The sequence below is a fragment of the Saccopteryx leptura genome, chromosome 7, assembly GCF_036850995.1.
Source record: "Saccopteryx leptura isolate mSacLep1 chromosome 7, mSacLep1_pri_phased_curated, whole genome shotgun sequence".
Classification (NCBI taxonomy): Eukaryota; Metazoa; Chordata; class Mammalia; order Chiroptera; family Emballonuridae; genus Saccopteryx; species Saccopteryx leptura.
The window spans coordinates 85363034-85651391 of NC_089509.1; the positions used below are offsets into that span (position 1 = coordinate 85363034).

General features: G+C 40.2%; 1 protein-coding gene and 2 non-coding genes across 5 annotated transcripts; 1 reads left to right on the plus strand and 2 right to left on the minus strand.

Moving 5' to 3' along the window:
• Nucleotides 1–7466: 7466 nt before the first annotated feature.
• On the minus strand, nucleotides 7467–202352 carry SATB2 (SATB homeobox 2). Of its 3 annotated transcripts, XM_066345910.1 has the most exons (11): nucleotides 200879–201019; nucleotides 199397–199624; nucleotides 175880–176056; nucleotides 122351–122477; nucleotides 121078–121201; nucleotides 108960–109062; nucleotides 87264–87736; nucleotides 67829–68041; nucleotides 62227–62382; nucleotides 47100–47297; nucleotides 7467–10634 (listed from the first exon to the last, which is right to left on the minus strand). In XM_066345910.1, the coding sequence occupies exons 2-11, from the start codon at nucleotides 199563–199565 to the stop codon at nucleotides 10173–10175; spliced, it is 2202 nt and encodes a 733-aa protein (XP_066202007.1). In that variant the 5' UTR covers nucleotides 199566–199624; nucleotides 200879–201019; the 3' UTR covers nucleotides 7467–10172. The 3 variants fall into 3 exon arrangements, with proteins under 3 accessions (XP_066202007.1, XP_066202006.1, XP_066202005.1); XM_066345909.1 differs by lacking the exons at nucleotides 199397–199624; nucleotides 200879–201019 and adding an exon at nucleotides 202324–202352; XM_066345908.1 differs by lacking the exon at nucleotides 199397–199624 and having other exon boundaries at nucleotides 200879–200986.
• On the plus strand, nucleotides 52677–52752 carry TRNAV-GAC (transfer RNA valine (anticodon GAC)). Its single transcript has one exon. It is a non-coding gene; the product is annotated as a tRNA-Val (tRNA).
• Nucleotides 202353–245314: 42962 nt separating the features above from the next.
• Nucleotides 245315–245417, minus strand: LOC136379214 (U6 spliceosomal RNA). The gene has a single exon (XR_010746708.1). It is a non-coding gene; the product is annotated as a U6 spliceosomal RNA (small nuclear RNA).
• Between the last annotated feature and the right edge of the window lie 42941 nt (nucleotides 245418–288358).

The window sequence follows — 288358 nt, forward strand, 5'->3', positions numbered from 1 at the left end:
AACAAAACAAAGCAGACCCACAGATACAGGAAAGAAGCTGGTATTTGCCAAAGGGGAGGGGAGTAGAGGGATAAGAATACAAAGTAATCGGACTCTTTGCACCAGGCACCATCCTTGGTAATGGATGATAGATACAATGAAGGAAAACTCATTTGCGGGAAGGCACTGCGCTTTAGACATGTTCACCATGACTCTTACACCCAGAAATAACTACAAGGTAGGCATTATTTTTCTCTTTTTATGAATGTGGAGACTGAGATCCAGGTTAAACAATTGTCCAAAGTCACAAAAAGCTAAGTAGGGGAGTAGTTAGGATTCATATCATATCTTTCTGACTTCAAACCAAACACCACGTTGCTTGAATAAGACACAGTATCTTTCTGCGAGGAGCTCAGTCTAGTAATCTCATTGCTGTTGGCTTTTGGGCCCTGAGCACCTCTGATTGTCTCCTATGCTTGGGGAATTTTCCACCTATGAATCTATATTTCCCAAGATAGAAGACAGAAATTCACTTGTTCAAACTTACTGACAAATGATGCGGGCTCCTTCAATCAGTTACATCTTCATGAGACTTTTATTTGGAAGGAAGTGGAATGAGGAGAAATGAGCCACGTGGATTCTGTTCTCTGAAGGGCAGTAGCAGAGTCATTCAGTCTTTAGAGACAGCAAAGGTAGAGGTTGCACAGCTAACATCCCTGCTCAGGATCAAGGGATCACGTTCTGATGCCTGTGCCCCATGGGGTAACAGTGTGGTCTACACTAGAGTAGACTATGCATAAAAGAAATATTAGGTAAAGTTCATTTCGATAAAATAATTTAAATCCTTAATCCTGGCTGGCTGAAACTGGGAAAAATTGAAATTGATCGTAAACTCTAAACTTGACTTTCTGACTCCCCCAGAAGTTCTCTGTGTACTCTGATGTCTTTCAGTAAATTCCTTTTTCTACTTAATGGCTAGAATTCTGTTGTTGTTGACTAAAGACCATAACTTTGTTTTCCTCACAGTGACTTTACTACAATAGACATTCATAAATTTGGATTGTTAGCGGATGAATTTGAAAATGATTAAATGAAATAAATAATTAGAAAATAAGCATGCAAGCCCCTTTGCCACCTTGCCGACCTTCTGTTTTCTGAATACACCTCAATTTACCAATCTTTTTTTCCCAAAACGTGTCACTCAGAACTGTCCATAACTCTCTAATGTAGCGTGGTTAGTTTGAAGATGATATGACCACTTCCCCTGATCCAAGATGCAAATCTTGATTTATGCAGTCTGGGATGACAGAAGCTCTCTCGATAGTTATGTCACATGATTAATAAAAGGAACCTAAGGACTTAAGGGATTTAGTGGTTAGAATCCAATGTGAGCCCAAATGTGTGGGGTGGTTATTAGAAGAGCAAACGCGGTCTCAGATGGAATCAATTCAGAGACAGCAGAGCTGACCAAAGGTGGGTGGGCTGAACCTGGAAGTCACGGGCTCCTAGTCGTGGAGGGACGAAGCCTGTGTGGCCTCCAGCCGGGGAGACCTCCAACCTGAAAATGACTTCTGCTTTGAGTGAGAGGATGGGCTAGGTAACAGAATTCACGCTTCATCACTCCTGTCTTTCAAGACAGCACCAAACGACAGACTGAACTACCCAAATGTAGGCTTATCAGTGTCAGCCTTGGAGGTTCTGAGGCCTCCAGTACCTTGGTTATGCATAAAAGAAATATTAGGTAAAGTTCATTTCTATAAAAATAATTTAAATCCTTCATCCTGGCTGGCTGAAACTGGGAAAATTGAAAATATCCAACTAGATGAAAACTGCTATGAACTGTACCCAATTTAAGTGCTTATTGGTTAAAAAATAGGCTTTGGACACTCTTGGTGTTTTCATTGGGGTAAAGAAACTGACAAATAAAGAAAAACATTAAAAATATGAAAATTATAGATTATGTTATAAACTAAGAAAAAAATTAAAGTTGGGCAGAATATGCCTGACCAGTGGGGGCGCAGTGCGTAGAGTGTCGACCTGGAATGCTGATGTCGCCAGTTAGAAACCCTGGGCTTGACCAGTCAAGGTACATATAGGAAACAAGAGCTGATGCTTCCTGCTCCTACCCTCTCCCCTTTCTCTCTCTTTTCTCCTTCTAAAATCTATCACTTAAAAAACAGGAGAGAATAAAAGGGATCCAGAAGGCAGGGTGGGGTCTGCTTGCAATTTTCAGTAAGATAGTCTGAGCAGCTCTCGCTGTGGAGGTGATGCCTGAGCACCCAGAGGGGATTGAGGAGCAGTCCACGTGGCTCTCTGGGGAAGAACTTTCCTTTTTTTTTTTTTTTTTTTTTTTTAACAGAGACAGAGAGAGAGTCAGAGAGAGGGATAGATAGGGACAGACAGACAGGAACGGAGAGAGATGAGAAGCATCAATCATTAGTTTTTCATTGGGACACCTTAGTTGTTCATTGATTGCTTTCTCATATGTGCCTTGACTGTGGGCCTTCAGCAGACTGAGTAACCCCTTGCTTGAGCCAGTGACCTTGGGTCCAAGCTGGTGAGCTTTTGCTCAAACCAGATGAGCCCACGCTCAAGCTGGTGACCTCGGGGTCTCGAACCTGGGTCCTCCGCATCCCAGTCCGACGCTCTATCCACTGTGCCACCACCTGGTCAGGCTGGGGAAGAACTTTCTTGACCCAGGAAAGGGGTAGAAGAGCAGGGATCCTCAGGCAAGGGTGGACCTGTTTATGATACATGATCTGTATATTGCATTGTGTGTCCACCACCCAAAGTCAAATCATCTTCTGTCACCATATATTTGACCCCTTTACCCTTTACTATCCCCTTCCTCTCCCCTCTGGCCACCATCATACTGCTGTCTGGGTCTATGAGATTCTGTTTGTTTGTTTTTCTTATTTGTTCATTTGTTGCTTTCAGTTTTATATCCCACATATGAGTGTAATAATATGGTGCTTAATTTTTTCTATTTGATTTATTCCGCTTAACACAATATTCTCAGAGTCTATCCATGTTGTTGAAAATGACAGCGTTTTGTCTTTTTTTATATAATCTTATTAATCTATGTCACCCCAATAAATTTAATTTAAAAAGTGACCTAAAAATGGTCAACTCTGCTACTTTAAAAAAAAGTAAACAAAGCATGCAATAGAAGCAATATTTGTGGATTTCACTAAATAAAGATACTCATTACAGAAAAAAAAATGGGCCTGTTTCCTCTGGGACAACAAGGAGGCCGATGTGGCTGGAGCCCAGGCAGCAGGGGTGTGAAAGGAGAGGCGCGGAGAGAGGGCAATCGGGGGAGAGACGACGCAGCTCTGACCAAGCTGGTAGTGTATCGACAGCGAGAGGCTGTAAGCTTGTGACTGTGTTTCCAAGGCAGTGTCAAAGGACTAGATAAAGAGTCAAAAGGATATGATAAAGAAGAAAAGAAAAGAGATAAATCCAAGCTTTCAGGTCCAGGCAGCTGGAAGGTTGGAGTTGCCATAGCTGGGTTGAACAAACTTGGGGAAGAAAATAAAGAGGTCACTTTGAGACATGCTGAGTGTGCCATGCAAGTGAAGGTGTGGATAGGCACCAGAACTTAACAGTTGGGAGATCTGGAAAAGGTCTAGGATGCTGATAGGAATTGGACTGTTGTCAGCCTGTAAGTATATATATATATACATTTAGTATCATGATAGTGGACGAGGAGGGGTATAGTTCCAGGAGAAGAATGACCAGCGAAGGAGGCCAGCAGCAGCCTGAGCATCAAGGTGTTCGAGACAATAAAAAACGAGCCGGAGTGGAGGATGGGAAAAACAGGAGAGTGTGGTGCCATTCGTGTCTGAACAACTGATTCTGAAGACTTCGGAAGGCTACTAAAACATTTCATTCATTTTCTTCCTAGTTAAGAATGAAAACCATATTATGGCTCTTGACAAAGAGAGAAAAGAAGGAGGGAGGAAAGGAAAGAGGTTGCAATAAAAGAGAATGCCAGAAAGAGAAGGGAGTAGAGACCAAAGCAGGACCTGCAGCAGAGCAGCCCTTTAGGCACAAAAGCTTCAAATGGTCTGAAACAACTTTGTAAAACAGCAGACATCATCCTACTTTAAAACTCATCTGAACTAAATGAGGTCATTTATAGCATTGTATTATCTGGCTTTTGTTCTACTCTTGGAAGGAAGAACGACAGGAAGGATTGTTCTGGATGCTTCTACCTAGTTATTTTATTCAATCAACAATTCTGAGATATATGAATTATTAGCCCTTTTGTGGGTGAAGAAGCTAGGAATCTGAAAAATAAACTGCAAACATGATAAGAAATAGATACTAGGATAGCTCACTGGCTCCTTACAATCAGTTTGAGAGAGATTAGGACTATAAAGAATTTTCTCCTTCCCTTTTCCTAAAAGTCGAGGATGGTTGCTAGGACTGTGCAGTTCAAGGTTGCTGCTGAGCCTCCCGGACTCTCTTAGTCTGTGCTGTTTTGTATTAAAACGGGGCTATGCTTGTTAGTGGATAGAGAATAGATTATAGTTCTCTCTTTAATCAATCATTGCTCTTCACTATTTATTACAGTGCTAATGGAATATTTTTTGTAATTATTTCTCCATATGTGAAGGTAACACTTTAAACCTTTTAAAATGTCACCAGAGAAGCTACTTTTAGATTCTTCTGGGAGAGTTTTACTAGCAGAACATGTGTTTTTTTAGAATACATTTTTTTCTATCAGAACAAAACTCCATCAGACGTGTCAGACTCAGATTAGATTATAAAAAAAGAAAGTGCGTTAAGAAACTCCAAAGGTCATCTCATATAACGTATGTTGACCAATAAATTGATGTTCAGTTCAGTTCGTACAGCCTTTCTAGAACCTTCCAGCTCATAAAAAGAGAGGTGGGGAAAGCAAGTTTTGGAGTCATGGAGCCTGGCGTTAGATCCTGGTCCTACTATTTTCTAACAATATTTAATTAGCAGAGTTCCAAATAGTCTGTCCCTGATTGCACCTTTCATTCTTCATTTCTGTCCCTGACTCAGTATGCTGGTAGTGGACATGCTCATCCAGAGGAGACAGTCACCCCGACCCCCACAGCGCCTACACCCCTTCACCGGCCCACCCCTGTCCTCTGCAAGGACACATGCAAGGAAAGACTTCCCACCTTCCCACGGAGCGTCCACAGCAATATGCCCTAAATCCTGTTACAGTCCGGGATGGTAGACTACACCGGGTACTGTGTGAGCGAGCACAGAAGTATTTATAACCACACTGGCAGAGCCGATCAGGAAGGGCGTCCTGGCAGAAGTGGTGCTTGGACTAACTCTTAAACTTAGCCAGGAAAAGAACTCAGGGTAGGCAGGAGGAAGAGATACAAGGTACTAGGAGTTGCAGCAGAGTAAGTGTGCCTTTCCACTTATTCTCTTCTTATCTATTATTTTCAACACCCTTCTTGATTCCTACCCTGGCAGAGGCTGTTAGTTGCCCATCAAATAACCACCTCCCTGGAATTCATGGAAAAGCTAGAAACAATTACCAGTCCCCCTTGCATTTAGGGAAGGGGATGGAAGAAGTCTCCATAAAAGAAAGGAAGTATGCCATTCTTTACTCCTCCTTCCGTCCTGGTGCCTGGATGGTGGGTATGACGGCAGGAGCTCCAGCAATCATCTTGGATGGAGGAAGAGGGAACACAGGAATATAGGGGAATGTGGAGGTGGAAGCTGCAAGGGAGTATGAGTCCCTGACAATTTCACAAAGCCAGCTTACCTCAGGTGATTTCTTTTATGTAAGAAACCGGTAAACTCTTACCTTGCCTGGGTCATTATCAGTTAGTATCTTTTTTTTATTATATGCAGCCATTTCTAAGTGATCAACTTTTCAAGACCATTCTAGCTCACAAATTATAATTTCCTTCTTTAAATTCATAGCACATGTCTGTTTTCACTACTCACTAGACAAGGAAGTCTCTGGCTGGAGACAACCGTTGTGTGGCTAGTTCACCTTTCCTGCATTTACAGTGTACCTTCCCAGCAAGTGGTAAGCTTTGTCAGGGAAGAGCATCAAGCCATATATTTTTCCTTGTCACCTCAGTTCCTAGCAAATTATCGGGCATAGAATACATGTTTACTAAATGTTTACTGTCTGATTATGCCATGATTTCCCCTTAGAAAAAAAATATATGGGGCCTTTTAAATCTGTTTCAAACTCTTCAGAAAGGGAAATAAGTGTGAAGGAAAATATATCCTCTATAAAAAAAGAAAAAAGGGATAAAAACTCAACCCATGGAGTGATGGCTCTGAGATGCCATAATGTGACAATGTATGGTCAAGAAGCCTCTTACTTTGCTTTCTTAGAAACAGAAGTGGTAGCACAGAGACCGCTTTCCAGGCAGAAGCCCACCCGTCTGTGAGCAGAGCCTCCCACTTCTGAGTTTGTCACCACTGATGACGTCTGACCCTTAAAAACACAAACTCATGCATGTGGAAGCTATTTGTGTTAAAAGTCAGATCATCTCACACACGCTTCGCTCCATGTCTTTATCCCAAACACAGACTCATTTACATTTGCACAAGTCATATGCTTCACCCTGATTTTTTGTTTTTTTTCAAAGCCTTCCATTTTTCTTTAATAGCCTTCCGTGCTCTGCATTCTGGGGCTGTCTTCCTTTCTGCAAACACTGTTTCCACAAACTGTCCTTAAGATGTGCACATGGTCCATGGAAAAAAAGGCAAGTGAAATTGAGGAAGAAAGGGGAAAATCACATCTGTCTATCTACCAAATTAAAAAAAAAAGGAACTAGAAAAGCAGCACAGGAAAGACAATTTACAATATAAAAAGAAAACAAAATCACTTTTTAATTGACTTTCTCCTTGCCAGTTCTGACGCTAAGCACTTGCTTCTTCCTTATTAACTTGAGTCTTTTGAGCAATTTTTTCCATTGTAAGCACTTTCTAAAAAATCATTTTCACACATTTCTCAGATACATTAATCCCTCCGGCATTCCTCTATGCACACATTATGTTACCCCAGCTCTAAATATAAAAGACTTTTATTATGTCCATTAACCATGGACATATGTGCTCCAAAAGTTTCCTGACACGCAGTCATTTGTGGTTTTTTAATTATAAACAGAAAATACTAACTACAAAAATAAAGAAGCAAGCCATAAATATAGCTTTATACATTTGAGGTTTGCTTGTATATGATAAAACATTTGGATAAATGACTCTCCTGGTTGCCAGCTCCAGGATGTGAGCACGCATGCGTTTACAGACACACAGAGATGAACACACATTCACGTGTACAATTAAATCCATGCGTCGCACAGGACTCCAACATCTGTAACTTAGAGCACCGCTGTCTTTATTTGTAAAATAAGGGAACGGATTTTTCTTCCACTCACCAGGTCTCACTCTATATGAACGGAACTGGAAAAGAAGGCAAAGCCCAATAAAATACTTGACAAACAACGTCATATTTATTGAATGCGTTTTATTTTAACAACCAAAAAGTTCTAACAGCCTAACAATGCACATAAGTTAAAAATTAATTATCACTTAGTGATAACAAAGATAGTTGATTTACATGGAAAAAAGAACATTTACAATATGTTAATCCTTATTCACATTGTTGATACCGCAATAAAACACAATTTGTTTTTCATTTCACAAAAAAAAAAAAAAAAAAAAAGGCGGGAAATTGTGCTTTGTCAAGAGGCACTACAAGAGAAAGTTTCTTTTTCCAAATAGATATTATATGACAGATATTGAATAAATAGACATATATGCATTGTAATTCGCAAAGATCTGGCAAGACCACAGGCTAAAATGCCCACAGATTCACTTAGAACCACTGCAAACTTGGCAGTGAAATTAAAAAATAAAAGGCAAGACTTAGCATTGAAAAATACCTAATAAATTTTTGGTTGAAGTGTAAAAGATACCAAATGCAGATGCCATCGATAGATGAGCCACCTTGTAAGAGCTTGGCAAAATCAATTTCCATGACGTGTACAGAGTGACCTTCAGCAACAGTGTAAGAAGACAATTTGGAAAGAGTAACTCGGAGACCAGGAAGCCGCAACCACGAACTTTCTGATTAAAGCTGCAGCATACTACAGAAGGAGGAGGGCTGGGCCCGGGGCTGAACTGCAAACAACCATCCTTTTGCAAAGGTATATGATGCTCGTGTCAAGATACTTTTTTAAACATCATTATTTGAAAAAGTACAGGAAAATGTCCCTTTAAAAACTCCAGAGGTTACTGAGCAGCTAGAATTAGCTTGTATTGCAACATGTCTTCTCCCTGTATATTGTAAGTTCTGAGTTAATATCTACACATAGAGGTTTTTTTTTTAACTCCTACCTTTTATACCTTTCAAATATATAAATAGTATTAACAGTTATATTACAATGTTTGTGTAGTAAACAGAAAATAACTTTCAAAGTGATATTGCATGAGGTCTTTGACAAGGTTGCATGAGAGCGCATCTCAAAAAAAAAAAAAAAAAAAAAAAAAAAAATCCAACCATGTGGGACTATTTGACGGCCACACTGAAGCATGGATTAGGTTCACCAGGCCAGTCCTGAAGGTGAGGTCTCCTTTTGCAATTACTACAAGTACAAGTGAAAAGTAATGCTACTGGTATTTCTGATAGAAAGCTAAAGGACGTCGGGAGAACTATAGTAGAACGCAGCTTTAACGCTCATCCCACTAAACAGCCAGTCAGCATTAGTTCTGCTCTCTATAAGGTCATTGCTATGTAGGTAACTGGGAAAACATTTCCGTTGGTGACGAGTAGGCGATTCCACTGCAACTGCTTCACTTACTCTATTGCCTGGAGCTGCATAATGATTCAAAAATGGGTTCTTGTTAGGGCTGCCACACGGGAGGGAAAGGATGGGGCTTGTGAGAGCAGGGACTGAAAACGTTTGGTCAGGTGGATGGAATGCGTATAAAGAAGAGGAAGCCCAAAGTGAAACAGAATGAAAAACGTCTTCTGGGAGACGGAAGGAGGGAGATTTATTTGAGAGGGAGCCCCTTTAACTGGGCAGCAACTTCTTCTCTAACTTAACTTTACATAGAACTATTTTCTATTAAAAAACAACAACAACAACAACAAAAGAAAACAGCAACAAATAACTTTTAAATGAGCAGGCTTATTAATTTTAAGATTTGAAGCCACGAGCAGGTAAATAAATTTCACAACAAAATGTGGCTCATTCTATGAATTCCATATGTCCAACATCAAAATATCATTTTATCAAGACTGCACTAATGTACAAGTTTTCTCTGTACTGAATTTCAGTCTTACTCATTTGGAATTCCACAGAAATACATCTGTTCACTAAAGTAATGACAAGTAGAATAACGGAACGTACCGAGTCATTTTAAGTGTGCATTGTGTCTTTAAGAGTAATTTAACTTGTATCATTTAAGGTGCCCTGATTTTTTTTTTCATTTTACTTTCTTCTTTTTTTTTTTTAATTTTTGGCAGTGTTGATTTATTTTGTTAAATACATACCTCAAAAATTACCCATCAAGCTGCCAGATAGGAAGCTACAGAATTAAAAAAAAAAAAAATCAGGGACAAACACAGAAAATAAATAGGAATTCAAAAATAGTCACCCCACCCTGAGAGCAGGCCAAAGTTTATCAAAAAGCCAAAGCGACTCACTGTGAAGTGGTTTTTTTTTTTAATACATAAACAAGTCTCTTCTTTAAGAACTCATTTCACAGTCTATTCTTTCAGATTGTAAAGTTCTGTCCCATGCAATTTTAATATATATATGTAAATATATAGATATATACATATACATATACACACACACTTGTAGCTTCCTTCATTTATTTCGTAGGTCTTTCCATCCTGGAACTTGCCTGATGTCTCTTCCATAAGTGCAAGAATAATGAAGGCAGAGTCTCCTGTGATTATAATTACTATGGTCCAGTCAATTGTAAAAGTGTAACACGTTAGTGTCTTTGCCAAGGCGACATCTGATTCGGAAATACTGAACTTATTTAGTCTACACGAATATCCTGTGCAACAAAGAAATGTCTAAAAAGGTATGAAAAACAGACCAAAAAAAAAAAAAAGACAAAAATAAAATAAAGCAAAACAAAACAAAACATTTTTCTTAAAGAAACTAAACCAGAAAATCCTTGGACCGATGTATTGCTCTGCGTGGCAGGAGTTCACATTATCTCTGGTCGATTTCAGCAGGCGCCGCCTTGCTCTTCTCCGCGCTTTCCTCCTCGGCCTCCACTTTGTACATCTCCTCCGAGCCCTCCTCGCTGTCGTTCTCCTCCGACTCGGTCAGCAGCTCCTCGTCCTTGTACTCGGCCACGTCCACCGCGGAGCCCAGGTGCTCCTTGAGTTTCCCGTGGTGTTTCACGTGGTACCGTTGGTTCTGGAAGAACTTGATGATGGTGTGTTTGGGGAGATCCAGCTGCGCAGAAAGGGTGTGAATGGCTTCCTGGTCCGGGTACAGGCCCACATCGTGAATAAAACTTTGGAGGATCCCCAGGGCTTCCAGGGAGATCTTCGTGCGAGACCGGGGCTTTTTGGCACAACTGTCTTCAGCTGGAGGAGGTGGGGGAGGAGCTTCTTCCCTGGGAGGGGAACTCTCCTTGGTAGGCTGAGACTGCTGTCTATGAAGGACCTGATAATTTAAAAAAAAAAAAAAAAAAAATTAACATGTGACTCACGACTTGACCTTTCCAAAGCTATCATCCTCTGAAATATGTATTGTCTATCCAGCATTGGAGTCAGGCTATGCTCATTTGTAAATTCAGATCTTCAGAAAACTTGAGAGCGTTACTGGAGATTTAGAATCATATCTACCAAAGCAAGAGGTTAATAATAATAATGTTTGCTAATAGTTATGTTCTGAACACAGAAACAAGTTTGTCATATTGGCCAAGGTCCTTTGAATTCAAGCAACCTGGGTCCAACATCTTCCTGGCTGTTCAGTGGCATGATATGCCTGTCACCTCTCTGAGAGGCGATGACAAAGAAACTAGACCCAGAGGGAAAGTGCGGGCTCTACCATCACCACTCATAGTCCAGATGCTTCCACTTAGCTGGTGTCCTTGTGCAAGACACTAAACATCTTTAAGACTCAATTTCATTATCCATAAAATAAGGATACAGCACTAACTCCCTGGGGATGTTGTAAGAATTAAATGACATAATGTATGTAAAGAACAGTGCTTACCTTAAATCAGAGGTTAACAAACTTTCTCACTAAAGGGCCAGATAGTAAACACTTTAGGCTTTTCAGGCCATAGAGTCCCTGTTAAATGACTCAACTCTGTCTTTATGGCATAAAAAAGTCATAAGTAATGCATACACAAATAAACATAGCTATGTTCCGATAAAACTTTATTCATAAAAACGGGTGGCAAACTGAACTTGGCCCAGGGGCCACAGTGTGTCCACTTCAGGTTTAGGGCAAACATCCAATAAATGAGGCACTGTTATCATCAGCCTCATAATTACTCTTAGAGTAATAGTTGATATTTGAGCCAGAAAATCAATCCTTCTTAAAATTAAAAACTTTTCTTTATTTTCTTTTAGCTCTGATTTTGATCCTTGAATATATTTTTTAAATAAAAGCTACCAAATTAAAGGTAAAACTTTTTTATTAAATTAGAAATTTTAAATGACTGTTTTATACTCATATAGATGGACATTCTCAATATCACTATAAACTATTAATCTTTTCTGTGTTTTCATCCTTAATATGTTGTAATTTATCCAAATTTCTCTTTTATTCCTACCTACCCCCCCACTTATTGTTTAAAAAAAAACAACTTCTAGTTAGGCAAGCTTATTCTTGATCTTTATAACATCTCTCTGCACAAAATAATTTCTCATTTTAATATTTACTTATGAACTTCTTCAATCTGACAAAAGAAGGAAGGCGACAGAGGAGAGCGCCAGAAGGCCGTGCCTGTGCCCTCAGCCCGTGCGGGAAGGGCTTCGTGAGACGCAGGGCTGCCGGGACGCAGAGGGAGCAGGTCCCCAGGGGAAGCTCAGCTGCTGCTCTCACCTCACGGCAGCAGCAGCAACACTCTGTAACTAAGAGGCAAACATGACAGCCCCACTAACAAGCTTTCCGTCTGCTCCTGAGGCAAAGACCACATTTCTTCTACTCAGATTATGTCTAATTGCTTGAATCATCCCAATCCCAAGACCTTTAAGGACAGTGAGTTTCCTTTTTAAAAATACACACATTTCTCCTCGCACCATTCTCTCCTATTTTGTACTATCTTTTTTCATGATGGAGTGACAAATGACGTATTTTCCAGAGTTCAAGGGGAAATCGGTCCAATCAGTGCAGGAGAAAACATGTCCAGTTACACTGAAGAATCACGGATCTCACTATTCCTATCACCGTCACAATCACCACCGCACTACCCAGATCACCCGTTTTTATTTAGGTATAAGACATCAACATCAATGCAAGCACTTAAGAAAAAAATGTTCTGCCATCTATCCTAGTCTTGGGGACCACCTAATGAAAAAATAACTTCTCAGCAATGTAAAAATACTAGTCTTGTATGGAGATTTTAATAAATATTAGAGCAGATGAAAATGTTACCCCAGATAATGATAAATAAAAGAGAATGAAACTTTTCAAATAATGGTAGATAATCAAGTGACAATCAAAATAATAATAGAAAGGATAATAAAATGCAAATAAGAATATCTTGTAATAAGCTGACAACCGGTAACAAGAGGAAATCTGAAACAGAGGACCATAAAACAGTGCATCAAAGGTCCATGTGATGTTGACCAATTAAAACGAACGTTCTTGGCATTTTCTTTATCACTTTCAACTAAAAGTAACTCGTGTGGTCTGCCGTGGTGAGCTGGCATCAGCACAAAAGTGAGAGCTCCATTATTTCCACCTCCTAATTACGGCCAGCAGGAAAAGCCGTCGCATGGAGGGCTACACTGCTCCCGGCAGCTTTGAGACCAGACTCTGGGCAGCCTGAGCATTGTGATAAATGAACCTCTGTGCCAACAGGTGAGGGTTGAGGTTTCTGGTGAAAAAGAGAGACTCAAGTCATGTATGGAATATACATACTCAAAGATCATGTACTCAAGCATGAGCACTTCCGCCCCTGATCAGAGAAATTGCATTAATTAGAAAACAAAAGAGAATTAAAATGCCCCATTTTCTAAATTATGCTTGCCTTCTGTAGTAAAAGTCAGCTTAAGGGTTCCATTTAATTAAATAATTGGATTGGTTCTTTAGGGGTTTTCCATGGTGCACTGGTTAGATTTAAAGAGATTTTCCAAAACTCTACTTGGAAGTTACTATAATCTTTCTTCATGACAGGGTCTGTGCTTCTCCTTAAGGCCAACCAGTGGGCTTGTGTCACCTCCCCTGCTTCATTAGAACCTGGCAATAGTAACACATGCACACAAGAGCCACACTTGAACCAGAGAAACAAGAGTAACAGTAGCTCCACTCACTGCACGCGTACTCTGTGCCAGGACGTCCTAAGAATGGCACACAGGATTCATGTCTATAATCCTCCCAGCTCCGCATGAAGGTGTTCTTTGGATCAAGAACACCCTGAAAACATGGAGCCCCTTAAGAAACCTATTTAAAATGGAAATTAAAAACACAGGGAGCTGTCGGTCTGAGAAAGTAGGTGTCCAAGGAGCAATGGAATCCCATCACAGAAGAAAAAGAAGTTTCTCAGGAAAGTAACAGCAGCAGAAATCGCCTACACAGTGAAGTATCTTGCTTCCGGTCAGACAAAATCCTATAGAAGTTGGGCAGCACGGCATTATTTACATGAACAAGGTGAAGTCATATTTCCAGCATCTTTGAACAGATAAGGAAATGAGTCGTTAAAATAGAGAATATCAAAATGAGCAGCTCTGAGGTGATACTGTCTTACAAGTCACCAAAAGGGCCTGCCTGAGGTTTTCTGGTTACCCTTTCTTAGCCTATATCCTTACCCTTTCCACCGCAACATGCATAAGACCTGAGATGAAAAGATTCCCTGAGTTATCTTTCCCAATTATCTTCTTCCCTTGCAGTGTTCTAATTACTCCAGGTAGAGAGTTGTTTATTATTTCTGGATAATTTTTAGTAAAAAGAACTGCATAAACTTCCTCACTAGCCAGTTGCAGTAGCTTATTATGACAAATCAAGGAATTCTTCTTAATGTCGCATAGTGCTTTCTTATAATGGTTTAAGGACTCTGAACACAGTGGAGCAGAGCCTAATGCTTACAAGATGCTCTTTCTAAGACGGGGACATCAATCCAAGCCCTGTCTTAAAATCATCCCATTCAAACGGCAGGAACTTTTCCTCACTTTCTCACATCTTGACTAAATAACGTCAATTCTTTAAGCCTCTTCATCAGATAGTTTTCCGAACTTCCATTTCATTGAATTTTAGTTTTTCTATCTTATTTTCTCAGAGACGTGCAAAATTCCTTGTTCATCAGAGTCAGTCGAGTTTGGTCTGTGGCCTAAGCCAGTGCCCCAGTAACTCAAGTTCAAGGCTATGTCACCGGTTCCTGATGGATGGAGCTCTCAGCCCTCCTGCTCCTCGGCTCACTTGATCGTTCAGTCATAAATGTCTGGCTGATTGATTTTTTTTTTTAAATTACAAAGTTTTTCAATTATTTCAACAAGATAGAGAATACCTTGCCAACTGAACAGAGATATGCTCTTTCCTAACAAGTTCTTCACACACCCAGATTATTGATTTCTGGGATTTTTAAATTAAGTTTCATGAAGCATCTTCCCAGATATTTAGGTAAAACTGCCCAAGTGCAGACGTTCCAGCCTTATCCTATATTCCCTTATTCAAAATGGGCCCAGTGGTTGACCTTGTACTCTTCCTGCGGTCCACCATCTTTCCCGTGGTGTTCCCATAGGACAGACCACATCATTCTGTGAAGATAGCCATCTGTCCCTTACTCTTGACATTTGTAAACTGAAGCCTGATAATTCATTCTAGATCTATTTTGGTTTGGATTTTTCTTCATCACAATTGACTTAAATTAATCTACTGAAAAATTCATTTCTGATCATTTCTACAAAGAGAGTTTTCAATGGCTTATTTAAAAAACTCTTTCCCATATTGTTGACTATTTTTTTGTGTGTGTGATGCTACACTTTTGAACAAATTTTATTACTTAAGAAAGTATTTTTGAAACTGGTCCTATCTTTGCCGATTTGACCTTGTACGTGACTTAATTGCAAAAATGTGTTTCTATTCACAACATCTCTTAATATTTTACTCTTCATGCCAAGTCATGTTCCCACTGCAAGCAAGACAGGCAGTAAATATAGGTCTACCACAACATTGTTTCAGACATTATTGCTCCATGCCATTTTCCCTCAAACACTTTATTTTTATATACCATTTTCTAGAATTTTAAAATTCTACAGGGTTTTAAAATCATTTCTATATTCTGTTTAAAAAAGGAACACTTGTAAACAGTGTTATTGTTGACTTTTCAATGCAACAACTAGGGTTAATAGCACTGAAATTTCTAAGTAGCTTTAATAATAACAACAACCATGATCATGTTAATAGTAGGTGGTAGCATTCTCAGTAAAGCTTATGATGAGCCCAAAACCTATCCTAAATGCTATAAATATATTTTAATTTACTTTATTTTCACAATAACCCTGGAGGTATTTTCCTCTCATTTTATGATGACAAAATTGGAGTTCAGAGAGTTTAGATAATTTGGGGGAGGGGGGAGGTGTGCATGGCTTCTAAGTGGCAGAACTGGGATTCTAAAACATATCTGTCTACTTTTAAATTCTATGCCCTTAAACATCATGTTCTCCTGCATTCTATGAGCAAGATTACATAGAAAAATTAAACAGTCTCTAGAGCACAGGTGACAGATCGTAAATAAAATACCAAGTAGTAATAAATACTATAAGCAAAAATAAAGCAATGGATCAGGAGGAGACTTGGGGGAAAAAGAAGTTATTTTAGATACAGTGACTCAAGGAAGTCTCCCTCAGGAGGAAGCACTAAGCCTATAGGAAGAGGCCAGCCCATGAAGAAGGGCATTCGGACAAAGGAGACAGCAAACAAAAGGACCAGGAGGTAGGAATATAGTCCGTATTTTTGAAAAACCGCATGTTAGAGCTTTGCCACCCAGTACAGCAGCTACTAGCCACATATGTCTATTTACATCTAGATTTAAATTAACTGAAACCAAAAAAGAAAAAAACTCAGTTCCTCTGTTATATGTTTAAGGTGCTTGATAAGCACATTGCGCAATACCATATTGGACCAAGAGGACAGAGTACATTTCCACTATCACAGAGAGCAGCACTGGACAGCCCCACGATAGACAGCAATGACAGCGGTGAGGTCGCCAGGGCCTTGGCGTGCTATGGTGAGGGGATGGAACAGCCTCACAATGAAATGCAACCATAATCTGACCTAGCTAAAAATATAATAGGACTTGAAACTGACACCGCTACTAGAGAGAAGAGAACTATTCATATAAATATATCCACATATTTAATAAAACTCAGCTTATACTATACTACTGGGCTATCCATGGAGTTTCATAAATAGTAATACTATCATAAAGACAACCAGAGGATGCACTAGCATTTTCTCTCCTCAAGAGAATGGTTTAGTTTACCTCCAGCTGATGGCCACCCTCTTCATCAGACATGCTTAGCATGACTTAAATGAATTATGTTTAAAACAATCAACCTTGGGTTAAAAGAATGAAAAAACGTATCCATTTATCAAATATTTATGGAATGCCTATAATAACTGAACCCACTAATTTACAAAGCTTTAAGATAAGGAGTCCTAGGTCCAGCAATTAAATGCTGATGAATAAGTTATGGGTAGGACATAAACAAATAGAAAGTTAAATCTAAGTTCCTTCTTACTTATTTGCTGAAATATCTTGGGGCTAAAATATGATGTGCCTGTACACAAATGAACATGGAGATGTGACAAAGAAAGAACAGTTATAAATATATTCAGAAGAGACATCAACTGTAAGATCAAACCCCAAACTTTCTTGGCCAGTGACAAACACGATTATAAATATGGACATGTTGTTTCTCTGCCTTCAAAACTGAACATTTTGAAAACACAAGGACAAAATGGTACCATGACAAAACAGACTAAGAAAGATAAAGCAGCTCTTCTTAAACCTCTCAGTATTCAAATACATTTTGAAGGTCTCAATGGAAACCAGCTGGGAGCCATGTGTAAAATATAACAGTTTTTGCCTGCAGGAAAGGAAGTAAGATCTTGAATGATTAAGTTGAGGAAAGTATATAATTCACTGTATCATTATGGGGTGAAATGGATTACTTATAATAAACTGAGACTTTGTGGTCCTTTTATAGAGAGAGAAAATAAGAAATTATTAAGGAGGTGACTGTAGAGGGTGTCTGACCCAGTGTGGGAAGAGGGTAAAACAAAAGTTGCCTGGGTAGCTGCTTTCACCCCTGTAGAACGAGCCTCATCCAGAGATGAGTCTCACCCCAGAGCTCCACGTCCTCAGTGGTGATGCAAATCAACAGGAGATGTGAACACAAGCAAGATGACTTTTTCGTCTGCATTTATTTTGAATAAATTTCAGAATTACTTGGACTTGTTCAATCCTCATCAATGACAAGAAAATATAAAATAGTTGACCCCAAAGAGGAAAGCATTCTTCTACCAAAAGTTCCAAAAGGAAGATATTTAACAGACAATAGAAACAAATCATTGAAAGGCCCTGTGCATAACTCAATTAGACTTTGTTAAATAAGTGAATTAATACAGTCTTCTATTTTAAAATTATACTATATATGTAAAATAACATCTAACTGAGATATTTGCCCTAAGTTTCAACATCCTAGTTCTACACCCTAATATTCTCCCCCTTTTTTTTTCAAGGTCATTATTTAAGACTATTAATTTTGGCTCAAAAATTCAATAGGGAGAACTTAGCATTAATGGTTAATAATGAATGTAGATACTATATATCTATCTCAACTACTGGGCTTTGAGCTACACATTGGCACACCACATGCCCAGCACCAGGAAGTGTTCAGTTCATCTTCGTTCTGCTGTACTAAATTAATTCCATATTCTCTCTACTTTCAGACCAGTTATTCTTGTTCTGTACAACTTACTTTTCTGTTACTATTCCTTTTTATAGAAACTTGCACTGACTGAGTATATGAGAGCAAATAATTTTTTTAAACCATTTTTTGTGTTAAAAAAAAATTCCAGGGCATTGCACTACTCATAAGATGACACTGTATAGAAGTTATGAGCAAGAGTTTTGGAGCTACAAAGTCCTGGTTTTGAATCCAATCCTTACCCCCAAAAGCACAGCTGTGAGTCTAATTAGGAGAGCTCCTTTCTCAGAGCCAGTGTTTGTCATTCTGTAGCATCTTCCGTGTAGTGGTATGAGGATTGAGCAAGATAATGCATGCTAAGTTCTTAGCAGAGTTCTTGTCATAAGTAAGGTTTTCCTTAGTAGTAACTATCAATAAAAATGATAGGAGGATTTTTAAGAATCAGTAGTATATTGCCTCATGCATTTCTCTATCAGTTATGAATCATCAACAAATTCAGAGATCTGTCTGTCCTTTTCACAGCAAAGATCTACAGATCTACAAATAGGGATGTCCACTAATAAGTCCTCTTATTTTTTTGCTCATATACTACATATATCTTTGATCTTTAACATGGCACCTAGCACATGGGAGTGGCCTCTTAAGCATCTGTCACATGAAATTATATCTCACAGTCATGGTCCTACTGGAAGCAATACCTTCTCTATGCACAGCCTAGGATCCTCCTAGGAAGACAAAATTTATCAGTGGTTCTCAAAATATGGTCCATAGAACCCAGGGGAGAGCCTGGTACTCCATTAAGAGGTCCAGGGCATCAAAACTATTTTTACTGCCTTTGTGATCACGCTGAAACTTACACTGAAGGCGCACAGCAGTGATGGGCACCCTGTGGCCTGTTAGCATAAGCCAAGACCACAGCAGTGAACCACACTCTAGTTCCAGTCAGTCTTCACTGCCACACACACAGGAAAATGCCACATTTGTTTAAGAAGGTCCTTGATCAAGTAGTAATATATTATTAATGATATTAAATTTCAGTCTTTGAGTGTATCTTTTTAATATTCAGTGTGAGGAAGTGGGATGCACATATAAAGCACTTTTGTTGGTGTAAGAAGATGTAAGATGGCGGTCAGGGAAAGAGCACATGTTTGAGTTAGGCGCTGAGCTGGCTGCCTTTGCCATAAAGAGCAGCTTCAGTTGAAGGAGCAACAGATAAACCATGGTTATTCAGACTTAGGTACAAGGCATGCATTTTCTTAAAAATGAAGTAAGGCTGTCACCTCAAGGAAAATATCTGCTAGTATTTGTTGCCAACAAGAAAACTGGACATTTCAAGCAAAAATTTAATTTTGGAAAATTTGTAGCTGCCATGATAAACTTTACAGCTCCCCAAATCTTAAAACTTTCCTGATGGTATTGGTGGTGATTTAACAATGTTTCAATATATCATCTAATGAAATGTGTAAACATTTAGGAGATCTACATAACTCAGTATATCAATATTTTCCAAATTACCAATGCATGATATTATATCATGAATAAATGAAAGACCCATTCAAAGTGCAAAGCAAATGAATAAGTTAGAAAGTAAAAAAGTATACAAAGTTCATCAATATGATTTTAGATTTTGCAACTATCCTTTAAGAAATCACTTGTGCAGTTTTGCTATAGTATCAAAGAAGAATATTACCTGGAGAAGTTATTAATATATTCCTTCCTTTTCTACTTGCATGTCTGTGTGACATGCAATTGATTTTAACCCCACAGATTAAAACATCCTTATCCAAGCCAAGTCACCTAGGAAGGTCTGAGTATAAGAGAAATGTAATGCATAATGCCTGGCCTCTTGACTTTATCACTCAAATACATTTTCACAAGCCAAACATTCTCCAAGAAACACAACTCAGCACTATTTCTAACTTCAAGTCTTACTTGAGTTGGCTCTTACAGTTGTAATTGTACATCCTAACATTATAAGACTTATTAAAAACCATGGTTTAGTTTTGTTGCTATTTTTTTTTATTATTAGTATATAGTATCCTAAGGTCAAAACTCAGGAAATCTGTTATTAAAAAAAAGTCCCCACGAAGTGGTGACAAATTGCAGACTACAGGTGTTAGATTACATTTTGACTCCAGGCAGGTTTAATATAAGTTGGTCTCCTTTTACAATTGCTCTTAGCACATACAGCTATAGAAAAGGGACTTTTAAAAGAAATTTAAAAAGGAAAGAGAGAATAAGAAAAAAACAAAAAAGCAGTGCTCAATAAAAGAAGACCATGTCAAGAGAAATCAATACAAATAAGCAAAATGGTAGGAAGTCTGACATGAAAATATGTGTTCAATTTTATCCAGCCTTAGTCTGAGTTTCCTTTAAATTGTAACCAAGATGGTATTAGGACATCGTGTAAGTTTTTAATGCAGTTTAATAATTGGTTCTCAAAATAAACACTTTGGACAAAGATAAAAGCATAAAAACACTGTGACACAATAATCTGTTAGAATAAACTTGGGTGTTAGAGGAAACATAGTTCTTAAAACAGCCTTTCAGCTTATATCATTTCCTCTTTGGTAACAAACTGAGAATTACTGATGCCAACAACTTTGGTATGGTTTGGGTAAAAAAAAAATAGGGTTGCAGTCATTAATCTATGTATTGGGAGTGGCCCAATTATGGAGGTAGTAGCGAGGGAAGCCGCTTCTGCAATATAAGGAGATGAGCTGACAGACAGTGAATTAAGCAGAGTCAAGACGAACAACTGTTTCTCAATCAAATAGACACCCTGTAACCTAAAAACACCATTATCTCTTTTGATAAAATGTAAGAGAGGTAAAGCATTGAATCTAATGGCAATTACACCTTTCCCTGCATCAGCATCATTGATAGCAGGACCAAAACCATTCTACAAACAGGACACAAAGAATCCATGAATCCATGAGACGATTCAGGAGGGGCAGACTCTTCAGGATGGTCCAGGCCACAACTATATACCCTTCTGCCTAAAAGAAACCATCTCCCATTCCACTCACTCCAATTCCATTTACCTAACAGCTATGAGCATTCATACCCTTCCTGTTTACATACACCTCCACCACCCTTTACAATGTCTTCTCAAAATAGAACACTTGCCCTGCCTGGTTTGCTCAGTGGATAGAGTGTCGGTTTGGTGTGCGGAAGTGCCAGAATCGATCCCCAGTCAGGGCAAACAGGAGAATCAATCATCAGCTTCTCTCCCCCCTTTCTCCCTCTTTCCCTTCCGCAGCCAGTGGCTCGATTTGTTTGCGCATTGCCCCTGGGTGCTGTGGAAGGCTCATTGGAGCATCAGCCTCAGGTGGCTAAAAATAGCTCCATTGATATGAGCATTGGCCCCAGATGGGGGTTGCCAGGTGGTCCCAGTCCTGGCACATGTGAAAGTCTGTCTCACTATCTTCTCTCCTCTCACTTAAAAACAAAAAGCAGAAAGCTTAGCCAGAAAATCCACAGAGAAGGCTTATCTTTTCAAGAGCAGAATTAAGGTACAAGTAACAATAAGGTATATTTAAAGACTGTATTCATGTAAAATGAGTAAGAAATATCATGGGCATGAGGAAGGCTGATAGTTACCTCTGGAATTCTGATTTTTAAACAAATGCATGACTTGTTTCATTGGTATAATCAAGAAAAGAGTGGCTTTTGCACCAGCATGAATGCAAGAAGAAAGTCTAGTTCAAGTTAAAGATAACCAGGGTGACTAAATGAAGAGGGTTAAAGGTTAGGATACCAGCCAATTGAATTCATAATGTATTAAAAGCACCAACCTGAAATTTCATAATACCACATCAATATCAAAAGGCCCAGAGAGAATGATGTGGAAAGGGTTCATGATAAGAATGTTCCATTAGAATTCTTAAACATTTAATCCAGTTGGCTAAATAATTATCAAGCACAGTAAAAAAGTGACCCAAATGAAAACAACAATGAATGCCAGTGACACATGACCTAGTGAGTTCTAAAATTTGATTTTTAAAAAAACAGATTCAAGGCAAGGTTAAAAGAAAAGAATACAGGGATTTCTTCAGATGAATAAATTATATCCAATAAGTTTAATCAGAGCAGAATTTTGATTCCTGTTAAGTGAAAACATGTTAAGTTAAATGAAAGTAGGGAATAGATACATTTTTATAAGAACAGACATCATGTAGCCAGCCAAGAACTGTGTCAATGAAGATTTAAATAATGATTCCTAATATAAAGCACTAGAGACAGAATTCAAACCACTTCCAAATTTTTTAGTATTTATAAATCCAGTGACAAAAATAATAACTTGAAAATACCAATTTGGTGAAGAATGACCTAGAAAGAATAATACGGGGCAAGGGAGACTGTGTATACTTTAAGTCACAGAACCTCAATAAATTATATAAACTTCATTGAAATAAAAATAAGGCATTACTGCTCCTTATTTACACACAGATTATATAATTTGACTCAGTGGTCAAATTTCTATAATTAATTAAATAATATTACTAGGCACTTTATTTTCTGTTGGATTTAGTTGTTTCTTAAAAATAACAACCAACTAATCTCAAAATGTAGATGGATACTGTTGCATTTATTCTTCAAAGGGGAAAAGGAAGACATAAAATTGCTCTGGTTGCAAAATTACAAACCCCAGAGTCTAACATGTAACAAACACGCCTTTACTGCTGTTTAGCTGGTAAATAATGATTAATAAAAATCAAAAATATGTTCCATTTAAATTTAAGTTTTGAACACAAATTCACCTTAGTGTGAATAAATAGCTTCTAATTAAAAATGTAAAAATAACACTAAACATGACAGAGATACTATTTAATGCTTCAAGATAGAGTTAAGAGTGAAGACAAAGAAGTTAGAAAAATTAGAATACCATTATTAACGTGAAATGTTAAACCCACTTTTAAAAGGCAAAGACCCAATTTCATCAAAACTTGCTAGCACAAAGAAGAAAGAGACTTTCTCACAGAACTCAGCCGGGAGTCAGTTTAAGATTAAAAATCCCCTTAATTGTGACAGCGCCAGTGATACGGGCATTATGTTGTTTTCCAGTTTCTTAAAGCAGAGGATATAAATTATTTAAGAAGAAAGGGTGTCTGGATTAAATTCTATACTTGGGGCAGGAAAAGAAGGAAGAAGGTAACCCATGTGTTTGAGTCTTCACCTGGGGTTATTTAGAGGCTCATGATAGGCCACACTTGCTGTTTAATTTTTAACAGTTGGGGCACTTCGAAGTCAGAACAATCTGACAGTTATGGTCGGTGAAAATATTAGCTGTTCACCAATACTACGTCAGTGTATTTTTTGCTTTCTGGAGGTAACCACTTAATAACAGGACTTGAGAAACCTGCACTGCGTGAATCAAACACATAAAAGTACAAATATCCCTTTTATAGAAAGCAAATCTTAAGCAGGGCATTATAATCAACCACTCTGGCAAAAGACAAAATATCTAGCAGGACCACACCACTGACACATTATGGTGTATTATAACCTAAAGTCCAAACTGGGTAAACAAAGTCAAATGATCAAAGGGTTTTCTCCTCAGACTGGGAGGTAGAGGCCACTGATCTCTGAGGAGGGCAGCAAAGGTTCCTGTCGCTTCGCCATGAAAAGGTGTCAAATGCGAGCTTATCAAGCTCAGCCTTTAGTTTCCAATTTCATTTAATTTCACTAGAAACTGGCTTCCTCAGTATTATTGTCTCTCCAGGAAAAAGAATATGGAAAAGTTAAGTAATATGAGGTAAAACTTCCCAAAGGATAATTCTAACGTATTCTTTTAAATTCTTAGCCATCTTTAATTTATTGTGAGGATACTAAGTTTACATCCTCTACATTAATATCTTACTACATGAAACCAGATATGGGGAAACCTTTGCTTCTAAACTCCATGGCAAGCACCCCAAGTGAGAGAGAAAGCAGACAGGGCCAGGCACTTTTATTTAGACTGTGGGTTCCTCAAGACAATGAATGTCGTCCCAAGGTCCCAAGAATGGTCACAGGGAAGAGAAATTCTCAGTTCCTAATTCCCTGGTGCAAAGTAACAGGATTGGCAATTCCTTTTCCCACACAAAAGATTCTTCGATAAAGAAGATGTGGCACCTATACACTATGGAATACTACTCAGCCATAAGAAATGATGACATTGGATCATTTACAACAAAATGGTTGGATCTTGATAACATTATACGGAGTGAAATATGTAAATCAGAAAAAACTAAGAACTGCATGATTCCATACATTGGTAGGACATAAAAACAAGACTAAGAGACATGGACAAGAATGTCATGGTTACCGGAGAGGGGGGTGGGGAGGAGAGGGAGCGAGAGGGGAACGGGAGGGGGAGGGGCACAAAGAGAACTAGATAGAAGGTGACAGAGGACAATCTGACTTTGGGTGATGGGTATGCTACATAATTGAATGACAAGATAATCTGGACATGTTTTCTTTGAACATACATACCCTGATTTATTGATGTCACCCCATTAAAATTAATAAAAATTTATAAAAAAAAAAAGATTCTTCGAGTCTCCGAGCTACAAATGAACCACTACGCTCCCATGAGGCCTGCATGTTGCATCCTTATCTATGCAGATTCACAGAGCAGGTCCAGCCTGTCTCCACACCATGTCGCCTGGGCTTTTCTAAGCACAGTGTTTGCTTACCCTGTGTAGGTTGTCCTTGGACACTAGAACTCTCAAGTCATTATACTTTCTTACTCTTTTTTTTATTAATTTATTGAGGTGACATTCATTAATAGTATTATATAGGTTTCAAGGGGACATTTCTATGACACATGATCTGTATATTGCAGTGTGCCCACCACCCAAAGTCACATCATCTTCCGTTGCCATATATCATTAAACTTCCAACTGTGAATGTGCTTACAGGTGGATTTAATTTAATAGCTGAAAATTCAGTACAAACCAAATAGACTTACAAATGACACTAGCAGGGAATTAATCATTAACATTCTGATTGGTGTCCCAAGACCCCCTCCTCCAGGTTGCCCTAGTCAGGACTGGAGTTCTCGCTGACTCCTTCTCCTCATCCGAACGTCCACATCTAGTCAATCCCTGTGCTGCTGATTATTCCTTTTAAACAGTTCTTGGGTTAACTTTTCCCTCTCCATATAGACTCCCACTGCTGTTATTCAGACCTTTATAATTTCCTGCCTGAATTACTATGACTTCCTCCCAAGAGGTCTCTTGCCATGGCCAGCCCAGCATCTTTCCAAAGGCCTTCAGTGGCCTTAAGATGGGCCAAGGCCTCTTGGGCTTCCAGGAAGGCTGCATGACCTGACTGCAGCTGTGCCACTGCCCTGTCCTTGCTCCTCGAGCCCTACCTTTCAGGCTGTGCTCTGACTGCAAAACCGGAGCCACTCCCGCCTGCTGTTTCACCCTCTGCCTCTGTGCCTGTGCCTCTGCTGTCCCCTTCATCTGGAAAACTCTCTAATGAGGAATTCTGGAAGCGACCCTCAGCAGCAAGACTTCCTGGAAGCCTCCTAGGCCATCCTGCCCGCTAGGGTCTCTGTGCCCCTCTTGTGTGCTTTTCTTCCTTACTTAGATGCTGTATTATAGTCGCCCATCCCTATACTTGTCTCACCACAAATCTGTGTGCTCCCTAGGGGTGGCACTGGGTCACATTCATCTCTACACACTCAGCACTAAGAACAGGGTCAAGTGCTGTGCTTTGAATGAATATTGTAAACTTAAAATTTACACTCAAGCCCTGGCCGGTTGGCTCAGCGGTAGAGCGTCGGCCTAGCGTGCGGAGGACCCGGGTTCGATTCCCGGCCAGGGCACATAGGAGAAGCGCCCATTTGCTTCTCCACCCCTCCACCGCGCTTTCCTCTCTGTCTCTCTCTTCCCCTCCTGCAGCCAAGGCTCCACTGGAGCAAAGATGGCCCGGGCGCTGGGGATGGCTCTGTGGCCTCTGCCCTAGGCGCTAGAGTGGCTCTGGTCGCAACATGGCGACGCCCAGGATGGGCAGAGCGTCGCCCCCTGGTGGGCGTGCCGGGTGGATCCCGGTCGGGCGCATGCGGGAGTCTGTCTGACTGTCTCTCCCTGTTTCCAGCTTCAGAAAAATGAAAAAAAAAAAAAAAAAAAAAAGAAAAGAAAAATTTACACTCAAGTGTCCAGAATAGTTCTGTACTGATAATAGCCATATTATGCAAATCAAAAATCTCCTGAAAATTTAGAACATGACTAATTGCGCTAAGGAGATAAAAACAGTGATAAGTTCAAATAGGCACTCATTAAAAAATACACTTACTACCAAAAAGAGCTGAATCACAATAGTTTGCAATAACTTATTAGGTTCACACACATACTTTGAATAGCCTAGTAATAGCCTATAGTGATTCATGCAGTTTTTTTTTAATTCCCCCCCAAATTATCTAATTGAAAATCACAGACATTTAGACACACACATTTAAGGTATTACTGTTCTCAGGGGTAAAAACTGACATATATTATCAGTTTGCTTCACTCTCCCCTCCCCAATCTGCAGAAATATACTGCTCACAAAAATTAGCGGATATTTCAAAATTAATATGAAGCAATAAAATATTCCCTAATTTTTGTGAGCAGTGTATTTCTGCCATCGAGAGAACTCAAAAGGCTTACAGCAGACAATTCCTATGAGGAGAAAAGCTGTTGGAAGCAAAACATCAAAACAACAAGTAACAGTGAGCAAATCCACATAAGACAATGGAAGGGAACCTTTAAAACAGAGGGACTGTATCAGGACTAAACGCACTGGCTTAAAAATGCATCCGATGTAAAAGCCTGAGAAGTAATGCTCCTCAGCTGAACCGTGGAAGAACGAGACCGTTGCCTATGTCCCTAACGCTACGGAAAGCACTGCAGGTTCTTTCCAAGACACATATTAAATGCCGAGATGATTATTCTTGGAGTCGAATGAATGATATTAACCCATGTGCGAAGAAAGAAAAAGAAAGGCAACTAAGTTACTTCAAAGCATGTATCTTTGCCCCCACTTTGAATCAACCTCTGTAGTTCCAACACCATCCAATCCAGAGTAAGTAAAGCAAAGGGTTTCAAGTGAGGGCCAGAACCTGCTTTTGCCGCTTCCTGCCTGCCTGCCTTTGTAGCATAGTTAGATTTCATCAAAATTTGTTTTTAGAAATATTCAACTAAAACTAAATAAATCATAGAAGTATAGAAAATCTAGATGCTAAATATAAGCCATCTTATTTATGCTTACAGAGACCAAATAGCATTTTGGTATTAAAGAACATTTTTTGTTCTATGATACAGTGCTTTTAAGGCATTGTAAAATTACCCTTACTGAGGGTATAGTTTTTAGCTTTGTCAGGGTCTCTGTTGGAATGATAATTCCAGACTGAGCAAAGAATTCTATCAAAACTCAATTATCATATTAAAACACTTGATCATGTGTTCCCTCAAGATCTCAACTTTCTATTTCTGAGACGGGAACAGATTTAATGAGATATTTTCAAAGTGGAACTGGTAGCGGGAATATTTGTGAAAAGCGCTGCCAAAAAGACAGTTCATTTGGTAGACATGGAAAAGGCAAAATTTACCACGTATACTGCAGCGATGGGTATTAAATAATCAGCTCCAAAGAAACTCTACAAATCTGTATGGTCCTTGTGGTCTACTCTAAAGATGGCATTGCCTAAGGAAACCTCTAAGGTCAACCAGCAATTAACTGAAAGGTTTTGATTAAAAATGCTATCGACTGTTTTCATATCAGACATCTTCCTGGTTATTACACTTCATGGGCTAAGTAGGTGCCAAGACATTAAACTGCCAATAATCTATTAATACTGGACTGTTAGGGTTACTCTTCCTGAATCTGCAGGCAGTTATTCAAGCCAAGTACCTGCTTAACTAATGCCAATTCCCCAATATGGAAACCATATCTTTATTACCTCCTCGATTAAATGCCTAGGAGTGTTGACAAAATAGAAGAAAACATATGCAGATAATAAATGTATCTTCAGATGAGCTAAACTAACGTTTGTTTGTTTTTTAAGAAATTGCTGAAGGGATGGGGAACATGTCCTGGAATCTGACTCTCCTTCTAAGCCATATTTAACAGTTTCTAAATTGAATGTAATAAACACTTTACAAAGAGAAATGAGAAGTTATTTAAAGTGAGGCTCATAGGTCCCTGCCACTCAGCATCTGGAAAGCAGTTATACGCTGGGGGTGGGGTGGAGGGGGGGGGGCTTCTAATGAATTTAATAGAGAAAAGCACTTTAATTAAATGCTGTCAAAGTGGATTGTATTAATAACTGTACACAGAGGAATTTAAGGCGAGCCAAGTTTATTTAGCAAATAGAAACTGGGCTTTCAAAGCCTGCCAGTATTTATGTTTCCGCAGTTGCAGTACATCTAGAAGATGCTGATGGTGTCGAATGAAACTGTTGAGTTATTAGATAGGATTTTATTTACTGTGCATTATTAATGTTTGAAAGGCCTCGGGGGGGGGATTGATTTCATTTTCAAAATGAAATCCCGTATCTGATCAGAAAGGGTTAAGAAAAGAGAAAATTGACCCCCAATCTTTCTGAGCCCTAGAACTCGGAAGCAGCTGAGTAGCTAGTGGAGATAAACCTTTTGTAGGTTCAGTCAGAACTCACTTCACTGCAGAGTAGTGGTGAAGTGATTGATGGCAGCATTTCCTCTTTGACTTTTTCTCCCACTTTTTTTCCCCAGTGATTTGCCACTAAACATAATTCATTCTATTACACATATCAATAAGCTAAAAAAAAAAATGCACCAAAGCTCCTAAAAATCTCCATGAAAATTTGGTTGCCATAACTTTCTTAATGAAAAACATGAGTAGTTCAAACTTCTACAAAGGAAAAGGTATCAAATGTTCAACTTGGGGCAAACAGGGAGAAAAAGAGGTCTTCCTCAGTATCTTCTACAGAGGGTGACAACAGAACAAACCTATTATTAATGATAATATTTTAAAAGCAAACAAAGAAAATATGAGCCTTAATGCATGAAAGCTGTAAAAGATTGAAAAGCTGCTCTGGCTTGAAAATACTATGTGTGTGTCAAAATGATTTTCTCTACCCTTTGTAAAAATGTAATTATCCATGATATGCTATTATCCATGATATACTACAAGGGTGAAGGATTCCAAGTGAGTGCATTGGAAGCTGAGGATCTGCCTTTGGTCTTATGTCCCCGACACCACCATGTCTGTGAGATCACAAACCACTGCCATGATTTACTGCATCCTTCATGCAGCTTTATATATATATATATACACACACACACACACACACTTCTTCGGTCTGTCTTTAGATTTTAATTTGAAACATGAGGAAGGGGGAAAAGGGAAATGCAAGGATGGAGGAAAAATTCAAAACACAAAACCCAGCACCTATTTCCTTTCAAGAACAGAGTAATAATCACAAGTGAAGACTTTCAACTTTCTAAATAAAAAATCTAATTTTTAACCTTCCCCCCATTCAAGGTATTTATTAATATCATACGTTTGATGTGTGTCCTTGTAGTTCTGGGACTTATAAGCAACTCTGCTTTCCTCTATCTGTCCCAAGATGTTTCAGACTAGTCTTTGAAATGCTGCAAGTGCGGATGAATATGACATAAAATAGGAGCTGATTCTATGCACACTATATATGTGGGTATGGGCAACACAGAACACAGATGACATGACATGTTAACATAGAGTTCTCTACTATCTGCTTCATATATGTAAATATATTGAGATCATGGAATCACAGCATGCCATCTCTAACATATCTGTCCGAGGAGCTCAAAATAAAGTGATTGGTTTCTTGCAAACAGCATGATAAGACAACTTCTCCTCTGGTACATCAGTAGCTCTAGTATGAAGACATATAAAAAAATTGTCAATTGGCCTGACCAGGCGGTGGCGCAGTGGATGGAGAGTTGGACTGGGATGCAGAGGACCCAGGTTCGAGACCCCGAGGTCACCAGCTTGAACGCGGGCTCATCTGGTTTGAGCAAAAGCCCACCAGCTTGAACCCAAGGTCGCTGGCTCCAGCAAGAGGTTACTCAGTCTGCTGAAGGCCCGCAGTCAAGGCACATATGAGAAAGCAATCAATGAACAACTAAAGTATTGCAACATGCAATGAAAAACTAATGATTGATGCTTCTCGTCTCTCTCCATTCCTGTCTGTCTGTCTCTATCTATCCCTCTCTCTGACTCACTCTCTATCTCTGTAAAAAATAAATAAATAATTAATTAATTTTAAAAAATTGTCAATTGCTAGAACATACCAATACATCGGATGCAGATTATGTTTTACAAACCAAGGAATCTGTGAATTTGCTTCTCTTCTTTTATTATTAAGGAATTGATGATATTAACTTACTGTACATACTGTTAACTATTTTAGTTCTATCTCTTTGGAGGGGCTTTTGTTTCACATGAAACATAAACTCAAATAAGGATTTCTTTCAAATGTATACCCCTAAATTATATCTACATTAACAGTATTAGACATTTGTCCACCATAATGCATTTTCAAACTCTTCTGTTACCACACTTTTGAGTATATTGTTGACATGAATGGTCATAATATTTAAATGAGGAAAACGATACTTAAACATGACTGGCATGTAGACAGTATGTTAGAATGCATGTCAACAGTAAATGCTTGCATTCTATTCATTTCAATCACAAGACAAATAGGAAGGCCTGTCCATATCTACATATATTTCTCTTTAAGAGTTTATATCATAGATTTTACCTTCCCTAAGTTTAGAATAATTTTTAAAAAATAATTGACTCTTCATTTTGAAGTGCATTATCTGGGTCCAGTTTATCCTAGAGTCCTCCAATCTGTTGGGTGTTTGGCACTAGGAAATCACAGACTATAAACTCATTACGCTACATGCTTCTGATTCTTCAAAATGAATCCAACCAGATACTCAAGTTAGCCTTGTATATTACATACGGAAAGACAGACTTCCTTGAACATGAAGAAATAAACTTAAAGTAAAGGAGGCATGAAGGGGAAAGAGTAGAAATAACTTCTGTCTAAATAAGCTATTTCTGATACCTTGGTGATCAAGTGAGCTCATGCAATGGTTTTCAGCATATTTTGTTTGTGAAAAATAAATACATGGATGTCTACAAAGCTTCAAAAAACTTTAATTGGAGTTTATTTAATGTTGTGCTTATAGATTTTTTTAACAACTGACTCTCTAGGGCAAAAAAGCCCCCACTGGATCACTTGCCAATGTTTGTAGTGTCAATAATCCCTACACGGCCAGTTGTATTGTAGTAACAGTGTGACACTGCCTGCCTATGTAGACTTATTCCAGCACAAACTGCATCTGCTATAGAAAGTGATACGCCATCGCTTCTCTACTTCCAACACTTGCCCACTGGAAATCCTTTGCATGGCCTGATTTACCTGTCATTTTCCCAGCGCCAAAGTGATGAGGACGACCCTGACGTGATATATAATTCCATAAAAGAGTCCAGATCAAAAGGTGAAGGGTTATATGATTTGCAGTGAATTAGATCTAGAAACAACTTGTGAAGAAATTGAACTTGTGACCTTAGAACTGTCAAATCTATCTAGTTTGCTTGATCTCCCATTTCTAGGGTTAAACCGAGTAATAATAAAATAAATGAATTTCAGGACTTTGGCAGTTTTCCTTTAATTGAAAGTATGCTTTTCTATCATTACAAGGGGAAGTTCCAGGCTTCAACTTAATAAAAATCAGCAGTAGTTTTCAGCTACATTAGATTTCCACACTAAACAGAAACAGCTGAGAAGCCACAGTAGGTAGGTTTAGCTACGATAGTTTAAAACTCAGTGGCTGGCTTTCTTTGGCAATTGTCATAATTATCAATCATAAGACAATCCACTGGATCTCTCTGAGCCCATATAAGGTGTTCATAATCTGTTAATTTTTGCTAATTTGTTTTTCCAAAATGCATTTACCTCCCAAGGGCAATGTGTTTTTGTTTTATTTTTTTGTTGTTGTTTTTTACATTTTCATTAAAGCACTCAAAGGGATCCAAAAAAACCAGATGAACCAACTCACCAAGATTGTTTCAGATAAAAAGAGTCTCTGAGATCACTGACCCCATGTTATATTGTTTCCAAAACTGTGGCAGAAAACTCTAGGGATAGGGACAAAACCCCTTCTCTAAAGTCACATGCCTGGCCCTAGGACCAGAGTGTGTCACTTGCACGGCCCTTTCCTTTACCATCTCATCTTTCCCCCCATTGATTAAAAGTTCATTGAAATTAAAGTTAAAAAGTAATTTTTATTCTTTACAAGATGCTCTAGTGTCTGAAATAGTGCACAGAAAGTCTTAGAGTCATAACAAACACAGAAAATTTTTAAATATTGAGAACTTTTTCACTTTAATATACTACACTCAGATTTAAGAAAATCCCAGTCATCTATATTAAATGTGCTTTTAAAATCATAATCAGAAGGATCTGTATTCAAAAGAATGATTTATGTTTGTTTCTACCATTATGCAAGACATCATAATTTTTCAAAATTAAAATCAAATGGTTGTATTTATCATCAGGCTCTTAACCCTGTGGTTCCCAATCATGGAGCCATGATTTATACATCTGTCATGAACTGCACGTCAAATAATTTGTTACCATCAATAGCAAAATTTACAAATGTCTTACCTTTTTCTTTCGTTTTTAGTAGATTAGAGCAGCTTCCATACTGCTTCTACAGTGACACTATTCATACATACTCCCACTCCTGCTTACTTGCATTTGTGAGAGGAAAAGAGGTAAATTCCAGGAGGCGATGCCAGGGATTGAGTCGCTTACATGAAAACACCTGGTATTATTTTCAGTATGAAGGACTCATTAGCAGGGGTCCCCAAACTATGGCCCGCAGGACGCATGCGGCCCCCTGAGGCCATTTATCCGGCCCCCACCGCACTTCCAGAAGAGGCACCTCTTTCATTGGTGGTCAGTGAGAGGAGCATAGTTTCCATTGAAATACTGGTCAGTTTGTTGATTTAAATTTACTTGTTCTTTATTTTAAATATTGTGTTTGTTCCCGTTTTGTTTTTTTACTTTAAAATAAGATATGTGCAGTGTGCATAGGGATTTGTCCATAGTTTTTTTTATAGTCTGGCCCTCCAATGGTCTGAGGGACAGTGAACTGGCCCCCTGTGTAAAAAGTTTGGGGACCCCTGCATTAAAGAGTATCCCAGGACCTTGAATTCTGCATCTTTGCTCAACCCATACTACTGAGCCTACTCTGCAAAAATTTGTTTTCATTTCCCTTGTAGCCTCTAAAGCAACACAAGACCAGAGAAAATTTCTGTTCCCGTGTTTGAGTCCATCAGAGACCAGTTCAGGACTGTGGATATGGTGGATGCTTATTTAACACTGGACCAAAGGGATGCAAACATCGTCACAAGGTGCATGGCATCTTGACAACTTTGTGGATTCTAACGTGTTGTGAGAAGGACAGCAGAAGTCCTAGAGATCGTCCAGAAGCTGACTGGTCTTTTTGCTTTTTCAAGCTAAAAACAGTTTTTAAAGTACTAACCCACATTTGTCATATCCAATGCATTTTATTATGCCTAACAGGCATATTATTCAGAGCTAAAAAGAAAAGTTTTCACTTTTAAATAACTTATAATGACTTTTAAAAGAGCTTTGAAATGTAGAAAAATCAGATGAAACTAGACAGCTCTGAAGTTTTCAAATCTGACTTGTTACAATTATACAATATGCACCCAACAGAGGTAAGGCACCCTCTGATACCTGGCTACTTATAGAATTATATGTTGACATCATCCTTGGCTCAACTCTGAACTCTTTTGAGTAGAATTGTTTTATCCTTAATGTTAATACTAATAATGCACAGATACCGCTAAACGAAAGGCCATTTTTCAAGTGCCTTCTACGCAGTCACTGTCCCATGGAAGCCTCAGCTCTGTAGATCTGAGATTACTGTTCCTAGTTCCAGGAAATCTAACCGGCCTCTGTAAAGTAGAGCGCTACAATTCCAGCAGTAGCCGGGGATTCAGACCCACTCTTTCCTCTGTCTCCATGTTCCTGCTCACACCTCTGGCTGAGCTATTGTTTCTGTCTACTTGGATAAGCTCTGACAATTTAGGGGATTCAGACCCCCTCTTTCCTCTGTCTCCATGTTCCTGCTCAGACCTCTGGCTGAGCTATTGTTTCTGTCTACTTGGATAAGCTCTGACAATTTACAACACTTATGTTTAAAAAATGAATGAAGGGGGCATTAAAAGAAATCTAATTTTCATTTGGGTGTTTTACTTTCTATTAATTTTTTTTTTTTGACAGAGACAGAGAGTCAGTCAGAGAGACAGACAGATAGGGACAGACAGACAGGAGGGGAGAGAGATGAGAAGCATCCATTCTTCATTGTGGCACCTTAGTTGTTCAGATTGCTTTTTCATATGTGCTTTGACTGGGGGGCTCCAGCTGTGCGAGTGACCGCTTGCTCAAGCCAATGACCTTTGGGCTTAAGCTAGTGACCATGGGGTCATGCCTAAAATCCCACGCTCATGCCAGCAACCTCATGCTCAAGCTGGTGAGCCGTGCTCAAGCCAGCAACCTCAGGGTTTTGAACCTGGGTCCTCTGCATCCCAGTGCGACGCTCTATCCACTGCACCATGGCCGAGTCAGGCTAAAATATTTTTGAGTCAGGCAGTCCAGAATCTTATGAGCAGGGCTGTACTCAGGTTACTTGCAGATCAGTTTTGTCAGTCCCATCAGGTTCCCGCAGGCAGCCCCAGATATCTCCGAAAGGCACTAGGACAGAGCTTCCAGAGCTACCTCATGCCCTATTTTAGGTGCAATCTTCTCTCAGATTTATGGACTTGTTTGAGTGATTAGGCTGTGAAATTAGCACCCCTGCTCTGACCAGTCACATGGTGAGAACTTCATCTATGTGGGGAAACTTTTCTCTGCAGATGTGCGTGTCTGTTTCTTCTGCAAAGACAATGAATACCTATCGAATCAACAATTACCTATGAAAGAGAAGCAATGTAACAGGAAATATAAAGAGTGTGAAGTGGGCTCCTGTGGTCCTAGAACAGCGTGTGTTTTTCTGCCATAACAGCTCATTTGACAGAGGCATTAGTTCACACACGATCCTCCAAGGGCCACACACAGCTTTACCAACATATGCCCTGTGAGGCAGGTGGTTCAGTTCAAGGGTTTGGTCAAGTAGTAACAATAAATTAGCCCATAACTCCAGTGCCAAGTAATTAGGTAGCTACTTGGAGAAGTCACCCTCGGTATAAAGAATGAACATGACCAGGGTTTGGTTTTGTTTTTATGACCAGGATTTAAAAAGCAGTGTCTGTCTGTGTGGTTGGAGAAAAATTAGGGGTGGAAAATACATACTTACTTGTTTTCCATCCAAACCATCTTTTAAAGGGCTACTCAGTCACTAATCTACATATGTGCTTCTTTGTAGAACTATGGAAATCCTTTGGGACTCTGTGGTGTAGACTTAAAAAGTCTGTTTGCTTCAAAGAACTATGATTTATTTATTTTAGATATTATCATCTCTGAGAGGCTCAATATTTTTTAAAGATATTACCCAGTACATTCTGGAAACAGCTAAAAAAAAAAAAAAAAAAACTAAAGCAAAGAGGTATCATGCAGTCAGATTCAGAGAAAGAAATAGAACCTATGGATTCCAGTAATTCATAGTTTGAGTTCTAAATTAATGCAAGGTAGCAAGAGAAAAAAATAAAAGTTTGTTTTAAAATATAATTCTAAGTGAGTCAAGGAAAAAACTCTGCAATATATGTGTGAAATTCTATCCATTTTATTCAGTGTTATACACAGAGTACCTATAATATGTGGCACACTGAAGGAGCTCAACAAATACTCATTAAATAAGTAAGAATGTGAGAATAAAAATGGCCAGTCTTCTCAGTCATGTCTGTAACTTAAAGCCTGAAACAGTTTTTCTATTAATATTAATCATCTTGTACTCAAAGCCAGATTTTGCTAGACATCTATAGAAGTATTTAGAGTAATGTATTTTCTTTCTCACAGATGAAATGTGACAGGGCCCACCACTGCCTTGATTTTAGTTTATTGTTGTTCTGTGAGTGGGAGAGAAGAGAGGAGAGGATGCACTCTAATGCACTTCCTTAGTTTCTCTAGTTACCAAGCCCCTCTCCTTCCCATTTGTTCCATATTGCTCATATTTAATCAGTTTGTCTCCTCGCAAAGTTTATTAGCTATTACTCTGGGTTTTTTTTTTCAGGTTTAAAAACTGATTATTATCAGGTTTAAAATTCAGATTATTGAAAAGAAAGAATAACAGGGCAGGAGGGAGAAACAAGAGAAGGAAGATAGAAAGGATAAAAAGAAGGGAAAGAGAAGGAGGGAGAAATAGAGGGAAGGAGGAAAGAAGAATGGAAGGAAGGAAAGGAGGAAGGGAGGGAAGGAGGGAGGGAGGGAAGGAGGAAGGGAGGGAGGGAGGGAGAGAGGGAGGGAAGGAGGGAGGGAGGGAGGAAGGAAGAAAAGAAGGAAGGAAGAAAAGAAGGAAGGAAGGAAGGAAGGAAGGAAGGAAGGAAGGAAGGAAGGAAGGAAGGAAGGAAGGAAAAAGGAAGAGGAGTGGGAAAAAAGAAAGAAAGAAGGACAAATAACCTTTACGTTTACAAGTGTTATGTATGTATCTTTATCTTATTTTCTTATCAGAACTTCAAGAAGAGACCAAGGTGCTTAAGGTTATATATTATACCTAGTCAATTTGATATCATCAGAAGGAAAAGAACACAAAAATGTGTATAAAGAATACCTTGCTGTCCCAGAACTTTTATCAAGTAAACATAAAGAAGATAATTTATACTAGTGACTTGAGTGATTTCTGAGCACTGGGCAGTGAAGAAACCTGTATCATTGAGGAGTATTTGAACGACGTCAACAACACTGATTCTTCCCTTTACCTGTACAGCAACACTGGGTAAAACACCTTCCATTCAGTTTTAGGATCTAAAAAACAATGATTGTATCAGTAATCCACAATGTGAGTTAAGGGACCATGCGCTTCTCAGAAATGCAACATATCAACATCAGTCTATTGTTTAAAGAAACAGCAATTATGGAAGGCAAGCTACTCAAGAAACCAAGGTTCTCCAGGCTCCCGCTGGGCAGGAAGGGACTGGGGGAAGCAGAATCTCCCTGTTCGACATCTCATCTCCACCTAACACCTCACCCCAGGTGCTTGATTCGGAAGGTGGTGTGTGATGAAGGTTAGTTACTCACAGGGAAGGTCCACTTGGCAAAAACGCGATAACAACTCCACAAAGAGTGAGAAGCAGAAAGCTAGCTCTTATTGCTAAAATATCATAATAAGCCTAGTGAAATGTTGACCCCACTTTAAAGATATAAATAAGCAGACCCAGAACAGAGTACTATAACATTCTAAGTTTACTTTCGATCAGTATCTACAGCACAGTACCTGGACACATGGAGGTACATGATCAATGTTTGTTTGTTTTTAAATGTGATACAATAAAAAGGCATAAAACTTTAGCTACACATAGAACTTAAAATCACCCTAGGCATCGGCTTCCTTCTGCTTACATGCCCATGGCACTTTACGTAAAAAAATCACATAAATCTCCCTTATAAGAAGAATTTTATATTAACTTCTTAATTATACCCACAACTATCTACCCGGATAAGTGCAGGGTCCTAGGAGCCATGTTCAATCACAGGGCCCTAACTTCGTGGCCCAAGGGCAGCCCATTCACAAGTTACCTACAGGTGTTCTACAGCCACTTTGCTTTCTGCTTCTCAATCTCCATGAGATTAGTCTAATGTTCTGCCCAACAGAACTCTAACTTTAAAAGACAGCACTTTCCAAATGAAGCATTCACTTTCCTAGTTGGAAATTAAATGTCAAGAAAGCATCCCTTCCTGGGGTTGAGGTAGACCAGTCAATTTCCTTCTTAGAAGAATTTAAAGTAGTAAATATAAACTGGGCCAGAGAGGCTGGACTTGATCAAAGTACGGAGATCAGCCAGGTAGAGGAAAGGTCATGGGTAGCCTAAGGTTCTGAGGAGGCAGAACTGTAATTCAGAGAAACTAAGAGTATAAGGAGAAACTACAAGGCAGACAAAGATGTAGAGTAGACGGGATATTAGATGATGGTGAGAAGCAAAGCTGGATAGCAGAAAGAAACTGACATGGGTTGGAGGTATGTTAGGTCTAAGATAGCAAAGGAAAGGGTAAATCCATGAACTATATCTACTTAACTGAACCCTAACCATATTACACTCTACACCTGAATTTTCATGAAGTTCTATCCTCCTCAACTTCTTTACTATATCTCCAATAATTAAGCTGAAATTCCTTTCTAAAAATTTTTCCCCATTCATTTGGGAGACAGAGAGAGAGAGGAATAGAGACAGACAGACAGACATCAACTCATTTTTCCACTTAATTGTTCCATATTTAGTTGTGCACGCCTTGATTGCTTCTCACATGCTCTGACCAGGGATAGACCCTGAGACCTTGGTACACCATATTGATGCTTTATCCATTGAACCACCAGATCAGGCCAAGCTGAAATTTCTTAAACTAAACATTCTTTGCCAGAATGTCTGGTAAAAGAAAACCTTTAAGAAACTTTAAATTTAAAAAGTAGGAAAGCAATTTGCCTCTATCTCTAGAAAAAAAAAAGTCTTAGCTCATATCTAATCTATTGGCTACCAATGAAGTTTTTCAATTTTCTGACATTATTACTGAGAGAAATATGTTCACTACACTTTGGAAGAAGGTCAACCCAAGAGAGAAGTATCCATTTCCTACGGGGGGGGGGGGGGGTAGGTATGGCTGCAAATGGAACTCCAAAGCTTCTTTATATTACCAAATGACAAATTAATACATTTTGACATGTTCAAAAGCTAACCAGTAACATAGAAGTGAAGAATTAATGCATGCAGGATAACATAATAGTAATATGAAAGAAAACTAGCGTGAATCCTCTTTAATGGTCCTCACCTGATGACCCCCAAAAGTCTTCCCAAGTGAAGACCTACTTATACCTAACAGCAGCAACATTTCATTAAAAGTGACGAGTGTTCATTTGCATCTCTCCTCAGTATTAGAGCAGGGTTTCAAAACCTTGAAGTCCCATTTAGACAGAAGGCTTTGCACTGGAGCTTGGAATAAATCCAAGGTGGGAAAAATTCTAGTAATCTGGTTAGAGAATTTGCAAACATCTTTAACTGATTAATTAGCTTATGTATTTCTTTTCTTAGAAGTCCTTTTGGAAGCAAACTTGTAAATCAAAATACAGCTACAACTGAAGTAGAAAAAGGCATGATTGAACTCTCACAGCTTAAAAAGAGATTTAGCATTAAACGTTAGCAATGAGAGCCGTTGTCTAAAGCTACCTCAAGAACGCCTGGTGGTCCTGGCCAGTTGCTCAGTAGGTAGAGCATCAGCCCAGTATATGATGTCCTGGGTTCGACTCCTGGTCAGGACACACAGGAGAAGCAAGCAACCATCTGCTTCAGCCCACACCCCATTCCCCCTTCTCTCCCTCTTCCCTTCCCATAGCTCAACTAATTCAAGCATAGCCATAGGTGCTGAGGATAGTTCAGCTGATCCAAGTGCATCAGCCTCAGGTGCTAAAAATAGCTTGGTACTCAAGCATAGGCCCCAGACAGAGATTGCCAGGAGGATCCCAGTCAGGGTGTATGCAGGAGTCTGCCTTACTATCTCCCTTCCTCTCACCTTAAAAAAAAAAAAAATGCTTGGTGAAAAATAAAAATTTCAGGCACATTAGTTCTCTGATCCAGGGTATAGGTTTCACTGCATTAAGTACCCTGTAAAAAAGAAAGCTCACGTTGGACTGGGACACAGAGGACCCAGATTCAAATCCCTGAGGTCACCGGCTAGAGCGCGGGATCATAGACATGACCCCATGGTCTCTGGCTTGAGCCCAAAGGTCGCTGGCTTGAAGCCCAAGGTCGCTGGCTTGAGCAAGGGATCACTCGCTCTGCTGTAGCCCCCCTCCCCGGTCAAGGCACATATGAGAAAGCAATCGATTATCAACTAAGGTGCCACAACAAAGAATTGATGCTTCTCATCTCTCTCCCTTCCTGTCTGTCTGTTCCTATCTGTCCCTCTCTCGGTCTCTGTTGCAAAAAAAAAAAAAGAAAAGTTCATAAAACTAGATCTATTTAATACAATGGTTAAAAATTGAATTATGCACATAAGTAGGTTTGCATTATGCGGACAGAAAACAGCAAGTACTCAGGGCATGCTGGCCACTGCATACCAGCGCTCTGCCAGGCGCGGGGAGAAGAGTCAGACAGCGAAGGGAAACTGGATTTAAGGTCTCTCTTTGAACAGGTTACCTAACTCCTCTAAGCTTCAGTTTTTCACATGTAAATGTAGATAAAAACTACCCTCCCCCTTGGTTTTTCACAAGGTTTGAGGAAAATAACAAGACCTGTAAAAGGCTCACATTCTGGAAGCCTAGTTCCCAAAAAAGTCTAGCTGCTGTTGTATTGAAGAACCATTATCATCACTGTCATTATTACTATTACTGGGATATATATATGGGAAAAACTTAGGATCAGCCTCAGTGATAATATGATTTTTTATCTAACACTGCTAGCCCTGAATGGTGTGTCTATATAGGGTGTCTCAGCCCCACTGCTACTGACACTGCTGGACAGAGAAGTCTCTGCTGGGCGGAGGTGGCTATCCTGTGCATTGAGGGATTTATGGCAGCATTCCTGGCCTCTATCCAGTAGATACCAGTAGCACCTTTGAGTTGTAATCACCCAAAATGTATCCAGGCACTGACAAATACCCCGTGGGGATCAAAGTCACCCCTGGCTGAGAACCACTGGTTGATACCAATGACAAGGAATCAGTGGGACAGAAAATGCTGTGAATCCCAAGTGGGCAGCAACCCAGCCGAGCAGAGGTACGCTGCCTGTGTCGCTGTCACCCGCCCGGCCCGACATTCTCCCTCAGTGTACGGCACGGGATTTTAAAACAAGGACTTGTCAGGAAGCCCCATAGCAGAAGCTCAGAATTCCCAGACTCACAAACTAAGCCATGGAAACACTGTGTGGAAACATAATAAAGCAATAAAGCACAAGCTACACAGACAAACAATTTGGCAAACGCACCCCACTCGGTGACCTAGCCCTCACACAAGCACCGTCCTCTCTTCTCTGGAGCAGTTAGAGAGGAGTGTGGTCAGAGGGAAGACTGGGCGTCAAACACGCCTCTGCGTTCCTTCAGCTGCGCGTCTGGCTTCAGGCAAGGCTCAGCGTCTCTCCCCAGTTTTTCCGATTGTAAAATGGAGTTGGTCATGATGAACACACCGACCAGACTGGTCTCTGATTCTGACTTGAGGCTACTCATTCACTACAGGGCTGCAGGTCCTAAGAACCACTAGGGAGAACACATCACTACAATCACAAGCGAATCATTCTTCGACCAGCTTTTGGCGTGAAAAACAGAGTTTGCTTCATCTTTTCCACGGACTGCTTTAGTTTGCCTTATCACTATGTTGGTCGTTGTGCTATATTTACATGGACTAGAAACATTATTCATATGAGTATTTTGTAACTTCCTTTTCTATTTTCCCCCAAAGGGAGCCTATTCAGGGATTCTTCCCCCCTAATTGTCTCTCCTGCTTCGTGAAATTTTAATACCAGAGATATACTAAATAACTTCCTTTGGAAGGCCAAAAAACATTGTAAATTGAGGATTTTTTATGCTCCACAGAAACCAATATGGCCGCCACTGAGGGTCCATAAAGGGACCTCCATACTAAGTGTGTTCAGAGCCTGGAAAGTCACCTTCTGCACAGTAGGGACTGACGTGAGGGTTTCTGAAGAGTTAGAATACCAAATATAAACTGGAGAAACCAGACAATTCCATGTGACACCAACTCTATGTCCGCTGCAGAGAGAGGCACTCCCGGGAGGAGAGGAACTGCCTCACTCGTCCAGGACTCCTGTCTCTGGGATGGACAGCACCTCTGAGTGGCCCCCAGCCCAACCTGGCCTCCACACAGCCCGGCCTCACCTCTGGAGGGATATTCCATCAACGTGCATTTCTTGGTAAACGTGCAAAGGATCTGGTAGGTGTTAGGGTTATAAAGATAAATAGCACGTAATGGCTACCACGGAAGAAACCAGAACCACGGGGCCAAGGCACAGGAGGCTCTGCTGTAGAGCTGGAGTCACAGGCGCAAGGCAGCTTACGGGGGAGGGGCGACATGACAGGGTGACAGGAGCGAGGCCTAAGTGGCCGAAGTGAAGGGGTGTATTTATATGTGCATGGACACAGTGTGGGCAATGAGGGTCATGCAGCAGGAAGGTGAGGGCGTAGCCCAGTGAGATCTTCTGACTTTTTGGATTGGTATGTAAAACCTGGATTTTATGTGAAATCTCCTGATTTTTAAATGTGGGTTTAAATTTTTTTTTTTTCCTGAAATGAGAAGGGGGGGGGGGGGGACAGATTCCTGCATGTGCCCGACCAGGATCCACCCAGGATGCCCACCAGGGGGCGATGCTCGGCCCCTCTGGGACGTTGCTCCCTTGTGGCCAGAGCCATTCTAATGCCTGAGGTGGAGGCCATGGAGCCATCCTCAGTGCCTGGGACAACTTTGCTCCAGTGGAGCCCTGGCTTTGGAAGGGGAACAGAGAAATAGACAGAAAGGAGAGGGAGAAGGGTGGAGAAACAGATGGGCGCTTCTCCTGTGTGCCCTAGCCAGGAATCGAACCCAGGACTTCCACACTGCTGAGCCAACCAGCCAGGGCTGGGTTTAAAATTTTAAAACCCTTTGTGGGCACCCCGGCCAGATAGCTCAGTTAGTTAAAGCCATCCCAATTGGCCAAAGTTGTGGGTTCCATCCCCAGTCAGACCACATTACAAGAATCAACCAATGAGCGCATGGATAGGTGGAACAACAAATCAATTTTTCTCTCTGCCTCTATCTCTCTGTCTCTGTCTCTCTCTCTAAAATCAATCAATAAATAAAATTAAAAGAATAAATACAAGCCTTCATAGACTTTTAAAAACAAACAGCTGCAGGCAATATAAGCCTATCAATTTGTAAGCTATTTGCAAACAGCAAGAAAACTTGTCTCTCTTCTGTGAGGAGAGAGGCTCTGACTCTAAGGGGCTTCTCAACATCACAGAAAGTACCGACTTGGGAGGAGATAATGTCAAGTTCCTTTTTATCTAGCACGTCTGTGGGGTCCTAATTCAACAAACCAATATGGTGGGTAATTATGCACAAAGGTCATTGCTCCATATCCCTTACTATTTCAGAAATATTGGGGAACAGTGTATGTACCCTTAATGCTTAAAGAAATTTACATGGCAGCCTTCTATGATCACAGTGAGGCAGACTTCTGTGCGCATTTTAACATGCTACATATATAAGAAGCTCCTAATAATCACAGATTTCACACATACTTAACAATTTAATAATAGTTCATTTTCTGTCAAATCAACATTACGGTATATATGAATTTTAAAATTCCTAACATATGTAAGCAATTATATCTCCTTAAAATGCCAGTTGGTATAAGGATACAAGTGAATTCCTATCTTGAATCCAATGGCTTAACTTTTGAACAATTACAGATCGTTTTTAATACATTGAGATCTTTTTTAAAATGATCCTTCCCAAGTCACAGAGGCTGTGCCAACTATGTTCTCCAGTCTCAAGAGCCTCAGTTATTTTTCTTTGTTTTTTATATCATGGCTGTAATAAATAATTAACCTAAAACTTTGTATTCTTGCTGACAAACAAAATGCAACATTTAAAGTAGTGTCACTCAGAGACAGGCATAATATAAAAGAAAGAGTGATATATTTGAAGAGTTTTATAGTTCTTATGGCATCAAGGTCAATGGTTAAGGCAAAAATCAATGTAGAGAAAACTATACTATTTGTCAACTCTTTAGCTAGGATCTGAGTGATAGGAATAACATCTTAAAAAATAAAAGATTTCTCTTGGTAATATCAGAAGTTAATGTTAATAGCCAAAAAGTGCTTAAAACTGAAAAATAAAAATTACAGCTGGATTCTTAGCCATTAAATATTGTTAGCACACTCTTGTTTTGACAAACTAACATAAAAGGTAATACAACTCATAAATCAACTGGCTGTCGGCTTCAAAGATTTACTTTACTCAAACTGGTCAGTTAAGAGGCAAAAGAGCATGCTGAATATACCTTAGCTCCCTAAACATGAAGACCTCATAGAAATGAGAATTTCTGGATAAAAAATGGAAGCAGAAATGTATGAGCCATCATCCAAATGAATGGAAGTTCTCAATTATAATGGAGAATAGGTTTTAGTATTATTATCTCAAACTTCTCTAAATTTCTGACTTTAAAACTAAAAATGGGATTTATGGCCCTGGCCGGTTTGCTCAGTGGTAGAGCGTCGGCCTGGTGTGCAGAAGTCCCGGGTTCGATTTCTGGCCAGGGCACACAGGAGAAGCGCCCATCTGCTTCTCCACCCCTCCCCCTCTCCTTCCTCTCTCTCTCTTCCCCTCCCGCAGCCGAGGCTCCACTGGAGCAAGGATGGCCCAGGCGCTGGGGATGGCTCCTCGGCCTCTGCCCCAGGCGCTAGAGTGGCTCTGGTCGCAACAGAGCGACGCCCCGGAGGGGCAGAGCATCGCCCCCGGTGGGCAGAGCGTCGCCCCCTGGTGGGCGTGCTGGGTGAATCCTGGTCGGGCGCATGCGGGAGTCTGTCTGACTGTCTCTCCCCGTTTCCAGCTTCAGAAAAATACAGAAAAAATAAAATAAAATAAAAATAAATAAATAAATAAAAATGGGATTTACCATGGGATGCTATTAATGTCTAGAATAAAGCAGTTTTCATTCCTGTTCTACTTTTCCTGGATTGAGCTAAAATGAATCCTGAAAGACCAAGCCACATAGTCAATGGTTCCCTGTAGCTAGCCCATGGCTTCTTGTTGGTTCAACATAGAAGTTTTTACCAGTTTACATCAGAGAGAAAAACAAGAGTGATGGAGAAGTTTTTTTATATGACTGAATTTATACAGTTTGTAAGATCTTTTGTCTGAGGCTATCCTTTTCATTAATTTATTTATTAAAAATATTTTATTTTTGCCTGACCAGGCAGTGGTCAGGCATGGTGGATAGAGCATTGGACTGGGACGCAGAAGACCCAGGTTTGAAACCTTGAGGTTGCCGGCTTAAGCCTGGGCTCATCTGGTTTGAGCAAGACTTACCAACTTGAACCCAAGGTCATTGACTTGAGTAATGGGTCACCCGGTCTGCTGTAACCCCTCAGTCAAGGCACATATGAGAAAGCAAATCAATGAACAACTAAGGAGCTGCAACAAAGAATTGATGCTTCTCATCTCTCCCTTCCTGTCCGTCTGTCCTTATCTGTCCCTCTCTCCGTCTCTCTCTGTCTCTGTCACACACACACACACAAAAATTATAAACTATATGGATATTAAATGGGAGTTTCCTTTAAATTTTTCATATACATTTATTTTCCTAAATAAAAAGTTACTGAACCTATATTGGACCCCTCTTTAATTTTAATTTCGACTAAATCTCAAAGTATGAAAACCACTGCTCTGTGTGACTCAGTGTGTTGATCTAACAGGGAGGTGCTCTGGTTTTTGAAGGATGCCCCAGCCAGGAAAGGACAAGAGAGGAAAGGGGGATGGTGGGCCCTGAAGGGTAAGCCCTGAGGCTCCCCTCTGAGGAGTGACTTGCCCCAAGCACCAGTCAGAGCTAGAGGAAGGGGCTCTGCCACTTATTAGCCCACCCTTATCACCCACCCACTCTGAGTTACTACGGGTAGCATAAGAGACTGCCTCCAGGTACTTCTAACTCTACAAATTCATGAGACTAATCATTTGGGTGGTTCACACTGTGACTTTGAAAACTGACCAATGAGAGCACGAAAGCAATCACTAATATGTCAGTATTTGGATGAAAAGTGATGTACGGGACCAGTATACTTATGATTTCTCCCCCAGCACGTAAGGGTAGCCCAAGGGGAGAGACAGGAAACCTCAGGGAACAGCATCTCACCCCATTCTCCACCACCTCTCCCGTGGCGTCTGGATCAAGAAACCACATCCACCATTCTTTCATTCTCATCTTCTCGGCCATTCTTCATACACATATGCACCCCTCCATGTATTCCTGCCTCAACTTTCCTCTTCCTGCCATATGAAAGCTGATTCAGACAGAGACTTTGAAGGTCCTCTTTGGTGGCAGCTGGAATTGGTGGTACTAGACAGAACAAATCTCATCACCTACCAAAACAGTCTGTGGGCAAAACTCTAAGGGGTGTAACCTTGGAAACCCCCATGAACATGTCTTCCTGAAACTAACTGATTTTAGACTACAGCAAGAGTTAGTAGCTAAACTCAATTGATTTTCGAAAGAAATATTTCTCTCAATGATGGCAAAAATGAAGCAAACAAAATATGCAACCCAAATGAAGGCAGATTTCTAAAACAGAGAAAACCAAGTATAGCAAAACTCATCTTAAAATTCTAAGACTGTATCAATAATTTCTCTCAAAGCTTCAGTTGAGTTCAATGGTATTCTCTAGCTCATGTGCAAATTTCTTTTCCTCAGCCTAATCAAACACTCCTTGAGGAATTTTGGATCAATTCAGTGGCTACTTCAGCATTTTTTCTTTACAAAATGAACTGATGAGAACTATGAATTATGCTTTCTGATTGGGAGTTTTAATTCTGCACCAATGCTCTTGCTCCACAACCCAATACGTAGGTGCCCTTAAGGAAAGGCGCTGCCTTTGGATTTGACTTCTCAGTTCCTCTCTGTGTGAGCATGTGTGTGCACGTGTGCATACACACTTTCCACGGAGAGAACGGGGTCCCTTTCCTCCAGGACAAGGCCTAAGACACTTCCTGTGGGAGCTGGTGTGGGTACCCCTTTGACCCTTCCCAGTTTCTAGCACGACAGCCCTGCGCAGACGGACGGAGGGGGCGCTGACCTGCACTGGCTCCGGGGGCAGCTGGACCACGTGCTGCATGCGTTCGCTGTGGTGATGCCTCGACTCCTCCTCGTAGATCACATCCCTCTCGTGCTGGGGAAGGTTCAGGAAACGGCGGATGGTGCAGAGGTTCTCCCAGAGCGTGCGGTTTTCGGGGCTGGGGTTCTCCTTCCAGCGGAGCAGTTCGCACAGCCAGCCCTAGGGAGAGAGAAGGTCACTGAGTTCACCGCAGAGTGCAGAGCAGCGGAGGTCGGCTTGAGGGCGGTCCGGAGCCATCCCACGTTAGCGTAAGTTTCTGTCAAAACTGTTCCCAGCAACCTGAGAGATACTGAAACAGCCTAGTTCCTCTAGAACCAACTAAGAACCATGCAGGTGGTTTACACTAACACCCAAGAATCTTCATCTTGTTAATTTTCTTATCACCCTTCCTATCGCGTATATTCTCCATTAATTTACAATTCTTTTGTAAATGACATGTAAACCAGATTATAGTCATCCAATTTTGAGAAACAAGTAATTTGTGTGGGTCTACTACAATTTTTTTTCAAGTACCCAATTAGATAATATTTCATCCTAAGAGTGAAGATGAACAAATATTTATTACAAGATGGCAAATTCTAAAAAAAAAAAAAAAATGTCTAACTGTGAATAGCACTGAATTCTGAGAAAATAGTCTTACAATTATCAATAACTCCACCAAAGAGAAACCACCACCTTAGCTAGAATGAAAAAAAAAATGTATATTTGCTCCAGTTCTGAATGCCTGGGGCCCTAGGCCCTGTTAACCATCATCTCCCCACCACAACCACACCTGCAGGAAGGAGGCAGTTGGTTGGGTCACACCTGCAAAAATATGCCTCCCAACTCTGGTATCCGGATGTTCTCTCACTTGCAACTGCACGAGAGAGAAAATGTAATGCAAATAATGATAGATTATATGAAAATAATACAGAGGATGCTGTCAACATTGCTCTCTGACTTATGTCAAAATATTTTACCCAGTCGCTTTCTAACCCATCATTTCCGAGCTCCATCGCTACTTTTCAAACCAAGCACTGTCCCACATCACTCCTCTTGCAAAAGAGTTAAGAGTTTTTCTAAAAAGGTGCATATATAACTACAAACGACTTTGTGGAAAATAAATCCCAAACCTCAACAAATTTCTATATCATAACTTGTAAGCCAGCGAACGTTCCTGACAGGCATTCTAAAAGCCCCAAATAATATCATAAGCCGTTGTTGTTTGTCTGACACTCTGCTGTGTCTTCTGCCTTTACCCCAAAAAAAAAAGGCAAGATTTGATTATCTCCGCTGCATCGGCCAAGGCAGCAACACCAGCTGTTCTCATTGTGCAGCCTCTTCCTCGCGGCCTCCATGTTAATAACCTGATCATTCCATTTTCTCCTTCAACTGCTGGCTGCGGCACCGCGAAGAGACAAAAACCCAGGCCCATCTGCAGCAGCTGTAGGCACTGAACTGTGAAGCCACTGGGGATTTATAAACTAATCTGTAACACAACACTGCCTTGTTTTTACAAGTGAGAGGCCACATTTGCGCAGACCTGATCTTTTCTTGCAATAAACTGGGAGCTGGGGAGAGTTAGAAGGTTAGGAAGAATGAAAACAAGATATCTAATCATTTGCTTGCTTGGAAATGTTTTTCCAAGTATTTTCATGGATTTTTTCCAACTCAGGTGAGAAACAGGTAATGGTTGATTTCCAAGGTGCAACATACATGTATATGAAAATTGAAGACAATTTTTTTTATCCCTATCATAAAATAAATTATATATTTTTTAAATCTCCTAGTCCCAAAGTGTTTCCTCTAGGGCTCCTTTGTACAAAGGAAAGGATTCTTGAAATGGAAAATAAGCCATCTGTGGGAAAAAAATAAGTTCCTACTTCTCTGTCTTTTCACAGGTCTGAATAAGTCTCCAATTGGACTCTCAAATCTTTCAAACAGGTACGTTTAACATCTCCCAGGGGAGGTGATAGCATGGAGACCAATCATTTAACAGAAAATAAAAACAGAAACCTACATCTGTTCAAAGATAAAGTTCTGAGACACTCAGACCTTCAAGAGGACAGCACCTGTGGTTCTGCATGAGGAGTGCATTGCATTGTGGGAAGCCACAGCTTGAAAGGAGATGGGTGACAGCTGAGTGGTATCTCCACTTACAATATTCGGATTGTCCCACACAACACTCATTGCCGCGTTTGATTTATATGTGCTGTTATAATCGGCACTCATTACAATCACTTAGAACAAACTACAGGCCTTGTTATGGACTGTGCTGCCTGCCATCAGTCTTTAAGAAGTGTAGTGCTCAATTTGCCCACTGACATGCAAGGTCCTGACCTTGAAGCTATTAGGGAGCGGATTAGACACAAGTGTGATCATGTGTGCAGACATAAGCAAACCAAATTAATTTCTGGCACAGGGAGGTAGCCAGCAAGACCCTGCTCTTAGGGCACCAGAGAACTTCCTCAAATCCCTGATGGAGCCGAGCTAATAGCATGTTTAAGGGAACCCGGTTTTGAAGATGAAGCACATTCATGGTATTTAGAGGGTTATTAATCTAGTTTCCCCACCAAGTGTTTGCTTGGCTGATCAGATTAAGGGATGGAGCCTTCAACAGCGCACCCCCACCACAGCAGGCCCCAAGAAATCTGTGATACTTCACAGCCTTGGACATATTGCACCATGTGTACCCAGCTGCTTCAATAATTAGCTTATGAATGTATCAGCTGGTTCTGTGATTTTTATAAATAATAACTAACCTACAGAGCAGAAAGATTGTCAAGAGCCTTACACCAGCACAAAACGGCAAGGTGCTCTAACTCCAACTCGCTCTTACACTAAATGCCGATGTGCCCTACTAGTAGAGGTCCTGTAATGCCATGTGTAAAAATTTATTTTGCATTTGAAATGGCGATGCATTTTTGTCAGTTTCCTTCACAGCAGACATGATTTTCTTTCCCCTCACTGACTCACTGCTCACTCTCCCTCTTTCAGGCTTACCTTCCAGAAATCTTTCTTTCACCTTCCTTCCCATCTCACCCCCTCTTACCATTCCTGCAATCCTTCTACCACCCATTTGGGATGCTTATCTCTGTTTTCTCAATAGGATCTTTTATTAGCTTGTTTGGTGGCTAATCAATGTGTGAGAAAGTACCATGCTCTTGCATGAACACACATGTAGGTAACTGTGAGTGAACCCGTCACAGAAGAGATAAAGAGTCCCCACATGGGATTTTTTTTCCCATTTATATAATTTTTGCATGCCATCCAAGAAAGTTTTGCAGTATCAGGCAAAAAAAAAAAAGTGTAAATGTCAAATAAAACAGTGACAGATGACAGTATTCTCTATTGAATAGCACTGTTTCTGTCGTGCATGTTCAATGGGAACTCATGAATTATTAATAAACAAATCTCCTTTTTCTGTTAAAAATCTCAAGTAGGTTTTTTGTTGTTGCTCCCTCTGTGTTGTGTGGAGCATTCCAGGAGAATTATTTTCATTTCAGAACTGCTGACACAGAAGTTCACCTGATTTCCAGCCTTGGCCAGCTCAGTGAGCAGGTGCCACGAACCACAGGGTGGACACCTATTGGTGATTTCTCTCTTAACTGGTTTTGACCAAAATTTGGCTATATATTCATATAGTCAGTTTAGATTTTGTAGCACAGGAAAACGGAAGCTAAGTGGAAAACAAGTATTGGAGTATGGCTAACAGGCACAGAGACCATTCAGCTTGGATCCCTGAGACCTAGCTGCTAAGTCTCTGCTTTGGCATTAAATAACTGGCTGACCTTTGTGGCAAGTGGTTGCTCTCTTGGAGCTTCTTTAAACTTAACCATAAAAGATGGTCTCCACATTCTCCAATCTATTACCTTGTCATTTGTCAGACATAGCAGATAATGATGAACTAATAGCTTTAAAGTACAAAGAAAAAATCACCTTGACCAAGTGATCAAGGTTAACATTACCAGTAATGACACACCAACACCATGAGCCCTGTGATATGATGCACTGCAAAGGACACAACGTAAAATTTGAGGTAGTCTTGCCAAAGATGCATAAAGTCATCTGAATCATGACAAACCCCAATTGAGAGATGTTGGACAAAACAAATCAGTACTATGCAAAAAAGTCAAGATCATTAAGAAATATAAAAACTGAGGAATAAACAGTCTACAGAAAACTAAGGAGCAATAATAACAAAATACAATGTGGTTTCTGGATGGAGTCCTGGCACAGAAAGTGGATATTAATGGGAAAACTACTGAAATTAGAATGATTTTTTTAGTTTAGTTAATAGTATTAAAACCATGTTAATTTCCTGATTTTGATTGTTGCACTACCATAAATTTTTTGATGTAAGGCGTTAACATTAGGGAAAGTTAGATAAAGGATATGTGGAAACTACTATTTTGCAATGTTCTGTAAGACTAAAATTTGTTCAAAATAAAAAAAAACATTGGGAATATCTGGAACTTACATAGGAAAATATACAGGGAGTCTAACATAATGATGCCAAGAAATTTACAATTAAAACTCTTACCTTCAAAATCTAAACCCAGAGAAAGAATAAAAGTTTAAAGGCTGCATCCTTATAATCAATGGTTAAAGAGCTCCCAGGCATTCAGTGCATAAGCAAATACATAATATCTATTAACATCTCATTTAGCCAGCTAATAAGCCTCTTAAACAAATATATTTCCCTCCGTAGAGAAAACAAGTCTAACCACCCTTTTTTACCTATGCAGGTGAGGCGACATGCACACCCATCAAAATATAGTTTATTTACACAGCCATGTGTTCCTGAAAAGTTGTATGTCAATCTAAATTTACAAAGCAAATTGTGTTGTAAATGTATTAGGAATGCTTACTACTTGAAGAAATGTATCATCATTTCCTTTTGGGAAATGAATAATAACTCCACAGTTTATCTTTTAGTAAAGTAGTATCTTTTAGTAGTCATTAATGATTTACTTAATGAGACAACTCTGGTGCACAATTTAAAAACATTAAAAGAGAAAACAATAAGGACCACAATTTGCTCTTGTTTTTCCTTTATGGTCTCATCTCTCATCAGTCGTCCTCCTGACCTTGTCCTTCAGCCACTGTGACTTACTTTTAGTCCCCAAACATGTGCGGTGTACTCCTATCTGCACACATAAACTGTGGGGCATACACCTGTGTGTGATTTCTTTCAGGCTGGCTGTGAGTTTTAATCAAAGATTGGATAAATATTTATATAGTCAATTTAGCATTTTTTGTGTGTGATAAAACAGGCTGAGTAAATTACAAGTGTTTGAGCACAGTTAGTATGTTACTTCCTTGGCTGAAGTGTCTCACACTCAACCTTCTGTCCCCAAAGAGAAGCTGTACTTCAAGGCTCAACCAACATGGTCTTACCTGATCTCCTGTAAAAATTGGTCCTTCGATCCTGTATGACCCCATTTGCTAGTACTCTTTCACAATTTTATGATTATTATTGTTATGGGTAGGCATGTCTGTGTTCCCATCAGAAGAGCCAGCCTCCTGATGAGGGGTGGGAAAGGGAAAGAAATGGTGGCCCTGGCCGGTTGGCTCAGCGGTAGAGCGTCGGCCTGACGTGCGGGGGACCCGGGTTCGATTCCCGGCCAGGGCACATAGGAGAAGCGCCCATTTGCTTCTCCACCCCCCCTCCTTCCTCTCTGTCTCTCTCTTCCCCTCCCGCAGCCAAGGCTCCATTGGAGCAAAGATGGCCCGGGCGCTGGGGATGGCTCCTTGGCCTCTGCCCCAGGCGCTAGAGTGGCTCTGGTCGCGGCAGAGCAACGCCCCCTGGTGGGCAGAGCGTCGCCCCTGGTGGGCGTGCCGGGTGGATCCCGGTCGGGTGCATGCGGAGTCTGTCTGACTGTCTCTCCCCGTTTCCAGCTTCAGAAAAATACAAAAAAAAAAAAAAAAAAAAAAAAAAGAAAAGAAAAGGAAAGAAATGGTTTCTTCCTCATTTGAGCACTTTCAGGAAAGAGTGTGGTTCTTTGCACATAAAAATTGCTCAATAAATATTCATTAGAGCATTTTATTATTAAAGTGAACAGAAATTATTAGAATGCACAAAACTAGTGAAGAAGAATGTTTTTACAGTGTTGGTCAAATAAGTCTGTAAATATGATGTATAGGTTTGCTCACTTATAGTTTGCATTGGGTGTGCGAGACAGGCTGTAAGCTTGCAAGGTCCTTATAGCCTAATGCTTAGTTTTAAGACTAAGCCTTTCCCACCTTTTAAATACTAAGATCTTCTCAAAACTAAGCTTTCCCCCACACCCTTGACTGTTGCATGATGTGGGGTGGTGCACTCTTATGAGGAATCCCATTTATGCCTCAGATAAGTGACTTTGTATCAGAGACTTCCTTGTTTGTATATTGGCTTAAAGGCTTTAATTTTCTACACTATAAAATGAAGCAGACCGGGGGCCCTCACTTGCACAGATCCTGCCATCAGCATTGCAGAGGAGAGGCAACCAAGATGGCAGAGTGCTGAAGGAGAAGCCAGTTTGTGCAGAGTTTGTGCAGAGAGAAGGAGATGGGGAACAGAGGTGAATAAGGCTGGTGGGGCCTTTGATTCTAGGAAACTCAGATAAGTCAGTGGCTTTGGGAACCCTGAATGGAAAAGGAAGTGTTTTCCCACTGTGTGTATTTCTTGCCCGCCGGGTGCGAGCTAGGATTAAAGGTAATGGTCCAACAGTTCTTGGCTCCATTGTTTCATTACCGTCTGTCCAAATCAAATGCGAACCTGCATGGGCCAGGCGGCTGTGATGGCGGCTGTGGCTACTGGCTTTACATACAGCCTAAGATAAAAAAAGTTATGGTTGGAGAGGAGCACTGTCTTTCAGAAGCAACTCCGACAATGTTCTGAGGTTTATCTTCCCTTCTGCAATGCATGCATATAAGAAAGAAAGCAGGGTTATCCAGTTTACCCCAGTACATTAATGCAAACAGTGACAGAGGTCTTTCAGAACATTAATTCAGTTTGTCATCTTGTATTGAGCACCCATCTATTGTGTGCTATGCCTTGTGCTGGTATGTGGCATGTATCATTCAATTGCATTATTACTTTTTACTTAAACAGCTAACTGAAACCACCAGCAAGGAAGTAATCATGACAATGAAGCTGGGGTGTGGGGGAGTGTCATCATAGAGAATATTACATATGAAATGGACCTTGAAAGATAAAGATGGATTTCAGCAGGTGGGAAGAGGAAGTGACTGGAAACACATTCCAAGTGAAGATAACATTATCAGCAAATAAAGAGACTCATAAAATTATCTCATCTGGAGAATCAAAAGCAACTTTGTGAAGCTAAACCACTATCTAGAAATAGAGATGGGGTCAGATTATAATGAATACCATGCAAAAAATTTCACCTTAATCCTATGGGCCCTGGGACTTATAGAAGGCTTTTAAATTATATGACAAAATTAACTTTTCTTTGTTTTTCTCCTTCCTCCTTTCCATTCTTCTTTTCTTTCTTCCTTCCTTCCTCCCTCTGTCCCTCCCTTTTTAACAAAAAGTCCTTAGAGAAAACACTGTGATAAAGTCAAAAACACCAAGGACTCACATGACCGGGGGGGTAGTAAAGCACACACTGCATCAGCTTCCTCCTCCAGAAGTTTTCATTCAAAAATTCATGACAGATATCCTAAGTGCTATATCATATCACTTCTTAAACATCTATTCTCATCTTTTTAACCATTTTTTCTGTGTGTGTTGTTGTTGTTCAAATGAAGCATTTTATTTACTTTATCCTTAACTGGCTTAAAACAAACAAAAAAAATAAATATTTAACACGATAGAGGTATTAGCTAGGCTATTTTATTAATAATATTGCAAAATATAAATGTATCAAATCAACATGTTGTACACCTAAACATATATAATACTATATGTTGATTATATAATAGTAAAACAAAAGGCAATTTAATCATGTGTTTTGGCTCATATATGTGCATTTAAAAGTCTTCCTGGATTAAAATAAATGAAAAAGGCAAAACCTATTTCACTAGTAAAAAAAAAAAAAGTTTAAAAATTTCAAGCAGTCAATAAATGAGTGACAACATAGTCTCCAAACTAAATACCAAAGGTTGAAAAGGTTGAGAATTTTCAAATGACCAGTGAGGTCTTTTCATAGAGGCTAGTGTTTGAGTCTAAAGTCCATCAGATAGAAGCTTGAATCTTCGCTCCAAAACTTAAGGTTAAGTGATGGGGAAGAGGAAGCAAGTGGGAAGAGTGAGGTTCCTGTCCGTGGTACTGAAATGTCACTGTGTACCAAGGTACTAGTTTTCTTACCTCAGGACACTAGTAATGATTTCACCTTCCCCATGTCTTTTCCTTAAAATAATAATACTAACAAAGTTCTATGTTGGTGACAAATTTCCTAGTTTTTATAATATTTGAGGACAAATACAAGCAAGGATTTGCTCATCAAGAAGCACAGGTTCACAGCCTGCTTTGATCTCCAACAAGAAAGATAGAGTACATGACTATTCCTGTACTAGCCTTGAAGGTAGGGCCTTGTTACAGTCATTACTGTTCCCCCTGATGTGTCTAACACAGAGCTGATGTGTGAATTCTATCTGCAAATAGTAAACAGCCCCCCGGAGCCTCTGCCCCTCTAGGAACGTCAATGAATGAGTAAGTCGGCAAATGAACAGTTTTCAGGAGAATGACTCAAGGCTTTCTGCAACAGAAATGTAAAAGGCCATTTACTCACCCACATTTTCAATACAGAAAATGTCAGCATATGTAACCAAAAGGAAATGTTTTCTGAGCGTCTCAAAAGGAAATTCATATTATTAATCACAGACAGTTCGCTTTCTAAATGGAAGCACATAAAGTCCCTAAACAAACTTTTGTAACTGTGAAAGGATTTCTCTTCAGCTGGTTGAGACTCTCCTGAAGTGTGAAATGAGCCAGATAATATTCAGCTCTTGTTTCTTAGTCACTGAATTCTCTTTCATGAATCCAATAAATGTCTATTAAAATAAATAAACCCCCTAATGATTCAAGATAACCTAATCAAGAAAACTGAAATGAATAAAAGGCTAACTACAAGGGAGACTTGTCAAGGGCTTCAACGAATCCCTGACAAGGAGGTCATCTAAACCTGAAAAAAGATTTGTGCTCAGCATTTGGTTACAGTTCAAGGTTAATTATTTTACACCTTGAATGTGTTAAGTAAAAATGATCTGCTTCTTTTATTTTTTTTTTCAAAATTGTACATTAAGTTCCAAACTGTATTTTCACGGGGACCAATTTTCAGCTGTTGCTGGGCATGTCTCTTACATTTCTATGGATGTGTTTGTAAAGATAGAATCTGTAATTGACAGTAATGAAAATTTTATTTCAGATCAACCCCCTAACCTGTGTTATAGAGGGTTCAAATTAAAAAATTTCATAAAATCTTGTTGCTCTCCTTACCATCGATACATAGGATACATGCAGTTACTGAACAGTATGGAAATTTGGCATAACTTTATATAAATATGTACACACATATATACATGCTTGCATAGGAACATGCATCTGAAAAGCTGTCCATATTTGTCAAGAAAATGAGTGAATCTGGAATCCTGTACTTCTCTATTTAAATATTAGAAAGATAGTAATGAAATGTACTAGACTAGAATATGAAAGAGGAAACAACAAAAACATTTCTAGTCCCTTACTGCAGGTCCCAATTCTAGCATACCTATGACACAATACTTTATGTTATGCAGATGCCTCAAAAACTCGTAAGTGCTGAGCGACAAAAACCAAACACATCTGAAAACTAGAAATGATTATTTTTTGAAAGATCAAGGCTGGGTCTAGGGTGAGGCAAGCAAGCGACTAATGCACAAAATTTAAGGAGTGTGGTTTTGAAAGCGCATGCCTCCTTCTATTTTACATCCTGGGACCTGGTTTGCCTCACCCTAGTCTTGGTCCGGTGAAAGGAAAATGATAAGCAGACTCTAAGAGCAACGTGGTAGGAATTATTGATAGGCACTAACATTCTCCAACGTAGAACCCTGCTTTAAGTCAATGTCCTCTTCCACAGAGGCTGGGAGTGTTCGGAGGTGGGTTTAATATGTCAGTCTGATCTGCCTCAAAGTTGCATGCAAGTTTCTGAAGGAGCCATGTCATAAACAGGCAAAATAATGCAACTCAAGGTTTCTGCAGTCCATAAAGATGTGCTTAAAGCCTCACTGTGCTAAAGTACATAACCTTTAGCGATGGGTCAATGCATCTGACATTTTATGACCTGCATATGAAGTTGGTGATTAATCTCTGTTGATATCTACGGAAGGGCTCCTCTAAAAGCTAGTTTTAGAGTGTGAAACTTTAACACAACTAATTGTGTGAACAGTAAAAAGGAACCCAGTTCCTCAATACAAGGTTGACATAAAAACTGAGATCTTGAGGGAATTTTCTGCTGATAAAATCTCACTAGAGTCTAATCCTTTAAGATTATGTTGAGAGAAAAAAGGAGGAGAGTGAAGGCCTCAACCAGACAGTTAAGCATCATAGTGTGGACTGCCTGCTTAGCTTGGTATTTGGGAATGTGAAGAAATCTAGCCATTATGTGGTGTAATATTTTTTTAAATGGTAATTATGGTGTAAATGTATAATTTTTTTGTTTGAATTTGGTGGACGGCCCTGAAATTGTAGACTACATGCCCCTGTTGACAAGTGTAGAAAGTCCTCCTTAACAGGGTCTCAAATTTACTGTTTCAAAGAAACCTGCCCAGCAACCAGGGGCAGCTGCTCAGGCAAGGCTGCAGGTCTCCTTTTAGTCTGCCTTCCGGGCTGAGTCTAAGACGCAAGAGCAAAATCACAGGCTAAGACTGAGACCACCAACTCACTGTCCATGGGGCATCAAATGGCTAGCACTTCTGATACCAGGGACATATACCAGGGAGATGGGGCAAAGGTCTTCTTCTAATAGCCTGAGCTGACCCAGCCCCAACAGAGCCATCCTCATAAAGGAAACTTAATAATATTAAGATAAAATATGCAAAGTGGCAAGCTTTTGATCCTTGTACAATATTTTCTGAAGGGTAAAAAACTTAATAATGAGACTAAAGATAACATTTTATACTCTGTAAATTTATTTTCCTATTTTTGTGTGTAAAAGAGACAGAGAGAGGGACAGATAGGGACAGACAGGAAGGGAGAGAGATGAGAGGCATCTAGTCTTTGTTGTGGCACCTTAGTTATTCACTGATTGCTTTCTCATATGTGCCTTGACCAGAGGGCTCCAGCTGAGCAGTGACCCTTTGCTCAAGCCAGCAACCCTAGGCTTCAAGCCAGCAACCTCTTGGCTCAAATCAGCGACCATGGGGTCATGTCTACGATCCCATACTCAAGCCAGCAACCCTGCACTCAAGGTGATGAGCCCATACTCAAGCCGGATGAGCCCGCGCTCAAGCTGGTGACCGCAGGGTTTCAAACCTGGGTCCTCTGCATCCCAGTCTGACGCTCTATCCAGTGTGCCACTGCCTGGTTAGGCTATAAATTTATTTTCCTACATAAAATGTTGGCCTTAGGAAAAGAATTTTAGTTTTAACTTGTCTTATAGTTGTGTTGTATAGTATGACTTCAACTAGGATATAAACACCCATGTGCACCATATACACCTATACATTAGAAGAAAGGACTCTAAAATGTTAATAGTAACTGTCTCTGGATTGTGGAATTATGGGTGAATCATGTTTTCTCATTCATATATTTCTTCATTTTCTGAATGTTCTGAAGTGAGGATGTTATTACTTAATCATATAATGGAGCTTTTTTTTTTTTAATATGTACAACTAAATTTTAAAAAAATAAATGCAAAATCAAAGATTAATATGGAAACCCACTGAAGGAAGAGAGAGGGGTGGGGCAACCGTATAGAATGCAAGAGGGACAGGGAGGTTACAAGAAGGTATCAAGGAGCTCCACTGACCACTCAGACTGCACTCTTGGGCCTTCAGTCCCTGGTGGCCCTTTGCATTTAAGGATCATAGTGAGGTTACACAGAAAATGTTCTATATGCCTTTACATCATGGCTCTTACTAAGGAACCTCACTCATTTCATGGAGGAAAATCACTGATCGTAGTGCACCCTATCCCATGGAGACCAACAATCTGAATATTCTGCAGAAAGAAAATGGAGATAACCCTCAGAATTCACTCACACTCGCCCCTAAAATTAATCCTAAATTGCATACCTTCCCCTTTCCCTCTTATTTATTTCTTCTGCTTCTCCTTCTCTGACTCTTCTCCCATGAAGAAAGGGGCAAGAGTCAGATAAGAGACAGTCAATGGATCTGGATGACAGGCTGGACAAAGCAGCTGGAGCTGATCTGGAGGAAGAGGTAATCTACGACCCTACAAAAGCATCCTGACATACCCACACACTAAGGAATCACACACACTTTCCAGTAATGTATTTCCACCAACAGGATCATAGGCAACACTGGAAAAGTTTGCCCCTCTTTCACTGCCTTTTGTGAACCCCTTCTCCCATTGTGTACCTCGACACTTACAGCCCTCAAGGACCATTTTGTCCCTCTAAAAAAATTTCTAAATTTTTCTCTAAAATTTTCCTTCCGTTTTCCTACTTCTCTTGCAAACCTTGCCTCACACACAGTGTTAAAAATTACTCTTAATGGTTGATGACAGCAGTTGATACCAAGGAGTGAATAAGATTTAGTGGAGGGTTTATTTCCATTTTAAAAGACATTTAAAATGGAAGGGGAGGGGTCATGATGTATATTTGAACTTGGCCTTTGAGGTTCTAAGCCTACTGCATTTCACAAGAGTTTCAAATTAAAGGTTCTTCTGATTTTACATCCAAGAGAGAATAGAGAGATCTCACTATTCACCTGCCTTCTCAGTCACTCCAAGAACTTAATACTTCTCCATAGAAACATAATAAAGGGAGGAAAGGGAATGTGAATGAGGAGGGGAAACTCTTTCTTCTCTCAATCCTGCAACCAAGGAAGACAGTGTGACCACTTCCCACAGCAGCCGGGAGAGGCTCAGTGCTTTGGCCAAAGTCCCGATATTCATCGGGGATATACACCTTATGGATTTGCCCCAAACACATGCAAAAGACCAAATCATGCAATTCATTTTACTAATCATGATTTTTATGAAGCAAAGCTAGCACTTACAAATTGGAGTAAATGTCTTAAGTTAAATTACCATTTTAAAAAATCTCAGCCCCCGACTTTCCAACTGAGTCAGCTTTTCCCAATAAGGTTCCTCATTCATAAGTGAGAATGAGACCATTGTCCCAAAGAAAAAATGAAAAAACTTCAAAGCACCTTATCCCCACTTAGGCTGAATCTCATCCTTTAGCACGTTACTCCCCAGAACTGCACTTTCCTCCAGATTCTACAAAACCAGGGCTCCTGAGTTCTTCAGGAGGCATCAAAAATTGGGAGAGCTAAGTTTGGGCCAACTGGCAAACACAGCTTTCAATCAGCCACCTGAATTATTTTTGGAGGCTGAAGGCATCACTATTTCCAGAAGCCGTGGTGCCAAGTCAATAGGAAGATTACAGACATTTTGAATCAAGTTCTCAGACTGTGGTCTTCAGTTTTTCTTGAAAGCTTCTTATTAAGAAAAGGACTGAGTGAAACTTTGATATTTACATCAAGTCACAACTAAGGGGCAGGTTTGCAAAATCAATTGTGTAGCTTTTATACTCACTGCACATTTACCACATATGTCCTTTATTACACAGTGGAAAACCATTAAATGCACAGTAGTTTTGCCAAGTGGCATTATGCATTTAACAGCTTTATTCGTTTAACAGCTCCAACTCTCATTATATTTTGCCATGTGGTACATGGGATTTTATGCATTTAACAGTTTAGGAAGGCTCCGTGGTATTTTCTTTTCATGTTATTTCATACTATGGTTGGACGTCAAATCTTAGCAAACTGGATTTCAAGAATTTCATTGATGAGAGATAATGAGAATAGTATGGAAAGATTACTACATTAAAATCGAAAAGGGAAACAAATATTTCCATCCTCTTCCAAGTTCCTAGATATTCCACCCCTACCCCTTTATCAACATCTGAAAAAACCTGCTTGCTTAAGAGAAACACAACACTCAGTCACTTCCTTTCTTTATGGTATACAACAGAGGACCTGTTAGGGAGAGAAATGGTGGACCATTTTACCACTTCACGTACTTAGGGATGAAAACATTTGTCATGAAAGACCGCAAAGGAAATCAAGCTCAGACTCAAAAGACCCTCAAAATTATGCTTCAACAAACTTTTGTTTCCTTCACCACGCACGGGGTAACTGTTCATCTCAGGGATAGACAGACACTTCAATTAATCCGTTCTAGGATAGGGTTCTAGTTGTCCCTTTAAAGGAATTGAAATGGAGAGTCGATCCCATCAACTGTTGCTGTTTTCAGAAATTTTAAAAAAAGAAAAGAAAAAAACCCCCGAGCATCTGTCTACCTTTTCCCTGGAGCACCCATCCCCCACCATCCCCGCGCTCTGGAAAACTGCAGTGGATAAGCATCTCTGTGTTTCTGTTGAAGATTTTAGTGCTCACTCTGGGCTCCCCTGCGTGTGTTTTCTCCTGGAAAAACAACTGTATTCTACACATAAAAGAAACACCTGACATCACAAGGTGTCTCTGGGGCTGGGGGAAAGCAATTATTATTACAAAGTCGGTCATTCCCCTGGTGGGAACAAGAGAGGCAATGAGTCCTGGCTAAATGTGGTCTCGGAAAGACGCTGTTCTACACATACCAAGTTCTGCTCAAATAACACCGCCCCAAATTTTATTTTTCAAGAGAGAGGAAAAAGAATACATAGTAGTGTTTAGAATTAGAAACCGTTCAATGCTGATTCTTTTTTTAAATTTTTTTTTAATTCTTTTAAAGACAAAAATCTGGGTTTTGACTTCATCTCTATTTTGAACTCCAGTGAGAATAAAAGCAAACTGTAAAGAAAAACTCCGAACATGACAGGTTCCCCAGGGATTATTATTGTTATTATTATTATAAGAACAGATGTATTTTTATTGGTGGGAGGAGAACAGTCTACTTCCAGCTCTCGCTTTTGCTCTTTTAAAAACCACTCACCTGACTTTTATTTGCAGCCACCTTGGCAAACAGGGCTTGAGACACCTTGGCCCTTTTCATCTCCTGTTGGATCTCGTCATAAATGGCAGCTGTGATGTTGACATTGGCGCCGTCCACCTTAATGGGGAGGTCTGTTGTCGGTGTCGAGGTTTTGGCCTACCAAGAGACCATGAAAATAATAATTTAAAAAGTGCTGCATTCAGCCCAGCCATCTGTGCAGAAATTATCAAAGGATTTCAGTCAGCTGATGCCAAACTGCATTAGCTACAGAGGGACACTTCCTGTCCATTATTCTAATCAGGTTAATTGTGATTGGAAATAATTGCAATGCATTCCTATAGGACAGGCGCAGTCCTGTAAACCCTGTTCCTGCCCTCACAGAATCCTACAGCTCACAGGTAGGAGGGCTGCTCTGTACCTGAAAGCCATCACCCAACTACCAAGTGAGCATGCAGAACACACACACACGCAGCTACCCTTGTCTTTCTAAAACCAGCACACCTTGGAAGAGCCAATTCTTCCAGAAAAAATGAGTAAATGTGCATAGGTCTCTAAATAATAAATTATTACTCAATTTAATGCACTCCCTTGAGTCTCTCTCATTCTTTATTAAAGCTTCACGTATGTCATTTGAGTATGTCAAGTTTCCCATCATTATCATCATTATGCTACCCAGACAGTCACCTAATTTCACCTAGGAAATCAGTGGAAATAAAACAAAATTTCATTTCATAAAACTAGGCTTCAGAATGCCTTTGATGAGGCATTTTCATTTTCTTAAACTCATATTGTAGTTTTATGTATTCTGCCGTGCTCGTTTTAATTGAATGATTTCCCATCAGCTTCAGAGACAAATGAAGGACAACAGAGAAAACGTCTGTATTTCTGTGGATTAGAATAACCCTAAAACGTTTGGAGCTACTTGATCCAAAAGAGCTCCAGAGCACTTGCTCTGGTGAGTAAAGAGGGGGGCTGGTGGCTCTCTGAGAACTCCCGACAGCAGGAATCTGCCCCCGTCCTTGGGTTCACGAGCATGGCCAGCTGATTTGGTCGAAAGTAGATTTTTCTCCCTCTTATCCCACTCAACCTTAATCCCAAACCCGGAGAGTAGTCCTCAAATCACCACTGCCCCTCTGTGGGTGCCCCGAGCTGTCCCTGTGGACTGAGCACACGCGGTGCTGCCCTGAGCTGTCCCTGTGGACTGAGCACACGCGGTGCCCTGAGCTGTCCCTGTGGACTGAGTGGACTGAGCACACGCGGTGCCCCGAGCTGTCCCTGTGGACCGAGCGCACGCGGTGCCCCGAGCTGTCCCTGTGGACCGAGCGCACGCGGTGCCCCGAGCTGTCCCTGTGGACCGAGCGCACGCGGTGCCCCGAGCTGTCCCTGTGGACTGAGCACACGCGGTGCCCTGAGCTGTCCCTGTGGACTGAGTGGACTGAGCACACGCGGTGCCCCGAGCTGTCCCTGTGGACTGAGCACACGCGGTGCCCCGAGCTGTCCCTGTGGACTGAGCGCACGCGGTGCCCCGAGCTGTCCCTGTGGACTGAGCACACGCGGTGCCCCGAGCTGTCCCTGTGGACTGAGCACACGCGGTGCCCCGAGCTGTCCCTGTGGACTGAGCACACGCGGTGCCCTGAGCTGTCCCTGTGGACTGAGCGCACGCGGGTTCGCAGGAAAGAAGGGGCATGTGGCGTGGGCACTGGGGTCACTCGCAACGCCGTCCTAAAGCCAACATCGGGTCCCGAGTTTCCACGAAGGCCAAACTCCTAGGAGCACTCTGGGACTTCCACTCTCCTTTGGCCTCCCTGTCTCCTGCTACTTTTTAATTACTACAGAAAAGAAGAAGAAAGTACGCCACACATTTGTGTGCCTGGCACTCCAGAAAGAGCTTTACTTTTTGTTATCTCATTTAATTCTTTTAAGAACACAATGAGTTAGACATTATTATTATTATTTTCATTTTACAGAGGAAGACAATTGATAATAAAAGAGAAGATTTAACTTGCTGGAAGACAGGCAACAGCAAGTGAGACAACCATGGTCTGAACTCAAGTCTTTCAGGCTCCAAAGCGTGGGCTCAGAACCCCTGTGCTCATCGGCCTCCACCATCTCCAGCTGACCCCGATGCTCTTCTCACAGGTACTTGCTCGCCCTCATGTTTGGAGTCTTCCGGTAACAATCCAATTGTCTGTCCTTTTTTTTTCTCTTTCTTTCAAGAAACTCTTTTTTTCTTTTCAAAATTTCTGGTTAATCCACAGTAGTTTTCCTGTTGCATGTACCTTTTAGCATATTATTTCTGCCTTTCTCAACTCAGGTTCCTTATTAGCCTCAGTGACTGCCTCACCTTACTTGACTGATCCAAACTTCTCTGGAACCTGGGGGCTAAAAATGAAAGCCCTCAAGGTGCTAAAATATGATTAGGATCCCAGGCTTTGACATTAGAATAACCAGAGTTCAAATCCTAGTTTTGCCCTGGCCGGTTGGCTCAGCAGTAGAGCGTCGGCCTGGCGTGCGGGGGACCCGGGTTCGATTCCCAGCCAGGGCATATAGGAGAAGCACCCATTTGCTTCTCCACTCCCCCCCCCCCTCCTTCCTCTCTGTCTCTCTCTTCCCCTCCCGCAGCCAAGGTTCCATTGGAGCAAAGATGGCCCGGGCGCTGGGGATGGCTCCTTGGCTTCTGCCCCAGGCGCTAGAGTGGCTCTGGTCGCAGCAAAGCGATGCCCCGGAGGGGCAGAGCATCGCCCCCTGGTGGGCAGAGTGTCACCCCTGGTGGGCGTGCCGGGTGGATCCCGGTCGGGCGCATGCGGGAGTCTGTCTGACTGTCTCTCCCCGTTTCCAGCTTCAGAAAAATACAAAAAAAAAAAAAAAAAATCCTAGTTTTACCCCTGATCCATGTGGCCGTATACAAGGCATTTAATCAGTTTAAACTTCAGCTTCCTCATCTCTAAGATGGGGATCCCAGAGCAAGTGGAGAAGACCCAACTCACACGGATGCTCCTGAGACCTGATCCAGAGTAAGTGCCTGATAACTTATCGTTCTTACCCTTGTATTGTTGTTTCATTATTATTAAGTACATCAAGGAATACCGGCTAATTGAAGGGTTATGAGAAGAGACCCTGGAGTTTTCATTTGAAATTTCTTCAATTTGTTTTAAACCAATAATAAAGTGCTGATGGGCTCTGAGAAATAATCCCCATGCACCTGTGTGAGGCCTCCTCTGTGCCCTGGATGGCTGACCCCAACTGAAAGGCTAGCTCAGTGGGCCTGTCCTCTAACATGTGTTCTCACATGGAAGCTTTACTCAGCTCTGCATATTTACCATTGAGATAGGTCTGTAAGGAATTTTGAGTAAGTAGGTAATCGTGAAGTGTTTTAAACAACCTTAATAATTTCCCCTTTTTAAATGCTTAATCAACAGAAGAAAAAAAAAAACCAGAATGTCTCAGAGAATGTATAGAATACCAGTGCCATGGCTGTATTCTCAAAAATATTTTGAGAAAAACATTTTATACTTATTTTCATAAATCACAAAACTGTGAAATTAAATAGTTAATTTTCCTGTTATAAAGGGCACCTGTATCTAGAAATTTTTTGAATAGAATTTTGTGCTATTGAAAAAAAGCAAAATACCCTGTGTGGCCTTAGAAGTTGATCTAGCTCTGAAGGCTATCAGGTCTTTGAAAAGATGCCTAAGATATCTTGCTAGAAAAATATTATGAAGGAGCAGAAAACCAACCATACAGAACTGTGTGATTTTCTAAGACGCAGAAGTGACTTTCTCAGCATTGTCTGGTTAAATAGCCATGAAGTATGGCTGGGCTCTCCTATAATGACTTAATGAACTTCAAAAGTGGCAAAAATATTGGCAAATTTAATAGATGTAAATATTAGTGCACATTAACAGCTCACCCAACTCAACAGCCTAATATGTATGCCCCAGAATTGAAAAAAATATATCCTATATAAAAGCTTGGTTACACTTGTCCAAAGTAAGCAGTCAAGAGACTTATTTTTGTTTTAACAGCAATTAAAACTCATAATTCACTAAATATTAAAGTGTAAGTATCCCAAATTGGCAGTGCATGATAGAAAATGATCTTCAATTAAAAATCTATTGCAGAGTGCAAAATTATAAAAAGTTAAGATGTTTAAAAAAAAAAAGTATGTATCTGAAAAAGCTCAAATATTTCTACTAGAATAAAATTTTGCTTCCATGCTTAATCAGTTCCTTGGAACTTACCAGAAAATAAACACATAAGAAAAACAAAACTATAGTATCTAAGCAAAAAACTCCTTTGGTTTCAAAGTACCCATTTTTCTGATTTGTACAAATGTGAGTCTGTTACATGTTTTAAGAACTACACTCAGAGGAAACTCTCCTCTATCCTAGCAATAGTAAAATGAAATTGGCTGTATCATAAATCTAGTGGTAGCTAACATTGAAGGGAAACAGACAGTAGCAGGTTAGAAGTAAGTGGGCTCGGATCTGAACTGAAAATCACTCTCAACTGACTTGCGCCTTTGACCCTTCAGGTAGGATCTCTGACAGCATTACTAGATGTATACATTTGCAGAAGGAGCTGACACAACGTGTTTAAATTGTAGAGAAAGGACGGATGGAACACTAAGTCATGTAGTCCTGGGGGAGCTCGCCATAGGAAGCAAAATAATGAAGGTTTACCTTTCCACTGCCGCTTTCCAAGGGGTCACTGACTGAACCATTCTGTCGGGCCGTTGCGCAGGCGCGCTTCCTTCACACACAGGTTCCTCCCCCGCTGTCTCTTTCAGATTGCGTAAAGCAGAGCTTGGACTACTTCTCTGTCTCCTGCCCACAACTACCTCACCCCCATCCAAATAAAGATACAATTTAAGGAAGCGCAGTATGCTTGCTATGCAAGCTCACCTGCAACACAAATCCCTTAATTCAGGGGTCCCCAAACTTTTTACACAGGGGGCCAGTTCACTGTCCCTCAGACTGTTGGAGGGCAGGACTTTAAAAAAAACTATGAACAAATCCCTATGCACATTGCACATATCTTATTTTAAAGTAAAAAAAAACAAAATGGGAACAAATACAATATTTAAAATAAAGAACAAGTAAATTTAAATCAACAAACTGACCAGTATTTCAATGGGAACTATGGGCCCGCTTTTGGCTAATGAGATGGTCAATGTGCTCCTCTCACTGACCACCAATGAAAGAGATGCCCCTTCCGGAAGTGCGGCGGGGGCCAGATAAATGGCCTCAGGGGGCCGCATGCGGCCCATGGGCTGTAGTTTGGGGACCCCTGCCCTAACTCCTTCTTTGATGACTAAGCAGTTGTATGTAGACATCTATAGCCTCCTTCCACCTGCTCCTGCTCTCCTGCAATGTGTGGGAGAATTGTATTTTCTGTCCCTGAAGGGACAAAGATGACATATGATATAGTAAAGGACAACCAATTTTATATGATCAGAGCTTCATATCCTCTGACCAACATGTTCAGTGGATTAAGAAATCCTTGAATTATGTCTCTTAGTTTTCGAGGGGAAACACAGTATCAGTGAAGGCAAGATGCTTCCAAGGCAAAGAGTGCAATGTCACTGGAGCACATATCTCACCTGAGGGGTTCGGGAGGAGCTGGGGCTGCTCGAGGCCGACGAGACCATGCTCACATTGGGGTTCATGCTCCGTTCTCTCTCGTCCTGGTATATGCGATCCCGCTCCACTTCCGGAAGATTGAGGAAATTCTGCATGGCCCTCAAGTTTACCAAAAGAGATTGAGAGGCTGTCCGAGGGTCCTCTTCCTTACGGAGAATCTCGGACAACAATCCCTGGTTAAACGGAAGAAAAAAAAAATTGGCCGAGTCATAGCTGCAGGTGTGTGTGTGTGTGTGTGTGTGTGTGTGTGTGTGTGTGCTTTCCGTCTTCCGCCCCTCATCCCCTTTATCTGTGTGGTGTAACAGCTGGCTGTGACGTCAAGAACCTCAGTCTAATTCCCAAGAGTTCTCCAACAGGAAGGTTTTGTGGGAATGTGCTTGCCTTCCAGGGGCTGTGGCTTATTTTAGATCGTTCTGTACTGACACTTTATCATCACTGTAATAATCACTAGTGTACAGAGATGCCAGCTAGCAAGGTAGGAGCTGGGGAAAGAATTGTGAAGCTGCAATTACCACCAGGTGCCTCCTACAAGTATTTCAGGAACTGTTAGAACTCTCTGCTTGAAATTGGGAACACTTGGCAGTCCTGCTCAGCTTTAAAAATCTGCCAAGTTTGGTAAATTTAGTTCCGACATTTAAACAGCATGGGAGATTTACATCGACTTGAAAAAAAAGTTTGGCTGAATTTCTATGTGACCGGCCACTGTTTTCAATATAGATGTTTCTTACAGCAAAAAAGAAAAAGAGAGAGAGAAAGCAAATGGCTACAACTTGTGTTCATCCTCTGATAGCTTCTCAATCCCCACACATAATAGGTATCCTTGCTTATGCACCAAAGAGCACCGAAACATTTTTATGAAATGCCCTCAAGGAGGAAGCTCTAATCCCACCATTAAAGGAATGGAAATGTGGGGCCTGACCTGTGTGGCGCAGTGATGAAGCGTCGACCTGGAACACTGAGGTCGCCAGTTCAAAACCCTGGGCTTGCCTGGTCAAGGCACATATGAGTGTTGATGCTTCCTGCTCCTACCTTCTCTCTCTCTGTCTCTGTCTCTCTCTGTCTCTCTCTCTCTGTCTCTCCTCTCTAAAAAAGTTAATAAATTAATAAATGTAAATGTGGTCACATCCGGTGAGGGACCAGAGCACACGCTGGAGAGTATCATGGTAGACTGAGAAACCTTCTGAATGTGTGACTTATCCAAACAGAAAGCCTTAAATCAGCGGTTCTCAACCTGTGGGTCGCGACCCTGGCGGGGGTCGAACAACCAAAACACAAGGGTCGCCTAAAGCTATTGGAAACCGATGGCAGGTTGAGAACCGCTGCCTTAAATGGAAAATTAGTGTTTTTATATGCTCTAATCACAGAATTCAACACACACACACAAAATGAAAAAGTTGACAAGTAGAGATAAGTAGTATGAATGTAAGAAAGAGGCTGGACAACAAAGTTGGAACACTGTAGTACTTTGGGCAAAAGCAGGTCCATTTCCACTCTGCACACCTCTTAGATTAGCACAGAGACACTGCTTTACATTCCCAGCTAACATCTGTTCTCAGGACAGTATGAGACCAGGGCCTGGGATCATCTCCCAGGAAGAGCTTGAGATGTTAACCTCTGTGTCTTAGAACAGATGGGCAACCCCCAAATCTTTAAAAGTAGGTGCCAAGGGCATTTCCACTGAAGGGAATATTCATGCAAAGGAAACACTTTCAGATTTGTAATATATGATTTAATTATAAGAAGCGTTTGGTGCAAGAGGAATATACCATCTCTTGATTGGCCAGGAATCTTTAGGGTAAGTTAGGCGATCTTTGAAAATAAATACAGTGGTACCTTGAGATATGAATTTAATTCATTCTGTAACCGAGCTCATAAGTCAGTCAACACATATCAAACTGCTGATACTAGACCCGTGGGCCAATGCGCCAACTAGTGGCAGCTTCCCAAATCACGACTCATATCTCGGAATTTCGCTTGGATCTCGAACAAAAATACGGACTGAGTCGCAGCTTGTATCTTAAAAAAATCGTATGTTGGTCTGTTTGTATCTCAAGGTACCACTACCACTGTAATGCATTATAAAACAGTGAAGCAAATGTCACTTATATAAATGTGCATCCTAGAGTTATCAGTACTCCCCAAAGGTAGTCACCATTTAAAACATCATGTAAGGCAATTTTACTGTAAGGAACCTACAAACTGTATGTCATCTCATAGTTCTGCAACTTGGGTGTCGTGTTACTTTGATTACAGATGTCTTTATGATGAGAATAAAATCTGCCATACAATGAAGCCAGAAAAAAGGTTAACCAGGGTGACTGTGTGCATGCCCGCCCAAGGAAAGGACATGGGAGGCTGTGTACGTAAAAATGCCCTCCCGGGAAAACAATTCCAAGAAAATTCAGACTTCTTGTCGTGCTTTTACAACCAACAAGTGACACATTTGTCTTCCAGAAAATGTCATACAGTCTAAGTACCGATTCTTTTTCTAAAATTAAGTCAGTTCTTCCTTAAGTTATTCTACTTCCACTTGCACTAAGCAACCACAATATTAATAATAAATTTGTTTCTGAGATGAAAATCTCCAAGAAGGAAGTCAATTTAAAATCAATACTAATCTCCAACACCAAAAGACACTAAAATTGTTATTTTCTGAGGATTCATTAATGATGAACTCTGCAAACAAAGGATAAGGTGGACTCCTTCTCCTCCTCCTTTTCTCTCATAAGTAATTTTAATATTTTAATATATCTTAGGTTATCAACTTGGAGGAGTTTTAGGGTCTACATACAGATATATTCTTTAGGCTACTTACATTTATACTTAAGATATCTCAAGAGCAAAGTTTATAAATTTCTGTGAAATTATTTTCACAGATTGTAGAGTACAATATGGCTAAGAATTTGCACACAAGATAGCAAAATTACCAAAACTCGTGTCCTAATAGACCAGGCCTGAAATTGTGCATTCTGCATCAATTTAAAAAGTCACTCTGAAGCACAGATTATTTTTTGTTTTGTTGCTTGATATACTTTTTTTATTCCCACATTAAAAATGTGGTGTTCCTTCCTCTGCATTTTTTATATGTTGGACAACCTCATAGAGAAGTAAATCCTTCTCTGAGAAAAATCAAGACGAACCATTCTTGTAAATGACTGCCCATTGGCGTCACTTAGAAGTGAACGAGACACAATATTTGTACATATTTTAGAAGGCTGGTGGAATACAGTATACTGCTGCTTCTGTTCATTTACCTAATTGAAGATAAAGTCTCAAACCAACAAGGTGGCCAGTGCACCTCCACGAACTGCCCCAAAGAATGAGAACACTGTTTTAAATTATTTACTTAAAGTCTCATCTGCGTAGCTACGGTCCCAAAGCAGATTATTATCACCTCAGATATTCACAATAACAAGTAGCTAATGGGTAGGCGTAAGAAGTTTTTAGTTGTTTTGTTGAGCCTTTTTCATTTTGGTTATAAGCTTTTTAAATATTTAAACTGGGATTTTAAAAAATAGAGTCCTAATTCTGCAGGCTCATAAATGGTAAAGGAGTTTATTTAGTTAGTAGATAATCATCGTAAAGAAGAAAAATCTATGGCATAACTTACATACACCATGAATTGGCCCATCTGATTATCAAGATAAGTAAATGTTTATTATATTGAAAGTGTCTTGAATAGAACATAATTAATAATTTATCACACATAAAAATGTCTAAAGCCCTTGCCCCTCTATTGTCTGGCATTTTAATTACCAAGCATCCAGGCAGGAGATGTCACTGGGACATTTCCATCACGCAGCCTGAGATGCAGAGAATGTGGTACAGCACCTGGGCACTGGAAAAAAAAAAGTACTTTTATGAATAGAAGGGCCAGGAATATTGAAAATGTGAAAATTGAGGAAAATTAATAAATTAACCAGGATATTGCTTATTAAACTTTCATATCAGTAATCATATTAAAAACATACTGCAAGTATTGAATAAAGTGGTCATTAAGTATTTTCCTCATCGTGGGCAACAGAGCCTTCCTGAGGGAGAGATGAAAACAACTCCCCCCTCAGTGGGAGCGGAGGTTACGTAAGGCCAGGAAACACTGCCGGAAAAGGAGTAGAACGACCATCGGCATGGAGCAGAGAGGCACCATGCTCACCTGGCTCTAGGGCTGCATGTTGCTGAAAGCCGGTGGGAGCTGGGGAGAAGAACCTGCCCTTGGTTTTCTCCCTAGCCTTCTAAGGGGAGACTTTGTGAGTTTCATGTTATTTCCAGCCCCAGCAAGGAATGTAAGGGGTTGGCAGAAAATTCAACAAAAGCAAAACAATTCAAAATGCAAAACAGGTGCTAATATAATGTCCTCGAGCTTGGTTCCTAATATAGGTTATCTCCACAGACAAAACATGCAGGCTAATTTTGAAAATTAAAAAAAAATTTTTGTGTACTTATTATTTCTAGTATTTTAAATAATATTTATTTGTAACAAATTAAATGACCTTATAATAATGTCTTAAATTTGAAATTTCTATTGATGAGCTTTCTTATTTAAATGACTATAATGTCCATGTTTCTTCAACAATTCACATAGTTTGCCCCAAGTTATTAGTGTGCAAATACATGCTGATAGTCAGAAATGTTTGGAAAACATGACCATAAATGGCTTTATAAAATTTACTTCTAGGTTTCTGCGATAGCCCTTGAGACGTTGTTTGGGACAAGTGAGAAAGTGCCTTTGATGGGCCCTTAATCCCTTCAGACAGCAGTGAGAGAACCCAAACTTGGACCAGCTTTTAGGAACACTGTGCTTGAGACCCTCCGACTCCCCCAGGCCACTCCGGGGCTGACAGCAACAGTGAAGGTCATTACCGAATCAATTTGAACAGATACCTGTTCTGAATAGCTCTCACATCTTTGGGAATTCTCAAGGATTAGGTGATATCTCCCACTGATTGTCTAGAGAACCCCAAATCCAATATCCCTATCACCAAAGAATGACAGATTAGTCTATTAATTCATTTCTTATTTACAACTTGATACAAAGCTCAGAAAGGAATGAAAAGATTAATTAAGATCTAGATTCCGCTGCCAAGCAGTTGACTCTATGATGGTTTAGAGAAGCACAATGTTAAACATGACAAGTGCCATAAATTTCAGCTAGAACTGCCATCTCAGTTCAAACGAGGGGGAAAGGATTGCCAACTACAGGACTCAGGGAAAATGTCTTGGAAGAGGTGGCACTTGGCTGGGATTTGAAATATACACAGTACATGGATATAGAGATAATGATGAGACCAAGCAAAGGGGGCGGGGGAGAGGGGGAACTAGGCGGTATTAGAATATTTGAAGAAAAAGAAACAGCATAAGTAATCCAGAATACCAAGAGAAGTTTCTGTTTCATTAAAAGCTTTAAAAAAAAAAAAGGACAAAAACTGATAAAGTGGTAGGAGACATTTTGAAGAGAAAATAATACAAAACACATTAATATAATTCTGAACTACTGGAGTGTACACGAACTAACTAGCAAACATTACCCCCCAAATGAAGTGATATTAGATAATCTGTTCAGCCTTTTTGTCACCTGCAACAAATTAGGCTTTCAATATGCAAAACATCTTCCTTCCAGAAAAACAAATGATCATGATTCTATTTAATTGTAATTTAATGAGGCATAATTTATTTTTTAAAGTGATATACACCAGGTGTGTACTGAGGAAACTGGCCCAGCCAAACCCCAGTGCTTTTTGGAAAAATCCTCAAACTAGCCAGAGACTGTTTTCATTTCCGTAAACTGTATTTGTTTGTGGCAGTTGAAGTCTCACTGTATAAGTATAAAGTGTAACTTGCAGTGTTCACATATGTATTATAACATATACCTTTAAAGTAACTCAACTCCTCAAAACACTCATTTATCATATAAAGCAACTACTTTGAAAGTATTGGCTTCTAATCTAAACAAAGGGAGATTAGAATGTCATGTAAATTCCAAAGATAGTTTATGTGATTGCTGTGCTAAAAGTAAAAATGTATGCTTGACACTCCTTTAGACATATTTAGACTGGGTATTTTAGAGAAAATAAGCCCTATCCCCTCATAGCATATTTTAATTATTAATCGTTAGGTGTATGAAAAAGGTTATAGCTATTTAATGATGTCCTCTTCAGAAACCAAGTTACATCTGTTTAAGGATGCATGAGTTGAAACATTTGCTATATAGTAGTGAGTCTGACAATATACTGTTTTAGTTCATAATTATATATTGATTTTAACAAATGATGACATAACCGATCAGCAAAGTTAAAAGACAAAAAGACCCCGTATTTATAGATTAAAATTACACAGGGTCAAAGGTGGAAGGGTCCTTGGCACTCACATGGGGCAACCCTGCATCCTGTCTCTGAACATGACCTATCACACACATCCCTTAAAACACACACAAAAGAGAAAGTCCCTCCAAAAGTCCCCCCACATTTCGCCACCCCTTTTGCATGGTTGTTAGCCTTAATTTTCAAACAATTGCCAAATTTTTGGTTCCAGCTGACATAAGAGCCCAAAAACAGTGTCCTCCTAAGAAGACCAGGTAACACCAAATTCCTAGCTTCAGCATACAAAGTGACCCCTTAAATTTTAGTTGATAATGCACAGTTGTTTGAAGCTGAGAAATAAGCTGCATAACTGTAGAAACTATTGCTATCCTACATTCTGAAAGCTGTCCTTACAAAATCGATTCTCTCCTAATCTCCAATCGTGTTTCCTTCTGGATGCCCGTAAGGGGCATTGTCCCCTCTGCTCACGCCTACAAACAGCTTTCCCCGGGCCCCATATTCATATTCTACAAACCCACTATAAACTGACTGCTGAAATTCATTTATGTAATGCTAAAAATACTCCCCCCTCCCCCCCTCCCCCCAGAGCACTGCTTAGCCACGAAGCCAGAGTATTTAGGCTGATTTGAATAAAAGGTATACAGGGCACAACAATGACAATTTGATTTTTATTATTAAAAATGATGTGTTAAATCCTCAAAGAAAATGTTGTTATTGCATTAGTTTAATAAAACCTCTCTTTTATTATAATATTTCTTTATTAGGAAAGACAGCCTATGCATGTAGCATTTTTGTAGGATGGGGGTGGAGAGAATTGAGCATCTGAAGGGAATTACTGTACTCTGCAAATATAAAGGCATATACAAAGATAACATTTGCAGATAAATGATGTTGCTTCAGAGACCTATTCTGCAATGCACTGACAGACTATGTATTGTGTATATATGTGTATACACTGCAGTTGGCAACGCTTTCTCCCTCCTTGAATGGAAATGGCACTAGCTCTATCTCACATGTATGACAATTTCATCTTTTATATTGTGCTGCTATAACACCTCTTCTTCCCATCGAATAGTAAACTCCTTGGGAGCAGGATCTATACATTTTGTGCACAGTAGCTAGTGGGGGAATATACAGGGATATAGGGCACAAAAACACACAAAGTGCATAATTTTCCTTTTCCTGAGACTTGGGAGCCCTATTTCGTTGAACAGACAGTAGCAGGCCCTGAGAGACCACGTATTAAAAGCCCTACTCCCATTGTTCTCAAGATCTGTTTATTCAACCTACTGAAAACAATATGATAATGGAAACAAATTTGGGACCACACAAACTCTACTGTAGAACGAATATTGCATGTACCCCAAATCTGCAATTTATTAAATGAAACCTTTCTCTCACAGACAGCTATCTTTCTAGTGTACATAACAAAACTTTGCTTGTGCCACCTGACACATCAGAATACAGAAAGCAGGTGCCACACAGTGGGTACATTCAAAACAGCCTGCACTTTTTACATTTCAATCCCCTGTCCGGGCCACACTTGGGCACATACAATGGAGGAACTTGGCCTAAAACAGGTTTCTGGCAACTTTACTAATTTTTACCTACTTAATCGATGCAATAACAGATGCAATTACATCAGCAGTCTCATCTCATTTTCCTCCTTATTCCTTCTCTCCTTGTCTTTAGAAAGTCTTAGGTGCTAGAACGGGGAGTTATGCACAACCTAAAGCAAAATTTTCTAAACACATGAGCACCAAAAAGCAACAGCAAAGAGAGAACTGAACAGGTTTCCCTGGGGAACATTTTACCAGCGCTGTTCTTGGCTCTGGGCACATCCATGGATTCCACTAACACCTCAAGTTCCTGGTGGCATGACAATTGCATTCGCAAAGGTCTGGGCCCTGGTTATTGCATGAGTATCCTCTGAAACAACTGCTGGCAAGCTGCCCCTCAAAATTTACTAATCTGGGCTACTTTGTCAAATCCTTGGCAAAAATAATACTTTCCAAAAATAAAAACAAAACAAAAACGTATATTTATTGAACATTTATATCTCAAATGTATCAAATGCATTCAGATATAAGAAGCAAAGCAGTCTATTTATATACGAGTTGACTCTGTCCTGAAACAGTTATAAAATATTACTTTTTCCTGCTGAACTATTACTGCATTAATGTCAATCACCTCCAGGGTCGAAAGCATCTGTTCTCACCAGTTCATGTGACACATCACAGTACTTATTATACCACAATGGGATTCCTGCTTTGGAAGTCTGTTTCTTCCTTGCATTTTACTCCCTGAGGAGGGAGTCTGTCTTTTATCTTCTGCTCTACGACAGCAGAGATGATGAGAATAAAGTGGTTATAAGTATGAGTTCTGAAGTTAGAATTGCTGGGTTCTAAACTGGGCTCCAATTGGATAAAGATCAATTAGTCTTCCTATGAAACAGTTTCCTCATATGTAAAATTAAAATAATAATGTACTTCCCTCATAGGGTTCCCTAGAGAGCTTATAACTGTATCCCAATACATGTTAAATGTTCAATAAATATTAACTATCATTATAATGCCTAGCATAGCCTCTGAATGCTTAATAAATATTCGTTAGTTTATGGATAAATAAATACAGAACTAACATCAAAGTACAGTTCTTACTACATTCAAGGCCCTCCATTTTATTTTGTTAAGTGTCTTCCTGAATATAGAAAGAAGAAAACATAAAGAATAAACTTAGGAAGTAAAGTAATTAAAATTATTTGGGGTAAAGGAGAATGTAAAGAAAAATTCAATCAGTTATATAAAGTGAAACAAACACACGGTTATTTAGGATAGCTCTAAACTAAGATAGTCATCTTATTGTGCAGAAAAGTAGAACAACTTTTCTTCCTCAAGTACCTTTGTATCATTTAAAATAAACCTTAATTTGCATCATTGCTTAAAAAGGATCATAATTATTAGTGGATGAAAAAATTAAATTAGTATGTCATAACTAACTTTTTATATAATGAAATGAAATTAGATAGATTATAAATTACCAAAGTGCTGCATACATGGCACATGTATTGTTTCCTGGAGTTTATTTTTTCTTTCATGAATGCCTTGCTTTTGAAATATACAAATAAAGACATAGATGAAAATGAGATTGAGTTCAAGATAGATATGCCCTACACAGGTATGTGCACATGTGTGAGTGTGTGTGTACTAGCTCACGGGATAAAAAGTATTTCTTACTGGGAGTTGCAGTCAGAAAAATTTGAAAGTAAATGCTATAGTCTACAGTGATAATTTTAGGCACAAAACTTGTAGATAAAATTGAAACAACTTTGTCATTTCCAACTGACGTCAAATTGATTCAGTTATATTTTTCTCTCAGCATTTCTGGCCTTTAAATTTAATTCACTTTATTTGAACAAGCATGTACTTAACTCCAGGCCAAATGGTCATCATTTCAATCAATGGCCATGAAAAGAACACTCGTCTATTTTTTTTTTTTGTTACTTTAAATAAGCAATGGTGAAAAGTATATAAATAGTGGGACCTAAAGCTACTGCTTCCTGGTATTTCTTCTATAAAAATTCTACTTTAATTATAAACATTACCCTGAATTTGGGAAGACTAGTTACATAATAAAACAGTAGGCCTTCACACTCAAAGTGCAGGTCACTACTGAGACATACACACTAGAGGTGAAAGAAAGTCCTTATTGAGGACAAAGACGCCCTATCTTCGTGAAATGAGCCGATCACTGCTTGTTAGAGAATAGTGACAAAAGTTTATAAAACCATCACCAAAAGGCAGTTTGTTTGTTTTTTTTCCTTTTGGTAAAACTGATGAAACCTGTGTTTTCTACAATTATCTTGTAACTAATTTTAAGAACTTCGCACACTAATCAGGGATGAAAGGGTTAGAACGGTGCGCTACCCATGTTTGTCTCCTCTGATGTTTTGGTATGTGTTTTGTAAACGATGGGGTGGGGGAGGGGAAGAGCCTTCAAATTTTCTTTTATATAAACCTTTCTATTTCAAGCGGATGGAGGACTGAGGAGAGAGTTGTGCATGTTTGACAGCTTTGACTCAACCTTCTCTTTGCCCAGAGCACAAACAGCCAGCATCTTCCCCCAGGCTTTTTGGCGAAAACTGTCTAAAAGGTGCTCATTAATGACAGGAAGAACTAAAGTGAGACCACTGTGTGGAGGAGCTATCCTTCAGCCATCTAATAACTTTGAGACACCGCTATTCTGGAAGATATTAATATTATTATAATCTTTCAATCTGTGAAGTCAAGCCAGTGATTCTGAAATGAAAGACAGCCTATTTTATGAAGCGAGCAGGGACATCTTTTCCTCCTTTATTAATTTAATGTTGAAATCAAAAGAGGGTATATTATTTGCTTCAAAAGCCAATAACAGGTTCATGCCTGATCTGCAGCATTTCATATTTACAGCCCATCTTTCAGAGGGTGGACTTCCTTTTTCTCACAGGTTTCCTTGTCATTTTATAACCCGATCACTGGACCATGGAGTCAAGACCCCTGGATTTACGTTGTGGTTTATTCTTGTGTGGCTTGTTGAGGGCTGTATCTCTATTGAATACTGAGAAATCATTATGACTGAGACCAGAGGTTGGCTGAGAAAGAATTCTGAATATCTTAGAGGTCAAATTTTCTACAAGTGTAACCTGTCTATGTAATTAAATCATGCCTATTTTTGGCCAAGAATATGTATAAATCAAAGACAAGTCTTGAAAATAAAAAAAGCTTCTCCCCCAAAAACTGACTGGCAATGCACTGAAGTCCAGACTTCCAAATATTTTGGTTGTTACAGTTTTCATTTTGTTCTTACATACACCTCTTCCTGTGTCACTTCAAAATACAACGTTTAGCACGTCCTTAGACATTTTAACCTTAATGAGTGTGCATATACTATAAACATGGTACCAATAAAGCACAAAAGCGAAATACATGTCCTTTCACACAAAGACATTTGTATTTCTAGCCATTGACCTACTGCCAAATTTCCTGATACATCATTCAATCTAATTTTCCAATCTGTTGAAACATTCTCCGGTTGCTGAGTGACTTCATCAATTGTATTTATAACCCTGGCCTTAAGTTTCTTCAAATGATGTGGCTTTGATGAGTAAACAGTAGATTTTTGGCAAAGGCTCATAAAAAATAAAAAGTAGTCAAATAAGGACAGGTCAACCAAATGAGTTCCCAAAGGATTATTTAAATCCTCTTCTCTATCAGATAAGACCAGATGAACAGCTTTCTCAAGCCAGGCCTTTGACAAAAGGTTGAGAATTGGGTGACTCTGACTTTTATATGGATCTGATGAAGGAGCAAGATCAGTAAAATCAGAGGCCTATCAGTACAGAAGGCCAGCACAAAACACCTCTGTGCTTCTACTGAAAACGTGTTTCTGAGAACTGGCTCAGGAGACCTCCCTGAGACACGAAAGGAGCCTGAACTTTCTGAGATACGGAAAAAGTCTTGTTCTCAAATGATACAAGCACCTCATTGCCGATTCTCTGTGGACGGATGTGTCCTGAACTGCGCTGTCAAAGTAAGGGGACAGCGGGGCAGGAGGGGACGAGGATCACAGCCACTGGCCCTTCCCAGGCGTTCTCATGCTCCCACTTGCATGTGGCAGGGCATCCGTTCCAACGGATTTAGCCTAGTTTGGATCAAAGCTTCCTCTACTTGATTTAACAGATTTGCTCAGATGGAAGGTCTCAGAGGAGAAACAATGTTAGTAAATGGGGAATTTCTGAACATATGAATATGTAGGTCATTGGATTTTTAAATAAATTAGAGAATAGTTTATTAAGGAAGAGCCACTGTACATATTTTATGAAACCACGCTTATCATAGGTCAGTGGACACCCAAATCCATTCCTTAGAAATATTACGTCTTTTAAAATACTGTCATAAGCCTCTAATTAATGTTTTAAGTTCATAAAGTGACAAGGGGCAAAAGAACACATAAGATTAGGATTCTTAAATTGTCAAAATGAAAAGATGTAAATACAGTAAATAGATAAGCAACTTATTTTATGTTCATAGGTCCAGTACGTGAAAGAATGCAAACACTAAAATAAATTCAGGATATAAGCAAGGAAAATAAATGTGCAAAAAATAATAATAATAAATAGATGAAACCTCACAAGCATACTGGTCCTATTACTTCTTGAAATAATTAATCCTACAAATAAGATTTGCATCACTGACAGAGCACTGGAGATGGGCAGGGCCAAGGAGCAAAGCCACTCTGAAACTCACATACAGCACCTAATGCACCACTAGGACTCAGTAGGTATAGTTCCCATTTAAATCAAGTTTGGAAGATCTCAGAGGAACTCAAAACCAATGTCTGTTTCTATCTCATTCTCTCTCTTTCTGTGTGTCTCTCTCCCCCAACCTGCCCCAACGTTTAATATCCATAAGTAAATCTGATCTCAATATCAGTCCACTGATTTCAGAAGACTCAGTTTAAAATAATGGTGATAATATTTTTCAAAAGAAAGTGGTAAAGTAAAAGCTTATTTGTTATTTCCATAATAACATCTTGCTTTGTGAAAGTAGAAGGCATAAAATTGAAGGGAGTCTTCAAACTCCTATCCCATGGCATAACCAAATATCAACTAGGCTAGCAATGGCGTTGATCTATAACCTGGGATAAAAAGCACATCCTGAGATAAAGGCAGTGGTGGGATTCAGCCAGTTCGCACAGGTTCAACAGAACCGATACCTAATTTTTTGAGTTTGGTGAAAGGGTTGTTAAAATGGCACCTGTAATCAGGGTTCTCTCTAAGGTGGGCACCTGGGCAGCCGCCCAGTGTGGAAATCACAAATTGACATTCCTTATTCTTTTTTAATGTTCATCTGTGCAACAGCGTATTCTAAGTGCCCATAGTAATGTTCATTCCTTCCATAGGTGAAAAAAATTGCAAGTGAGGATGCCAATCAAGAAGCAATATGGGCCTGACCAGGTGGTGGCGCAGTGGATAGAGCGTCGGACTGAGATGCAGAGGACCCAGGTTCGAGACCCCAAGGTCACCAGCTTGAACAAGGGCTCATCTGGTTTGAGCAAAAGCTCACCAGCTTGGACCCAAGGTTGCTGGCTCGAGCAAGGGGTTAGTTACTTGGTCTGCTTTGGTCTGCTGAAGGCCCGTGGTCAAGGCACATATGAGAAAGCAATCAATGAACAACTAAGGTATCACAACAAAAAACTGATGATTGATGCTTCTCATCTCTCTCCATTCCTGTCTGTCTGTCCCTGTCTATCCCTCTCTCTGACTCTGTCTCTGTAAAAAAAAAAAAGAAGAAGAAGAAGAAGAAGCAATATGGAAATATCTTAACAGTTTTATTGGGGTTTTTTTCAGGTATTATTTAACATTTTTTCATTAATATTTTAAAACTTTCTTATAATCTAGTTTTGTTTACTTCTTTTATTGGTTCTTATTTAAGTGTTAAGTGCATGAAATAATAAACTACCTTTCAGTCTATCATTTTTTTATACTTAAAATGATCATTAGGGCAGAAAACCAGTTTTTCAATTATTTGAATTTTATGACTGGATAAAGGTTCCTACGCAGGTGATTTATTTAAAAAGTGTTCCTTGAGGAAACTGGTGAGGGACTAGGAGAAGCAGGACAGGGAAGGGAAGAAACCCCAGCCAGGTCCAGCCTCAGCCTGACCCTGCAGAGAGCTCCAGAGTGGAAGTCACCCTTCCGAGCTGTCCCTGCCACAGGAGAAACGAGCTGGGCTCTCATCCTCCTCCACCTATCAGATGTTGTTTAGCATTTACAGCTCCTTGCCAGTGTGAGCAAAGCAAAATCCAGCAGCCTGAGGAGAATCCTCTGAATAAAGAGTCACCTAGCAGATACTGGGTTTCAGAAGTAAAAGCTCAGGCTGGGTTGGGGCGGGGGGCAAGGGGTAGAGTACAGAAAGAGAGCTGGTGCGCTGTCTGTCCGGCCTCCTCTGGGGCGCTGACTCCTGCACATCACTTTGTGATCACTGCTAATGCATCATAGGACTGCTGAAAACTAATGACCAGGTGAGAAATCATCTTATCACTTTTATCTTACTATTCTCATTGCTTCCCGTTTGTCATACAAGTCTTCCAATACATGGAAAGTAGGGCTAACTTTTTCTTTTAAAAAACTGTAAAGAAGAAAGTATTTTTGACATAAGAATATATTTTATATAAGGTCATAATGACAAAAATAGGCTTTTACCCTCCTGATGGCACAGACAGATATGACAGTCTTGTTATACCCTGCATCTAGAACATCAGTCTCATGCCCATGCTGAAGATTCAATATCCTGGCATTGCATGGCCTCAAAGGTGCTGCTTACCTCACCAGGAACATGTGAGTTAATTTCATGTTCATAGGCAGTATATGTCTGTATTAACAAACCAATAGAGAAATATAAGAAAAAATAATAAATAAGATTGGTAAAAGGTCGTCTACAACAGAAGTCATAACCTTGTCATGAGGTATGCATAGGGCATCATTTTATCAAAAAACATATATAGTGGCTTTGCCCTGGCTGGATAGTTCAGTTGGTTAGAGCATCACCTGATGCACAGAGGTTGCCGGGTTGATCCGTGGTCAGGGCACATACAGGACAGATCAATGTTCTGTCTCTCTCTCTCTCTCTCTCTCTCTCTCCCTTCCTCTCTTGCTAAAAATCAATAAATTAAAAACATGTAATTTTAAAAAAGGTACATAATAGTTTTGAAAGACATACTGATTAAGATAAAAATGTATTAAAAGCAACCTCTTAGAAATATAATTTTATTTCTTAGTTATGTTATTTTATATCTCCAAATAATATACTTACGGATCAGATATACAAAGAAATTAATAGTTTGTCTTTGGAACTGACATTTTTCAAATGCTGTTATGAATTTGAATTTTTCATCTGAGAGTCTTAAACATGAAAAACTATGCTATTTTTTTAAACTATTCTAGCATCACTTACAAATGCCATGCATGTGATTTTGTTCTACACACACACACACACAAACACACACTCAAATTCCTAGATTTCTTCTTGGTTCAATTGTCAAGCACAAATTGAGGAACACAAACTGTAGGGTGAAAAACTGCTTTTCATTGAATCTGATAATAAATGAATAATAGACTTCATGAACTATTTCTGGAAAATACTCAATGGACTGCAGATATGCTACATATCAGTAAAGCAACTGAGTAGAAGGCTGATATTGGCCTTTGGTGTCCATCTGAAATAACAGTTCTGATTCCATTTGCTTTGGGGGAAAAATGTTGAGATTCTTTTCTGTCCAAAGATGAACAATTCATTTATGTTATTATTTATAAAAGTTAATTTTTATTTCCTTGTTATAGCTGGCAAATTATTATATCACCCATAAATGTCTGATCACACTCAAAAAAGCCTAACATTTGGAAAAGCCATGGATGGTTTCATAAGGCATAGTACACCATATTTTCCATCTAACACTGCTGCTGGTGAAACCCAGCTGTCCAACCTCGCTGTTAGCGACTACAGTATATACAGCGAAAACAATCTGCCTGCTGACCTCTGGCTTGAGTTCAAACTATGTCATTCTGTCAATACCATCTACCTTGATTAGGTTGGGCTTTATACACAACAGGTTATGATCCCAGAGGAATGAAAAGCTTTCCCAAATTAAAAGCAGAATTTTAAAAGGAAATACTCATACATTCCTATGCAATTTCAATTTGATATCCTCAAGGCTGGCCCATGAACTCCAGCTCATGTTGATTGAAAGTGAATGTTTCTTTCTGGGTGTAGCCATCTTACAAATTTAATGGCAGGAGGAAAAAAATAAAATGTGTTCCATGCTTCAATTAGACCTTTTATAACTTGGCACTTGAAAGATGGCAATGCCAAAGAAAAATCATTAATCCATAAAAATAGACAAAAAGTATTGTATAGGAGAAGACAGACCTCCAGGAGTCTAGGGCCTTGGCAGGGCATTCCCTCACACCAGCATGGTCTGTCTTTTGTCTAGCCTCATTGGGAGTCTTCTCTTAGGCTTCACGCTATTTGGACAAAAGGTATACTGTATTTTGTTTTAAATCCAAAGTAATATAACCATGCTTTCATGGTACCCTTAGCCAAAGGAGCTGTATATAGAACCAGGCAATAAAATGTTGGCTAGCCATGAAATGCCTATTCACGCACATGAATGACAGATGAAAGAAAACAAACACACAGAACTACAAATACAGACTAAAGATGTATCCACCTACTTTGTATTTTGTAACAGTATGCAACAGACTTGCTCAAAAGGACAGAGTTTTTCATAACCCCAATCCATATACCTGTAGACACCCAAATGCTGCCTGAGTACTTGAATCATAGAGAAAAGTGATGGAGTGATGTTTGGAACATGTGCAGACCTCTATGAACCACCGAACTCATTTTCAAATGATGTAAACAGACTCTGTCAATAATAGAATGTATAAATTTGCTAAGAGTCAAGGGAGCAAGAAATTTCACCTCTCTGGGTCTCCTGCCATAGTTAATCTGTCAGCACCAAACCTCAAACAATCCCACTGTGTTTCTTCCCTGCTCCCACGCCTGTAGTTCCAGCACCGCGGAAGACTGTTACCAAACCACAGCGCTTGGTGCTATCACTGGTGCATGCTTTTTAACTTCGGCTGAGGTCCCAAACTACCTCACAAATCCTTCTATCTCAAACTGACTCCCTCACCCATTCAAACTGTCAACCCACTTCTGGCCTCGCTTTCAACACCAAATTTTGGAAACAGTCATTTGCAGCCCCTGCTTCTGTATCTTGGACAGTTAATCATCCTTAACTTTTAAATTCTGGCTTCTGCCTTCACCATGCTAACGAAATTAAAATTTGCAAAGATCTCTACCAACCAATTACCAAATTTCATGGCATGGTTTCAAGCCTCTCCCGCCCAGACTTCTCTGGTTTCCACACATAAACAAGCTTCCTGGAAAGCCCACTCGCGTCTTCTTATCTCACAAGCATTTCCCCCTTCTTCCACCTCCACCTAATCCCGCCTCTCCTGGCATTTCCTCTGTGTCTTCCTGGTGGTAGTAGTAGTGATGCTTTCTTCTTATCCCCCTGACTCTTTAAATCCTGGGCCCTTTAAATAAGTTTCAAATTTCTTTCTCAGCATCAGACTCATATTGTCAATGTCTGCTGCACGTATTCACTTAAGAAATCGGCCTGCACCTCAAAGTCAAAATAGCCCCATCCAAAATATTTACTCTAACTTTACCCCAACCATCTCCTTCAATATCCTCCTTGATTCTCTAATAAAAGCTTTATCCTCAATCACCGAACTCACAGCCCGGCATTATCTTTACTCCTTTCCTCTTTACCCATCCAAATGGTGGCACTTACTGTCGACTCTATTTCCACGATGCTTCTTGACTCTACTCCATTGCCAACAGCCTTGTTCAAAATTTATCCTCACTTCAGCTGGACACCTAGAGCACCTTTCTAAAAGATGGTACTACCCTCTTGCTATCATGAGGGGGAAAAGAAATCTTCCTAAAATCCAATTCTGATTTTTGGATCATAGCATATTCCTACATAAAATCTTCACTGACTTCCAGTGCATATTAAATAAAGCTCAAAGTTCTTAGCACGGCCCAAAGATCTTTTTCAATCTGTTCCCTCCAGATTAAAGTTTTATTATCTAGCTTTGTTATCAACTGCCAACTATTCCCCTATCTTTGACTCAACACTTTTCTCATAAATTCCTATAGCCTAAAATATCCTTCTCCTACATCTTTGCCTGGAAATTTTACTTGTCCTTCAAGGTCTAACTCCCCAGCAACCTACTACTCAAGTCAGTTGTTTACATATGTGCTGGCCCATGATCTTTTTTATTTTTGCACTTGCACAGAGTTTAGATCCCTGCTATGCTTTCAGTAGGTAGGGTGGCTAAATTAAAAACCACTATCCTCTTATAAGACTTACCATATTTATTCTACTATATGTATTCCTTGCCCCCAACTCCTCATGAACATTCACTATAACCATTGCTTACACTCTCCTATACTATTCCTAGTACTTCATATTTTACTTTAACTAATTGGGCACTTCTTTTTTTTTTTCCATAGCAAGATCCTTAGCTCCTTGACATTAACACTTTTATTTTTTTCTCAAATAAAGGCTAGGTTAGTGGTTCTCAAAAATGGCCCCCAGACCAGTAGCATCAGCATCACCTTATTAGAAATGAAAATCTCTGGGTCCCATCCTCAGAGCTATTGAGACAAAAACTTGGATGAGGCCCAGCAATCTGTGTCTTAGCAACCTTTTGGGTGGTGCACATGCACACTATGTCTAAGAACTACTAGTGGAAAAGAACATCTTACTTAGAAGCAGCCTCTCAATAAAATAAGACATAAATAAACTGCTTATCTTCTTATCATTTAATATTATATTAGCATATAATTACCCATCACTATTTTATCAGTGTCTTAAATCTAAGTTGTATATTTTGAAGGGTTTATAAATTAATTATAGAAATTATAACATGTAATGATGCAACACAATCAAAAGTTGAAATGTTACAGAAATGTTACCTGAAAACTATATATTCTCATTGATCAATGTCATTCCATTAAACATAACTTACTAAGTAAATTTTTTTAAATACAGAAAATAAAAAAGTAATGATAGATTGACCATGCATAAATAGTTTTAAAACTATTAAAAAAAACAATTATAACCACAAAATTCAAGATCAGGGTTATGTCTAAGAAAAAGCAGATGAGAAGATAAGGGAGGAGAGGAGCACATAGACCCAAGTCATTGGTAACACTTTGGGTCCTGAGTTGGTGAGTACAGTTAGTTCATTATGTCACTGAAATTGATGAATTAGTCATAGCTATGCATGGATCAAAGGTGATAGTAGTTCATAAACTAAGCATTATTTATTAATTCTACGTTGCTCTGAGATCCCCAAAAATACTTTTTAAGATATAAAAGAGAAAATGTGTCACAATTCCATCCTTAGTATAAATGATATATATCCTTAACCACCAGATATCATGTTCAATGCTAATTGTACCTGTGTGCGATTGAATGCCACTCTTGCAAAGACAGCTTGGGATACACTGGCCCTCTTTAGCTCATCTCTGACTTGCTGGTAAATATCTGGAGAGACTTCCACAGAAGAGTTGGTTGGCTCTGGCTTAACTGCTCTGGGAATGGGTGGATGGTTCAGGAACTGCTGGTTGATGGCTTGAGGATGCTGGTGAGCCAGGAGCCGACTCACAGCAATCTGTTGGTTTATCAGATGGGCCATGGCTATCTGCTGCCTGACAAGCTGTGGACTAAGCTGGGGAGAAAGTAGACCAGGGCTCATGATGGGCTGTAACGCGGGCACTTGGTTTCGGATTGGAGTACTGTGGTGGATTTGGCTATGAGGAGACTGTTCGTTGGTTTTCCCCAAGGATGCCAGCTGATTCATATTTGGTAAATGCATTGGACGCTGGCCCAGAACACAATAGTCTGAAAGGTTTTCTCGTTCCACTCTTTCCACTGTTAAGAGATAAAAGCAATAATTACCATTATTTTCATTGGTATAATTTGTTGCTAATATATGTAGTACTATTTTAATCACATTTTTGGTAGGTTAATGACATAGACATTTTTAATACAAAACTGGAAGCCCCAATGTAAAAGTAAGTTATTCTTTACTGCAAAATGTTAGAATTATAGATTTCTTTCATAGGTGATATGAAAGCAATAATATTTGCCACATCAAATTTCTTAAATTCTTAAAAGTGGGCATTTTATTGAATAACCAAGAGAGAAACCATTAACCATTATAAAAGCTAAACCCTCTCATATTTCCAAGCTCTAGAATCTCCTTCATCGCCCTCTGTTATAAAAACACCAGCTGTTTTCATCTTCTGTAGTTTGTGGTTAATGGTCTCTATAGTTCATGGTCATCAGGAAATGATAAGAACAACATCTCCTGCCAAATTAACTACAACCTCCTAATAAAAATCCAGATTACTATTATACAACTACGGAAACATTCATAGAAAATGTCTAACACATAGTATATCCTTTTATCTACTCACTTGCTATCTTTATTATAGGAATATTTCTTTAAGACAGTGATATTTTAATGATTGTAATATGCACTAGAGAATAAAAGCTCACAAAATTATTAACATCACCTTGACTTGCCATTAAATAAGATGCTTCCCCTCTCCAGGTTATCTACTTATTTACATTCTATTGAACTTCAGTAAAATTTTAAGGAATAACCTTGAAAGGTTGAAGAAAAGAAACAGTATCATCTATGTTCAAACATAAGGAAGATATTTTTTTTCTTCCCCCAAGAATATTTCTTGAGAACGAATGAGTCATCTCATAGTCAAATTCCTATCTAAATCTCTGTATTATTTTATTATGTAAAACAAAGGTTTGTTTGGAGAAAACACATTAAGTTTAAAAACCCTCTATCATTACTAGTTTTAAATACTTAGAGATGTAATCTACAAAATCTGATTTTTTAATCAAAAATTCCAAACAAATTTAATAATTATTTCTTAAAATTGCAAATGTTGAAAATGACTGTGCGAAAGCCTATTAAGATAACATTAAAGAGCACTAATTTGGGTGGTTACATGCTAGAGATCAAAAGTACTCACCAATAGGAAACAAATTTTAAATATCCCCCTATTTTGTAACATTATGACAGTGTCTGAAGTTTGTTGTATAGTTGACAGTGACAGAATCATATTTGAATCAAAAAAGTACTGAGTCTCAAAACTTTAGGCAGAAGTGATGTGTGCTAGAAGGCTGGGTGAGCCGGGCGTGGTGGCGCGCGCCTGTAGTCCCGGCTACTCGGGAGGCTGAGGCGGGAGGATCGCTTGAGCCCAGGAGTTCTGCGCTGTAGTGCGCTATGCCGACCGGTGTCCGCACTAAGTTCGGCATCAATATGGTGACCTCCCAGGAGCGGGGGACCACCAGGTTGCCTAAGGAGGGGTGAACCGGCCCAGGTCGGAAGGCTGGGTGAGATGACTCAAAACAGTGATGAACTTGCCTTTACTTTGGCAGAAGATGCTAGTGACTGATCACATGCAGAGAATTTGAATAATTAGCTAATGAACTGTAAGAGTGGGGAAAAGTAATATTTCTAAATTAATATTGTATGTAATATGCAATTTTAAAATACACATTAGGAAGTAAAGCAGTACATAAAAATGTAGGTAGCCATTTGGCCAGTTTATCTACATGTCTAAAGGTTTTACATTTAAAACCTCCCGTTGGGAAAACAGATAAACACCCATATCTTGGGTTCACCTAATAGTCAGATATACGCAGTACAGTTTTCTGCTGAAAAATAAAACTGATGATTGCCTAACTTTCCTATGAACCCCCAAATAAGTCAAAAGTTTACCTCAAACTTCTTTAAGTGTTCAATTTTTATCTTAATCCTTTCAATGTAATTGATTTAGCTTGTATTCACTTTTCCTTCATAAGGTTCAAGGTGAACAAATTATTTTAATCTTATCCTCCAAAGGCAAACATTTTTCAAGTCATTGTATTAATTAAATTTTAAAGCATAGAATCTTAAAATCAACCAAGCAAGTAGTTAAGAGCCTTCAAATAAAATAACCTAACAGTTTCCACAAAACAAAAATTACTATTATAACTCCCTTATTGAAAAAAGAAATAAAGACCACAGACTGCTTCTAAAGTAGTTGTCCTTTAGAAGCAGAAAATTTCGGCCTCGGGTAGACATTTTATTCACTTTTATTTGTTTATTTGCTTTTTAATTCTGCCAAACTAAAGACAAATTCAAATATTAAATTATGTTTCCAGGTACTTAAGCAAAAGTTTTATCTGTTTCTTTTTCTGCTTAAAAAACATTGACCCATTCTCTCATAGGATGCATTCTTTGACCGAAAGCTAATTTTCCAAAATTTCAGCATTTTCATTTTTCAATGAGTTAATTACTTTTGAGGGAGTTGCTTTCTTGAGCTATATCTGAATCACATCATCAATAAGAAGACACTCCATTCACAGATCTAATCATAATCATACACACATATAAGCACAAATATGAGTTCCATGAAACCTAGATGAATTGGTATAATAAGAATTAGAATGTCAATCCCTATTCCTTTACAATTATACATAATAATTCTCCCTTTTCTTATGAGTTCCTAGATTTTTATAAATTCACGCAGTTAGGAAGAGTGACAGGAAGTATCCTTAGAAACACGTGGGAACACCGTGAAGTACTAACTGCTCGGTAGACCATAATGAAGAACTGCAAGTGGCCACACCCCCAGGTGGAGACAGCCAGCTGTGGAGGCACAAACAGAGCCAGGGGAAGCCGGCCGTGAAGCCAAGCGGGAGCATTCCTCACTTGCATCAGCTAGCTTTTGTCTTCCTCATACTGTCATTTCTTCAGATTTTTTTCAAGAAAATGAAAAATCTGGAATGTTTACGTGACAGTTCCTAACTTTTAAGTGTTGGCAACTAATTCCATTTTCAAAACACAATAAAAGCCAAATGAAACATTTCTGAAAAACAGATGCTGCCCATGGACAACCAGTCTTAGGTTTTAGTTATAAGACTAAAGAAACCCACTATGTTGTTCAAGAAAAAAGTATTCAGCAGCATTTGTCAAAGATGGTTAGGCAGCCCTGGCCGGTTGGCTCAGCGGTAGAGCATCGGCCTGGTGTGCGGGGGGGACCCGGGTTCGATTCCCGGCCAGGGCACATAGGAGAAGCGCCCATTTGCTTCTCCACACCCCCCTTCCTCTCTGTCTCCCTCTTCCCCTCCCACAGCCAAGGCTCCATTGGAGCAAAGATGGCCCGGGCGCTGGGGATGGCTCCTTGGCCTCTGCCCCAGGCGCTAGAGTGGCTCTGGTCTCGGCAGAGCGATGCCCCCTGGTGGGCAGAGCGTTGCCCCTGGTGGGCGTGCCGGGTGGATCCCGGTCGGGCGCATGCGGGAGTCTGTCTGTCTCTCCCCGTTTCCAGCTTCAGAAAAAAAAAAAAAAGATGGTTAGGCACACCTTCTCCAGGACCACAGTCATAGACAGAGGGGACACTGCAATACGATTGTACAGTGAGGAGAGGGTTTGTTCCCAACACCAAATACAGCATGAGAAAGTGAGACTTCATGGCCAAGGAGTAGGGTGAGGGTCAGCAGATGGAAAATTACTAAGAGGAAGTATCAGAAGTAAGGGGGATTCTGGCTAAACCAACCTAACAGGATTCTTTGCTGAAGACAGGCCAGGGTAATCAGACATCACCCGGGGGAAAGTGGCAGATAAGATATCAAGGGTGATCAGATACCAAGGGTATAGGGGGTTCTGGTTAAACTGACTTAGCAGGGTTCTGGCTAAAACTGGAACTGAAGGAAGTGTCGAGATGAGCCTAGGAGGAGGTTCAGAAACCTGTCTAAAATTTGGTCAAGCAAAGAATCTTTATCAATGTTTTTCAGTCCTGAAAGCTCAACCAATAAAAGCCAAGTTCTCTACTCCTAAAAGTGAAGGAGAAAAAATCATCATCCCACTCTAAGAATGCCTAAAAAATCAAATGCTTATCAACAGGTTGCATTTCTACTGGCCAAGGCAACACCATAATGCTTCACACAGATTTTGCCAAATTTATGAAGTCTTTTTTTTTTTTCATTTTTCTCTGCTGCTCCTCTTATTAAAATAATATCATAATAACATTTAGCCTCTTAAGTCATGGCAGGTAAAATATAAATGCTTTTAAGAAGTCAGCAGGTCATGGCCTGATAACTAGTTGTCCGATATAAAAAGATTGCAGTTCAATCCCTGGTCAGGGCACATACAGGAACAGATCAATGTTTCTCTCTCTCTCTCTCTCTCTCTCTCTCTCTCTCTCTCTCCCTTCTTCTCTCTTTAAAAGCAATGAATAAGTTTTGTGGGTTTTTTTAAAGGCAGAGGAATATCACAATGCACCAGACTCCATCTAAAAACTGAATTTGGGTATTCATTATTTTTATTTCTTTTTCTTTGTACCCTTCTGTAAAGCCAGGAGCCGCCATCGTGGCCATTCACATGCAGGTTCGCATTGGATTCGGACAGTCGGTAAAGAAACCATGGAGCCAAAAACTGGTGGGCCATAGCCTTTAATCCTAGCTTGCACCCGGCGGGCAAGTAAAAATACACACTGGGCTCCAAAACCCAGTCACATTCAGTGCTCACAAAGCCACTGACTTATCCGAGTTTCCTAGAATCAAAGGTTTCTAGCTCACCAGCCTTATTCTCCTCAGTTCCCCATCTCCTTCCTTATCCCAGATACAAACTCTACACAAACTGGCATCTCACTCAGCACTCCGCCATCTTGGCTGCTTCTCCTGGCCTCCTCCACGTGGCCTGTCCCTATTTTATAGTGTAGAAATCCAAACACTTAATCCAATATACAAAATAGGGAAGTCTCTAATACAAAGTCACTTTCTGAGGCATGATTGGATTGTACCACCCTACATCAAAAAGGGTAGGAAAGGCTTAATCCCAAAACCAAGCCCCAGGCTACTAGGATTCTGCCTGCCTTTAGCCCACCCCAACACACATTAATATCACCTGGGCGACGGCCTCCTCATGTTATCTTTAACAAAGTGAGCATAATACATTTTATCTGCCCAACACCTTCCTTCTTTCCTTCCTTCCTTCCTGCCTTCCTTCCTTCCTTCCTTCCTTTCTTCCTCCCTTCTCTCTTTCCTTCTTTTCTTTTCTTCCTTCTTCCCCATCTTCTTCTCTTCCCTTCTTTTTAAAATGATTTGGAAGTAAACACAATGAATGAAATGTAGACCTACCAGAAGTACCTGATTTTTGTGCTTTGCATTTTCACTCTGACAGAACACATCATGATAAGTTTGTCTTAAACTAAATCAAGACCAAAGACCACGCCTTGGCTCTGAAGGGCCATCTTATGTCTGCAATATTCAGCCATGGATCAGAAATCTTGAAAAAAAGTGAAGAACAAAAGACAGTGCTACTTCTGATGATGAAAGCAACATTCACATTCACCACAAAATATTCTCAATGAAGGTAAAATGCTCACTTACTAAAGAGACATTAGATATTAGACACACAACAGCTTCCAGAGCTTTATAGTAGAGGTGCAATTTAATTCACTGTGAATTTGGTTCTACCATTGTTGAAATCCTGAAGGTAATCTGCGGTGTGGGAAGGGACTGGGAAGAAATGCTGTCCTCAGCTTCAAGTGAAGTCCCCAGACAGGATTTGGCTTGAGTAACCACTGAAACAAGTGGGGCTGACACATTTTCAGTAGCTGAAAGGCTTTCTGTAGCTATTCTAACCTTTGGGGAAGAATTACAGTCCAGACTAAGAATCTGCACAGTTCCAGGAGGCTCTTACTAACTCCTCTGAGTTTTCTGAGACTCAGTGATATCCACAGGCAATGAGAAACCATTATCTAACCACCCTCTGAGCTTCTGGGATTCCATTTAACCCAAAGTAGGAGAGGCCTTTATAGCCCTGTATTAGAATTCCAGGGCCTCCTAAAGTCTTTCCAAGTTCATGGTGATGATCTAACCAAGAACACCCTCTGACCATTAGCTAGTCAATGCCCATGATTGCTGGCTATGGTAGGTTGTTCACACCCTGGAAGGTTTTACTGCTCCCAAGGGATTTAGCTGCATTATAATTAGAAGATATTTGGTTCAAAAATCTCATTTTATTTCAAGCAATTTTATAGTACATCCAGGAAGCCAAGAATTTATTTTAATTATTGCAAATACCTGATACGTACATATATATTTTAAACGATATATATATATATATATTATATATATGGTTTTCCTTATATTCCTATCTCATACTTTTTTTGGTAATTTCTTTATTGCAATTTGGGGTAAATATCTTTTCATTTGTTGAGAAAGATGTATGATATAATGATTACAAGCCCAGACTCCTAAACCAGACTGCTGGGATTTAAATCAACTCCACCACTTGGTATATATCTAACTGTGGGCAGTTGACTTGACTTCCCTGAGCTTAGTTTCCTCATATATTTATCGTGGGTTAATAACTGTGCTAAGCATGAAGGATTATTGTGTGGATTAAATAAGTTAATATTTGTTGACACTTAGAACAATACTTGGGCACTATGCAATGTTTACCATTACTATTATACTTATCTTATTGTGTGTGTGTGTGTGTGTGTGTGTGTGTGTGTGTGTGTGTGTCTGAGAGTGCAGATAAAAATGAATGAGTGTACATTGTACATTTCAGGTCTCTGCTGTTTCAGAAATATACAAAATATTGTCCTTTAGGCATTAATATCCATGTCACCTGGAATTACTGTTAGAAATCTAAATTTATGACCCTGAATAAGAATCTCTTAGAGTCCTATGTGCACTATGATTCTAACAATTCCAATGCATGCTAAAGGTTAAGAATCTATATTACCTTACTGTCTTTTGAGATTATACTACATGCTTATTATTATCTCAGAATTGTAAGAGTAAAATTTATTGATCAGTATCTATGTGAAAGATCTTTGTTAAACTGCTATTGCAAACTTCAGAAAAGTATCTGTATAATTATGATTAACAGATAAGACTTCTTATTTCAAAATTTCCTGTTTAGAACATTCTGGCTAATGTCTGCTATTTCCTAAAGGTCATCTAAGGAATTGCAATCTTTTCTTTCATTTCAAGCAATTGTGCCATACATCATATCAAGCTAAAAAACAAATCCCTACAGTTTAAAAGAATTCATTATCAATACAGAATCTCATGCTTCTTGGTATATGCAGAAATATGTTGCTATTCCATTTCTCCAAATGAGGCTAAATAGTTTATATTCTGACCTATTAATTAGAAGGCAGAAAAATGGATGGGAAATAAAATGACATTATCTCACAATTCTTGAAATTAAATTTGGGGAATGCTATTCAAATACATTTTGAGCTTTAAGTCTCAAAAATTATTAAGGATAAAAAAAATGTGAAAAAAAGAAATAAAATATGCTTTGAATATACAGGCATATCTAATTTTATTACTCTTGCCTTTATTGCACATCACAGATATTGCATTTTTTACAAACTGAAGGTGTGTAGCAACACTGTGACAAGCAAGTCTATCAGCGCCGTTTTTCTAACAGTATTTGTTCACTTTGTGTCACATTTTGGTCATTCCCACAATATTTCAAACTTTGTCATTATTACTATATTTGTTATGGCAATCTGCGATCAATCAGTAGCCTTCAACATCAAGGCAAGACTCTCCACCAGAGAAAAGATCATGACCTACGGAAGGCTGGGATGATGGTTAGCATTTCTTAGCAATAAAGTATTTTTTAAAGATATAGATATTGGTTTTTGAGGCATAATGCTACTGCACACTTAATAAACTACAGTATGGTGTAAACATAATTTTTATATGCACTGGAAAACGAAAAAATTCCTGTGACTTGCTCGATCGTGATGTTCACTGTATTGTGACGGGTCTGGAACCAAACCTGCTGTACCTCTGAGGTGAGCCTGTATACATGCTATGTTTATATCAACCAAAAGAAGAAAGCAAAGTGTCCTACAGTATTTTTCTAAAGCAAATGTTTAAGGAAGGGCTTGTTTTTATTTTTCACAGAATAAATAGCCATCAAAATGTTCTAACTTAAAAAGTTTTTTCTTTTCTCTTCAACTTAGTGTTTTGCTCAGATGTCATCATTTTTATTATATCTGTAAAGATGTTATATAAAGTAAACCCAGTAAAATATCAATACTCAAAATACATATTCCAGTGAGTAAGTGCCCCAAAATGTACTTCCTGAAGAATTTTGAGCAGCCAAAGGAGAAGCATCTGATTGGCAGAGGTGCCCGACCAACAAAGAAAAATGGCACAGAATAGGTGGAAAAAAGAGCAAACTGGGATTTTTAAGGCCCAGTTGTAACTAGCTCAGTGATTTTGGGATTACCCGTAAAATGAGAATTACCTATAAACTGGTTTTAAATCAACCTTCCAGGTTACTTACCTAATAGCATCTTCTCAAGTATTACTGCTAGGATTTTCAAAACAATTCCCTTTTTCAGAATTCTTGCTTCTGCTTTTTTTGACTCTGGCAAAAGTTAAGACTCTCCTAAGACATCTCTCCTTGTGAAACTCCACACAGCGACAAGGATATTAGCATTTTAAATAGTGGCAACAGTGCTAGTTGTAATATTGTTCTTGCAAGTTTATCTACCAATGCTGCTTAAAAGACTGACAGTTTTTCCAGAACTATGAACCTAACGTTTCAATGCCAACCTCAACGCATCTGCATTTGTGTACTAACCCCTGAGGTTTGTCTACAGTTATAACTGAAAAGCAATAAATTGGGTAAAAGATTTTACATTGAGAAATTTCTAGAATTTCTGGCCTATGGATCTTTCCTTAAACCATCATGATGCTTTTTCAAACACAAATAGCATGAATGAGTGCTGGAACTCTCTAGGATTCCCCCACAGTATCTTCTGAAACCCTGTATGAAAGAATGTAAGTCAAATTATATATAAAGAAGAGTGAATTCCTCTGTGCTCTGGAAGGGATTCTACAAAGATGACACATAGGCTTTCTTTTGGGACTGTTGGTGGAAAAGTTGCCAATGAAACTGGTAATTCCAAATAGGTACCTCAACCTCTGAGCACTGAGAAAAGATATATGAGTACACCACCGTCTTGGATTTACAAACCTCCACCCCAAGTTCTGTGCTCCCCTACCTTTCATCTTAAAACCCTGGCGTGCCATTTTAAACACAGTGATCCTGCACGGAAGTCGAATAACTTGTTCAAGGTCAAATAGCTGTCCAAATGTAGATAAATATTTAAGAATATTCCAAAGGATTAGGGTTGGCACTATCCTCATAAACATACACAAACCACATGTCCAGTCAACACTACTTTTTTCTCTTTCTCTGCATAACTCAAAGTTAATTTCTTAGGGCCAAAATGTTTCACAATTTTTTTAATAGATTTCCTTTAGAGAAAAATGTTTTTTATTATAAGTGCTGAAGTTTTCAGATCATGCTAATATACCTCTTATAAAACATGTTGGCATTACAGGTAACATCAAGCCCCACTGCATATATAGTAGTTGAGGCACTGAGCAAATAAATCCTTTACATATCCTTGTCAGTTAATTCTCACAACAATTGTATGATGTAGATATTCTTATGCCCATTTTATTGAAGAAGTTCAGAAAAAGTAATGTCACAATACTATTAAAGGAAGAATCAGAATTCAAATCTGTGTCTTCAGGACCTTAAAGCCTTTGTTCCACTGACTATGCTAAACTGCCTAACTTGGGGCATGTGATTATTACTAATTTTAGAGTTTGAGTCAGGACCAATCAACATTTCTACAGATAAGTCCCGCTTTCTGTTTGTAAACATGTGCATAGGTGGTTTGGTGTATGAATGAGGTACCTGAATGGTGAGGGCTCAACCTCGTGCCTCCACTAATGTCCTATATACCTTCCTGAGGTGAGACTGAAAAAGCTGGTCAGTTCTAAATAATGATGAAATCACTGAATCCTCAAAATAAGATCATTTATATTTGTTCATTGTTTTAATTCATATGATATTTATTAATCAACTCTTATGTGCTAGGAATGATATCAACCATCAGAGACACAGTACTGAATAATATTAGCTTAAAAAAAACTCCATCTGCAGATTTGTTTCAGATAATTTAACTGTTTGGCACATATAGATGTAACATCTTTCTGTGATTTTTTAAAAAATTTTTATTGAAGTTATTGGAATGATATTGGTTAATAAAATGATATAGGTTTCAGGTGTACAATTCTATATGCCTACGATTTAAAATGCTTTTCTATTTAATAAGAAGACATGGTTCTTTTGATCCATATATCTTGCCATTTATGATCAATTCAGTTGAGTCATCTAATACAAATTCACATTCATTATATTTCTTTTCATAAATCCCTTTTTTTATTTTCTTGTGACCAAAAAAGCTTTGTTCCATATGAGTGTCATCAACATGGATCCCTACCTGACTGATGAAAGACATGAATCACACAACAAAGAACTTTAGCAAGTATTCTTTATAAGCTCTATAAATATGGAGCGACTCTCTGAAACAGGTAACCAACAAGAAATAAGATGGGTATGCACACTCACATAACATGCTAATAACCTGAGAGTCTTGGCCAATCACAATAAATTAACATTTGATTGAACTACATGAAATTGGTGACATGCAACAACTTTGAGCTGCAAAAATAGCAATGTCATATGATTCTAACTAACATTTGTGTACTCCTCTCCTCTCTCTAAACTGGACTACACATTAATACTAAACAACCCTAGTGTTCACCTAAAGTCTTTCACTAAGTTAATTCTTTAAATGTGAATATAACACTGAAAACCCAGAATAGCATCCCATCTGCCAATACTATGCCTGATCACAGAAAATAGTTCTGATTTATTCTCTCCTATCCAATATCTATAGATACAAAGTCAATTTGTTATATAAAAACCATTTTCTGTTAACACAAATAAAGACAACCATGATTTCAAGAGCTAAATCTAATATCCCATCTATAACAATATCAATCCCACACCACTGGAGGAATAAAAAAAAACAACTATTACCAGAAGAGTTCCCTAAATATAATTAAAGAAAATATTAGGCATCCGAAAGAGCTGAAGGGCAAAAGAAAAACAAACAAACCAAAGCTAGTCTTTTAGGACTACTAAACCGAAAGATATTTTGCTCTAAATGTGTTAAAGAGAATCTGTCTCTGGGTTGAGAACTTGCTTGCAAACTCTCTGCCTGGAGCAAGATATTCAGAGCCAACTTGTTAACTCCTAATGAAACCAGGTTTGGAAGGAAAGCGCTTCCAGCCTCACAGTGAGGTGTGCCAGCCAGCACTGTGATAATACCATAGGACTAGTCTTAGGTGTTTTTTCCCCTTATTATCAACTTCCTTTTTTCCGTCATATTAAGATCCACAAAAACATGTATGTCTACCATAAAACAACTTGAATCGGGACACTTCTGTTTTGGGGCAATAAAAGATCATAGGATCCCATTGTGTTCCATGGAAAAAAAATGAGCATTATCCACCTTTACTTGTACTGCATCTGAACATGATTGCCCCTATCGGTTTCAAACAATGCTTTATCATAGTTTGAATAATCACTGATCATTTCAATTATCCCCATAACTTTCTGTATAGGATAAAGCTACTTATATCTATTAATATTTTTATTCTTTATTTTAATCTGAAACTATCATTTCAGAGGTAAAGTCACACATGGTAGAAAAAACTTTCAGAAACTTAGCATTCTTGTTCAGGAGCGTTCTACCTTCAACAGTTAGCATCCTATGTGTATTAATTCTCTAGTTCAACCGACTGAAGAAAAACTACTTGAAGAAACAATCAACCCATGATTCATTCTTTTTCCTCTGATTTTATAGAACTTAAATGTCTTAGGCCTTTTTTCAAGGAAAATACTCAATATACTAGCTGGAAAAACCTTAAAGGCATGATTTTTCTTAAGCTACATAAATGGTACCTAATTTTTACTCAACAAAGGTGTTACTGTCTCTTTCAGTGAAATTAACTAACTATTGCTAAATCTTTAGCTCAATAACTAGTTAGTAGAAAAAGAAAGTGATTCTGACATATTAGTAATTTGCTAGGGACATTTGTTTTTCTGTTTTGTTTTCTTTATTTTTTATTCAGTGAGAGGCAGGGGAGCAGAGACAGACTCCTGCATGTGCCTGAACCTGGATCCACCTGGCAAGCTCCCTACCAGGCGATGCTCTGCCCATCTGGGCTGCTGCTCTGTTGCTTGGCAACTGAGCTATTTTAGCACCTGAGGCAAGGCCTTAGAACCATCCTCAGCACCCAGGGCCAACTTTGCTAGAATCAAGCCATGGCTGTGGGAGGGGGAGAGAGAGAAAAAAAGAGGGGGGGGAGGGGTAGAGAAGCAGATGGTCACTTCTCCTGTGTGTCTTGACCGGGAATCAAGCTAGGGACATTTGTAAAATGATTTAAACAATCAAGTATTTTCTTTTTTTCTCTCAATTAAGAAATCAGATAGTGCCTTACCAGGAGGTGGCACAGTGGATAAAGTGTCAGATTGGGATGCAGAGGACCCAGGTTCGAAACCCCAAGGTCTCTGGCTTCAGTGAGGGCTCATCTGGCTTGAGCACAGGGTCACCAGCTTGAGTGAAAGTTGGTGGCTTGAGCGTGGGATCATAGACATGACTCCATGGTCACTGGCTTGAGCCCAAAGGTCACTGGCTTGAAGCCCAAGGTCGCTGGCTTGAGCAAGAGATCACTTGCTCTGCTGTAGCCCCCCAGTCAAGTCACATATGAGAAAGCAATCAATGAACAATTAAGGTGCTGCAAAAAAATGTTGATGCTTCTCATCTCTCTCCCTTCTTGTCTGTTCCTATCTGTCCCTCTCTCTATCTCTATCTCTGCCACAAAAAAAAAAAAAGAAAATAAAAACAGAAAAAGAAAATCAGATAGTAAATAAGATTAATCCCAATATACTGTGTAAAAATAAAACTGTCCTAAGTGTACATATGTTCAAATAAGCTCATCTGCATAATTTAATTCTATAAATATTTACTAAGTACCTACAATATTCAAGGTTTTATACATATAGGACTATGAGAAACTCACACAATGGATGGGTTTCCAGATGTCCTTTCAAGTAACTTTTGGTCTAGTAGAGGGTTATTCAAGAATCAAAACTGCTATGCAACACAGAACTCAGGTGACAGCTTGAAGGCCCAATGTTAGAACTCATAGCCAGACTGGTATTCCGGATGATTCTAGATTCATATCCATTCCCTTGCAAGTTCAGAACTCCAAGGTCAGATAATCTCAGATTTTTGTCAACCTTAAAATGAAGACCTATCATCAGTCAGGCAAGAGCTAGTGAAACTGTCTGCCACCAGCCGCTATCATGTCAGCCCTAGCATCTCACATTAACACTTGTATTTAAGAGCTTCCAGCACCTTGCAAACTTAAGTGCTTTCCAGCTATTGATCCTGTAAATTGTCTCAAAAAAACCAAATAATTTTTATTTAATTGATCAAGAAACCGAGAGAATTATTTTATTTTAATGAACTAGTCCCCCCCAAATTACAGGACAGCACTACAATCAGACCAGATTTTAAATGAGCTAAACATTTCCTGGTCTACAGAAAAAAATTCTCATTTCATAACTGTAGGTTTTTGTCAGTCACCACCAGATCTATCTTTGTTTTTGAGTTTTTAATTTTGTTTCTGCGCAAGACAAATGGAAATCTTAAACTACAGGAAATCTAAAGCATACAGTAAGTAAATGCTAAGAATTAAAGAGACCTGTACTATAAATTCTTAACTATGTCACTTCAGTTCAACTCCCTACTTCTCTCTCTCTCTCTCTCTCTCTCTCTCTCTCTCTATCTATCTCTATTTCCCAAACATGGTTGGTCCCCAACCTGTCTAAGGTATTCTCCTCTACCAAAGCCTGATCTCAACCATTCTCTCCTTCACTACTGAATAATCATATTACCTCTTTCTTTACCACTCACCCCACCTTCAAAACCTGTCTCCTTATCTATCTCCTTTCCTTTCCTTTCCTCCAGGTTCTGAAGAAGACATAACTATTTCTTTTTCTTTCAAAGGCAAAGCATCACCTGTACCTCATATTCATCGCTTCCTAGTTTGTGAACTCTAGCTTCCCACTTCCTTCCTCTTCAGAGCCTTTGGATGCCAATGGCTCCACCCTCCCTCTCCGGAGTACTGGAGTAAAAAGAGGGGAGAGCATGTGTTCTACTTATCTCTAGTGCTGCAGCTAGCAGCTTCATTTCACTTCCGAAACCAGTATCTGCTATCCTCACTTCCTTGCCTCCTTCCTTTCTTGGATGCATACAGGTTACCTTTGTTCCCAAACTATAGGCAAATAGCTCCCTCCAAGTCATTACGGTCTCCTTTTTGCCACAGCTAAGAGCTTCTAATTATCTCTCCCCTTCTCCTCCTCCTGGCACCCTTAGTAGCATTCCTTCACTGGCAACCCATCTTCTCTTGGCTTCCATGAAACCTCACCTTCTTCCCAATTATTACTTCTTAAGCCATGGCCCCTTTCCTCTCAAAGCTTCCAACCCCCTCCTGGTCTCGCTCTCTCCTTTCAGAATGCTCTTTTGGTATCATTTTAAATATCATGTCCCAACAACTGGCTCCAAAATCTATTCTCTAGTCCTATCTTTTGGTCAGCTACTCCACATCTTGAACAGCCCAATGGCTATTTCCACCTAGTTCACTAACTCTCACTGAAGTGTCAGCAACTTTCTCTCAATATATGTTGTCCTATTTCTCTCAAAACCACCAAGTCACTTAAGCTCAAAACCTTGGATTCTACTCTGGTTTCTCTTTCTCTTTCCCACTCACATATTGCCTTGGTCACTTCTCACTGCTGCCACCCAAAGCCAAATCTCACCTCCCTCACGGTCTTCCCTTTCACATATTACTGCAGTAGATTCTATTTTCCTTACTTCCTGCAGGGCATTCATACTGCCACTTCTCCCTCCCACCTGCCCCCCTCCTGCCATACACACACTCAAATCATACAGCTTTACATGGTTCTAGAAGTTTTTAACTACAATTTTCATAATATCACTTCCTTCCTTAAAACCTTCAATGATTCTTAGAATGCCTCAACTTGGCTTTCAGAGGTTGTAAGGTGGTTCACTACCTCCCCAACCTTATTTGTCATCACTATAATATTAATACAAACCCTCCCCATCGCCAGGTCCCAAACATTTCTGCACCTCCACCAACGTTTGGTGCCACCGTCAACCCTACACCCAGCCATGCTCTATTATTTCCTTTTCACCAATCAAAAATCTTAGCCGTTCTGGGCATCTGTTATAAGATAGTATCATGATAAATCACAACCATTCTAGACATACTGGGCCATCACACGTAATTTTCTAAACACATGCTCTTTTGCACTTCTGAATTTACATTATAAACTTGCAGTTGCCTGAAACTTTCTTCCTTCTATTTTCCTCCTTGCAAAACTTTACTTGACCTTAAGGTATAAATCATGAGTTACTTCTTTTCAGGTCACTGCCCTCCCCCTCCAAACATGACACTCAGCAAGTAGAATTTATGGACCTTTCTCTAGTAGAGGCACTCGCTACACATTTGTTTAGTTAAAATTAGTATTGTGACTGTAATTTTCTTGCAAGGAGGGACTCTGTAATGGTCCTCACTTAGAATCCTGCCAGGTATACGAAGCACTCAAGTTTATTTTTAAGTGACAAAATATGTGTTATATTATGAATTATTTCATATAGAATGTAGACTTTTTGAAACCAGGACTTATATTTCTTTCAAATAGTAAGTACATAGGATGGATGGATGGATGGATGGATGGATGGATGGATGGATGGATGGGAAAAGAAAGGAAGAAGTTAGGAAAGCAGATTTCTTTCCCCTTTCTAGTCTTTAAAAATGCATTTAAAATGGCTTATAAATAGTATAAATATGAGCAGATAGAAAGTTTGCTTCTTTTAATCTAAAACTACACTGCTGACAAACAATTATTTTTACTTCTTTAAATGTTTATGAGTAAACCTATTCAGGCTAAAGAAGCAGTTCCCAGGACAGCTGGAATGAGCTTCTTAAGGTCCTAGTAAAGAATCAGCCCACTTCTGAGCTTGGGGTCCAAGGCATTCTCCATGTGCCATTCTTCCACTTGCTGATACTACCAATAAGCCCCTAATAGGAAGGTCAAGTAGGGTCAGGTGACCAATGAATGATCACCAGTGTTCATCAGTAGATGTCACAGTGAAAACAACAAGGATCTTCCAAGATAAAAAGTGGTTGATTATCAAAGTGATGTTTCTATTTCTAGGAATTCAATATTTACATAAAATTCAAGGATTTGATGTTGGCATCACTTTAAGCAAGGTACAATATAAGCAGAGTACAAACTTCCTTAATTTAGATCCAAAGCTGAAAGCAAATTTCTTTCATAACTCGGAAGAATTAGGTAGACAAAAGTAAGTTACTTTTACCTCATCGGAGCTAAACAACAGCAGAGGAAGAAGTCCCGGCAGTTGATTAAAGGCATTGTCCTGACCACCGATACCACCATGGCTAAGCAAGGGCTGCCTTGTGGAGCCAGGTCAGAGGACATTGATTTCTCTATTCAACTCCAAGGCACCACTTTGTAAATGACACAATCATTTTGGGGTACAAGAGGTGCTTTAAATGTGGTAACATTATATCATTTCAGCTATAATGATCATAATTACTTATTTCTTTTAATCACAACCCACTTAACCACTTTAGTACAGAGGACTAGTTCAAGGAGTTTAATTTTCATTCAACATCTAATCTTTGTGTTTACTGAAACCCTTCACGGGCTTTGTTTACTGTCTGCTTGCTGGCCTGGACGTTTGATCTTGCAAGACTAGATCAGACAGGGTCAGATAAAATACTGATTACTAGAATAAACCAGGCTTGGGGAAGTAACACTGATTTTAAAAATCCTCATTTCTCCCAGCTTTTTAATATTTTGCAAAATAAGCTCAAATAAACAAATAAAATTAAGACAACTAGTAATCAGGGGGTTCTTGAGCAATGACTGAGAAAAAGAAAGTGATGGGGATAATTTTGCTTTCTGGCCAAACTATGGGGTTTAGTTAGATCCATTCATTCTAGTGGTATTATTTTATGACACAAATAATTTCATGATATCCACTAGTATTTATGTGAACTTTCAGTGACCCCTTACTTCTTGTGACATATTAAATACTTGAGACTGATCTAACCAAAGACAAAAGTTCACTTTGCTTTTTGTGCTAGATGAAAAACAGTTTACAAAAAATATTATTTTCTTTTAATGTAATAATTTTTAATTAGTTAATATTTAATATATATGAGCCCTTCTTTGTTAAGGCACTATCTTATTCGTATAAAATCCCCTTCAAAAGGAGGTTGCCCTAAGAGTATAATTTCTAATGGTATGCCATACGTAATTCCACTTAGTCTCATAAAAATGGTGAGGAAAGTTTTTGTCTAATAATAATACCAAAAAAAAGAATTAGGTTAAAAAAAATAAGAGTTTTATTAAAATATATAGAACTTATGAAAGAAAAATTGACAGAGTAAATCCCACATAATGCCAAGAATTCTGAAAAAATGTTGTAATAGTATGAAATAAAATTCCAACACATTAAACAACTGTTAATATTGGTCTTTTTTTTTTACCCACTTTTACATAAAATGTCCACTTTTTTTCTTATATTTGGAGCTTATGAGCTCTACACTATAAAATGTAGGCCATAAGCAATTACAGTATGAGATGAACAGCAGTAAAAGAAATACTATCTAACCCAACCCACTACCACCCACTTTATTTTCTTCAATATCAGAAACTCATGGGATGCAGGTTCATGGTTCTGGGCCTTAAAACCAGCATGTACAAATTCTCTCTCCCCATCTACCCTGAATTAACACTAATGTTACCTCAAATACGTCTGTGTCAACTGTGATTGTCTTTGAAATGAAAGAAAAAAGGTAAACAGAATATGCTTTGCTGTGATCACTGGGGAAAATAGAGTTCACATGCTAAGCCAAACCATCTTAGGACTTTTTAAAGAATAAGTGTAAATAGTTTAACTTTAAGAACAACAAATTCAAAAAATGCACATTAAAATGTTTACTTCAAAATTTAGACAATTCCATTTGTATATAGTTTTTACATCTGTTTTTAATGATATCAAATTATTGATTGTTCATTTTTCTCATATTTATTTAAGCATTAACTATAGAATTTGCAATCTGATCTTTTTTGTTTTACTCCTTCCAGTAGACTTTTATTTTTGCCAGGTTTTAGTCATATTTACTTTGATCTTTCAGAGTATGTAATTATTTTACTGTTTATTTATTTCTATAAAAGAAAAAAAATTTTGACCTAGGAGATCTATATGTGGCAATTTGTAACAGAATCACATAGCTTATGTTTAGGAAACCATGGTTTTGATTAAGAAGCAACCATTTAGTTCCCACTGTTTTATTAAAACAGACATTAGCAGATAATAGGAAACATATTTAACAATGTAGCCTGCCTTTAGTTTGGGACATCATAGCTTGAGATTTTCTTCTATACTGTGTATCGGCCACGGTACATGGAAATAGGTAACTCGGGGCTGAAAGCGCGATGGGCGGGGGCGGGGAGAAGAAAATGGGAGGGAAAGGGAACGCTGACTACCTGACTACGGAGCTCCCAGCAAGAGCCCTAAGGCAGAATTCTGCTTTTGCTACTACTAATTTCCTTCTTTCTTCTTTCTTCTTCTTCTTTTTTTTTTTTTTCATTTTGAAAATGGATGGACACAAACAGAAATTGTACAAACAAAATCATTCCTTTCTCATGAGAAATGGATTCTACTAGCTAGGAACTCCCACAGCAACATCTATTCATAGCATAAAGCTTCTATCAAATGAAACATGCGACGGGCCCAACATTTCTTTTTCTCTGGGGGTCGAAAGTTAATAAAACACTCTTCTCTGGGTGTTTATTTTCTGTACACCATTATACCTGTCATGAATTCTTTGTTTTTCCTCCCACTCCCTTGGTTGATGAATCAACACCACTTGAACTGTTTTACGGCAGCTTGTGTTTACTTCACACATACCTTAACCTTCCCTTTTCTCCTCCTACTGACACACACATGCATACACACACTTTTCAACGGGAATGACGAGCTCTGTCTCTTTGAACAGTGTGTGTACACAGTGTCTAGCAGCCTCTTCAGGTGTGTGGATCCTTGACCTCCTGATTGAAATCAAGGTCTTAGTCTGCTTTTACGGCACTTAAAGATTTAACTGTGCATTTACTATCTTGGCGGGGAGGGGGGAAGAACTTGAAGAACTGGATTTCTAAGGAAGAAAGGAGAAAAGGAGAAGCCTTAAGTGTTCTGTGCGTGTGAACACATACACACAGACACGCACACATTCTGTAGTGGCAATTCTGAAAACACTACAGTGAAGGAGTTCCACTCGTTCTGAATTTGGATTTATACTCCAGACTATTAAAAGAGGACCCTCTCTTCCTTTCGCTTATAACAGCAAGTAAATGGGATTTAACAAATGACCTTGAAGCTGTGTGATTCTTTTGATTTTTAGCCAAAGAGGGTATGTTCAAGCACTTTAACAATCTTATTTTAAAGGAAATACTTGGAGACAACACTTATGGAAAAGAAACCCTTCTGAACCACACAATCATGTCTTACAATGAGAAGGAGTTATTCATCATATTCTGTACAAGAGTTAATATTAAGACTATTCCAAAGCAAGTGCCCAAACTAGTATCTAGGGAGTCCTGAGAATTTTAGAATATGTTCAAAAGAAAAAGATCCTAACTCAATTCTGTGTTATTTAATTTCTCCTGCGTAGTTCAACATCTTGATTTTCCTTATAAATTGTATATTTAGCATGAAATGTTCTCATTCCTTTGTAATCAGAAATGTGCCACCAATGCATATGAGCTCATTTCCTCGAAAGGTAACCTTGTAAACAAGCTCCCAACACTCAACAACCAACAGGCACTAACTACTTCCACACTCTGGCTCCCGGGAGGAAGCCTGCAGGCAGGAAAACAAACCCATCCTTCACTTTTACCTACACACCGTACATGTCTTTGGGCCCTTAGAGGGGGCAGTGAATTAACAACAAGGCTATGAGAACCTGTAATAAAATGCGGCAGATGTTGTCAGAATCATGCAAAATATGGACTGAAAGACCCTCAACTACCAAATTGCCCAAATCCCCTCAGACACTGGTAGCATTTGGATTAAACAGCATTTGAACCAGAGTGAAAAACACATAATTTTTCCAACACTGACATATGTTCAAAGTCAAATTATCACAAATACTTTCAAAAGGATGGCTGGTCTATATAGCATGGCATTTACTATATAAGAAACCAGACATAATTTCATGTATAAGACATTACCACAAGTACAACTTACTACTATTAATTATTGTTATATTATCATAGCTATTAATTAGAGATAGTTTTTGTGCTAGTATTAACTTATTAGTCCTCATAGCTAGCCAGCAACTTAGATACTTTATATTATTTCAATTTTCAGATGAGGAGACTGAGTCTTGGTGAAGTGAAATAATTTGTTCCAGCTCACACAGCTAGCGAATGGAAGACAAAGATTTGCACATAAGCCTGCCTGACAGCCAAGTCCCTTTGCTTTAACCACTGCTCTAGTATTGTCGCCAAATACACACATCATGACTCCACTTCTGATCAAAGATTGCCTGATACCACAACAGCCCTTGTAATATGTAACTGGTACTTAAACTGTAATATAAGTGTTGATTTAACTGAGAATGACTGCTCTTAAATTTCCACTAATATATTAGTGGAAATGACTTATTGATTAGCTTTTTAAATAAACATGCTTATGGAAAATAAACCATTTCAAAATATTTTGAAAGATCTCAACCTTCACAAGCATCTTTTGTGAAAACTATACACTTCACATACTATACTAAAAATTATACTTTATTTCTAATACCATCTAATGTTTTTAAGGAAGCCAATTTGAAACTCTTGATGGAAATATGAAAAACCTTACCTTCATAAAAAATTATAGAAAAATTTTTGTTTAAAAATTATACCTAAAATTAGCATAAATTCCAGAGAATCAACAACTCATTGGCCTAAGAAACTGAAAATAGGCTTTAAAAATAAAAATTTTACCTTTAATCTTCTTGTACTTCTTATACCATCGCCCAAACTCCTGGCACTTGGTTGCTGACACGTTGGCATAATATGTGCTATTTACAATGGATGAAATCATACTCTGTCAAGAAAAACAGAGGTATTTTCATAAGTATGAGTACTCCTGTTTAGGAACAAAAAAAAGATAAACTACAGCCCACACCAATCTCCTTTGTCTTTTAAATTTGATGGAGTCACCTTCCTGCAAATTAAACCATGAAACATTAAATGTGATTGCCTAAATTTACTATTTGTTTAACCTACACTTGCATGATGACAGGGCTTTCTCCAAAAAACCACCCCAGGGACAATGTCAGAGATGGAGGGGGCAGGACACACACATTAGACACACAGGGAAAGCACAGTTGTGATTTGGGAACCAGAGCAAAAGGTGAGACCAGAAGCTCCAGCACCCGTCCTTCTAAATAATGCCTTTCAGATGTTTCTGTTCCGATTCCAACTGCAACAAGCTAAGAGCGCCAAGACTCCGAGAACATCCGTGCTACACACTGCAGAACAACATTTAGGGAAATAAGTTAAATTAATATAATTTATAGAAACGTGTGATTAGCACTTGCGTGAGAATTCACCAAATGAAAAAATTAACAGTGCTATTTTAGAGCAGGAGAAACTAAACGTAACACTTGTACTGTGTTTCCACCAAAAATGGAGGTGAAACGTCCTGGGTGCCGCTTGCCTCCTTCTTGCCTGTCATCCTCTTCCTCCTCAACAACACCCCTTCGCTGACTTGTTTGTAATTTTGGTAGAAAGGAAAGAGAAATGTGCTGTAACTGAATTTACCACTGAAAAATTAAAATTATAGTCACACACCTTGAATTAAGTTTTCTACAGAGATATGTTTTCAGTCAATATGGCATGTTTGGACCAACATTTGTGGCAGATGTTAACTTAAACCTGAATGGCTGTGATAGTACATGTGTGTGTTTTATAAATAGATTTTTATTGCTGCAACTTATTTTACTGCTGCAAATTCTGCCTAAAAACAAATGGACATAAACAATTCAATACATCCAAATGACCTATGTAACGTTTTATATCCTGCCTTGAAATCTCATCTTCCTTTAAAAAAGTTACCCCAGATACGAAGCAGTTGAGCAAAATCTTAGAACTTTTAACAGCATTTTTCCAAAGTACATAGCTGAGATGAAAAGGATAACAATAAATCAAGGTAATGACAAGCTATTTTCCAGAAGGTTCAAATGCCAGCAAACAGTCCATCTTAGATGCCCATGTGAAACAGTTCCCTCTGTGAGTCCACAGTCTCCCTCTTTTTTAATCAGTATGCAGGACTGGTGGGGGAGGGGTTCCTAATTTAATTCACAGAAACCTCTTTGGCCCTTTCTACATAGCAGATGGCTCTCTTCCCCCAGTTACTGATCTCTAAATGACAATTCTGTTTTCTAAGGGGAGATAACAAGGAGAAACTCTTCTAATCTAAGGACCTGAACACAGCCCTAGGAATGCGAAGAGCCAGTATCACCTGGGTGTAGCACACACTCCCAGCCTTGCCTGCTGCCTGGGAGGGTCAGTGGAATCGTCATCTTCCTGAGGCCGGTTCTGCCTTGTATCCTGTTAACAAAGGAGTAAAGAAGTCTCCTGGCCAGCTGGGCTAGTTCCCTCTCGGGCTGAGCTTTCTCTCTGTCCTGGTCTGTGAGATCCTTGAGGACAGCGACTATATCTGTTTCAGTGACTGTATCTGTTTCCATTTTTTTTTCTCCCCCATGTCTAACACAGTTCTGATGTGGGATAGCTGAGTCACTAAAATATAACAGATGAAAAGGGACAGAGATGAAATTTTAAAATGCCAAACCAAAATGTCATAATAATGAAAGATTTAACATGAACGCAGGCTAGTAATAGATACACCAGCCACACTGGTGTATGTGAATAATTGCAAATGTACTTGTCATCTCTCCATGTTATTTGTATAAATGTTATCCTCTGGAAAGGCATAGGCTATCACTGTGTCAGGAGTCAGAGCTAAACCTTTTATTGCAAAATGATTTAACATCCAGAGCAAAAGGTGAGATCAGAAGCTCCAGCATCCGTCATCCAAACAATGCCTTTCAGATGTTTCTGTTCCGTTTCCAACCACAGGAGAGAAAGGCCAAAGTGGAAGTGCTGCGAGCACTGCCGGAGCTGTACCTCCTCTTCCTGGCCCTGAAGACCGGGCTCCAAACCTGCAGTAGTCTGGCCCCAGATACTCCACATTCCCCTCACTCCCTGGCCTCTGACTTGGTCTTTGCTCCAGGTGCATCTCCACTGCTACTGCACAAGGCCAGCGTCAATCGCCGCGGCAAGGAAGTGAGCGTCCGCGTGGGCTTCTGTTGGCTCTACCGCAGGTCCCACACTAAAGTCACACTCACTCATTTAAAAAGGAGCTGGCTACCCAGGGACTCTATCAGATTCCTTCTCTTCCTCAGATGATTGTAAATTAGTTTCTGTCTTTGCTAATCACAGAACAAAAGTTAAACAAGGTTAAGCTATAAACTGAACCAGAGAACTATGGATAGTAAAGAAAGAGAGCTTCCTAGATAATGAGAATATTTAGTCACAAGAAAGAACTCTGAATTTGTGGCAAATTTTATTTCTATTAAATCCCTGCAGGTCTTTACATTCAAAAAAAAAGTTTTACCATATATATTTTTATAATTCAACCTGAGAGAGCTTTAGAAACAGAAGAGGAACATCTTGGGGATATTTTAGATGAAAGGTCATGCTATGTCTTACTATTTCAGCTTCAAACACGAACATGCCCCAGCCCTCAGTTACACCTATTCCATTCTCACCGCCTGAGTCTGAATTACTGGGCCTCACTAGAAAATTCTGCACACATACTACAAGGTCATCTTAATGTTAATGGCAATTTAGTTTTAAAAAATCAAAACTTAATTCATTATAAAGAAAATTGAAAGAGGCTGACACAGACCCAGCACCTGCTGACCTTTACTCTACATGGAATAATGCTGTCCAGAGGTCCTGGGCACAGAGAAACTGTATTTGTCACATTTCATCCATTCTATAGCCACGTTTGTAAAATACTTTCATGTCACTGAGACTAGGACACATCTTACAATCAGTAGCATGTCAGACCTGATGAGATACAGTTGCAACAAAATGGGATGAGTAACGATTACCCTGCCAAAAAGATCTAATTTCCATTTACGGCTTTTTCAAATATGTGTATAATTCTGTAGTTTATGTTGCCCTTTTATGTTTTCCAATCATTCTAGAGCAACCACACAACTGGATGTTCAGGACCCCCACACCTTGTTGACAAATGAACAGGGTCTTTTTCAATCCAGAATGCAACCAAATCCTGAGTATCCGCGTTAATACAAAGCAATGCTGATAGAAATAACCCCAAAGATGCGTGTGTTGTTATTTGTAATATTTGAACGAAGGGACTATGTTTTACGGAGGGCTGTGTTAAAGTGACTTTGCATTTACTAAGCTCGCTCCACTTTGCATGGTGATAAGTCAGGAGAAAGGATGAAGAGGACACACACACAAGAGGCCGTCAAAGGGCCCCCTTCAGACACTCAGTCACAGCCATGCACAACCACAGGGAGGGTGGTGCAGACAAACTAGTTTATGAAAAAAGATATTATGTGTACAGAAATGTTTTGAGAGTTTCAGGCTTCTTTATAATTAATCATGAGATTTTTAAACATGAAGAATGTAGATAGAAGTATAACATCTAAGTGTTTGAAAATCTAGAGTGTTTGAATTGGCTCTAAGTCAAACTGTAAAAGAATATTCTAATATTGTTATTGGTACTTAATTAGATTTAAGTAGATTGCCTTATCTAAAAAGAAGTTTTCTTATAGATTCCTCAGACAAATTTTAAACTCCCTTGTTTGTTTTTGTTTTCATTTTAGAGAGGAGAGAACGAGAGAGAGAGGGGGGTGGGAAGGAGCAGGAAGCATCAACTCCCATATGTGCCTTGACCAGACAAGTGCAGGGTTTCAAACCTGCGACCTCAGTGTTCCAGGTTGATGCTTTAACCACTGTGCCACCACAAGTCAGGCCTCCCTTGTTTGTTTTTTACTAGCCCAGAGAATAGTTACCATGTATGACTGTAAGTACAGTTCTAATTTTGAAGTTAAGGCCCCAGAAGTTCAGAATGAAGCATCTTGTCTGACGTCAAACAGCAATGGAAAACACCACAGAGAGACACTCCTACCAGGTCACACTATTCCATGGGTCTCTTAAGAAGGAAAACTAATTAATGAAAGAAAGAAAATATTCACCATCACCTTCATCTGCTGGCACAAACTCAAAAGTGGATACTTACTGCAACTAATTCTAATTCTTCAGACCAAGCAAGAAACAAAGTGACCAAAAATAAAACAACAGTGTGACCTCAGGCCCCTTCTATGAATTAATTAAGTTTAGACATGGACAAAACCAAGAAATCCAAAAGGTAATTTAAAACTTAATAGGAAAAGCAAAACAATAAACACGAGTTAAGATGATTTCTACAATACACTTAGAAAGTGAGCGTCCTCTTTTCCTCCCAAAAAAGATAAAATAATTGGACATTCTTCACTGCCTTCCCCTTGGCCCAATGAGATTTGTATGAACAGAAATATTATACCAAAAGTAGCTAACTTGCAGGTACATAATACAGTTGCCATAAAGAAAAAGAAGAAGAGAAAGAAGAAGAAAGAGGAAGAGGAGGAGGAGGAAGGGGAGGAGGAAGAGGAGAGGAGGAAGAAGAAGAAGGAGAAGAAGAGAAGAAGAAAGAGGAGGAGAAAGGAAGAGGAAGAAGAGAAAGAGGAAGAAGAAGAAGGAGGAGGAGGGGAGGGGGGAGGAGGAGGAGGAGGAGGAGGAGAAGGAGGGGGGGAGAAGGAGGAGGAAGGGGGAGGAGGAGGAGGAGGGGGAGGGGGGAGGAGGAGGAGGAGAAGAAGAAGAATTTAAAACCAAAGTGAATGGTTAGACATTTGTCAGTGAGAATGTCCTCTCTGAGCAAGAAGAGCCAGAGTAGGAGGAGGAGCTGGCATCTCCTGGCCTCTTTCTCCACGTTAACATGGGTGATAAAGCATGATGCAGGCACTAAATAATACAGCACATACATTCTTTGCTCATTTGGAGCTTCTTTATTCTGCTTTCTGAAGTGCTAAGGACATATTGAACATTAGATTATAATAATATTCCAATTAAGTAGGGGAAAGGGAAAAATCTGGTTTAAAAGAATTAATTTGTCATAAGAAATTCATGTAGCATCATGTGGCAGCCTTCCTATCCCTTTCCTGAGCTATAGTATCAGAATTGAACACCTTCACCACTGTAGGTGAAAGAAACACTTCCTGTGGACGTTGGTATATAAAAAGGCTCCACCTGAGAGCTTCCCTCCTAAGTAGCTGCTGAATGGCTTGCTCATCCAATGGTGGCACCCTCATCTGTGAAACGGGGATAGTGGTACCTGCGATAGAGGTATCTGTGAAACTGGGACAGTGGTACCTGCGTGAGGATTCAGAGAGTGATTTGTGGATAAGTGCTAACACAAGATGCGGGGTCAATAAATGTCAGCTCTCTCCCCCCTGTGCAATCATTTCATATGGTCATCTCAATCACCCAGTCAGGAATTCTTTTCAAGCTGTCACTTTTGAGCCTTCTTCAACATGAATTCGTGAGGTTATTAGGCCTAACACTGAAACACCCTTGCATGAAAATAACTTAAAGGTACAGTTGGCAACTGGTTAATACAAGACAGGTGCATCCTCATTTCATACACAAATTTAAGATAAAATTAAACAGACAACTGGCAATGGTTAACCCAAGACTGGTCCAGCAGTTATCCACTTCTCCATAGATGAGATGCGATCAATTTGTTTTCGTCTATTGGCAAAACTGGCTGCCTGATTTCACTGCCAGATTATTTTGGCAAAATGTACATTTAAGTTAGTCCTTTAATGATCCCCAAATGGACAAGGCTTGCTTGGAATGACAGAAATAATTATCTTACAGTCTATTTTTTTTTTCTTTTTTTGGGGAAAGGGCATCTTTATTTTTTATATTAATGTATTGGTTTTAGAGAGAGAAGGGGAGAGAGACAGAGAGAAAGAAGATTGATCTTCTCCTGTATGTGCCCTGACCAGGGATTGAACCCGCAACCTTTGCATATTGGGTAGATGCTCTATAACCAACCAAGCTATCCAGCCAGGGCATACAGTCTATTTCTTAAAAACACTGTACATGCTATTTCACCATCATACTGGAAATTTAGTAACGTTTTCACAGTTCAACAACTTCAGTCAGTCATTTTGTTCCTCAAATATTTGATAGCAAAACCCCAACTAGGGACATGAGACAGAGCTATCAAAACATATCTACATGCTAAGTGATGTAGGCCAACACAAAAGGACAAATGTTCTGTGATTTTACTTTCATGAGGTACCAAAAAAAAGCAAATTCGAAGAGACAGAAAACAGAACAGAGATGATGAGGGTCTACGGAGGAGAGGGTAAGGGGGAATCGTGGATTAATGGTTATAGACTTCCTGTTAGGAATGATGAGAAGTTTAGAAATAGAGAGTGGGGATGGCTGCACAACATGTGAATGTAATTAATGACACTGAACTGCAAACTTAAAAATGGTTTAGAAGACAAACTTCATGTTATATATTTTTTACCAGAGGAAAAAGAAGATTTTTTAAAGCATATCTATTATTGTCACAGAGAACAAGTTGGTGGGGTAAGGGAAAAGGAGACACTGGAAGGTTCATTAATTTACCAATTATTTATTTTTTCAATACAATTTTCAGTAAACAAGATGGATATTTTTATGTTTTTTATTTTATATTATTTTTTTGTGACAGAGACAGAGGGAGGGACAGATAGGGACAGACAGACAGGAAGGAAGAAAGATGAGAAGCATCAATTCTTTGTTATGGTACTTTAGTTGTTCATTAGTTGCTTTCTCATATGTACCTTGACCAGGAGGCTACAGCAGACTGAGTGACCCCTTGCTCAAGCCAGTGACCTTGGGCTCAAGCTGGTGAGCCTTGCCCAAACCAGATGAGCCTGCGCTCAAGCTGGCGACCTCAAGGTTTCAAACCTAGGTCCTCCATGTCCCAGTTTGAGGCTTTATCCACTGCGCCACTGCCTGGTCAGGCAATATGGGTCTTTTCAGTCATTCCATTTTATCATCATCACAACCTTTGAGGTTAAAAGGCAGGTACTGTGAGCCATACTTATTTTAATGGATCAAAACTCTGAGAATTGGGGTTTTATCATTTAACTCCTCCTCAATTAAGAATAAATAAGTCAGCCTGATCAGGCGGTGGACAAGTGGATATAGCATCAGACTGGGATGCAGAGGAACCCAGTTCAAAACCCCAAGGTCGCCAGCTTTAGCACAGGCTCATCAGGCTAGAGCGCGGGCTCACCAGCTTGAGTATGGGGTTGCTGGCTTGAGCATGGGATCAAACACACAACCTTATGGTCACTGGCTTGAGCCCAAACATTGCTGACTTGAAGCCCTGGGTCGCTGGCTTGAGCAAGGGATCACTTACTTTGCTATAACCCCCCACCCCAGATCAAGGCATATATGAGAAAGCAATCAATAAACAACTAAGGAGACAAAGGAGCCGCAGTGAAGAATTGATGCTTCTCATTTTTCTTCCTTCCTGTCTGTCTGTCCCTATTTGTCCCTCTCTCTGTCTCTGTCACAAGAAAAAAAAAATAAGCCAGATGACTGGTGGTGGCACAGTGGATAGAGTGCCAACCTGAGATGCTGAGAACCTAGGTTTGAAGCCCTGAGGTCTCCGGCTTAAGCACCAGCTGATCCAGCTTGAGCACAGGATCTCTAGCTTAAGCACGGGGTTGCTGGCTTGAGTGTGGGGTCATTGACATGGCCCCATGGTTACTAGCTTGAGCCCAAAGGTCACTGGTTTGAAGCCTGAGGTTGCTGGCTTGAGCCCAAGGTCACTGGTTTGAGTAAGGGGTCACTGGCTCTGCTGTAGCCCCCTGGTCAAGGCACGTATGAGAAGCAATCAATGAACAACTAAAAGTGCCACGACTACGAGTCGATGCTTCTCATCTCTCTCCCTTTCTCTTTCTCTTTCTCTCTCTCTCTCTCTCTCTCTCTTGTGCTAAAAATAATAATAATAATTAGCAACAGAATGACATATTCATAACATTTTCAAATTGGAACAGTGAGGTAAGACCATTTAATAAGGGAGATCTGCACCTAAGGTACTAGGCTGTTTGAGTGACCTTGTAGCTGAAGGAAGAGGCTAGAACTGGTGACTCAGAGGGTCATCAGAGGAAAGGAAGAGACTGTCAGAGCTTAGACACATTTTCAAAGCTGAAATCAAAAATAAATACACAGACACACAAGCACAACCTATACTTTCAAAGCATCTGGCCAGAGAATAGCTAAATCATGACTTCCTTTCCTTTAAATATGTACGCCTCAGGCTCTAATTGTTGCCCTTTTATGGACTTTCCCACTCTCCTTTTGCTATCAAGGGGACTCTTTTGAACTGCAGACCACTGGGATGTTCAAGAAAATATATACTAGCCACTGAATCATTCCTTTATGCAACTACCAAATTTGAGTGAGAAAATATCTAATATGGTTTGGTTTGATGATAATAAGGAAGAAATACTTTAAAACAAACATCTTTTACCCATGAGCTGAGTCTATTTTTTTTTTTTAAGTGAGTATAAGGAAAATACAGAGACAAACTGCTGCATGCACCCTGACCAGGATCCACCAAGCTAGCCTTGTCTGGGGCCAATCAATGCTCTGCCTACCTGGGGCCATGCTCATAGTGAGCTATTAATTTTTAGCCCCTGAGGCAGAGGTTCCATGGAGCCATCATTAGCACCCAGGGCCAACGTGCTTGAACCAATCGAGCCATGGCTGTTGGAGGAGTAGAGAGAGAGAGGAAAAGTAGAGGGAGAGGAGAGAAGCAGATGGTTGCCTCTCCTGTGTACCCTGACTGGGAATCAAACCCATGACAGCCACACTCCAGTGTGCTTTCCTCTTCCTAGATTGAAGACTTAGTCTCTCATAGTCACCACTATATCCCAAGCCCATTGTAAAGTACCTCTTAGTTGGGACTCCAGTAATGCTGGTGGAATATACTCTCTAATTACTTTTAGCTTCTTAGGGGAAAAAAAACGCATTCTTTCTCATATTATGTAAGTTGAACTTCAAAAAAATGTATGTACCTCTTCTCCTGCAACCACCAACGAAGCAAGTGAGCTTGTCTCCACACAGAAACGCAATCTAGCTATGTAATTCAGGTGAATAATCTGGGATGTCTGAGGGGAATAACTGTAGGATTAATGGTGGGGTTGGGGTGCACAGTACATGCCCATAATGGCTGAGGATTACCTCAATGAGATAAATGTTCTGTAATCACACAGCATTCCAGAAGCCTAAGTCAAATCTCCCCCAAATCTAAACAACAGAACCAAGCCCCTATTTGACTAACAATGTGCTGGGCATTACCGATCAACTTTCCTAGTTCAAAACGTTCTAGAGCTGCCAAGACACTGTAAAATTAATACAACTTTTCATTTGTCACCACTTTCTAGCACATTTTTATATTTAACTCTTTAAACCTATTAGAATGGAACAGTAGAACTCAACTGGTAGTGATTTGCTCCCTTCATTGGATAATTGGCAATGTCTGGAGACATTTTAGTTTCAACTAGAGGGAGGGAGGATGGGGACATGCTACTGACATCCAATGAGCAGAGGCCAGGGATGCTGCTAGACATCCTGAATACACAGAACAACCTCCCACCGCGAAGACTTATCCAGCCCAGAAGGTTAATACAGCCAAGGCTGGGAACTCCCGCGTTAGACCCACCACTACGTGGAAGATATATATATATATTGTGCTGAATGCTGAGAACATAAACATAAATGAGACTTGACTTCTGCTACTGTGGGCAATTCATCGAGTGATGGGAACAGGCAGATAACCCTGACACCGGGCTGTGATAAGTGCCGTGACAGAGGTGTGCACAAAAGGCTTCTAAGAGCAGAAGCGACTACCTCAGCTGGGAGGTCAGAGTACTTCATCAGCAGTGAGTTTCCAGCTGTTGAAAGATGAGTCCACCAAGTAGAAGAGAGCGGTGCATATGAGGAAAATCAGACACAAAAGCAGGCGTTGCACTGAAGGACTCTGGCATCATCGGCGTTGTGTGCAAGGGCTGCCAAAGCCAGCCACTAACACGGTACATCTCCCAAAGCGGCCAGTCTCACAAGCACAGGAGGAGGTTAAGAGTTTAGCAGGTGAAGTGATTGTTATGGCTTTTTTTTTTAACGTATCAAAAACACAGGTATATTGAGGAGAATATAAACTTTGTGTGAATTTTTAAAAGAACACAAGAAGCTACTTTGTAAAACTGGTAATACTAAGGGTGCAAGGGTGCTAGTTTGGTTCCTCCCACCTCAGGAATATTTTTGTGAAGTTTGAAGAATAGCAAATGTGCAAATAATTAATTCCGTGTGTCTGGAGCACAGAGCAGGGGCAGGTAGAGGGAGGAAGCCGGCTCTAGCGGGACACCGGGCTGGACAGGGTCATCCTGACGGTTCTGACAGCCTATGCAGTAGCGCTTGTACTTCCCACAGGCCGGGGTGGGGGTGGGGGGGGAGGATCACAGGTGAGGAAACGGCACATGGAATATACTGCTGGAGAAGCAGGTGGCAGGAGACGCGTGACGACTAAATTCCTTCAGATGAGAGGTGATGAAAGTCTAAACAAGGCAACGGCACAAAGGAGGACGGCTTTAGATGCGGAAGTGGTGGGATCCACAGGATCACACCTGAGAGACGGCGGCTGCGCGACCAGGTGGGCGAGCAACGAGAGCAGAACACGGGGGAGAAAGCTTTTTTCACAGTAGGAGTAAAGACGATCTCTTGTCTGAACCCCAAGACAACCTGTGAATTATGGAAAATAGGTAGATACTCTCATGTCCCATTTACAGATGAGTTTAAGGAAGCCCTGAGGGTGGAGGTCTTGCCAGGATCACACATCTGGCATCAAAGAACTGACATTAGAGCTCAGGGCTCCCGGCATGTGATTTGGGTTCTTCCCATTCATGCCCTCTCTCTAGTCACATTGTATAGTTATAATCAAACCTGATAATCATGTTAGATCAGTTTGGAGCAAATTTCCATAGCCCGTAACAGCCTTCCTTGGACAAAATTCTGAAGTGATATGTTAGGAGCTTGTCCACTTCCAGGCAAAGCCCATTTTGACTTCCATGTAAATCCAAAACACAATTAATTGTGACTAACTGTGAAATTCAGGACAAATGATAAGAAGAAATTTTCCTAAATTGTTCTTTATCCAGTCCCCTGTGTATGACCAGAAGAATTCAAAATATTTATTTTTATTAATTCACGAGCAATCACACTGGAATAGATCAAAGTTCTAGCAGCTGGCCTTGGCTCCTACACACATACTGACAGGCAGGTGTTGAAATGGCCAGGCAAGCACTGTAAGTTCAAGGGCAAGCACATACCGTCTATGATCAGTGCACTAAAATTGAAGTATCACTTTTCCTCCCAGTGCATTTCCACCTGGGGAATTCACTACAAAATCTCTACCAATGTGTGTGATGCAAAGATCATCTCTCTGCTAGACAGTGCAAGGCTCAATAAATAAATATAAATAAAGATGGGACTGACATGGTGGACTCACTCCATTGACCAAGTAGTGCAATGATTTGAAGCCTGAGCTTTGGCAGGGGAGGTCTGGGTTAGGGTCTCAGCCTGTCACTGAACCAGCTGAGTAAACTGAGGCACATAAAGTGCTTCTCCCTGGATTTCTTGATCTATAAAATGGAGCCACTGATACATATCTCCTATAAAAATTAAAGATTGCAAATGTGAAATGTTTTAATACACTCCCATTACCTGAAAGTTTTGAGTAACTGATATCTTCTATGCTACAACAAAAAGCACCATAATCTCCATAATTTTTCCACCTAAAATATAATGTGACTCTGTAAGTAAAATACAGCTGTCTAAGCAGATGTGCCCCTTCCTAGAAAGCCCACCGGTGGCTTTTCACCTTTCACAGACTCCTCCTGGAGATACTGACCTGGGAGAGAGGGCATTCTTTGGCTAATGTGCTCTGGTTCATCTCCTTGAGCAGTTCCTTTAAGGCGTTGCGGACTGTGGCGTGGTTCCACTGCTCCGCAGGCAAATCTTCCAACTTCGAACAGCTAGAAAACAGCAAGAAGGAACAACGTGCAGACCTTAACAAAGGGCCCTGACCGCAGAGGCGCACGGTGCCGCCGCGGTCACGACTGGGTCCTGTGTCAGCATTCAAAGAACTGCTGAAGAACGGGATCTAATGAGGGCACCACGTGAGGGAAGGGGAGCGAAGGACTGCTTCCCTAGGGCCTTGACGGAGCCCAACAGTCACTTCAAGTGGTTATCACACTAGCCTGAGAAAAACAGTCACTCTGGATATGAAGACATGCTAATTTCTAAAAATAAGCTTTCTCTAACCTGCTGATGGAAATGGTATGGCAATACGAAACGAACTTCCACAGTGCAAATTTAATTATTGGACATTCCTAAAGTTAAATGTAAAGAAGTGTTCCATCAGATTTGATGGTTAAAGGCCCAACTTTCCATCTCAGAGCCTAATTCAGAGATGTTACTTCCTAATCAAAAAATAACTTTTAAGAGAAGGCACCAAAACATTCCGAGATGAGGATGGAAATTGTGAGTTCCTTATTAAAGGACAAATTCTCGAAAAGGGGAAAGTTCAAAACGTTTACACTAAGGGACCATGTTTAAATTCCGTGACTTTCAGGGATTTTACACAGAACCTCTAGATTCTTTAAAAGAGGCATAGTTTGTTCTGGAAGCTGTATCTGGATGGCGGGGCGGAGACAATTCCCAGAACCTCTGCAGGCCATCAGAGACAGAGAAGAAGAGAGGCGCTGTGGCCACGCCCCTTAGTAAGTCTGCTACCGGGGCGGAACCCTGGCCCTCCCGGACACAAACTCAAAGCAGCAGAGGTGTTTATTCTTCAAATACTATGTGCTAAGCATTTAACCAGAGGACGCATTAAAGTTGGGGCTGCGGAAAGTTCCCCTTTATGGGCTGCAGAGTTTTAATGATTTATCAAGCTTCCCCTAGGTTACCACTTCACTGCTTCTGAAAACAGAACATAAAACAGTTGGAATGTGGACTATAAAGATGCCTGGTGAAGTGGCCCTCCTTCCCCCCCTCTCTCTCCTTTCTCTCATGTCGCCCACTGCCCACACATTAACACAGACAGGACACGCTCCTCTCTGTGGCGACTCTGATGGGACGGAGACGCTGAGAGTAAGGAAGGGCGGCTGTTCGGAGACACCCACCTTTGTAACTGGATTTTCAACGTCACAACATGATAGACGTCTTGCAGCATGTCGGCCACGGTCGCGTCGGGCGCATCCGTCACATAGCTGAGGGGGAGAGGGTTCCACCGCCCCAGCTTAATTATTCCTGCACAGAGAAGAAAAACACAATAAACACATATCTGCTATTTATTAAGCCTTCCCATTGTTTGTTCAGTGTTAAGAAGGTCATTCAATAGTCAACACTCAAGGCCCACTCGGAGAAATTTTACAACTCAGTGCAATAACCTATTTCTCTCTGGCTGACAATGGGGTTAACTCTACAGAAAGATGAGAATACAGGGATGAGGTTCAATGATGGACAATCACTTATTTTATGTTTTGCTGTTTCTTAAATTACGTAGAAAGCCATAAGGATACTTCCTTCCCCCAAAGTCTTATTTCACACTCTAACTTAAGACTGATGCTAAATATACCAGACTGCTGATTTCATAGACCAAAAAAAAAAAAAAGGCGAGTTTTAAGTAAATATAAGATTTGGTTTTGAATTGTACAAGAAAATTCCTGTGTGTGGTCTCAGCACATACACAGTCACATCCTGACTGTGGTATGACCCCCAGCATGAGGTGCATTCAGGATTCACTTCCAGATTCTCATTTTGCCGGGCAGAGGCCTTGTTTTCCAAATAGCACAATGATTGACCACTGATCACAAATAACAGAGATGCCTTCAACTCCCTTTTTTTTTTAATTCCTCAGCTCTACTTAGAGTGACAATGGTACCCTTTCCTGTGGGATTCCTGTGGCCTATGGTAAACACATGACAGTGGAGAGAGAATGAAAATCCTGGTCCATCTTAGGCTACACGGAGCAGCAGTTTCAGGAAGACCCTTGTCACAGGAAGTTTCATGTGAAAATGCTAACGTATTCTTAAGATGGACTCATCTTATCTGGGCGTATATAACATTGATGGAGAAAACTGAAAAAAAAAATCCCTTTCATAAACAACACAGAGTAACAAAAATTTTATTTGCATGTTATGAAAAATCTAATGGACAAAGTCAGAAATTGTCACACATACACACTCACACACAGCAGAAGAAAAAACAGCATTTGTATTTTTATTTTTGACAGTACAGGTAAGTCCAACGACACAGTTCTTTCAAAAATATTTTTTATCCTAAAAGACAGAGGACACCTATATACCCCAGTAAGCTTTTAAAAGCTTCTCACAATGATGCTGAATAGCTGTGGGGTGAAACTCCAATAACAGGAAGCGAGCTCTCTGGTCAGGCCATGTCCTGTCCAAGATGAAATAAATGAATGCGCAATGCCTGACATAATGCTTGAAAACAGGGAATAAACAGAACAAAAATATTAAAATGATGCACTGTTTCAGTATTAAGATTTAACAATCTGGTGCTGAATATGCTGCAGTATAAATAGTGCCTGGACTCAGATCCAATAAAGTAACACAGCTCTCATTCATAGTACCGTATGTCTCCAGTTCTGGCTCCTTAAGTCATATTGCACTTGCCAAGAAAAGCTGTTTTCTTGTGGGGATAGTTTCCCTAGCGTTCACTCCCATGACAATGAAAAGTGCACAGCACGCAGCACGTGGAGGCCTGAAATGAACATGCAGGGCCCACTGGACAACCACCCATGAGAGCCTGGGTCTGCTCTTACGGCTCTGACTCCTTCCGACAATGAAAAATACTAAAAAGCTCCCATGTAACATGTCGAACAAATTTTCTTTTTTTTCTTTTTTTTGAAAAAAGAAATCACTCCACAATTTCAAATTCCTTTAAAAAATCATCATCGTGATAGCCTATAAGTTAAGTATACATTGTCCGTGTTGTAAAGACATGGTATTCCATTATGAGAGATTAGAAGAGGATAAAGATGAAGTTGACAACTTTGTATTATGAAAGGGAAGTAGAAGAAGCTGATTGTGTGGATCATTTTGATTACTAAGAATACAAAGATAATATGAAGCAAAAAAAATCCTGCAAATGTACAACCCGAAGGAGATTCAACCATGCTGTTGTGTCATTATTCATTCCTCTTATTGTGGAGTAGTGTTCCACTGTAAGAATATACCATAATGCAGCCAGCAGCAACAGAATATACCTGTATGATTTCATTTATATATATTGCAAAAACAGGCAAGACCGATTTATGAAGCTGGAACTCAGAAAGTGGTTGCTCGGGACAACAGGGACAATTGACCAGAAAGGGACAAGGGAACTTTCTTGCTTCAGTTGGTGTTTGCATGGATATAAAAATTGTCAAATTTCATAAAACCAAACAAAGTTTTATTGCATGTAGACTAAACCTCAAAAAAAAAAAAAAAGTAAAGAAAAAGGGAGCAATCTCTCTACAGGAAATAATAGACAAATAATTCTACTGGAATAGCAACCGCCACTTAGGTAAATTCTCTCCCCCACATTGATGAGCCAGACAGAGACTTGTTTGGGCTGCAATTAGACACACACAGGTGTCTTCACAACACTTAATATCTCCTCTACCAAGCACAGTTGCTACAGGTTGGTTTATGCCTCTCGGAAGAGAGCTGTTGACAGATGCTATTTTCAGGCAATGGGAATGGCATGTGCTCTTTCTATTGCGCACCCTCCTGACTAACCTGCACACTCCTAGAAGTCATGTTCTTTGCTCAACTCTGTACTAGGGTCTGCAGGGGCAAGATCTGCTCAGACATCTAAGTCCAGAAGGCCACTCTCCTCCAGGCAGCCAGGGACTTGGAAAAACTCTTTGTAAATGAGACTTTCCTCCAAACAAGATCTATGACTAATAAATTAACCCTCTGAAAATACATTCCTTAGATACAATCCTCCTGCTCTGATATAAAATAGAAAAAAATATTACAGTGCCTAGGAGGAAATCAAATTGGGAAGCATTATACAATAGTCACTAAGAACACAAGTTTCTAAGTCAAATGGCCTCTTTTCACATCATGACTCCCCACCTAATAACCCTGTAGATTTAGCAAGTTACTCAACTCCCCATACCTCAATGCTCTATTCTGTAAAATGGAACTATAAAAGTACTGACCTCATAAGAATATAGTGCAGAATAAATCCGTAGTCTTTAGTACAGAGCCTGAATATCATTAACCCAACAACTGTTTATAGTCATTATTTAGATGTTTTTAATACAGTGTGTCTGTAAAGTCATGGTGCACTTTTGACTGGTCACAGGAAAGCAACAAAAGACAATAGAAATGTGAAATCTGCACCAAATAAAAGGAAAACCCTCCCAGTTTCTGTAGGATAATGTGGCAGCCTGTGCACATGTACAGATAATGATGTAACACCATGTATACAGCAGAGCAGCCCAGGGCCATGCCAGTCAAGATGTGAACGGTACAGAGGAAAGTTCAGTGTGTTCTGTGGCTCACTAAATTCGAATCTGTGACCAAAGTGCAACATGAATATCGGCGCGTTTATTTTTTTTATTTCTTTTTTTCTTTTTCATTTTTAGAGAGGAGAGAGACAGAGAGGAAGAGAGAGGAGAGAGAGACAGAGAGAGAGAAGGGTGGAGGAGCTGGAAGCATCAGCTCCCATATGTGCCTTGACCAGGCAAGCCCAGGGTTTTGAACCGGCAACCTCAGCATTTCCAGGTCAACGCTTTATCCACTGCGCCACCACAGGTCAGGCCAATCGGCGCATTTATAACGAAGCGCCACCACAAAGGAATAACATTACTTGGTGGGATAAGCAGTTGAAGGAAACCGGCAGTTTGGGGGAGAAACCCCGTTCTGGTAGGCCATCAGTCAGTGACGAGTCTGTAGACGCTATACGGGATAGCTACCTGAGGAGCCCTAAAAAAATCTGTGCGTAAGCCCACATCGAACTGCACTGAATAGGTATGAAACTGGGAGAGTTTTCCTTTTATTTGGTGCAGATTTCACATTTCGATTGTCTTTTGTTGCTTTCCTATGACTGGTCAAAAGTGCCCCATGACTTTAAGGACACACTGTATTTCTCAAAAGGAAGATATAGTCCATTTATTTTTTAAAAATTGACCCAGAGTTTTTAGGGGGACTACAGCAGAGCGAGTGACCCCTTGCTCAAGCCAGTGACCTTGGACTCCAGCCAGCAACCTTGGGCTTCAAGCCAGTGACCTTTGGGCTCAAACCAGGAACAATAGGGTCATGTCTATGATCCCATGTTCAAGTCAGCGACCCTGGGGTTTCAAACCTGGGTCCTCTACATCCCAGTCCGACCCTCTATCCACTGTGCCACCATCCAGTCAGGCGACCCAGAGTTTTTTGTTTTTTAATGACTTCATTATCTTTCAATCTTTAGTTTGGTCATGTGCCTCACAAAGGGAGACTACAGCAATGACCTCCCTCCTTCTATTTCCCCAACCCTTTTCATTTCTCCCATCCTTACTCCTCAGGCCTCCTTTTCTTTTACCTATGGCTAAAAGGGTACTTTGACAATAAAAAGGTACTTTGACAATAAAACTACAACAATCTCTTTCCCCTCAGTCTCTCAGGTTTTGCACCAGCAAATGGACTGAAATACCTCCAGCTCCTCTATGAGACCTTCTGCCCTAAGTATCTAGTTTCAACCTCTCCCTGAGGACATGGAGGAACTGAGGGACTGGGTTCACCTGAAGGAGCAGAGCCCGGATTCCCTTCAATTACTACAGTATTCCTGCTTTCCTCAGTATTCCGTCAGTCACACTGGTGCATGCGTGAGGCACATCAGAAAAAAAGACAGGAAGAGAGCATGGTTCCAAGTGTGGAAGGCCCTGCATGCCCCACTCAGCAGCACACTGCGTGGGTCCGAGCTCAGGAGCACAGTCTGGATCAGAAGTGAACTTAGGGTCTACGTCATCTGCTTTCAGCTGAGGGATTCTGAACAGGTTGGTTAGTCTCAGTGAGTCTCAGTTTCCCTCATCTGTAAAATGGGGATAATAACACTATCTACCCTTTAGGATTGTCATAAGGCCTTAAATGAGAATTAGAATTAGGACTGGGGTTGGCACACAATGAGTGTTCGATAAATGTTAGGGGAAAACAGGTCCTTGAAAGTTTTTGAGTGTAGATGTAATTTGGGAAAATTAACCTATACTGGAATACAGGTGGATTAAAAGAGGGAAGCATTTGAGGGAAGATAAAAGAGCTGCAGTAATACGGCTAGGTATGTCTAAGCCTAACCAGTAGTCTCTTCCTGGCTCCCTCTGACGAGGGCTACCAACCTCACCAAATGCTACAGTGCAGTGCAGGAGGACAAAGAAGAAAGAACTGCAGGCTATGGGTCTGCTGGAGATATCTGACTCACAGCATTGGAAAGATCTCAATAAAAATAGCATAACTATAAATACACAGATATAATTTCCAGTGCTCACCCTCTATGAATAGGTTTTGTAACCCCAATCTGGAAAATGAGAAAAACTAATTGTGATTAAAGTTGATAATACTACATTCACATAGACACACACATATACAGCATCTGGAGCCCAGCCAGGTACATAGCACATGTTCAATGGGTGCCAATTCTCATTTCTTCAGTGAATACATACCACACTCTCATTATGATTGGAATATAGATCCCCAATATTCACTTCTAGAATTCATAGACATTTTTCAATTTCTTCCCTGACAATAATTCTAACCCTGATCAACCCAGCCTAAAGTAATTTCTTCTCTATTCAGTTCCTTAATAAATATTCTTGGTCAGTTTGTGTATCTTATAAAGGACTTACTTTATCACAATATCCCTTTACAGTATGTTACAGTTTGAAAGTATTCTTTCCAGTCTATTAGTTCATCCTCATGAGAACAGCAAAAGGGTCAGCATTCTAACTGGAAGTGAGCTGAAGATCAGAGAAGAGTCACTTTCTGAGGACAGTAGGGGGTTAGAGTCAGGACCAGACTGTGGGCTTCATCTGACAAGTTTTCTAACTACAGGACCAATAATACTCTTTCTACTAAGCTCCGCCCATACGGCAATCCCCCTAACAATGGGCCCTTGGAAGGCTGGGCCAAGACTTGTCCACAATCACACCTCAGACAGGGTCTTGACATTTAATGTTAAACAAAGGAACAAATGAGACCAATAAGCAAAGAGGTGACAGGCCCAGAAAAGCAAGCTATACTTGGAACTTCGCTGGAAAAAAACTGACTCCCACAACAGTGCCATTTCAGAAATAAACATTGTTTCCAAAATTGTCTTTCCTATTTCCAAGGAATTTATCATCTGCAAACACTTAGAAAATGCCTGGAGTTGAGGACTATTACAGATGCAGTTTCAAGGTCTTTGAGTCACACATTATGGCCTTTATTTTGGGGTTGAAATTCATACAAATGTTAACATGACCGAATTGAAGACAATATAAAATTATCTATATCCAGACAAATCTGTTCACTAAAATACAGGGACTCAATCTACTCTTTGTGTAATCCCTTTAGACCAAGTATCAAAATGCAATTGTAGGTAAATTTCCCATTAGTGACCTAAAATTAAGTTGAGAATGGAGGCAATCTTTGTCTAAAGTTAAAAAGATGCAATAATGGAAACCATGTCACCCTCCCAGTGCAGTATTCTGTCACTCTCACCTTTCACAGAAAGAAGTATCAGTAGGTTTCTTGTGTGTTCATGTTTTTGTTATTTTTATCAATTTGTAATCTATCTCAGAGGAATCAAATACTCTTCTCAGTAGATACATAATCATTAGTATTATTTACTCTGTGTAAAAACAAGAGTGGTGATAATACACATTCTAGTTCATCAATATTTGATTTAACTTTTTAGAAAGCTGACCACTTAAGAGAATATAATAAAATGTGGTCATAATACAACATAATCAATACAGCATCAGAAGGGATGTATTAAGAAGCAATCCTTCATTTATTCATTTATTCATTCATTCATTCAACAAATTTTTCTTTTGTGTCTCCAGCGTAAGTCCCAAAGATGCCAAGATCACTCAATACACACTATATCTGTAATTGCAGACCTCACAATTGAGTAGAGCTTATTATTGCTACACACATAGCTAACCACTCTTACAATAAGCCAAAGTGATAGCTTTTATTCCCTATACTTCAAATATGAGAAACATTGACTTCATGAAGGCCTGGAACAGATACCTTGTAAAGTATGTGCCTCCCCGTTTGCACGGGCATACAGACAGTGATAAAAGATTTATTTATTTGGCACATTGTAGAATAAAACACCAGCCTATGAGACAGCTGTAGGCACCCACCCAGATATCAGCAGTATTCTTATCATGCAAGTCAGTGAATATTTTTCTTTTATTCCAGGTACATGTTAGCATTATTTTTCAAAGCAAAGTGAAAACTCAGCCCAGGAAAACAAAAAGAGACATTAGCTTTAATATCTAAAGACTGGGGTTTATGTATCTCATAACTCCCTAGAAAAGATCTCCTCAAAAGAGTATCAATTTAAAAAAAAAACAAACAGCCTCAGAGTAACTAAGCCTTGAGGCTTCTGGTTCCTGATATTATACGCACAGTGCACCAACTGCTGATGATGCCCCTTATAAAAACCGAAGAACTCACGGCATTGATTGCATTGGTTTATCCTCCTCAAGTGGTCGTGTCCCTATGCTAGAGCATATAAGTTTCTGTTGTTCGGCTATGCTTTGTTAAAGAAATTAAAAACTGTCTGTCCTATATAATAATAACATAGAATTATTTATCCATAAACCTGTTCATGGGAAATCACTACCCAGTGGTATACAACAACTCTGCCTGTTTCTAACCTGTGGCCAACTGTGGTATATCATCAAGTAGTAGCAGCATAAAGGCAGAAACTGTGGTTATTATTGTTAAACCTGTGGTGGAAAAGACTTTTCAATGAGAAAAGAGAGAAAAAAAAAGCAAAACTAAAATGATTTTTGAAATGTACATATTTTTCTTTTTAACACATATCTTAGCCATACCCCAGTACAACCTAGTGTAACTCTTCTACACCTTCTGTATTGATGTCAAAGACTATATTTCAAATGTCTTGCATAGAGGTAAAAGTAAGTGAAAAATTAAATAGCAGTCTTCTGGCATTTTACATTATTTAAGTGTCATTATAGCTTGCACAAATTAATGAAACCTCACAACATAATTGTCTGAAAACTTACAATACATTTAATCTTGTATTTATAACAATACAAAGGAAAACACCAGACAAAAATAAATAATTCAATGATTCAGAATAAATGTTGAGGCTATATTATTATATAAATTATCTAAAAATCAACACATATACATACACACACAATAAATGGACTATAATCCCATCTCCACAGATAGCTCCTCTGTTTGCATTAATTTGGGTATTATTGACAAACACAAACAAGGTAGTATTTTATTTTTAAGAATACTAACTTTTAGCCTGACCAGGTGGTGGCGCAGAGGATAGAGCAAGGGTCCCCAAACTACGGCCCCGCGGGCCGCATGCGGCCCCCTGAGGCCATTTATCTGGCCCCCACCGCACTTCCGGAAGGGGCACCTCTTTCATTGGTGGTCAGTGAGAGGAGCACATTGACCATCTCATTAACCAAAAGCAGGCCCATAGTTCCCATTGAAATACTGGTCAGTTTGTTGATTTAAATTTACTTGTTATTTATTTTAAATATTGTATTTGTTCCCGTTTTGTTTTTTTACTTTAAAATAAGATATGTGCAGTGTGCATAGGGATTTGTTCATAGTTTTTTTTATAGTCTGGCCCTCCAACGGTCTGAGGGACAGTGAACTGGCCCCCTGTGTAAAAAGTTTGGGGACCCCTGGGATAGAGCATTGGACTGGGATGCAGAGGACTCAGGTTCGAGACCCCGAGGTCGCCAGCTTGAGTGCAGGCTCATCTGGTTTGAGCAAAGCTCACCAGCTTGGACCCAAGGTCACTGGCTCAAGCAAGGGGTACTTGGTCTGCTGAAGGCCCACAGTCAAGGCACATATGAGAAAGCAATCAATGAACAACTAAGATGCTGCAACAAAAAACTGATGATGCTTCTCATCTCTCTCCGTTCTTGTCTGTCTGTCCCTATCTATCCCTCTCTCTGACTCTCTGTCTCTCTAAAAAAAAAAAAAAAATACCAACTTTTAAAGGAAAAAAAAATACTAACTTTTATTCTTAAATATATCTGTACCATTCAAGGAAGATTATCATCAAGAATATTATTAGTATTAAAACACTGAAATATAAAGTTGGAGTGCTTTCTGAATACACTATAGTGATATACAACTGTCGGTCAATCTTTTCTTAAACTGACTATGCCTTTACACTATAGAAACGTTCTACTTAAAATACATATACAGTATGACTTGGTGCCTTGAAATTCTATACATGGTTTTTATATTTTGCAGCACAAAGATTTTGTCTCATGTAATAGATGCTGCTTCACATTTGGGAAACGTTATGTTATAACCCTGACTTTTATTAGATTATTTAATATAAGCACTAAGTAACTAGACTAAATTAATAAAGACCCTATTGGAAAAAAAAAAAACAGAGAGAACAAAATTATTCCACAAATTAAATAAAACTTTCTGAAGTTGGTATTTTAGAAACCTTTATTTAATTTTGAAAATTCCGATTCATCTGAAAAACAGCCAAAAATATTGGTCAGGATATGAAAAAAATATGGTTGGTGTATAGTTATTTATTTCATAAGAGTGCCATTTAAAATCATTACATAGGGGAATAAGACAAATGAGAAAGGAAAGTTACAAAAAATTATTTCGGATCAGTTAAGTTCCTGTCATGGGTTAAAAACTCTTTTATCTGGTGTATATTTTATTATTGTTCTCAGTTTAATAGTTGAATCATTACTTAAGATAGTTTGGAAATAAAGAATTAATTTTGGCAGGGTACATAAACTGGTTTTTTTTTCCTCCTTTCTATTCAGAAATACATTTGCATAGAGATTTCCCTCTAGCATTTGTCCCCCTAAAATATCTTCAATAATCAAAGACACAGGGGGAAAGTATACTCTTTTAAACAGACTTTGCTACATTCTAACAGATGCTACTCATAAGTTATGTTTAGGACCATGTTTCTGCATCCTCTGGGGTAAAGCAGCATCCACTGAAGATCTAAAAATACAGTGGCCGCACACAGTGCCCATCCTAATGAATGACATGTATTCTTCTCCGATGGGAGCTGGACTGTTGCAACAGGTTTTCCTGAGGACGGAGCTTTCCAGGTGCTTCAACGTTGGGCTCAACACCCTGGAAACCCTATCAGCTAGAGGCTCCAATTATATATTCCAGAATTTTTCCTTCTGGCATATTTATTCTGTTTCCTCTAATTTAAGATTACATAATGCATGATGTTAAGGGCAATATTATAAAGGCATGTTGATTATCAAAGAAAATGTTGCCATATAATATGAAGGCAAAAAGTATACTCATTTATGTTGTACATTTTTATTCATGTTTCAACTAACCTGATTTCACAGTAATTTGTTAAGAAACTACAAGACATGGAAGCAAATATAGTTGTAACTAATCCAGAATGGTAACTGCTTTTGGTTTAGAGGTTTTTTGTTTTATTTGATTTGATTTTTGGGGGGTTCCTTTAAAAACATTTTAATCAATTTTACTTTCAATTCATCTTCATATCTACTCTACTATGAAATCTAATAATGTACATGTTTTTTAGGTTTCAGATATTTTACATTAAAAAATATTCTGACAATTCTTTGACTTCTATTTTTTTGGAAATGTTATATTTAAAGCAAACCAAATAAACCAAACTTTTAAATACGGCACTACCATTATAATGGCTCTAATTAAGACATCAAGGGCCCAACACATAGGAGGGGCTCTCTCTTCAGGCAAATGTTTCTTGAACTGAATGTAAGGTAGACCTGTAATCACTACATACTTGGTGATGAATAATGTCAAAGATCTATTTGAGCCCCCTAAAATACTCAGTCATGTCAGAAAAATGCCATTGAATCAATGGGCAACTGAACTATGACAGAGACTTAGAAATTATTCCTGAAAAAATGTCTCATTATCCTTGATAGTTAAGTAGTTAGAGATTATCTGGAGGGTAGGGGAAGGTTGGACATGGGAGTCTTTTCTCCCTATGCCCAGGAATTTTCAGTTTAGTAAGTACTGTGCTGTTGAGAGCTGCCATGTTAAATGAATGCGTTCCCAGCTCTTCCCGAGCCATGTGGGCAGTCGTGCTCCTCCCCCACAACCCCAGCTTCTGACACCAAAGATCAAAGGGTAGAGATGCCAGGAGATGCCCAGTTGAGCCAGGAGTGAGAAGCAACGCCCAGGTTGCCAGGTAAAAATGAGAACCTGAAACATGCAGATCAAACCATTCGATTTCCTCAAAAAAGGGCAGAGACCAAAAGATTCTCAGATTCCTTTTTCCAATTTACCAGCTAATAGTCTCATTACTGTCAAGTAAAATAAGTGAAAAGAGAGGGGAAAGTTAGGGAACATGAGAAGGCAAATGGGGTTAAGAGGACATCATCACTGAATTATATTTCTTTCTAAGTTTGCAGGGTTTGACATAGTTGAATAGGTCAAGGCCGGAATAAAATGGTTTCCTGAATATGCATTAACTTCAGAAACTCTCTAACTTATTTAGACTATAAACTTCCAGAGGGCAAGAGTCATGTCAGTTTAACTTTTATAAACGCTCACTACAGCTCCATAAGTATGAAGATGCCTAAAACACAGCAAGCATGTGACGGTCACATCCCAATAAAGCCACTTTAAAACAGTAGCAGACTGGCCCTAGCCAGTTGGCTTAGAGGTAGAGCTTCAGCCTGGCATGTGGAAGTCCCAGGTTCGATTCCTGGTAAGGGCACACAGGAGAAGCGTCCATCTGCATCGCCACCCCTCCCCTCTCCTTCCTCTCTGTCTCTGTCTTCCTCTCCCATAGCCAAGGCTCCATTGGAGCAAAGTTGGCCCAGGCACTGAGGATGGCTCTGTGGCCTCTGCCTCAGGAGCTAGGAGCTCAGGCCGCAATGGAGCAACACCCCAGATGGGCAGAGCATCGCCCCCTGGTGGGCATTCTGGGTGGATCCTGGTCAGGCGCATGCGGGAGTCTGTCTACCTTCCTCCCCACTTTTAACTTTGGAAAAATAAAAAAAAATAAACAAAAATGAAATAAAAATAAAACAGCAGCAGCCTGAGTACCATGATACCAAGGTTGGTCTCAGATGCTGCAGTTCCGTACCTTGGGGCAACTCAACCTTGCGGGGCCCCTATTTTCTCTTTTAGAAAATGATTATTTAAAAGCAAAAACAATGTTCATTGAAGCATTATTTACAATAGCCAATATGGAAGCAACCCAAGTGCTTGTCAATACACAAGTGGCTAAAAAAGAGAGGTGGTACATATATGCAATGGAATTTACTCAGCCATAAAGAAAAATATGAAAACTTAACATTTGCAACATCATGGATGGACCTAGGGTATTATGCTAAGTGACATAAGTCAGATTAAAAAAGACAAATAACATATGATTTCACTTACAAGTAGAATCTAAGCAGCAAACTAAACAAACAAACACAATAGAAAGAACAGACTCATATATGCAGAGAACAGACTGATGGTTGCGGGAGGGGCAGGAGGGGGTAGGGACTGGGTAAAAAAGTTGAAAGGGTTAAGAAAAACAAATTGGTAGTCACAAAATAGTCACAGGGAGATAAAGCACAGAATATAAAATGCAGTCAATAATACTGTAATGTAACTAAATATAGTGCCAGGCAGGTACTTAAAATATTGAGGGAACCTGACCAGATGGTGATGCTGTGGATAGAGCATCAACCTGGAATGCTGAGCCCCTCGTACAAAACCCTGAGGTCACTGGCTAAAGTGAGGTCTTGTCAGCTTGGGTATGGGTTTGCCAGTTTGAGTGCAAGGTCACCAGCTTGAGCACCAAGGTCACTGGCTTGAGCCCGGCGTTCACTGGCTCGAGCGAGGGGTCACCAGCTCAGCTTGACCCCCTCCCCCCCCCCGCCATGTCATCAAAGCATATATGTATGAGTTTGTGATGATCTAACCACTATGCTGTACATCAGAACCGACACTGAAAGTTATAGAGTGCTGTAAAAACATGCCAGCATTCAGGAACCATAAGTGAACATAAAAAAGGTAAGTACAACACTTTTTAAAATGTTTTTAAGGGGAAGTTTCCTTTACTTAAGCAAAAATGTGAATCTTCCAAAAAATGTCACTGGCTAACATGGCAAGTTATCTGATGTAGTCAAAAGCAGCTGGGCGTTCAAATTTTATCTCAGTAACTGGGGCAAGTCACTTCGTCTTTCTGGACCACCATTTTATTGTCTTCAGAAGTGGCTGAAATCTGAGAGGCAGTGTCAAGAACTGCATTTCACCACCTGCTCTCTGCTGCGAAGCATCGCAGAGGCCCTCCCCGTTTGTAAATACTGATGTGTCTATTCCTCACGAGACTCGAGACTGGGAGTTCCACAACAGCGCAGGGCCCGGCAGATGGTGAAAGCACAAAGGTGGGAGGAGGGAGGGGCAGAGGGAAGGGAGAGAGGAAGCGAGGGAGGGAGAGAGAAAAATGAATGGGAAAAGGAGAGAAGGAAGGAGAGAAGATGAAAGGAGGGAGGGAGGGTGAGGAGAGAGGGAGGAGCACTGTGCAGCAGCCCATGGGCAGCACCAAGCTCACTCTGCAGGTTCACCTGACGCTCGTCCCCAGACTCTGTCCCCAGCATCCTGCTAACCCCCAACAAGTAGAACACTGAGTTCCCACACTCTTGACACCCTGGACATCCAGGAAGACCCGCGGAAGAACCATCCTAGACAGTGGCTGAGGCACAAAGAAAGGCCTGAGGAGACGAAACCCTCAAATCCAGTCTTCTCATAAGATCCACATCACCCCAGAAGTACGTACAGATCATCTCCTCTTGCAGCTTTGACATTCTCAATCAAAACACCTGGGGCCCAGGACCGGAGGTTTTGATTACTGTCATTTTAAAAACACTTAAGACTTCAAAACTGTGAAAATAAGCTCAACGTTGAATTGGTAGATTAATTTTTCTTTCATTATAATTTTACTTTTCTATAAAAAAAGGAGGGGAAGAACCCAGCTTTTGACTTCTCAGGGAGAGCTTATTTTTAAACTTTCAAAGTATAGTAAACAACTTCTAAATTCAGGATAATTGAAGGTCTGGCAGTTGGTGAGCAACACAACAATGGCTTTCCTATCAACCACAAAAGGAAACACAGCTCAATCAGGACTTTATTAACTGAGTATCATTCTGCAACTGCACTTCTCACTGAAACAGCAAAAGCTTCTGCCCACACACTACTAAATGGACTACTACCTGAATAAATATAATTGCGTTCATTATTTTTTACATTAAAATTAGTAGCTAAGGGTGACTTTCCCAGGGGTTCTTTTATGTTAATGAAACACACTAACACAGTTTTTAAAACAATTAAGGTATTCTCAGATCAATTCTGCATTTCCATCACACCAAACAGAAGAAATAAATTGTTTATATACCTTCACAAATAAATAATTTCCTCTCCTAAAAGGTAGATTTGTATATAGCCAAATAAAGCCCCTGGCATAACCCACATAAGTAAACAAATTAATTCATTCAGGAAGTATGATGCTGAAAATTAAAATCAAGTACTGAAATCTCAAAATTATCTACTTATAAATACTAAGAAATTCCCTAGGAATCATCAGTATATGAGACCCTGAAGATGTAAACAAGACTTATTTTTATTCAGGGCTTTAAAAAATAAGAACTGGGAAGGAAGATGAGAAGACAGGAGTTATATAAGAGGAGTTATAAGTTTCTTTTGTGTTTCATTAGAAAAAAAAAAGACTAAAAAGGAGCACCCCAAGAGCTATGGTATCAAAGGGGGGATTTTTTTTTTTAATTCAACTATCCTTGAAATGACTTGAGTGGTGTTTTGTTTTTATTCTAATATCAAGACACCATCCACTTCCTACCTCTAAAAGAAAGAAAAGAGACACATCTCAAACACTAATTTGGTCACTCTGGTCACTAAGTCAAATGAGAAATTTTAAAAAAAGATCAGTTTATTTCACTTTTTGTTATTTGTTGTTTTAAGACATGGTATATTGTACGAGACCTCGGAGGAGCACAGGAAACACTACCATAAGACTGATTTTCTTCATGTCTAATCTCTTATATAATGATGAGCTGCATGTAACTTAATAGGTCCAAAGTTTGCTTATACTCATTTATAGTTGTTCAGTAGTATATTACCATATTCACTTTATAATGGTCCATCAAAAAACTGGGCATTTCTTTTATGCTTCTCATGGTATTGCTATGTTGCTACACTAGAAGAAAGTAGTTAACCAAGTTATCTAATATCACATTAAAATTAATTCACACCAGAAACAAAGAATAAGTTATTAATTTTTAAGTTCTGATGTACTGCTTTTTAGTATGATTCACAGCAAGTTAAACTTATTTAAGTTAAAATGCCCATGGACATTTATGTATCAATTTGTGGTTCAAAACATCTCAAAACCTGTTGTAATCAATCAGCAACCATCTCGTTCATCTTGGTTTCCTAGCTTAGTGACGGACACTTAATACAGGCCCAAAAATAATGCTTAAATAGCCTGACCAGGCAGTGGCGCAGTGGATAGAGCATCGGACTGGGATGCAGAGGACCCAGGTTCGAGACCCCGAGGTTGCCAGCTTGAGCATGGGCTCATCTGGTTTGAGCAAAGCTCACCAGCTTGGACCCAAGGTCACTGGCTTGAGCAAGGGGTTACTCAGTCTGCTGAAGGCCCATGGTCAAGACACATATGAGAAATCAATCAATGAACAACTAAGGAACTGCAACGAAGAATTGATGTTTCTCATCTCTCTCCCTTCCTGTCTGTCTGTCCCTATCTGTCCCTCTCTCTGACTCTGTCTCTCCCACAAAAAAAAAAAAATGCTTAAATAATAAAATTGAAATATGATTATATTCTAAGAACAATGAGTCTACAAATGATTGCAAATTTCCTCCCCAATTTCATCTATGTGTTGTATAATTTTAGTATTGTTTGTATTTTGCCAAATAAATAAGAAGCAAGAGGTTTGCAATTCTTGCCCGTTACCTACCTAATTATTTGATGACAGAAAATATTGGGGTAGGTAGTGCATATAATAGTGTTCATAATAAACCTGAATGAGGACCCTGACACACAAATCATTCATCCACAAACCACTCCTTGTGAAACAAACCCATGTAAAGAAGTAATTATGTTATTTGAAGCACAGGGACTTCTCTCTTTGGAATATTCATTATGACTTAAACTATGTCAGTTGTTGTTTTTTGCTCCTCCATTGGCAAGAAATAACCTGGGTTACAAAATGACTTCACATAAGATATGGCTCAGGCCCTGGCCGGTTGGCTCAGTGGTAGAGCGTCAGCCTGGCGTACTGGAGTCCCAGGTTCAATTCCCGGTCAGGGCACACAGGAGAAGTTCCCATCTGCTTCTCCACCCCTCCCCTCTCCTTCCTCTCTGTCTCTCTCTTCCCCTCCCGCAGCAGAGGCTCCATTGGAGCAAAGTTGGCCTGGGCGCTGAGGATGGCTCTGTGGCCTCTGCCTCAGGCGCTAGAATGGCTCTGGTTGCAACAGAGCAATGCCCCAGATGGGCAGAGCATCGCCTCCTGGTGGGCATGCCGGTGGATCCCAGTTGGGCGCATGCGGGAGTCTGACTGTCTGACTGCCTCCCCGTTTCCAACTTCAGAAAAATACAAAAAAAAAAGGAAAAAAAAAAAAGATATGGCTCATACTAAATACCCAGCAATTTTCAATAGGGGCTGGATTGAGACTATAACCGTTTATGCCCAAACCTGGAGATAGGAACCCAATTTTGTCGTCCTGAACATCGAGCCCCTGCTGGATTCATATAAAGCTTTTATTCTTTTCCCATAAAATGCAATTATTAGTATCAAAATATTTTCTAAAAATTTGTTCTAATAAAGTCATAAGCGATACCTGAGATTTCCTTATTTGCTGTCTCTATTATCTTTTTGGAAGATAATTAATGCTTCACCCCAGGGCATTCAAAATAACTATTACAATAAAATTGCCCAGAGTGGGTATCCTTATTCAATCATTCATTCTGGACAATTTAAGGTATTTGCTTTTGCAAAAAAAGTAAGGCCTGCAGATGTGTTTTACAAAAAACGACAATAACATTTGTATTTGGAATGCAAAGAAAAATGAACTTTCAAAGTCGCCACAGCACAAAGAGAAATCACAGTCCCACTAATCTCTGGAAACCCTAAAGTCCTCAGGGAGAAGGCAAGTGAGTGCAGAGGAAATCATAAATGCCCAAGCTAGTCTGTCTCATCTACACTGAAAAACTGCCCAAGTGTGACCCGACCCATGGTTATTAGTGAAAATATCACCTCTGTTGTTAACTTATTCCCAGCAAATACATTCCTGTTTTAATGGAAAAGAAGGTCTGGGTTCACACTAATCAGGCCCAACGGAAGGCCATATTAGCAGTTTGGCAGGTGCCTGAGGGCCATACCTAATCTGCATAAAATGAAGCAGATTGCAACCGCCCTCATCTTTTTTATTTTTAAACTGGTTTTTGAAGCCGAGCATACATAAAGTCTCAGAGGGAGAGATGGAGATGGTAGTGCATACATTTTCCCCATGCCTTTTTTCCCCAGTCTTTTTGTACAAGCCATCTTTCCTGAATGGCTATTTACTGAAACAAAGATAACAGAATAAAGGGTGTTAGGAAAAGAAGCAAGCAGAGATCACAAATGATAAAACGACGTCTTAAATCTTTGAACAGACCTTCACAATCCTCTGTGGTATCATTTTAAATCAGTTTTAATTTTAATTTAGTGTTTTTATATTTTGTGAAGACATGATAAATAGAAATATACTCCAAATTTGGAAAACAGGCTATGGCTAGCAGAGATTCCAAGATAAATAATTGTTTGTCAGCCTATGATCTGTCTAATGAAGAAAAACATTATATCAAGTGTCACCCTTATCATCTCAACACTGGCTTCTGCTGCCCACAGAATAATTTAAAGTGATAGTGCTCTTTATATTTTAGGAATTATAGCCTAAATTAATCAATCCAAGCCTGGAAAATCTGAAAAATAACTAAAATAAATGATGAATAAAGTTAAGACACACAAAATCTGTAAAAGAAGAATAAATGCAGAAAGGTAAATATATCAGATCATTTCTTAAATGGAGTTAATATAAACATGAAACTCTCAAGAGAGCCATGATTAAAAAAAAAAAAAATTTAAAAACGGTTTCTGTTGCTTTAAAAAACAGAAGATGCTTAGCAGGGAGCCAGGGAGCACAAGGATGTTACAAGTCAAATGGTTTCACCTCAGTGAAGTCATATCTTAAGTGCATTCCATTCCTCAGCAAGATGGTGAAATTAGGATCAAGAAATAGAGAATGCGCCCTGGCCAGATAGCTCAGTTGGTTAGAGCATTGTCCCAAAATGCAGAGGTTGCTGTTTCGATTCCTGATCAGGGCACATAAGGGAACAGATCGATGTTCCTCTCCCTCTCTCTGTCTCTCTCTCTCTCTCTCCCCTCTTCCCTCTCCCTCTCTCACTGAATTCAATAAATAAAGTTAAAAAAAAAAAAGAAAGAAATAGAGAATGCCTTGTGATTTTGAGAGACAATATAAGAGAATCTTGAAGTTGCTTCCCAGGGCAATGAAAAACTACTCCTGAGCACTAAGAAATGATTGAGAAATACCAATCTATCAATATCAACAAAAGGCAGGCACAAGTGTTCCCAGAGCTATAGAGTCTAGGTCATAAGAGACTATTGTATAATATGGGTCATTGCAAGAGGGAAGGGTAGGGTGAGGTGAGGTGAGGTGAGGTGAGGTGAGGTGAGGTGAGGAGGGTAACAGGGGAGACATGGTGATGGAAGGAGACTGGATGTGGGGTGGTGAACACACAACACAATATACAGATGATGTATTATAGAACTGTACACCGGAAACCTATATAATTTTATTACCAATGTCTCCCAATAAAGTCAATAAAAATTTTTTTTAAAAATTTAACAAAGACTACTGTAGTCTAGAGTTAAAAACAAACAAACAAAAAAATGAATAAAATCTGAAGACAGGCAAAACAGAAAGGCATGTGTGATACAAAGTCAAAAGTACTGAGTTAGAATCAGGCGGTTGAGTCAGCCAACTCTCAGCGCCTCCCAGCCTCCTCTCCTGTAAACCAGATCATAACGGCTCCGGCTCCAGGGTCAGGGAGAGCATCCAGGGAGGCACTATGAGGTCAGGGTCTCTGGGAATTCTAAATTGCCAACCAAATGGAAGCTGCTATTGTTACTGATGTTATAAAGAGTAAAAACAACTACAAAGAGTTTAAAATGACTAATTTCTTGTTCAGAATTTTAGGAAAAGGAGGACATTATTTTCTCTGACAGTAGCTGAGAATGAAACTCCTAAAGAGCCCAGTAAATGTTCCAACAAATGGAGTTTGAAGTGCTGATGAATAGCCAGTCTTTGAACTTTTAAAGGCAAAGATATAGGTAAGATTCAACCAAGTTAAAAACAAAAAACAAAAAAAAAAAACAGGCATCTTAGACCAGGTAAAGTTATAGAACCCTGGATTCTTGAGAGTTGAGGCTATGTTGTAATATCCTGTATACAGAGAAGAGGACAAAATTCCAGGTGATTGCAAAATACCACATTTATAAGTTCTTTCTATGAGCTGAACACTTTCTCATTGTATTAATTTTCACAGAAGTCCTATGACATAGATATGAGTGTCTCCATTTTAGATTAGGCTAGACCAGAGAACTTGCCTAAGGCCACAGAGATATTAAATGGCCGAGACTGGAAGCCAGGCTTGCCTCACATCAAAGTTCATATTTTCCCCCACGTCACGGTACCTCTCACCCTCTGAAGAACTCCAGTTCAGCCTTTGGGGTCCCACTCACACAATACCTCCGGATAAAATAGCACTTTTTTTCTATTACCCCCAAGGGAATTAATCTCACTGGATTTGTATCTATTCATGGTAAATAACTAGACCATTCACGTGAAATTCAGTTTCCCCATTAAACTATAGGCCACTCCATCTTTAGTTGCCCTTGTAGCTCCAGCACTGAGCTGAGACCTGGCATAAAACAGGCACTCAGTCAACACGTACAGAAGAATCAATGGAATTTAAAGATTCCAAATCGCCACAAAATAACTTGATTGCAATTCTTCTATGCTGTTATTTTTATTAACCACCCTTATTCATTGATTGAAGGTCCACTATGAGCCAGGTAGAGTTGCTGTAGGTTCCTATAACAATACCTTTATGCATTATTACATTAAGTATAATTATGTGCAAATGGTGTATTATCAAAATGTGTAATAATTTATAATATATATAACTTGCATTATATAACTTAATCCTCAAATTATTTCTATAAATAAAAAAAATCCTCATTTTACAGTTAAGAAACAGTAGCAGAAAAAGATTAGGTAACTTACTATAGGCACATCGCCTCTAATAATAATATAATTTAAGTGACCATTTTATGCCAAGCAGTATATGGTTTAATATATATTATCTGCTTTGATCTTCACAACATACTGATGAGATAGATTTTATCACACGGTGCAGATGAGAACACCAGGGGACAAAAAGGTTAAGCAGTTTCCCAAGGTTACACAGCTAACAAGCAACATAACTACTCTTTAAACTCAGGTTTTTATGACTCCAAAGCCCACATTCTTTCCACTATATCAAGATCCTTTCTACTATGTTATGTTGCCGAAATCTTTCTATTTTAAATACCTGAGATAAGCACTTGAGATAAAATAAACCTCTAATGGACTATTTAACCTAAATTGCTCACATTTTCTAAACGAATCAGACAGAATTAAAAATAACAGATGTAAAAAAAATAAATAAATAAAAATAAAAACAAATAAAAATAACAGATGTGTAGGAAAAAGGAGGGGATGAAGGCCTAATTCAATGGAACTGAATCAATTGCATTTTGTGGGACACAGAATACCATATATTGCTTTTGAATATAAAAAGCTGGGTAATCCTAATATTCTCTTCCAAATGCATTTTGTCACCAAATCATTTGTTTTCACATTTATAAAGTGTTTACCCAGGTACTAGAAGTACAGGGTGATGAACATGGTAGGCATGGTGCCTACATTCATGAAACTTAAGAGTCTACTAGGTCTAAGCAACAAGCAAAGACATAAATAAAAATTTAACAAATGCTAGACACGAAAATGATAGGATACTACGAGAAAGAATAATCAGATAGTCAGGGAAAATGGCCCAAGGGATACCTTGATGAGCAAAACTGAGGGAAAGAATGTATGCTGCTCCTGCAGCAGGAAGGCTTGGCCTTGACTGAGAAGTATACAGAAGGCCAGTGTGGCTAGAAGCAGGAACGGGGGGAGTAGGTGGTTAAGGATGGGGTCCAGGACAGATCAGACAGAGCTTCGCAGGTCGCAGTGAGTATTTGGATTTTACTCTAAATTAAACAGAAAACCGGAGGAGGGTTTTAGGCAGATGAATGGCATTATTCAGTTTGTGTATTTAAGCCATCAGTCAAGCCACAGGGGGTCTGAACTAAACTGGATCAGAAGTGGAAAGCAGAGAAGCCGGTGAGAGGCTGCTGCAGTCAGGTAAGAAGGGAGAGCAGACTGGATCTGAAGGAAGCTATGGAAATGGAAAAACTAACAGACTTCCACATCTTCCCCACTGCACTATCACTGAGCTCTTTGGCTTTAAAATAAATAAATAAAAATATAATAAAAAACGAGGAAAACATAAAGGAGTTTCAAAGGTAGTGGGAATGTTCTATTCTCTAAGCAGAGTGGTAAGTACAAGGATGTTGTTTTTGTTCTTAGTATTAAATATATATATTGTCTATATTTTGTGTAAGCATGGCATATTTCATAATAAAACATTTAAAGAGTATCAGTGCTATGGGTTTTAAATGACTGCTAGACTTCAGAATACTCAGAGACAGCGGACTTCTTACGTCAGGCATGCTTTTCATAAATTCCTCAGTTTGGCCCTTAATAGGACCAAAAGCTCGGCACTAGCCCAAATACTAATGAAACAGGTATTTTCTAATTCCAGGTGAATTGTAATAACAAGAAAACTATCAGTTAAACATAAGATCTGAACTTTGACAATCTTAGATATCAGAAAAAAATTAACCATGAGTTAGTTAACTGGTAATATAATCCAAAATTTTAAAAAATTATTGTCAATAACCCCAATTAACCAGAAACATAGAATGACATACAAAGACAAAGATATTTATTAAGGATTTATCTGTAAAACTAAAAACTTCTAAACAATCTAAATGTCTGAAACAAATGGAATGGTTAAATAAAATATGATCTAATCATACCATCAACCATGAGGAAGTCATTAAAAATAAATGCCATGGAAAAGGTCTGTTAAAGTAAGTTGAAAAATGTTATATATAAATATATAGTCCATTGCCTGTGAGAAGAGAAGGAAAAGGGATTAGGAAGGATGTGGAAAAGACTTTAACAGCAAATTTCTTAAGAAAAGAAATATCTTAGGCCACAAGTGATGTCAAGGGGGAATTTTACTTTATCTTTCACACTGTTTTGTATTTTCAAATTTTCTACATTGGGTGCATTTATTACTGTATAATTGCTGTGCTTTTCTCATAAAATATTAAGCAAAGCAGCCTACTTACAAAAAGGAAGCTATTTGCATTCAGAAATCTCTATTTTTCTATAAATTCTTGACTCAGATGAGAAACTCTTCAATTTAGATACCTTTAGTTAGAAACACACATTAGCTACAATGTTGCCTAAAAGAATATTAACCAAGAAAGCACTGATATTCAAAGTGGCTGGATAGGAACACCAACAAATTAAATCAAGCTGATCAATTAGCAGGAATCTCCTATTCTTCACCATTTATTTAGCCAACGCCGACCAAGTGCCTTCTAGGATGGCAGTATACCAAACCACAGGGAGACATAAGGAACCGGAAGACCATCTCTGCCAACAAGGGGTTCCTTATCACCTGGTTAGAGAGATAGCGGGTAATGCAGGGACACCAAGGACGAATCAGCAAATAGTAAACGATTCTCCTGCAGATGCCAGGAAGGTGAGCTGAGGGAGAGAACCGCCTTGGACCACTATGCTGAGAAGCTGAGCTAGATGAGGAAGACTTCCCCTCCCTAAATACTAAAGAAGACTGCCAAACTGAACAAGGAGCCAATGCCTCCTCAATGAAAGCAACGTTAGCACCATGGCACAAAAGGAGTAAGAACTTTCACACAAAAACGAGCATCTCAGAAGCTAGCTCTCCTGATTCGTGATACGGACCTGCTCGCTCTTGTGTAGTTAGTTCACTCCCTCCCTTTGTGGGCTGCCTAAGGACTGATTATTATGTTAACAGATAAAAGACAAAATGTAAGTGGCAGCTCTAATTGACATAACCAGTAACTCTCAGTTAATGGTTACTTACCTTAATTAAAATAGTGCACATTATTTAAAAGAAAGTTTTAAAATACCATAGGAAAGAGCAATACAGGATATAAAATGGCTCAGTATAATTTTGGGTGCAACCACAAAAGAAAAATATGTCATATAAGCCAGAGATTATTCATTTACCATGTATACTTAGCATTAAAGAAGGTATATTCATTTTAAAAATATGAACACTATGAATATTGCATTAATGTTGTGTGAGTCATTTTAGGCCCCCTAAATAAATAACATTTATAAAAACATCACTTTAAATTAAATGACATTTAAAATAAGATCACGCAAATTCCAAACAAATAATTTTAAAATTCATTTGGCAGTCTTTATTTTTGTCTCCAAAGTATTATATTTCACCAATTAGAATACTGGACTAACCATGATTTTCCTTTTTGGTTATGCCCTTAAAATAACTGTGATGCTCCCAGAGCTCAGAGATTTAAACTTGTAAATAACCCCTCCCAAAAGCCCAAATCTCCATATCTTAATATCATGAAAGCTGGAACTGTAAAATAAAATCTGTTAGCAGCTGAAATCTTAATGAGGTTCTACAAAGAAGCGGCTTTTCTGCAATGACTCAATGCATGGAAACAGTTGAGTAATTATAAATGCATGGGTTGAATGTGAGTTGGCAAATATAATACCACAGAATGTACCCAGAACTAGGGTTGTCCCAGTTCAAATGAGACTATATTCCTTTACCAGCAAAGGCACACAACTAACCTGAAATGTCTTTGGCTGAGAGATAGGTGTGAGCCCATAAAATTATGTCCCCTGACTCCCCATTTGCATGGTGACAATCTGCTCTGGCCCACCAACAGCCTGCTCTTCCACAACAAAGTACTTCGGAAGAAACACTGCATAATGTTGGTTTCATCTGACATAACGGAAGCCAACGGCAATTGGACTGGGGCAGTGGTTCTCAAAGCTTGGAGACATGAGACCCTCGCCCATAAAGTATATATTAAAACAAAGATTCCAAGGTCTGCTACCCAAGGACCAATGTACTAGGTAGGGATGAGCCAAGGAACGTGCACTTACATAAGCAGGCCTCTGAGGGGGGACTAAAATAGGGTGTGTCCCCCTGGGAGAAGTGTAGGAAGGCCAAAGGGAAACTAAAATTATGGGTGGGTGGGAGGAGAGTAGCCACATTTTGTGGTGGGTAGGGGGCAGATATTCCACCATTATTGCTTATTCAGAGAAAAGAAATTTCCTCAAAAGTATTCTCTGAACGTTCACACATACAACTGCAAACTTAGAACATGTCCTAGAAATATTTTAGTACAATTATTCATGGTAAAGAAATCAAACTCCACATGCTTATTTCTAGTTATTCTTAAAAAGGAAAAAGTGAAGAAAAAAAAAAGCTCTCCGGGCCAAACTCTCTCAAATCCATTCTTACTTAGGAATTCCAAAAATTTAGGAATGCTTCATTAGATAGTACCGCATAGTCCCTGGTTAGTACTATTACTTATTCTCCAAATACTGTATATAAAAAACAGGCAGAGTCTTGACCATTAACACACCCAATGACAAGGTAGGAAGTTAAAATGTAAACACAGTAAAACCCTTTATTTTCATGATTATGTTTCCACAATTCTCACTTATTTTTCCCTAAACCCATTAAATCCCAAGCTCTGTGCTAATAATATGTTTAGTTTTCACAATGTGCAGTTCTTTGTGAGAAAACCTGAGGAAATAGCAACACCTTCAGCTGACAATCTACCCCCTTATAGAACAGAGGTTTCCACAGTGCCCTAAGTCATCTGGTCTGTGGGACTCATCGTGGAAGACATAATGAACACCTTCCTGAAGGTGACCCAAGCCAGGCTTAAATCGGAAGAACAGACTTGAGACACGTGAAGCCAGAGGAGTCTTGTAGGTATAAAAGTCTGCTTCTCCTGAACCTTACAACCGTTAAGCAATGGCGCTCTTACGAGATATATACTTTATGGCTTTAGAAAAGCAGACATGGGTGTTATACTATGAATAAGGTTGTTTCAGGGGAGATGGTTTAAGAGTGGTGAGGCTGTGAAAACATGTATGATCCCAAAAATGCGAAAGAAGATGAGTGGGCATCATCATGAGAAATATAGCGATAAGATTAACATGCATTGAGTACAATGTCACATTTTGGTCACTGAAATAGTATCATACTTAATCCTTTAGAACATTCCTAAAATAAAGAAGCCTCTTAATCCATTTTATAGATGAAGGAGCTCTCCTAAGGTCAGATGACCTAGTAAGAAATGAGGCCAGAATTTGAACACTACACTAAAAAGCTTTCTGTGTTGCAGCTTACAAAGTTCTCTCACGAGCAGAAATTTTTAAGATTTCATAAAAATTGTGGAAATTAGAGCAGAGAAATAGCAGGAATCTCTAAGAATCTTATTCAACAAAGAGGTAATAGCTCAGAAAGACCTGAGACAGTGAACTCTGTGAATTTTAGCAGTTTTTAAGTGAAGTCAGGGACCAAATGTTAATCTAGGAAAAAAGACAACTGTTTAAGGAAAATGTTATCATGTTTGTTAGTCAAGTAGGTTTGTAAAGATGATATATATGTTTGCTCGCTTATAGTTTGCACTGGGTGTGGGAGACAGACTGTAGGCTGGCAAGGTCCTTATAGCCTAAGGCTTGGTTTTAAGACTAAGCCTTTCCCACCCTTTTAATACTAAGATCTTCTCTAAACTAAGCTTTTCCCCATACCCTTGACTGTTGCATGATGTGGGGTGGTTCACTCTCATGAGAAATCTCATTTATGCCTCAAATAAGTGACTTTGTATCAGAGACTTTTTTATTTGTAAATTGGCTTAAAGGCTTTAATTTTCTACACTATAAAATGAAGCAGACCAGGGGCTCTCACTCACTAAGATCTTGCCACTAGCATTGCAGAAGAGAGGCAGCCAAGATGGCAGAGTGCTGAAGGAGAAGCCAGTTTGTGCAGAGTTTGTGCAGAGAGAAGGAGATGGGGAACAGAGGTGAATAAGGCTGGTGGGGCCTTTGATTCTAGGAATACTCAGATGAGTCAGTGGCTTTGGGAGCCCTGAATGGAAAGGAAAGTGTTTTCCCACTGTGTGTTTCTCACCAGCTGGGTGTGAGCTAGGATTAAAGGTAATGGCCCACCAATTCTTGGCTCCATTGTTTCATTACTGTCTGTCCAAATCAAATGCGAACCTGCATGGGCCAGGCGGCTATGATGGTGGCCATAGCGACTGGCTTGACAGTGTTAAAAGATAAAAGGCAAAACTAACCAGTTGCCAACCTACCTCCATTTCATCTGCTAAAAGAAAAGAAGCTTTGAACCAGAAATGCTACAATGGCTGAAGAAACCCTTAAAAGTTTTACAGAGACCTGTGGTGGCGCAGTGGGTAAAAGCATCGACCTGGAGCACTGAGGTTGCTGGTTCAAAGCCCCGGGCTTCCCTGGTCAAGGCACATATGGGAGTTGATGCTTTCTGCTCCTCCCTCCCTTCTCTCTCTGTCTCTCTCTCTCCAAAATGAATAAATAAAATTAAAAAAAAAAAAAAAAAAGCTAAAAAGTTTTACAGAAAATAAAGCAACAAAAAACAGGCTGCTGTAAATGAGTGTAACGCTCCTGGCCCAGGATTCATACCCAAGGCATTAGGAAATTTGTAGAAGTGATATGTGGTGGTTAAAATATATATATATGTGTGTGTGAAGAATTTAAATATATGTACACATAGAGCCATGTAGTTAGTGGTGCCACAAGCAACTTCCCCAGTAATATCTGTGTGTATGAAGAAACATAAGAATGCCAAAACAAGTCAAATTTTAACTCCAAGTTCAAAATTTAAAAATGCAAAAAAGTTCAGTCCACAAAGAAAGTGTAATACCAAACTAAAATCATGTCCTTTGACCCACAGTACAAGAATGGCAGAAATATCTGAGCAAATTTTTCATGATACCTTAGTAGACCTGATAGACAGTGTATTAGGTAGTTGGTGCTTTGTTGAATAATAACTAGTCTCAAAGTACACAGTCAGCCTTCAAGGTGGGGTTACAGGTTATTACCCAGCATTCTCTCTTTGCCCATTCAACATTTTGCCATTAATTCAGATGAAGATGCAAAATTTGTAGCATTCATAAAAGCCAATATAGTTGATAACATAACTTAAATTCAAAATTATCTCAATGGGCTAGTAATACTTGATCAAGTAAAACAAAATTAAATTTAACAAGACTGAATACATTACTGTCTTTAAAATACATATAGCCTGACCTGGTGGTGGCACAGTGGATAGAGCATTGGACTGGGATGCAGAGAACCCAGGTTCAAGACCCTGAGGTCGCCAGCTTGATTGCGGGCTCATCTGGCTTGAACAAAGCTCACCAACTTGGACCCAAGGTTGCTGGCTTGAGCAAGGGGTTACTCGGTCTACTGAAGGCCCATGGTCAAGGCACATATGAGAAAGCAATCAATGAACAACTAAGGTGTCGCAACGAAAAACTAATGATTGATGCTTCTCATCTCTCTCTGTTCCTGTCTGTCCCTATCTATCCCTCTCTCTGACTCTCTCTCTGTCTCAGTAAAAAAAAATAAAAATAAAAAATAAATAAATAAATAAAATAAAAAAACTAAAATACATATACATATATAATTTCTTTACCTTATCTAAATTCATTTGGGGAAAAAAAGGCTTGATTATAATAAGGTGACTTAATATGAACCAGTATTGTATATGCCAGAAATAATTAATGCCTTTATAGAGAGGAGAGATCACATCATGAGATGAGTTCATGTCAGGGGGCAACAGACAGCCAGAGAGCATCCAGATACAAGGGCGATACGGAGAGTGAAAGGGGACCAACTAGGACAGCCAGAGAGCATCCAGATACAAGGGCGATACGGAGAGTGAAAGGGGACCAACTAGGACAGCCAGAGAGCATCCAGATACAAGGGCGATACAGAGAGTGAAAGGGGACCAACTAGACTTCAGTGCTTGGTAAGTCTACAGCACATCTCAGAGAGGGCACGGTCCTTACTTTCTAAATACCTGAGCTATCCTACAAACAAAGTACACGTTATCTGAAGACGATTTCCTTTACGATTCTCAAAAATGACAAAACCACTTGGGGAAGATCTACACTGCCCAGGAGGGGAGTTAATTTACATTAGATTTATTGATATACAAAAGACATTAATTAAAATAATTGTTAGAAAGCTGAATTTAGAACATGCACAAACTTCCAGCATTTTACAGAGCAATATCTGGCTGCAAGACATTGCATAGTTAATACCACTTTCCTGAGGAATAGCTTTTTCCATGGATAAGACGGTGAATTAACACATTTATCATGGCTAAATTAATCTGTGCCCTACAACTGTGCCTACTTTACATTTTCAAAACCTTACTTTAAAAATCAAGACTACACTTTTCTATACCATGGTGTCATAACACCACCTGCAACAAATGCCAAGTTTTTATGAAGGAGGAATTTTGTTCGTGGAAGATGCATGCTGTTTAGCATTGTTTTGTCTTTAAAGACTGGTCACAGTGTGAATGCCCTTCTACTGCAGGGGGTAACGTTAAAAAATTCAACTTCAAAAGACTCTAGCTCATCTCCACAATGTATGCTACTACTGCTAAATCTGGATTTAATTACAGTGTGCAAAGAATGAGGGAGGAAGGGTGGAAGTTTATCACATGCCCCCTCTCTAACCATCACTGCCCCCTCCCCTTTCACGTTTCTTTGTTTGTTTGTTTTGGGTCTGCACACACTCCATAGGCCACAGTCATTAATAACCTGTGCAAACAGACTATTATAGAGAGGTTGAAATTGCCTTTCTTCATGTGTGTTACTTCAGCAGCTAAGGCTATTTGAGAGATTTTAAAAGCATTATAGAACAAAACCTTTGTTTAAAAAATATATTAAGACCACCTTTGTTGTCTTCCTTGCTCCCTGAAACTAAACCAGACTGCTTGAACTCTGACCTGAAAGGACTCTAGGTCCAGCCCAACCTAATCCTAGGTCCTGAGATTAGTTTGATGATATTTGAGGCAGCGGGGATCAACTGTGCTGAATTTTGTGGCCACATTGTAAAACGAGTCATTGTTCCCTGGGTGGAGCAGTCTCATCCCAGTGGAATTTGAGTTAAACTGCTATTACTGATCACCCACTCCTTAGTACCGATAACATAACAATCAGAAGAGGACTGTATTAATACCTCATTTATCAGAACTCAGTCTTTTCCTAAATAATATGTAAATTTATCTTCTTCCCAAAGAACTGGATGGAGAATGCTGGTAATTATCATCTTTACCAATTCCAAATCTTAAAGTGAGACTACAATTCTGAAAAACTGACACACACACACACACACACACCCACTGCAAGTTGCTCTGACTTTAACTATGGAATATTTCAGGCTGCAGTTCAAGAAGAATGAATGCTCCATTATTTTAACTAACTGCTCAGGGTGGTCACTCTATTTTTTTAATGCTATATACTACACAGGAATGACATCATAAGGCTATCATAAAGGCAAGTGTTAAAACCTCTGATGAATTTTCCTACTATAACAAGCAGTTAAGCGTAAAGGTAGATCAAAACACACTTACAGTCTGGTAAAACATTTACATTCACATTTGCAAATACAAAAATAAAAAGTTTTTTAAAAAGCCATAAAAGTCCTCTTTGCCTTTTACTTCTAAAGCTCTATTAGTGATCTTAGATGTCTGGAGACTTTTTTCTAATAGAAGCCCAAAGAGCAATTGTTAATACATGGTATTTATTGATCTTGGGTAGTTTCTTTCTTCTTAAGGATTAAGATCTCATTTGTGTCATATTATTATGTTTCAAATTCAAATCACATTGGATGACTTGCTCTACTCCGCCCCATACATTCCCTTTCCCTTCTCCACAAAGCTTCCTCGCCACTTCTGGAAAGACTTCCTCCCAAGTCACTCTTTGTGTCTACAAAAATAGTTTTTCTCTTCCCATCTTTCTCATCTCAGTCTCACTTAATGCTTCGCTCATCTTTATTGAGTAATAGTAGGATTGATTATTCAGATATTTGACACAACCCCCTTTAATTTTCCTTGCTTATTTTTGTATTCAAATAAGAAGTGAAAGAGGAAGAATGAATAGTGTTCTGTTGTCTAAATATATGTGTAAACAAATAGTCTTTAAAATGACTACCTACCATGTTGTAGGCACTATGCTAAGAACATTACCTGGATGTCATTTTATATTCACAGCATAAAATAAACTGAGGTTCATGGAGGTTTACACACTCATTCAACATCACGAAGCAAGCAAGTGGTAGAGTCAATACATGAACTCCTGCACTGTGACTCCAAAGCCAGTACTTTAGCCATGAGAGTTGTTCTACAGACAATATGGCAAGCAGTAGGTACAGATAAGATGTGGTCCCTAGACTGGAGTAACTCATAGACCAGGGGAAAAAAGATAAGTAAACAGATAGACTGCAACTTCTTATGTTAAACATTGTTACAAAGATCAGTACTAGTGGAGTAAAGGGAAAACAACTAAGGCTGCTGTGAAAGGGCAGGGGGATGAAGGGGAGGACACTCCTAGGAGAGGGGCCAGCACTTCAGAAAATGCGTAAGAGCGGAACTCCACGAAAAAGTCTGGTTCAGCTGAGGAGCAATGAGAACTTCACTCTGAACGAGGGCAGGGAAGGCAAGCAGCCTCATAGTTGGAAGGGGTTGAAAAGGAAGACATAAGCCATGCTGGGGGGCCCTTGACTGTGGTCACCAGAGTAACACTATTGATCTCCGAGAGAAAAGGCGATTGGAGACAGATGGTAACAATAGAGTGATGCAAATCTTGAATACATTTGAACAAGGGAAAAAGTAAAACACAGTGGTGGCCTGGGTCAGAGAGTAAATATTGAGAATTTCTGTTTTAGTTTAGGACAGTCTTGATGGTTTCTGCAGGTCACAAAGAAAGAGCCAATGAAAAGAGCGAAAGAGAAGATACGAGAACTCTGTGGACAGATGATGAAGCAAGGTCCCCAAATATGTGAGCCGGTGCTTCAGCAAGCAAGGAGACAGTGCAGCCGTGGACAGGCAAAAGGACCCCTCCGGTGTGTGCATGTGCCCCCTAACACGAACAGCAGACACAATGAGAGCTGGATTCGGCACTATTACTTTGTCTTCTGTGCTGTTCTCTGGACACGTTATGGGTCTTTGTCTTCTCTTGCCAACTATGTAATAAGTCCCTCAAAGGAAGGGGCCAAATTTCATATTTCTTTGTACCTGCCTCCATAATTAAAACAACGTAATGACAAGTGAGCTAGTTAACTGTGCCTTATCATGGTAGTCTGAGGGAAAAAATCAAAGAGAGTAAAAGAGGCAACACTTCTCTTCATGGGGACAAGTCACAGATAAGGAACAGAAACTGTATCTGCTGTGTACAAGCTGCCCCAGATGGAACTGTAAAATACATGGAGGTAAGTGAGCTATTTATCAGGAAAAGACCATATAATAAATTGTCAAATTATAAATAATCCTGTTAGAGAAGCGGCTCCAGAGTAAGTCTGTTATTTCCTACTTCCCTTACAGCAACTAAAGGCAAGTATAGCTGATAACAGAAAACGCCAGTGTGGTGGTGTTCTTAAAATATTTTTTAAATGAATACATGAAATACGTTTGCTAGCTCTTTATTTCCACAAACTAGGAGAAAACATTTTTAAGTCAAATTTATATCTTCTCATGATCTATATATTTATTTTATGACAGTGTTTAATCTGAAAACAGTATTCAGAAGCACATATGCAATCATTTCTTAGCATCATATATTTTGTCTCACATATTTTGAGGTCCTCAGTTTAATACACAAGAAAACTGATGTTCAGAGAAGTGGCTTTTTCATAGGCATGCAAGCTTAACAATGATGCCAGATTTAAAGCCTGGTTTTTCTAATTCATTGTCCCATTTCCTTTCACTGAACAAACCTAAAATTGAAATGGAACTCTTCAGTTGTCCTGTCTGAATCTAATCAGAGGTCCTTGCTGGCAAGGTCAGCCTTCTGCCCCTCTGCTCTGTCTTCCCTGATTTCCCACGATAGCTTCACATACAAGCTGTGGCCAACACTGCTACTTAGCTGCCCAATATTCACTCTGTTCTCTTTCTTCCTAAAGAATGCCATTTCTTTCTTCTTTTTTTGTTTCTGAGCAGCACTGTTTCAAATAAAAAACTTGATTTCCTAGGCTCCCTAGACCTAATACTGAGGTAAATGACAAAGTCTTGGGGGAAGATTCCCTTTCAGAATAATAAAGACAGAGCTTCATGAGCAGAAGCATTTAGCCTTTTGCCCCCTTTCTTCTCCCCTCCCCACCCCTGTCCAGCCTGGAATCTGAAGTGGAGGTCTGGTGATACAGCAGCCACTCTGCAACCATAAAAAGAAAGGCCAGGAAGAGAGCCAGAGCCCATGTCCCTGAAGGCATTGGCATATACTGCAGCAGCCTGGACTGATCACCTATATGAGACAAATAAAGCCTCTATTTGGTTAAACCTCTGTTGTCGAGTTTCTGTTGTATGTAGGCACTTGTAATCTTAACTGATTAATACCTAAAGTAGTATCTAACGCTGCCCTGCCATATTCTCAACATATCACTCCCAGGACTCAAAACCTTTCAGTGGAGGTCACAAACAGGAGGCCACTAAATAAACTATTAGTCTGACATCCAGGGCTCTTTATAGTAGATTCTTGAGACTGATGCCTTTTAAACATATCCTGCATATGAGCCAAACAGAAGTCCCTGTCAATGTCTCTCTCACCTCATCTCTGCCCATCAAAAATCCTTCCGTCTTGTCAAGGCCCCTCTAACACATCACCTCCCTCATTGGTCTAAGTGGATCCCTCCAACCTGGTGAGATTTCTTCCACTTTCAAAATCTCAGAGCAATTTTGTTCAGCCCTCTCTTCCGTTCTCTTCGTGACAACCACTCTACTCCTAGGCAAGAGGCACCGTGAGGGCAGGACCTTGTTGTTCTGCTGTGGAAGTCCCACCCCCACCCGTGGCACAGTGCCCGATAGACAGCAGATGATTAATAAACACTTCCCCCTTTCCTAATGCATCTCTGCTGATCCCGCCCGGAAAGAGTCCACGCCAACACTCTAATGACTTACGAGGGAGCATGTGTGACAGCAGGAGTAAGCTGAGCTGCAGTTCTAACTGCTGTATTGTTTTGACACCAGCGCAAGTGATAATGGGCTGTTACTCGGTGTGTCAAAGCGCTCACTCAAGACTCCTGCGCCAGCCTCTCCTGCCTGTCACAAGTCCCAGTCTGCAGAAGCCTTTCCATTGGAAACACCATGTGGCTTCTGGTTAAGGAAAACCTGTGGCTGGTCACTCCTCTCCCGGGATGGGGGGAGGGGGGGGGTCACAAATAAAACAGGATGATTCCGGCAGGCATGGCGTCTCACTGGGATTGGTCGGCACACACCTGTCCCTGCAGAAATGACCCCTGGCCCATGTGTGGAGAGGAGGAGGGGCACAGGCTGCTGTGGCAGAGAAGCAGTGACAGGGCAGAGGGTCTCGGGACCAGGTAAGGCTGTCCCGCAGCAATCCTGGGAAGCACTCACGTTCCGTTCAGATTGCAGAAAGCTGGTAATTATAAAAGGAGGGAAAGGCTACAGGATGAGAGGCAGTGCAATTTGAATACAATATAAAAAACAAAATAACTCAAATAAGAATGAAAGCCATCAGATTTACATATTAAAATATAGGGCCTGAAATGAGATGCATGCAGTCCCCCTTCACAGAACAGGCTGATGACGAGTACACGCCTCAAGACTACAAGTCTCCAAAGAAAATACCTTCAGTAACAGAATAGTTATGTCTGTCATTAGCCCAAGGGACAAAGTCTCAAATAAATAATTGTTAAAAGTTAGCTAGAACAAAGTAACTGTTACATATATAATTATTTGAAATGGAGACTAAATCATCAATATTACCATAAATCTCTGAGAAAACTTGCTAATCATTAGCCATATGAATCACTGAAAGTACTATATAGTATTGTTTTAACTTACTAGCTATCATGTTTTCTATAATTAAAAATAATATTGCCTGACCAGGCAGTGGCGCAGTGGATAGAGTGTCAGACTGGGATGTGGAGGACCCAGGTTCGAGACCCCGAGGTAGCCAGCTTGAGCACGGGCTCATCTGGTTTGAGCAAGGCTCACCAGCTTGAGCCCAAGTTCGCTGGCTTGAGCAAGGGGTCACTCAGTCTGCTGTAGCCCCCTGATCAAGGCACATATGAGAAATCAATCAATGAACTACTGAGGATCTGCAACGAAGAATTGATGTTTCTCATCTCTCTCCCTTCCTGTCTGTCTGTGCTTATCTGTCCCTCTCCCTGACTCTCTCTCTCTCTGCCACAAAAAAAGATAATAATAATAATATTGCTTTAACAAGCATTTAATACTAATGATGTATGCTAGTTAAAAAATAAAAGAGTAAGAGTTAATAAAATAACATATGGATATCAAAATTGCATTAAAATACTGTAGATAAGTTATTTAATTTGATGGGAAGATGAATACAGTGGTACCTTGACATACGAGCAGACCAACATATGACTTTTTAAGATACAAGCTGCAACTCGATCTGTATTTTTGTTCGAGATCTGAACAAAATTCCAAGCTACGTATCGGAATCAGCTGGTAGTGCTTCAGCAATTTTAAATGACACTTGATTGTCCCATTTCCGTAACATTTTAAAAGGCAGGCAAAAGCAACCTCTTTGGTAGATTTTTATTCAAAAGTCCTGCAAGTGAAAGTGCCGAAAGTGCAGCCAAAAAGGCAAAAACAGGTGATGATTAAATGAAAAATATGTAATGTTAAAGTTAGGTTAAGTTTAAAGTTAAGAAAGTGCATTTTTTTTACAATTAAGTTTTTGTGGTTTCATTTTAAGTAAAAAAAAAAGTGGTTTTAGTTTTGTTTAAAGTAAAGAAAATGCAGTTTTTGTTTACATTTAGTGTTAAGAAAGTGCAGATTTAGTTTACGTGTCTGCAGTGCCTGCATCCCTTCCTCCCTCCCTCCTCCTCCGCCATTCACCTCCGTTAGCCGCACTCGTCTGTCTCCAAGGTAAGAATACAGTACTAAATAACACTTTTTTCTTTTATTTCATATATTTTGTTATGCATTGGTAAAGTATACATGTGTATTTCTTAATTAAAAACGTCTTTTTTCATAATTTAGGACAGTTTGGGGATGTTTCACAGGGCTGGAATGGATTAAATCTATTTCAGTTATTTTAAATGGGAGAAATTTGTTTGATATACAAGTTGACTGACTTACGAGCTCGGTTACAGAATGAACTAAACTCATATCTCAAGGTACCTCTGTACTTCATTCATGAGAAATTAGTTTAAATAAATTAATCCCTCTGCCCACAATAAGATTCTGTTTGCTGGATGGCCAGTGGCCCCTCTCCTCCCTTATGAGTCCCCACACCGGTCTGCTGTGGCCATGCAAACCTTTATGATAGAAACCAGACCTGTGGCACTCACACAGCGGTCTGATCTGGTGAGTCAGAGAGAGGAATAGACAGGAGGGATGGAGAGAGATGAGAAGCATCAATCATCAGGTTTTTTTCGTTGAGAGACCTTAGCTGTTCATTGATTGCTTTCTCATATGTGCCTTGACCACGGGCCTTCAGCAGACTGAGTAACCCCTTGCTTGAGCCAGCGACCTTGGGTCCAAGCTGGTGAGCTTTTGCTCAAACCAGATGAGCCCGCCCTCAAGCTGGCGACCTCGGGGTCTCGAACCTGGGTCCTCTGCATCCCAGTCCGACGCTCTATCCACTGCACCACTGCCTGGTCAGGCACTCTCTTCTCCTTTTTGACATGGTGCTCCATCACACTCTCCAAGGCCTGAGGGTGGTGTCCAGACCCAAGACACTTCGTCCTGTCCCCAGCCCTATCTAGCCACCTGCCAACTTGTAGCATGACCACTGATTGCCCCTACTGTAACTGGCCACAGTGTAAAGAGGCAGCTGTCATATGCACAGGCCTGGGCACAGGTGAGTACCTGGGAAGGTTAAAAATAAAACAATTGGATCCAGAAGGGAGTGGGCACCAAGACTTGGCAGCAATCACACTATAATATCTGGCAGAAGAAACTTTTATTTCTATTTTAGTGTGTTTCAGTTATTTCCTTATAGATGTCCTTATTCTATTATACCAAACTGGGTTATTTTGCTTATGATCTGGTGGATTATACTTTGTGGGAAAACAAACAAATTTTAAAAATACACAATTTTAAAAACACTACTCTATGTACAAATCTATGAATGGATAATTATCAAATAGAAGACTAATAATTATATTTGACTTTAAGGTACACCATGCAATTTTTGATACAGATTTACCTTGGTAATTATACTTTTCTTAGAGTATTATTAGCTTTCAGTTGGTAATTCTAATATTAAAGTAAACACACACCAAAACACAGTGGGACCACACATGTGTGAGCTGGCAGGAACAAGGTCTACAAAAGCTATGTTTTCCCACAGAGAATAGCATATTGCTCAAAAAAGGGTAAGGATAGGGAGACAGAAATATTTTAAATACTGAGAGAAGGGAGGAGAAACAGTGAAAATGGCAAAGACTGCAGGGTGACGGAAAAGAAGTCCAAAAATGAGAATAAATTAAAACTGCTACTTTGGAGTTCACCACCGTTTCATTTCTTACCACCCTGTTTACAAGCTAATTGCATTATAGAATAACATAACTGAATAGAATATAACAAAACCTAATGACTTTATCTATTAGGCTCTTTAGTCACACAAATGTCACTATTTTACATTATTTTAGGCCCTGGTCATTTAGCCCAGGGAAAAGGGGACTAAAGTAACAGGATTCAGCAGTGAAGCTATCTCCTGTCAGATGCTTCAGGAAGGAGGATAAAAAGGAGTCATGATTCAAAGATGACATTACATTCAAATTTTCCAGGATACAAATACCTACTGACAAGGTGTCCCCCAAGAGAAAACATTTACATTCCTCCTGCTCTATACAGTCCCAGATTCCCTTTGAGGCTTCTCCACAAGTGGAATCACATCAGGAGAGAAGATATTAGCAAGTATTTTGAAGAAGGAATGGAAGGGAAAAGAGCCTGTGTTTCAAACAACTGTAAAACTAAGACGTGCTAAGTAAGATGGCTTCACTGTAGCCAAGCTGCATTTGTACTTAGGTAACTTGATATTTAGAACTCTGTAGAAGGAGAAGATTGAACAGAAGACACAAAGTATTTGTCAGCTGATTAAAAAAACTAGCTGCTTATCTGATTACAAAGGCATCAGTGGGCATTTAAATTTTCATTTGTCATTAATAAAGGCTATTGCATTTTTTAAAATCCACAATTTCAACCAGGACATTTTGAAGGAAAGTTTCATTATATTGTCAAAATATATAAAATATACACAGTCAATGCTTTGGAAAAAAATGGAAAGAGGCAATGTATTACAAAATACATTGTCCACAAAAAGGAAATTAACTTAACCCCTTTTCTTTGCCAGGGAATAGGATTTTGTTGATCAAAATACATGATTATCAGAGGACCTTTTCTTCTTATACATAAGAAATTTAAAAGATTAAAGAAACAATACTGGTAATTCTCATCAAGTATTTCAAAATGAGGAGCTTTATGGTTGAAAGCTACAGAATACAAAAGAAATTAACATCTATCTGGCTTCTACATTGTAAAGTAATAACAATAGTAACTACAATAGTAACTAACGTGTACCCAGTCCTTACCCTGTATAGTATAGTTGTTTCATTGAATATTTCTAATAATCCTAAGAGAGAGGTATTATTGTTACCCCTATTTTATGATGAGGAAACTGAGGCAGAGAATCACAGAGCTGGGAAGTAGTAACACCAAGATTAAAAGACCAGCAGTCAGATTCCGAAGCCCACAAAACCTAACCAACCACTACACTCTGCTATCTTGTCCTCAGTGAGAACAAGATTCTAGTAGAAGATACAGAATTGGAGACCTGAGCCCTTGTTACACTGCATTAGACAGCTCTCAGCTGATCTGAGAGATGAACTATGCCACAATAATCACTGTTCCCCATGAGCAATTCTCAACAGTGCCTAAGAGAACAGAAAATAAACAAATCAACATGCTTTTAACCATTTATTTTTGTATGCTGGAAATTAAATATTAAAAGGAAAAAAAACTAATGTACAACTAACTGTCACACATTATCTGTGACTTACTTTCAAATCTTTGCCTCTACATCCTCACAATCTTTTACAATACTACATATTTATTCTTTGATTTGGTTTGTTTAAGAAATTCTAACATTTAAATTGGATAACCATTTTCAACCAACTTTTTGTTACACACAATAGAAAATATACCTAAGAAGAAAACATTACATAAAACATCGAATACAAGTCCTCGTTACATAGAATAGCCCTTTCTGTGTTTCTGAATTTATCAGGCTGGAACCTGAGGCAAAATAGACCAAGAGCTGCCTTACTGGGCTCTGCTTTTCAATATGACCCACAAAAATCCTGGTCTTTACTACGGTTCCTACCCATCCATCACAAATCAGTTGTCATGGATCACCAAGGGGACCAGCTAAGCGATTCTGGCAAATTCGGGTGAAAAATCTATCAGGGTCCAGCAAAACCGCTGGTAATCAAACCATTATCAATTGTCTCTCACTCAGATGACCACACTTTTATTTTCCCAGAATCCCTAGTACTACAAACAGAACTATTTTGGTTCTACACATTTCAAAGCCTTTTTAAAATTCAGGACAAGCAAATGACTGTGGCAGCTTGGGGACACAGGTCCTTTGAGAAGTGCTTAAACTCACAACATCCCGACTCTGAGCTTTAGCCTTCCACCACCACAGAGACCCACAACACACTCTGTTTTCAGTCCAGTGGGAAGAAAACAGAATTCCTGCTCAGTCTTACTCTGAATAAATTACCCTCCAGAAGAAGTCAACACATACCTCCCAAGAAACTATTAAATGCACTTAAGAGAGAATTTTCTAAATGCTACCTCCCTAGCGCCCTGAAAATGTCCATTCTCCCCACAGGATAAAACAACTTTCTTCTGAAAAGTAAGTGCATGCTAAAGACGTTCTATTAGAAAGATACATCTGCATTCCATGACTTCAGAAGTTCGACTAGGGCTTTGCATGACAGTGTGCTTTCAAAACACCGTTAGTGTGGGTTGTAAATCAGCTCAGGTGCCCACGGGAAAGCGGTGCCACCTGGGCACGGCTGCTGCCATATTGTGCCACACTCAGCTGCTCCATCCCGCGAACGACACTTGTAATGCAAACACTGCCATATATCTTGATTTGTCAGAGAACAAATCAGTTTTATCTGTTCATTTTGTGGTTTAGTGTCATAGGTATTTTAGAAAACATAATTTATAATTCCACATGCAATGATATATGAAATTAAATCATCCCACTTTTTCAGAAGCATAAAAATATTTTAGATTAAGTAGAATGCACTCGTGATGTCTTTGAAGTTCTCTTCCCCCAATGTACTGCCAGAAGAAAAATAAATAAATAAAAGAAAAAGATGAGAGAATATGTAGCATTTTAATGAGCCAGTCCAGTTATATTAGGTCAGGCCTTATAGAAGCTTTAATTAACCCACTATCACAATAATACCTAATCATGCCATAAGGAAGCAAGGGATGTAGTGGGAAGTTATTGCTTCAAGAACCAGAATAACTGGGTATAAACATTTGAATCCTGGCTCCATCATTTACTTGCTGGGCGTCCTTGGGTAATTCTTTTAACCTCCCTGTGCCTCGGTTTCCTCAGTTGTAAAATGCAAATAATTGTACCCATGCCACACATGTTTTTTGAGCAATAAATGAGTTAACATATGTGACACAGAAAAGTGTCTGGCACAAGGAAAGCTCTGTGCTCACCAGCATTATAATTGGTAATAATAAATACACAACTCTTCTTTTAAGGATACAAGAAAACATAACAAGACTATGTCTTATTCACTAATATTGAGGCATTTCAATAGGAGATAAGGGGAAAATATCCTATTAATGAGTTTTAACCCCCCAATTTATAACAGAGTTGGGTCTATTCTTTTTAATTTGCCAGGTTAAATTAATACCTGCCTAGAGATTACAACAAATTCAGAATCTTATCATTAATCACAAAGGAACATTTCCTCTTAGTAAGAAAGTAAAGCAATTGTTGATCTTAATTGCATTAAACTGCAAATGGGTACATTTTAATATCCACTAGCAGGCATCCCAAAACTACGGCCCCCGCTGAGACCATTTATCCGGCCCCCCACAGCACTTCTGGAAGGGGCACCTCTTTCATTGGTGGCCAGTGAGAGGAGCACTGTATGTGGCGGCCCTCCAATGGTCTGAGGGACAGTGAACTGGCCCCCTGTGTAAAAAGTTTGGGGACCCCTGCACTAGGGTTTACAAATAAAAAAGGAACATAGTAGCAAAAGTAACCTAACATATGATATTTACATAAGATATTTCTGATTTGTATACTTGATAAAACATTGGTTTCATAATTTAAACTCTTCTTTCATTATAAATTGATATTTTTGGCCCTAGCAGGTTGGCTCAGCAGTAGAGTGCAGGCTGGACATGTGGAAGTCCCGGGTTCAATTCTCAGGGCACACAGGAGAAGTAAACATCTGCTTCCCTACCTCTCCTCCTCCCCTTTCTCTCTCTCTCCCTCTCTCCCACAGCCATGGTTCATTTGAGCAAGTTGGCCCCAGGCACACGAGGCCTCAGGTGCTAAAATAGTTCAGTTGCCAAGCAGTGGAGCAACAGCCCCAGGACAGGGGGCTTACCAGGTACATCCTGGTTAGGGTGCATGCGGGAGACTGTCCCTTTGCCTCCCTGCCTCTCACTTAATAATTAAAAAAAAAGAAAGAAAGAAAAGAAAAAAGGGGGGGAAGTATCATAAATTGATATTTTTGATTACATGAGTACATTTTAATAGATAATCTGAGTTACATAAATACTGATCAATCCTTGCTATGTCTATTATGAAACCCACCTAAATATTTATTGAAATATTTATTGAAAGCAAATACTTCTCTGTATCCAAAGGCCACCAACTTAACCACATAGGAAAAGAATGATCCCTGCCTCAAAGAGCAAACTTCAGTTTGAGTTGATGGACTCCAGAAAGTAGACCGAAGGAGACAACAGGAATGGTGGCAATGGCACGACTGAGAAAGGGTACAGGAAAAGGAGCCAAATACATCTGAATTCTAACTAGGTTCGTCTCCTACCTAGTAAGCTATTGGGTCAATCTGAGAACTCTAAAATACAGAAGGGAGAAAGAGAGAGATGCTCATCTCTTTCCATGCCCAGAGTTACTCAAGGTCAGGACTCAAACCACCAAAAGGGATTACAATCCATGACTCCTTCAAGCAGGGAGCTTCCACGATTTGTGTGACGAATTCCCTACCCAATAGTGGGCTGCCCTCAATCAATTTAAACACAGGGAAAAAAACCTTCCCTAAGAGTTTCCCCAATGACTGTTTCATAAAAATCTCCATCCTATTGCACATAGCAAAAACCAGAGGCTAAAATATAGACAAACTGTCATCAGTTATTAATTCCTGGGACATCTTTAACACAGCACTGTCATTGTGAAACTAGTAAGCACTCAGTACTAACAATGCTGTGTACGCTTTTTTATAAAGAAGAAAGACCAAAATGTGGGTAAGAACAAAACTATTATAAAAACAAAATATGAAAGCAATTAACTAAAGTTTCCTGAATGACACAATGTCTTTTTACTCTTTTCCCACATTAAAAAAAACTTACTCTTTACCATAAGGCAGAGTAAGAAAGAAAGCAGGTCAATGCTAAATTTAAAATGATAATAATAATATTTGGCCTTTCACCTGCAATAAACCAAGTTTTAAAAATAAATTGTCATATAAATGTTGGAGTAAGTCACTCTGCTTTTGCAGCATGGGCTAGGCACAGCAGCTATATTCACCTCCTAAAATATATACTAATTCCCCCTAAATCTTTCTAAATAGAAATCTAATGTTTCACATTTGATTTGAACACAAAAAGCTTCACTGTTATGTAGTACTAGAAATGATAATAAAGAATATGTAAATTACACATTATATGTCAAGTGAAAAATCAAAATATTGTATATACAGGACCTCAACCATGTAAAAGAATACCAAGAACTATAACCAAAGAAGAATGTCCAACAATGTCAGCTACTGTTTTTTTCTGGGTGTTCTGCCCATGGGGTGCTTTTATCTTCTTTCCACTTGTTCTGCTTTTTAAGTTTTCTATAACTAGCAAGCATTAGTTTTTATTAGAAATAAAGTTCTTCAGTTTATAAGTTTATAAGGAGCTTAGATGTACAAAAAGGGGGTCTAATAGACTAAGTTCTCATAAAATGCCATCTTGAGACAGCAAGTTCAATTTTGTTGTTTTTAACTCAACACAAGCTCCCCACTCAATTTAAAAATACATATGTTCAGTTACCAATTCTAAAACGTCAACCTTTGGTTTATGCCTATAAAATATAGTTACTATTAGTTTGAACTGTAGACAATCTAGAGATATAATGCCACTAATGGAATATCATTAAGCAAACAGTCTCTGGAGCCAGTTTTGGGTGTCAAAAAGCTATTTAGCTCTCTGGGTCTCAGTTTATACATTGGTAAAATGTGGACAATAGTATTATGTACCTCATGGGGTTATGATAAGGCTTTGAATGTTATACACCTAGAACTGTGCCTGCTATATAAGATGCATTAAATATTAGTGCTTAATATTAATTTTATTAAATATAGTCATAACATGTCTAATATGTAAAATTGCAGTGTCCTTTAAGAAATCTAAACCATGGCTTAATAGAAGCTGATTCAGACACTGTTACCTTTATCCTATTCCAAAAATGAGTTAGTATACATAGGTAAATTTTTCAGAAAACTGAAGCTTAACTTTTTAAGTGCCTACACCATGTATTTTTAATCCTTAGAACCTGAAACCTTCCATTTTGCTCTAATTAAGCAGCTACTTTATAGAAGCCTAAATTTGCCAAATTTAGACAAGATGGAAAGAACAGTTTCAGGTCCTACCTAACACCTTATATATTTATGATGTATTTTCTATGTCCCCTACCAGAATACAAGTATCTTGAGGGCAGTGGCATTATATATTTGGTCCTTTGCTGTGTTCCCAACACCTAGAACTATGCCTGACATATACTAGGCACTCAATAAATATTTGTTAAATGAGTAAGTAAAATGATTTTGTGTAAAAGAGCCAGAATAAAGATGTAACCTTAAAAATTTTTCCTTGTAGTTTTCCTCTCCATAAAATGGGAACAATAGAACTGAATCACATTTCTTCTAATGGTGCTCAAATGGCTAAATATAGAGCCTTCTTTCCAAATAATTTTGATATATCTTCCATTGCAGAGCATCTCAAGCAGGCCCCCTTTCAAGGGAATCCTCCCCACCACCCCAAAAAAATCATTGTATTCAAAATAATAAAACAGGACATTTAAAATATTACTGTGGCTCTGGAACATATATTTTAAAAAACAACAACAACAAAACCCCCCACCATCTGAAGTTGGTAAAACTAGTCAGAGCTCTCATCTCAAACAGACCGCTGTCTTAACTCCTCCAGGAGGGTGGGCTGCGCTTTAATCTGGGAGATGATGAGGCCTTGTACAGCCACGTCATTGAAAGCAGAGGTTTGACTGTGCTTTGAGCTTTCCCGCTTCTCATTCTTTGATTTACAAAATCGACAGAAAGAATATGTCTAACGTATTTCTCTGCTGGGTGTGAGCTGGGAGCTGTGCGGATCCTTGGGTGTGTGTGTATGTGTGAGTGTGTGTGTGTGTATTTGCATATAGCCTGCAGCAATCTTTTCCAAGGAGAGTAACAAGCTTGTAAAACAGTGGGGCAGATTTGCTGTTCTGTCCAGGATGATAGATATTTATTTCTCCAAACCAAAAGGAGGCAGACAGATAGGGGGAAACGTTTGTGTTTTTCTTTTCTCATTGACAACACAAATAATTTTGCTAACTACTGCTTTTGAGCAAGCAAATCGTATGTACTCTACAGCCCTAAGACTCTTTAGGGCTCTCAAAGCTGCCATCAAAAAAACAAAAACAAAACATTGTGTTTCAAAGCACTAGGTTTAAGATTCTCACCATAATCATGTGAAATCTATCCTCATGAAACCAAACCAAGGTGCCCATGAGTGACCAAATGTCCAGCTGAATCTAGCTTTCCACCACCCCCCATAATCTCCCATAACCACCACTGACTTGGCCTGTGTCACACACTGATAGAAGAGGTCCCTGACACCTCAGGGTTCCCCTTTGTGAGCCACGCTACCTAAATAAGTAACAAACCCCTCTCTTACTGCTGTGATGCAGAAGAATGAATTATTTTGGCATCAAGATGCTGTAAGAATTTTAAAACACAATAATATTGTATCTGAGAAAATTTGGACAAGGTAAAAAATGCAAAATGCACACTAAAATAAAAAGAGAAATAACTACAATTATGAAATTTCACAGTTTTGTGAAAAAAAATGGTAAGTCAAATTATAAGATTTAGATGACAGAGCTCTAATCCACATTTCTTTAAAAAAGGAAGTCGGCAATTTTTAAAAAGCATTTTAATATTACAAAATGCTCTCTGGCCAAGAATTTCTTTACTGTCTATAAGGAATGTCAAAACAGGCTTTATTTAGAGTTGGAATATGATGGCATCGCAACAAGACTGAGAGTTGTATCAATGGAGTGCTTTAAATTTAAAGAATATATTACAAAGGTAACAGCACTCACTATTGTAACATTTATAAGTATTTTTTATTTAGACAATTAAATTTAACAGGGTAATATAAATATATATATATATATTTTTTTTTTTTTCTTCCTTTTGTATTTTTCCCAAGTGAGAAGCAGGGAAGCAGACAGACTCCTGCATGCACCCAACCAGGATCCACCCGGCATGCCCACTAGGGGGCGATGCTCAGCCCCTCTGGGGTGTTGCTCTGCTGCAGTTGGAGCCATTCTAGCATCTGAGGTGGAAGCCATGGAGCCATCCTCAGTGCCAGGGCCAACTTTGCTCCAATGGAGCCTTGGCTGCGGGAGGGAAAGAGAGAGCTAGAGAAAAAGGGGGAAGGGTGGAGAGGCAGATGGGCGCTTCTCCTGTGTGCCCTGGCCAGGAATTGAACCTGGGACTTCCACATGCTGGGCCAACGCTCTACAGCTGAGCCAACTGGCCAGGGCCTCTGTAAGTGTTTTAATGAATGTGCTTTTTACCAAATGAGTTCCTTGAACAGAATCTGTACTACATCTTCTTGAAATACTTGAAGTATTTGACTCTACCTTGCTTTTAAAATCTATACAGTAGTGAAAGGCAGTTATACTTTAGAAGGGAATGGGATAAAAAAAAATCACAATATAAATTGTATCAGAGTATCACCAATTTTAGCTTATAGATTTCCTACTCATAACTCCTCAAAGCTATATATTTTTAATGAGACATAATTTAAATATTAAAGTCCTGTATCACTGTGAGTCACTCTATTTAACCTGGATCATTTTACATGAATGACAAAATGTCGAGCTTAAATGATTTATCCTCTCCAAATCATAGGCATTAATGCCTAACCTCCCAGAAGGATTTTAAGCATTTTAAAAACTACACCAAAGCTAATTATCACTATGGCCATTTGCCCCAAACAAAACAGTTAACTGAAAACATTGCTTGACACTTCCCTCATCATGAAAGAAATAATTAGCTAGATATGTTTAATGAATTATTTCCAATGATGTAATTTTTTTTAATGGGCAAGTAGAAATCACAGGGCCAGAGGTAAACGTGAGATCGGATTAATTTCTTTTTCACTGCCCATAGCAGCTTCTATCAAATGCTTCCTACTTGACTACAATGCATCCAGCAAAGCAAGTCGGATAAGGTCTTCACCCTCTGTAAAGTTACACAGAGACAAAAATTTCATCGGCTGACTTTCATGCAAGCCATAATTACATACCTATATATGTGTTCAGAATAACACATATTTATGACAAATAAACAAATATAAGAAATACAGAACTATAAAGATTTATAATATTAGGTATGTTCTTAAGCATGTATTAGACAAGAAAGAAAGATAAGGAGCAGGGTTTCAGGTTTTGCTATCTGTGAATGAACAAACAGATGTGCTCACACATATCTATGAGTATCCACTTCTATGTAGTGAAGGAGCGAAGAGTTTAGGAGGCTTGTCCGAGTTTTGTGTCCACCGAGCCAGTGTTTCACATTTTGGCCCATCCAGCTCTAACGAGGGTTGTAACATGGCTAACAGCAATTCTGCATTTTTTTTTTTTAGCACTCTTTTGAGAGCCACAGAATTTTTTAAAAAGCAGCTTGTTTGTTAAAAGTTTGCTCCTATGCCTGAAATTTCTAAATATGCACCTTTTTTCAACATTGCCCTTATAAAGAAAAAAACTGCCAAGAATATCCCAAACATAAGCGTTTAATTAAAGAAGGGAAAGTAGAAAAAAATAAGAGAGAGAGAGAGAGCCAAACAAAGAAACCAAAGAAGCAAGACAAGATGAGAGATAGTTTTAAACACTTTCAATAGGGAGAATGTCCAACTTTCAGAGCATGAAAAACTCGACTCCAGACAACATATGACTTAACCATCCTCCCTCAAAAAAGGTGTGATTTTCTGAATTCCTTTCCAAGGTTATGATAGAGCTTACTAATTGTTTATTTGAAACCATAGTATTTGCAGCATTTATAGGATTAGAATTGCCACTAAGCTTAGCAAAACAAAAATAATTCTGCATGAATTTGTAGCAAACGTAAGTTAAAAAAAAAAAAGCTTTATTTTTAATTTAAGAGCATGGAAAACCCAGAGATTCAAAGACATAACAGATACATCAATACGTAGATTTGTATGGCTCCTGATGTAAATAAACAAACACACACACACAAAAACTGTAAAACAATTGGGAAAATTTGAACTTTGGATATTTCATGATTTTAAAGAATTACGATATCTTTTATTTTAGGAAACATGATGGTGCTGTGGTTAAGTTTTTAAAATAAGCTTTATCTTTGAGAGACTTTTAGTAAAATATCTGTAGCTAAAATATGAGGTCTAGAATGAGCTTTAAAATAATTCAGTAGAAGAGGTAAGAACTGGGGGGAGGCAGCAATGAAACAAGACTGACATGAATTGTTAACAGGTCAGGAGCACTTGATACACTAGTCTTTCTTTTTTGTATAGTTACATGTTTCCATAATAAAACATTTTAGAGAATTAATTTAAGAACAGAGCATTTCTGGCCTGACCTGTGGTGGCACAGTGGATAAAGCGTCGACCTGGAAATGCTGAGGTCGCCGGTTTGAAACCCTGGGCTTGCCTGGTCAAGGCACATATGGGAGTTGATGCTTCCAGCTCCTCCCCCCTTCTCTCTCTCTGTCTCTCCTCTCTCTCTCTCTCTCTCTCTGTGTGTGTCTCTCCCTCTCCTCTCTAAAATGAATAAATTTTAAAAAATTAAAAAAAAAAAACAGAGCATTTCAAGTGCTGAACAATTTTAAATGAAAGTGTACTTATTTCTAGTGATAAAATTTACTTTAAATATAGCTCCTATGTAAAGTTCTTCCCAATAAAATGTTGTAAAAAGCTAGTCCACTGGAAATTTTATAATAATTAATAATATATGAAATAATAAAAAAATAAACAAAAAATTAAGGCATTCCTTTTTTTATAACTATCTTTACTATTTTGGTTTTCAATATTATTCTGTTTATTTATTCTTATCATTGTTTCTATTAAATAGAAACTATTCTCCCTACATACAATGCCTTCAAACAGATAAGGTCAAGATAAACATTGACAAAATATCTCTTAGTTTTGATCAGAAAAAGCCGGATCCCAGCAATCACATAAGTACCTTTTGAATAGCTACCTCTCATCATTCTAACAGTTATTATTGGAGTATTTTCCACCATAAGCATAGTTAAAACATCACTCAATATGAAATGATAACATGGAATAATCTGAAGATGAGAATAGCTGAACAAAAAGGAATCAAACTGTATTTCATTTATGATAAAAATAGCTAATTCATGAGTGGGAGCCAACTTCACAGCGATGCCAAGAAAAAATATTCTTCATAGATAAAGTTTAGTAAACTGTTTCCATTCAGTCAACAAACATTTATTATATTCTATTCTCTGAATCTCAGTATTGATACTTCTGAGCTCAGAGGGTGAAAATCCAACTAATAATCTACACACTAAACTCTTCATGTGTAACTAAACTACCAACGGTAAGCTCCGTGAACACAAGGGGTGTTTTTCATCCTCAGAATCTAGAATAGTGATTGGCACATGGTAGACACTTAATACTGCTGAATTAATTATTTTGAAGATCAGAATTACTAAGCAATATGCTTTATTTTCTTATCAGAAATCATTTTGTCCTCCTAAGCAAGAATTGTATTTTGAGTTACTCAACCTTCAACAGATAATTCTGCGAGGTTTGCTTTTTTTGTTTACTTATTTGTCTCACTTTGAAAAAGATTTATCTCTACAGATTTCATCATGGAAATGAAATATGTATAATTTATCATTATCAAATAAATATAATTATGATTTAGGAAGCACCCAATTCACAAAGTCCTAACTTGTGCTTGCTTTGGCAACACATATACAACAAGTCCTGCCTTTGAGGACTTTTTATGTCAAAAAGCAAAACACAGCATTAGATAGGAACTGACAGCTACTCCTACTCTCATACTCCCAGTGATCAGGCCTATCACAGGACAGCCAGTAGTGAAAGACCCCAACTCTGGAATGAATCACTAGCCTTCAGATCTCAGCTCTTTCCTCCACTGGCCCGTACCACTGGGAAAATTACTTGTCCCTCTTTATTTGCCTCAGTTTCCTTACCTATTGAATGGGAAACATAATTTACTTCAAATAGCTGTGGTAAGAATTAAATGACTTAGTAAATCTGTAGAATAGAGCCTAACGTGTGGTAATTGCTCAATTAATGTTATCTAACACTGTTAAGACTCTAAAAATATCTTGGCTTATACATGATAGGAGCTCATTAATGACCTAGTGACTCTTTTTTTAAAAAAATCTTAAACTGAAAACACAAAGAGATGCATCTGTACCATGTACAAGTTTTCACATTTACATATAAATTAGGGGAAAAGTGAACTGATTTATCAAAACGGGACAAAGATAGAAATAACTTCTGGTTTTTCTGAAAACAACTATGAGAAGAAGTAGAATTTTATACTTATATAATGTATTTTCATTAGAAAAAGAAGAAACTCTCACTTACTCCCTTCATCCACCCTGTTGGCATAATATATTCTGTGTCTTTCTTTCTATGCATAGGTGAGAAATATCAAATAATTATGACTGTATTGGGTACCCTGCTTGATTCACATAACATTATATTACATGCGTTTTTCTGTGTTTCTTTTTAAAAAATATTTTAAATAACTACATAAATTTAATTATTTCAGCATAAATAAGAAATGGTGGTGATTAGTATACCTCTTCTTAAACACATAAGTTTTATATACTCATAACCCCCAAAATAAGCAGCCTAAAAAGATTTTTGCTTGTTTTTTGTTTGGCATATTCATTTTTAAAATAAAACTTGCTGATCAAAAATAAATTTTAAAAGTTAAAGTTTTACAGAAAGCATGGGAGAGATAAGGTGCCCACTTACAAATTAAGTCAAATATGCAGTAAGGAATTGCATACTCATCACCACCCCTCCCAAAATCCGCCCCCCACATTGGCAAGTACGAATAGCTACTTAATCAGTAGCACAAATAATGTTTTTGACAATGTAAAGAGGTCCATGGCTATCACCAAAAGCTTTATGGAGCAGAACTGCAAGGATAAAAAGAAAAGAAGAAAGAAGAAAGGGAGTGATGAGTTTAAGCTGAGAAGGGTGGTAGGGGTTACTCAGGGCAGCAACCTAGGTTCACACTCTTCTTCCAAGAGACTAGAAGACTTTTGATTCAGAGACATGGACTCATAGTCAACTGTATAATATAAAATGTTCATTAGACCTTAGCCTACCTGTGCTGGAAAAAGCAAAGAGCCTGCCATCTTTCAGCTTTTTGCATATGCAAAATATCAGATCAGATGAATCCTGTATCTCATATCCTTGAGAATCACAGAATAAACAGTATGTGTCCTGGGATATGCAGGGTTTGGGTAAATTAGAAGCCTAGTGCCCATGATTTATGACAGTATCTTGTGCCTTTATCTCTCTTGGGTCCCAATATCTGGTTTGAAATAAAGAAGATTACTATTCAAAAAGGGGGGAGGGGTGGGAATTGGAAATCCCTGAATTCTATTTTAGTGGAATTTCTTTCATCCTTTAGAAGCATATATTCTTTATTAATAAAATATCTTCAGCTTATCTCTAGAGAGTGCCATCTCAGAAAAAGAAATCGACTATCCCACACTCACAAGAACATGGGTCCATGGCCGTGTCATTGGCACTTGAGTATCACTGCAAAATAATGACACTGCTAATAGTATATATATATCTTTTTAAAGGCAACCTGAATATCATTCCAATTCAGTTACTGAATCTCTTTTCTGGTCATGTAAAATGAAAAATCAGGTTTCAAGTGCCTTGATTTTTAAAATAGCCTCCAGCAACCTGCTATCCTGGCAGCGTAGCTTTGCCCATAGGAAGACGAGAATCAGGTATACTCAGTTTCTATGCTGCAAACGGATTTGCCAATGACTTCCCTACCTTAGGCCAATTACCTAATACTAACAAGCAAAATCAACAGAAAACTAGAGACATGAAACCCCAGACCTCGAATATATAGTCATATTCTGTTCTACTGCCTTTTCTAGCTTACTGACATTCTGCTGTTTGTCCAGCACATGAGCCACCTGTCTCATCATGCATTCTGTTTGTTCTGTAACAAACATGCAGCAAACTACATACATTTAACAATCTAAATGACAACAAAGATCTAATACATTCATTTGAAAGTAAACAATTCTAAGTTTTTCTATTTACTCAAATCAGAGATCAGTAGCCGAATTTAAAACAAAATAAACAAACTGTGATTTTTGTTTCCCTCTGTGAGATGACAGTAGAGGACCTAGTGATAAGACCTTTGCTTACCTACAAAATAAAGTATATCTGTGATCTAGAGTGCCTTCAGAATGTTGATTCAACTTCTTGAAAGTATAATTTTTAGTGTTTTTAACCACAGTTTTTAAAAACCTTGGGGCAGCAAATATCTACTTTTGACTTCTCCACTGTCTAACCCTCCACTGTAGACAATATTTCCTGCTGGTGCATCTCACCTGGGAGTGCAGAACTCTCAGTCCACATCACCGAATGGAACAGTGTGGCTCCCTACTGAAAATTTCCTGAGCGCCCCTTCCCTGAGCCGGTGCCAAGAATCAAATCTTGGCCACTTAGTGCTCTGTGCTCCACATGTGAGATCACGGCGCATTGAGCAGCCGTGCTAACTGAGATGGATAGCCCTGTCAAACAGGAAGCTGGCACACCAGGATGCAAGCAGTGGGATACAATGACCTTTACATTCAGAGAAAAATATCCCTAAAATGGCATGAAAAGTTTATGGGGGGAAAGGAGGGGGATTCTTTTATTTCATTTAGGCACATAGCATGAAATAAAAGCGATGGTGCCAGTATGCAATTTGCTCAATCCCTCACACTAGAAGGAAAGTCCTCAAAGAAAGGAAATGAATCATCCTTTATTGACCTGCTCTGAAAGCAGTGGGCTCTACAATTCAGCTGCATACGGCACCGGACAGGCCGTGTGCCCCAGGTCAGGATGCACTTGGACTCACAATAATCTATAGAGTACTACCTGCCCTGGAAAACTATTCTTGGCCCCCTGGTTTCAGAGGGGTTGCCTTCTTGGTAGGACGCTAAGATAGAATTTAAATACTTAATTACAGCATTTTTAAAAATAGTGATCCGCTTACAGAATTAGAATCAAGAGCTTGATCATTTAAATCTCATGTCTTTGGTCATCCTATTTGCATCTCTGCTTAAGGCGCTTAATCTCTCATAGTTTTCTTATTTGAATAAATTGATGTTATGACTGATAGTTCTTAGGAATTATATGAATAGGAACTCATAAAAGAAAAGTAGCAAAGATCCTTGGCACATACACAAATGCTAAAATGGTCATTTTTAGGAATATACACAGGAAATTAATGTATACAACAAAACCTGGAAGTCACATGTTTCTCTCCTCTAGTTATAACTATTATTATAAGCTATATAATTCAATCATTTCAGCTGAAAAACAAGAATAATCAGTCTATTGGGTCAAAAATTTTTTTTTCCATTCTCCAAGGTTTGGGGGGTATTATTGCTGTTATTTGTTTGTCAATTCTTTGGCAGAAAGAACAATGGGCTATGCTTCCAAATGCAGCAGCGCAAGCTCACAATGGGCTTCCCAGTGTGGTACAATACATGCTGAAATAACGATGCAATTTTAATATTCAATTAAATAGGTGTGATGGATTGATCACAAAGACACTGAGGATTTTTTTAATGAATGGACTACATCAAAACTACAGAGTAGTTTTAAAAGATACAAAAGTACAGTAAGATGAATCCACTTTTTTTCTATTTAATTAAAAGCTGCACAGAAGCTGCAGTAAATATATTTTAATAGCTGAATGCTCCTAAATTATGCATTAAAGTTGGTGTATCAGGAGTCAAACATATCAGCACTGGCTCAAAGAATACCAGTTTGGGGACTTAGAAAAAATAACAGAGTTATCAATGCAAAACAACCCTGTGATAATCACTTTAAAATGCAAGGTGATTTTGGTGGCTCTAGAGGTGCTGGGCAAATGTTTCCTAAAGCAGCCGGGAAACAGGACTCTGTTGTTTGGGAAAGATGCTAAATTTGACCATTCTCCTTCAATCCTTGTTTGGAGAGTTATTTCAGGGAACACATTCTTCCTCAGACGATGACAGACAGAAGGCGCAAGGAGAAGAGGAGAGGCGCGGTGGTACCTTGAGCCTGAGCTGCGGAGCTGTGGGAGTAGCCCAGGGCCAGGAGCGCGGTCTCCACCAGCTGGCTAAAAAGCACATCTTTTCGAACCAGGACAAACTCAGCGTGTTCTTCCCTGTTGTCATATTCAAGAGAGCCGTCCAACTGCTCCACCACACAGAAGACAGGAATCATCAAACCTGGAGGGACAAAATTCAAAAGCAAAATACAAACATTACAAAGCAAATCTCAATCACCATGATGAGAAGGGAAGAGACAGTTATAAAAGTCACTCATCTGTGATCAACAGTGGTTTAGATTAAACAAGCCTCTTAGTCAGCTGGGCCTAACGGGAAAGCTGTGGATATTCCCCCTCCATTATTACCATCAGACTGCAGCAGAGTTGCCCTGGGCCATGGCAGAAGCCCTCAGATCCCAGTCATTAAAACGTCTAGTGCCCCAGTCAGAGGTGTCCTGACCGAGAGACCTCGAGTTAACAGCTGGCACATAGGTGAGGTCAAGGCCACCTTCTAGACATTCGTGCCCTTTATGTCTATGGCTTCATCATTAACTATTAATCAGAACTAGTCTTTTCAGATCAGATCTGTTTTTGTCTGGGAATGTAAATTACCTGGTAGGATGACAGATTTGACTTCAGGGCTTACTTACGCTTATTATGTGAATATGTACAAGGAAGTCAATGGGCATTTAAAGAAATTTCTCTTATACCTTTTACTCTTCTAAATCCTGGTAAATGGGTCATAAATTAGTCTGCAAATAACCTGTTCATGAAAGTCCTAACTGATGCTTAACTTATGTCTAAATACATATCAAAATACAAAACTTTGTCTTTTTCAAAATTATTTTACACATTAGCACTCTTAACACTGGAAAGAGTGGATCTCTTCTTGTGTTTTCAGAGAAGAGAAGTAAACTACCCTGAAGAATAAAGCAAATTAGTCTAGTTGAAAATCTGTTGAAATCTGTTGTCACTGAAATATTTCTCTGCTTTGTATCAAAGTGTGAAAAGCTAAAAAATGTTTAATTTGCCAAAGATTTTTTTATAAACTGTTTTTTAATTTTTTTTTAAAAAAAAAAGTCATACAGGCATTTAAATCTAAACATAGCCAAGGCATAGAAGATCAAAGTTTTACCAACATAGAAGTAATAAACATGGGTTCTGTACTGTGCAATTCATACCAATTAGTATGTTATGGAATAATGATCTGTTCTGGTTCTTCTCTCTGTGCAGAAAAAAATCAAAAGTTCTGAAGGCTGGGTGGGCAGACAGAGAGATGGCAAAGATGGAGCGTAAGCCGGTCATTGTGAACGCACTTCACAGTAAAAATCACACTGTGTGTGTAAAAGGACACACAGCATGCAGTTTCTCTAGAAGCCCCTCCCTGTGGCCTGGACCCTAGAAGCCTCCTGACTCACTCTGGTCTGGAAAGAAAAGGGTGGGAGCAGACACTCTGCAAACTACCAGGTCACAGATTTAGATTTCTGTTCTAAAGATAATACAATGGTACAACTGGTTCCCATGTGCTAATTATTATTATTAAAGGTAATGAGTATTGGATGTAATTATTAAATATAACCATTATTAACAATAATAATACTCATTAAGAATTGTTATCATTAAAGATCGTGGTAATTATTATTAAGCCTGCACAACAACTAACAAATGAACCCATCATACCTGCGACAGGTATTGACTCAGTGCTCATTCTCAACAACAAAGCAGCACTATTGCTCACAGTAAATATACCATAGCAAATATATAGGGGACAGTTTTATGAAAAATAGGAAATAAGGATGGAGCAGACTGATTGTTTTAGACAAAAAAAGAGAATGTAGCCTGGCCACATGGTACCTTACAAAATATTTTTTTAATTGTGACCAGTATTGATAAGCATATAAAATATTTATTTATGCCCAGTTTATTCCCAAATGTCTGTAAGACATGTAATGAATAATAAAAATTAAATTTCCAAAAAAAACTGATTTGCTCTAAGTTATCTCTGTAGTTATTCATTTATTCCATTTTTATTCCCTGAATACCTACTGTGTGCCAGATATTCCCTGTGGTACCAGGGACACAAGTGACAAGTCTGATGTGGCTCCTGCCCTCACTGCAGTTGCAGGTATTGTAAAAATCTTCCTAAGCAAGCATAATGACATTTTATAGGACCTTTTCCTGACAGTCCTTACCAGCAGGGAATAGCCCCTATTTAAACCTTTTAACTCTTACATACTGTTATATAATCTTTGTCCAAGGAAGCAGGTGGATTTCTATTTTTAATGATTTAAATATATATATATATATACACACATAGGGCCATGTAGTCACTGGTGCCATAAGCTACTTCACCACCAATACCTGTGTGTACATAAGTTTCGATGCTGAAAATCCATGTGCAGTTCCTATTGTCAACACCTGAGTGTCACACATCTGGGAATTATAGATAAGCCCTCTAAATGAATCCAGTTTCTCCATAAGCTGTCATAGATCCATTACGTAGGAACCATAAATCCTCCTCAAGTGTATGGTCAATTGAAGAAAACTTAAGACCCTATTAATTCTTAAAAATATTAACAGTTCAATGAGTTGGTATGAAGTACAGCATTAAAGCACAGAGGTCTACTCCATGTCGGGTCTTATATCTTGAAAGTGTCAATGACTGAAATCTTTCCTAAACATCTGAGTTTAGTGATTGAAGGAAGCAATTGGTATCTGACAAGACAACCATAACTCCTTGCCGTCAAAAAGCAAACACCCATCCCTCATATGTATCATCTACTTTCAAAAAAATAATAAAATAACAAGGACTTTGAGGTATTGAATAATTTATAAAATAATATTTACTAGAAAAGTATAATAGATTTGTTCTGAAAGCCCATATGTATTATGAGATACCAAAGAATATCATAAACAAATTATATTTAATCCCTAGAAAATGTACCTCTTTACTAGAATTTCATCAATCTAAACAATTTAAAATTTTTTAAATGAAAAGCAACTTTTACAAAAGAAGGGAAGGCAGGAAAAATAGATTTAATTTCTAGTGACAATGATGAAATAAATGAAAAAGAGTACACTTGGGCTCTGGCCAGGTAGCTCAGTTGATCAGAGTGTTGATCTGATATACCAAGGTTGCAGGTTCAACCCCCAGTCAGGGCACATACAGGAATCAGCCAATGAATCCATGCATAAGTGGAACAACAAATCAATGTCTCTTTGTCACTCTCCCTTCCTGTGTGTGTGTGTCTCTCTCTCTCTCTCTCTCTCTCTTTCCCTCTCTAATATCAATAAATAAATTTTTAAAAGAAAAGAAAAATAATACAATTGAGGTCAAGTGTGGGAAAGAAAATTAATGTATATAGGTACTTAAAGCATTTAAAAAGAGCAAATCCTTGGGGAAGAAAACAATAAAAGAATTATCAGAAATATATGCCAAATATATTTATTTATCCATTAGGTCCTGCCACTCTCTCCAGGCAAAAAGAGAAGAAGAAAAAGGTGACAATGGATGAGACTATAGAAAGAGTATTTGAAAAGCAGTTCAAAAAATAAGTTAAGAATAGGAAAAATGAAAAGAGAAGCTCCAATAAAAGGATAGCAATGCACTAAAATGCAGTTACAACAAAATTTAGAAATAATCGAAAAGGAAAAAGAAACTCGTGTTCCAGCCCTGTTTCTAGAGCTTAAGCCATTATTCTTCTTTGATGGGCACACAGACCCATGTCCAGATGACCAAGTAGAGAACTTTGAACCTTTTGATCGTAAGCCTCACTAAGCCTTTTACAGTTGTAGCAGGTAAGCAGGTAGTTTAATCTAGAGGACAGGCACAGAACCACGGCCATTTGCAAAAATTACAAGTTGCTCTGACAATTGGGATAAAGGGTGAATTCTGTTGTCACAGGGACAAGATAAGCGTAAGACTATCTCTACTGAAAAGATGCTTTCCCAACTGTCATTAGTCATGCTGCTCAAATTGTCATTTTCATTATGACATTTTTTTCTGAAGTGTATATAATAATAGTTAACCTGATCTTCACCGCTATAGGTATGGGAACAGAGACACGGGGAGAGATGAGTAAAGATGGCAGTGACAAGTTCTGCATCCAGAGGAAGGCCACTCTAGAATCAAATCCTGGCACTGTGACTCCTTACCTGGAGGAATGACCTTAGATAATTTATTTGACCTCTCTGAGGCTCAAATTCCTGGTAGGCAAAATGCAAATGATAATATCTACATCATAGAAAGATTGTGAGGATTAAACAAGGTAACATAGTGAAGTTGTCTGACAGATAAGCCCTCAAACAGTGGAACCTACTTGTTTTTCTTTTTTCAAAATTACTAGTATTAATACCATTTTATAGAGAAAAATAAAAGGAGACCATTTTTTTCAAGGCCCCATAATCAATGTTCATGATATGTAACTAAAAACATTTCTTCATAATAAAAATGTTACTAATAATCGCTGAGTGGCCCAAGTATATAAGAATCGAATAATAGCAGCCTAAAATGTTCAATGTGCCCAAAAGCAAAATCATGAGTGTTTCAAGCATCATACTTTAAAGCTGCCTATCCAATACAATAATAGCAACTAACCACGTGTGGCAATTGAGTGCTTGACATAGGCTAGTCATGAACTGAGATGTGCTGTAAGTACGAAATACACACTCAGTTTTAATGATTTAATAACAAAATAAGAAATAAAAATATAGCATGAATAACTGTTTAAAAACTAACTGATGTAAAAATAATATTCTAAATACATTGAATTAAATAAAACTTGATTATTTTCACTTGCTTCTTTAACTTTTTTTTAAACAAAGCTATTAGAATATTTAAAATCATACATGTGGTTCGTATGTTCTTTCTATCAGACAGAGCTGCTCTAAACAGCCAAACACTACATATACAATGGTTTTTCTGACACAGGATAAACTCACTAGTAACTGGTAACTAGGACAATGGAACGACTGTCTTGAGCATTTCTTGAATGCTCCTCCGTTATCTGTCCTCTGTGTTCCAGATCTTTGGAGACTTGAAGACAGCTGTACTGTTGGTGAAACTCCGACATCAAGCAGGATATCTTCTCTGCATCATCAAACAAATTGTAGGCTACTGTTTTATTCCTAACTATATTAATCCAACATCTTTAATAAGGGAAAGGTGTTTCTCCCCTTCCTTCATTTTAATTTTTTAAAATTTAGTTTAAGGAGAGAGGAAAGGAGAGAGGAAAGGCATTGATCATTGGTTGTTTCTTTTATGTGCCCCCAGGGTTTGAACCCGCAACCTTAGTGTATTGGGTCGATGCTTTAACCAACTGAACTACCTGGCTCGGGCTCCCTTCTTTCAACTTAAACATAATTACAGCTTTCTGGAAATATCACAACACTGTCATGAAAGGGACCTGAGGAACAAGTATTCTTTAATATTCTGGATGTCTAACCTCAACACTGAAAGATGAAAGGAGGTCTAGCAGCAGGGGGTCTAAATGACAGCACTCCAGGCCTCCCACAAGTTAGGACCCAGAGCAACCTCTCATTTGCACAGTGCCTCCTAATTCATCCAGTTCTCTAATATATCTTCATACCTTTAGTTTCTCCCCACATTCACCCTGTGAGAGGGTTAGTCTTACTCTCCTTTAATAAATGAGGAAACTGAAGTTATGAGAAAATAGGGAATGTCCCTAAAGAAACCTGGCGAAGCAAAAGAGCAGTTTTAGGTTCACCAACTCTAAAGCCCAAACATTCTGCTTTCTTGGGGGTTAAAAATAAACACTCCCAAACCCAACGAAACCTAAAGGCTTGGCCTTTTAGCAAAGGACCGTTCGCCACTTGCTATATCCAATGAGTGACCTGCGTTGCTTATACGTGAATTCACCTCCTTAGGGCCCACCCTGCGTCGGGCACTGTGCTAGCATAGGGGAGGAACCAAACGCGGTTCCTAACCTTCAGGCCTCACAGACAAAGAAAGCCCAAGTACAGGGTCACACACCCTAATGTGGGTGACCATGGTCTCTGCCTCCTACCCAGACCCTTAAATCCAAACCCTGGGCCCACCCTCATTCCTGGACCTGCCCCCTGAATGACAGGAGCCATTCTGAGATGATAGGAGGCAGGCCCTTCTCCTCCCTTCTTTCAAAGGGCTCCTGAAACCATCTGTTTGAAGAAGGAAGGCAACCACGGGGCCCAGTGTCTTCCCTGCCGTGGCCAGTAAATCTGGTTCTATCACCTGAGAAGGTCCCAGGGCTAACTGAAGATTGCAAAGGCTTTAGGGCAGAGCCCGTATCTGTTCTCTGTATAAAACTGAACCTCGTAAAGCACCATGCTCAGCACCACCACAATCAGTAAATCATAGAACCCCTAAAACACAAATTCCCCCAAGTAAACTGAGTGCATAATACAGGGTCCTTCAGGACTAGGAGAGAAATGAGTGAGGAGTGGCAATTCTCTTGTTGCAAATTTACTAGAAAAACAAAACAACAAGTTAGTTGCTATATAACCTCATATTCTCCCCCCCCCCTCTCTCTCTCTCTCTCTCACACACACACACACACACACACACACATACACAGATACACACAATCACATTCACACAGAATAGAGAAATTACTTGCCAATATTAAACCCACAGATACTTCCTCCCACCTAAAACAATAAAAGCAAGTTTGAGCACCAAGAACTACTACGAGAAACAGAAAGAAAAAATACGGTGGGTGTCCCTCACCTCCTCCCTGGGGTCCCAGGTAAAATTTCAAAGCGGATCAAATATATCTACCCTACTCTTCTCTCTTCTGCCCCTGGTGTCGCCTCCAGACAGACACCCAACCTCCTGAGCCATGGTGGCCAGAGGTTCCACATTGCACCATTCTACTCCAGCCACTCCCTCCCCCAGGGCCTGAGCTCAAAAATCCCAGAGAGAGAAAAATTGCTAAACTTTGTTGTCTGGCCCTTCATCTCCTTAGATATAATTTCATTCTAAAAGAAACACACTGTATCCCACATTAGCTTCTAATGGAAAGAACTTCAGGTAATGCAACAGGCATGTTATAACCAGTCCTGGGATGGGGGAGAGCAGTAACTTCAGGGGAAGGGCAGCGGAGCCTCCCACAGGTGGGCCAGAGGTCCTCCAAACTCCGCTCCACTGCTCCGCTTCCCGAAGTTCCTCTGCGTACTTGACTAGGGAACTGCGGATTCCCTGAAGGATCGCTGCATCTGGTTTTGTGTGGTTTTGTTTTTAGTTCTCACTGAGGAGGAAGCAGGAGCGGAGGCAGAGGTGGGGCAGCTGAAGACCTGGGTGGTTCACAGGTGGAGAAACACAGTCTCTCCTACACTCATGGAGAAGGCAAGAGTGGACAAACTGAGCCATACATGCAGAAACTCAGTTACTCTCCTCCACCCCCTACTGGGTCTCTCTCTCTCTCTCTCTCTCTCTCTCTCTCTCTCTCTCTCTGATTTCCTCTCAAGCACCCCCCCTGCCAGACCAGGAGCCTCACAGCCACACCCCAGAGGAGTCAGTTTTCTGCCCATGGTTGCTGGACCAAGGTGAAAAGGAGGACCTTGTGTGGGAGCTTCAGCACTGCAAGCTCTGCCTCAACATCGTGTGGGGGAGAGTGGGGACAGACTGACCCCAGCAGCCAGTGTCCTGCAGCAGCTCACAGGGTAGACCCCCACGTTCTCCAAAGCCAGATACACTGTCAGATCATTTGGCATTAGGACAAATGAAAAGACTGATGTCCGCTGTACAGTCTGGGGGGGTCAAGGCGGAAGAAATCTTGGAGAAAGACCTAAGGATGCAGGGGCATGAGTTACATAAAAATAACTTCTCCGATACTGGAAACTTTGGTTTGGGGATCCAGGAACACATCAATCTGCAGATCAAATGTGACTGGTATCTACAGCCTGGACTGCAATATGGTGTCAGGGAGGCCAGGTTTCAGCAGCACAGACAAGAGACATAGGTCAGGCTGCACGAGGGGTCAGACCCAGAATCCGCAGAAAGGAAACCATGCACTGGTCCCGCAGGCGCGTGCTGGGGACCATCCTTCCTGGGAAATTAAGTCCCGTTTCTATCCAAAAAAGACATAAAGTGTTTTCAGTGAAATGTAAAAATAAAAATAATATAAACTATTTAGAGCTTAAAGCTACTGAAACATTGTTAGGAACTGCTTGGACAGTGAATTTTAAACTTTTTGACGTTGTTAGCAAGCAAGTTCATCTTCTCTTGTCAACAGTCCAAGAAAAATATGCTTAATGTACATTATGAAGGCTATGTATATGTTAACCTGTTTTAATGCCAAAATTTGCTATTTGTCTGCAATTTCTTTGAGACCTCTTCAGAAAAGGGTTCGTTTGCCTTAACAAATACTGCTGGGTAAAAACACAGTAGAAGAGTGAAATAGGCAGAAGCACTCCTACCCCAAAGCGACTCCTACCCCAAGGCCACTCCTACCCCAAGGCCACTCCTACCCCAAAGCGACTCCTACCCCAAGGCCACTCCTACCCCAAGGCCACTCCTACCCCAAAGCCACTCCTACCCCAAAGCCACTCCTACCCCAAGGCCACTCCTACCCCAAGGCCACTCCTACCCCAAAGCCACTCCTACCCCAAAGCCACTCCTACCCCAAAGCCACTCCTACCCCAAGGCCACTCCAGGAAGAATGAATGTCCACATTGAGATGGCACATTATGAGGACTTTAATTTTTCCTTAAATACAATAATGCTTTATATTTCTTTTATTCACAAGATTTCTAAATATCTTTTTTCACATAGGACAGTTTTCCAACCCTGATGTACAGTGACCATAAAATTTTCCTTTCAGTGGTAATCTATAACCTTTAAAACATGGTAAACATCTTGTCTGTTTTGAAGGGGATGTGACAATAAATACTGTTAAAAAGTAAAGAAAGAGCCTGACCTGTGGTGGCGCAGTGGATAAAGCATCGACCTGGAAATGCTGAGGTCACCGGTTCGAAACCCTGGGCTTGCCTGGTCAAGGCACATTTGGGAGTTGATGCTTCCTGCTCCTCCCCCCCTTCTTTCTCTGTCTCTCTCCTCTCCCCCCCCCCCCCGTAAAAAAAAGAAAAAAAAAGTAAAGAAAGAAAGGAGGGAGGGAGGGAGGGAGAAAGGAGAAAGAAAAGAAAAGAAAAGAAAAAAGAAAAAAAAATAAAAGAAAAGAAAAAGAAAGGAAAAGAAAGATTTGATTTCATGCTCACCCATGACCCAGTTGCTTGTATCTGGAGATTAGGCCTCCAACTGAAGTTTCAACAATAAGGTTCCTTGATGACTCTCCCACTGAGGAGAAGTAGGGTGAGGAGAGGATAAGATTATCAAGAAATTTTTTTATTCTCATAGTGCCCTCTAGTTAAACCAGAGGCTACTTTGCAACCCCTGAGAGAGCTCTCAACTTTAGAAGAACAAAACTAAGCCGAGGATGGGGCTGGCAGGGTACACCCGGTCCTCGGCTCACTCACTACCCCCAAAGCTCCAACCGGGGTTAAAGCAGTAGATAAGAAAGATGGATCCAGTATTGCAGGGCTGTGACTCCATGCCTGTTCCCAAACTGACAGATCACAACTCAACCCAAAGTCAGCTCCGAAGGCCGCAGGATAAACTCCAGGCTACTCAAAACTCTTCAGTTACAGAAAGGTGGTGGCAGGACCAAGCTGGCCTGGCAGTTTGAAGAACAGCATTTCACAGGCACACAGGAGACACAGTGTGACTACTTATCTAAACGGAAAAGGCCTGAGCTACACCTGGGATCTTGTCAATCACAAGCCCGACCCAAGGAACTCAATGCCTCGATGTCAGAAATGTCCAGTTAGTGACCGAGAGGGCCACCTTTTCTTCCTCCAGCACAGGCTGGTCTCCGGTAGGTCTCCTCAGCCCCCCACTCCCCTTCCCACACCTCCCCTTTGAGCCTGACCTCTACGTACAGGCCCAGAATAAATGTTGGCTCAGTTTTAGAAAATGCTAATTCCAGTTAGATGTTAAAAACCATTAATAGGTAGTGTTGGTTCTGTTTTCTTCCCATGAGTCCCCAATGACTGAACTTGTCCACATTGCTTTAGTCCTACTGCAATGCATTTTTAGCAGCAGCAGACAAGGAAATCTTTCCAAGAAATGATCCACACAAGTGGATTCAGGAGCTCAGTCCACGCTTTCCGGGGAAAGCACAACAGACCACAGGGCTGTGCAAGACCACTGTTGACAGAAACTGTTGGTTTACCAGCAGGACGGTCCTGCAGTCGACTGGTATGCAACTCAAGTGGCTAGCAGCACTATGCCCTATGACTGTACATACCCTGGAACCCTGGGGTTTTATCTGAACTCTCACCCAAGTCTGACCTGAAGGCCTGCAGCACCTTTTCTAAATTTAAAAACCACAGAGCAAAAGACATAATGCTTAGTAATTCCAGATTAAAAAAAAAAAAAATTTAGGAAAAAAGTGGAATATGCAAGTTTGTACATCACAGAAGACTTCAAACATATGGCATATTATTTAAGTATCCTTTAGTTTGACACTAAATTCTTAAGGTTCTTTTCACAGTAGGTTATAAATGTACATGTTAATAAGCTTTGAGACTCAATGGCATGTAAAACAGACCATACCATAATCCATTAATGTCAGGATTTCTGTCCTCCATAAGTAAAATTTTATTCCGGAGGTATCTCAGAGGATAATTTTTAAAATAATATTTGAGTAAAGATGCATTTGCCACTCCCTCATTCTCATTATCCTCTCTGGAAAAGCAATTTGCAAATCAGAGTCCCGTGAGTCAAAAAAAAATTCAATAAAATTGTCTTTACACAAACATTTGCTTCATCGTCTCAGGTTTTGAGCTCCACCTAAATGTAATTTTATCTAATCCGACAATTAAAAAAAAACACCTCTGATTAATTTGTCAGTGTAGTGTTAAGGAAAGGTTAACTGTACTGAGGTTCTCAAGCAGGGAATTAATAAAGGAATCAAGCACTCGGCTCTCTATAAGACAAGACTACCCAGATTTCTAGTGGGAATATTTCATAGCACAAGCATGTTTTCTTTGGGGAGTTTAACTCACCAAAATTATTAAAAAATTGAGATCAAACATTGGTGCAAAGTCCCAAAGGAAATCATACTAGAGTGGAAAGATTTATCAAATAAAACCCTGAAAAGGTAAAAATTTCTATAGTGAGAAATGAAAGGCTTTCTCCCTTACAAAAGGAAATATTACTGTCTATGTTTAGAATTTAAACAGCAAAACATGTATGGCTATTTAAAAGATGTGTAAAAATCATCACTGTGAAATGAATGCAGACTTCACCCAGCCGAGCTGAGAGCAGCCATCACCACCCTTCCCTAACCACAAAGCCACTCTCTTCCGGGTACCCAACAAACGCCTCTACTAAGATGTAATACCGACCAGGCTCTTGGTCTAACACCGGGCTAACACCGCAGGAGACACAGAAAAGAACAGGAGGAGAGAGCGAGAAAGTGAAAATTATAGTGTGCATTCTGCAGTTCCCTGAGGGGACACCAAGATCTCTGGCTTGCAATACATAGAATATTACTGTTGTGACTGAGATGAAGTTAATAAAACGCAGCTCACAGACTGGGGGAGACTCTGGTCCCCACCGATGGACTATTCCCTAGACAAGGTATTAGAAATATATGTGGACCTGTGTAATTTATAGTAATTACCTATAAGGGAAACAAAACCAGAGAAAACTAGTGTATGATTTGTTTCATTTTAAGACATCCACTTTATCATTTATATAATTTCCAAAAGAAAACACTAATTTAGTATTAAAAAAAAAACTAAAAAAAAAACCACTTCAGCGACTGTATATAAATCAACTAGATATCTTATATCCATTCTTAATATTATCCAAAGGATACCACCCAGCCAAAGGAGAAATGTCACTTCACTTTTAACCATCTCTGAGAAGTGTCATCAAAGCCCCAAAGTGATCTGTTTACTGAAAATAAATAAATAAATAAAAAAGAACCCTGGAAAAGTACCGCACCATTTTAAATTTGGAATTCAGGATAATCCCAGATATAAAACATCTTAATTTCAAAAAGATGTCACCCTTAGATTCCCTGGATTCATAAATTCTTTAATTCTATAATAATTTCCAAACATAGTAGTGTAATTTCTCCCCCTCCCCCCAAAAGGTGACAGCTTCAAAACAGGTCTGATTTCACAAGCTCAACACGAAATAACAGAATAACAGGTTCAGGATTCTTTTTAAAACTCCACATTAAAGAAAAAAAGGGGTTCCTCTTGGGGTACCCAGGTCTGTGTGTGAACTCAACGTTTGGCGTGTCCAGGCGAGCCTTGCCTGGCCGGTAAGAGGGGCTGTTTTATCTGAGCACCATCTCAGGTCTAGATAATGAGGAGAAAAGAAAATTGACCTAACAGTTTCCATGAATGTAAATTCGTTTCTTTTTTGGTTAACACAAGTAGGACTGGACAAACAGATAGGCTTTCAAAGAGTAAGCCTGTGTTTATTATATAAATACATGCAAGAGGCTGGCTGTGAGCAATACGCCTGCCTTCACCGAGTCCTATCAAAGGAAGAGAGAAGTTGTATCTCAGAAGCTTTCCTTGGTTAGAAAGAACTGTCTCCCTCAGACTTGCTTTCAAGCTATGCATCAATCTTCAATAGAATTATGTTTGACAGAATATAAGCTCTTGGCAGCTACCTTGTTTAAAATAAATGCTTGGTTTGGGTACATGGACTGTATTCCAGTCTTATAAATATCAAACACACACCTACAACAGTCCCATTATGAAGCTGAGAATTATTTTGCTATAAATCTTTTTATTGGGGGGCCAAGGGAATTACTTTGCAGCTTGTTTGTTTTCCACTAACCACTTGGAACAGTGTGAAAAGAGGTACATTTATACTCTGACCCTGTACTAATTGGAATTCTATACATTTCCATGGGAGAATGTACAGTATCAATCCTGAACATGCAGGTGGGACCCCAGACAATTTTGCCATGGCGGCAAAAAAATATACATGCAACAAAATGGTTCTTACTTGAAGTCACAGCATTTTCCTACAGTTCTTTTTCCTCCTTAAATTCTCGAGGGAACTAATGACCATTTGTGACAGCACTGGCAAGCTTTCAATGGTAAGCTTCAGTTTGGGGAAATTTATGTTATCAGTAAAAATGTGCTTAAGGCTCAAACTTATTATATGAACGGGACTGTAAATAGAGTTAGTTTCCCTGAATGTTACCTGGAGATTCATGTGAAAAGGAGAAAAAAAAAAAGTCAGAATCACCTTATTTACCCTTGTAAAGTGCATTTACTTGGGTCTTAAATGTGTAATAACTTCCCTTTCAGAGAACAATTTGCTCCTCTTATACACTTCAATAATAATAAAGGGTATTAGGTCTTCTAACACCACATCTACCATAGCTATAGGACAAAAATCTTGCCTGAATAGAGCGCCATAAAGCTTCAGGAGTGCCCCAGCTTAGCCCCATCCTCCGTGAAAGCTTTTCTCCAGGCAAGTACCAGCACTAGCATTCTCAACACCTCTGCTTATCAGACGATGATAATGGATCCTTGCTGGGTTTCTTCACTTGCTTCTTAATTTCACAAGGACCTTGTAATCAGATGCCTATAATAACGTAACTTTAATGTAATATTAATATATAGAAAAATGTCATTTTAAAAAGCCTCGTTTAAGTATGTTTTCCAAAATAACTAAGACTGGGAAATACAGTCACTTTACTACTTAAAAGTAAGATTCCAACTCCTTTCCTTCTAGTCAATGTTGTCATTTCTGATCATGTAAAATAATTTTTTATGTCTCTCAGCTTCCAATAAAGAAGACAAGTAACTAATTTATAAGTTTCAAGGATCATCAAATATAATTTATTTAAAAATCTACCGTGTGACTGGAGTATATGAGTCGGGGAAGAGGGGGATTTTTCCTGCATTATCAGCCTGCATCCCACTATTCCCTGCATCACAGATCTTTCTTGTTAATATCAAAGCACTAGCTTGCAATGTGAACTAATGGAAAATTGTTAAATTCACCTAAAATAATCACTCCTTTTTTTGAATTAAATAAGCCCTTTTAAAACCTTGACTATTTAACGGCTATTTACTTGAAGGAGGGGAGACATGGAGAAGGTGACTATATGAAAAAATATATATTTTTTTTATTGTACAACAAAAATTCCCTCCAAGGCAAAAAAGACATTATGCCAAGTTCCACCCAGAATTAATGTTTAGGTTTAAATTATAAAGTCCAGAAAAAAACAGAACCACTAAAAGACCCTTAAAGTTTGTGGCGTTCGTCAACGCGGTTAGGTTATGTAAATGTTGAAACTGAAAAACACTTTACCGACAAAAGTATTTTAATGAAAGCACTATTAACTAGACTCTCTGGACTGAATTTTTAAAAGCCCTTTGAGTTGTTTGATATAAATTCCAGTCTGAAGCAGATTATGATTGGGACAGTTCGAGACTCTAGAGAGCTCCACCAGGGAAGGTTTACTGCCTATCCTAATTCCTTTCATTTTTTACCCTCAGAAAGGTTTTTAGATATTATTGCCCCAAGATAACTCTTAGCTACAAATAGTAGAAATATTCTCCAATAACTCTGTCAACAGACTCCAACCCTGGCTTCTGCAGCTCTTATCACCAGCATTATTTGTGGTTTACTAACCTCGCAGTGAGCAGAGGCGAACTCCACTATCTGGGCTCACTTCACTGTCATCACTCAAGTTTGCAGGAGCTCATAATTTCTATGAATAGAGTAAAAACCACAGCCTAGGGTGAAAGAACACTAGCCACTGGTTTTGGCAGCTGCTGCCGGCAGTCTCCAAGTTGCTGAAAACTCCACTCTGGGGAATGAGGGTTCGAGGCTCACCAATGTGAAGGATTATTGATTAAATGGTTCTAGAGATTGCAAATGAGGCTCAGAACCTATAGATCGCAGGTGACAGTCGATGTCACCTGAGTGAATGTCAGGTGATGTGTACACATGGAAACGCAGGGTCCCCCACAACCCCATGCGTGCCAAGAAGAAATATGGGTGTTCATTATTCACCTAAAACTCTCTCCCTCCCCTTCAGCCTGGTTATAACTTCCAAAGAAGGAAGAACAGCAGGGCCAGAGACCACACCTAACCCTTTACTTGGCAGGGTTTTATGACAAGAGGAACATTCATTACTTTTGACTTCCATTTACACAGGTAAAAAAAAAAAAGAGAGAGAGAGGAGGTAATTACACCTCAGGTAGAATATAAGAAAATGTTCTATACCTTCTCAAACTGTATATGAAGACAAAATCCATGAGCACTTTTAATGTCTCCTAAGCAACCACTTCTCAAGGACTTCTCTCTGAACTTCCCAGGGAAGAGCAAGAACCAAATAGTTCTTTCCCAAAAGAGATTTTAGCCAACAAACAAAACAAAGTAAGGGAAAAGCACTTCAGTTATTCTGCATCTTCTTCAAGACTAAAAATTTGTACAAAGTGTGACAGGTCCACCTCATTTTTCTTAATGATCTTTTTATTATTCTTTCACTCAATTAAAACAGAAATGGATATTGCATCTTCTGACTGTATAATTGTTATTGTAATCTGTTTTCGATCACTGCTTGGGAAATGGGTCCAAAACAACATAAACTCTCCTCTGTCTCAGAAGGCAAGTCATTTTCTTTTACTATGACACTTAAAGAGACATTTATCATGCTGCTCTCTTAGCATCTTTGGATTATGACAAAGAAAAAGTTCTTGTTCTGTTAACCCCCCCAAAATATATATATATATATTTTGAAAACACTGTTATTTGAAGAGTTTTGATATGAACGCACTTTCCTGCTAAGCTATCAATTTTGCATTTCCTTACATATATAAATAATTGGAACAAATTCAATAAAAGTATGCAATCTTAATACAGGGAATAATAAGGAAATTTGAAAATTATTCTTATTTGGTTATTAAAAAAACTGATACACTTTCTTTCCAACCAAATACAAAAACAAGTCAAAGATATTTTTTTAAGAAAGAAAAAGGTATCTGTGCTTAATGTGATGAAATTCAGATTATTTCTATAAAAGATATAATCCCCTCTCTCAGATCTTAGTGCTTTGGAAAACATTTGCTCTAACTAGAGTCTCTATTATTTTTTTTCATAGCTGTACAAATCTTCAACAAAACAAATCAACAAAACAAAGAAAGTCACTAAGCTGTTGAGGACATTTCAGTTACTGTGCAACCATTAGTGGACACCAAATAGTCTGATGTGAAATGCATCTCTTTTCGTAAATAGTAGCTTGCAGTGTTTCCCTTAACTTTTTGATCATTACTGTTATGTTATGCTACCATTTAATAAGCCATTGTGGTAAGACAACTCCATTCCAATGATAAGGCAACTATATTAGATAAGGGCAAAACCAAATTTGCCTTACATGCTAGCAAATAGCAATAATACCAGGAACAACTATAATTGAAATATAGTGCTTCCCCCAGAGTTTTATTAACTTAAGGTATCATAACCAGAAATAAAGATTATTCTTGCTACAATATAAGACTGGCATAATTTGCAGATAACTTTATTACAAGGTTCAAATTCTTGAAATTTCTATTAATCCTTTTTTCTTCGTTTTAAGCATTTGTCAAACTGGTAACTATTATTATATTCTCTAGTTTACTTCATATGTATAAACATCACTTAAAATAAAAAAAAATATGTATGCCATAAACCCAATTGCCATAATAATATATCTAAGGCACACTTGCTCCACACAAAGCCATGTTTACCTGGATTTTAAAAATCTGGAATTAGTAAAACTTTGTAAATGAGAAGCAAAATATATAAGCTGTAGAAGAGAATTTCTGATGCACCCTTTCCCTGCCACTTAATTATACTGATTTTATCACAGTTTTTAAGTCTCTCACTATTAAGCAGCAAAACAATTCTCTTAATTAAAAACAAAAGAAATTTATATATATATTTCTTTGATTTTGAAAACTCCACCATGGAACATTTTTACCTAAACACTGTGTAACATGAAGTGCTTGTGGGGCTTGTTTCATTAAAAGAAGAAAATAAATGTTTGGTTGATCACTGACAATAAAGGAAGCAATGTAACTTCAGAAAATGGAAAATAACACACTACAGAAGCTACATCTGTGCTTTTTTGGAAATCTGTAAGTTCTCAACTGGCTTTTGTTTTAACTCATACCTCAATTCCACTCAGGGCCGTCTACTTTGACTTTGAAATATCTATCATATTACCCGTAAGTAGTAGGATGATAAATCCTTTGTATATAAAAATCCATTTTTAACACATAGACATTTTCAAATCTCTATTGCACTTTAAGATAAAAGGAATGCACAGCTCTCCTTCCTGCGCCCTAAATTAATGCTGAAGAGCAGTGTGATTGGAAGTGAAAAAGCCTCCACACAATCAAACAGCAGAGGGAAATCACTCATTTTTAAATGGCTCTAAAGAAAAGAATGAAACTAAAAGACAAACTCTCTTCTTCATTTTTCCAGCTAAGCATAAAGAAAGCCACTTTCAATTCTTTCCTTCCTTCCTTCCTCCTTCCTTCCTTCCTTCCTTCCTTCCTTCCTTCCTTCCTTCCTTCCTTCCTTTTCTTTTTCTTTCTTTTCCTTCCTTCTCAAAAAAATAATGAGTTAAAATGTATGGGTTAGATCCAACATTTCACTGCTGTTCTTATTCTTGGGGAGTTGGGGGAGGAGGAACTTGCTGCCAAAGCTTCTGAAAAGAGAGTTTGGGCTGCTAATTTTCCGTTCACAAAAACTAAATTTCCCTTATGCATCTCACACAACTCATGAAATAATATGAAACAGTATTATATCACTGCAAATTGAGACATTTTTATCAAAATAAAGAGTGATGATGCCAACATTTCATTTTTCGTTTCCCACTTGTCACTTTTCACTGACAAACTGTTACACATACAACTTTTGTCAAATGCTTCATCTTTAAATATGTTCCAAAATGCCATTGTATCTCAGCATTCACGTAAGGAAGATAGTAAAAGCTACTATGTTACCACACATTAGTTATATAGGTTTAAAAAAAGACTTATTAGATAAAAGAATATAAAGGATTTTTTATTTATTTACATGCTATGTAGGATGAAGATTAGCTTCCTGAAACATAAAAAGAACTATGTACATATTGTATGCACTGAATGGAAGATTATTAGTTATAAGAAACTTTTTAATGGTGAGAAATTGGGTCATTTTCATATCAACAGAAACCTAAAATCTCTAAAAAGACCAAAGAAAATAATACAATTTGAAATTCATCTAGACCTATTAATTTAATGTCTTTTTGATATATGCATATATACTTTGTCCACTGACTTCTTTTAAAAAAAAAAAGGCAAGGTTTTAAATTATCACAGTGTAACCATCAAACTTGACTGCTTACCAGATATACCTTCCCAGATATACCAAATAATTACAGTGTCTTGCCTGGAATAAAATTGATTTGCATATTCTTAAAAAAACTCATTCATATTATATTCTTAGATATCTAATAAATGATCAGTCTGTTTCCCTCCCTACAGATATATTCAAAAAAGGAAAGAAGACTTAACACAGGATATGTAAAATGTAGAGACTGAGCCTGCTAGTCACAATCCCTGGGAAAGGATGATACTTCTGGTTTTCTGTAGGGGTTAAAAACCAGAATGCCTTAAGGGACATCTATGTAGTTCTAACACACACACACATACATACACATTTCACTGCAGATTATCTTGAATATATAATGGTCAGTGGGTTTCTGCTGATGGAACACAAGGCTTCCAAAATTACTCAAAACATCAATTATGCTGAGGACTTTGAGAGGTGGATACCCTATGTTCTGTTTAATGTGTATGTTCCATTGCATATATTTTTTAAACCAAGTATATCTTTATTTTAATAACAGGCCAAGAACTAAAAACACTTTAGAGAAGGGCTATTTTTCTACCTCAGCAAAACTACTGAGGACATACTAGATTGTTGGATGACCCCAAAGCCTAAGTTCATTCTATTTAAAAGATCTTAAACCCTTTAAAGAAGAAAAAAAGCGGAGTGGAAGAGGCAAATACAATCTTTTCTCTTTTGAAGTAATAACACGAGTGCTCCCTATAAACATAATGGTGTTTATCCTTGGCTAAAATTAATTTAATGTTTTCTCCATTTTTCCCATGTTGATAATATGTTTCTAAATTTCTAAGTATTTAATGCATTTCAATACATCAATATCTATACTTTTTTATTCTTTCATATCTGCATTTCTTCAAAAAAAAGACAATGTCTCTCTACCACTGCTAATATGGCGACGGTGCCTAACCTGAACTGCATTTCCTTGACTTTCAGAGGAAAAGGAAATATTCCACATGTAGACAAGTAAGACTGACTGTTGTTATAGACAATGGTCAGTTCTAAGTCAGGCCCGGCCCAATAATCATGATCACATTTGCTTTCCTATGTGAATATATCAATGTGTATTGATTATATTTTTTTTTCTCCCTGCAACAAAACAGTAATATTCTTGACAGGGCTGCCTGATAGCAAGGAAGAACAGGTCCACTTCCAGTCAACTCGTCATAAGCTAACCTCAACAGATGATTCTTTAAACAACACTAAATTATTTTTTTAAAACTAATTCTCCCCCCCCCCACCACCAAAAGAAAGCAAATATCTCTCTAAAAGGTATTCCTGGGTTTAAACATTTTTTTACCTATAATCTAGAACATTTATACTAATAAAATCATCAAAATTCACAGAAAAATGAAAAATATCAGAAAATTTCTGACGTTTAATGCTTCCTATCAGCAAATACACCATCTGGTATACTCAAGCACTGTTCATTCAGTTTAAATAAAGCGGTCTGAAAGTTCTTATGTTAAGGCAAACATTAAAAAAAGAAACCACTTCTGTTACAATGAATGAAGCACAATAATGTATAGCTATTAAAGCCCAACTGGCCAATGGCTTTCAGCAGTCCAGGGGGAAAGCAGAACACCTTGCCTCCTATGGAAAACTGATCGACATCATTTTTATTTTATGTTGTAGGTTCCATGGCTGAAGCATTATATATAGCAGAACATTTTTGGTATTTATGCTAATAGTGGTTAAAAGAGAATCATCTGATTCTTATTTTCATCATCCTTAATAATCTTTTCTTTTTCTAAATCTTCAAATAGATTGGTAAGTTTTAATCACCAATTTCACAAATATAAATTTCCCCACCATTAATCATCCTTTTCAAAATCCTTATGGAGTGAATTACTAGCTGACAGGGGACGCCAATTCTAGTAAGTGAATGTTACCCAGCAGGGATATAAAGCTGTCAACACCACAGTGCTCTTGCTTGCTCTAAACTCTCTCCCAGGCTTCATATGTTTTTTAAAGAGATATTAGCCTTTTTCTTTCCCTGAGAACCTTTTATAAAAACTGATTGTCATACACATCTGAGCACTTATATTTTATTACATACATGCTTTAAAACACTGCTTAGATAAAAGTAAAAACATCCTAGAAAGTGTTGGAAAGAAAAAGCAAAACTGAACTTTCTTATAGTCTTCTAAAACTAACCACATTATAAACAATGCACTAACTTTTAATTCCCCTATAAAACACAACCTTGAAGATTGTGATAGTGTATCTACCACCTCAACTAGTTAAGTCTAGACACAAATAAATCAAACTCTCTCCCTAAAAAAGTAGAATAGCAAAAAAAAAAAAAAAAAAGAATTATTTTACTATTGCAACCAAAGCATTCAGAAACATTTATTCCACTCACTGTTTATCAAAAGCAGTAAGATAAACTGACATTTTATTGAGCAACCAATTAACTTAATGATTTCTGCTATTTTCAGGGGGCAACTCCCCCTAAAATCACTAAAGATTAACAAATACATTCTCCCAAATTTTGAACATTGGGAGAATGTATTTTAAAAACATTAATGTTGTCATTATAGTAACCTTTTCAACATTGACCAGATTACACTATATCTGAAAAGGGTAATAAAAGATGAAGAGCTATAAATATTTTTGTAGTTGTCTAAGCTTATTACATTGCTTCATAAAAAATTTTAAACAAAATGAGGTAGGGTGATAAAAATATAATCTATTTTTTATTTACTCTCTGTTGCAAAAAAAGGTGTTTCAGTTATGAAGAACAGCTAACTAGAAATATATTTTAAATACTTTTTTAAATTTAGAATGTCTATTTTTAAAAGCTTTGCTTTTTTCTCTAGTCTATGTATTATTAAAAGTCACAAGAAAATGAATTCATTAACATATCATTGTACATTTGGAAGCTACTGTATATAAACTTAAATCCCTAACATAACCATTAACATTCAATAAGAAAACTTTGTAATATCAAATTTTTATGTTCTAAGTTGCTACATTTTAAACGTTTCTAAATTAAAATCTTACCAACCTATTATGGTATATAGAGTAAAATTTTCTTTTAAAAAATCTTTAAAAGTTCACCATATGTAAACTATTTTAACCACTTTACTATTAAGTTTTAAAAATGGTCACTGTTGAGACAAAATGTCATCTTTATGTTTAGTTTGAGAAGCCACTAATAAGAGCTTTGCTATATCACTAAATGAAATTAAAGCTCAGAAAAAGTGACAAAAGTAGTTTTTTGAAACAAATCTATTATTATTCATCACCAAGACAATTTTCATTTATATCAAATTTGAATTACGTGGTCAAATGTGAATAATAGTCTCAGAAAATATAAAAAGCAACTACCATTTTACACTAACAGTAACCCTAGTCAACAAAATTAGGCAGTTTCTTTCATAGTTCAATACGATATAAATAAATAAAACTTGTTTTAGGGAAACACGACTGTTAACAATTATATTCTAAAATATTTAGAATTTCTCTCAATTTAGTGAATTTTATTAGGTCTTCAGAAAGAAATCAAAATTTCAAGTCTAAGTTTTTTCTTTACGGATAAGGCTACTTTGAGGACACATCTTCTCTAAAGACTACTAAAAGTTTTTTAATTAAATATTATCAGCATATAATATATCATTTCACATTTAGTTCCACCATATTCACTACATATTTTTCTTTCTTACATGCACATATTAAAAGAGGATACAAAAAGTCTAAAGTAATTGTTTCAGTCTCAAGACAGTGAATTAATAAATAGCACTTTTAAAAAATGGGTCACAGACTATGAAATTTTCTTTTGCTTCATTAAAGTATGCTTTCAAGCCCCTAACATGAAAGATACATAATCTACAATCTAAAGCCAAATAATTTTTTAAAGCTTTAAAAACTGTGAGAATGAGTGCTTCTCAAGAGAGATGATTAAGTAAGGAACTAAAGCAAAGCATACTGAATGTCTACCATGAAGACAGCTAATAGCAAAATAAGTAAAAATAAAAATGTGTTACTTTATAAAATGTCAGTATTTAACTCTTTAAAAGGGAGTGGACATGTTAAGTATTTGCTTTGAAATACATCCTATGACTATTTAGAACATGGGGTTGGAGTTGATCACTAAGTTTTGCCAGGGTTTTGTATCATTACCGGCAAGCTAATGCAAATAATATTAAGTAGGCTACTGATAAAAATTTTAGGACAAACAAAACTTTAAAAGCAAGAAAGTTACATTAGTGATTTATCTCAAACACAGTAGAGGCTTCATGAGACTTATGCATTTTATTTGTAAAAAAAAAAAAAAAAAAACCCGAGCAAATGGCATATAAACTTCAAAATATTTGAATAATGTTTAACTTTCTTGTATATCTTCATTTTATAAAATTACTTTTCCTAACCACTTTAAGAGAAAGTAGTTGTTTCAGTAGTAAAACTACAAAAGATTATCTTTAAATAATATTAAATTCTTAGAAAGAAAAAAGGAAAACAGCATGTAGACAATAAGGCTCCTATACTATTTTCACCTGTTGTGCTATAATTCCTAACAAAGTTACAAACGCATATGACTTTAAACTTTATAGGAAACAGTAGCATTGAAGCCTTTAAGGGCCTGATAGAATCATGATTCTTTATTTCACACTTGAAATGTAGCAGGACGTATTCCCAGTTGTTATTTGTCAGGAAGCACTGTCCTAACTACAAAGTAACAACCCTTTGCTCCTCTATTAGACCGAGCATCAAACACTAGTCCACCAAAGCGAACGCACCTGAACTTCATCCCTACAACACAAACTCTGAGGCAAGGCAAAAGAGTTAAATCACTCAAAAGCTCTCTAGGAAAATCCAGAAACAGTTAGCTGGCTGTGACATAAACCTGCCAACACCTCAGCACGCAGTGGCAAAGTGCCCAAAAAATGCCACCCTCTGGGTAAACCACTTTCTTGTTTTAACTCAAGATGAAGCTACCAGTTGCAGATGAGAGGCGACGGGGGCATTATTTGGCAACCTGGAATTCACTTCCTGTAATCCTACACCGCGACAGAGCCTAATCAACCTGAACCCTGACACCCGGGCCATTATCACCGGGCCGCGGGCTGCGCGCGCCTCCCTGCTCGGGGCTGTTACCTCCCACGGCCTTGGCCACGGCGCCGTTGGGCCTCCCGCGGGCTCCCATGGGGCTGCCGTTCTGCTCCAGCCGTGCCACCTTCACCGGGGGAGGCCCCTTGACGTCGGGGCTGCCGCTGCGCCGGTCGGGGCTGTCCCGCAGACACGGGCTCTCGCTCCGCCGCTCCATGCTGCTCCGACTCGGAGACAAAGTTCCCACCGGCAGGTCGCAATAAAATGCGCAGGGACCTAGGGAGGGGGCGGAAAGGGGGGGAGGGAAAGGGGAGGGAAGAAAAAAGAGGGAAAACCGCTCACACACGTGATAGACACTCAGGCCAGTGACAGAGCGACGCACCACAGCTACATAAACTTCCTCCCACGCTGCCCGAGGGGCCCGAGCCGGGAAGCCGGTCCCAACCACACGCCGGCGGCCCAAAGGGAGCCCGCAGCTTGGAGCGCTAAGACTCGGCCCAGTCGCTGTTCCCCTGGAATTAGCCCTCAATGACAACGGTGGGGCCCGCGCCCAGGGGCGCCCATAAGTGACCGGTCCATTGGGACAGGGTTGGCATACACTGTCCCCGGGTGTGACAGCTCCCCTGTCTAGGGATCAAGGTTGTGAAAGATGTGAACTTCGTAAACATCTCAAAGAGGAGGTTGGGGATGTACACGAGTCCATAAGAAACCAGAAGAACCACATGATGAATGCGCTGTTAATGGCGAGGCAGGAGGCTAACGAAGGCCTGACGAGCAGCCCTTGAATCCCCGCGTTTTACCTTTGCTAATGAGCCAGTCTTGAGACACACATACTTTGCACAAAATCGACCCTAATTCCACAGTAATAAGCATCTAGAAACATTTGGAGGTAGTCATCAGAATAACCTCCATCACAAGGGCAGGGGCTACAATTTACAATTGTTATTATTTTCGAATGTTCTTATATTAATCTGATCCTAAGTGATTTTTTGTAAAGCTCTTCATCATACAACGTAAAAGCAAAATTGAAAAGTATTTAAATTATTAAGTGCAAGAATAGCCGTCATCAACCCCAATTTTTAAATCCCTCCAAAAAGTTTTCCTCTGGGTCGATTGGTTGGCAGCGCTCTCCTCATAGAACCTGCAGAACTCGGCACCACCGGACTTTTGGGGGGCGGCGGAGGAGGGGGAGACACCTGAGGAAACGGCACTCACACTGACACTGACATCCTGGAGAAGCAGGAGTCTGGAACAACCAAGTGCGCTGGGAATCTTCTCGCGCACTCCGGCCGTGGGAGAAGCCGCTTCGCCACGGCTCAAGAAGACGAGATGGGGATGGAAGAGGGGAGGTGAGAACAGAGATGCGAGAGGCGCAGAGAAGGAGCCCGAACGCTGCGGGAAAGAGCCCGTCCGCACTCCCCCGGCTCCGCAGCCCCGGAGGGGGAGAGCGGCCCGGAGGGAATTCAGCCGGAGCCGGGGTTTCCCCGACCGCCCGAGCGCAGCGCGGGAGCCCTCGCCCTGCGTACTTACTGCTCACGGTCTGTCTGTAACTTGACTGGCTGGGGCTCTGTCCATGGAGCAAAAGTAGCGAATCCAGGGTGGAAAGTTTCTGACGCTTTGCCTTGCCGTGTCTCCTAGTCCTCCTTTCTCTGCACTCCTTCCCCTCGCCTCTTCCCCAGGTCCTAACGTGTACGGTCCTGGGTCAGGGTGTCTTCTAGTGCGGAGATGGTTGTTATGATGATGATGACTCGTGGGGGGGCGGGGGGAGGGGGAGGGGGAGGAGAGGGAAAGGAGGGCTCCTCCGAAGGGGCGCCCGAGCGGGCGGGGGAGGGGACGCCGGAGGAGGGGAGAAGAGCGGAGGCAGAAAAAGCCCTTCGCACCTTCGGGAAGGAGACCCGTTCTGGAGAGAAAGGGCTGAGAAGTAGGAAGCGGAGGCGGGCTGGGGCTGCTGCTGCGCGAGGCGGCTAGCTCGCGGGGAGGCGCGGCCGGGGCCGCACGGCCGGGGCCGCCGAGAGCCGAGAAGGCGCGGGGACCCGGGATAGCGCGCGGGAGGAAACGCGGCGGCCGCCCCGGCTGTCACCTCCAGCCTCTCTCTTAGGCCGCCGCCGCCGCCAGCAGCTGGAGCCAGACTCACTGACAAGCCGCAGAGAGAGACACGCTGAGAGGGAGATGATTATTAGTTGCGTTGAGTCATCAGGCAAAGTGAGTCCTTTTGGGTTGTCCTCGGTTTCCGATTTCTCCCCCTCCCCCTTCCCGTCCCCAGCTCTAACGCCTTCAAAATAATAATTTGGGGTGGGGGTAGGGGAAGTCTCTGGATTATTTTGGGATGGGGGTTGAGAAGGGACGAGCTAAACCCGAGCCAGACGGGTCCAGCGCAGCGAGGGCGAGTGGGGGGCGGGGAGGAGGGCTGGGGAGGTTGCCGGGGGAGGGGGGCCCCGCCAGGCAGGAAATTAAACATCAATCAATCAATCGCTCTGAGCCCAGCGACCCAACAGCGGCGGGGCTGCGGAGAAGGCAGAGGGACAGGCGAGAGGCGGGTGGGAGGCAGGGACGAGAGGAGGAGGAGGAAGAGGAGGAAGAGGAGAGTCGGCGGTGGGAACGCGGTGTGGCGAGGACCGCGCGCGCTCGCGGGGCGGTGGAGGCTCGAAGACAGAGAGCCGAGTGCCGCGCTAGCGCTGGGTGCTCCCGGGTGCGAGCGGGCGCCGGGGCCCGGGCTGTGCTCCTCCTCCTCCTCCTGGTGGCGGGTCCTGGGTGCGGCCGCCTCGCCCAGCCCGTAGGCGCACTCGTCCCGGCGCGGAGGCGCTGCGACAAGGCAGGCGCTGGTGGCCTCGTCTCCCCGAGGAGGCGCAGACCCGCGCGCAGGAGGCGACCGCGGCTGCTTTGGCTCGGGGTTCTGCTAGCAGCGCCGAGTACTTTCGACTTTGGAGATAGGAGGGCTATCGCCTCCCCACCCCCCGCCTCCGCCCACCACCCACCGCCTCCGCCCCTCGGAGTAACTTTTCCCGGTGCCTGCGAGCTCCCTCTCCGCGCGGAGTCGGCCGTCCGGGCCCGCCGCGCCGCCGCCCGCGCGGGGAAGGCCTGTTCTCCCTCAGAGCCGGCGCGGTCCCAGGTCCAGAACAATAGCCCGAGTGTCCCAAACGGCAGGAGCGCCGGCACAGTCCGCCGGGCTGTGGGTGGCACAGGAGAGAGAGCTGTGTGCGGGGCGCAGGGCGGGGAGCATCCCTGGACGAAGTCCCTGGAGCGCTCGCGGCGCCGGCGACATCTGGAGCAGCGCAGCCCGAGCCGCCCGGAGGCCGTGCCGAGGCGGTGGTAAGGGCGGTGGGACCGCCTGTGCTCCGGCTGCAGGGCTGGAGCTCCTGGGACCCCGAGCGGCTCGAGCCCTGGGCTGCGGACGCGGACTGAGCTGTGCGGGGAGGACCTAGCCTCCCGGTCCTTGGGGAGGCCGCGCGGGGGCGTCTCCAGCAGGTCCCGCGAAGGCGTAACTGAGCCTCAAACTTTTGCCGACTCCCGCGGCTGCAGCCGGCCACAACCCGGCTCCGGCCGCGGTGCTCATTTAAGGTGGCACGGGCATTAGCCAAGCAGGCCAGGCTCTGGCCGCGCTTTTGTCCCTGAGGTCCCGCTTCCCTGAGGTCCCGCTTGGGCGCACGACCTCCTTAAAGAAAAGCACGTGCACCAAAGTCGCGGCCCCAGCGAGACGCCTGGTGAGCCGGCTGACACTTGCGGTCCTGATCTAGGGCAGGAAAATGTAGATGCGCCCCCGCTTGCCTTGAGGCGGGTGAAGCCCCCTCAGCTGGCCGCACCTTCTGTTCCTCCCGCACACTTGACTCTCCTTCCTTATCCCCAGGACCCTGTGGACTCCCCACCACCTCGCTTCCTGAGCCGCCGGTCCCCCTTAAGAAGCGTTGACTGTACGGCGGCGCCAGAGGGCCAAATTAAATTCGGTTTCGGGAAACGCTCTTAGGTGGCAATTCTGGAAATTTTGAGCGATGCACCCACAGCGAGAAGTCGCGTCAGTCTAGTGTGCTCTGGCCCAGGACGAGGTCCACTCGCCGCACCCACCCGGTGGGCGGCGAGCGGGTGGCCATCCCCTAAAAAGTAGGGGCTGGGGCGGGGGCGAGCCTCTGAAGCAGAAAGGGTCCTAGAAGCGAAACCTGCCCTTGGCCTGAGTCTCGGAGCCCAGATTCCGAAGAACCCCGCACCCAGGCACCGCCCACCAGGTTCCAAAAGACCGGAGGCGACTCCGGAGGCGGTCGTAGCCCAGCCGAGAAAGGAAGCCAGCTGGACTGTAAACCTCCGGGGAGCCACCCTGGGAGTTTTAGGCAGCGGTTGTTGTTTTTTTCCCCTTGATTTTTTATTTTTATTCCTCAAACCCCATCTCCCATCCCACCTCCCCAAATGAACCAGTTAGAGATAATGCAGAATTCAAGTCTGTAAGAAAAAAAAAAAAAAATGGCTCAAGTAAATCAACTCGTGGTGGTAGCTGAAAGGTTTTTTGGCTGCAAAGAAACAAACTGTAAGTGTGATCGACAAACTTTCTTCTTTATATGTACTATCACGTCGGAATGGGAAGGATGTGTTGCAAAAACTACCCCTGTCAAACTTTAAGCCCGTTTTCAAAATGGGGAAAGGAGCATTTCTTATTCATATCTCAACAACGATAATAATGCTATTTCTTCCCTTACCTTGGTATTGACCTGCAGAATCCTCCTCCGGATCAATGTCCAGGAACTTAGAAGAATTGGTGATATTAGGTCTTCAGTACTTCTGGGGGGGGGGGGGGGAATGCAAATGGTTTAGCCAGGATCTTTCCTGTCTGATTCGTCACTATTATTATATCTGATGATGCGAATGGTTGGAGCGATTCAATCTTAAGTCATTAATGAGCTATTTTATAAACACCACTGTTTGAAGATCATTTACATTTTGCAAAGGATCACTTGCTAACCTCTCAGGCTTATGTCAACAGCACGATTACAGAACTTCAGTTACACTTTTATAAACAACACAGCCGTATTGTTAATCGGTTAATATTTTATAAAGTGTAAATATTTTATTATGTTTTGAAGGGAACTATTGATTCTAAATTATTAAACCTCTAAGAAGGGCAAATTAAATAAAGTTCACAGTTAAGTACAATTAAATGTACATTGTGCTAGTTTGTTTTCAGTTTCCACATCCTTTTAAATTCATTGATTTTTTTTCTTTATTGGAGTTTCCTCTTGTCCACTTTTGATAGTGAACAAATTTATTATTTTGGGCAAAAGAGCTAAAAATATTTAACATATTTAAAAGTAATGTCTAATAACATGAATTATTAACAGAAATGTATTTTTAATATATACTTAAGTTTAGTAACACATTTCACAAATTTCTTTCGATTTAAAAAGGAGAATTCTAAGGATAATTCTAAGAAGTTTTGTGATATGTGCCCAGTGTGGATTTTTTCCCCTTGATTTTGTCCCTAATAAAGGCTTTTATGTTTGAAATTGCATAACCTTTTTGCTGCACAACTTTTGTATTGACCTTATTTCAACTGAAATAAGCCATTGTTTCCAGAATGTTTAATTTTGACAGTAAGAAAGTTTGAATAACATTTTTACCTTACACTAGGATTTTCTACCTTTTTAAACAGTAAATAAATTATGATGATTTAAAAGTTTTGTTTGGTTTCATTTCATATTTCTCAAATGGTTTATTTGTAAGCATTTTGAAAACAAAATCATACTCGAGAAAATAATTTGTTTTAGTTTTTTAAAAATAATATGACCCCAAAAGCATTTTTTGTGCATTATCTGATAGTCTGCAGCAGTATTCAAAGCATAAAGCTCACACTGGGGGACATTTTTATCTCTCACTTGCTTCTCACTGACGTTTTCGTCGGAAATCTTCTCAAACTTTTTCCAACTTCCCCTCCACCCCTCATTTTTTTTCATCTGTCATTTAGTCAAAGGTCGTCTGCCTTTCATAATCACACAGATTTGTTATTTTAAAAATCAACGGATTTTATACGATAGGCTTAAATATGTATGTTTTTTCTTATTTCCATGTTCTCACCTCTTCTTTCTAACTCATTTTAGGCCTTCTCCTTTATTTTATGGCCTGCACTTTTAATGACAAGATTTTTTGGTTTGTCTGTGGACGCCAAAGTTCGTGCCATGCAAGCTCACGACTCTGACCAACCTTCCTGCCCCAGTGCCCGCGCAGGACGGCCTAGGCCCAACTGCCTGCGCACAGGGGGCCGGGTGCCAAGCGTAGGACTCTTGCTTTCGGCTGGGACACCCGAGCCTCTGAAGGTCCAGCATTCATAACCAGACTCCCTAGATTTCCAGTCCGGTGACCCAGGCAGAAAGGCCCTCCCAGCGCTGCCCCTTAAGAGCACAAGGGAAAGTTGTGCCGCATTTCCCCTCGACTCCCGCCCGCACGCACCGGGAAAGCTGTGGGAACCGCCAGCATCAAAACCCTGCGATGGTTCCTGGGTACCCGCACGTGCCTGCCTCTCTCCCCCACTCCCACCAGCACACACACCGCCACCCCGCCCTGAGCCTGCTCTGCTAGGGGGTGAGAGGAAGGCAGCAAGACATCGTTTCTTTCCCTAGAACCCACACCAGCTCTGAAGCCCATTTCAGCGCGAACTGTCCGGGGAGAGTTGGACGACCAGCCTTTTCGCAGACTATTGAACTGCGTGGGGCCTGGACGGGCCATTGAGTGCGCCAAGTGGACTAGGGCCCGGGGCCAGAGCGACCCGAAGACAACAAGCCTAGAAAGCCAGACCGGCCAGGGTGGGCTCGAGCCCTTCCCCAGATTGCCCGGAAGCGTCCGGGGACCGGCCCGCGCTCAGCAGGCGGGCGACACTTACTTCGCTCTCCGCACGCCTTCCTCGTGGGCATCAGAGCTGGACGAATCCCAACCCGCGCCAGGCAAAGATAAATTGCTCCTGGCTCCCGCAGCGGCCCGGGGGCCTGGGCGGGGGCGGAGCGGGGAGGAAGCGGCCGGGCCGCCTAAGGCAGGGGCGGTGGAGGCCCCGCTCCGTCCTCCAGGGAGCCAGCCCTGCGGCCCAGACAGAACCAGGCCCAGGGAGATGGTCGTCAGGGAGGGGTGGCGGTCAGCCGGTCTGAGTTAGACGGCGAGCCGAGCGCCCGGGAGGACCGGGGTCCCGGGAGGTCAGGGGTGAGGACCCCGTGGGGCCCGGGGGGCGGGGGAGACGCTCTCAGGGCGGCCCAGGAGCTCCGGGGGTCCCAGACGCGGGTGAGAAAAGGCGTGGGAGGCGGTCCCTGTGCGCCCCGAGTAAGGAGAGCAGGGAGGCGGGAGGCAGGAGGGCAGGGAGGCGGGAGGCAGGAGGGGCGCTGGGTCCGAGGTGTAGGTGTGCGTTCGCCGCGGCCCCGGCTGGGAGCCCGGGAGCCTGCGTGCCCGCGGGCGCGGGGCACAACTCCGGCGACACAGAGCAGCGCCCAGGGGACTCCCGGAGCCCGTCGATCTTTCCAGATTCAAGAGCTTAATAGTTGGATCTCCATCTGCAGCAGAGCAGCCAGAAAAGGACTGCCCTGCTAATCTCGTTTTTTGTTTTTTGTTTTTAAATGGAAATCGACTTTAAACCACCAGGTTAACGAGGCAAAGAAGAGAAGAAAACGAAACGCCCAAGGAGCCGCCGCGTCTCCCCGCCCCCAGCCCGGGTGAGGAGGTTGGAGACGGCGCTGCGCTCCAGACCCGCCGCGTTTCTGTCGGGAAACACCGGAGGGTGGGGGGGTCTGTCTCATCCTCAGTTCCTGGGCCCCAGGTGCGACGAGGAACCCCGCGGCCTTGACCCGTCGTCACAGTCCTGTCACCCCGGAGGCCGGGTCACTGCCAGGGTCCCCGACCCGCGCGGAGGCGTCCTCTCCCGACAGCGCCACCGCGTGGGCTGCGGCCGAACCCTGCGCTCCGGTTCAGTCCGCGCGCCCCGGCGCCGGCCCTTCCGCGTCGCCTCGAACCCTGCGCGTCAGGATGCGGCGGGGGATGGGCGGGTCCCCGGCCCGCGACACGGCCGAGCCATCGACACAGAAATGCGCGAGGCGGGCGAAACGTCGGCCCCTAAGTTTGTCCCAACTCCTCGTAGTGAAAACTGCACCTGGAAAATCCAGGCCACGGCGTTTCCTCCGCACCCAACACTCCGACAGGCCGGTCTGCGCGCCGAGCTCTGCGCCCAGCCCCAGCGGAGACCTGCGGGCCCAGAGCGCCGGGTGCCAGGGGGCCCGCGCCTCGTTCCCTTTGCGGCTCCGGGCGGCGCTGGCCTCGAGTCGCGCCCGAGAGCAAGGAAGCTCCTGCGGGACCCGAGGTCGCGGGCACTTACTGGGACTGAGGACGGAGCAATGTGCTGGTCTGTTCGGGGTCCCAGCCCGTCTGAAGTGGCGAGGAACTGAACGTTCTTCCTGGGCCTGGGCCTCCCGGCCTCCCGAGGCCCCAGCACAGCCTCGGAGTCCGCCAAGGCTTGGCCCTTGGGCCGGGGCCCCGGTGGCTGTGACAGTGGTGTCCCGGCTCAGTGCCGCCAAGGCTTGGCCCTCGGGCCGGGGCCCAGGTGTGACAGCAGTGTCCTGGGCTCAGTCCGCCAAGGCTTGGCCCTCGGGCTGGGCCCAGGTGTGACCTCAGTGTCCCCGCTCAGTGCTGCCCCACCCCACGGGGCTCTGCCTCCAGGCCTCGCGGCCGCGCTCAGCTGAGCCGGGCGCTACTTCAGGACTCGAGAGCCCCCATGTCGTGTTTTAAAAACTTCAATAGCTAGGTTGGGCGCTTATTTTAAATAAATTCAACTATTCACACGGGCTCGCACGCGTACACACACACACACAGAGAGACACGTTTTGGGACTGTCAGCTATTGAAAGGGGCAACGACCCAAAAAGCTGTAAATTCACCTGGGGTCCAACCACACAGGAAACAGGAGCGAGCCCTGGACGCCTGAGCAGCCCCCCACCTGGCGGGCGATGGCCTCCCTCTTGCGGGGTGACCGACTTGCCACAGGCCGGGGGAGAGCCGTGCAGCCGGCCCGCTGAGTCCCGGCGCTGCGTGTCCTCCTGGCCTGCGCACCCACACCCTCCCATTGCCTATGAACTGTCTGTTTCTTCATTCTAACATCCACAGACCACGCGAAGCCTTCTCCAACCCGGCCAGGCCCGGCACCCTTGCCCAGGGGCTCACCTTCGCCGGCTGCGCCTGCCTCTAGCCCGGGCGCCCAGTGCGGAGGGGACGCCGTCTCCTCACCTCCAGGAGCCGACAGCCGGTGCCTGCGGCGTCGCTGGGACAGCCCTGGGGCTGATTTAAATAACTAATAAGCTCTGAGAAATTTTACGAGAGCAACTTTTCCTTTTAGTATCAATAAAGCCTAGTAATTGGATTTGTTGGTTACCTAAGCTCGAATTTCCCAGTCTCTCTCTCTCTCTCTCTCTCTCTCTCTCTCTCTCTCACTGGCTCGCTCTCTCATTCAGAAGCAACATTTTAAAAACTCGTCAACTGTGTGTGCGTTTGTATGTATGTGGTATGCAAGCGTGAGAGTGCGAAAGAAGTTGTTTGTTTCAAAGCCCTTCGGCTGGAGAACAATCGCCGCCGTTGCTCTGAAGTGAAGAGTTTCGAAAGGTGAACTGTTGTTATTTAGAGGACAAAATGTTCACAACAATTCAAGCCTCACAGTACAAGTATAATATAAGGGGAGATGGCTCCTTAAGATGTTCCCCTTTGAATGTAATAAAGACATAGGCGGTGCCTCCCTGATAGCATTTCAACTAACTTTCACTATATTCTGACTTCCACTTCTGAACTGCAGTGATATCTTTTGTTTTTAGTTGAGACTTCTATACTACAATGTATTTTAAATTTTTGCTTTTATTTTCGAATCCCTTTGAAAGCATGTTTTTAGTCGTAAAGAAGTTTTCCACCTGGGAGCCATGCCTCAATTTAAAAGTATAAAAAAACCTTTTGATGAATGACTGCAAATAGCCTGTTCGTTAGTGTCCGCAGAATTGGAGCCTATACAAAATCTCAGAGATCTAAAGGCAATCTAAGTATGTATCTCTCTCCAGTCATAGTGATATATAATTTTCATCTCTGTTGTATGGAAGTAAACAAATCCTGTAAAGGACTTTTTAGAAAGCGTTATACTAACATTTGCTTGAACTTAAATTCCATACTAAATACAACATAACTAGTGTTTGCCATTCACAGCCTAACGAAATGAAGAATATTTCTAGAGCAGATTATCGTTGAGGTCAGAAGCTAGTCAATGAAAAGTGATGAGAATTCAATCTGCAAACCAACGGAGCAAAAAAGAAGCCAGGTACGAAGTTGGGAACGCGCCCAAACCTGTGCGCTCCTACTTTCAGTGTTTACATACACGGAGAACTTTTCCTTTCCTCTTTTAGTTAGAAAATTAATGAGATTTCTTTAGTTCGTCTTGTTTTAGGTTGTGAGTCCCGAAGTCAGCCGAGGGTTGCCTTCTGCCAGGTAACTTCCCGAGGCCCAGAGTTATTGGGAGATACAGCCCTTGACACAGTCGCGGCGGCGAACCGTGTTCTCCCCACCCTGGTCCAACCGCTCAGCCGGGTCCGAGGTCTAAGGACACCAGAGTGCTTTTTCCTCACCTCCTTCTCGAGATCGGCCTGGGAGCCTTTGGCTGCGGAGGAAAGGAACCTGAGCTGTAAGTGTGTGCTCCCTGTTTCCTGCTTTCTCGGAGGGATCCTGACAACCTTCCTTCCCACCTGCTCCTGGCTGGGCATTCACTGTAGCAACTCCTTGCCCCGTAAACTGGTCCTGTTAAGGACGTGTGCTCTCGCGCTATCCTGAGTGCCAAGGAGTCGAATACGGTGGCAGGAAAAGATAAAAGAATTGGGAAGGAACGTGCAGGACAGAGGACAACCCAGAGTCTCTCTGAGGTGCACCTCAGCTTCCTCAAACAGTCGAGGGCCTCCCTTCCCCTCCCCGACCCTCCGCTGCAGGTTCCATCCCAGCTTCCAGTCCCTGAGGGAGCTGCTTTGTGAATCGAGGTCGGCCCCTAGCTTTTAAGCACCCACTGTTATCTCATGTTTTGGTTTAGTTAAGCTGTTTCCTTAGGTCGTGGAAACTACTTTTATTCTTTGTCTTTGCCTCATTCACACTCCTTAAAAAAAAAAAAAAGTATACCCGAAGCCTGGCTTCTGCCAGACCCTATGCTGTGGTCTCCAAAAGCTGTGTGGGCAAGAGAAGAGATTTGTCTGTTTATAGCAGATATAATTAAAACAGTTATGTGCCTTGAACTCTTTGGGCTCCCAATCAATGCATTTTGATTTGAAAAGTCAAATAGAATCACATCTCACATTTCTGGGGCCTCTGTTAGCTGGCCAGGCTGGGGACAGAGGCTGTTGTCCTTCTGCATCAGCCTGGTCCTAGTGGGCAGTGCCCTGCAGAACTTGTCACACTGCTTGTTCCTTGGTGACCTGCAGCCGGTCTGGGGGCAAAACCCAGGCCTTCCAGTTAAGGCACGAGAGGTGAACACTCCGGGCGCTCCCGCTCCCGGTGGCCCTTAGCTAAGGAGCCAGGTGTAAGATCCGCTTCCCGGCTGCCCGAGCACCGCGAAGCTCCAGGCCATAGTCCCCTCCCATCCTCATCGAAACCAAGCAGTTTTAGCGGTGGAGAAATCGGGAGAGACATGTCTCTCCTCCCCAGTTGTGCTTCAAATGGCGTCCCCTCCCCCTAACTCAGACTTAGGTGCTGGACTGCAGCTGGAGCGGTTTTCTAATTTGTCATCATTGGAAACTTCATACAACTGGAGTCTCACACTTTAAGGGCTTTCAGGAATGTGCTGACATAAGGCACTCAGTGGAAGTGGTTGGGGGTCTGAGAGTCGGGGACAGAGATAAGCGACAGACGTTCCAACATACTCTCCTGGACTTTCTTACCTCTGACACCTAGATTCACCAGCACATGACACTTGTCCACCCTTACCTTCCTTCACCCACCTCCCCACCGTCTTTGGAAGAAGCATCCTTTCACTTTTCTTTTCCTTCAGAAGTAGAGGGGACATAGTGTCTCAAGGTCTCTCAGGCTCTTCCCCTCCCCTGACTTCACCTGGGCTGCAGCACTCGCTCTGTGACACGTGTGTGCCTCTGTTATTCCTCTTGGGCCCCCACCTCTACCCCCAGGGCCAGCATCCGTGTCCCAGCCCACCGACATTCTGGCCTTCGGGAAGCAGCAGACCTGCCACTGACCTCATCACACCGTCCATAGTGAGCCCCTTGGTCTTCAGTAGACTTGGAATGGAACAAAAGTAACCTTGTTTTTAAAATTTATTTTTTAGGAATTGGGGCTCTTGAAACATTCGGAGAATGCCTGCTGTTGGGGGTGGGGGTGTCTCAGAGGAGATGTCCTGAAAGCTGCTGGGAGCAGCCAGCCACCTGTGCTGTCCCCAAGGCCTCTGGAGGGCTTTGTGTGTCTCAGTGCTAGGTACCTCCCCGCCAAAATAAAAAGATCTTCTGCAACCAGGGACAAGGGTAGGAGGGTTGGGTGGAGAATAAAGTTTCCAGGGGGCTTTAAAAAAAATTTTTGGTTTTTTACTTCTGTGTGAACTAATCCCAGCACTAGAAGGAAGCAACAGTTGGCCCCAAGGCCTGTGACTGGGCCTCTCCCCGATGTGTCAGGCTGCAGGGGTGACAGTGTGCTGTTAGCTCTAGGAGTAAGGCCTGGCCGAGCTCTGGGCCACGGTGTCTGTCTGAGGCCCAGCGGCCCTGCTCTCTGTGCATGTTGCCTGGGGTGCTCATGCCTGCCTGTGAGTGTGTTGCGGGAGTTGGCCCGCAACTCTTCCCACCCGGGACTTGAGTGTGGCTGCAGTGAACGAATCCATGAATCAGCTCCACAGCGAAGGGGTCTTGGCACTAATGGGCTGCGTGCAGCTGCGGCCGCTGCCTCTCCCCTCCCCTGCGCAGGCTGGAGGTGGCCCTCCCCTCCCCTGCACAGGCTGGAGGTGGCCCGGGAGCCCCGCCAGCAGCCCCCGCCTCTCCGGCGGAGCTCGGGCCCTGACAATCTCTGCACTTTGTCATCACGCCCGAGTATTTGACATTCGCAATTATCTGCAAATACCCTGATCGGTTTGTATATGAAACACTTTTTTTCCTGCCTAAAGATTGGAATCTGGTAAGTTTCAGACAAGTGGTTGCGGGGGGAGGTGACCCGGGGGACCGCGGGGGACCGGCCTGGTGAACCCGCCTCAGCGAGGTGGGCGACAAGAAGGGACGGGTCACCGTGGCGCCCCCTCCCCCTCCAGCCTCGCTGTGAGGAGAGGCCCAGCGGGTGACCTTGGATCCTCCTTTGGAAGGAGCGCCCTCTAATCCCCGTGACCGGGAAGCCGCAGGGAGAGCAGGGATCCCACCAGAGGCGAACTCGCGGGTTAATCGTCCCGGGAACCGGAAAGGGCGCTGCCCGGCCTGGTTGCCGTCACTGAGTGTCAGTCGCCAGCTCCCGACCCAGCCGCGGAACTACCTGCTCAGAGAGCCATCCTAGAGAGCCCCCTGTGGGAGCTCTTCCAAGCCCATCTACGGGAAGGAAACCGCGTCCTCTTTCTAAGGGAGCGGATGTCCCCTCGACCCTCCTCCTCCTCCAGACGGTTTCTAAATCCCGAAGGGCCAGGCCAGCCCCAGGGTCGCTCAGCGCTCCTGCCTCGCGGCTGCGGGCTGCCCGCCGACTGTACGCCCGTCTGCAGAAGTACAGCGGGGCGGCGGCAGCGAGAATGGAGGACTGAGGTGACAACTGTCGGGTTCTTCTGCGGGTTCAGGAGCCTGACCCTGGCCCCTGGCTGAGTCAAGGGCCCTCTGGCCCGGACACCAGGAGGCCAGAACCTGCACCCGGCGCGCGGGGTGCGCACAGCCTGGGCGTTCCCGCCCCCCAGCCGCGTGGGGTGCTCCGAGTCTCGGGGTGCACACAGCCTGGGCGTTCCCGCCCCCAGCCGCGTGGGGTGCTCCGAGTCTCCGTGGCCAGCAAGTCGAGCCCCTGAGCAGCGGGTGTCACCAGCAACTTGAGAAACACCCAGCCTTTCAATGAAGCCGCCTCCCCACGCGCTTAGCTTGCAGCTCTGCTGCAGTCACTGGGCTTAGCTGCTTGTCACACGTATTACTCACATTTTCCGGGAGAGTGGAAGCGGGGCAGGTTCGAGATAAGTGGGGGAGGGGCTATTGTAACATCTCCAGGAAAAACTGCGGAGGGTGGAGGGGGAGTTTTAGAAAGTCTGTTTTTGTAACAGCCCAACCGACAAATCACTGAGTATTCTGAAAAGGAAGAGAGAAGAGAGAAGCCGACCAGAAAGAGTCCCTTTCTCCTGCCCCCCAGCTCCCTCCCAGCACCCCCAGTCCAGGTCACTGTGTCCGGGAACCCAGGCTGTGCCGAAGGGGGGACATCAGCTCTCCCGACTCCAGCTCGCGGGTGTGAGCCAGAGAGCGCGGGCGGCTGGACAAAGTCGTCAGGCCCCAGTGGCACCCTGGACCCAGAGAGACCCCTACAGAAGAGGCAGCTGAGGCGACTTCACTCTCAAGTCGCAGCCCCTGCCCGAGACTTCCCGAGAAGCAGACCGCCACTCCCGGGCCGCGGCCTCCTCTCCCTGCGCTCCTGGGAGCTGGTTCTGCGGCTGGAGTCCGGCCGCGGACACCCACCCAGGCCCGTAGATCAGGCCCCTCCCTCGTGGGCAGCAGATGCCGAGGTGGGGTACGAGGACCCAGGCTGCCCGAGGCCGAAGGCTTTCTGCCCGGGTCAGGGTGGGAGTGGGCGGGTCACGACCTCGGCGACGGGCGAAGTCTGGTGACACCCACTGCGCCTTGCGTTCCCTCCAGAACAGCCCGTGGCCTGCGAAGAAGGCAAGAGCAAGGTGCCCCGTGGCGGGTCAAACCTTCACCCCCTTATTTCCTATCATTTTGTTCATGTCCGTATCTTTGTTAGATAGATGTATGACTGCTGTGTTTTAGCGGTTTATCCTACATGAAATGTCCCAAAGATTAGTCAAGACCTCAGATCTGACTTGCCAGGTGTCCGCTCACCTGTTGCTCAGTGTTTTGTTCCCAACCCAAACATCTCGCCCGTGGGTACCAAGGTCAGCGCTCACTTTGGCAAAACTGAAGGCCGCTCCAGCCGAGCGGAGTGCGCGTCGCCCACACCTGCGCACCTGACCTGCGTGCGCCCTGGCCGGAGCGCCCGCACAGCGCACCCCTAGCCAAGCCAAGCCCCCAGAGCACGTGCGAGCATCCTCCCGCTTTGAAACGAATTCGCCTCGCGTCTTTCATACCAAAAAGCTTTGCCTTTGACGAGCTACTCGGACCCAAGTCCCAGGAGATAAGTCCTGAAGGCGAGAGTCAGCGGCTTAAGGACTCCTCTGCTCACCTGGACTCGAGGCCCTCGAAGGCCCCGAGTCTGAGTTGTATCAGGGCTGACGGGTGCAAAGTGGCCGCGCCCCGCAGAGGCGCTTGCTCCCCGGGCCCGTGTCTCCGGGGGCATCTGGAGTCGGGCTGGGCTGGGCCGGGCCGACTACCTGCAGCGCGCGCGGATCCCAGGCCACGCAAAAGGGCGCGGTGCGGCGGAGACAATCGTTTCTCTCTCCAGGGTCGGTCGTGACTTTGTGGGTAACTTAAGTGCCTCTGAACTGAGGGTGTTGGGGCACCTCTTTGCACACACCCCACCCCACGCTTGCTTTCCGGGCCTCGCATTTTCCCTCCACCCTCTTGTCCCCCGCCCCCGTTAGAAGCGCGCGGCCGGCAATCGATTTACAGAGCTGCGGGTTCAGATGTTTATTCGCAGCTAATTGCTTGTGCAGGAAAAGGCTGGTTACCCGGGCCGTGAGCTTCCACCCTGCGCTGGCTGGTCTAGCCGGCCGCAGCTCGCGGATCCCACCCGCGAAGCCAAGAAGGAACCCACAGCTGGGAGGCGGCTGTGCCACCCTGGACCGGGTCACTGGCGCTGCCCGTCTCTCCCGGTAGGGGGAGCAGCCGCCGGCGCCAGGCCAGCCGGGTCCGGGCCTCAGGTCCGCGCTGACTCAGCGTCGACCCGGAACGCTCAGCGCAGGCGGCACCCTCACCTGCCCTCCAGGTGCGCCCTGCCGGCAGAGAACGGAACACAAGGCTGAGCCCTCTCCTAACTCCCGGGTGTTTCACAGCAAAGACAGGAGTGTATTCTTTAGGTCTAAATATAGTTAAAGGAATGTATTTGTGAGGTGATTACCTCCTAGGCCCATATCCAATGGAAGACAAAGTTTATATATGGGTATATAGTGATATATATATTTCTATATAAAATTGCTCTTGCACAAATTTTGAGCCTTACTTAAAATTTTTTTAGGTGATCCAATCCCTACTCACTGTTTCCAAGTCATTTATTTCCAGAAGCTTTAGATGGTCCAGCACAAAATAAGAGTTCAGGTGAGATCTGCTGGCTTGGCTACAGTAATATCACCAACAGATTTTCTTTTTTCCTGACTATATGCTTAAGTAAGGGTTCAGAAACTTTCATTTTAAACATGACCGATACTTAGAGAATAACCCTCACCCAGAGTTAAGGGGAACGCACAGCCCACCCCACTGTGCCCACGGTGCCTGCACACCTGTGCAGAGGCCAGGTGGTTCCAGCTCAGTCCTCCCACAGATAAAAACCCGCAGACTCTCACACGAAAATCCTTACAGGAAACCACAATTCATAACAGCTCTCCTAAGGCCAAGCCGTGAAAGTATCTTCAGAGAGAATAACAAAAGCTAAGCATTTCACACTTAGAAGGAAATGTAAAGACCAGCTAGTCTAACAGTTGTAGTTCATTCGTGAGGAACCTGAGCTGAATAAAGGGGAAGAATGAGCAGGGAGGGGCTGGGACTCTCTTCCTCTGGTTCTCAGCTCAGTACAGGTTTGAGTGCAGTGCACTAGAAATCAATTTTACATTGTCATTATCCTTATAATTCTTATTGTATTTCCACATATTTTAAGGTTCTCTGTAAGGTGTACTCCTTTAATAATATTGGAATAACAACATCTGCAAGGTCTGTGTGAAAAAGTGTTACGGTTGCCTCAGGGAGGCTAAGTTTTAGAAAAGAAGTTAGAGTATAGCATTGAAGCATTTGGAGGAAAGACTTAACAGGAAGAGTTGTATTTTTTAAATCCCAGTTTAAGAACATTGGACATGTGCAACTACAGTATATAAACGAATGAATAAAACAGAACATACTTGGTATTGTGGTATTATAAAGGTGTTCTTCCACATTGTGTAATTTTTCTCCAAAAAACAGAGATAATATAGTGTATTTAAATGTTTGTTTATAGATGTTTAAGTGTTAAATTCTGGTTTATTTTTAAGAACCAAGATGAAAGAATATAAAAATCTAATTTAAAAAATTAGATTTGAAAAAGTAAAACTTTGATTTCTAAAAAGTTGATTTAGCCATAGGAGGGGACATTTTTTTTTTTTTAGTGAAATATTAAGGGATAAGAAAACACTCCCCACTGGCTTTGTAATAAATCCTGAGATATAAATGGTATTTTATTATTTTCTCCATTATCATCTTTTTTATTTTTTCTAAGGTCAATGCAAAAATTATTTACAAGGACACTGCACTATTTCTCTTTCTATCTAGTTCATAAAGGCAAAGAGATACATTATTAAATGGACATGTCTCAGTCTCTTTCCGTAACTAATGTCTGATCTTTAGCAAATGGCGCTGTGATGTCATTGAAATGGGTATTGGACAAGATACAATTGATTTATTGATTTCCCTTCTTCAAGTCCTTAGGGAATTGGGGAGAAGAAGGAAAAGCACAGGTTGGCTGAGATATGCAATACTTATTCTATCATACACATGCAAAAAATTATATTTGGCTGATAAAATTGAAAATTCAGAAGCATTACTTAACAGAAATTCATAATGGAATGACATTGAGGCCACTCAACTGATCAACCTGCCTCTCCCCTACCCTGTTATTTTATTTGCCCTTCCAATTTTAACCTTTTAGAAGTAAAAAAAAACAAAAAACCACTAAGTTTTCAGCTTTTCTACATACAGTGGGAGCAGAAGAAAAAGAGGGGGGTCCCAGGGAGGAAAACAGATAGGCATGTTTGCTTTCAAATACATAACCCCCGCCCCCCCAAAAAAAAAACTTCAAAAAAAAAAAAAAAAAAAAGGGCCTGACCTGTGGTGGCACAGTGGATAAAGCATCGACCTGGAAATGCTGAGGTCACTGGTTCGAGGCCCTGGGCTTGCCTGGTCAAGACACATATGGGAGTTGATGCTTCCAGCTCCTCCCCCCTTCTCTCTCTCTCTGTCTCTCCTCTCTCTCTCTCCCTCTCCTCTCTAAAATGAATAAATAAAAAAAAAACACAAAACTTCAAATACATAAACCCTTAAGTCCTGCTCCACAGCCCTGGAAGCTGGGTGGTATTACTGACAATGGGCACTTGCTGAGGATCTCACCAGGGATCTCTGTGGTCCTCGGGCTGGAACGACTGCCCACCTGGGGGGTCTAAGAGCTTCCTGGGACCTCCACCTGCGAGGGCAGATTCGTGGCAATAAAGAAAAGAAAGCTGCTCCGGCTGTTTTGGTTTCGTAGGAGAGGATCTCAGAGTCAGGCTCCTTTCAGCCTCCATCACTGAACAGCTTGTTGTTGTTTGTTTGTTTTTTAGGAGAAAAAATTTTAATCTGAGTTTTATTGAACATGCCAACTAAATCACCTGGAGAAACTCTACACTGTAACATCTACCTAAAAATTACCACACACAGTGGTATCTACAGCAAAGCTGAAAATGTATGAATAAAAACGTACCTCAGACTTTCTCTTTCTTGGCACTCCATATGGGTTAGCTGCACTGAACAACAGGGAAGATTTACTGTAATGTATTTTTAACACAACTGCCTATTAACTAGTTTTTCCCCCCCTGTTCCTTCCCCCTACACCAAGAAGAACATCTGCACCCTAGCATTCTATTTACTTCACTCAGTCTTCTGATTTTGGCACCATGATCTAAGAAATTCCTACTCACGAAGGTGAGTCAACCTTTCTTGGTTTATGTCTGCAGGAGTGGGCAGAAAGATATGACCAAGAGAGCTTCTCTCTCCCACTCCCCAGGAGAAGCGAGTGCTTCCAGGACATGTGGTTCATTTTACCCCAGTCATGGCCCCCTGTTGAGGCCGGAGTCTAGGCATTCTGTTCTCCAAGAGCAACTGGATGGGAATGTCCATGAACAAGGATCTAAAAATCGAATGTTCCTTTCTTGTTACCTTAGGGAAGGCTAGTAGTGAAGACGATATTAGATAGGGACATGTGATTCAGAGGAATGGACAACTGTGACCCCTTTTAAGGAGGGTATGCCGGTATGTGTTTGGAGCTGGTGCAGAGAACAATTCTCTTTTTAAAAAGATTAAATCTACTTAAACAATAGTATCCATCTGCTTTCAATGGTAACTTTATGACTTTTTAAAATTCTTAAGGCTCTGGCTGGGTGGTTCAGTGGCTAAAGCATCATCCCTGTGCACCAAGGTCATGGGTTTGACCTCTGGCCAAGGCACATAGGAGAAGTCATCAATGAGGGCACTACTAAATGGAACAACTCAGTGGAACAATGAGTTGATGCTTCTCTCTCTCAGATCAGTGGAGAAAAATATTCTTAAATTCTTCAAATTTCTATAAATATCGAAGGAAATGAAGCTTTGTGCTTCAGAACTTTAAACCTACACGGTAATTACATTCTGTGTTTGCCACCTACTAGCAGAGTATGCTAGGGAGGCTGACTTACTTCTCTGAGCCTTATTTTTTAAAAAAAAAATTTTTTTTAATTTACTTTTTTTTTTTTTTTTACAGAGAGAGAGAGAGAGTCAGAGAGAGGGATAGACAGGGACAGACAGACAGGAACGGAGAGATGAGAAGCATCAATCATTAGTTTTTCGTTGCGCGTTGCGACACCTTAGTTGTTCATTGATTGCTTTCTCATATGTGTCTTGACCGCAGGCCTTTAGCAGACCGAGTAAACCCTTGCTCGAGCCAGCGACCTTGGGTCCAAGCTGGTGAACCTTGCTCAAACCAGATGAGCCTGCACTCAAGCTGGCGACCTCGGGGTCTCAAACGTGGGTCCTTCCGCATCCCAGTTCGGCGCTCTGAGCCTTACTTTCTCCTTGTCAAATTGGCATAATACCAACAGCTATCTCATAAAATTATGAAGATTCAATGAAATATTACATATGGGTTGCTCAAAACAGTTTCTGTAATGTAACAAAAACTTTAAAAAGGTCCACTATATATTATTATGTGGGAACTGCTAATCCAATGGGTTCTTCTAATTCATTATGCAAATCACTGAATGTAAACAAAGGGTTAAAGGTTAGATCACTTGTTCTCTTATTAATAGATTCTTCATTTTTTAGACAAAGTAATGTAAAGAATCTTACATCACATCATCACCAATGAAGTTTTTCTGAATTTTATTAAGCATCACTGCAGAACCTTTTCCTCGGCTCTTTTGCACTCTTTCTTCCCTCCCCTGGAGGCCCCTGAGCTAGGTGATGCGGGCAGTGTGTCAGGACTACCTCCACGACGTCATTTCAGAGTCTTCCATGGAAGGCTGTGCTTAAGAAGGTAGACCTTTTCCTCGTGCTGTTCCAGGACACTGTATCGGCTCAGACACTGTGTCTTCTAGTCTTTGACTCTTGCTACCAAAAATGGTGAGAAAATCATAGGCTTAATCCCAGAAACAGCTCTCTCACCCTTCTGCATTCAACTTGCCCGGGAATCAGTATTGTTTTGCTTGGTGTTGACTGAAACCTCTCTATTATAATCATTTGATTTTATGAAAGAAAATGGGTACGTACACCTTGCTGGGGTGGGCAATATCCTCCATCCAGTTTACAAATTCCTATGCCATCCTCAGCGTGGCCAGATTTTTCTCTGGGCTGTGTTCTTTCAGCTACACGGAGAGCAGCAGCCCCAGAAGGGGACAGTGAAAAAGGAGAGCATGCAGGAGCAGCAACCACAAGCCATTCTCTTCACTTACCTGGAAGACCATTTGCAAAACTGAGGAACTCTACTTGAAGCCTCACAGGAGCTGCCTCTCCAGTTTTTTAACTGAAGTAGAGCAGACTCTAGGAGTTCCCACCAAAGACCCACTTCCTCCCTCCTGCGGTTTTGAGTCTCTCTTCCCCGGGATTTCCTGAAGTTCACACAGTAAGCCAAGTAGGCTTTCAGCTGGCTGGCAGGCTCACAATACACCTAGCTTACCGTCGCCTTTGTCTGGAGATGTAGTATTAAAATGCACACTTGTGTGGCCCAGGAAGAGAATGCCAGAAGGGAAACCCCAAAGAGGCAATTCTGTCTGGTTCTCTCTTTGATTCAGTATTTTGTCCTTTGTAAGCATCAGTTTGAAACATTTATACAATAAAATTTCAATGACCTTCAGCATCATGTACACATCCACAAATCAAACACAAACTGGTTGCTTTTTACCAGTCGATTCTCTACTGCAGCTTAAGGGAAGACACCACTAACTAGCTGGGAACACTTGTCCCAAGATGAAAATCCTCTGGTTCTTTGGGGGTGGGTTAGTTTATTATAAACTAAAGCAGAACTATGTAGCCTGGGGTATCAACTCTCTCACTCCTTGCAAAACTCCTTTCTTGCAAAACAGCCATTTGTTTTTTTGCCCCTGTAGATATCTTCAGTCCTGAGGGAGAGAGAAGAAAAAAAGGGAGAGATCTGGATAACAGGCAATAAACAGGATTGGCTGAAAGGCCCAGGCTTCTGCTGGCTTCCTGGACTTCAAAACACAGGTCATGGAACCATTTCAATTCAACAAATCTAATGAGAAGCTGTTGGCTCATACATTCTATTGCTCAGCTACCTTCTATCGCAAGGAATAATGAAAACTACCAAATAATAGCTATGAATGTTACTAGGCCCTTAACACGTATTATTTCATTCAAGCCTTCAAACAATGCTGTGAGATAGGTACTATAATTATGCACATTTTACTTTCAAAGCTGAGTTTAAAGAGGTTAAGTAATTGCCACTGCTAATTAGAAGTTGGGTCTAACTTGCAGATCTGAGCTACTCAGACTTTCCATCTATAAAGTTAGAGATGAGTTTTTATGCATGTGACCTTGTTTAAAGGCACCATTTAGCAATCATTTTGAAGTGTGTTTTCAGATTAGGAACTGCTCCAGGCACATGAAAAATACATCGTGTGTACCCTCTCAGAACTTACAATCTAAAATCATCTACTAATAGGACTACATTCTGCTTGATCACTCAGATAATAGACAAGTACATGGGTAAACAAATGTGTTTTATAGTTGAATGTACAATGATACAAGTTCATGTTCTGGAGTGATAATTGCAGAGGAATAGTTTAGAAATCCAGGCTTAGAGGAGGTATGATCACTATCTCACTAATGACATTTGAGGCCTGCTTCTTGAAGAAAGACTTATCTCTGATGCTGATGGAACTGAAGCAGATGAACACAGTGGTGGAGGAAGGAACTTCGTGTAGACAACGAAGGGAACAATCTGCTAAGGACATAAGATGGTCCCACAATGGCAGTGGTCAGAATAGCCAACAGGAATCACATGGAGAGTAATTGGTCATCAAATCAGGGCAAAGGTGATGTTTTCCAAGGCCACATAGTCAGCTTGTCATTGATATCCTAAATCCCTCCATTACTGTGATATTTTCCCTTTTTATTCCTGATTTCTATCCCTAGAACATCCCCCTTCAAATACGTTGCAAGAAAGGTAGCCAGTGGTCTGGCAAATGTTAAATCAATCAGCTAAGATATGAATAAAGTTCTCAAAATATAATGGTCAATGGAATACCCGTTGTGCGTGTATAGAACTATCCCAGCTGGTGTGAAGAAAGCAATGCATTTATAAGAGCTTCCCCTTATCCTTGAAGAACTTGGAATTCATTTAGGAGGTAAGGTGACTCTGGGAAAATAGTCGGTATCAACTAAAAGGACATCATCAACTTTTCCAGGGTTGTGGGACAACCACAAATAAAATGTTACAAAAGTGACAGACACATCTAAGAAATAAAATAGTCCAGGGAGGTGAAATCTCAATTAAAGCTAGAAGGATGGCTAAGACTGAAGTGGGCTTGGAGGACAGGCTTGACAAGAGTAGGAGCTGGGTCCATGGAAACACTATACTGCTCACAAAAATTAAGGGATATTTCAAAATGAATAGGAAGCTATAAAATACTCCCTAATTTTGGTGAGCAGTATAGAACAACTTAGACTGAAAAACTCAGGGAGAGAATGCTTGGCAGCATGATTCATGGGGGCCTCAAATATTGCCCAAAAAAGAGACAGACTTGATGAAGAAATGTGAGCCATAGTATTTCCCAACTGCCCACCTCCCAACTTTTGTCTCATTTAAGAGTGACTTAAGTCTTTTCATTATTACAAAAATCATACATGCTTATTGTAGAGGAATTTAAAAAGTACCTGTAAGAAAAACTCCAGCCCCAACAGACAAAGAAAAAGACCTATAAAATACCACTCTAATAACTCCACTTGGCAAATTCTGAGATAAAGAAGACTCATAATGAAAAGGATTTTGGAAAATTATCACGGCAATATGCAGGGGGGCTTTGGGGGAAAAGGTGAGTGGTAAGGAGACCAGTTAGAAAGGTAGCCAGACAATCCTGTTGCAGATTCCTGGGGGCCAAGCCCAGAGCAGTAGTGGTGGGAACGACAAGGAAAGATGGAATCTGAGCCCTTCTAGATGAAGCTACCATCAGGCATTCTTCTGATAACCCAGATGGCTCAGAGAGTCCCCCAGCCTATTGGAGTTGCAGCCCCAGGGCACAGACTGGAATCCTTGCCTGGATTTTCTCATTCCAGTCATTTTCTTTCAGAGCCTGGATCACCTAGCTTCTCAGAAAATGGCCTGATTCCAGTTAGGTGGCTCCAAAATAGGGTAAGGAGGTGCTAAAGTTCTAGAAGTGACTATCTGCACGAGAGAGAAACTATTTTCCAGACCTTTCGGCTGATGTCCTAGAGTGTTCTTCAGACTGAGTAGGTGTCGAGGGTCTCCGGGTGACCCTGTGCTGAGGACACCTCTTCCAGGTTGGGAATGTAACCTCCAGATGGTCAAGGAGCATCGTGTTTCACAGGGCTCAGCACCTCCTTGTTCTTTCTCTCCCTCCCAGCAGCAAACCACTTTGCTCACATGCCTCATGGTTCTCCCAATCACAGTCCTGTTCTGTTTTACATCAGTAATCTTTTATCACTCTTTGTATAACCACCAGCCACCTCTTTGCCTCTAAATTATACTTGAATCACAAGCCAAGGACCAAACTGTTTTAAGCGAAGTTACTTTTCCAGGCAATTACATTAGTTTTTCTTTTCTGTGAAAAGTGGAGTTGATGGATCGTCAGAAATATCAGCACTTATATTAATAGCAACACCTATGGCTATAACAGTAAAGAGCTTGTAACAAACTTTGGGTTTTCATCTAAAAGTGTTCTCCTTCTTTTTCCAGGCACATGACTTCCAAGCTGAAGCTTACATTTCTCCTTGAGACTAGGTGTGTACATGTGACCAAATTTTGGCCAATTAAGTGAGAGAAATTGTGGGTAGGTGCTACTTCTGGTCTTAATTTAAAAAAAAATCAGGCATGTACTTTCTGGATCCATTTGTCTGCATGAAAAAATATAAGAACTGGAAAAGCCACTTTGAACTTAAAAAAGAAATTCAAATGTTAAGGATGGCAGACCGTCCCACCAGTTACCTCTGGACTGTTAACATGAAAGAGAAGCACCTTCCTATCCTGCTTAAGTTACTCTACTTTACTAGTCCTTATATCAGCTCACCTGTCGTCCAACAAGTTTTATCCTATTTTACATGTAGGGAAACTACAAATCAAATAACTTCCTTATATCATTCATACAATATTCCGTGAGGATATCACAGCAGAACATATAAATCAGGACCATGCAATAGAGTTGAAGAGGACTCAGGGAGGCTGCATAGTGTAAAGAAGGAGTTCTGCCCAGGAAGTCAGAAAAGCTGAATTCTAATAACAATATCAGCTACTATTTATTGAATGTTTACAATGAGCCGATACTGTGGAAATGCTTCATACTTATTATCCCACTTATACCCTTAAGGTAGATACTTTTTAAAGTTCTTACTGTACAGATGAGGAAACTAGGATCAGAACAGTTAAATAACTTGCTCAGAGTCACAAAGTGAATAATTGTCAGATCCCGGATTTGAAGCCAGATCTGATTGTATAGTCTGTATTTGTGACTATAACGTTGATACTTCACTGTCTCTAGTTCTAATCCTAGGTCATTACTAGTTATGTGACATTTGGCAAGGAGTTTTCCATCTCTGGATCTCATTTTTCTTAACTATAAAATAAACGCATCGGACAGGACCATTGCGTGGGTTCCCTTTAATTCCATCAGCAGTTCTAAGTTTGGTTGTGCAATGATTTGCTGGGATCTAGACAAGTAGTTGAACCTATTTTTCCAACATGTACTATGTGAGTGATCACAGTGATCTGTAAATAAATCACAGAAGTGCAGTCAAGCCTAACAAAATAATCTGTGGCGTTGACCCAGAGATTATTGCTACTGTTTCTCCAGCCCTCTGATTCCCTAACTTCCCTGCTTCACATTTCCTTCTCGTGGTTGGCTGCCACCTCTCTACTAAACTGCCTTCACTTAAACACATGATGGAAACCGAGGACTTGTTCCAGACCCTTGAACATTTCCAAATTACATCACACCCACCAGGTGAATCCTGGCTTCTACTTATATAATCAGCATCATCGACATCATTATCGTATTCATTGCCATCATCATCACTCTACTATAGGAAAGCTCTTAAAACCATTGTTTCCTTAGGTTTCCTCCTCTTCCAGCAGTCCAGCTCTCGCCCCTTTCCTACCCTGAAGTAGTGGACTCTCAGCACCCTCTGCTGGGCTCTGCCTGCAGTTCAGAGCCTTTCTCGGAGGGAGGAGGAGCTGGCTGGGCCTTTCCTAAAGCTCCCAGAGAGGTCGCTGAAGGGAATTAAACCGGCGCCAACTTCAAAGGCATTCCTGCAGAGTGGAAGGCCGCGCTCCAGTTATGCTCTCTCCCGGGATCCCCAAATGGCAGTTTTCCAAATTTTGACATCCATGTCTGGTGAATTACTTTTCTTCATTTTAAGGGAGCAGAATTCCTTGAATTCAGGAAGCTGTGAACCACTCATCCTCCCACTCATCTCAGTGACCCTCTAAGTAGAAGCCACCCAATACCAGAAGCCAAGGTTTCCAATGAGATCATCCATGATCCATCCTTAATTCTGTCAGTTAACAGCTTTCAAATGTTGGTCAAGGCAACCTTTTTTTGTTGTTGTTGTTTCTTAGTTATGACATATGGATAAAAATCTATACATGCCTTGCCTGCTTCACAAGATGTTGTGACAATCAAAAGTGATAACTTGCTGAAAAGGACATTGAAAACTGTAGACTACTATGCAAAACCCAGTTCTTCTTGGTCTTATATCAATGTTTATGCACCAATCCACAGTCACGTTAGAAAAACAATAAAGCAAGTTCTCACAGGTAAAATGTATTATCTGAACATTTTAACCCAATAAAATCCACAGAATTATTAGCCTTCCAGGCCTGACTGGGATATATGAAGCTCATATCAAACATATCAGTAACCTACAATGTAGCTTCTACATGTAGAACCTGGGATCAGAAGGTGCAAGGATGATCTTAGAGGCTAATTCCAAGCCAAATCTAGTTCGAGTCCGAGGAATCTGCATCTCATCCCTACTCCATTCTCCTGCCATAGGAAGTCACTAGGAGAGAAATCAACCGTCCAGTTCTAAGTGCCTGGGATGGGAAGGAGTGGGGGCGGGAGCCCTCACGTGTCAGCCAGGCTGCCACCCAGACACACGGGGCAGTTTGTGTTTCTACTCCCACACGGAGGCCACCCTTTCCTCCTAGAAACATTTCTGCCTCTGCAGTCTCAGTCCTTTGGCATCTCTGCCCATGCACTGGATTTCAGCGCCCTTTAGGGTGGGGTCCGTCCTGGACACACACTACAGGGGTGCTGCTGTCCAATAGCAACATAATGCCACATATAAAATTTCAAATTTTGTAGTAAACATTTTTAAAAAACTAAAAGAAGCAGGTAAAATTAACTTTAATAATATTTTATTTAGCACAATATATCAACAATATTTTCATCTCAACATGTAATTAATATTTAAAAAGTTACTAATGAGATGATTCACAGTTTGTTTTTCCATGCTAAGGCTTTGGAAACTGGTGTGTATTTTCTGTTTACACCACATCTCAATTTGGACTAACTGAAGTCCAAGGGCTCAAGAGCTACATGTGGCTGGTGGCTACTGAATTGGACAGTGGAGCACTAAAGCACGTCACCCAGTGAAATTTAGTTTCTTTTCCTCAAAGCCAAGTTTCCAGGGCTTCCAAAGAGTTAGTGAGATATCCTAAAAGGAAGTGTCTACGGCTTAATGGTTTTGGAAGGAGATTAGAGGCATCCAACCTCTCTGTTCTTCCTTTTCCCTTAATGATCAGCCCCAATCACACATATCGACACTAATACATGCACACTTGAACCATGCAAGTCCTCCCTCTCTTTCTAGTAACTTGGGTATTTGAATGGAAGCAGTGACTTAACACCCCCAAAATGTTATTTAAGGTGAGAATTTTAGGCCAAGTTGTGGGGAGATAGTGGCAGATGTGTTGGAAATTTGGGACACCGTTGCAGGGCTCTTCAAAATCAAAGGTGTGGGTGGCCTCCTGCATCTCTCTGAGTAGGGACAGAGCTGCTCAGTGCAATAGCTGAGACAGGGGAATTACGGAGCGTCCTGATCATTTAAGGACAGCGAGTTTGTGAATACAGTCACCTCCAGCGTTTCTTGGCTCTCAATTTAATTCAACAGGCATGTGTTGAGTCCTTACCAAGTATCCTGCCAGACAGTGAAAACTCTGAAAATAGGACCATCTCTTCCTCATCTCCGTATGGCCAATGTCGCAACTGGTGAGTTTCAGCCAAAAGCAAAAGACATTTGATGTTTTCATTTTCCTGTGCAGTTTTATTTCAGATGAGTAAACATTTGGAAGGCTTTCTCAAGCATGAAATTCACTGGTGGACCTTCAGACCTACCTGTCTGAAGGGGCTTTCCTGAGTGTGTGGGGGAGGGAAGTCCATGGTGAAGGCCACCATTCAGCCTCAGTGTCTCACAGACCAGATGAGGTCACCAGCTCTTCCCTAGGTCTGCAGAGACTTTTGTGATCTGGTCATTTTCACAGAGAAATGGGTGGGCAATTGCTGGAATTTTAACAGAGCCTCACCCACTTCACCTTTAAAGGTCCCGAGCGGAGCTCCGGGTGAGGCTGAAGAGGACAGGCTGGAGAAGACCCAAGCGTCCCTGGGAAGGAGAACCCGCTGGGTTTTGTAGCCCACGTGCCATAAGGAAATGTTTGTTCTCTTAGAAACACATTCTGACCTTTCAGTCCTTACAAGCTGCCAAACTCCATGGATCATTTTGTAAACTATACATATAAAGTAGACAGGCTGATCTATAAAATATCCCACACAGTGCTCTGTAGCTCATTACAGAGGAACCTGGAACAAAAAAAAAACTCCTTGGCCTCGGATATTTCTCAGGGAATCACAAACTGGAACTTTGAAAAACAGAAACGTGTGGTCATCTCATGACCGCAATCCATGTGAATAGGGCTCAGTCAAGAATAGATTGTGCTCCAAAGGTTCATCTGTAATTCCACCTTTGGAACCCCAAATGCATTTCCCCATAGAAACATTGATGTTGATTAGGACCCCAGCCTACCCACTAGGAGGACTGTTTAACCCACAGTGCTGCTGAAATACGATACTTTACCATAATAAATAGTAGGGGGCTGTGTCATTGCCACATTAGAAATAAGCACTAGAGGAAAATAAATAAATTAAAAAAGAACTTGATAGTCACAATAAAAGCTGAGGTCAGAGGGAGACCCCATCTATCACTTGCCACCTCCTGAACTGAGCCGGTGACTCAGAGACCCTGCCCCCACCGCCTCCACCCACCCACCCACCGAGGGCTTGGGACTGTTTCCTCCAGGCCCTCCTTGTCTTTGTTCTCTTCCCCTAGATTACTGAAGACAAATATTCCCCAGTGTTTGCCATCTGACCAAAGAACTTCCTTCCCCCATACTGCCCACTCTGGGAGAAGGGCATTTGCTCCCCAAACCGCTGCGCCAGTTAAGCTTGCCTCCTTCCTGAAAAGGTGAGGACAAGCCAAGAGGCTGGTGCTGGTCCCTCAGTCTGAGAACAGAGCAGGGAAAGGAAGGAATTCAGAATTTGGGGCTGTTCAATTAACAAAATACACATAAACACTAAGCTAATATCAACAAAGTCAATGTGCTCCATTTTATAATTAATAAATCTGTGTAAACGTCAGTGTGTTCTAGTTTCCTTTTTATATAATATATTGAAGGAAACAATTTTTTTTTCTTATTTTAAGCCTTTAAGTAGACCCCAGAAATGCTAATGTGCCCTAAGAATTGTATCAGTGGCCAAGTGTTGCTCGCCTTCTGACAGGCAGCACAGTGATCAGAGTTACCACTGGGTTGTCCCTGGATAGATATTAGCTTGACTATGGATAGTCAAGATATAATGGATGTCACAATTTCAGGAGATATTTTTTTTGTTTCAGCACCAACAGCTGGAAGCATATAATAAGATAGAATAGAAAAACTGGCAGCCTGTAGCAAAATTAAAATGAAATACCCTGAAGCCTGTCCCCCAATTCTACCTGCAGGAATCCATCATAAAGAAATGTTTTCAAACATATATAGAAGGAAGTATACAAAGATATCCACTGTAGCACTGTTTATAATCTTGAAAACTTGGAAGCAACTCAAATATCCATCAGAAGGGGAATGATTAAATGACAAATGTACATCTATGCCACGGAATACTATTCAGTAGTTCGAAAAGAAAATAGATCTGTATTTACTGATATGAAAACCTTTTGAAGACAGATTTTCTTTAAGTGAAAAGGTTTCAAGATCATTTAAGCCCAAAGATAACATATAAAACCATATGTTGTTTCTGTATGTATATATCTGTATGTGTATGTACATGTGTGTGTATATGTGTTTAGATTAAAGTACTGAAAAGAGACACACTCTTAGGAGTGTGAATCTTTGTTATTTTTCAAGGAGAGGGCATGAAAAAATCCTTTCAAGTCTTTGTGTACTTCTATATATAAAAAATTTGCAATTTTTTATAATGGGAAAGTATTCATACATTAGTAGTATAATTGAAAAATTATACACAAGTAATAATGAAAGTTCAGTAATATTATGCATTTAGTTTGGGTGGGTTCAGGCTTGAGCTTAAGTCTTGTTCCCCTTGGGACCTGGTGTGTCTAAGCATGTCTGGTGGGGCAGAATTTCTAGGAATCTATTTTTGAAATAGAGAGCCACCTGGGAGTGGTTTTGTCTCAAGGGAAGAGAGAAGCAGGCACACAGGTGCGGCCTAATAACCAAGGCTCAGACAGTGGAAGGAAGGAGCAGGGGTGGGCCCAGACCTGTGCCATTCTCTGCAGAGCAGGAGCAAGGGGGCTTCCCTATTAACGGATGGCTAGAGAGTTGGAAATGGTTACTCAGAGGCTCAGAGAAGAAAGGCACTGAGCAGATGCAGACAACTTTTTCTCTTCCTTAGTCCCTGAACTTGGGTTCAGCGCCCACCCACTCATCCCTGCCCTCGCCATTCTTTCTGCAATGCCTTTGTTCTTGACAGCAGGACAGCAAACCCTCCCTACCTCAAGCTATCTATCACACAGCTTTAGAAAGAGGAAACTCTTTCTAAAACACTGAAGATTATTTTACCTTCTTCATATTCAGTGGTTCTTCTAAGTTCTTTAAAAAGTCATCTCTGGCTCCAAGCGAAACAACTCATCTCTGCCATTCTCCTCTCTGCTCCCCCTGCAGCATGGTTGCATACCCTGCTTTCCAGACACAACAAAATGACTAGCTTCCAGCCTACTTTATGATTTTACACGCAGGCCTCTGCATCCACTATTCCTTCTATTTTTTTTTTTTTTTGTATATTTCTGAAGCTGGAAACGGGGAGAGACAGACAGACTCCCGCATGCGTCCGACCGGGATCCACCCGGCACGCCCACCAGGGGCGATGCTCTGCCCACCAGGGGGCGATGCTCTGCCCCTCTGGGGCGTCGCTCTGCCACAACCAGAGCCACTCTAGTGCCTGGGGCAGAGGCCAAGGAGCCATCCCCAGCGCCTGGGCCATCTTTGCTCCAATGGAGCCTTGGCTGTGGGAGGGGAAGAGAGACAGAGAGGAAGGAGGGGGAGGGGGTGAAGAAGCAAATGGGCGCTTCTCCTATGTGCCCTGGCCGGGAATCGAACCCGGGTCCCCCACAAGCCAGGCCGACGCTCTACCGCTGAGCCAACCGGCCAGGGCCTCCTTCTATTTTAAATGTCTTCTGAAGACATCTCCATCTGGTGAACTCTTACTTGTCCTTCAAGAACCAGGTGGAAACACTCCACCTGTTCCCTCTACAGGCAGAGTCAATGACTTCATCCTCTGTGCTCCGCAAACACCTTGTACATGCTTCTATCGTACACAATCACATTGTATGGTTAAGGCTGTTTCCAAGCTTGCCTTCCAATATAGATCAGAGCTCTGCCAGGATAGAGTTTCATTTATTCATTCAACAAAGATTTATTATTTTCTCTGTGGCAGGCACTGTTCTAGGCACAGGGATCATAGCAGTTAAGATGGATAAAGCTCTCCCTGGCCAGATAGCTTGGTTGTTTAGAGCATTGTCCAAAAGCATAGAAGTTACCACTTCAATCCCTGGACACATCGATGTTCCTGTCTCTTGCTTGCTCTATCTCTCCCTTCTTCTTTCACTAAAATCAATAAATAAAAGTTTAGAATAAGAAAAAAAAGATGGACAACGCTATTGAAGTTTCTTTTTAGAGGGGAAGAAAAACAAAAACAAAGATAAATACTTAACACAATTTTGCATACTGAAAAGGGCTAGGAATAGGAAGACAAAAAAAATAAGAGTAAAGGGACATAGTGAGGAATTGGGAATCTCTGCTATTTTGGCAATAATCGTTTAGGTCAGTGGAAGAGAGAGACCCAACTCAAGTGAACATCTGCAGGCAGGAGTTGAGGCAAGAGAAGGAGAAGTCCAAGCAGAAGTAACAGCTAGTGCAGCCATTTTCAACCCATGTGCCATGAGAATTTTTAAAACATGCAATACCTAACTATTTAGTCAGTGGCACTGACCTCTTTGCCCTTAGACTGTCAAACACAACAGCCAACACAACAATAGCCATCCGGTATGAATGAATCAAAATGATACCTATTCCTTTTTTGTCAGATTCGCAAAAATATATTGTTGTGTGTGCTGCAGAATTTTAATAATTAGTTTATGTGTGTCAAAAGATGAAAAGGGTTAAAATTTCTGATCTAGTGCAAAGGAATCGAGTTAGGTATGGACTAGATGTGTTCACAGTACAGCAAGCAGGTCCGTCCACAGTCAGCAAGGAGCAAAGCAGAGAAGATGAGGAAGAAGAAAGAGGCAGGGACCTGGAAGGCCACAGTAAGGAGTTTGGATTTTATTTGGAGTATTGATGGAGTGATTTCATTTTATTTTTTAAACATTCATCTTGGCCATTATGTGGAGAATAGGAAGTGTGGAGAGGGCATGCTGGGAGGCTCCTGCTATAGCTCATGGGAGAGATGGTGGTGACTTGGACAAGAGGTGGTGAGGAGGGTCTGGATTAGAATCACCGGGAGAGTAGATTCTACAGCAGTTACTGAGAGCTTGGAAAAGAGAGAAACCACCGGGGAGCTTAGGTTTTTGGCTTAAGCAACTGAGTGATAGGAAATGAATTATCTTATTTCTTTTCAAACACCCTTCTAGTATGATGCTTAATATACAACAGGTTGCCAAGAAATTTCTGTTTAAATCTGGTCTGCAACTGTAAGGTGTCATGACTTTCATCTCAATAGTGCTACTAACTGAGTCAGACTTATACAGTATTTTAATGAATTTTCTTATCTTGAGATGGAATTTTAAGTCAGAAATGTGGTTCTAGGATCTACCGTTCGGGGTGGTGTTCAAATTCTGAGTGTTAAGCTGTGTGTGTGTGTGTGTGTGTGTGTGTGTGTGTGTGTGTGTGTGTATTTCCACAGAAAATGTGGTCAGAAAAAAAGTCAATATTTTAGCTTCCGTTATAAATGGAATTTGGTTTCTTTCCAGTGTGCCTGTGTTTTGAAAAGGACTTAAGGAAGGGGTGATGAGGATGCAGGTTGGAATGGAAAGAATTCAGCAGAGCTTCTGAATGATAGATCGGCCTTCCCCCCTCTCTCCACACACACACACACACACACACACACACACACACACACACACATTCCTCTGTGCATGGTGCCAGATGAAATGCCTTACATGTCTTCAGCTCATCCATATGTGATTCTCTGTCATACCACATAGGTAATAATATGCTAAATTACTAAAACAAGAACAAAAATAATCTGAAAAAATACTTCCCTGATTTTACCTTGAAGTTAACCTCCACCTTCATCTTAGAAGATCAGTTTTATTACTGCCTCTTTGTGGCATCTTTTGCTTAAAGAGTAAGTGCTCTTGATGTAACAATGTACTTCTTCTTTGGGATCAAGGGGTAAAAATAAGAGACTGGGGGTTCTTAAGAGATGCTGGGTCTAAGCAGAGTCCTGAAACACTCATGTGAAGAACCTCAGTGAACACCCTAGTGAAGCACATGCATTCACATGCATTTCTGCTGTGATGGTGCATATATGATATATATACAATCCTGAATATGTTGAGTTCTATAACTCTTGCACTCAAAACAACAAAGTTTGTGAAGAAAATATAGTTGGTGCAAACCACTCAAAATCTATGAAAATTGACAAGTAGGATACTACCTAAATAAATAACAACTAGCACAATTTAAAATGAATATATATACTAGTATAATTTAAAAGACATGATAAATTTCTAAAGGAAAAGTAAACATAGTAAATATGAAATTTAAACTTAAAAAAGTCAAATTATTTTGATGAAAGGGACTTTAGTTAGATAAAAAATGGTTACAGAGTTTTTACTCTTCCTCCAATTGAGAAGTAGAGTCTAGTTCTCTCTCCTTGACCTTGAGCTGGCCCTAGTGACTTGCTTGACCAATAGAATATAGCAAAAGTGATGTTCTAGGACTTCTGAGGTTAAATCATAAGAACACTTGGAGCAACCAGTACAAACTTTGGGAATGCTGGTGTTGGGAGAAGTCAGTTACCATGTGAAAAGTTCAACCACCTTGATATCAACATGCAGTGAAGAAGCCCAAGCTATTCATATGGGGGAGGGGGAGAAAGAGACAGAGAGAGAAAGACAGAGACAGAGAGAGAAACCCAGCCAGTCCCCCCCCATTCCAGCCACCAATCCACTGGAGTTGGCCCTGGCCGGTTGGCTCAGTGGTAGAGCGTTGGCCTGGCGTGCAGAAGTCCTGGGTTCGATTCCCGGCCAGGGCACACAGGAGAAGCGCCCATTTGCTTCTCCACCCCTCCCCCTCTCCTTCCTCTCTGTCTCTCTCTTCCCCTCCCGCAGCCGAGGCTCCATTGGAGCAAAGATGGCCCGGGCGCTGGGGATGGCTCCTTGGCCTCTGCCCCAGGCGCTAGAGTGGCTCTGCTCGCAACAGAGCGATGCCCCGGAGGGGCAGAGCATTGCCCCCTGGTGGGCAGAGCGTTGCCCCTGGTGGGCGTGCCGGTGGATCCCGGTCGGGCGCATGCGGGAGTTTGTCTGACTGTCTCTCCCCGTTTCCAGCTTCAGAAAAATACAAAAAAAAAAAAAAAAATCCACTGGAGTTGTCCTTGCTAAGCCCCAGATATTATGATACAGAGAGGAGATGTTCCTTCCAAACCTCGCCGAAATTGCTAGTACATGAATAAATCAAATATTTATGTTGTTCTAAACCACTAAGTTTTGGAGTGGCTTGTTATGCAGCAATAGATAAGTGAAAGGAAAAGTTGAGGTTGGTGAACTATGGCAAAAAGTGCAAAGTACAGTGACAGAGAGAAGCAGCCAACAGGCAAACTGAGCCAAGGAAAGGACTGTGGGGGAATCATACTCACACCCCTGGCTTTGCACTCATCAACTGTATTAGTGCTGTACTTTCAGTCACTATTACTTGCTGGCACAAAATGAGACAATACTGGGAGAAATTATACTGTTCACAAAAATTAGGGAATATTTCAAAATGAGTATGAAGCAATAAAAAAAGCAGCATTTGATTTTTTTTTATTAAACAAGAACATCCGAAAAGTAAATGACAAGTCAAAGAAAGTTGTTTGATTATGCAACTGAATACAAACTAAATTATTGTGATTAAATAGCAAGTGCCATACTGGCGGAAGTGAACAGAAGCATGTCAAACTGGATGAGAGTGCCACATATTGACTGTTCAGTAGGGTGTATGGTCACCCAAGACTGCAGAAACACACTGACAGCAATGGGGCATGGACAGGATCAGATTGTCCAGTAGTTCTTGTGGGATTCTCTGATACTCTTGCTCTAGGGCAACTTCCAGCTCAAGAAGTGTTGTGGGAGGCATTGAACAGTTTGCCAGATGTCTTCCCAGTGCATCCCAAGCATGTTCAATGGGACTCAGGTCTGGAGAACGTGAAGGCCAGTCCATGTGTTTGATTCCTGCCTTCTGAAGCATGGGGTTGACAAGATAAGCACAGTGGGTGGGGCCTTGCATTATCATCCATGAAAAGAAAGTTGTTTCAACAGCTCCAGCATAGGGTACCCCTACAGGGTGCAGGACCTCATCTTGACATCTGACAGCAGTCATTGATCCGTTTCTGATGACGTGGAGGTCAGTATGACCACCAGTGCTGATGCCAGCCCACGACATGATTTCACCACCACTGAAGGAATCCCTTTCTCACATGAAACATGGATCATCCTGTGTTCCTCGTTCACACCAGATCAGGACATGATGATTGTCAGATTGTAGACTGAACTGTGACTCATCAGAGAAGAGGACAGTTGACCACTGATCACAGGTCCAATGACGATGCTCATCAGTGCACTTTACACAGGTTCTATGGTGTTCAGCAGATAATGGAATGCATACCATTGGTTGCTGGGCGTGCAGTCCAACACAATGGAGCCGATTTTGTATGGTCTGGGTGCATAGCCATCGTCTAGTGGCAGTAAGAAACTGTCCTCACAGCTCTGTTGCATTGCTGTGCCTGTTTCTTCTTGCCAATAAGGTCAAGTAGCAGTCATCTCTTGCTGTTGTGGCAGATGGGTGACACTGCCCTTGTCTTCTTTGTACTGTGCCAGTCTCTTGAAAGTGATTCCACAGTCTTTGAATCACACTTTGTGTAAGGTCGGTGGATAATGGGGGATGGTCACGTGGGAACTCAGACCCGCAAACTTTGGCTAGGACCGCCCGCCCACAACCAAGCGTGCCAAAGGAGGCTTCACAGGAAATGTTTGGAAAAAAGCGACCGTCTGCCAGCCAGTGAAATTTCACCACGTCATGTTAGCCTGACTTTCCTAGAGGGACCCCTTTAAATATCCTTCACATGGGTCACTCCGTGCGACTTCCTTGGCCTTCATCTTACCTCAGGGCCAGGGAACCTTGCCGGGTGGGATGCGCTGTACTTAATAAAGCCTTTTGTTATTCCACACTTCGTGGCTCTGGTCCTTTCCTTTCTTCTCGGTGGGGAAAAATACCTTACATTTTGGTGCTAAAAACCTAGGAGGAGTAGAAGTCTACAAGGACCGCTCCTCTTCCTCATCCCCTCCGAGAAAGAACCAGGATCTCTGACCTCCCACCCACTTTGGCGCACGGTGTGGTAAGTCCCCTGCCTCCAGCCTTCCTCTCAGTTCTTTCCTCCGAGACTCCCTGTCCGAAACCGTTGCTACGTCAGGGAAGTCTTTTCCGTCCGTCCGAGTGCGTGTGTGCCCGCGGAGATGTCCAAAGCACATACACTTTACCTTTTTCGTCCGTGGTCAAACCTTGAGATTTAGGACGTTAATACTCAAATCTGACCACTCCGAGAACTGAGGGCGGCCATGGGGGCCCAGGAATCTCCCTCCTTAAAGAAGAAGAAACTGTTCTTCTCCTCTGTGGCCAGGCCACAGAACCCACTGAACTAGCCTCCTGAAGGGACTTTCGGTTTTAACACCCTCACCAATTTAACTATCACCAAAAAAGCTGGGAACTGATTGGAGATCTCTCACATTCACGGCTTCTAATTATCCACGCACCCGTCCCTTAATCTCTGTGCCATCTGTTCCACCACAGGCCTTTTTCTGGCCAGAGAAACCTCACCTAAAACCTCCACTCCTGATCTTTCCTTCTCTGCAAACTCCCAACTCTCTCTCCCTCCTGTCTGACCCCCGGGGGCATCCCTCTCTCGGGACTTTTCTCTGGTCCCTCTGCGACCTCTTTTGTGCTTGATCTCTTCTCTCTGAGAGCCCCCTCCCCTCCCTTTACAAAAACCTGTTTCTTATCCACCACTACCATCTCTTTTTCTCCTCCCCTGCTGGTCAGGGGCCCTTCCCTTCTTCACTGTGTTCTTAAGTCCCTCCTCCGTCAGGCCTTTCTCAGCTTGGCATTGGCTCTTTATACCAGTTTTCAGGACGTCCAACCCCAATTTTCTTGCAGGAAGTTCCTGCCCTGTCCTGCCTTTGGCTCCAGCGTTTCCTGCAGGATCTGGGTGCCGGGCTCCGCATGAGCCCCCCTCCTCTTATTCTCAACCCCCAAACCTCTATCCAGAACCTGTGAACACGGCATTTAAAGTTTTTAACGGTCCCAAGTAGTAGAAACAGGCCAAGGCTGTTTGCCAGGCCCGCATGCAGCAGAAGGTAATGCTCCAAACCCCGGCTCTTGTGGCAATCCTGAGACCAGCAGAGCCACCAGCATCTTGCTTTAAGTGTGGCAAGAAGGGCTACTGGTCCTGGCAGGGCCCCTGCCAGCAGCTGCCCACTGAGCCCTGCCCTGACTGCAAGCAGCCCGGTCACTGGCGGAGTGATTGCCCCTTTGGGCAACAGGTTTTTCCTCAGTGCCTCTACGTGGAGGACAAGCCGCCCAAATGGGAGGCCAATCCAGCCAGGTGGGCCCATTGCTCAAACTCCTAAGACACGGCCTGGACTTGGAGAACCCAGGGAATGCTGCAAAAAGTGGGACCGCATCCGCAAAGTTTCTCCAATCATGGCCACACAGATGTTCCTCCTGACACCCCTCAAAGCCACCACCTTCCGATCTCCCCCTCCCCACGATGCCCCTATTCAGCAGGAAGTAGCCAGACGAATAAACGGCGCCCCTTTTTCTATTTAACACAAAAGGTCAGAATGTAAGGTCGGTGGATAATGGGGGATGGTCATGTGGGGAACTCAGACCCGCAAACTTTGGCTAGGACCGCCCACAACCAAGCCTGCCAAAGGAGGCTTCACAGGAAACGTTTGGAAAAAAGCGACCGTCTACCAGCCAGTGGGATTTCACCACATCATGTTAGCTCGACTTCCCTAGAGGATCCCTTTAAATATCCCTCACACGGGTCACTCCATGCGACTTCCCTGGCCTCCATCTTACCTCGGGGCCAGGGAACCTCGCTGGGCAGGATGCGTGCTGTGTACTCAATAAAGCCTTTTGTTATTCCACACTTCATGGCTCCGAGCCCTGTTCCTTCCTTCTCAGCGGGGAAAAATACCTTACACTTTGGGATGTTCCAAGTGCTGTTACCATTGTTGTCTGTGTTTGACCAGATTCAAGACGTCCTATGGCTTTCCAGGCTTTGCATTTGGGCAAATTGTGGTGCAGGGGCATTGAAAAGGCTGGGAAATTGCAGGATGTGATTTTTTTTTTTTTTTGTATTTTTCTGAAGTTGGAAACGGGGAGGCAGTCAGACAGACTCCCGCATGTGCCTGGCCAGGATCCACCCAGCATGCCCACCAAGGGGCGATGCTCTGCCCATCTGGGGCATTGCTCTGTCACAACCAGAGCCATTCTAGTGCCTGAGGCAGAGGCCATGGAGCCATCCTCAGCGCCCGGGCCAACTTTGCTCCAATGGAGCTTTGGCTGCAGGAGAGGAAGAGAGAGACAGAGAGGAAGGAGAGGGGGAGGGGTGGTGAAGCAGATGGATGCTTCTCCTGTGTGCCCTGGCCGGGAATCAAACCCGGGACTCTCACACACCAGGCCGACGCTCTACCACTGAGCCAACCGGCCAGGGCGGATGTGAATTTTTAAGATCAGGGAACATGCAGATACTCCAGTACTTTCAGCCTTTTGTATAGTACATTTTCACCAATGAAATAAAAGTTGGTTTTATACCTCATTTGCATAATCAAACAACTTTCTTTGACTTGTTGTTTGCTTTTCTGATGTTCTTGCTTAATAAAAAAAAATTAAATGTTTGTTTTTTTTCTATCATTTCATATTCATTTTGAAATATTCCCTAATTTTTTAGAGCAATGTATATTTAACTGAACACAATTTCTGCATTACACTGATTTTCTTACCCTGATGACTAATAGCATAAGAACAAATTCTTATTGACAAAAAATAAGCTATAGAAGAACAGATTGTACTTGATTTAGAAGCTATTGTCCACAGTATAAAGACTAAAAATGTGATGACTGTTTCTTTGGATTTTGTACTTCAGTTTGAATTCATATCAGTCACTGTGGGCAAATGACAGCAAGCAGGAAAAAGGCTGCTGAGTCCAGGAGAGAAAGAGAATTCTTATTCATAGATAGAGTGCCTTCTTTTAGTTTCAAGAAAACAAGGAATAGAAGAAAATTTTCTCAACCAGATAAAAGTCATCTATGAAAATCCTACAGTTAACATTATATTTACCAGTGATAGACAAAATGTTTTCTCCTGATATTAAAAACAAGGCAGAGATTTCCAGTCTCACTGCCTCAATTCAATATTGTATTAGAGGTGATAGACAGTATAATATGGTAAGAAAAAATTAAAGGCGTATAGATGAAAAGAAAGGAGTAAAACCACTTTCATTCACAGACAATATGATTCTTTGTATAAAAAATCCTAGGGCATCTACAAAAACAATTAGAATAAACAGGACTAACAAAGTCATGATATACAAGAGTAATACAAATAATTAATTATATTTTTATATGCTACTGACAAATAATCTAAAAGTGAAAATAAAAAAAGATTTTATTCACAATAGAAAAGAACAATATACTTAGGAATAAATTTACTTGTGGAGAGAGAAGAGAATAGAGTACTTAGGAATAAATTTAACAAAGTATAAGACCTGTTTACTGAAAACTAAAAAACCTTGCTGAGAGAAATGAAAGAAGATCTAAATAATTGTTGAGATGGTCCCTGTTCATGAACTATTGTTAAAATTGCAATTCTTGCCTGACCAGGCGGTGGCACAGTGGATAGAACGTCGAACTGGGATGTGGAGGACCCAGGTTCGAGACCCCAAGGTCGCCAGATTGAGCGCAGGTTCATCTGGTTTGAACAAGGCTCACCAGCTTGAGCCCAAGGTCACTGGCTCGAGCAAGGGGTTAGTCAGTCTGCTGTAGCCCCCTCCCCCCTCAGTCAAGGCACATATGAGAAATCAATCAATGAACAACTAAGGAGACCAACAAAGAATTGATGTTTCTCATCTCTCTCCCTTCCTGTCTGTCTGTCCCTATCTGTTCCTCTCTCTTACTTTCTCTGTCTCTGTCACACACACACAAAAGATTGCAATTCTTGCTTGACCTGCCATGGCACAGTGGATAAAGTGTTGACCTAGAATGCTGAGGTCCCTGGTTCAAAACCTTGGACTTGTTTAGTCAAGGCACATACAAGAAACAATGAGTTGATGTTTCCTGCTCTTCCCCCATTTCTTTCTTTTTCTCTCTCTCCTCTCTCTAAAATCAATAAACAAAATATTTTTTTAAAGATTGCAATTCTTCCTAAATTGATGTATTGATTCAACACAATTTCTATAAGAATTCCAGAAGGCTCTTTTTAAAATTAAATAATTTTGAAAAACAATAAATTTAAGGATATGTACTACATGATTTTAAAACTTACTATAAAGCTACAATACTCAAGATAGTGAATAAGATTAAAAATGTAAATCAGTGGGTGGAATAGAATAAAAAGTCCAGAAATAAATGTCTACATTTTGTGATCTGTTGACTTCCGACAAAGGTGCCAAAATAATGGAATGATTAAGGGAAAATCTTTTTACATTGTACAGAAATAACTGAATACCCACAGGCAAAACAAACAAACAGAGCCTTAGTTCACACTATAGACAAGAGAATGAAAAGACAACTCCCTGACTGAAATATAATATTTGCAAATCATATATCTCCCAGAAAACTTGTGCCCAGAATATATAAAGAACTCTTAATGCTCAACTATTAAAAGCAAACAACCCAGTAAAATAATGAGCAATATCTGCAGACATTTCCTCATGGCAGATAAGTACATGAAAAGATGCTTGCCATTAGAAAAATGCAAATAATACCACATTGAGAAAACAGTACATACCTTTTAGAATGACTAAATTAACAAAACAAAGAACACACCAAGTGACGGAAATGAACGTACCGTCTTCACCATTTTTACTATTTTAGCATATTACTTGTATTATTGTTTATGTAACATTAAAAAAATTAATTCAGAACTAGCATTAATGCCTATTTCAGTATTACTTAGAAAACAGCATCCCTGAAACCATAAATTTTATATGCTAGTGTGGAAGTTTTAAAATATATCCACACATTTTTGACACACCTCCCTTTAAAAGGTGTAGGCCAATTTCTCTACCCTTGCGTGTAGATCAGAGTTACTAATCCACTTGTAACGAACAGACTATGGTGATAAGCTTCCTCCTTGTTCTCTCTCTTAGACCACAAACTCTGGGAAAAGCTAGCTGAAATAACATGAGAGCAATCATGTAACTCTACAGAGCAGACCTACTGCCTCCTCTCAAGGGTCATGTGAGTAACTCATCTTTAGAGCTGATCAGCTCCAGTGAAGCCTTCAGATGACTGCAGCCCAGGTCAGCTTAACTGCAACCTCATGAAATCGTGACACAGAACTGCCCAGCTAAGCTCCCCAACTTCTGACCTGCATATGTGATAAGATAATAAATGCTGTTTGTTTTAGCTGCTAAGTTTTACAATAATCTTTTACACATTAATAGATCATTGTCTTCATTAGTTGGGGTTGGCCTAGACTGGGTGACTTAAACAACAAACATTTCTCACAGCTTTGAAGGCTGTTAAGTCTAAGATCACAGCACCAGCAGAGCCGATGTCTGGTGAGGACTGTTCCCTGGTTCATAGAAGGCTGTGTGCCTGACCAGGCGATGGCACAGTGGATAGAGCATCAGACTGGAATGCAGAAGGACCCAGGTTTGAGACCCCAAGGTCGCTGGCTTGAGCGCAGGTTCATCTGGTTTGAGCAAAAGCTCACCAGCTTGAACCCAAGGTCACTGGCTTGAGCAAGGGGTTACTTGGTCTGCTGAAGGCCCGTGGTCAAGGCACATATGAGAAAGCAATCAATGAAGAACTAAGGTGTCGCAATGAAAAACTAATGATTGATGCTTCTCATCTCTCTACATTCCTGTCTGTCTGTCCCTATCTATCCCTCTCTCTGACTCTCTCTCTCTGTCCCTGTAAAAAAAAAAAAAAAGGTGGCTGTATTCTTGCAGTGTTCTTACATGACAGAGAGTGAGAGCAAGAGCCTGCACATATGCTCTGGGCTCTTTCCTCCTTTATAAAAGCACCAGTACCATCTTGGGGGCTCCATCCTATTACCTCAACCAAATGGAATTACCTCCCAAAGCCCCATCTCCAAATAACAACACATTAGGGATTAAGCTTCAACATGTGCATAGGGAGGGGAACAAACATTCAGTACATCACAATATAGTTATGTACATAAGAATGAAGCAAGAAGTGATGTACACTGTGTACCCAAGGATGGTACACAGCTATAACTATACTTGGTTGTAGGGCCAGGGGCTGCCGCCGTTCGGCCATTCAGATGCAGGTTCTCACTAGATTTGGGCAGACGCTAAAGAAACAGTGGAGCCAAAAAATGATGGGCCATTCCTTTATTCTAGTCTCACACCGGCCAGTGAGTATAACACACACAGAGGGAAAACACTTCCCTTTCACTCAGAGCTCACAGGGCTACTGATACATCTGGATTTTCCCAGAGTCAAAGGCCCCCCCACCAGTCTCAGTCACCTCTAGTTCCCCATCTGCACACCTTCTCCCTCCTCCTCTCTGCACAAACTGCCTTCTCCTTCAGCACCCTGCCATCTTGGCTTCCTTTCCTGCAAAAATGTCTTCCTTCCCTTTCCCCTCCTTCTCCTTCACAAACTTTTCCTGGTGGGGAAAAATCCTCCTCCAGCAGCATTAGCATAACAATGGCCCTTCCCAAGCAGGAAGGTAATTAGCAATTTCACATACATGGGCAGCGCCATTTTTAACAGTAAAAGTGAGCAAACTCAGAAATCGTATTTTACAAACTCATTTGCCCAACACTGGTGCATGGGAGAGAAGGTAGTTCATTACACACAGTGGATGCTCTAGAGCACTTGGGTCTGATGCTCTCAGAGAACATCAGAACAACTTGAGAAGGGTCAATTGCATAGACACCAGACAGTACAGTAGTTCCACTTTATCTGGGGTTTCACTTTCTAGTTGCAGTTACTCGTGGTCAACTATAGTCTGAAAAAAGTAAAGGGAAAAAAAATCCAGAAATGGACAACTCCTAAGTTTGAAAGGGCACACTGTTCTGAAGAGCATGATGAAATCTTGCACCCTCTGCTCCTGCAGGCCAGAACGTGAGTCATCCCTGTGTCCAGTGTACCCACGCTGTAGAACAGGGGTCCCCAAACTATGGCCTGCGGGCTGCATGCGGCCCCCTGAGGCCATTTATCTGGCCCCCACCGCACTTCCAGAAGAGGCACCTCTTTCATTGGTGGTCAGTGAGAGGAGCATAGTTCCCATTGAAATACTGGTCAGTTGGTTGATTTAAATTTACTTGTTCTTTATTTTAAATATTGTATTTGTTCCCATTTTGTTTTTTTACTTTAAAATAAGTTATGTGCAGTGTGCATAGGGATTTATTCATAGTTTTTTTTATAGTCCGACCCTCCAATGGTCTGAGGGACAGTGAACTGGCCCCCTGTGTAAAAAGTTTGGGGACCCCTGCTGTAGAAGCTCTCCATGTGTTAGTCACACATAACCACCCAGGTTGCCAGATCAACTGTTGTGGTATCGCACTGCTGGTATTGAAGTCACCTTTATTTTACTTATTAAGGACCCCAAAGCTTAAGAGTAGAGTCTCTGGCAATTTGAGTATGCCAAAGAGCAGTCAAAAAGTGTTCGTTACTTCAGTATCATCAGAAGGTCAGCAGTAGCCGACGCTATGTCGCAATGCCTACATCATTCACCTCCCTTCATCTCATCACGTAGGCCTTGTATTATCTTTCATTTCTCCTGAACACTGACTGTGAACTTGAAATTGTATTTGAAGTTAAACTCCAACCTGAATTGACCTTCTAAACTTCAAGTTTGTAGCATAGGTTCATTATAAGCTTGAAAGAGATACTGGCGCATTACTGATGGCCAGAGACCTGAGTCTGACCCAGGGTCTTAATTTAATAACTGTTATACATTAAATGTACCTACTTATCTGTAATGTAAGAATAACCCTGTGAATCAACTGCTGATAATACTTGTTTTGTGGATGACAGCCACGTTACAACTGTGTTTGAAAAGAATTTTAAACTAACCCTACTGTGGGCAGGGTCCTTGGTGGGCACTTGAGTGGTAGTTTGAAGGGGAAAAAAAATGTGTGTAAGGAGCATGTGATGTTTTCGCAGTGGTTTGAGGGCTGGGTTTGGTAATTATATTCTCCAAAGCGAAAATCCAATGTGGCATAATGAAAAACACATCTCTGTTCTGCTTCCAAAACGAATTGCAAATGTAGGCCAGTCTTTGCCCAGGATGTGTTCCATCAAGTGTGCCTTCACTCCACTCTGGTGCCTGTAAGAGCACCAGCATGAAAATAAGGGACCATACAACCATGCCACCTCCTACCTTTCTGTTCCTGTGAACTCTTTGCCTCTAAACTGCCTTCTTCGTCATCTTTATTGCTCAGTCAGCTTATTGGAAAACATACACAAAACCAGTCTTAATAGAGGGAAAAGTAGTCCTGTGGGTAGCAAATCAACCGTGTAGCTCAAATCATTGTTAGAATAAAATATTATTCATTAAGCACCCTGCAAAGTTATACAAAGGATAGTTTGTGTAGGGTAGGAAGGAATAAAAAGCCAGCAAGGAATTAGAGTTCAATGTGAAAGTCCTTTTTTTTTCGCTACAAAATTTTTACACAAGCCTTCCCTGTTACATAGAACATTTGACTACAGGAACTCGAAACAACCCAAAATTGCCTCATGGATTCTGAACCACATATTATGAACATTTATAACATCTGCCTTCCCTTATCCTATCAGTCCCATTCCTGCCCTTATTTCACAGCTCGTAATGAACTTTTAGAGAGGTATGTTGTGTAATGAAGTTACCCCCGGTTTTATCTTACGCATCCTTCTCTAATTTTCCCTTTTTCACAATTTCTTCACCTGCCTTTTTTTAAAAATCTTGCATTATGCCTTTTGGCTATATATTTTGAAATAAAGCACAGTTTAAATTTCTAAATAAAATGTCTAGGAAAAGAAGTGACTATATTTCTTCAGCAATTATGCTGACCAGAAAAGAACCATTGTTTTTCTTTACCACGTGACACATTTTAGAAGATATCAGCCCAGTGGTCCTGGATATATTTTAGTTTATCTTTTCTTTTTTTGTTATAACAATTGTTGCCATTTATTGAATTTATACTGTGGTCCCAATACTTTTTTATTTCCCGAAATATGGAACACTTCACAAATTTGCATGTCATCTTTGCACAAGGGCCAAGCTAATCTGCTCTGTATTGTTCCAATTTTAGTGTATATGCAGCTGAAACAAGTACTATTTTAATTTATCTTAAAATTTCGCAGCAGGTTCTAACATCGTATTTTTTTAAAAATACAGTTTCCTTTCATTTGGTTGGCTACTTTTTTCCCTGGCATGCCGGGTTAAGATTAATGTTCCTCTTCATCCTGCTTTACCCTCCCATACAATCGACTCACATACAATTGACTAAGAAGATTTTTTTTGCTTTTCTTGAGCATTATCTAAAAATCAGAACCACAACAAGACAGCTGTACGCCCAAACCAAACTAAAAAACAAACAGAAGACTTAAACAAACTACCCTATCTTCACCAGCAGCACCGTAATGAACAAATTTAAAAGACTAATCATAAAATGAGAAAAAATATCTGCAATATAGGACCTTCAGTAAATTTTGCTTATATATGAATACTTCTTAAAAGTAAATAAAGCCACACAAAATACTGGAAGAAAAATGAATTAAAAACATTAACAAGCAGTTGACTAAGAAAAATAAAAAGAACAAAAAAATATATAAAAAAGTTGAAACTTACTAGTTATTTATAGATGCAAATTAAGACTGCATCAATATGGACTCTTTGTTGGAGCTGTTTTGGGGCAAATACCATCTCCCATTTGGCTGATTGCCTTTTTGTTTTGCTGGTGGTTTCTTTTGCTGTACAAAAGTTTTTTAGTTTGATATAGTCCCATTCATTTATTTTTGCTTTTGCTTCCCTTCCTTTTTGGGGTCAAATTCATAAAATCTTTTCTAAGACTAAGATCCTAAGTTTAGCATCTATGTTTTCATTCATGTAATTTATTGTTTCATATCTTATATTTAGGCTTTGGACCTATTTTGATTTAATTTTGTACAGGCAGACAAACTGTAGTCAAGTTTCATTTTTTTTGCATGTGGTTTTCCAATTTTCCAGCACCATTTATTGAAAAGCCTTTCTTTTTTCTATTGTGTGTTTTTGCCTCCTTTGTCAAAAATTATTTGCCCGTATACTGTGGTTTTATTTTTGGGCTCTCGATCCTATTCATTGGTCTATGTGTCTGTTATTCTGCCAATATTATGCTGTTTTGATTATCATCACTTTGTAGTATAATTTGAAGTCAGGTAGTGTGATACCTTTGGTTTTGTTCTTTTTTCTCAGGATTGCTTTGGCAGTTTGGGGTCTTTTGTGGTTTCATACAATTCTGATCGTTTTTTTGTTCTATTTCCTTAAAAAATGACATTGGGATTTTGCTGGGAATTGTATCAAGTCTGTATATTGCTTTGGGTAATATAGATATTTTAACCATGTCGATTCTTCCAGTCCATAAACATGAAATATCTTTCTGTTTCATTGTATCTTATTACATCTCTTTTTAATAATGCTTTATAATTTTCAGTATATAGGTCCTTCACATCCTTTGTTAATTTTATTACTAGGTTTTTTTGTGGCAATTGCAAAATTAATTATTCTGTGTCTTTTTTTGAAATTTCACTGTTAGTGTATAGAAATGCAGTGAATTTTTGTACATTGATTTTCATCTTGCAAATTTACTGTATTTGTTTATCTAATAGTTTTTTGGTAGAGACTTTGGGATTTCTATATAAAGAATCATGTCATCTGCAAAAAACAACACTTTTACTGTTTATAACCAAAATATAGAAAACGTGCATACAACTCAACATCAATCAGTTCAACTCAAACAAACAATCCAATTGAAAAATTGGCAGCGGACCTGAACAGACTACTTCTCCAAAGAAGACATAGAAATGGTCAATAGATATATGAAAAAAAACAAAACTGTTCAATTTCACTAGCTATTAGGGAAGTGCAAATCAAAACTACAATGAGATACCACCTCACACCTGTCAGAATGTCTATTATCAACAAGACAGGTAATAAGTGTTGGAGAAGTCGTGAAGAAAAGGGAAGTCTGATTCACTGCTGATGGTAATGTGTACTGGTATAGCCATTATAAAAAAAAGTATGGCGATTCCTCAAAAAATTAAGACTAAACTTACTATATGAACCAGCAATCTCTTTTCTGGGTATGAACCTGAAAAACTTGAAAACATTTATTTGAAAAGACATATGCACCCCTGTGTTCATTACAGCATTGTTCATGGTGGCCAAGACCTAGAGACAACCAAAGTGTCCTCTGATAGAGGACTGGATAAAGAAGATTTGGTACATATATACTATGAAATATTACTCAGCAATAAGAAAAGATGAGATACTATTGTTTGTGACAACATGGATGGACCTTGAGAATATTATGTGAAGTAAAATAAGTCAGTCAGAGAAAGATAAGAACTACTCACACCTGGGTTATAAAACTGAAACTCATAGACACAGGCAGCAGTGGTGTTCACCAGTGGGAAGGGGCAGAAGGGGGTAGAAAAAGGGTAAAAGAGGGTCAAATACATGGTGATGTATTGATTTTGGGCAGTGGGCACACAGTGCAATATACAGATCACGTATCATAGAAATATACACTTGAAACCTATATAATCTTATTAACCCATGTCACCTGGATAAATTTAATACAATTATAAAAGATTATATTGAGAGTTTTTTCTTACCAGATTGGGAGAAAAAAATGAAAAAGAATTATAGAACATGATGGGAATGTGAATGAACTTTCCTGGAAAAAAATTAATGTTAAAGATGAAAGGCCTATGAAATGTTTTTAACTAACTCTCAAACAGATTCATAAGGAAACCTGTACAGTCTGTGGTAGCAAGGAGTGGAAGGCAACATAGATGGTCACCATTAGGGTAGTGAGTTAATGAAGTACATGCATACAATGAAATGCCAGGCAGCAATTATAGTAAATTAGCTATATTTTCATATAGCATGGGTATATCTCAAAATCACAGTATTTAAGTCTAATATTTATATTTAAGAAACAAAAAGAGATGATTAGCACAGTGTCATCTGTGTATATGTATATGTGTGTATATATACATATACACAATATGTATTTGTCTATATAATAAAAGCACATATACACATCACCATCATGAATTTTTTAAGAATATACATATTTCTACATAGAAGAAGGGGCAGTGAATTAGAAGGAAAGGTAGTATATATGTGTATCTGGGAGGTAGAAAGATGGGGAATAAAGAGTACAAAAATTACATGAAATGAAATATGGATCTGAAAAGACACTTCTCCAAAAAGGACAATCAAGTGGCCAATAGAAGTATGAAAAGATGTTCAATGTCACTAATCATTGGAGAGATGTGAATTAAAGCCACAATTTGATATCACCACATACCTGTCAGAATGGCTATCATCAACAAATTAACAAATCAGTACTGGCAAGGGTGTGGAGAAAAGGGAACCCTCGGGCACTATTGATAGAAATGCAGACTGGTGCAGCCACTGTGAAAAATAGTATGAAGTTTCCACAAAAATTAAAAATAAAACTGCCTTTGACCCAGCAATTCCACTTCTTGGAATATATCTGAAGAAATGCAAAACACTTATTTGAAAGAATACATCACCCCTATGTTCATTGCAGTTTTATTTACAATAGCCAAGATGTGGAAACAGCCCAAGTACCCATCAGTAGATGAGGGGATATAAAAGCCGTGGTACAACTACACAATGGAATATTACTTGGTAGTAAAAAAAGAAGGAAACCTTACTTTTTATGACAGTATGGATGGACCTAGAAAGAATTATGCTAAGTGAAATAAGCCAGCCAGAGAAAGACAGATACTGTATGATCTCACTTATATATTGAATCTAACAACAAAATAGAATCAGAAGCATAGATACAGAAAACAAACTGACAGCTGTCAGAGAGAAGGATTGAGGGACTGGGTGAAAAAAAAAGGTTAAGGGATTTAGTAAATATATATATATTTATATATACAATATATATATGTATACATATATGTATACACACACAACACAACACATAGACACAGATAACAGTGTGGTGATAGCCAGAAGGAAATGAGGGGAGGTGGAAGAGGGCAAAAGAGAGATAAATGGGGATGAAAAGAGATTCTACTTTGGGTGATGGGCGTACAATGCAGTGTGCAGATGAGGTCTTGCTGAGTTGTACACTTAAAACCTTTAGGGTTTTGATAACTAGTGTTACCTCAATAAACTCAATAAAAAAGAGAAGAAATATAAGAGAGGTCTTGCTTGAACTACTGGCCATAAACTAAAGTGTATAGGAAATTCAACTTTGGGCAGCTGAGGTGTCTGTCTGTGGAACTGAAAATTGTACTTAAGCTAGAATTTATTGTAAGACAGTAATTAGTCTCTATTGATTTTCTACCTTTGAAAAACTGAAGCAAAACATACTTCACAATCATATACCATAAACATAAGGCCTGATGACTTTTCACACAGTGAACACACTCATGTAGTCACTTCCCAGATTAAGACACAGAACATTTTCAACTCCTAGCAGTCCTCTGAGTCCTGAGCAGCTCATTACTGGCCTTTATCAATGGTAACCACTATTCTGACTTCCCACAGATTAGCTCTACCTGTCTTGGCTGTCCTATAAATGAAATTATGCAGTATGCATTCTTTTGTGTCTGCTTCTTTCATTCTCTAGTATGCTTTTGAGATTAATCCACTTTTTTTTTCAAGAGACAGTATAATGTTTTAATGTATAAACTATCATCATTTATTTATTCTAAGATTGATGAACTTTAAGTTGCTCTCAGTTTTTGATTATTATAGATAAAGCTGCTATGAACATTTGCTGTGCAAATCTTTTTGGACTCATGCACACTTTTCTCCTTGGAGAAGAGGAGGACAGGGAGTAGAATACGTAGATGGGTCAAGATTTGTATATAATAAGCTTTAGTAGATACTGCCAACCAATTTTTACTTCTACCAGCAGTATATGAGAGTTCACTTGGCCCATACCTTCACCAACATTTGAGAACTGCTAGTGTTTGTTTGTTTGTTTGCTTGTTTTTAGAGAGAAAGAGAGACAGATGGACAGACAAGAAAGGAGAGAGATGAGGAGCATCAATTCTTCATTGTGGCACTTTAGTTGTTTATTGATTGCTTTCTCATATGTGCCTTGACCCAGGGACGGGGGCTCCAGCTGAGCCAGTGACCCCTTACTCAAGCCAGTGACCTTGGGCCAGCAACTCTGGACTTCAAGCCAGTGACCTTTGGGCTCAAACTAGCAACCATGAGGTCATATTTATGATCCCACACTCAAGCTAGCAACCCTGCGTTCAAGCTGGTGAGCCCATGCTTAAGCTGGCAACTTCTGGGTTTTGAACTTGGGTCCTCAGGGTCCCAGGCTGACACTCTACCTACTGTGCCACCACCTGGTCAAGTAGTTTCATAGTATTTTTAAAATTCAGGTTATATTTCACCATCTAACATTTCTATCTCTCTCTTAGTGCCAAACGCCAGTGTCATCCCATTGTACTTACTAGTGAACATCCCAAGTGCAGATCAATCATTCTGCCTCTCTACCTTCCACCTCACCTACTGCTTATCGCTGGAGAAAATTATGCAACAGTATAGACTGGTACCTTTATATATTGAGGCTAAACTTAAATGGGCTTGCTTTCCATCCTCTTTGCTATTCCCCTAGTTCAGACCATCTTGATCTTTTATGCATTACTGCAATAGCCATCTAAGCAGTCTCCTGGTTCTTCAATCTCTTCTCCAGAGGTTTCTTTCCAAAACATAAAGCTGATCACCCTATTCCTTGGATGACTCTTCATTGGTTCCCACTGTCTTCAGGGTATAGAAAAGCTGATTTCAGATCTCATCATTGACACTCTCTAAGCTGTCTTCTCTACATACTCTTGACATTCTTGTTCAATGTTTCTTAAATATTTTTTGATGTGGCTCACACACTTAATGAAATGAAAGTTTTTTTTTAAACAAGATTTAATCTTTATACAGTAATTCATTCTGATATATTTTATTTTTTTATTCTACATCATTTTACATGAAATATTGGTCATGACCAACAAAACTGGTTTTATAACTGACAAATGGATTGCAAGTAGCACTTTATAAAACATATTAGCTCTATTGTAGATCTTTCAGTTTCTGTAAAACCCACCCTTTCTCCTATCTAGGAACCTTCTGTTACATATTCCAAACCAGCTGTTGCTCCTCTTCCAGGGCTCCATTCCAGGAAGGCTTTTTTTTTAACACAGTATGTACTTACTATGTAATGTAATTGTTTACCTATTGATAGTTTCTAGTGCACTGTAAAGTCCTTGAAATCAAGGGATAGAGTTTGCCTGGGCAGCTTCATAACTCTAATGCTTGGCACATAGCAGGCATTCAATAAATATTTGTTGAATAAATGAGATATAATGTTTATTGTAGCATTGTTTTGTATACATATATTTATCCTTCTAATATTATAATATTGAAAACAGATTAACTAGCCAACATTGGGACATTTAAGAATATGGAATATTGTTGCGATACAATGTAGCGAGTGATGTAAATAAACATTTATTGCTATGAAACAATGTCATTAGTCTATGGAGAAAATTAAATTAAATAGAGCAGATGACCTGTTCCTTGGCACATTGTAAGTACTCATCCAATATTTAACAGCTACTTTTGTTATGGATTAATGAGAGGCATTCATAATAAACAAATACTAGGATAAAAGAAAAGTTGGCTGTAAGGAAAGGAAGGCAGCTCTATAAGTACAGATAAGAAAAGGGGAAGGAAAGAGAATTAACACTGCTAGAAGGTGTCTTTGTGACTTTGCTCTACACTCCCACTTCACAGATGGAAGAATGAAGTCCAGAATGAATGAAGGGCTTATATTTGTACATGTGCTTGGAACCAAGGTCCTTATCTCCGGATTTTTAAAAATACCAAATGGTAAGAGTACCTGTGACATATCTTTCAAATGATATTTCTGGAGATGCCTGTGAGAACTGAGAACAATCTCTAGAAAGGCTTTGCAGAAACATCACATTTATTAGGACATACAAATTTGCAGATTTCAGAGCATAGAATATGCTACATTATTCTTTCTCAAATGAAATGCGATGCAATTATTTTGATTTAAGCTTTCGTAGCTATAAGCACACTTTAGTCCTGCATTCTGAGGTCGCCTTGATTGTATTTCGCATGTTCTATAAATCACATATTTACTGATTTGCTTTGGGACTGTGTTATCAATGACTTATCTCATCTTTTACAATTTGATCCTTCCTAATTTCAATTTGAAAGAATTTTGGTTCTTATTTTCACTTTGTAATTACTTTGCTGACACTCCATTTTTAATATTAACACTATAGTATAAATCACTAGTGTTGTTTTAAAACAAAATTTGATGAATGGCAAAGATTATAACATTCTATCAACACATGCTTATTAAACATTTATGTTTCTGAGCCTAGAAATGTAATTAATCTACCAGCAAAAAGTGTGAAATATTTGAATTGAGTTTTTAATTTTTTATTATTTTTTTGTACTCTGCAGGACCTGAAAAGCTAGTTTACATAGCTTAAAAAATTCAGTCTGTAGCCTGACCAGGTGGTGGTGCAGTGGATAGAGCATTGGACTGGGATGTGGAAGACCCATGTTCAAGACCCCAAGGTTGCCAGCTTGAGCACAGGCTCATCTAGTTTGAGCAAAGCTCACCAGCTTGGACCCAAGGTCGCTGGCTTGAGCAAGGAGTTACTCAGTCTGCTGCAGCTCCATGGTCAAGGCACATATGAGAAAGCAATCAATGAACAACTAAGGAGTCGCAACAAAAAACTAATGACTGATGCTTCTCATCTCTCTCCGTTCCTGCCTGTCTATCCCTCTCTCTGACTCTCTCTCTGTCTCTGTAAAAAAAAAAAAAAAAATTCAGTATGTAACTGATGGGAAAACAACACCGTTCTGAAAATGTAGGAAAGTTAAAAATCAGCTTTTAAAATGATTTAAGTTTTGATAATTTTTATATTATTGAAGTAATTTAACGGGTGCAAATGGTAGTTATATGGAAAGGATAAAGGTCAAATGCAATAATAATTTCATTCAAGCAGATACATATAGTGTAGATTCTCTCTGAGGATACCTTACTTTGCTACTCATAGTCCAGGACTGGCCTATTTCAGTATTCTTTCTATTTTCCTTCCTTTTCTTATTCTTATCTAATCCCCTTTGTCTCAATGTCTTCCTCACATTCATCCCTTGACTCCTTTCTTTGTATCTCTTTGCACTTGGCGGAGAGAAAGGAACCTTCCAACTAGCAATGATGGAGCACCACCTCCCTGGGTGCCTGCAGCCAAGAGAAGGGAATATGTGGACTCCACTAGGAATTGAGTCTCGAGATCTTCAGAAGAACCTCCAGACCAAGGGTCGGGAACCTATGGCTCGTGAGCCAGATGTGGCTCTTTTGATGGCTGCATCTGGCTCACAGACAAATCTTTAATAAAAAAAATGTTAAAAATATAAAACATTCTCATGTATTACAATCCATTCATTTCCTACCACTCATGTTCATGGTTGTGGGTGGCTGGAGCCAATCACAGCTGTCCTCTGAGACAACACCACATTTTTATTGGATAATGCGTAACGTACATGGGTCGTTGTATGGCTCTCATGGAATTATCATATATTTTAAAATATGTGGCGTTCATGGCTCTCTCAGCTGAAAAGTTTCCCGACCTCTGCTCCAGACTGTTTCAGCACCACTTATCTCTCTCTTCTGTTTGCTCAGTTGATCCCCAAATGCCTGGCTTGGCATTTTAAAACTAGTATTAATTACTTCTTTTTACATAAACTGCTATGTATTTAAATCTAACTAGTCTGCAGTACAAAGATGACTATGTATACTATTAAATATGTGTCAAGTTAGCATTTATGTTTGATTCCATCTTTTAACTATATTCTCCTATGTTCAGTCTTAAGACTTTTTGCTTATGTAGTGTGTTCATGTAGTTAAGTTAGAACAATTAGAGGAGATATTAGTCTATGGTACATTAGATAAATAGATTTCAGGAATTGTAAGCACAGAATAATATATTTCATATTCTTGATTTAGTTCTCTGAGACTTTTCCAACATTTATGTCAAAAAATGACTATATAAACTATTTCTTCTAGGTGTAATTTACTTGTGTGGACATTTAATAAAATAATCTCATAACCATAGTATGATTTGAGTATACATAATTATACAATGTACATATATATGTAAAAGAAAGGAAGAAGTATGTGAGTGTGGAAATCAAAATTCAGTTGCTACCACAACTGTCTATGATTTAAACTGTCTTGTGTCTTGGGTATTTTATTCTCAAAACCAACTTTTACATTTGAATATGTAATTACTTCCATTTCTTTATGATCATAGAAGTTAAAATACATATTTATTCACTGGAATGTATTACACAGAATTTTTAGATATTGCAAACAAACTTTCCTATTTCTTCTTTGCATAACTACATTTTTTATTTGTTTGTAATTTAATAAAATGTGGGAAGAAGATGAGCTGAGGGTTTAATCTCTGCTAAAGATCTGTTGTGCTTCTTATGATGTATTGTAAGACTAATGAAGTGGTTTGGAATGTTTATAAAATTTTGGCTGTCAAACTCCTGGAGTCAGATATAGCCACTCGACCAAACATACAAAAATAGGTAGGAACTATTTCTTGAGTGAATAATTTTATATAATAATTCTATAAGAACTTATTCTTTTACTTAGGTAGCCAACCAAATCACTTTACTCAGTCAATTTCATTGATTTTATAGCCTTATTTAGATCAAATCTATACAGTAGAGAATCACAGTGAAGGAAGAGATAAAAGGGCTTCCATTGTAGTATTTTATTAAAAAGATGGTATAGGTATTTCATTAAATTGTGTTTCATATAAAAAGAGATAAAAACTTTCAGGACTATGAAGAAAGTATTTCCTAAACTTTTGAATTCTTGAGTAGCACTGGAGGGTGGGTGGAAACTCTGAAGACAATAATTTTAAAACAAAAACAAACTAGTCCTTTAATTATAGCATAATTATCCATATTTCAAACTGTGAATCCCCTTTTGCTTTGGTCTTTTAAATAAATTATGCATGTTTTCCATATGGGGCCCCACACCAAAACTCCTTTTTAATCTGAGAAAAACATTTCCAAAATCCAAGTAAGTCTCCAAACTCTGGGATATTAATTTGACTTTGGATTCTTCCATAAACTTTCCATGTTTAGCAATCTTTTTGAACTGCCCCTTGGGACACACATGTTTGTATTACACATATTCTATGTCTTTTAATAGTAACGTTTAGGAATTCAGTAGGAAAAAAATAATGCCCTTGTAAATTTGATCTCTTTCGCAAACATCAGAACATGAAATGTTCTTTGGCTTACCCCCCACTAGGTTTACATTAATAAACCATCACTTGTAAGCCCAACCATCTAATTCCAAAGAAACTTCCAACTTCAATATTATATGCTGTTTTATTCTGTTGTGCATTTAACAAAGGATTAAGGCATAATGCATTTTTAATTAACTGAAATATTAATGGCAAAAGGCTTTTAAGAGCAAATTTTTAAAGAATTGCTCATCATAAACGTGGTTCCAATAGAATTTATTTATAAAGCTGGGTAGAGAACCAGGAATGGATAATTAAAACTTTTAAAAAAATGTTTTCCTTTTATATAAAATGATTAACTTGAGGAACTTTATAGATCACAGCATAAAATGTGGGAACACTTTTCAGGGCTATGTATTTGCAAATGCTGAGATTTTTTTCAAAAAAATTTTTTGCCACGTTTTTGTAAAACTGCTTGTATTAAACATGTTAATTGTGTTCAGTCAACCAGATTCCTTAATGGGCCCATACTCCACCATCATAAATGCCTTTCTCAGTAGCCACTAGGATTTCTAAAACTAAGGCTAATGAGATGATAAGGAATAGCAGGACCTGAACCACACAGCACTGTGACTCCAGTACTGCTGCTTTCATTTCTACTGTCTACATCAGGGGTCCCCAAACTTTTTACACAGGGGGCCAGTTCACTGTCCCTCAGACCGTTGGAGGGCCGGACTATAAAAAAAACTATGAACAAATCCCTATGCACACTGCACAAATCTTATTTTAAAGTAAAAAAACAAAATGGGAGCAAATACAATATTTAAAATAAAGAACAAGTAAATTTAAATCAACAAACTGACCAGTATTTCTTTTTTTTTTTTTTTTTTTTTTATTTTTTTATTTTTTTTTCATTTTTCTGAAGCTGGAAACAGGGAGAGACAGTCAGACAGACTCCCGCATGCGCCCGACCGGGATCCACCCGGCACACCCACCAGGGGCGGTGCTCTGCCCCCCAGGGGGCGATGCTCTGCCCATCCTGGGCGTCGCCATATTGCGACCAGAGCCACTCTAGCGCCTGAGGCAGAGGCCACAGAGCCATGCCCAGCGCCCGGGCCATCTTTGCTCCAATGGAGCCTTGGCTGCGGGAGGGGAAGAGAGAGACAGAGAGGAAAGCGCGGCGGAGGGGTGGAGAAGCAAATGGGCGCTTCTCCTATGTGCCCTGGCCGGGAATCGAACCCGGGTCCTCCACACGCTAGGCCGACGCTCTACCGCTGAGCCAACCGGCCAGGGCCTGACCAGTATTTCAATGGGAACTATGCTCCTCTCACTGACCACCAATGAAAGAGGTGCCCCTTCCGGAAGTGCGGCGGGGGCCGGATAAATGGCCTCAGGGGGCCGCATGTGGCCTGTGGGCCGTAGTTTGGGGACCCCTGGTCTACATGATACAAAGCCAAGTCAAGATTTTATATTTTGTTCTTGTTAGTATTTCAACACTGACAACAAACTGACTTTCATGGCTTTGAAACTTCTGAAGCCAGTTAATCCAATTAAGTTGTGTTTGGCTAAATTTAACAAAAACCTACCAACAGTGGATTAAGCAATAATATTTCCTCAAATGAATTAGAAGTCAAGAAGAAAGCATTAAAAATATTAGGGAAATCATCAACGATTGAGGTTCCTTATAGTTTTCTACTCCATCTTCCATGGTGTTTGATTTTCATGATTACAAGATAGTTGCTCCATCTGTCAACATCCTATCTGTGTTCTTAGAAGGAAGAAGGAAGTTCATAGGACCAATTTGTATGCCAGCTCAATCTATCTCTCTTTAACAAGGATAATAGCATTCCTAGAAGCTCTGTCAGTAGAATTCTGCTTATATCCCCATGGCCAAACTGTCTCACATGAGTCACTTCCAGTTGAAAGGGTAACTTGGGAAATCAAATTCCTGTTTGCCTGGGTACTTTGCTTTCCCCATAAAAATCAACTCTCCTTTGGAAAGGAAGAAAAGAGGAAAAGATATTGGGTAGACAAGTAGGAGTGATTGTAACACCTGGTTTGGCTTGTAATGGTGACCAAATTAATGGTTGATTTTCTACTTTACATCATGTTGTATAGATACAGCCTCAAATATATCCTTCTATAGTCAGAAGATCCAAAAACATTTTATATCACAACAATAAAATTTAGCTCTCAAATCCTCCATTCATTTCCACAGGCCTCGTCAGTCTCGGGGACTTCTCTGGTGTTTCCCAGGATTTAGTAGTAAGGGCAGAGCTAGGCAGAGTGTGTCAAAAAGATGGTTTTGGCATATTTGTCTTGGTCATTCTTTTCACTCATATAAACTGAATCCCATTTCATTTTGGCACAATGAATTGTAAGCTGATGACCACACACTCTTAACTTCTGGCTTACTTATGTTTCTGCATTAAATGAGACAACTCCTCTTCATTCCTTATATTTCTACATCAGGTAAGTCCACAACACTCATGTGATAATGAATGCCCCAGATTAGGGGTCTTCAAACTGGAGCTCTTGGTCAAATATCGCAGGTCGCACTTTTGTAAAGAAAGCTTTCTTAGACCACAGCTGCACTTCCTACTCCACACAGTGCTACAGATGGCTGCCTTCACACCACCTGAGCAGAGGCGAGTGGTTGCAACAGAGACCATCTGGCTTTCAGAGCCTGAAATGTTTACTATGTGGCCCTTCACAGAAAGAGTTTGCTGATCCTTGATCCAGAGAGTCACTATATAAAAATGAGCAACTATTTGTATGGTGTGAGGGTCACTTTCTTCTAAACATGTGACCTGTGTTATCCCTGAGCTTCTGCCCAGCAGCAGAAGCAAAGGACTGTGCTGCAGAAACCTTTGAAGGAATCTATGAAAGTAATGGGAAGTGAAGCACAGGGTGTAATTAGTTAGACACCTTGAAGGGTGAAACAACAAAATGAGAAGCTCTGAAAAGTTATAACTACTTGTATCAATCATTAGAGTAATGATATAAATTTATATAAATGGAGCCCTCATTGATAGACTAAAACTCTAATTCAGAATTAAACCATTTTTCAAGATAGATCTAATTTTCAGAACAGTATAATAAAAATAAAATTCACCCAAAGAAAAATAATTTAGTTTTTTCCCCGTACAATTCCAAGCAAAATTACTCATTTCTTCATTGGGTTCCTAGAATATTTGGTGGATAGTACTGGAATCATTTGTCTAAACATCTGTTTCTCCCACTAGTTCATTCAGGGAGGAGCTGGATCATTGAGCTGTTTATCTCCATTGCCCTTCAGGGTGCATGGATCATAGTAAGTGCTCAAACATGACTTTTAGCAGAAGAATTAATTAACTGGGTTTGAAATCTTATTTTAGTTATTTATGGATAGTGGAAAATAGGTCTGATTATCAATAGTTTGCAGTAAAGAATTAACTTTGCCCTAAGGGAGGTTTGGCCCTTGTTTTTCAACTCCTGAGAGGCAACCTTTAAGCCCTTGGAATGTCCAGCTTGATAAGTGTTTTGGTTTAGTTGGTGCCTTGGGCCACACCAGACAGTCTAAGCTAACAATGTAGTTTATGGTGGGGGAGGGGGCTTTAGCCATGCAGTATCAGCTTGACTTCTAGAGGACCTGGAAGCTAAGTTCAATGGTGCAGCCAGTAAGTCATGTCTATGTGCCTGAGCCTCAATAAACACTCTGGACAGCGAAGGTGTAAGGCCAGGAGCCACCATCGTGGCCATTCACATGCAGGTTCGCATTGGATTCGGACAGTCGGTAAAGAAACCATGGAGCCAAAAACTGGTGGGCCATAACCTTTAATCCTACCTTGCACCCGGCGGGCAAGTAAAAACATACACTGGGCTCCAAAACCCAATCACATTCAGTGCTCACAAAGCCACTGACTTATCCGAGTTTCCTAGAATCAAAGGTTTCTAGCTCACCAACCTTATTCTCCTCAGTTCCCCATCTCCTTCCTTATCCCAGATACAAACTCTACACAGACTGGCATCTCACTCAGTACTCCGCCATCTTGGCTGCTTCTCCTGGCCTCCTCCACGTGGCCTCCTTCCGCTGCTGGCTCTACTTTCTCTGCTCTCTCATGCTAACCTCAGGAACCAAGAGCTGAGTCCCGTTCTGCCTCCCTTTTATAGTGTAGAAATCCAAACCCTTAATCCAATATACATAATAGGGAAGTCCCTAATACAAAGTCACTTCTCTGAGGCATGATAGGATTGTACCGCCCTACAGCAAAAAGGGTGGGAAAGGCTTAATCCCAAAACCAAGCCCCAGGTTACAACGATCTCCAACACACATTAATATCACCTGGGCGACTGCCTCCTCGTGTTATCTTTAACAAAGTGAGCATAATACATTTTATCCGCCCAACAGAAGGTCAAGTGAGTTTCCTGGTTGACAACACCGTGTGTACCGCCACACATGGTTACTAGAAGAAACAGACACTGTTGAATGACTCCACTGGGAGAGGATAACAACTCTTGCACCTGAAACTTATCTGGATCCTGACCTATGCACCTCTTTCTAAGGCTAATTTTAATCTGTATCCTTCATTGTAATAAACTACAGCCATGAGTAAAACAGCTTGTCTGAATTCTGTGAGTACTAGTGAATAATTGAAACTGAGCATACTCTACTTGCAGTTGGTGTCAAAAGTGGGAATAGTCTTGCTTGACCAGTGGTGGTACACTGGATAGAGCATTGACCTGGGCCACTGAGGACCCAGGTTCAAAACCCTAAGGTCACTCGCTTGAGTGCAGGTTTGTCAGGCTTGAGTGTAGACTGACCAGCTTGAGCCAGTGGGGAGTGGGGGAGGGTTGCTGGCTTCAGTGTGGGATCATAGACATGACCTCATGGTTGCTGACTTGAGTCCAAAGGTCTGCTTGAAGCCCAAGGTCGCTGTCTTGAGCTTAAGGTCACAGGCTTGAGCAAGGGGTCACTGGCTCAGCTGGAGCCCTCACTCCCGGTTAAGGCACATAAGAGATACCAGTCAGTAAACAACTAAACTGCTGCAACTATAAGTTGCTACTTCTCATCTCTCTTTCTTCTTGTCTTGTCTATCTCTCTTGAAAAAAAAAAAAAGTGGGAGTAGTCTTGGGAACTCCCAAACTTTTAAGAAATAAAAACAAAGGCTTGATAAACACTTTCTGTATGCAAGGGATGATAACAAGGATTACTTCATTAATTTCACAAACAAAAATTTATAAACTTGGACTATTTTTAAACCCATTTATAGGTGAAAAATGGAAGCTTTAAGATCAAATACGTAATCTAATTTTGAGAGGGTAAAGATGGAGCCAAGTCCAAGCTCCAGGGCCCATCACCCATCCACTGTGACAAAACTGTGCTCCTTTCTTTATGGTGTAGAGAAGAAGAACCAGAGTTAACCTCCAGTCTAGGTCTCCACACCTTCAGCACATGGACAGGGGCCACAGTGGGGATTACTGTGAAAGCTGTTGGTCTGAGCAAAGTATGCTCTTTGGTTTTTTTGTTTGTTTGTTTGTTTTTTAGTGAAAAAGACAGATAGGGACAGACAGGAAGGGAGAGAGATGAGAAGCATTAATTCTTTGTTGCAGCACCTTAGTGGTTCATTGATTGCTTTTTCATATGTACCTTGACCTGGGGGGGGGGGTTACAGCAGAGCGAGTGATCCCTTGTTCAAGCCAGTGACCTTGGGTTTCAAGCCAGTGACCTTTAGGCTCAAGCTAGCGACCATGGGGTCATGTCTATGATCCCACGCCCAAGTCAGAGACCTTGTGCCCAAGTTGGAGAGCCTGCACTCTAACCAGTAACCTTGGGGTCTCAAACTTGGGTCCTCTACATCCCAGGCAGATGCTCTATCCACTGTACCACCACTTGGTCAGGCTGCTTTTTGGTTTTCTACAGCTCTATTTCTCTCTTTGCCCCTAAGAGCTCTTATGAAAATAGGTTAATAACTTCTGATAATAAATGGTCTCTGTTTCCTCTTTCACAGAAAAATCATAGTCATTTGGGAAGCTGGTTATGTTCTTGCCAAATGAATATTCCAAGAAGCCAAATCTAGAATTTGCCTATTCAGGGTAGGAAAATAGGAAAGCAACAGTCACTCAATGCGGACTTGATGAGGGTTAATGACTATTTTCTTTTTTCTTTGATAACTTCCAGGTTACAAGGAGTAAAGAGGAAATAGAACTGGAATCCTCTGGCCTCACCCTTAGTACAGCAGTATAGAAGTGATGCTGATCATTGGGTAACCTGTAACAGATTGGTCAAAGATGCCAAAACCTCTGTTCTCAAGGTCTGCCAGCTTAGACTTACAACATAAAAATGGCAAAGGCAATACTGCTATGCGTACTGTTAAGAGAGTAGTTAAGTTAGCCTTCCCATTGCTACCCTGGGAAGCCACTGATGTCTGGTTTTGACATGTGAATCAGAAGCAAGCCACGTAGTCCGGAATCCAAGTAGATCACAAACACGTAAAAATAGCTCTTTCAATAGTTACATTTCAATAGCACTCAGATATAAAAATAATTATTCCACAAGTCTTTAGTTTGAGATACTAAGATTCACTCCAATTCTTTCCCCCCTTATGTCAAGCATAATAAATTTTATACCATCTAGCACTAAAAGACAAAATCAAGGTAAGAGGACATGGTAACGGCTATTCAGGTAATATAAAAAGTAAAATGTTGGGACCATGATTTTTTCCTTCAGTATTTAATATAATTCAATCTTTAACCAAATGGATTTCTCCTTTTTGTCATATTTTAATTTAAATATTAGAAATTCATAGCATAACCTATGTGGCAAATTTCCAATGTCAATATACTTGAGAAGAAATTTAATATTTGGTCTCTGCTTTTTCCTGAATGGATCTATTCTAACCCTGAAGTAGGAAAGGTCTTTAATTTATTAGAATTGGGTCAGTCAAATAAGGCCCCACAGCGACCACAGACATAAACCCATTGACCCAATAGGTTTATGGTTAAGATGCTTCCGAAGGCTGGGGAGTTCAGAAGTTCTCATTGGATTAGCATCTTTTGGATAAACTTTGCCTTGAGTCACCCTTCAAAACTTTACAAAGGTTTCTTCAGTCTTGTCTCCCTGAGAAACTTTTTTTTTAAGTTTCATCTGCCCAGAACTAAGAGTTTGTCAATCCTACCATTAGTGATGACTGGCCTTTGTTTATATTTCAGAAACTGGAGATTGTAGAAACATCATTCTTTCTAACTCTGGCAATCAATGCACATGGTGTGGTCTCAATCTAGTCTATGGTTTCTCTGGGCCAAACATCTGATTTCTTAATGTTTTTTGAATTATACTTTTAAATCATATGCCTCTTTAAAAAAAAAGAATAATTCAATCAATAACAATTTGAAATTTCAGTAGTCATTTTGGAGAACTTGGACTTGGATAGAAAAGGAAACAAAATCTTAATCATCTATTGGTCGTCTTATATTTTAATTGACATAGCAAAACTTCCAAATGTAGTTTGGATTCTAAAAATGCCTCCCTAGAAGATTTTCCAATAGCCAGAATTTTAAAGAAAAAGTATATTTAAAAGTTCAGACTTATGGTGGGAACACCCACTCCAGGTCTCCCTGAACTCGACCAAAATGAAAAAAGAACTAGAAGTCTCTGTGAAACAATGAAGCCTCAAGCAGGACTTCAGAACCCAATTTCCAATGAATCCCTTAAAGCAGCAAGGAGAATCGCTTCTAATTATAAAACAGAAACAAACCTTTTAAATAATCCAGACTCTGCACTTTCAACTAGAAATCTACCACAGTGCCTGTACTTGTTCCCTGGAGTTACAAGGCAGGTGATACAGGTTTTGAATGCCTCTCAGACTCCCCCTCTCACCCAGCCAGTAATTTCTACATTTGTCTGTAGCTGGCCTGTACCTGGCTTTCTCTCATTTAATTTCCCTCTGTGTCTTTGAAAAGTTTAGAAATTAATAAAAAAAAAAGTTGTTATTATGTGTCACCCTAGTTCAGACAGATATCAAAAATTAGGTTTAATGGCACAATCTCTTGTTCCAATTGACTTTTAAAAACAACGCTGACATATTTAGCACTTGAAAAAAAAAAAAAAAAGGGTGGCCCTAGTTACCGGGTTACAAGATAAGGAGAAAAGCAAAATGACAGGAGTTTTTAAACATGATTTATATTTAAAATTTTGGCTTATAAATACACACATTTATAAACATATTTTCAAAAATTTTATGTAATATTCTTATCAAAGTGATTCTTTAGAAAAATAGTCAATTTAATACTTTTAGGTTTAAAAACTACTGTGTGACTCTCCCCCAATTTTACCATCACATTAAAAAGCAACATCAGCAAAATATTCTCGTTTATGCTAGTCTTAATTTTCCATAAAAAAAGTCTAATACGAGTTCCTGAATTTCCTTTATTGGTTTAGCTGGTCAGTCTGTTAAGATTAAAAAGTTGAAAAATGTATGTTCAAGTAAATTGTATCATAAAAGGTAATGAATTTCTAAAAAGAGATAACATTATATATGCCAAATCATAATATTTGTCAAAATCCCCATTTTAAAATCTTAAATTAATATTATTTTGAGTAAATGAGAAATAATCTTTGGATACTTGAGGCACATAATTGTAATATATCTGTGCCCTGACCTGTGGTGGCGCAGTGGATAAATTGTCAGCCTGGAAAGCTGAGTCTCCTGTTCGAAATGCTGGGTTTGCCTGGTCAAAGCACATATAGGAGTTGATGCTTCCTGCTCCTCCCCTCCTTCTCTCTCTCTCTCTCTCTCTCTCCTCTCTAAAATGAATAAATTAAGTCTTAAATTAAAAAAAAATTTGTAATATATCTGTGCTATTATTTAATACATTATAGAGTAATTTTCAATTAACAGGTTAAAAAGATGTTCAAATTCCTTGGGTTTATGTTAATATGTGTTCATTTTAAAAGAAGGGTTTTTAAAAAGAATGAGATTGTGAAGGGTATTTCTGCAGAGTAATGAACATGTTTCAGTTTATTATACAAAAATTTTTTGTCTTAAATTAAAAAATATCTTGTGTTAGAATAAAAATACAATAGACAAAATTTTTTTCTTTTTTGGACATTTAATATTATTTTATATTAGTTTAAGTTTTACAGTATAGAGGGTTAGACAATCATACTTTACAAAGTGATACCCCCAATACTTTCAGTACTCATCTGGCACCGTGCAGAGTTATTAGAATATTATTGTCTGTATTCTCTATGCTGTATTTTACATACCATGACTATTCTATAACTACCAATTGTATTTTTTAATCCCTTTGCCTTTCTCACTCAGTTGCCTCCAACCCCTCTTCTCTCTGGCAAACATCATTTTGTTCTCTGTATCTATAAGTCTGTTTCTGTGTTTGTTGGTTCTTTTTTTCTGTATGTAAGTGAAATCACATGGTATTTTTCTTTCTCTGACTGACTTATTTCACTGATGATAATACCTTTAGGTCCATCTATGCTGTTGAAAATGGCAAGATTTCATTCTTTTTATGGCCAAGTAATATTCCATTGTATATATGTACTACCACATTTTTATCCACTCATCTCTTCTTGGGCAGTTGGGTTGCTTTCAATAGCTTGGCTATTGTAAATAACACTGCAGTGAACACAGGGGTTTATATATATTTTTCAATTAATATTTTGGGTTTCTTTGTATATATATTGAGAAGTGGAATCACTGGTACATAAGACAGTTCAGTTTTTAACTTTTTATGGAGCATCCATATTGTTTTCCATAATGGTTGCACCAATTCACAATCCCACTAACATTGCACGAGGGTTTCCTTTTCTCCTCATTTCTACCAACAGTTGATGTTTGTTGATTTATTGATGATAGCCATTCTGACAGGTGTGAGGTGATATCTCATTGTGGTTTTAATTTGTATCTCTCTGATGAGCATCTCTTCATATGTCTATTGGCCATCTATATGTCCTCTTTAGAGAAGGTCTATTCAGATCCTTTGTACATTTTTTTAATTGGATTTTTTTGGTGTTGAGTTGTATGAGTTTTTTATAACTTTTTGATATTAAGCCCTTACCAGAGATATCATTGACAAATGTCTTCTTCTCTTCAATAAGTTGTCTTTTCATTTTGTTGGTTGTTTCCTTTGCTGTGAAAAAAATTTTAGTTTGATGTAGTCCTATTAGTTTATTTTTTCTTTGTTTTCCTTGTTAGAGGAGATATATCAGAAAAAAAATTTGCTATAAGAAATGTTAGAGTTTAGTGCCCATGTTTTCTTCTAGGATATTAATGATTTTTATTCTTATATTTTAGTCTTTAATTCATTTTGAGTTTATTCTTGTTTATGGTGTAAGTTGGTGGTTTAAGTTCACCTTTTACATGTAGCTGTCTAATTTACCCAACACCATTTATTGAATAGACTACCTTTACCCTATTGTATGTTCTTGCCTCTTTGTCATAGACTAATTGATTATATAAGCATGGATTTACTTATGGGTTTTCTATTCTGTTCCATTGCTTTATGTATCTGCTTTTATGCCAGTACAATGTTGTTCTGATTACTGCAACCTGATAGTATAGTTTGATATCAGGTAGTGTGATACTTCCAACTTTATTCTTTTTTAAAATTTATTTAGAAAATTAAATTTAATAGGATGACAATGATCAACAAGAGTACACAGATTTTGGATAAACATCTCATCATTTTGACAGTCGATTAACTTTATTCTTTTCTCTCAAGATTGCTGTGGCTATTAAATATCTTTTGTTGAATAAGAGTGGTAAAGTGGACATTCCTTCATTGTTCCTGATCTTAAGGAAAATGCTTTTAGTTTTCCCATGGTATGATGCTAGTTGTGGGTTTGTCATCTATGGCTTTTATTATATTAAAGTATGTTTTCTCTATTCCCACTTTGCTGAGAGGTTTTATCATTAATGGGTGATGAATATTTTCAAATGCTTCTGCATCTGTTGACATAATCATATGATTTTTATCTTTTATTTTATTTATGTGATGTATCATGTTAATTGATTTGCAGATATGAAACCAACTTTGCATCTCAGGAATTAATCCCACTTGATCACAATGTATTAATCTTTCTAATGTATTGCTGAACTTGATTTGCTAATATTTTGTTGAGGATTTTTGCATCTACATTAAGCAAGTGCATTGGTATATAATTTTTTTTCTTTGTACTGTCTTCATCTGGTTTTGGAATCAGGATAATGCTGGCCTTGTAAAATGAGCTTGTTAGTCTTCCCTCCTCTTGAAATTTTTAGAATAGTTAGAGAAGTACAGGCATTAATTTTTTTTTAATATTTGGTAAAATTTACCTGTGCCATCTGGTCTGAAACTTTTGTTTGTTGGGGATTTTTTTTATTACTGCTTTGATTTTGTTGGTTGTAATTGGTAAAAGACAAATTTTAGCAATATTTTATAAGTGTAGCAAATCCCTTTTGAACAGTAAACTTTATTAGCTTAGAATTATATATATATATGTATAAATTAGGAGTTAGAAAAAACTGTCTTAAATTTTTTTGATCAAATTGTTTAATTTTCTCTTTCAAAAGAGAAAAAGACTCACAGAACTTTATTTGAAAATTGTTCATGGATGATATTTTTAAGAGTGAAGTAGAATAGGTTTCCTTTTTGTTAAAAATATCTTTACTTGACAAGCTTTAATATTTTTAATTGGTATTATTATTATTCTTATATTTCAGATTTTATTGAAGAATTTCATCTTAGATTATCTACAGTCTACACTGTTGAGCACAGTAGCTACTGGCCATATGGTAATAATTGGATATGTGAAATATGCCTACTATGACTGAGGAACTAAGTTTTAATTTCATATAATATTAATTAATTCAAATATAAATAGTCTCATGTGACTAGACAGCATCATAGTGGACAGTGTGGTCTTAGGTCATGTACCATTACTGACCCTGCTAGTATACTTTATCTAAAGGGACATTCTTCTCAGAGACTAATGTACTCAGTCACTGCCCTTCTTTGTGAAGCCATGTCATGGTCTCTAAATGGATGTAGAATGAGAGTTGCTGATGGGGAAAAGAAGGTAAAATTTAGCCCTGCCTTTTTAAGAAATTGGTTTGGTTAAATTGGTTTGGTTGTAGGAAAATGGTTGCAGCCTCACTTTCTGATTGAACTAGATTCTGCATAACTGAAGACAGATTAACAATAGCATTTTTCTATCTACTTATCAGCCCAAGGTGTTATTCTGATTCAAGTGGGACAGAGTGTAAACGCCACTGTTTTTCAATCCTGCCCCTTTGCATTCTTATTGTGGAAAGTTTATGAAAATTCTAGCATGTGATAAATCTTTGCAGTTAGTTCCCTTTGTAATGAGAGTTTTCGTAATTTTCTATGCCCCAATGGGTATTTTAAATGGGGAATTGGCAGACTGTGAACCAGGGCTTACTTATGTTGATACCGTCCTAAACCAAAAGTCCCAATGTCAGTGAAATAGTGATTGCAATGTTCTATTATATATAGAAATGCTTATTTCTGAATTATTTTTATAGCTTTAATGATATATAATTGACAGTGTGACAATTTAAGGTGTACAATGTGAAGATTTGTTATATAAGGTCTACCGTAAAGTTCTGTCCGTTTTTGGAATAAAACAAAACACAAATTTTTCTTATCATCAATAAACTTTATTAAATAATATAATTGCCATTATTATTAATGATTTCTTGCCAGTGTGAGGGCAATTTGTATAGCTCATTTTTGAAAAATGTTTTATCTTTTGATGTGAAAAATAGAACCAGTGCTTGTTTGATATCTTCTTCATTTTTGAATTTTTTGCCCTTCAAAAAATTTTGTAAGGACAAAAACAAGTGATAGTCGGAGGGTGCTAAGTCCAGGGAATATGGTGGATGTGACAGACATGCTTCTGTAGCATTTCTTCCTTGTTGAAATTCGTAAAAATTACAGTGGCGTAAATGAATTTTATCAGTAGCCATGGGTACACTATTGCTTCACACATAAGACTAATGTGAAACAACTTTGTTTTAGTTAATTTGCTACATCAGTATGTATACATTAAATAATAAAAATAGAGAGGCACACATGCGCCAAATAAACATGTGCTTACGTGTCAAAACTTGTTGTGATAGAAACGGACAGAACTTTCTGGTAGACCATATATATATATATACATATCAAAGTGACTACAATAGTGTTAGTTAACACCTCCATACTTCACATAATAATTATTATTTTTTGAGAGAAGAATATTTAAGATTTACTATTTTAACAACTTTCAGGTATATAATACAGTATTGTTAACCATAGTTTCCATGCTGTACATTAGATCTCCAGAACTTATTCACCTTAAAACTGAAAGTTTATATTCTTTGGCCAAAATCTCTTCATTTTCTCCATACCTGAGCCCCTGACAACCACCATCCTACCACCCTATTCTGTTTCTATGAGTTTGGCTTTTTTAGATTCTCCATATAAGCGAGATTACACAGTTATTTGTCTTTCTGTATCTGACTTATTTTACTTAGCATAATGTTCTCAAGATCCATCCATATTATCACAAATGGCAGCATTTTTTTCTTCCTTATGGCTGCATAATATTGTGCAATATTGCATGTATCTGTTTAGATCCTACATGAAACTAAAATGTTTTTGCATAGCAAAGGAAACAAAATTAAAAGACAGCCTACTGAATGAGAGAAGATATTTGCAAATAATGTACTTGTTAAGAGGTTAAAATTCAAAATACATAAGAAACTCATACAACTTAACATCAAAAAACAAACAAATAAATACACAATATGATTAAAAATGGGTAGAGGACTTAAATAGACATTTCTTTTAAGAGAAAATACAGATGGTCAACAGACATATGGAAAGATGCTCACCATTACTACTCATCAAGGAAATGCAAATAAAAACTATAATTAAAGGTCCAAGATGGCAGCAGAGAAGGTAGAAGTTAAAGTCATCTTCTCTCAGGACCAAACTGGAATTACAGTTAAGTTAGAGAAGAGTCAAGTTGAATAATCAACTGAAGAAGTGCTGAACAGAAATCTAATCAAGTATTTACAGAAGAAGCTATATTGCGACTGGTAGAAAAGCAAGAGACACAAAAAGGGCTGGCCCCACACCCATGTACAGAGGTTGAGAATCCAAAAAAATAATCTCAGCTGCAAAGGTCCCCCTTGAGGAATGAGGAATTTCAACCCCATGCTGGGCTCTCCAGCTCAGAGCATTAGAGCTGAGAAGAAAAACCCACATAACATCTGACTGTGCAAACCAGCAGGAATCCTGTCCACCAGGGAGATGAAAGTCTGTTAGAAACTGAGGCACCTTCTTAAAGGGCCAGCACACAAAATCTCAATCACGGCCACTCACCCTGGTCTCTGGCGAAGGGAAGGTGGTTCATAGCAGACTGGAGTTATACAGGGAGAGACTTGGTAGTGTGGTTCTGAGAAGAGGGCTGGAGAAACAGCTGTCACTATCCTTGTGCTGAGTTCATTCCTCACACCGCCCACAAATGCCATCACTCTTTGGTCAGGCATTTCCTTCCATATGGTATTAGCCTGGGGAAATGCATTAGCTCCATCCTCTGACTTGTTATGGCCCCGCCCTGCCAAACTCATGCCCTGTGGAGGAGCCTGCTGGCTGCAGCTAGCCTGGGCTTGTGGAGGACTTTCTTGGAAGACTCTGGAGGAGGTCCAAGTAGATCCAGGAAAGCAGAGGCAAACAGGGAAAGGCTAAGTGTGTGGCTCTAGGTGGAGGTCACCTTTCCCACCCACATCTGAGAGGTGCTGCTGTTCCTGTGTGAAGCCCACCCTCTACACAGCAAAATCTTGGTCTGTTTTAGTCTGATGAATCCTGCTGGTCTCACCCTGACAACTCCTTGAGATCCAGCCCCACTATGAAGGTCTACTGGCACCCAGCAAGTGTTAGCTGGCCTTTGTGTACCCTATGACTTTCATTGAGTGTCCTCTGACCCAGTATCGGTGCCAAGTTTAATCTAATGACACCATTCGTGCCTACCTGGTGGCTCACTGAGAGAATCTACCTCATGCAATTACCACCAAAGGATCTTTCAGTGACTGGCACCTGGCAGGCAAAAGAAGATTTTGAGGTACCTTGAGCCTTTTGAAGACCTACCCCAGGCTCACTGCTGGTGGAAGCCAGCCTTGGAAAATGGCTTGGCCTCTCCCATGCACACTTGGTCCCAATAAAGGCAGCCACAAACTTTGGATTACTATTTGGCTCCAAACTAGTAGTTCAGTGCCAGTCACAGTAACACCTGACATTGACCTACACCACAGTTCTTCCTAAGAGGTCTGAGAACCAACCACATCAGAGCATGACCCATGTAGCTCCACAGGTGGCACACCCAAAGGATAATCTTGGCAAGCACCAGACCCTGCTGGGGCAAATTTAGCTTCATAAGGTTAGCTTTCACATAGCAGCTCATACACTGTGGTCAAGGTCAATCTTCATAGTTAGCCAGCTTAAAGGTCAACCCCACCCATAGATGGGCTAACAGCAATCAAGACTCAACTATAACAAGAAGGCTCACATAACTAACACAATGGAAATTCCTGAAGCATCTAACTGAGGTGATCAGGGAGACTCTGCTTCTTAGCCTCAGAAGACACCTACTACCTATGGCCATCATACCAAGGCTGGGAGATATAGCAGATCTATGTAATACACAAAAATTAATAAAGGAAAGCAGTAAAAAATAGGGAGGAAAATAAACATGCCTCACATGAAAGAAGAGGAGAAATTTCCAGCCAAAAACTCAATGAAATGGTAGCAAGCAATCTAACAGATAGAGTTAAAAACAATGGTTTAAGTATACTCAATTAACTTTCATAAAGAATGAATAAATTCAGAGAAAACTTAAAGAGATAGTAAGCATTAAAAAAAAAAGATATAGAAGCCATAAAGAAGAACCAGTTAAAAATGAAAAAACAATATCTGAAATAAAGAAAACACCAGGAGGAATCAACAGTAGGTTAGCCCAGTGGTCGGCAAACTCATTAGTCAACAGAGCCAAATATCAACAGCACAACGATTGAAATTTCTTTTGAGAGACAAATTTTTTAAACTTAAACTATATAGGTAGGTAGATTCCTTATCGAGGTATTTTGTGAAAGAGCCACACTCAAGGGGCCAAAGAGCTGCATGTGGCTTGCAAGCCACAGTTTGCTGACCAGGGGGTTAGACAAAGCAGAAGATTGAATCAGCAATTTAGAAAACAAGGTAGCAGAAAACACCCAATAGAAACAGCAGAAACAAAAAACAATTTTAAAAAATAGGAAGTTTAAGGGGCCTTTAGGACAACATTAATCATAATATTTACATCATCAGGGTACCAGAAGGAGAATAGAAAGACCAAGGAATTGAGAACCTATTTGAAGAAATAATGACTGAAAACTTTCTTAACCTGGTGAAAAAAAAAAAGACACAAAAGTCCAGAAAGTGCAGAAAGTCCCAAACAAGATGAACCCAAAGTGGCCCACACCAAGATGCATCATAATTAAATGGCAAAGGTTAAAGACAAAGACCGAATTTTAAAAGCAGCAAGAGAAAGACAGTTTGAGACCCCTGCTAGACTGTCAGCAAGACAGAAGAGATTGGAATGAAATACCCAAAGTGATAAAAAGCAAGGACCTATAATGAAGATTACTTTATCTGGCAAGGCAATAATTTAAAATTAGAGGAGAAATAAAAAGCTTCTCAGATAAGAAAAAGCCAAAGGAGTTCATTACCATCAAACCAGTATATAAGAAATGTTAAAGTAAGTTGCTGAAGAAGGAGAAGGAGAAGGAAAAGGAGGAGAAGAAGAAAAGGGGAAAAGAAACATAATTATAAAGAATTAAAATGCTATGTATGCATACCTATCAATAATCATTTTAAATGTAAGTGGATTAAAAGCTTCAATCAAAAGACATAGGCTAGCTGAATGGATAAGAAGCAAGATCTGTATCTATGCTGCCTACAGTGGACCCTCTCAGAATGAAAATACACACAAACTGAAAGTAAAGGGATGGAAAAGATATTTCATTTAAATGGAAGCAAAAAAAGAAGAAAGAGTGTTGGTAAAAAAAATAGATATTAAAACAAAGGTTATAAGGGATTTTTAAAAAAGGACCTTATATTATAAAAAGGGATTGATTCAACAAGAAGATATAAGCTTTGTAAACACTTAAGCAGTCCTAAGAGGGAAACTCATAGCATTACAGGCCTATCTCAGAAACAAGAAAAATCTCACATGACCAGGTGGTGATACAGGTGTCCTACCTCAAGAAAGAAGAAAAATTTCAAGTAAGCAATCTAACTTTAAATCTAAAAGGACTAGAGAAAGAACAATAAACAAAGCCCAAAGTGTGAAGAAGAAAAGAAATAATAAAGATCAGAGAAGAAATAAAATGGAGTCTAAAAAAATGCAAAAGATTGATAAAATCAAGAGCTGGTTCTTTCAAATGATAAACAGGATAGATAAACTTTTAACCAGACTAATGAAAATAATAGAGAGGACCCAAGTAAATAAAATTGGTAGTGAAAGAAGAAGTAACAATTGACACCACAGAAATATGAAGGATTACAAGAAAATATTACTAACAACTATATACAAACAAATTGGACAATCAGGAAAAAAATGGATACATTTTTAGAAACATACACTCTCCCAAAACTAAATCAAGAAGAAACAGAAAATCTGAACAGATCGATTACAACTAACAAAACTGAAACAGTAATTAAAAAAAACTCCCAACAAACAAAAGTTCTGGACCAGATAGCTTCATAATGAATTAATACCTAGCCTTCTCAAACTATTCCAAGTGTTCAAGAGGAAAGACTCCCAAGCTCATTTTACAAGGCCAGCATTATCCTGATTCCATACAAGATTAAGACACTACAAAGAGAAAATTATACTGCTCAAAAAAATTAAGGGATATTGTACCACTTCAGATGAAAATCTTCTATTTTTTTGAGCAGTATATATGCCAATACAGCTGATAAACATAGAGGCAAAAATCCTCAACAAAATATTAGCGGCCCTGGCCGGTTGGCTCAGTGGTAGAGCGTCGGCCTGGCGTGCAGGAGTCCCGGGTTCGATTCCCGACCAGGGCACATAGGAGAAGCGCCCATTTGCTTCTCCACCCCTCCCCCTCTCCTTCCTCTCTGTCTCTCTCTTCCCCTCCCGCAGCCAAGGCTCCATTGGAGCAAAGATGGCCCGGGCGCTGGGGATGACTCCTCGGCCTCTGTCCCAGGCGCTAGAGTGGCTCTGGTCGCGACAGAGCAACGCCTGGGAGGGGCAGAGCATCGCCCCCTGGTGGGCAGAGCGTCGCCCCCTGGTGGGCGTGCCAGGTGGATCCCGGTCGGGCGCATGCGGGAGTCTGTCTGACTGTCTCTCCCCGTTTCCAGCTTCAGAGAAATACCCCCCCCCCAAAAAAAATATTAGCAAACCAAATTCAATAATACATTAAAAAATTATACACCATGATCAAGTGGGACATTTTCCTGGGGATACAAGATTGGTATAAAATCTACAAATCAATATACATGATACACCACGTAAATACAATAATGTATAAAAATTACATGATCATATCAATGGATGCAGTAAAATAATTTGATAAAATCTAGCACTCATATATAATAAATCTCTCAGCAAAGTAGGAATAGAGGGAACATACTTCAATAAATAAAGGCCATCTACCACAAACCCACAGTCAATATCATACTCAATGGGAAAAAAACTAAAAGTGTTTCCCTTAAGGTTAGGAACAGGACAAGGATATTTGCTTTCACCACTCTTATTCAACACAGTACTGGAAGTCCCAGCCATGGCAATCAGTAAGAAAAATAAATAAATAAAAGGCATCCAAATTGGAAAGGAAGAAGTAAAACTGTTATTATGTGCAGATGACATGATACTATATAGAGAGAACCCTAAGGATTCCACCAAATAAACTACTAGAACTGATAAATGAATTCAGCAAGATAAAAAATAAATATTAAGAAATTGGTTGCATTTTTATACACCAATAATGAAATAACAGAAAGGAACTATCAGAAATGTCAAAGTACCCCAAACAATCTATAGGTTCCATTCTTGTAAAAAAAAAAAAAAGCCAATGGCATATTTTACAGAACTATAACAAATATTTCAAAAATTTATATGGAATCACAAAAACCCCTAAATAGCCTCAGCAATATTGAGGAAAAAGAACAAAGTTGGGGGTATCATGCTACCCAGTATAAAACTATATTACTATACAAGGCCACACTAATCAAAATGGCATGGTACTGGCATAAAAGCAGACAAATAGATCAATGGAACATAATAAAAAGCCTAGAAATAAACCCATGGCTATCTGGTCGATTAATCTATGACAAAAAGGCAAGAACATACAGAAGGATAAAGACAGTCTATTCAGTAAATAATGTTGGGACAATTGGACAGATAAAATTTTTATTTTGCAAGAAATGAAGCTAGACCACTTCCTTATAATATATATAAGAATAAACTCAAAATGAATTAAAGACTTAAGTGTAAGACTCGAGACCATAAAAACCATAGAAGAAAACATAGGCAGTAAAATCTCAGACATTTCTGTAGCAAAAATTTTTTTGATATATATCTCTTCAGGCAAGAGAAACAAAAAATAAATAAATAGATGATAGATAGATAGATAGATAGATAGATAGATAGATAGATAGATAGATAGACAGATAAATGGGACTACACCACTAAAAATGTTTTTTTCAGAGCAAACAAAATTATCAACAAAATGAAAAGACAACCTACTAAATGGGTGAAGATATTCCCCAATGATACATCTTATAAGGAGTTAATACCTAAAAGTTGTAAAGAACTCACATAACTCATTACCAAAGACACACAAACAATCCAATTAAAATTGAGCTAAAGACCTGACTGAATATACACTTCTCTAGATAGGACATACATATGAAGAGATGCTCAAAATCACTTATCAAAGCTACCATATAGAAGAAACCTAGGTGTCCACAGATAGGTGAATAGATAAAGAAGATGTGGTACATATATATATACAATGGAATATTACTCAACAATAAAAAAAAATTAGCATTTGTGACAACCCAGGTAGATGTGGAGGGTATTATACTATGTGAAATAAGTCAGAGAAAGATAAACACCATATGATTTTACTTATATCTGGAATCTAAAAAGTAAAACAAATGAACAACAAAACCAAAGAAAACAGAAAGAGATCTATAGATACAGAGAACAAACTGATGGTTACCGAAGGGGAGGATGCGGAGATGTGAAAAAAAAAAAATGCTTTACACCTCAAAATAGCTTCCTTTTACCAGTGTAATAAAATACTGGAAATTCTGAATCTGGTTATACGAAAGTATTTTTCTTTTGGGGAGGGCAGTAAGGCTTTTTAAATAATTGAAAGAATGAACATAAAAGCAAAACATGCCAGTTACATGAATGCTAAAATAAATTTAATTAGGAAATTTCTCATTTAAACTTATTTTAATTAACTATATAGAAATATTTGAATGATGATCTCAGAATTCAGGTAAATTGTTCTATTTCTTTACCTCTTTTTTATGTATTTTTTTGTTGATATATAAAAATACAATTGATTTCTCTATGTTGATTTAAGTTGAGTTATTTTAGAGCATTGATTCTCAATCTTGATTGGACATTAGAACTGCCTGAGGAGCTTCTAAAAATCTCAGTTGCCAGAACAAATAATTCAGAATTTCTGAGGTTGAGACCCTGGCATTAGTATATTTTAAAGTTCCCTAGATGACTCCAATGGGCAGCCAAAGACGAAACATTCATTGTTAGTGAGTGGTTTAACGCAACTAATGACTTCATACTCAAAATAGAATGAAACGTCTCTCAAGTCAAATGATAAAAATAGTAACAGCACACTGCAATGGTGTTAGTCCCCTAGCATTTCTGTGAGATCGGCCTTGTTACTCTCATTTGTCACATGAAAAAAGTGAGTGATTAATTAGGGATCTGAACTTCTAAGCCCATGTTTTTTCAATATAACGTACTGTTTTCACAAGGTCATCTGAATCATTGACAAAGTCTTAATGCAATAGAGAGTTTTCTTCTGAGTAATTATGGCATCTCAATCAGGACCTCTCTTTGAGGAAAATGTATTTATTTTGACATGTATTAGAAGGTATTGCCATTTATCAAGGACAAAAATTAAGCTTCTTGTGCTGAATTTTCAGTAGCATTTTACTTTTTATTAATAAATTCTAATTACTGCCGATATTGATTGGAAGTCAACTAGTTATTTTGCTTAAACTTTATTTTTAATTTATTTACCAATCTTGTGTTCGAGTACCATGAGACTTAAAAAAATATATTTTCATTCTAAACAAAACTGTAAAATTAAAAATGTAAATTTCAGGACACTATCTAGAATAAGGAAAATACATACTGACTCTGAAGAATAAAAGGTAAATGAAAACAAATGATTAGGCTGAGGATGCCACTAAGTTTCCATGTACAATAATAGAGCACACTGTGAAGCCAAGCTAAACTTCGCTCTAGGTTGGAGTGGTCTGTTCTATTTCCTGACTGAGTAAAATCCAGCAAGTACTTATTGAGCATTTCCTTCAATCAAGGCATAGTAAAGAGATTATTCATCATGACATTTTACATTAGTAAAACTAACTGCAAAGCTATTTTTTATTGTACAGTACCAGATGCAGCAATGCCAGATGTATTTGAGGAGCACTTTTAATTTTATATCTGTGTAAAAAAATCGGCTGTGTTTTGTACCTTAGCTCTACATAACAGATGTTGGGGTCCTTAAAATTGCTTCTAGATTTAACCAAAATGACTAGATTTGGGGGCCTGGTAGAAGTTTGCATTTGTACACCATTGATGTCCTTTGATGTTTATTTAAGCAGGCACATCAGTATAACACAGAAATACAGTACAGGGGTTAAGAATCCTGTAGGTAGAGTGCAGAGCATTTACCTAGCGGCTGTGACTGACGCAATGCTGTGAGACTACTCTAGCTCCCAGAACCCTCTTGGGCATACCCAGGAAGGAAGCTCGCCCGCTGTGTGGAAATGACTCAGCACCAGCTGGGCAGCCCTCTGACCTTTCTTGGCCATTTGTCCTACCATAACATCCTATTGGCTGAACCCATTGATATAAGCTTGCTTACTTCCTTAATAAAGTGGATCTGTGTCACTGAACCTGGTCCCCGGAGTTGGGTCTCTGCATCTCCGTCATCCTCACCCCCAGTGGCCCTTGTCCACAGAATCCAGACTTTATTGCCAAACCTCATGGATTCAAACCCGAGCTCTCCATGCTGTGAGACTTCGGGAAAATAACTTAAAACTCCTTGTACTTCATTCAGTTTATTTCATTCATTAAATGGGAATCATGATATTAATAGCACCCACCTGGTAGTGTTAACATGAGGTTTAAGTAATTGATACACATATATTACTGAGATCAGTGACTGGCACAGAGTAAGCATTTGCTTTTATTATGCTCTGGACTTCAACTTTAAAAAGTTTCATGTTACTGCTTTGCACACACAAGCATGCGATCACCGATTCACAATGCATCCTGTTGGTCAACATATCAGTCAAGGACTGTTGATTTAATACCTATTTGGTAATAAAAAAGTTTGAGCCTTTGCTATTGTTTTTTAAAATTTTTTTTTTTAGTGAGAAAGACAATCAGGAAGGGAGAGAGATTAAAAACATCAACTCATAGATGCAGCATCTTAGTTGTTCATTGATTGTTTTCTCATATGTTCCTTGACTGGGGAGTTTCAGCTGAGCCAGTGACCCCTTGCTCAAGCCAGCAACCTTTGGGTTTTAGGTAAGTGACCTTTGGGTTCAAGCCAGTGACCATGGGGTCATGTCTATGATCCCATGCTCAAGTCGGCAACCCCATGCTCAAATCGGTGACCCCATGCTTAAGTTGACGACCTTGGGGTTTCGAACCTCAGCATCTCAGGCTGATGTTCTATCCAGTGTGCTACCGCCTGATCAGGCTTGATATTTTATTAAAACATTGAGTGTTGACAATGTCAAAAAGCATCTTAATAAGTTTTTGCTCCTCTATCCAGGGCAGATGAAAATTCTGAGTCCTCATTTATTTAAGATGGATCTATCATCTGTACAAAAGACATAGAACATCTCTCTGTGTATCTGAGTATTAGTCCTTGACAGGGAATACAAGAAGCAAGTTTCATGCTGTGAAAGGGACAGAAATGCTTAGCAAATGGATGGAGGAGTTAGGCATTTATGAGTAACTTTATTTGATAGTGAACCCCTTGAAGCATAAGCATTAGGAATTTGAATACTTGTTAGTTATTACAAGAAAGGTCTTCAGCTATCTGTTTTTTCTTTTAATCACACAAGTGTACATTTGTGTACAACTTTACAGTTTTCAAAGTCGGCAGTCCATTGGCATCAAGGTCTTTGTTGCCCCTTCCCAGGTTTGCTCTTCTCCTTCCCTGCTCTAGGGAAGTCTAGAAAAGCGATGCAAGGGAAAGAATGGTAAAAGGACAACTCCAGTTCAAGGTAAATAGATGGAACCCTACAAAAGCAAAACTTTCACCTGCAGGACGTGAACATGAGTGAGCACGTTTTGCTGGGATTTAAACTTAATTATTCGTATGCCAAATTCATATGCCTGAGATAAACGGGAGTTTGGCCTCTAAATAAGTAGTTAATTTACTGAGCATATATTGTCTTGCTGAGGGACAAGGAATATGCCTATCATTTGTAAACTTTCATTTATAATTGGGTTAACCAGATCTAACACACAAATTCCTCCTTGCAGGGCTAGATCTCGGCATGCTTTGAATTAGGAATTGATAGAAACAGGATCTGTGGGGCTGCCTAGGGGCTGGGTAGTGGAGGCCAGTCTGAAGGCCTGAGGCTTAATGTTTGCTACTCGTTACAAAACTTCAAAGGCTGTTATTTCTTCACGGTGTTACTCTGACAAAGTTTCTTTTTTCTTTCAGCATCTCAACATTTAAAATACACAAATTGACATTTTACTGTATGTGAAGTCTTCTGAGAGCTCTCTTTGGAAACAGTGTTAATGGTCCAAAGTTTGGTTATGGCTTTTACAGCATCGTACGTAGGGTACCATTGTCTAGTTCGAATTTCTCTTGGCTGCTCTGATGGCTTTCTGCTTGTTTCCTTGCTCTTGACTCTCTCTTTCCATGTCATGTCTCATTCTGTTGTCAGAGTTCCAAAGGACAGATTTCGTCACATTGCTGTCTTAAGAATATTTATTGTCTCCCTCTGGGCTTATAGGATAAAATCTTAATTCCTTAGGAAGAGACTCTTTTCTTCAGAAAGTCTTCTACTGTGCTCCAGGCAAACAAGAGTCATAGCTCTTTTGCTCACGGTTCTCCCCTGGTAACCAGCAGGTTCAGAGGGAGCTAGGCATAAAACACGGAGAGAATAGAGCAGGTGGGGGCTGGGGGGAACTGGCAAGGACAGGTCTCTTGTAGAGAGGGAGGGGCCACAGGAGCTGCTCCTCGGCTCCAGTCATTTGTCGCCATGTGAAAATGCAGGCCCAGTGTTGCCAGATATTCCTTTTTTTTTTTTTCAAGAGAAGCCAGAAATCTGGAATTTTGTGAGAAATCTTCCAATTTTTGAATCTTGGCAACTAATGTAAAATATTTTTAAAACACTGTATGGGCCAAAAAAAAAAAAAAAAAAAAAAAAAATGCTGCCAGCTAAGACTGTGACCTCTTTGGTAAGAGCCAGAAAGCGCTTGTCACCTCCTCAGCCTGTGCTCCAGTCCCCACACACACTATGCATGTCGTACCCTTCTTCAGCATTGGTCTTGCCGCCGAAATACCCTCCTCATTCTCCACTTGGAGACTCCTAAGCACCCTTCAGGACCCAGCCCAATGTCCCCTTGTTGGCGGGGTGCACCTTCCCCAAGGGGGAGGAGTTGGGTTCTGCCCAAACTCTGTTATAACGTGTTCCAGGTATACAGAGATCCTTGCAGACCAGGACGGGCTTTCTCGGGAATCTTCTCTGGCACCCAGAACAGGGTCTGGCACATAGTAGGCTCTCACTAAGTGTTTGTTGAATGGATGTGATCCCATCAGAATGAATGTACGAGATTTCCTGGGGAAATAAACACTGTTCATTTCCTCTCATCTTTGCCATGTAGGCAAATCCATCTGTGGCTGTTGGTGTCCTTTTTCAGTTCCAGGCGACAGGCAGGCTGTACTCTTTTTGGAGCTCTCCGCTGCTGCCACGCTCATTGGCTTAGGGTTAAAGCGTATCTAGGCAGATGGCTATGTAACTATTTGTTTGAAATGGGCTAAATTATTCAGACTGGTTTTCAAAAACTTGAGGTGTAGAAAAGTTGTTTCTTCCTTGACCTATGGAGTCAGTTTTATAGAACTAAAATTATGACATGCTGGGTCAGGTAACTGCAATTTTTAAAAAATGCTCACTAATTTTGTTGTTTTGTTAGTTTAACTTCTTGGTGAGAATTTCATTTCTTAAGACTGTTTTGAAACATGCTGGGTCAGGTAACTGCAATTTTTAAAAAAATGCTCACTAATTTTGTTGTTTTGTTAGTTTAACTTCTTGGTGAGAATTTCATTTCTTAAGACTGTTTTGAATTCGTGTTTGGTGTATATTATGAAAATAATGCCAGCTTAAATGATTTTGTATGAAAAAAAAAATGAAAGCCACTCCAACTCTATCCTTACCTCTCTTAAAGTAAAACCGTAAGGGCTTCTAATTTCTATTTTCCTAAATACATCCTATACTTCCCAACAAACAAGCCCATCCACATAATTTTACCTCATATCTACCCCACCACACATAAAAGCCCACAGATTCCATACATATACATGCATGTAAACAGAGAAATATACTAAGTAATTTGCATATAATCATTCTGTCTACACAGATAATATTCAAAGGAGTTTTTCCCTTTTGAAACTTGACACATTCAAATATTAATTGAGAAATTGCATTTTTCCTGTCTCACGCCATACACTCTCCTGTTTGTTTTTCTAAAATTTTCTACTTATTCTAATATTCACATATAACTTGTCTAAAAATGTGGGAGGGTTTTAAACAAAGACCAAAATGTTTCCCTAAAGTTATCAACAGAAATTTACCCTCATTCAAGAGCTGACTAATTAGGTGAATCAAGTAAGATCTGAAAGAAGATCTACTCATCCATTACTACCATCATTTCTATAAAATTTCAAAGATAGTAAAAAAAAAATCAGTATTTTAAAAAAGACAATAATCTGTCCTTAATAAGACGGTTCAAATTTCACATGATCCATTGGAAGAGTAAAACGCACGAAGCAGAAAATTCCAAATAGCGAAAAAGAAAAGAATAAAGCTTTCAAATGATTTGTTTTCCAAGTCAAAAGGGTATACCGTTTTTCATGATGATTGACAATACATTATTATGCTACAAAGTTTACTCTACATAATTATGGGACGGTATTTGTCCTTTCCTCTATTATATTTTCTCCTAAAATATACCACTAATAGGATTACCCAATTAAGGCCTCATGAACTGCAGACAAGGGTCAGGGCAACACACAATGCTATGCTTGGCAGTGAAGCCAACCACAACCCCAATCTCCCTCCTCTGCCCTCACACACAAGGCTCCAGAGGCTAAAAGTATGCCAGATCATCAAAGTGTCACTGACTGACTTAAATGGCCTCCGCAACAGTGGGAATCCAAGTGAACGAGGAACTGGAAGCACTAGTCAATGAACTCAAAGGTCAAAATTTTGAATTCCAAAGCTGATGGAACCTTACTCACCAGCCAGTGTTAAGCATCACTCTCCCTACCCTCTGGTTTATGTTCTCTCATAGTCCCAGTGGATACAAACATGATTAAGATGTAGGTTTTCACAGGATGGAGATCGTAATCTGAAGACAGGCTCCGTTGCTCGAGTTGAATGGATTCTAGGCTCTCCTGAGCTCTGTTCTTCTCTCACCTCTCGTCCAGGCCAGGTCCACTGTCCTAAGGTGCTGTGCTTCACGCTTTGTCTTGGCAGCTTTCTTGTCCTTTCTGGCTCTCCTTGATTCCTAGTTACTCATTATAAAACATCTACAGAGCCCCTATGATGGCAGAAACATTACTAATGCCTCAGATTCCAAATAGAAAATATAACACTGTACCTGCAAGTCAAGAAACAGAGGGAACAAGGGTGTAGCAGTGTTTGGATTAAGTTGGCTGTTAGTGAAAAAAGACAAGTGCTTTCACCAGGAACCTTGCACTCTTATTCAGTGACGTTTGTCCATACATTTAATTTTCAGAGACAATAGAGAAACACCAGCCAATGAAGGTGGTTAGAATTTCCAGATGAAAAGCTAGAGCAGGTCATTTTTAAACTAAAATAAACTTGCATCTTTTCTTTTATGGAAAGTAAAATTCCTTTGATATGGGGCGGTGGTAGACATGGCTCATTATTAGGTTATAAATTTTTAAAACCTTATTAGGCTCCCCCAACCAGGAATATAAAAGTACAGTTTATCCACTTCTCCCTAAAGACATATGTATTGGCATCCACAGTTGAAAAAAAAAAAAAAAAAAAGGCTTCTGAGAATCCCAAATGTATCTAAATAAGCAGTTAAGAGTACACAATGTGCGTATGCCACATCAAAAGAGGTATTGTAATTTAAGGACTGTAGAGTAAAAATAAAACCCAAATCTGCCACAGTTGCAGAGAAGTGCGTTTAATCCCGTCTGGGTTATTTTGTATGAAACATTACCCCGCCCCAACAAACCTTGACACAGACTCTGGTGGAAAGTTAGCCAGGCCACTGGGTTCCTGCAGGCTCTGTGGTTGGCCAATCTTTATACCCCTCCCAGGCTACCAAGCTTTAAATAAACTCATCTGACTTTAAAGCAATGTTATGCAGACAGAGAGATTGTTTGTTTGCACTTATATATCTGAAATGGCTGCTGCTCGTGTAAATGTTTCAGCAGGAAGCTTCACTGCAAAAAATCGAGTCAGGGAAGTCTCGTTTGTACATGGTAAAGGGAACCCAGTAGGACTCCATGATAGATACTCCTTTCTTCGGGCTAACAGCTGCCCATCAGACCTGTCAGGAGCTCTGGGCCCATGAGGCCTCCACATGACACTTGGAGAAATTAAGGGCATTTCTCCCAAAATTATATTAGTCATGCTTTGGTGCCAAATGAGTGATTTTTTTTTTTTTTTTAGAACCAATTGCACATGCGTATACTGATCATAATGCTAAATAAAAATTATTGATGTAGCAAAAGAGCTAAAGTTGGTCTTCTCTAACATTTCCACATGTTTATCAAATACCTGCTTTCATGCGAGGCCTTGTACCTATTCAAACAGAAATGTGAAAACAGCATGCACGTGGGGCACTAAATATAGCTCATCAAGGCCAGAAGGGAATGAATGCTAGAAGGGAGTGGCAAGCATGGGGGGGGGGGGGACTCGGAGCATCAAACTAGAATCTCAGCTGAGCTGAAAGTCTAAGTGGGTAAAGCTGGAAGTCAGAGAGCGTGGCAAAAACCTCAAAAAAAATGTCATCATTCTTGACATCTTTTATGAAGGTGCCATGCTGGTGACCATGTGTCATCTCTCAATAAATTCATTCTAGACAGGCTTTCCTCCCATCATCATGGAGAGGGCTGTTTCTCCTGCTGAGTTCCGGATAAAAAAAATTTGGCTTCCATTTTGAGTTCATGCTGAACATATGTTTACACACTGGCATTTCATTCAGTGTGGTGAGAGACCCACCCCGCGAAAGGCCCGAAGAAACCGGTGAGGGAGAAGCAGAGTCACACCCCCCTCTCCCATTGAATTCAAGGACGTGCTCTCATTTGGTGATACGGAGTGTAAATTCTGCCTGCAGTATTTCAGTATTTAAATGGTAATTTCTTAGACTATTAGAATATTAAAGGCAAAGCACGTGAACATTATTGCTTGGCCAAGTGTAGTTGAAGGAGGTTAGCGCACCCAGACTCGTGGTTTAAAATGGTGAGTTGAAGCTTAGAGGAGGTGTATGAGGAAGGGATAGAGAAGACAGGTTTGGATAATGTCGCAAAGCCTCATAATAAAGCAGAGCAATGGCAACGGGGGAAAAAAGACTTCACAGAGAAAATGTAAGGGGTAGAACCGACAGGGGCCAGTGATCACTGAGATAAAAACGCATGAAACAAGGAAAGGTAAGAGTGATAAGAAAACTGATTTTTGACAAGGTCTGCAAAAATCTGATGTTTTTCTTAGAAGAAATTTATAACTTGGGCTAGCAACCCAGAAACACATATGAAAAACTTGGCATTTATGGTGTGAACTGTATAATGTTTTCCCCAATATCTCTGTTGTGAAGGACGTATGGTTAAGGGTATATGATTTACTTCTGTGCCAAACTTTTTATGTTGCTATCACTTGAAGATATGAAATAGTTTGTTAAAAAGCCAGATTAATTTTGATAACAAGAAAATGGAACTGGCACATGGAGGTGTGGTGCTGGTGACTAAGCTGTCCTTATGACTTAACGTGTTTCCCATGCAAGCCTGCCGTTGACAAATCAGTGATCTCTGGATTCCACCAAATACAACAGAATACTGCTATTATATAAGAAGTAATTATGGTCAAAGGTTGATTATTATGTAGAATATAGCACTTTTTATAAAAACAAAAATATCAGCCCTGACTCAATGAAATTTAAGGAGCTATGCCATTATAGGGGTTTTCTTTTATTGTGATAAATTACGAACATGATATTGTATCCTTTAAGATTAAAATTTGGTGTTGCCACTTGTGGCTGCAGCATATGGAAATAAAAAAAAATCAATAAAATTCTATCTCAGATTGAAGTCCTCCTACTCTAGTTCTCTGTAGGAGCCAGTAAAGAGTCATGGTTAACCTCAGAGACTTGACGTCAAACAATAGATTTCATCTTGAATCCCTGTTCTGCCACTTATAGAAGGGTAAGGTCTTTAACTTCTCTGCACAGCAGCTTCCTGTGTAAAGTGGGGACAGCCACTCTCCCAGAGGGATATTGCAGGACCACATGAAGCAATATGTTTAAGGAAATTATTTTACCACTGACATTGACATAGTGTACAGTCTCGATAAATAATTTTATGTTATTAAATATAAGTTAATTAAGTGATATCTATTCTAGATATTGGGGATATGAATTAAATTTTTTCTTACAGAGAGATAGAGAGAGGGACAGATAGGGACAAATACACAGGAAAGGAGAGAGATGAGAAGCATAAATTTTTCATTGCAATACCTTAGTTGTTTATTGATTCCTTTTTCATATGTGCCTTGGCAGGGGGGCTACAACAGAGTGAGTGACCCCTTGCTCAAGCCAGTGACCTTGGGCTTCAAGCCAGTGACCTTTGGGCTCAAGCCAGATACTATGATCCCATGCTCAAGCCAGTGACCTCAGGGTTTCGAACCTGGGTCCTCTGTGTCCCAGTTCGACAGTCAATGAATTAAATTTGTATAGAGTGCTGGCCCAAATATTAATGATTTTTGGTAGGCTCCAGTCTGTAGCTCACCAGATTATGCTGTTAGTATAGCATAAAAACCCTGGATCAATTGGTTTCTCTCTTTTTAAAATTTTTTTCTTTTAAAATTAAATTTAATGGGGTAACATTGATCAATAAAAATACATAGGTTTCAGTGAACATCTCTACAGCATTTGAACTGTTGATTGTATTGTGTGCACATCACCCAAAGTCAATTCATTTACCGTCACTGTGATTTTGTCCCTCTTCACTCCCCTCCCCTAACCCTCCCCTGGCTAACCGCTTCACTTTTATCTATGTCCACGAGTCTCAGTTTTATATCCCACCTATGTAAAATCTATATTTGTCCCTCTTTCCTTCCCTTTCCCTCGCCCCCCTACCCCATAAGCACTTAACTTTTATTGGTTTCTGTTTGAGGTACAACCTTAATTTTAGACCTAGTGGCAGCTGAAGATTTTGTTTGCAAGGAAATCTACTCTGGGTTTTAAATATCAATATCAAGGTTAAGTTCTCTAACAGTTCATATTTTTTTCTGGTGTTATCATACCTCTCTAGGCCAAGTAAACATTCTAGGAAAATAAAAGAAATAAAAGTTGTGGCTCCAGACTGGCACTTGGTCCAAGGGTAAAATGATAGAACTTTTCTTCCTCATCCCTGCTTCTCATATTCTTCCTGCATCTCTCCTTGAAATCAAGGTCAAACTTTCAATTATCAAAGCATCCCAGAACTGTCAATTATGGTGTTTGCTGACAATAAATCTTATTTCTTAATAGAACTTATCTGAAGAGCCAAAGAGCTCAGGAGGCAATGAAAGTCATCCTCAACTGCAACATTTGAGCTAAGTGAGTACCAGGAGCCTTCCAGAAGCTGCCTTCTTTAGGACCCTAAATTACACTACTATAGTCAACTACCTAAGTCTAGCAACACTAGAGCAAATGGAAAATCTGTAGGGAGTGGGACCTGAGAAGTCTCAGGAGCAACTCTAAATACAAAAGAAATTGAGACAAAACCTCTCTTTTTCCCTCTCCCCCCAACTCTTCTACAAATAAAATAAAGAACTAAATTCATTTCTCAAGAAAGGCATTATTAGTGGCAAGTGTTGACAAGGATGTAGAGCAACTAGAACTCTCTTATACTTGTGGTAGAGGTGAAAACTGGTACAATCACCTCAGAAGGTTATTGGGTAATCTCTACTAAAGCTGCACTGCACACACCCTGCACATACCCTCCGTCTCAGCAATTCTACTCCAATAGTGAGGCACACATATGACCACCAGAAACATGGACAAAAATGTTTTCTTTATGTGTAATAGATAAAAGCTGAAAGTAACTCAGATGTCCATCAACAGTAGAATGGATACATTGTGGTATTCATACACTGAAATACTATATGCCAAAAGATGTACTGCTACACACAACACAATAGATGAATTTTAAACACATGAAGAATTTAAAACTGACTTGAGTGAAAGAAGTCAGACACCAAAGAGCATACATTGTATGATTCATCTTGCCTAAAGTTCAAAACCAGGCAAACTAATTTATGATGTAGGAAGTCAGAACAGTGGCTACTTAGGGTGGGATAGTGACTTGAAAGGGACGTAAGGTGCCCTGGTTAGTTGGTTTAGTGGATAGAGCATCAGCCCAGCATATGGATATCCCAGGTTCAATTCCCAGTCAGGGCACACAAGAGAAGTGAGCATCTGCTTCTCTCCCCGTTTCTCTGCCCCTCTCTCCCTCTTCCTCCCCTGCAGCCACTGGCTCAATTGTTCGAGCATGACCCCGGGCGCTGAGGATACTCAGTGGTACTTGAGCATCGGCCCCAGACAGGGGTTGCCTTGTGATCCTAGTCAGGATGCATGTGGGAGTCTGTCTCACTATCTCCCTTCCTCTCACTTAAAAAAAAGGGGGGGACATAAGGTGGAAAATGGCTTGCTATTACCCTGGCCAATTGGCTCAGTGGTAGAGCGTCGGCCTGGCATGCAGGAGTCCCAGGTTCGATTCCCGGCCAGGGCACACAGGAGAAGCGCCCATCTGCTTCTCCACCCCCCCCTCCTTCCTCTCTGTCTCTCTCTTCCCCTCCCACAGCCAAGGCTCCATTGGAGCAAAGATGGCCCAGGCTCTGAGGATGGCTCCATGGCCTCTGCCTCAGGCACTAGATTGGCCCTGGTTGCAACAGAGCAATGCC

What these genes read in the sequence shown, in the direction of transcription:
- SATB2 (XM_066345910.1), bottom strand. Translation starts at nt 199,565, where the DNA reads ATGGAGCGGCGGAGCGAGAGCCCGTGTCTGCGGGACAGCCCCGACCGG. An exon ending in AAGAATGCCCTCTCTCCCAG is followed by an intron (nt 109,063 to 121,077) that starts GTCAGTATCTCC and finishes TTTTCTTGACAG; the next exon opens with AGTATGATTTCATCCATTGT. An exon ending in TGGCTGCAAATAAAAGTCAG is followed by an intron (nt 47,298 to 62,226) that starts GTGAGTGGTTTT and finishes CTCTCTCCCTAG; the next exon opens with GGCTGGCTGTGCGAACTGCT.